The 204,763-nt window shown below is 32.9% G+C and overlaps 5 protein-coding genes across 18 annotated transcripts; 3 read left to right on the plus strand and 2 right to left on the minus strand.

The window, feature by feature from the left end:
* The first annotated feature begins 2,567 nt into the window (after positions 1-2,567).
* Positions 2,568-36,779, plus strand: LOC124535260 (tyrosine-protein kinase Fer). Of its 4 annotated transcripts, none has more exons than XM_047111395.1 (14): positions 2,568-3,081; positions 4,157-4,347; positions 26,830-26,926; positions 28,335-28,536; positions 29,670-29,807; positions 30,186-30,443; positions 30,774-30,984; positions 31,139-31,468; positions 32,595-32,795; positions 33,400-33,576; positions 33,649-33,862; positions 34,217-34,492; positions 34,758-34,880; positions 35,175-36,779. In XM_047111395.1, exons 1-14 carry the CDS (start codon positions 2,886-2,888, stop codon positions 35,309-35,311), a joined length of 2,751 nt encoding a protein of 916 aa, XP_046967351.1. In that variant the 5' UTR covers positions 2,568-2,885; the 3' UTR covers positions 35,312-36,779. The 4 variants fall into 4 exon arrangements, with proteins under 4 accessions (XP_046967351.1, XP_046967352.1, XP_046967353.1 ...); XM_047111396.1 differs by having other exon boundaries at positions 31,139-31,321; XM_047111397.1 differs by lacking the exon at positions 31,139-31,468 and having other exon boundaries at positions 2,569-3,081.
* Positions 36,780-37,317: 538 nt separating this feature from the next.
* Positions 37,318-44,816, minus strand: LOC124535131 (translation initiation factor eIF-2B subunit alpha). The gene is made up of 7 exons (XM_047111209.1): positions 44,625-44,816; positions 44,421-44,522; positions 44,064-44,203; positions 43,673-43,789; positions 42,199-42,311; positions 38,337-38,481; positions 37,318-37,626 (listed from the first exon to the last, which is right to left on the minus strand). Exons 1-7 carry the CDS (start codon positions 44,635-44,637, stop codon positions 37,348-37,350), a joined length of 909 nt encoding a protein of 302 aa, XP_046967165.1. The 5' UTR covers positions 44,638-44,816; the 3' UTR covers positions 37,318-37,347.
* Positions 44,817-45,212: 396 nt separating this feature from the next.
* LOC124535099 (NADP-dependent malic enzyme-like) lies at positions 45,213-76,118 on the plus strand. 3 transcript variants are annotated; one of them, XM_047111164.1, is made up of 12 exons: positions 45,213-45,388; positions 57,442-57,652; positions 69,010-69,168; positions 70,418-70,599; positions 70,979-71,139; positions 71,457-71,661; positions 72,076-72,202; positions 72,639-72,864; positions 73,051-73,193; positions 73,920-74,093; positions 74,435-74,558; positions 74,651-76,118. In XM_047111164.1, exons 1-12 carry the CDS (start codon positions 45,342-45,344, stop codon positions 74,788-74,790), a joined length of 1,899 nt encoding a protein of 632 aa, XP_046967120.1. In that variant the 5' UTR covers positions 45,213-45,341; the 3' UTR covers positions 74,791-76,118. The 3 variants fall into 3 exon arrangements, with proteins under 3 accessions (XP_046967120.1, XP_046967121.1, XP_046967119.1); XM_047111165.1 differs by lacking the exon at positions 45,213-45,388 and adding an exon at positions 51,383-51,487; XM_047111163.1 differs by lacking the exon at positions 45,213-45,388 and adding an exon at positions 54,050-54,278.
* A 1,314-nt stretch (positions 76,119-77,432) lies between these two features.
* LOC124535373 (serine/threonine-protein kinase Doa) lies at positions 77,433-134,486 on the minus strand. 9 transcript variants are annotated; one of them, XM_047111579.1, is made up of 14 exons: positions 134,393-134,486; positions 132,590-132,784; positions 129,821-129,954; positions 97,174-97,300; positions 86,458-86,539; positions 85,927-85,993; positions 85,229-85,342; positions 84,642-84,732; positions 84,138-84,317; positions 82,217-82,346; positions 81,573-81,717; positions 80,790-80,895; positions 80,343-80,490; positions 77,443-77,846 (listed from the first exon to the last, which is right to left on the minus strand). In XM_047111579.1, exons 1-14 carry the CDS (start codon positions 134,456-134,458, stop codon positions 77,776-77,778), a joined length of 1,656 nt encoding a protein of 551 aa, XP_046967535.1. In that variant the 5' UTR covers positions 134,459-134,486; the 3' UTR covers positions 77,443-77,775. The 9 variants fall into 9 exon arrangements, with proteins under 9 accessions (XP_046967531.1, XP_046967530.1, XP_046967532.1 ...); XM_047111581.1 differs by lacking the exon at positions 134,393-134,486 and adding an exon at positions 131,978-132,017 and having other exon boundaries at positions 77,446-77,846; positions 132,590-132,729; XM_047111577.1 differs by lacking the exons at positions 129,821-129,954; positions 132,590-132,784; positions 134,393-134,486 and adding exons at positions 104,437-105,572; positions 106,598-106,751 and having other exon boundaries at positions 77,441-77,846.
* A 1,450-nt stretch (positions 134,487-135,936) lies between these two features.
* On the plus strand, positions 135,937-202,031 carry LOC124535374 (progestin and adipoQ receptor family member 4). The gene is made up of 6 exons (XM_047111583.1): positions 135,937-136,578; positions 165,196-165,420; positions 188,202-188,305; positions 189,907-190,044; positions 198,917-199,057; positions 199,248-202,031. The coding sequence occupies exons 1-6, from the start codon at positions 136,206-136,208 to the stop codon at positions 199,311-199,313; spliced, it is 1,047 nt and encodes a 348-aa protein (XP_046967539.1). The 5' UTR covers positions 135,937-136,205; the 3' UTR covers positions 199,314-202,031.
* Positions 202,032-204,763: the final 2,732 nt, after the last annotated feature.

Here is a 204,763-nt window from a genome sequence, read left to right on the forward strand (position 1 = left end):
AATTAAATAAAAATGTCAGTAAATTTACGTCAATATAATAATGAGTAAATCAAAATAATAGTAAAAGTACATTATATAATTAAATACCTAAAGATATTTTTGATGTACTTAGTGTAAAAAACTAATTTGATTGTGGTGTATTAAATAATCAAAATGTTGTAAAATAAAATATTATGGGGAGAAAATAACACATTTCACAAAACAACATAGTGTTAATTACTGTTATTTATTATTATTAATAAATAGTCTCTAATAGGTAAAAAATACTTTTTTTTAGTTTACCTCAGGAGGTAACTTAACTATAATTTGTTCTAACTATAATTTTCTAGAACATTATCTTGATGTATGCCGTAAAGTTTGGTTAGCATTAGCCATGTAAGTGTACGTAAATTAATTAAAATCACTGTCGACAGTGCAGGCCTGGTTAAAATTCGTTATTTCTGATGCGTCAAGTAATATCACTTATTCTATTTTTTCTACATATCAATGACTAGTTTCAAATCAGCAATCTACTTGAACCTGAGCAAACTTGTGTCAAAAATTGTGACTTCTTTAACCTTGTCGGTTGGGTCGGCTAAACCTAGTCTGATTCAACGAAGGTAAGGAGTGGGCATACACCTATGTAAAATGATGTTATGAGTTGCTCAGTGTTGAACTATACATAGATATAATATCTGTCTACAAGAGTTTATATCATTATCTTGAATACAACTGAAAATGTTTGTTTTTCTGAGTAATATTAGTAGTTAAAAAAAAAACGTGGAGATAAAGGATTTTGATAGAGTTGCTCGCTACCTTAAAATATTTCAATATTAATAGTCTAGTACTTTTTAAATTATTGTTAGTATATAAGCTTTGCCCAAGTTTCTACCACCGAACAGTGTTCATTATAAGCACAAGTATTCATTCATTTTCATCATCTCCTGCAACGCTTTACGCTGCTATGGTTGGTGGCGCATTGACGATAAAAGAAATGACACTATAGGCTATTTGACAATGCGAAAAATAAATTGTGAATTATTGTTATCAGTGTATAATATGAGTTTAAAAATGGTTATTTACTACCGAAAGTTGAAAATAGTACTTAATTTATTCAAAAACCCATAAATAAAAATGCAAATTTTCAAACGTTTCTCATGTGACACAAAACGCTCCTGGTTGGCCGGGCTTATGATGAAGTCACTTTCTTGTAAACTTTGCTTTTCTACTATGTACCACAGATTAAAATACAGGAAAGTGACGTCACCGACCCCATTGCAGCGCCATATTGTCCAAGTAGCGTTTTTGCGCGCTATTTAAATATGGAATTTTTAATATGATATTTTTTCGGCAAATATGTACTAGAAATAAAAAAACAATTTTTACTGGGTTCCTTAACTTCTACTAAATAATATAAAATTGATTTTAAAAACCAGTCAAATAGCCTTGTTGATCGATGGTCGTTGTTGATTATGATTCTCATTCTATTCTAAATAAATAAAAATATTTAATTACTCTTTTTCAGGAGTGGAGCGCCCTTTAAGTTTATCTTATTATATATTATATATATTATTATTTATACACTTAGGGCAGATACCAATTTAAAAGAGTGCTTTCGTCTGACACTGTATATGGTATAATAGCCTTTAAAAGTTAATCTTGGAATCTGTATTTAACTATGTAGTGTAAATATAGAAGTTGTAACGAGAAATTGTATTAGTGAATTAAAAATTTACAAGATTTGAAATACAATATCATCGATATAAATTAAATAAATTGAAGAGTGTGTGTTGGATAATACAAATTTTATTTATTAAATGCATTAATAAGTTAGGATTATACCTATAGCCTATTCCAATAGAACAAGGAAAAATTCAAACAACCTTAGATTAACGTATTTCATGCGATTTGGTAATAACTCAGCTATATTGTGCACTACTAAGAGTTTATGAGTAATACATTTTTATTTAAATAACAATATTTCCACGTTAATTTTACTTTTAACAGTGCTATTGTTCAAACCGTCGTTTTTTCGCAAATCCACAGTTAATATTAATTGTAAGTTAATAATAATTAAGCTCTCGACCAATAATGTACCAGCACTCTTAGCTTTCTGAATATTTGATAATGAATCATTTATTTTCATAGAAAGTCATACGATTACCGTTGTATAAAAGCCTGATTCCGATTAAAATATCCAGCAATGACAGCATATTCGACAATTTTTAGGTGATCGGCAAATCGGATTCAGATTATCTATTCCTGTTTTACTGATATCTAATCTAATTAATAAATACACAGAACAAAGCGGGTTCTAGGTGAGATCTTAAAGATATTGGGAATAATAAATTATTTATTGGTAAAACCTCTGTATCTAAAATGGATATTATAATTGACTGAATCGCTAAAAGCGTAACTTGATCTCACGCAGGCTCTGCAGACTGGTTTGTTTTCTTTCACGTAATAAACTCAACATAAATGGGGAGGAAGGTACTAAAAAAACTTGTTCCGTATTCTGGAGTAGCCTGCGTCTGGATCCTTGTGACCGCCAGTGACTGGGCCAGACGCGGACACGGACACGATCCCCCGATATTGCGATAGATGGCATTCACGTCGTGCGCCGTTACTGAATGGACGTGTGCCGCGCGCCTCGCTCTATTCAACGCAAACATTTTTATCGGACTGTTTTTTTTTTGTTTGTATCGTTCTAATTTGTTTCGCCGGCTCAGCGCGAGCACTAAAATTAAAAGCTTTATTCGGTTACGCTAGATCTTCTGATTGTTTGTCGTCAGCTTAGAATCTATTGTTACGGATTGAGGCAAAGCCTGGTGCAGTGATAACGGAGAGTGATGTGAATTGTGTTGTGTTTACGTTACGATGTGCGTGGTAGTGTAGGAGGCTGTATCATGGGGTATGCGTCGAACGGTGCGGGGCGGGCGGCGCACGAGGCGCTACTTGCCCGACATGATGCCGAGTTGCGTCTGATGGAGACTATGAAGCGAAGTTTGCAGGCTAAAATGAAAAGCGATAGAGAGTACGCACTGGCGTTGTCCGCTGCAGCCGCACAAGGACAAAAGATGGACAAATGCGAGGAATTGAACGGTACGACATGCGGAAAGGCAGAAACAACTTTCCATATGCGACGATATCATTATATGATATTATTCTTTGTTATGAAAATAACAATTACTATTAATGAGTGGTAAAAATTATACCACAATTATTTGCAATCATATGTTTTCTAACATTCGAATAATTTATTATTAAAATAATTCTACCCTCATTTTTGTAATCCACGTCAAACATCAATACTTTCTACTAAAATCAATAAAAACTGATTTATTTATAATCGGCATTCGTAATAATAGAATTTGGCAATGATGTAAGCCATTAATAATAATTAATTTAAAATATAATGACGCACTAGCCTTCTTGTAAACTTGTTTTATTAATGTAAGACATACCAAATTGGTCAAATGGTAATTTGAATAATGATCAGTGTCATAATTTACTAGAGCAACTTAAGCCGTAAAAAACTATATAATCTCATATTAAAAATATCTAGATTTTTATTTATTCATCTAGATAATGTCTCGGTGTAGGTAATGGATATGATTATGAGGCAACTTATTAACATGTTTTTAAAGTAGTATTAAAATATTGATGGTAAAGTTAATTCATTACTTTAAGCAGAGTCAACCAAAGTTACCTGGTGTATAGTTTAACTGGAAATTTATGGACTTTTAAATCATAATAACGTACATCAGCCCGATTGTTGTGTAAAAATCATTATTTTTAATATTGAGGGGTGGTGTGGAGTTAATTAACTGAAGTGTTAGAGTTTTTAGTTTTAGTGCATGTATTGAGTTCATTCATTCCATGTATATCGTCATAGAAACGTTATCAGCGTATCCGATCACGTTCCGTTGTTGATAACAATGCTGACTCACTTTAATTCAAAGCATTTTCAGATTTTTCAAAATTTTTTAAAATACTTTTTTTTGGTACCATATTTACTTTAACTGTTGAAGAATTTATTTCACATATTTCAATTAAATAACAGTAATTATGTCATATAAATTAAAATAAATTTACACAGTACCTTGTATGTACCTGTTGTATGTAAATTAAGTCCTGAATCTTAGCGATTATTTAATGATGTTTAAATTGTGTTCAGGTTCAGTAATAGCATCGGCGTGGCGGACGATGACTGAGGAATGGGAAAACACAAGTCGCCTGATAAAGGCCAACGCTGAGGCACTGGATTCTCGTGCCTTGGATCGTCTGAACACTCTCATGACAGAGAGGCGGAAGGCTCGTAAAGTCTATCAGGAAGATCATAGTAAAATATCTTCCCAATTTACACAGGTTCGTATATTTAGTTTAATGTATTTTGTACAGAAGCTAGAGCATAAAAATATGCTTATATTATATTTTTAGTATTTAGAATATAATATTATAAATATATAATACTAAAAATATAATCAGTAAATTTATTTATCTTATACTATTTGTGCAAGCATTTTTTTTTAAATTATTCACACATTTGTAAAAACATAAATATTTACGGTACAAATTATAGAGATTTCGGTAGTATTACAATTCCATAATCTAATTAAAATTATTTAGGAAATCTATATTGGAAGTTTCATAGTATTTCCAATTTTAGTTTTGAGTTTATTTAACATCACCATTCTAACGTCATAGTAACGATATCAGCGTATCCGATCACGTTCGTGGTTGATAACATTGCTGATTCACTACTATTCAAAGCATTTTCCACATTTTCTCCCATGATGCATATAAGTCACGTATGTTATTATATCATAGAAATGTGTCTGATCAACTTGTCTTTAATCGAATTTGCACTAAATGTAAATATTACGAATTGAATCAACAAGCCCTTTCCGTTAGTGACCGGTTATACACATTTCCTTGTTTAACCGTCCGTTTCCTATCGTTGATCTACTCTTATTACTTGGTATCTACCTAGATGCGTATAATTAGGCCTTAGAGAACGGTGCAAGAAAGAACTGTGTCAGGGTTAACCTACAACTGTTAGCTTTTCCAATCTTGTTGATGTCGGCCAGACTTATCAGCTACGGTGAATAACTTACGGTATGTCGATACTTCGACCGACGTAGCTTTAACGTTAAACAACTTTTGCAAGTTTTGTTTATCGACTGACAGTGCTTATTTATTGCTCCAAAAATACAACATAGAAGTGTACTTATGAATGGATTTTCTACGAAACTTTGCCATATTTTGTAATTAGTTTATATTAATAAATTATTTCTTTAGATAAATAGATAAAAACTAATATAAGAAAGTGAATTATTTTCTTCGTTCTGAGACTGTACATGCCGCAAGAGGATACGGATTAGGCCCGCAGTCGCACTCGGTTTGGCTTGGTGCCAATTTTTTGTCGACATGTAAACGAAACGAGCAATATTGGCGCCGTTTGCGACTAACCGGGCAACTAATATCTCCTAGAAATTATAACTGGAGTATAAAATTGGGATGGTGCCCTAGTATTTATTTTAAACATTTCTGTCATTGGTAATTGCATAATATATACAACATTGACGAGTTTAAATGTTTTGTAGATAATATCAATAACAGAAAGGGAACATGTGTTTTTTATTGTTTTGCGTTAAATTCTGATACAAATAGAACTAAGAGATGTAATCCTCTCAGTACTGTGTAATAGAACCTCGAGAATGATCGTTGTTGCCTTGGCATTTACTTTAATACTAGGAAATCTAGGCAATTCGAAATAATAGTGCGATATAAGTCTAATTAAACTACTACTAACTAGAAATAACTCCAGTCATAAAATTTAAATTTAAATATAAATTTTATCATGTAAATTGTTGTGAATAAGTCATCGGACGTGTATTGGAAAAAAATTAAAGTGTTTAAAAATTCTCATTGCTGTTATTATATTGACGACCTCGTTCGAGTGGTGTGTACACCGGTTATCATGGGTAGGTACGCCACTCCTGGGTTCGATTCCCGGCCGTGTCGATGTAGATTGTTATTAGCTTTCTATGTTGTCTTGGGTCTAGGAGTTTGTGGTACCGTTATTACTTCTGATTTTCCATAACACGAGTGCATTAGTTACTTACATCAGAGTAATGTATATGATGTTGTCTCATGTTGTTATCTAAACAAAATAGTATTTTTGAAGTAAATTGCATTAAGTTTGTCGTGTATGGGAATTGTCTTGGCAGCACCTGCCACCGTTCATTGGCCCTACGCCCGTGCCGGCACGGCAGCGCTTGCAGCACCGAATACTTTCGCCGTAACGATTCTATTGTTATTGCTTTAATGAAATTATTTTTTCATTTTCTCTATTCAAAATAACGAGATACATATCTCTAAAGACTACCCGGTGGCGATTGTATCATCCAAAAATTAAGTCTGTAAATAAACATCACAGTACAGAAGACAAAGTTCAATAAAAAAACGTAATTACGATGTGTCAATATCATCTGAAGATTTTTTTCTATACCGGATCCGACCTAGATACTTTTCTTCTGTTTAACGCGGATTGAAAATCGAGAATCCCGTTCGTGTCTGTGTTACCAAGCGTTATAAATGCAGGAACTAGGCCAAAAGAATTGCAAACAACGCGCTGTCTGCTTGGATCTCTGCAGCTGTTAATAATACCGACCTAGTTCAATCGACTCGCTAGGTAATATAACCAATACATTCATTATACATACTTTTATGTCAAGCATTTTAAAAACTAAAACTGATATAAAAAAAAAATATTCCGATTTTCGTCGAAGTGAAACGTTAATTTGGTTTTAATCCAATAAATGACACGCCAAATAAAAATTCAAATTATATTTGACTAGGCACTTAATAATCATAGGAGGATTGAATGAAGCATTTGAACATTTTGTATAATCTAACAATAACTGATAACATTGTATGTTAAATTAATGCTAATAAGATTAATATTTTAACGCGTTTTATTTGAGGCACACGTGTATTTTTACCATTACTTTTGAAGTAATAAAAGATAAGCTTCTGTGACGAATGTATAACATAACGTTTTGAACGTTTAATTTAATTATTCAAAAATATCGTAGCTAAAGACCATGGGAATCGGCTTGTTCTTTGTAAATATTTTGTATTTCTACTTAATATATGTATGTTGAACACAAGTCATTAAAATCGTTAATTTTAGTTTCTAACATAATTCGACGCTTTGATGTATCCGTTGTCAAAAATTAAGAATAATTTAAATTATTTTATCTATATTTTGGTTGCTCTTATGTTAATAAATTTTAATATTGTGCTAAAGGAGTAGACAGATTTTTTATATATATATTTTTTTTATTTAATCGAATACACGAAGTAGAGTTTTAATCAAAATGCGTGTTACCTTAATCATTTTTAATATTATAGAAATTCTTTCACATGTTCTAAATAAAGGTTGTGACTACGAGGACATGGCATGACTTTTGGACTGGATTATGTGGAGGGCATGTGGTGCTAAAGTTTTGGTACTTAAATTTCAAAAATATCCCAATTCCGACATATCTTTATACCAAAAGTATGTGTGCATATACCTAACTGAACACTTTTGATTGGGCCTCTAAAGCCCATCCCTCTTAACATGTCTTCATTCTCAGCTGGTCAATCTTTATACAGTAATTCACGATTGCTTTCATTTTAATAATACCAATAATAAATAATGCTATTAATTGTATGTAACATGTTATGAATGTTGTATTCGTTAAATTATGAATTAATTATTATTTAAAATTAATATTTTAATTGTACAACATATATAAGTTATTGAGTTTTGTTTCAGTAATTTCTAATAATGTTAATGGATGTAAGGTAACGGGCCAGTCTTGACTTACCTATTTAAAATGAAAAAACATATGATGCAAATATCGAATCATCTCATTAGTTCAGGGAAAGTGAAATCTGCCGTCGATGAGTGAAAGTGCCGTCCGAGACAGTTATCTAAATTCTATAATCCGACAGGTTGGATTATGACTTCATAAATAGTAGACCAGTCAGTGAACAAAATATCAGTGGTCGATTTAAAGTCGTGACCATTCGATGGATACAATGGCACTGCTAATACTACAAAGGATTCTTTATCTATCTTGTGTTTTATTACTGACTCAATAAGTATCTTTTCTTAATGCATTATTGGAAATGTTTATCTTTGGAATTTCCTTTTACCGATAACATTATTATCTCTCGAATGACTATGGATGGATACACCAAGGTCAGTCAATAGGTACTTTCAGTCTGGACAACAATTAAAGAGTTTTTTTTTTAAATTTCATTTTACTTTTATTTTAAAACCATAGAAAATAATGATATATAACCAAAATAAACTCTCGTTTGTTTATTTGGATAAAATAGTGGTTAATTGAAATTATTTAGTAAGCAATGTTTCTTATATATATCAATATAATTCAAGGTATGCTATGGCCAATGTTTATTAAGCTTAATCTTTGAATGGAGTGTTATGACGTAAAATGCATTTACCGTAGTCACTTGACCCTTGCCAATTTGTGCTGTTGTTCCCACGTTACCATTGTTACGTTTTCATTGTATTCATATAGTTCATGTTTCACAATAGGTCATTTACGTGCAGTTTCTTTTTTATAGACCTAAATCATAAGCTGTTCTTGTCATTTCTGTAATCGAACTATATTTCTATTCTATATTTGCGTCGTTATTCCCGATCTTTAATGTATTTCATCATATTTTGATTATCATCAATAATATATAAAAATAGATCCAAAGTTGTTAATCTAGTGAAGAAGATTAAACGACTTTTCAACCGACTTCAAAAAGGAGGAGGTAATCAATTCGTCTGCATTTTTTTTTTACTGTTAAACAAGAAACAGATTTCATTAAATAAAATAAATAACATCCGAATGATTATTTATATCATAATGTGATATGTATTTTTTTTATTCGATAAATGGTAATTTATGATTTTAGAAAATCCTCCAAATGACTTGGCAAGGTATTCGTTAATTTTATTCGTAGTTCCGTTAAAATTAAATAATTCACTGTGATTTTTTTTTTATTAAAAATATCGATTCTTGTGATTTAGGTTTGGTAAAACAATAACATTTATCAGTAACATTGAAATAAATTTATTATCGTCAAATAATAGAGCCTTGTCTAGAAGTGGAAGATTCACAGGACAGAATGGACCTTTTACACTCACCCGGTCTGCATGACTATTTTTTTGTTTCATCATATCTTAATATAAAAATCCAGTCAAATCTGATATTCTGTAAGATTTGACTTTTGTGTTAATATGATAATCTTTTGATGTTCCTGTGCAATTTACACAGTCTTATCTTTCTTGTATTGAGGCAGATATAGCCAGTTTAAAGTTTATAGATTTAAAGTCTTTATTAGATAATATTTGTTTATATAAATTGTAACGTAAACATTGATAATTTAACAATAGTAAGAATATTCTTTATTCCAAATGTGCGGTGCTTACCTCATGTCTCGATTTAGATTTTATTAGTTATGCTGTATTAGGTGTGCTTATTTATTAATCGAATGACCATCAAAGCGATAAAATATAGTTAATTGTCGCAACAACATTCACATTGAATGGCTGGCTCCTAGCCCAAATTCTAGGAATTAGATGTCGCACTGCTCTAAATAGTTCATTGCACTGTAATCTTGATTTCTCAACCGAGCACGCATTAAATTTTGCAGTTATTAAATACGCCTCAAAATTAATCCACACAGATTTGTTGTAAACATTCATTATATTTCTTCCCTAAAAATCGTGTTGCGAAAATACACACTGGTAGGTGTCATGTCGGCGTTGAATAACAGTTCATAGTAACAATGGTCGTGACACGACTTATTTAGTCCAAATACTTAAATGAATTATACTAATATCATAACTAACTATTGCACGCAACTATTCAACTTCTATAGGCATTGTAATAAGCGATAGTTTACCATGTCACCTTTTTGTAGCAAATGTTACATGTTATATGAAGGTAAAAGGCTGTAGTTCATTAGAGTCAGATTTATCTAGGAGCAGTTCTCTAATCAGGATTTACTGCTTGAATATGATTAGATTCGATTCTTTTAAATTAGGTTCTTCTAAGTAAAGTAGTAGAATAATGGTGAATTAAAAGTAGATTTGTAATAATATTTTATATTGTATATTATAAACACAAGAAATGTATTTCTGCGACTCGTTCCGTGTCAAATGTTTGCCCTGTAAATCCTGTAATATTTCTGTATTCCCACTAATAAATTTAATTACCTAGTAAACAGAACGATAGAGTTACTTTTACATTTTTACAATAATATTAGTATATACATAACTGTTTGATCATCTGTGTGCACTCTTGGAACGTTGATGTAAATATGATTGTTATCGTGCACTTGAAAGGTAATTAAAGCACAAGTATTCTTATAGAACAAAGTTGTGAATATTTCAACTATTACGTGTGATGACATAATAGTTTTTAAATGCATGAATTATGCTCATAGCCGTGGGAATGTGAAATTGTGTCCTTATTATATGTAGGTTACTAATCCGTGTAATCTGTTGCGTAGTTACAATAATATCATAACACAAGTAGATATTATTATTATATATGTTTTCATCTAACAAACCGTCTAATAAGGTTTAGCGGTAGACTGTCAGTTTGGACTGATTCGGTTATTGAATCGCCTATTTTGGTTTGTTCGTTAGTCAAGAAAATTACTGGCACGAGATGTTACGTTTGAGTAAACATGATCAGAGACGCGTTGACGGTGTAAGAAACGGATAATATTTCTTACGAAGCCAGTGTCTTTATAATAAATATTATCTTCACCAATTCCAATTCCAATTAAAAGTGAAGAAAAGTTTTTGTAAATTCTGACCTGTTCGCTTAAATAACCCCTTAGTGATTGAAAAAAATATACTTAATATATTCTGTCGTTTATTTGTGGTTTTATCATAAAGTCATGGAACTAGAAAATGACTTTAGTGACTATTATACATATTTCAAGACAAGATATATGTTTTCTTTTAATAAAATGTGTGTATTTAAATATATTTAAGCCTAGTTTTCAACGTTTCAGCAGATTTTTCGCTTATTGTTATTACTAGCAACTTCTTGTATCAAGCCAGACCTGAGCTTCTCAATTGAAATGTCAAATGGTAGGTCAATTGCCAATTTCCTTTGTGATTGTTTTCGTCTAATTGCTTAGTTAATGTAGAGCTCGTGATCTAAATGATGGTAAGGCGCTTTAACGAATGTAAAATACACCTTATTACATAATTATAAATTAATCTAGTTATTTAATTAAAATATGTACAAGTTCTGTGTACATAAATGCAAGTATCACTTCAACAATTCAAAATATTAAAAATTATCGCATAACGTTCTTACAACTATTGAGCTTTAATTCATGTAAACGTAAAACTAATAAGCTGCCTAGATAAAAGATAATTATTTTTAATTCGTGTAATAAAATCGATTAAGTATACTAGAATATATTATTACCAGCAACAAGAATTTAGTTTAAAATGAAGTTATGTTTTGACCTCGCAGGTGAAGTTAAATGAAAGTTTGTATGAAACATTTTGTCGAGGTATAGGTACCTACATAAAGTATTTTCCATTGTCTATTCCTAAATGGCATTTTTAAGTGACAGACATGACACATGCGTGCAGCACAGAACTTAATGCAAAAGTTCTGTTGAATGATGTTTGGCACATGTTTTCTTGTTGGAGGGGAAAAAGAGGTACGTAAAGGTTAAGGATTTCCATTGTTTCCTCACCGCAAATCGTTAGCCCTGGCAGAGACGCAACTGACTTTCAATGTATATTGATTTATATCTGACAACGTACCTGAATAAATCACAATCGGTAAATTATTTACAACAAAATATTTAGAAACAAATTTTGTACATTTCGCGCCCAGTCTACCTAAATCGATGTCGTTAATAATCATCAATTTGAATACGATTTTCTACTAACTTTAAAGTAATGAAATAATAGACTCCAAATTTAAATTCTAATAAGTTTGAAAAAATAAAATATAGCGAGAATTCAACCCAATATATTAATGAAAGTTGGAATAAAAAATAGACTTTGAATTTTAAAAGGCGGCACGTTCAAGCAACGTGGCTGGTTTTTATTTTGTTCGAGTCTTTGGTAAAGGAAACTAAATCTTGAGATTTTTTTTTTCTATTTGCCTCTGACCTCGGCTCTCATTGACAATGCCTGCCAGAATGAAATATGGCGCATCGCTAACGAAAAAGAGATTAGGTAGACGATATTATTCCACATCTATTGTTGGCCGTCGCTGCGTCGGCACTGTTTGCTGTTCTGAACGCGTCAAGTCATATTTTTTTAAATCACCTGTTTACCCGTGACGAAGGATCAATGTTTTTCTAGAACCACGTCACGAGTATCTACTAAATTTGGTGAGTCAAGCGCGAGTAAAAGGTTTTTATTATTTTCTACATTCTAATTTATCTTATTTGGAAATTTAATTATTCTTGTTGTATTGTATTAGTCGCTATCGACAATAGTGTGAAATACCTAAACACAACAAATTATGAAATTATAATGGACACCTTCTTTACTAATCTATCTAATATCATATTGAGAAATATTCTATGGACAATACATTTTATGTCATTTACAAAAGTTCATATCGCAGACGGTTTACAAAGCCCGTTTAATGAATCGTATGTGTTGATACGTAGAAGACGCTCGGTAATAAAGCGCCATGCTAGAGACAGACAATAGCCGCCGCCGAGCCTTCGGAGAACCGGTCCTGAGGCCAGCGCTCCGCCGAATTTTGCGTCGACCACCCATAGCCCGTGCCGTCCCGTGCGATACTTATCGCGCCTGTATTTATGACTAGAAACACCATTACCGATTTCTCAGGGAAAGGAATCGCGTAGCGAGACCACCCGTTGAAGGCAATAAATATCGGTGTTGTCGATCAAATGAATTATGCCAGATTGTCCGCGCTGCAAATTACAAATCTCATAAATTTACAATAAGGTTATGATTGAACTTAAATAATATGAAATGTTAGCATATTTTGTTTTTGAAGTGTCCATATTGAAAAGGCGTTGTGGAGATATAGTGTGTGAGCGAGAAGGAGGCTGGACCGCTAGTCGGTGCAACAATCCCGCCTACTTAACGCTCTAATCTAAAGGGGAGTGCTGTATCTATCCATCTTTTGTACTTCGTCGACATACAATTTAAAATAATTATATAAACATAAGATGATAATAATGTTCTAGATATACAATAATTATTTCAAAGCTTGAATACGCCTCAACTAGATGAAAAAATATATTATAGAGGAAATACGGTATCTTGTCACATTTTATATAACTTAACATTTTGTCAACTAAATCAGGTAAATAATTACGTATATATTTTTATACGCATGTCGGTCTTGGTGATAAATTAAAACAAGTGAGCGACATTCGAACCGGTCGTAAATTAACTGGTCTATTGATATCGTCTTGCCACATTTAACGATGATGACACATCTACCGAAATGTATTGGCAATGAATTTATATAACGATCATTTAAAGTTAAATAATTCCGTTATTTTATTTACTTTGTATAATCTAAATTTCGTAATTATTTTAACCACTTTAAATGGAAAGAATAAAGCATCAAATTATAAGCTCACCATATCATGATTAAAACGATAATAAGAGCTCGGAACTCAGGCCTTGTAATAAACATGACACTACCAACCAATGATTGTGTTTAAACGTCGATAAATCCCGAGGCAATAAGCCCAGCCCTGACCACAGTTCATTGAGTAAACCTGTGTCCGGGCGGCGCGGGCGCACCGTCCGCTGCCGCCGGCGAGCACGACTTTGTGCATGTGTGCGTCTGTGTGTCAGCCCTTTATTTGTTGTAAACACTCGTAAGTTTAGAAGCTCACCACGGCTGCGGCGGCGCCCACTCCGACGTGTTTCGTTAACTTTATTCGTTTATTTGTTGCTGCTGTTAATTTTTCACGGTTAGATTCAGAATACCAGTTTAATGTTTTAATATTTCTTTTCGTTTATATCGTAATAATGCGTGCTTAAGCATAATTTGAACATACTGAGATTTCAAATAATTATGATTTCTAAACGCGGTTTACTATCCTTTAGTTTGAAGATCAGTTGTAGCAGCCTAAAATCAGTTTATAAAAGAAAAAGTTCAAAACGAATTCAGCGAACGTAGCTCGGTCTGCCGGCCGGTGTTCAACGACGCAAGGGAAAGTTAAACTTTCTGAATATTGATCGATAAAAAGTAAAAGTAAATATATGTTATATTTTAAGAAAGGAAGAAAAATATTTAATATGTTACGATGTTTTATTAATTCATTGCATCAGAGTATTGCGTGATTGATTTAATGTAAGGTTATGTAAATAAATTATCCTCATAATTAATGTATCCTTTAGTTAGCAATACACTGGGGGTACAAGTATTGAATTAAAATACAATTATACTTTATTAAGTATTTCTATCATGAGAGCCAATTTAGATTTGATGTTAACATTAACTTAATATTAATTGTGTAAATTAATTGTAGGCTTTCAAAAAGTTTTTTAGTCTTTTCAAATACGTACACGAATGGCAACAAGATTTTTAAAATTACTGTTTTTTATTTGTGAGAGTTCATACTGTAAAGTCTTTAACGTTGATCGCACTAATTTTCTAGCGTTTTAAGAGTTTTTAATATTTACATAATCCTTCCATTCTATTGATATCGTTAATGTCATTGTTGTAATTGTCTTTCAAATTCTTAAATTTTTAGTATGATTTTCAAAGAACATCATTTGCAGTAAACAATATTTTTTTAATAAACGTGTACAAGTGTCCTTAAAGCTGTAAGGTAAATAACCCGACCTAGTTCGAGTGATATCGTTGTCGACAAAGTCGGTATTATTTTACAGTTTTCTTTAGACTGGCGTAACTTCGTCATTACACTTTGATATAAATCAACCAAGTTTATGGGAGCCTTTGTTGAACAACAACATGCGACATTAAACGCTATAGAATGGAGTTCATTATACACTGGTTCATGATAATAACGAGCGCTTAAAGTTTGCTTAGCTGTGTAAATACCGTCAGTTTGATAGCAACACGCGCCGATACTAGGAACTTTTCATTTACCTACGACTACTTAAACATGGAATATTTATGTTTGATATTTTTGATAACTTTCTGATTCATAATGTTTCCGTTAAAATGGTGTGTCTTTTTAAGTAATCCTAAGTGAAATTTGAGAGTAAATAGTCAGTAAAAAGAGTAATAACACGTCGAGTTAGTTATATCATTTATTAGTCTTCTTTCTGCCATTCGGTAGCGCAATGGCTAGGAATATCTCTTTCCCATTAAATAGTAAACCTTCTAATTTGCCATCTTGTCGTCGATCAGCAGTCTAATGGGTCTTGTGTACCCTTCGTGTGGTTTGTTTTAGTGGGATGGGTGCTTTTTGTCTAAATGTATTTGGTTTACCTTGTTTGTACTCTGATAAACTTAAATTTTGCTAAGTCCTTATTATTAAGAACTAATTTTTCCTTAAATATTATACCAGCTTTTATTAGTTGTGGAACAAATAAACAAATGAGTCATCTGATGCTAATATTATTATAAGTAAAAAATTGTGGTTAAAATGTAATTTTCTCGCTAGTCTACAGAATACTATGGATGCTAAAACATTACTTTTCTGAAGTGGGATGATTTTTTAGATATGACACATAAAAATATGTCCGGTCCTTCATTCGTGCACTAATGCAAAACCTATAAACCTACACCTACCTCTCTAACCAATACAAGAATATCTAAATAGGAATATGATATTAATAAATTGGCACAACTATTACAAGCAGTTTTGACTATATGTACTTGAGTAAGGATTTTAAAATGTTTATTATGACAGTGTTTTAAAGTGTAGTGATCAATCAGACTTTAGAAAATGCAAATTAAGTGCTAGTCAAAATATTGAATTCAATAAAACTTCAAGATAGAGACATTTACCTCCTACGTGCTGGCACGCCCGTGTCAACGTCCTGTCATGGTGTTTACATATTTCACCCGCGACAACCATGCGACAACAAAGCAAAATAATATCTACTTCGTATCCTGCCTGTGCATTACATACTAAGCAGTTACCTTTACCGAGTCTCGAGTGGTCGTAGATTTGCTATCCAATTTTTTAAATGTTTTTAGTTATTTTCGTCGTGAACAGAATGAGAACTTTGTTAATGTTATCCAATATTTAGTAATAATATGTCGAATTTCTAAATTCTCCAAAATTTCGTATATATGGCAATTGAATTTTAAGATAAGGATTCACAAAATGTCATTTAAATTTTCTCAGGTTGTATGCCTTTTTAAAATCAGGTAAATGTTATAGTAGCAAAGTATCTAATTTCGCCTTTTATCCCTTCATACAAATCTTCGCATTATGTCGACCTTACAAAATATTTAAGTTCAAAGTTAAGTTATTGAAAACTTTACTTTGTACATCTTCTGTTTCATAACCTTTGCTAAATTTTTTAAACAAGAATAAAACACCTTCCTTATATTGTTTAAATAGAAACTATTGGTATACACTTTCATTTAAGAGCAAAGATATTTACTGTCAATGTCCTATTTAGTTTTATTCTTACTTGGTGGTAGGGCTTTGTGCAAGCCCGTCTGGGTAGGTACCACCCACTCATCAGTTATTCTACCGCCAAACAACAGTATTCAGTATTGTTGTGTTCCGGTCTGAAGGGTGAGTGAGCCAGTGTAACTACAGGCACAAGGGACATAACATCTTAGTTCCCAAGGTTGGTGGCACATTGACGATGTACGGAATAGTTAATAATTCTTACAGCGTTAATGTCTATGGGCGATGGTGACCACTTACCATCAGGTGGCCCATATGCTCGTCCGCCAACCTATACCATAAAAAAAAAATCACAAATCATCTTGTTTGATTTGTAAATGTGAATATGTTATATGTATGTGCTTGTGCTTCATAATTTGTGGTATTAGTTTTGATTTCCTGCTAGCTCTTGCTGGCCATGATTGACGTCAAAGTTCTTACAATTGAATATAGAGTACAAACAGTTCTGTGTAATTGTAAACTTTGATGTGCAATATTATAGGTTGATTCATTTGTCACTGTTTATAATCATGTTGCTGAATGTAAGTTGACTAAGCGAGTTGGGAATGTTATACCATATCCAAGTGAAACGCTAAGTGTATGTGGGCAATCAAATTTTTTATTGAATCTGAAATAGATATTATTTAAATACTCAAAGATAACACTATTTTTAGTGTTTCGAAGTAAAGATTAAGGTTACTTTTCATAGTCAGAAATATAACCTATTTAGCAAGCTATAAGGTTGCTCTTTTTACACATTATTGGACTTTTATTAGCCTGAGTAGTATAAACTGGCTTACAGGCGAGTGCATTTAATTGGCACATTTGCGAACCGTGGGAAGGGCCGACGGCAAAATAAATGCCTCGTGAATGAACCTTACGAGGAAAACCTTTCAATAAAACTTTACTAATCAAGAGGACCGAATTTTAGAATAATATATTTCCAATCTGACATAAATTAATGTACTACTAATTGAACAACATAAGACAAAAACTATTTAATGACAATTAATGGCGATCAGTATCGATAACAAATCCTATTCTTCTAAATCAGTTGATAATATTGAGGTCAGAGTATTTACATTGTCCATTCTTGCAATCAAGCTCGTGGAGCATAATAGAGATTTTTATCAAATATATTATAGTGTTGTCATTTGAGTTACGCCACTGCACGTGTCTCGGTGAAAGCCGTTAGCCACACCTTGCGATCGGATTTTCTGTTCATTCACATGTTAACTTTGTTTGCATTTATGGAGAAACGCTACTCAATGTACAAATTTAACGATTCTTTGACTTTCGATCGAAATTATTCTGAAGACTTATGCAGATTAATTTTATTAACTAATAGTATTTGAAATACATTGTCTAAAAATGATATGAACGGTTTGTTTTATTATTATGAAATAAAATAGGTATTTTTTGTCCTTGCAACTAATTGAAAGCGGTCTGGTGTATAATCAAACCCAACATACAGAAAATTAAAATGATCAAAACTCTTTTTTTTGTATTAATCACGTATTTGTAGTAATCACCTCCTCGTTTTCACTTCTGTTTGATTTCTACTTGACTTTTATATGACCTAGAAATCTTATATCGTATCTTGTCATTTACTGTAACTGAGAAAATTGTAACAAAAAGTCGATAGGTCAGACTGAGATCATCATTTAAACGTTTCTTGTGCTACATAAACATTTACGTAGGTCAAGATTGCTGAGTCTATAATGTAGAGTCATTGTTTTTGTTTGACTTGTCTGATAGCTTGCTTGGTTGACTTATACCAGTATATTCGGAATAAAGTTGAAGTTGCCAGACGTTGGAGTCAGGGATTACGGTTTTTTATGACACTAGGGGACCGTGGAGGGTCGCTGCACTTACATTTCCATGGAAATTCTTGCTTTTACGATGACTGATTTGAAATGGGGTTTTTGGTAAGTTAGTACCAAATGATGGTAATTAAACTTACTAATATAACTCGTCTCATGTTAATAATTCGTTAGTCCGTAAAATGTTACAAACAATTATGCAGTATGTGTTAAATTTAGTACACTTAAGTTCACAAATCCTTAGTTGCGTCTGATATATATTACTGTATTGGATATAAAGCTCTTTTCACTACAGATGATTATAATATTATATTCCTTCGTAGTATGCTAAGACGTATATTTTCTATAATATTTTCCAATAATTGTCTCTTTTGGATATTGATTGAAATAGAAATAATATTAGATACATTGTGACGCGATTATTAATCGTTATTCCTGATTATTGATCGTCCTTCGAATTTGGAAATTCGTAAAAGTGGATCTTATGATTGTTAGTTTTACTAGTTTTTTTAACACAAAATAAATTAAACTGTAAAACAATTATACTATAATACCTTTTTCATATGACAACAAATGATGTGATGACAAAATATTCATTAATCTACTATTTATACTCTTTTTAGCCTATGAGAGTTTAGGTCTACGAGAGTTTTTAATTAAGTCCTTAATGTAAATTATTCTCATGTAGTAAACACGAGTTATTTTCATTATAAATTATTTATATTAAATATGTTAGTTTTATAAAATGAACGTGAAAGATAATTTTTAACAGTGTTAATAAAGTAATTCCCTACTAAAGTATTTTGTGATAATTAAAACAAAAGTAAAAAGGTTGTATTATAATTTTACTACCATATGTACCTAGTACTAAAACGTTCTTGTAACTGCTAGTATAATTTCTAAAAATCCTTTTATAAAGTAAACGTTTATGGTTTTATAATTGCATTTAAAAATAGGTTAACGTTTGTATCTACTGTGGGACAATTCTCTACGGTCGTACTTGTTCGTATTTGACGGGTTTTCTTAGAAAATCGCTTTCACCGCAGGTAGTTACTATAGAGCACAAATGTCTTAGATTCTCTAGTTGTATTTTGTTTTACTGTCAACAAAGTTATTTCTTATTGAATTACATTACTTATATTTAATCTTAACATTTATCGACACTTGAATTGATCTCTTGCCTGTTACTTTTAAAAGTATAACGTTTCATTAACTTTTTGTCGAGTTAGATAGATTTTTACAAAAGAAACAGGCAATCTAACCAAAAAAGTATCGCGCGACAAATTCGCAAATTTTTTTGTTCCGTTAAGAGGTCGCTGACACGCTTGTCGTCTGAGTTTTTGACTGCAAGTGTAACACACTAGTAAGTCTTAACTGGGTGACAGAATTGTCCTAGTTCTATATTCTCTTTTTAAATTGCTGCTAAATGTTAATGTATAGTAGATAAAAAGGCATTTCAAACTTTTAAAGCTAAATGTTTTTGAGAAGACATAATGCACTTAATCGTACTCATTATAATAAAAAAAAAGGATTTTTTTGATTTTTTGAGAACAAAGGTTTGATATGCGAACTTTAAACAATTTGGTATTTGTTTGGATGGAATGTTCTGAAGATGTTGGCCTTTTTGTTGCGACTCATTTGTCTCACGGTACTGCGTGCATTGTATAATTATGATTAAAGTCAATATCTGTAAAATCAGTAGCAGATTAATTTGTACTATTATTTTTAAGTGTCATAGATTAATGTAGTGAGTTGCCCGGAATTCTAAATTTAAAACAGCAACTGTTACAAAATTAAAGTTCGTAAAATGTTGGCAAACACTTTAACAAGTTCGGACTTCATCATGCATATTAAACCGATGTTTATTCAGTGAGTATACACCGCATACACTGAAATAATCAAATATAAATAACATGTATTCTATACCCTAGATCCAAATATACAGTTACTCACTGAGATTAAAGGAATCCATAAAAATATTGCGTCGAAGAAACACCCACTCTTGTCAAAAAGCGTTAATTTCGGTTTGAATCGAGAGTGAACCAGTGTAATACAGGCAAAAGCGAGATAGGAACTTAGGATTCCCTGGTGTTGCCATGACCGGGGAATCTACCTTGCCATTTTAGAAATTTGTAAGTGGCTTTATTTATGAGCGAGACTTATTACGAAAGGGTACCCATTTCTTCGTCTAGCTTTCTAAAATATCAACATGTAACTGGTAAATATAAGGTTGATAAAAATAGCTTATTGAATTACGAGCTATGTAAAAACGTATGTATAAAAAATATGAAGGATGTTATGAAGTAAACAAATAGGTACATATGTGCAAAAAATATAATATACGGGTATGATGTCACAAAACAAAACGATCGATGACATGCGCCGATGAGCACGCGCATACCATTTAGAATTAAGTAGGTCACCATTGAGAATCTTAGTTATTAAAATCTACGTATTTTGTCTCAAATGTCAATATAACTTTGTTATTGTGTATTCGAAATACTGCAATGTTACATTAAAATGTTCTATTATTGTCTTATGATGTAATGTTGTGATTATATTACTATATAATATAAAGTATTTTCGTTAACAAAATAGAAAATTATAAAATTTTGACATATAATACTCGGCCTTAATTTTTGAGTGCATAATAGACACCGAATAACCTACTTAAAAATAAGGAACACTTTTCTAAAAAAATTAAAATGAAAATCAAGGCTATTGTTAAAATTACAATATTGGCTCATGATTATGGTAAGTAACAAAAGGCAAAATTATAAAAATAAATAAAATAAGGTTTTAATGCTACGATAGCGTTAGACCGGTCGTTACCTTGTGTATAAAATCTTGTATCTTTTTTGTTCTGAGAAGTAATAATTTATAAACATTAGTTACACATGAGTGATACTTGTTTAGTAATTCTAATCTTATATGTCACATAATATTTGTATATTAACATAACACATAATGCGTAAACTCAATACACAGTATTATCTATCATTTTAATTAAAAAAATAAAAATAAGAGTCAATATAGTTTTGGAATACCTAAATTCCAATTTTGAAGTATACTTCACGGTCGTTAAGTAACGAATTTAAAAACAAACAGCTGAAAACACAGATATTTTACTACAATAAATTGTAATGTAATGATGATAGGGAAGAGAAAAGGGGAAGGTTACAGATATTTTCCCGAAACTCTGTTCGAAAATCGAATCAATATATAGTTTGAATAAAAAGCAATTGTCTTTTAAATATTTCATGTTATTTACAGACATTTACAATCAAAAATAAAAATCACATTTGCGTAAACCGATGAATTACAAGTCGTTTGCGGTTTACCGTCGAGCTGCAAAAAGTTAAAAATATAGCCTTTTGTGTCGTTACACTTAAAAAATTCCTATAAATTATTATTTCAATTTCCTTTCAAATATTTTTTTTTAAAAGAAAGATAATATTTATTTCCCATGGAGGTTTAACGTTTCATTACATTATAGTTTTAGTGTTTTTTTTATAAATTGGTCAATAGCACAGCGGAATTGCTTTCGGCTTTCCAATGAGTGGCATTTTTGAATTGAATTAAAAAAAAAAACTATTACCCATTTAAATGTTTTCTTTTGTGATTGTTATTTTCCATTCGCCTTCACTTTCTGCTTGCAATGTCAATGCAATGATTATTAGTGAATTGACATTACAATCGTGTTCCGTATCATTTGCTATTGTTAGCACTGTGCGTGCAAGTCACGTGCCACTGGAGATTCGGTATATCATAACGGTTAACTTTTTAACATACAGTCATCATATAGCAGGTACCGTTATCAAATCTGTTTTTATAAGGATTTGTAATAATAACGTTTCATTCTTAACGACCATCAGTAAGATATCTTATGTCGGGGGTCCAGAGATACACACACACGTAAACCAAACGTAGACCACAAATATGACCACATTGACCATAAGTTGTCAACTTCTTCAATAACACTGCTGCAATAAGTTGTCAGCTCCTTCCTGCCTCCGTATACATAACTAAGGTTTTGGTTTTACTGATAAAAATAATGTCGGCTGTAAATATACATATTATTTTTACTCTTTATCCTACAGTAAAATTTTATATATCAGGTTATTATTATATGTCTTAAACTCTACTAGAAAAATACTTCTAATATTGTCAAAAATGTTTAATTATTTTCAATATTGTTATTAAAAATAACTCGTTACCTATAAGAATGTCTATGGAATGTCTCTTGCTTACATATTGTTTTAAAAATAATTTAAAATAACTCGCCGAAAATACGAAAGAAAACTCACACACGACATTCCGATCGAAGTGAAGAAGACATAGATAGGCCTATAGCCAAGAAAATGAATTGATATAAATCTATAAGATTATAAAAGTAAAAGTAAAGTAACAGCCTGTAAATTCCCACTGCTGGGCTAAAGGCCTCCTCTCCCTTTGAGGAGAAGGTTTGGAACATATTCCACCACGCTGTTCCAATGCGGGTTGGTGGAATACACATGTGGCAGAATTTCTATGAAATTTGTCACATGCAGGTTTCCTCACGATGTTTTCCTTCACCGCTGAGCACGAGATGAATTATAAAGACAAATTAAGCACATGAATCAGCGGTGCTTGCCTGGGTTTGAACCCGCAATCATCGGTTAAGATGCACGCGTTCTAACCACTGGGCCATCTCGACTCTAAGATTATAAAGTAATGCTAAAATGCTACTTGGGATTAAAACATGCAGCCACATAAATAGGAACAAACAAGAAAAAAGACAAAAAACACCAAAGAATTTTCAGTCATCACGACTCCAAGGATTTGAGTATTTGAAAATCACTTTTCTTCTGATTTACAAGTGACAAGCATAGCATTTAATCGTAGATTGCTGAAATAAATCGTTCTATAATTAAATTGAATATGTCTAACCTTCAAATTAAAATGGCGGGCCCGAAATAAAGATAAAATATTTTTCGACAATAAAATTAACACGCAATTCCATGTGTTTCTTCTTGATGTATTTGCGAATATCAAACATGTTAAATGATGGTGTTGGCACTGTTTATTTTTGTGTGACGTGCTTTGGTTTTTCACAATTACATTCTAAGAAAACGTCACACTTGTATTTTAGAAACAATATAGCACTTAAAGCTGATCATATAAAGTTACATATATTTTTTTAAATTGGTTTACTTTATATTAAGCATGAGTCACATCTGACTTGTTTGTTTTATATGATTTGCAGTATTGCTATGCTGACTCTGACTTCGTCGATTTGGCTTAATTATTACCGACCATTTAAGTAAGCATATCATTTTACAAAGTCCTGGTGAATCTAAATAGCACCAAAAATTTACAATTTAATTGAAAAAAAAGAACATATAATCCTTATACATAAAAAGAAACACGAATAAGTATAAAACTCGTTACAATTTCATTCTGTTATAACAATAATTTACCTAATTTTAACGGGAACGCTTTCGGTAGACATATTTATTTGGCTATCAAGTGAATATCCTACTAAATGTCTACAGAAAAGCTTGACACGGCATAGTTAAATATCGTATTGAGGTACGTATTGTGAGAAAAGGAAATTGATAATTAAGAACCGAAGTATAATTTATTTGCGACACAAAATTAATGGAGGTCAGGTAAATAGAAAATTAGCTGGTAATACATACAAAACCTTCCAAAGTACTCTAGAAATTTCAGGAAGTCAATAGGTTAAGTACGTTTGCAATGACAACTCATAACACTCAGAGATATTTATTTCCTGATAACGTTTAAAAAATATGTAAGTATCGCTTATATTGACGTGGTCCTGACAAGCCGTTGACGAGTCATCGGTTGTGACGTAACCTATGTGAGCTTGAGATTGTAATTCCAAATATTTCCGGTTCCACTTGAAGGCATGTATTTAAGCTCATAAGTTATCGTACGGGAGATTGTTGCATTTTTGTCGGTGTTTTTATAATTAAGGCCGAATTGTGAATTAAAAACTGTCACCAGATTCGTTTTAGTATCTGTTATAAGTAAAAGTCAAATATCAAGATTCTTGAAAACTAGAGAAGAAACACATGACGTAAAGTAATATAAAATAATTTCGTACATTTGAACACTACAACTGGGCCATTAAACCTTATTCTGACTTTTATGTATGATTTAAGACAAGTAATTCTGAAAGTAATATTTTGTTTTTTCGTGTTTGTATATTTATTTTGAAAATAGACAAGGTAATTAAATGTTTTTTTAAAGTAACAAATCAGTTACTATTATTTTAATATTTTAATAAATTATTGCTTAACAAAAGGAGGTAAATTTTTAGAAGTCTTATTGAATATTTAGTTAACAATGAATTGTGAATAATAAATAACTATTCGTTTTCAAAAGAACACAGTCTGCGCATTCTGTGAACTGTGTCGACCGGACATGTTCGAATTTGCGAATTAAGCTGTCTTACGAAATACTTGCGTAATACAAGATATTATTAACAGAAGTATATATTTCGAGCGAGAGGAATAACTGTAGTCTTAAACATTTAAACTCATTTACGAGCGGAGCTTTTGTTATTTACACGTTAAGAACAACACAAAGATAACAAACAAAGATTTGAAAGGCAGCTCATTAAAATCTTTCAAAATTGTGGATTTCCCAGACGATGTTTGTGTGAATTTTTACCGATGATTACGGGTTCTAATCCAGGCAAGGTCCACCAAATTTGCATGTAATGGATTCGTGTTAGCAGTAAAGGTATTCTTGGAACCTGCATCTGCTGGATGTGAAGCGGCTTGCAGTAGCAATGAAATACCGAACCTTATCCTTATGAGGAAAAGGAATTTTTGACTAGCAGTAATACATATGTAGACTGTATACTACCACGATATTTCAGAATTTTAAAATATTAGCAATATCCATAATAGTACGTGATATTTAATATAATATTTTAAACAGACATTTGTGACCATTTCGCTATATATTATTTTAATATAGTTAGTTTGTATAAAGAGCAGGTGACTCAGAAGATAATCACAAAAGGTCGATAATGACAAGAATATAACATAAGTTCCTTTCACTAAATACTCAAGTACGTTTGCTTATCCGGTTGACGTATGTACTTTATAGTGAACTTAGAACTTTGTAATAGTTTTGTAATCTAATAAAAATATTTATTCAATGTAGAAGCATTATCTCTGTTTATTTATTGTTAAAAAAATATTGGTTTCCAAATCAGTTCCTTGAATTAAGAGGGGAACTACCGAAACTATGGCGTGTTTTTCATTAACTAAATTTGTTAATTTAATGATATTGATTTGTAAGTTTAATTATATATAATAATAATATGAATATCTCTGTACATGATAGTTTAAGGATCAAGGTGTGTCATCGTCATAAAGTAGTTAATTTTAGTTGTATACACTGTAAGTAGTAGTACTTACAGTGTATCACAAAATAAAACTATGTCATCAGCAAATAATACAATCGTGTTTATTATATGTATCAGATAAGATTATAGAAAAATGATTTATATAAATAATAAAGAAAAGCGGTCCAAGAATAGATCCCAGGGCACCCCGTTTACATCTACTGAAGCCTTGAAAGATTATTTATCATTACATCAAACATCTGAATTCGTTTGCTCTGTTTGAAATTAGAAGCTTGTAAGCTTTTTTAATGTCACAGTGGCTTAACTTTATGATTATTGTTTCATATTGACTATCTGTCAAAAAATAATTCGTGTATTCATGAATCATGTAATATTTGAAAATTACAAATATTTGACCGTGTTTTAAAATATCAGATAGTATAGCTACGTTTCTTTGATCGTGATCAGAGAAACGTAGCTATACTAAGAATCCAATTATTATTTATAATGCACATATATATGTACAAGATAAGGTGAAATCACTCGCATCAATGAATCAACTACTTTAGCTATATAATCATCTATATTCATTGATCGGCCGTTTACTTAGTATTGTATTTGTTATATAATGCTATCTGCTAGTGTCAATAAGTGAGTTTACACGTACATACAAATATCTGCTTTTTACGTAGACCTTTGGTTAGATTATGAAGCTGTTTGGTTTGGAATCCATTTAATCTTTTAACAAAAACATTGCGGCGTATGATGAATATGTTTGTGTATGATTCATTGAATGAAATTAATAACAATGTTAGTTTTTTTAGTAAAATTATTAGTAAAACAATTTGATGTGATATAATGTCGTGTTGAGTTATTTTATTCTTACCGTATCTGTTTAAAATCTTATATCATGTATTTATAAATAAATGTTAAATAATATTAATATTTGGATGTAAGAGACGATTGTTTTGGTTGTCAATTGTATACTGATCTTATATTTTTTGTTGGCAGCTCTCAGAAGAGGTCCAGAGGAAACAAAGCGAGTACCAGAAATGTCTCGAGTCCTACAAACAGATGAGAGCCAAATTCGAAGAGAATTACCTTAAATGTAAGTATTTAATATATAAGAGTATTGCATTTGTTTAATTAACATTTTTAATTTTGGTAGTATTAAATCTAAGAATATAATAATCTAAATCAAATATCGAATATTTATTCAGAGACATAAGAATTAACAACATTAAATGCTTAAATATATATATACAAATATGAACTAAAACTAGTTACTGTATAAATCTTGACCGTGAATATAAATATCGAATAAGTATTATCGATGACAATAGAATGAGATATACTCAACGCAAGTTATATTATGTTAGGAATCAAATGTGTAAATATACATTTCATTTTAATAATCGAAGCTGTATTCGTCTTCTGACAAGTTCGTAGACAAGAATTTCATTATTGTTAATAGCTTTGACCGATTTGTTTCCCTTTAAATCCATTAGCCAATCATATTTCATTACCATTCAACGTGCGCTAGTAAATAAACAAAACATTACGCCCACGCAGTACACCAACACACCGACACTTGGTGCCGATTATCGGGCAATTGTTAAATTAAACGCCAACAGCCAGCACCGGCACGAGAGTGTTCGACGCAACTGTTCGTCTATAAACCATAATGCACGCAACATTCTCTGCAAATCGACTAATCTCCGGACATTAACTCTCGATATCGAACGCAGATCTGCCTTTACCGGCGCCAGTGGAGCATAATTTTGCAAAAGTATACCTATTTATCAGTACACACGCAAGCTCAAGTAGCCGTATCATTATTCACGCTATTTTAAGCATTTTCCATTTTCCCCACAGATCAAATTAGTGTGCACGTCAATGGTGATACTTAAAAAGCATTCATACAAATTGCGTGCGTGCCTCGTATCATTAATGGTTTTGATGTCAATGCACTCAGATGCCGTTCATACGCAGGTTCTGACTAGTATTTAAACGGTTTTAAAATCCAAATGCAAATCATGTCATCAACGACAAATGCTATGAATTAAAGATAATCTGCGAAATGAGTGTCTTGCATTATATGGACCGTATTTATGAAGTTCATACAATTGATAATATTGTTAACATTAAATATGTAATTTTAAAAAGTAGCACATTATTTAAAAGTAGGTAACTCGGTGTAATTCAGAAAATGTAAAAGTAACAAGACGACTAAATAATTACATTCGTAGATGCATAAAAAACAAACGTTTCAACAGGTTTTACAATATACCAGCTTACCGTTGACGTATAAGATTTCTGTTAATATCTTATACCTCCATACTCATACACTCACTCTTCTGGAAACCAAACTATAACACAAGTCAAAATCGGTATTAAGGTCTAATCTTTAGCAGCTGGATAAATGTATAAATGTTCTTGACCTCTTATTAATATTATAAGAAATTATAAAACAGTCAATATGGAAATACTAATAAAGGTCTGTATTTTGACTGTAGGTCCCACCAGTCGAGGAGGACGTAAATTAGACGAGACCAGGGACAAGTATGGCAAAGCATGCAGAAGGTTACACAGAGCTCACAATGAGTATGTGCTGCTGTTGGCCGAAGCGACGGAGTGCGAACGAGCGCTGCGTACCGCCTCTTTGCCTGCGCTGTTGGACCAGCAGCGACGGCTTGGAGAGGCTACGGCTTCGTCATGGTAAGTCGAATATTATACAGGAAGATAATTTTATATTTGTTAATTATACGTCAGTAATTTGGATTACGTCCTATTCTGGTAAATTTTATTGTTAAAAAATTTGGTGCGTCATCAAAACCTCAGATATTTAGATCAGATAGAACACATAGTTTTCCTGTGATTGTATCAACCTGCTATTCTAATTGAATAGAAAATACTTCATTTCTTCGAAGAGTGAATGAAAGTTAAGATATTTTCTAATTTCAGTAAATCACAGTAATTGAGACGTTGCATTGTAAACATGCGTATTATTCAAGATGATCATAATTCCTAGTAATAAAGCCGGATTTCGTATTTACGACGTATCATGTATTGGATATATTATGAACGTTAAGTGGCTATCGTTTCTGAGGAGTGGCTATGCAAATCACATGTAAAAGTAAAAACTGGTTAAACACGTGTCACAACATGCGAAAGAAAGATTTTGTTGAGTATGAGTGCACTCATAGCTTGCCACACTGTTTATGTTTAAATTGTTTCTCGTAGATATTTATCAATGACAAAATGGTTAATTAATATTATATATCTATACTTTATACTTATCATAACTTTAATATGTTATTAATAATTTTTAACTTGTTTTTACTAAAGTAATTTAATGTGTTGGTTTTATAAAACAGATTTGAATGAGAAACAAAAATCCTTTTTTGGTACCTCAACGTTTTATTTTTATTTTGTTATAATAATATAAAGTATTTTTCTACATAGATAAAAATAATATATGCAGGTCAATTGTCTGACAAATTAGTCATCATATTTAGGTTAAAATGTAAAACGATTCTTGGAAAAATATCGAAACAATGAATTCGTGTACGATTTCTAAGCCAGCTATCGACTTCAAATGTCACAATGAATAACTGTGGTTTCGAGTGTGCTCACAAAGCCGCATCCTATAGGCTCTTACCATAAATGCTCTTATAAATGTTAAATAAAAGCAGAACAAATGTAAAAAATGATATTAATAATAATCTTGAATAATGATCTTGAATATTATTAAAGGTACTAGGTATTACTAAAGGTACCATTAGGTACTATTTTTTTAAAACCGAGTTTAAAGTATTTTGCTATATTCATACTTGTATTGAATGTTGTAGGAAAGGAATTTTGATGGAAGTTGTGCAGAGATCCGACTTTGGTACGGAGAAGTTTAAGGACATACAGAACAAGATTGAATCGTCTGTACAGAATCTGAGGCCGCAGGAAGAGTACAAAGAGTTTTTTGAAAAATACAGGTAAAATATTATCTTATATTAGTTTATCATATTACTGAGTCGTACATTGTTAATAACAGTACTCAGTATTGTTGTGTTCCGGTTTGAATGGTGAGTGAGCCAGTGTAACTACAGGCACAAGGGATGTAATATCTTAGTTCTCAAGTTTGGTGGCACATTGACGATGTAAGTAATTGTTAATATTTCTTACAGCGTCATTGTCTATGGGTGATGGTGACCACTTACCATCAAGTGGCCCATATGCTCGTCCGCCAACCTATCCCACAAAAAAAAACATTAATGTTCTGAATAAAATTTTTCTTGTTTTAATTCTTGAATAATTAGTTTGTTATTCCTAACTAATATTAGTAGACTGACATATCGCTTTTTAAACTTCAGGTCACCGCCCTCAACTCCAATTTCATTCAATTTCGACGAGAGCTTAGTTGAAGATACCAGCGGGAAACTTCAACCAAATCAACTGACTGTTGACAATCTCACAGTGGAATGGCTAAAAGAGAAGTTGACAGAACTGGAAACGATATTACAGGACAATAGGGAAAAACAAACGGCATTACAAGGACCAGAGATAATTGGAAATGGTGTCTGTAAAAATAACAACACTGGTATGACAAATGGGGTTAACGGAGTCGACAGGTGAGTCACTCCATCGGTTTTGAAGGTATAATGAGTGTAACTGTTTCGAAACGTCAGCTTTCTTAATTTTCAAGACCCATAATAATGTTTATTATATAATTTTTACAGTATTGTATTAATACCGTCAATAATTGAATACTAGTCGTTGCAGGTGCATGACCGGATTATTTCTGGAGGTGACATCTTTTGATGAACTCTGAAATTAATCAAACATGTATCAACTTTTTTTTAAGATCTGTGGCTTATAATTTTTATATGACTTGAAGTTCCTATAGTTTCAAAATTAGTTCATTATTATGATTTAACGTCAACCAGAAGCTTCTCCTTCAGACATTCCCCCCCGCCGATCCCCGTGACGACGGCGGAACCCGCGAAGCTGTTGGAGTTGCGCGTGTCGGAGCGCAAGTGCGCGCGGCAGGCGGAGATGATCCGCGCCGCGCTCGCCGAGCTGGGCTGCGAGGAGGCACCCAGCGGCTGTCCCGACCTCTCCGCCGAAGTCGTGGGCGTCGACAGTCTGGACGGCAGCTCTCCCGACCACCAGGTAATTGTCTAACTCATACGACATATTATATGTGTTTACCGAGACGCAACTTCTGCCGATCGTTACTCTAGTGTCAATTATTCGTAATTACTAGTTATAGTTAGCTATCGATGTGATTGTCTTCGGAAGTTTATATCGACCATTGAATCATCAGGATCGATCGTCCCTCGGATCGAAAGCGTCGATGGACGCTTTGCGTTTGCACCTCCACTCTATCATACCACCGAAGCCGTTCTTCAGAATGTTTACACGTCCCTTCCGACGCAAGTCGGTCCCGTCCAGCCCCGCGTTACCGCCCAAGACATATAGAAGTAGCAGCGAGGGACCATCGGACTCGGTAAAGCTTTTGTGGACTCTTCGCAAACAGAGAGTGGTCCTAAAGCGACGTTTCCGCAAGCGCTTGGATGTCTATGTGCAGTGTAGAGTTCGAAATGAAGTGTTTAAGAAGCGAAGAAAAATTCGCTGTTCATGCCCTAACCGTGTGGTGAGTGTCACTAACGAGATGCACGCATGATCTACGAACGATGCATGAAGAAAAGCCTCTGGAAGACTTCGAAAGCATTTTCGTACGTTTTCTGTTTAATTTTAGACACCGCAAGCGACGCACCGCGCGAACTTCGCACCGGAATACACTTTCAAATAAAATTAAAATAGCACCAGTTCACTCTAAAACTCAATTTCAAAATCAAGGTGACGCCGCTTGAGACGTTCCAGAAATGTTCCGCTGTTTACCCGACGCCCGCGTCGCGCGGGATTGCGTTGAATTCGTTCGGTTATTATCATATTTCCGCTATAAAATTAAAAGTAAACCATTTAATGTTTCATTTTATGAAGCATCGGTTATCAAATAATGGATCCGTTCGCTATGTATATAACGAATGCAGATATATTGCCGCCTGTCGCGTTCCCTCGTCGGAAGAAGAGGTTGAAACAAATTCAACTGGAACTTGAGAAAGATGTATGTGTTATGCTTGGTTTTGTGACTTTAGTGTGAAATCGTTGCTTAATACTTAGAGGCGTTTAATGAGCGTGTTTTGTGCATGTCTATTATAACATTAATTGGTCATAACGTTTGCTTGTGCCGTTTTATGCCGCCGATATTAAACCTCTTTTATGGTTTCTTGCATCAGTGTTAGACTTTAATTCTATTTTTGATTATAGTTTTGAGTATAAAAAATCCCTGAGTACATAACCGCTACGTAAAAAATAATATGCGTGGTATGTTTATCAAGGTTTTTTGTTTATTTTTATTCGAACAAAAAAAAATGTATCTCTATTTGAAATACATATATGTTAAAAATAAAAAAAATATTAGTGTATAATAATAACGAGTTAAAAAGTTTCTATATATCTCTAGAGTTTGGCTATGAAAGTAATTTTATGTATAATTAGTAGATACTTCCAGGAAACGGAATTTGAATCAATTAATGTATTATCTTACTCCACGCGGTTCTCACAAGTCCGCATATTTATTAATGTCGTTCAAATTAATAAAAAAACAACATTCACGGGAATTATATGGTCACTGCATTAGCCTACGCACTAATAAAGTGTGTCACAAATTTATAAATGTAACGGATAGTCATCTTTTTTTATTATAATGTCAACAGGTTAGCGTGAGTGAGACAGAGCGATCATTAGTGGATCAAGAATGGTTCCACGGTGTACTGCCTCGGGAGGAAGTGGTGCGTTTGTTGAGAGCTGATGGGGATTACTTAGTCAGAGAAACGACCAGAAATCACGCGAGGCAACTAGTATTGTCGGTATGTTGGGGACAACATAAACACTTCATCGTGCAGACCACGCCGGAGGTGAGTTGAAAAACAAAACAGTAATAAATGTAGTTTCAACGACACTATTTTGTTTCCACCATTATCTATCAAATCTGAACAACTTTAATATTTAATAACTTTATATTTCCGCAAAGTTAATTTAGTAGAGCGTATGCATTTTTAATTACTACACGTATCGTGACTTTAGAACGATTGCATAACATTTGCAGTTTTCCACGTCGAATCGCCATTTGGGCTTTATGAAAAAAAAAAGTAAAGTAACAGCCTGTAAATTCCCACTGCTGGGCTAAAGGCCTCCTCTCCCTTTTTTTAAGGGGAAGGTTTGGAACATATTCCACCACGCTGTTCCAATGCGGGTTGGTGGAATACACATGTGGCAGAATTTGTATGAAATTTGTCACATGCAGGTTTCCTCACGATATTTTCCTTCACCGCTGAGCACGAGATGAATTATAAAGACAAATTAAGCACATGAATCAGCGGTGCTTGCCTGGGTTTGAACCCGCAATCATCGGTTAAGATGCACGCGTTCTAACCACTGGGCCATCTCTGCGGGCTTTATGAATTTGTCTTAATTAATCAGGCTTTTAAATGTTACTTGACGTTTCCGCGGCGCGCTCAGGGCCACTACCGGTTCGAAGGCGCGGCGTTCCCGTCGGTGGGCGAGCTGATCGCGTGGCAGCGCGCGAGCGGCGTGCCCGTTACGGCGCGCTCGGGGGCGCTGCTGCGGCGCGCCGTGCCGCGCGAGACCTGGGAGCTCAACAACGACCACGTGCAGTTGCTCGACAAGATCGGACGGGTGCGTGCGCTACTGGCATTGCAGCCACTGGTAGGAACACCACAGGCACGTTATCGGTGTCTTTGATTACAGGGTAATTTTGGTGACGTGTACAAGGCCCGGCTGAAGACTACGGGTCAGGAGGTGGCCGTGAAGACGTGTCGGGTGGCGCTCCCGGAGGACCAGAAGCGCACCTTCCTGCAGGAGGGTCGCATTCTAAAGCAATATCAGCACCCTAACATTGTGAGACTCATCGGTATCGCGGTACAGAAGCAACCCATTATGATCGTCATGGAACTTGTACCCGGTATGCTTTTGTTTCATTTTAATAGTTACATTATTACATATCGACCTTTTTATTATGATTTAATAACTGAATATATTAATTTAGAATCAGATGATTACGTAACATTTTCAATATAAATGAAAATTAATGGCTAATAACCTTCCTCCTTCCTACCTGATATTATGAGAATATTTTAGATCGCTGTTTAACAATGAATCTGTCCATATAATATAAAACATTGCAAACATAATAAATTATATAATATATTTTATATATAAATTAATCGTGGAAATGTTTTAAAAATAATTTAGAAGTTTCAAACATTTAAGAATTTTAGAAGAAATCTAATATTTGTAAATCGACAATGCTTTTCAGGTGGTTCCCTATTAACGTTCCTGCGGACGAGGGCATCGAATCTCAGTTCCCGGACGCTGCTAGCGATGTGCAGAGACGCAGCGGGCGGCATGCGGTACCTGGAGTCGAAGAACTGCATCCACCGCGACCTGGCCGCCAGGAACTGCCTCGTGGGAGATGATAACATCGTCAAGATATCGGACTTCGGCATGTCGAGGGAGGAGGAGGAATACATAGTGTCGGGCGGCATGAAGCAGATACCTATCAAATGGACGGCTCCGGAGGCTTTGAATTTCGGTATGTTGGCAACCTATTACATAGCAAAATTCATTTTTGATTAGTTGTGACTTTGGTTTTCGATCGTTTAAGATTAAGACAATTTACTCCTTCGGTAACAAGTAACCTTAGGACTGATTGCCCATCGAAGCTTTTCGACTAAAATTTACATTTACATACAATTAACATGACAGATAAAACATTTTTACTTCAAAAAGCATAATAATGTATGTACATTCTGACATTGTTGAAAATATCGTTGTATTTATAAAGCTGTGACCTCTAGGCAAGTACACGTCGCTGTGTGATGTGTGGAGCTACGGCGTGCTCATGTGGGAGATCTTCTCCAAAGGGGACACGCCCTACGCCGGCATGAGCAACTCGCGCGCGCGGGAGAAGATCGACAACGGTACGTACCTACCACATACAACAATTTAACCAACTGTACTCATCCTTCTAGCTGATATTATGTTTGACCATTAACATTCGGTGGTAAACATCAGAGACCGTAAACATCAGAGGAGTGGGAAGGGGCATAATCTGTAATTCATTGTTTTAACGTGCGTATATGACGTCAATTAACTTTTCATAGACAGAAGGGAAAAGACACAAATTTCGAAATATTAATATTTAGAATTATTATATTTTATAGATTGTATTCAAAAATAATAAAATAATAAAAGGGACCTATTGGAATGTTCAGGGTACCGCATGCCAGCTCCTGAGGGCTGCGCGGAAGACGTGTATGCGCTGATGCTGCGTTGCTGGGAGTACGAGCCAGACAAGAGACCGCATTTCCACCAGATATACACGATCATAGACAACATTTACAATAGGTAACGCTGAGCCTATTTCCAGCGTTGGTGTGAAGCTGAGGACTTCATACTAAGGTGATCTACTAATAGACAAATGTCCTTGAAAAAATCGATTTATTCTTAATAAGTGAAGTAAAATATTCCCCTAATTTTAAATCTATATGTACTCATTGATTTAACGGTGCAGTTGTTATGTATTTTTTTATAAATGTAATGTAAAACGAGCAAAACAACGACAAAATGAAAATAAAACAATCATTCAGGTAAATAATTTTTAAAATAATTAGTGATGATTTTATAAAAAAAATATATAGAATATTAAAACTATTTTCAAGAACACTGTGAACATATGTATAATTGGGAGTCTTTCTAATTGTCGGTCAATTCTTGAGAAAGAATTGTTGTGGACAGTTTTGCAATCTTTTATATTGTTTGATTGTAAATAATTATCATGCTACCCAAACATCTATGATATGTCAGTATTGTTTTATATGTAAGTTGTAAATTCGATAGAAATAATTTTATTCAATAGAATGTAACTCAATTGTAGTTGTAAGAATTTTAATAAAAACTGGCAACATATTTTCCAGATAATTTTAATCAGCCATTTTGTATAAAAAGGAAAATGTTGTCTATGTATGTAATGTTCTTGATGAATGTGTTGCAAAATATTGTAGCAATATTTGTTGGAGGAAAAATATCTGTTAATTTTCTCAAATTTTTACCTGACTGCTTTTGTATTATTTGAAACTTTTATTGAAAAAATATTGTAATCTATGTTATATAGCTTAGTATTAAAATTATATTTTGATGCCTTTTACATAATTATGTGTTGATCTCTAGAAAAACTGTAGGGTTTGAGCGATCATAAATGGTTTTAGGAGAAAAAGAAAATAGTGTTTCAACGTTAAAATGTTAATATTTTACGCAAAAGTGGATTTATTCATTAATTGCCATTTCACTTTGACCTATTTTCATATTAACCCGCGAATTAATAATTAAGTTTTCTTTATATTTGCAGGTATGTTATTATTAAATATTTCTTTATTCAAAATGTGCAATTTGTGTTTTAAAAGCTGACATGTTATTTCTACTAGTTATGTTACATCAGAATCATTGTTAACTTTACAAAATGTTATAAGAATTAATAAATTTACAAAAAAGAAAAATAAAAAATGACGTTTTACAAAGGTGCAAATATTGTTATGAAATATTATAAAAACAAATTTTTATACATTTGATATAATAAATAATGAATTTAAGAATTTGGCAAAAAATTAATTGTGATAACACTGTGCTTCCAATAAAATTTATAATATTTTCTTGCCTACTTGTATGTTATGAAAAATGAAATATTATATGTAACAAAACAATAACTCAAGTAGATAATTAATGTAGCTATTGAATATTTAGTATATTATTAAGTGATTATACGCGATTATTATAAATATTTTCATATACTTATTATTACATTAATAAAAGTGCCAGATGAATTTGGATTTTTGTTTTTCTTTCATATCGACATAGTCAGAGACAATATTTTACTCCATAGACAAGTATTACCTCATTGCTTGTCCGAGCTAGACCTTACCTATCTTTAGTTTAGATCTACGCATTCTAGTCTCGAGGCTATCTAGATTAAAAAGTAGCTTTCAAAAATTACTCAATATCATAAAGATCATTATCAGCGTTAAGTTTTATGTAATCTAACCAGCTTGGGGATATTAAATAAGAGATGTTTGGGAATTTTAAATAAAAAAATATTATAAATAATTACAATATATTACAAAATATTACAAATACAATTTGATGAGTTCGTCGCTGACAGCGGACGGCGTCAATATGCCCAGGTCAGTAAACAGCAGAGTGATGTACGCGGGCGGGGTGTAGTCGACCAGGGGATTTAAAAGTAGCTTTCAAAAATTACTCAATTAACAGATAGATAATTATCAGCGTTAAGTTTTATGTAATCTAACCAGTTTGGGGATATTAAATAAAGAGATAGATTTGGGAATTTTAAATAAAAAAATATTATAAATAATTACAGTATATTACAAAATATTACAAATACAATTTGATGAGTTCGTCGCTGACAGCGGACGGCGTCAATATGCCCAGGTCAGTAAACAGTAAAGTGATGTATGCGGGCGGGGTGTAGTCGACCAGGGGATGCTGTTTCGACAGGTCGCCAGAGTTGAGCACGCTTGATAAATATTTGAACTCATTTGGCACGTCACGCTGATTCAGGGGATATATCCTTGAGAATTTGAAACTCTCAGTCAGAACGTATACAGGTTTCTTCAATTCTAGCGCTGACATAGCCAGACAGTATGTGCCGATCTGGGAATAAAGATAACAGTACTTAAGTTCAATATTATTAATAAATTAGTGGTCTTTTTAATTTTTTATTACCTATTAGTCAATTTTCGTTTCGCAATAATTTACAATGTCTTTGTTATAACACATTGATTACAACGAATTTTTTAGTGGATATAATTATATTTTGAGTTTGGTCCCATATAGTCCTTGCATTTTTTCAAACGTTTGTCACGTGATACAAAACGCTTCTGATTGGCCGGGCTTATGATGAAGTCACTTTCTTGTAAACCTTGCTTTTCTACTATATATACCACAGATTAAAATACAAGAAAGTGACGTCACCGACCCGATTGCAGCGCCATATGGTCCAAGTAGCGACTTTGCGCGCTATTTAAATATAGAATTTTTAATATGATATTTTTCGGCAAATATCCTATTTGAAAGCTATATTTATTTGACGACCTCCGTGGTCGAGTGGTGTGTAAACCGGTTTTCATGGGTACGCCACTCTGAGGTCCCGGGTTCGATTCCCGGCCGAGTCGATGTAGATTACCATAAGTTCTCTATGTTGTCTTGGGTCTGGGTGTTTGTGGTACCTTCGTTACTTCTGATTTTCCATAACACAAGTGCTTTAGCTACTTACATTGGGATCAGAGTAATGTATGTGATGTTGTCTCATATTTATTTATTATTTGAAGTGTTTTATTTTAGAGATGCAACAGATAAGTCACCTTATTAATAATCCCTCCGCTCTCGGTGACCCCCTCAGCCCCCAGCATGACAATGTCCATTTGCTCCATGATGTAGCCGACCGCTGAGTCCAGGATAAGTGTGGCCTCTATTCCTGCCGCTACTAGCTCTTTATGCATTCGTTCGCTGTAGTTAATAATGTTTTAATTTTAGATATTATATTATATTATTAATGAATTTTACAGTTAATACACATAAATCCGATATTCTTGTATTGTTAAAAATACTTAGACCTTCCAGTATTATAACAAAGATTTTTGTAGATATAAACCTTTCTTTTTAAAAAAAACTAACGATACTACTACTACTACGGGCATTTCGGTAAAATTCATTAAAAACATCATATACGATATTGCTCCGTATATAGCAGTAATTTTTAACAAGAGTTTGAACACGGGTTCATTTCCTAACTTGTTAAAATGTAGTAAAGTCTTACCACTTTTTAAGAATGGAAATAGAAGCGATCCCAGTAATAATAACAGGACTATCTCAATACTCCCATCTTTAACTAAAATTTTCGTAAAAAAACATTTAAATCAACTTCTTATCCATTTCGGTACAAATAATATTTTTCATAGTGATCACTTTGGTTTTACCAGAGGTCGATCAACAACTGATGCGGGAATTGCGCTTCTTAAACATATTTACGATGCTTGGGAAAAATCACAGAAGGCTATTGGAGTATTCTGTGATTTATCTAAAGCATTTGATTGTGTAGAACACGAGTATATTACGGTGTTCAAGGTAAGGCTCTTGATCTCATTGCTTCATACTAAGTCAAATAATCCAGCAAGTTTTCATTAATGGAATAAAGTCTACTGGATCTACGTTGAAAATGGGTGTTCCTCAAGTTTCAATATTGGGTCCCTTTCTATTTCTAGTATATATAAATGATCTTCCATTCTATGTTAAAGGGATTTGTGATATAGTATTGTTTGCTGACGATATTTCACTGATTTTTAAGGTCGTCAGGAAAACTGACTATGACGATGTGAACGGTGCATTATCACAGATACACGGTAGGTTTAAAGTAAATAATTTGGTTTTGAATGCTCAAAAAACAAAATTTGTAGTTTTTACCCTACCCAATGTTAGAAAGCATAATTATAATATATCTTTAAGCGGTGACCGGCTTGATGTAGCCGCTACGATACGTTCTTGGGAATAGAATTGGATTCCAGATTTCAGTGGAGTCTCCATTTATCATCCCTAGCAGGAAGACTCAGCTCCGCAGCATACGCGGTTAGAAAAGTTAGACAATTAACTGGTATTGATACCGCTCGTTTAGTTTATTTTGGTTATTTTCACAGTATTATGTCATATGGCATATTACTTTAGGGTCACACTGCAAATATTGAATCTGTCTTTATTTTACAAAAGAGAGCAATCCGGTCTATTTATAATCTTGGAGCTAGAGACTCTCTTCGGGATATTTTTAACAAAGTAGGAATACTCACTGTTGCGTCGCAATATATTTACAACAATATTATTAGGTTGGGGAAAAAGTCTTTTCGCATATAGTATGTATGAACTTGTAATAAAATCTCTTTGGCTATACCATTTGTATCTGGCTGGTTTTGGTATAATTAAAAAGTTTTAGTTTTAAAGAAGGCACTTTCAAATTCAAATTAGGAATTTGTGTGATTTTCATTTGTTTTTGTTGTTGTTAAAATGAGTGAATCTAAAGAAGAAATTCGATACATTTTAAAATTTTACTATAAAAAAGGTAAAAATGCAACTCAAGCCGCGAAAAAAAATTGTGATGTTTATGGACCTAATGCAGTATCTGTGAGAGTAGCGCAAGTTTGGTTTAAGCGTTTTCAAGCCGGAAATTTTGATATCAAAGATGCATCTCGCTATGGTCGCCCTGTTACGGACAAAATTGATGCCATTTTTGAAAAAGTGGAGCAGGATCGGCATATTAGTAGTTACGATGTAGCTGAAGAACTGGCAATTGACCACAAAACGGTTTTGACTCATTTGAATAAAGCTCGATATATGGGTGCCTCATGAAATCACTGAAAGAAACCTAATGAACCGTGTACTCATTTGTGATTCTTTATTACGACGTAATGAAACCGAACCATTTTTGAAGAAGCTGATAACTGGTGATGAAAAGTGGATCACATACGACAAGAACGTGCGTAAAAGATCGTGGTCAAAGGCCGGTCAAGCTTCACAGACTGTGGCAAAACCCGGATTAACTCGCAACAAGGTAATGCTGTGTGTATGGTGGGATTGGAAAGGCATCATTCATTATGAGCTGTTACCGCCCGGCAGGACCATCGATTCAGAACTGTATTGCGAACAATTGATGAGATTGAAGCAAGAAATTGAGAGAAAGCGGCCAGAATTGTTCAACAGAAGGGGTGTGGTTTTTCACCATGACAACGCTAGACCTCACACATCTTTAACCACTCAACAAAAATTACGAGAGTTTGGCTGGGAGGTATTAATGCATCCGCCGTATAGTCCTGACCTTCTTTTTGCACCTTCAGATTTTCATCTGTTTCGGTCTCTGAAGAATTCCTTAGGCAGTGTCAGGTTAACATCACGAGAGGACTGCCAAAACCACTTGTCGCAGTTTTTCGATCAGAAACCCGAAAATTTTTACAGCAATGGGATACTACCAACAAGATGGCAAAAAGTTATGGAACAAAATGGCACCTACATACTTTAGTCAAATGTAAATAAACTATAAAAAAAACTTTTTGAATTTTCATATAAAATGCGAAGAAACTTTTTCCCCAACCTATTATGTATATTCACAGTAACATTGATCACTTTGATAAAATCAGTGATAATCATTGTATATGCACTAGGAGTAAGGACAAGCTTATAACGCCAAGTTTCCGACTCCGTAAAGTCAATAAAACTTTCTTGAGGCAAGGTATCCGTTTCTATAATAAAATTTGGCAGACATTTTTAACTTTGCCTCTTCGTAAATTCAAATCGTTTATAAAAAATACATCGGTAAAAAAGGTATTACTAGATACAAGATTTTGTAGACGATAAAAAAGCGTGTAATTAATACCTGTTGACTTCCACGCAGGATATATTAAGTTAAATAATAAAAGTTTGTATTTTTTTAATGTTGAAAAAGAGTAACTACTGAGTTTCTTGTCGGTTCTTCTAGGTACAATCTACTTTCCGAACCGGTGGTAGCTTCACTTAATTGTTAATTGACGATTTAAAAGTGCTTGTAAAAGTCTACTTGGATAAAGTTTATTTTGATTTAGATTTTTGATTTTCTTTTTAACGAAACCGATGACTACTTAGGTATTCAAAATCTAAAGTTATGGTAAAAAAATAAGGTCTCTTTTACTAGATCATATGGACTATAAAACTATAGATTATATACTTGCCGGTACTTCTCGCTAAAATTCATAACATTCCAAACAGGTAGCATCACATCTTCTTTTCTTTACATAGTACAAAACAAAGTTGCTTACCGCTGTCAGTCACTATATATGCTTATATCTTTAAAAATACGCAACAGATATTGATGCGGTTTTTTATTGGTAGAGTGATTTAAGAGGAAGGATTGTGAAATGTACATATATTTTTAGAACCAGAAATAGGAAGTAGGTTAACCTCTAAAACAATTATCTTTAATTTAAAATAACAATCAATCTAGCACAAAAGAAAAACATTTAGTCTACAACACAAATAACCATCAATAATCACATTACACCGTAATAATTATATTCGCGATCTCAATGTGTCAACTACGAATCTCCCGCCTTTTTTTTAAAAGGGATGTTGTGTGAGATGTTGCTTGTTTATTCCAACAATATTTATGATATTTATAATTTGAGTTATATATTTTTTTAATTAACTTACCCGCTGTTATCCGGACATGACATCGTCACGAAAACTTGAAATCTTTTATTGGCTTTTGCTGCTTCTAACATGGCTTGAAGTACAACTCGTGATCGAGAATGTGTGAGAATTTTCTGGAAAGTAACAAAAAAAGTTCATTATAAAATAACTCGAAAGCTATTTAATTCGACGGATTTTTTTTATGTTTACAATATGGCAACATTAAAAGCCTGTAAATTTTCCGCTGTTGGGCATCCTCTCCCTTTGAGGAGAAGGTTCGGAGCATATTCCACCACGCTATTGAAGCAAGTTGATGGATACTCATGTGGCAAAATTTCATTGTAAGTAGTTACATGCAGGCGTCCTCGCGATGTTATTGGCCCACAGATTTGACAGATTGCAGGTTCAAACCCAGGCAAGCACCGCTGATTCATGTGCTTAATTTGTCTTTATAATTCATCTCGTGCTCAGCGGTGAAGGAAATCATCGTGAGGAAACCTGCATGTGACAAATTTCATGGAAATCCTGCCACATGTGTATTCCACCAACCCGCATTGGAACAGCGTGGTGGAATATGTTCCAAACCTTCTCCTCTAAGGGAGAGGAGACCTTTAGCCCAGCAGTAGGAATTTACAGGCTGTTGTAGTGGTTGTTGTTTATGGATCCTGATATAGAGTTATCTAATGGTAGTGTCATTTGAAGAACCGAAAAACGAGGAAATGATAATTATGGCGACATTCGGAACTATTTTTGGAAATTTTAAACATGATAAAAAATTCAATTTAAATTAGCAAGGTACTAAGTAAACATGGCTTAGGAGCAATAAGTTAATCACAATTTTCAAAGAAACTTCAAAGAAGCTCGGTGTGCTCAGCAAGGCGAGACAGTACTTCACGTCGGCCCATCGCCTAAAACTTTACAAGGCGCAAATTCGGCCTCACATGGAGTACTGCTCTCACCTCTGGGCGGGTGCTCCCCAGTACCAGCTCCTTCCATTTGACCGCATCCAACGTAGAGCGGCTCGAATTATCGACGATCAAGCCCTTTCCGATCTCCTTGATCCTTTGGCTTTGCGTAGAGATGTTGGATCACTCTGCATCTTCTACCGAATTTTTCACGGGGAATGTTCCGAGGAATTGTTCGGATTAATCCCGGCTGCTGAATTTCACCTTCGGACATCTCGTCAAAATTCTAAGTTTCACCCGCACCATCTTGATGTCCGAAAATCCACAACAGCGCGATTTCTTAGACATTTTCTGCCTCGCACAACCACTCTGTGGAACCAGCTGTCGCCGGCGGTTTTTCCGAACCGATACGACATGGGAACCTTCAAGAAAAGAGCCTACTCCTTTCTCAAAGGCCGGCAACGCACCTGCAAGCCCCCTGGTGTTGCAGATGTCCATGGGCGGTGGTAGTCACTTTCCATCAGGTGAGCCTCCTGCTCGTTTGCCACCTATTCCATAAAAAAAAAAAAAAAAAAAAAAAATTAACTTACACAACCATCACTTATAAATGGTAATGCTTGTTTAGCAACTTTTCCTCGGGCTTCTAATAGTGTGTCTAAGAATATACGGCCGCGCTGCAGCATTATTTGTTCACATTCTTCAAATGACTGAAATAATTGGAATAAGTAATTAAGAAACAAAAAAATATTGAATCAAATCAAATCTGACAGTTAAGCTTTTTTGTTAAATCTTAATATGTTTACTGTACTTAAATAATTACATGTCTGCATATTAATTACATAATAACTATGAATAAAAATTACAAATGAATTATAAACATAACTTATAAATAAATTAAAACTGTAACTAAAATACTACAATACTGTAACTAAAGTAATTTGTAACTATTAATAATATTTCTGTAAATAAAACAGTAAATACCTTAACATCTAGTTTAGCGAAGGTAATGAATCGCATGAACAGTTGACAGCCTGATGATATGGCAGTTACAGGCTGGTCACAGTGGCGCATGGCATCAACAGCCAACTGTAAGTTGAGATCCAGTTCACGAACTGTTGCCACTGCAATGGTAAAATAGCAGTGACAAATACAGATTCTAGTATAATTATATGAAGACAATAGAACACATAATTTTATACCAACAAATGATAAAAACTTAATGAATGAATAAAATGAAATTAATGAAAAAAAAATTAACATATTTTCTTGTGTGTTTACTTTTCAATTACATTGATTTTTAATTCAAGTCCTTTGATAATAAAGTTAGAAAAGAATTACCTTTATAGTTTTCTATCACAGTCAATAAGGTTTTAATGGCTGCTACTCCTGCAGAAACATCTTCTTCTTCTCTTAGAATCTTAAGGAAAATATCTTGTACTTCTAAAACAACACAAATATAATTTAAATACATGAATTACTCGATTAATATGAAAACAATATGACTTTGAATATGACTTCAAAGTTGAAAATCGGGCTACTTACCTTCTTTCTTCATGTTGCAATTGTATACAAATACAACTCAATTTTAAGCTTATATATTCGTTTTAACTAAGTTTTCTTACGTTTATCATTATTAATTTAAGTAGATTAAAAAATGCTTTCGATTCTTATTTAAATTCAAATTCTAACCTCGAAGCATTAAACGTCAGCTATAATTGACAAATTGACATTTAAAACTTGTCAAATGAGAAGTGAGATTAGTAAGTAAAGCAAAAATTATGCAAAATTTAACGGATCTTTTTCTTATATGTAATAAAAAAACTCGTATTTTAATTTCTTTAAATTCATTTTTATTAATAAACATTATTTTGTTTAAACATAGTTCAACTACCACCTATGAAAAATTAACGTAGTGGTAACGACATCTAGTAGTGAGTAGAAACAATCATTCTTTAAATTTATTTTTTTCACGACTGAATTTATTTTTTTCATTGAAATGACCTAAAGCTAACTTTTTTAGGTGTTTGTTTCACAGAAATCAGACAATAGTACAAAAACTATGGAATCTAATAGAGCGAAGGGAAGCTCACGGTCAGTGATTGTAGGCTTACCTGCGGCGTTATGATTATAGTATTACGGGTTGTCGAGTAGTTAAGACGCGTTAAATTTATAATACATTTTTTTAGCAATTTTTTTAATAACTCAAGTTTGTGCTGAAACTTAAAAGTGATAAAACAGTCTTAAATTTAATTGATAGAGATGGGAAATTCTGCATCGCTAAAACTTAACGATAAAAGAAAATGGCAGTAAGTAAAGATTAATTAATTATACAACATTTTATGAGATTAATAAATTTTACTAGAAATTAACATATCTGAATATATATAATTTTAATAATATTTTTTATCTGTCTCTGTCGTTAATAGAACGTGCAATTTAAATTTGAATCAGATAAACATAATAAGATGACATATGACTGTACTTGCGTTTGAATTTTCGTATTTTAGTTTTCATAATTACATATAGATAAAGCCAGTTCTAGGATGAATAATAAATACACAATGCGTAAAATAAATAATATGTCAGTTAGATGCCATAGTATCGGGATGGGTAATTTTATAATCAATGTCAGGTTTTTTATACATAAACACGAATAATTTTTGTTGTAAGCACAGAGGCTGGACGTGGTGCTGAGATTCGACAGGATTGAGGATGAGAATATATATTATGAGAACTAATGTTATTATATATTATAAAGGTGATATTTATAAAAATGGCTATAATAAATAGTAACAACATAGCATTTAAAAATATTCAACAATATAAAAATGTATTGGAAGCCTAAAACTTGTTTTAAATACTGCAATTTGATATTTATTAATATATTGTTACATATATATACGAGTATATGTATACAGATTATGCTTTTATGATAGTAATTTATTAATCTTTTGTGTAATAAACTATATGGTGATGTAAGGCGGTTTTTTTGTTTATGATGTATGTATGTGTATGAGTGTATCGATTATATTACGTGGGTGTAGGCTGTAGGCATACACCACAATTGTAGAATACCAATATCACTCAAGATAAAGAGTAAAGTCTGATTAAAGAAGTTTACATTTTCTAACCACCTTAATCGAAATTTTGAATTCATGATCTGAAAACAATACTGATTTTAATGTGCTTGTGGTTGGTAGTCTGTTATGATTTGTGCTAACAATTCATTTCGTGCTTGGTGGTGAAGGAAAATATATATATTTTCATGTATCGGATGAAAATGTACCGAGTTTTTACTCGCTAAATTGCATTGGAGCACCGTAAATGAGGTAAAATCTTACTCCTGGAATACAGAGATTCCTAAGTAATTTAATGGGACATTTAAAGGCTTTTTGTAGAGCATAGTTCTTTACTGAGTAGCTAATTAGTAGTATTTGATTTGTAAAGTTATATTTACTTAATCGTGTTTCTTATCTTTACTGATTACGATTGTTTTATTTGGCGCGATATCTAAAATCGCCAATCGATTGTGATTTTTAAATACGAAAATGATAAAAGAAAATACTTATCTCTAATATGCTTGAAGGTTTTTTCCTCTTAGCACACATTGCCGGCTCTATCGTAATTTGAAAAAGGAATACTGACACTTTTTTATAAACTATAGCAAAGATATTCACAAACTAGTGAGTAATATCTTCAAATGAAAACGGTTTTTTTTATAGCGGATATAAAGTAAAACGAACTTAAAATTGTAACAGTAACGAAAATAACTTATATTATTTTCCAAGGTAGACACGGTTAAGGCAACCTTCTATTTCTAAGAGGTATTTTTTATCTTAGAGTAATTTAAATATAATTCCTTCAAAAGTTACCAATAACTTTTCGATATAAATCGAGAACTATAAATGTTAATCCTAAAGTTTAAACCTTATTTAATGGAAATAAAAAAAAAATACATTAACAATATATAATAACTGCCTTTATAAATGTAGTTTTTATTTCCTTTATTATATTATTCATTATATAATGATGTCACCTAATAAATTGTAATTTATATTAAAACTTTTTAGAAGACTTTTTTGATTTTAGAACATATTTTTCCCTTCAATATATTTAACAACCTCGAGCCTTGATATTATCTACTAATAAAACAATGTTTTGATAATGATTGATGTTTGAGAAACACCTACACCGTTTCAAATAACAATATCACACCAAAAGAACTTGATCATTGCTTGTAAAGTTTTATATTATTATATTTAGTTTAATTTAATTAATTATTTATTTATTATTATTTAATATTTATTATTATTTAATTTTATATTATACTATTTGTGCACGCAATTTCCTGTGGGTTAGAGTTTAACAAAAAAAATATTGTTGTAGCCTATGTTACTCCTTAATACATCAGCTGTCTGCTAGTAAAGTACTGAAAGTCCCGTCACAATCGCTCCCGTCAAATATGTTTATTAATGTTACAAATGGACACTCCAAATTAAATTTAAAAATAGATTATTAATTTGAATTTCACTATTGATGTCAACGACGAAGTCGATTTCAACTTACTCCTAATTATCATTATCGATTCAAAATTAACGGATTGAAGTTTAATAATTTACTACCGTCGAGATTTAATGATATATCTAGGAGATTGTTAAGTTATTACTTTATAATATCCAATAGTATACCTTACATTTGGACTCATTTGGTTTGTTTTAACAAGTGTACATTACACTAGTAAAAATGAATTCGTGATTTTTTATATCATTATAATAAAGTGACGTAACACGTGCATTATAGAATCGACCCTGGTATAGGCGTGATTAAATTGCCCACGAAATCTCAATGTCACCAGCACGTTGGGTGTTGACGGTGACTTATATACGTTCTGTTGCTGTTATGTCCATAACATGACAGCTAGTCCAGGGTGGCTGCTTGAATATCTGTAGATATTATGGCATGATGATTCTTGTGGTTGAATTATTTTTGAAATATACATGCGACGTGTAATTCCTTCACTTTTGGAACAATGACTAAATATTAATTCACTAATTAACCCTTTGCTGTTCACTACATTTCGGTTTTAGGCCTGGATCTACTAAGTTTTTAGGGGAAAGAGCACGTGTATATATACTATAATATGTTTAATATATATACTGTAATAGCGGCCCGTCCCAGCTTCGCAAGGGTGGATGGACACGTCTTTTTTCCTTTTATTTATATATTTTTTTGCTGCTTTTTTCCAACATGTTTAATAATTGTTGTTTTATTTTAACTAATTCAAAAACCTTAATAAATTACATACCTAAACTTTCCTCGTCAATCCCTTTGTCCATTAGTATAAAACCTCATGAAAATCCGTTCAGTAGTTTTGAAGTTTATCGCAAACATACAGACAGTGAGGATTGTCGGCTTATTGAATTTGCAAATGATTTTATTTTTTTAAAGTGCTGTAACTGCTAAAATAAGTTGAATATTATTATTAAATTCCAAGTTGATTTCTCTTTAAGTTAAAAAAATTATTATCAGCTTCAGACACGTAAGATTACTCATATAGTAGGCAATACAAAACTTTAAAAAAATCATTTAGCAAAAAAAAGAGAAATATATAAAAAAGAAATCATTAGTCATCGCGTAAATAAATATAATAAAAATTCCAAGATGTGAAAATATAATGATGTTAAGATACGGCGGCTTTCTACGTCAGAATAAATTCGCGTTAAATTGCACCTTTCCAAACATTTTCAAATACACTTTCTACGCATGTGTTAGCTGTGAATCTGCGTAAATGTTTTATTTTGAACGCAGTCACATAAAATTGAATTTACTACCGGTCATGTGATTCTTGCTGTTACAAATATTATTTACTGTTTAAGACATTCAAATAATGCAAGCACAGCACATTTTTTTTAACCAATGTACAAAATTTCATAAAGAAAAAGTATTTTGCAGCTGTGTCTGTCCGGTAGTCTATAACTCTTATACGGTTAGACCACTGAATCGAACTTGATGAAATGGTGTATAACAACAACAACAGCCTGTAAATTCCCACTGTTGGGCTATAGGCCTCCCCTCCCTTTGAGGAGAAGATTTGGAACATATTCCACCACGCTGTTCCAATACAACCCGTATTGGTGGAATACACATGTGGCAGAAATTCTATGAAATTTGACACATGCAGGTTTCCTCACGATGTTTTCCTTCACCGCTTGCCAGGGTTTGAACGCGTTCTAACCGCTGGGCCATCTCGACTCGGTATGTGGTATGTGGTAAAGCAAGCTTGAAATCAAAGGCCCTTTCTACTATTTTTACGGCCTCTTTAATACCTTAGACCTGTCAAGTAACCTTTAAATCGCGAGCGAAGCCGTGAGCGACAACAAGTACAATCTAAAGTTTGCTTTTAAGACGGCTGACTATCAAAAACGTCCTATATTTTCAAGAATACTCATAGTCTCTAGAAAGTCAGTAGAACACGTATTTAACTGATTTTTCTTTATATTTCGTCACGTTGAGGCCATACTGTGGCGTACCGCTTTGTAGCTGCATTTGATGGAAGTTCGCGAAATTTATTACAAAATTATTCTAGTTGCGTCTTTAAAACTTTTCCACCCTACGCTATCGCCTGTCATATAATTTATGTATTATTTACTTAAGTGGAATTTGTTATTATTAAAGTATGTTTCAAAAATTGTAAATATTTTTAAAGCCATATTGGCACAATTAGAAGCCAAAATTAAAAAAAATAAAGTGTTTACATTAATTTATCAACGAGTATGACAAACAGAAAGACAGAGAACAAAATGAGGATATAAAAAACACGGGAAAAAATTGTTTTGATTCACAAAAACACATTGTTTTTTGTGCAACATGATAAATGAAGATTGACTGTCGTCTATTACCGTTCATTAGTCTTATTTCATTTGTTGAGACTTAGCTTAGTGTCTGTAGGTCACAAGGCTCACTGAGCGAATGTGTTATTGAAATTCGAACAACACTTCCGCTGCAGTTCAATTAGTTATACAAATTAAACACTACTAATTATTTTTTCTCGGATATAGCGACGGAAGCAGGAATTGCTATTTCTTTTTTAAATATTCTTATAGTATTCAATACACCTTTGTTATATATAATTACGGTTAGATATTGTGATTTATTTATTGAACTTGGTAGGCATGTAGCTAGTGTCCGAATGAAATAGTTACCAAAAGTTCCCAAAGTATAGAATAGTATTGAAAGGCATATTAAACAAAAAATATGTAAGACTCATTATATCATTATAATACAACCTACTTAGATACTTATATGTTTTATTGATACATGACTGGCATATTCTGCTGATTGTAATGATACTGTGATTTAATCATTGGTGTCATCGAATGTTCTGCGCCTGATACTATAATGTAATTTGTAAATAAAAGAGTGAATCACACACATCACGCGATTTACATTTTTCTTACATAATTTTCTTTCCAAAGTTATTTATAATTTCCTTAACCGTGGAATAGTCCACGTAGTTATTTATATACTTAGTCATTGAGGACTAAGTGTATTGTATAAGATTAAGTGACAAGTTATGCTTTTTTGTTATTTTTTTATTGCTTATTGTAATAAGTACTGATGGATGTTTACTTATTCACATACCTACCATAGATTTTAATGTTCTATACCAGTATAGGTAACCAAATTCCTTCGGTTGAGCCGATTTTAATGATACTATTCGATTGGATCCTTGGATGCTTTAAATTGGACCCATTGGTTGCGCTGCGATCGGATTTCTTATTTCATCTGTATGAAGTCGGTACATGCAGCATAAACTACACTAAATCATAGTACACAGTAAATCTAGAAATTGATTTCTGAATTCTTTAATATTATCTTTTTTAATTCATGAATCAGTATATCGTATTTTAATCATCACATAAAGAACATTTTATGAAACACATACCTAATATACGAATATATGTAACGTAAGCATTTAATCATCTATATAGTTAGTAAATAACTTATGAGGTACGTTGCCCAAGTTCAAGGAGGTAAAATTTTGTTGGCGAAAACCAATAAGATTTCGTTTTTAATACGAATTTAAATAAATAAACTCGGTGTATTACTTTAAAAAAAAGTGAATAAATAAAGCTAATTTTGGCTACTATAGCATATAGCATCTATATATCGACCAGTCAACCCTCAACAACTCGAGTCGGTTTCGAACCTTAATACGCCACCGATCAAATCCGACAATCGTACCTACGTGTCGCAGGAGTCATTAGCAAGGCAATATAACGCTCATGCCCTTGGTTTGATCTCTGTCATTAAGCACGCCTGCATCAGTTAGTGACGGATCGATTGCCGATCACCGCAGATACGTACCATTACGTTTCCCCGTGACTTACTGGACAAAACGACAGGTAACTTACAACCAGATTATATATATATAATAAACAACTTATATACAAGACATTATATAGTTGGGTTTAATTCCTAGAATTTCAGAGCGGTCGAATCGATCTAAACCAAAATCCTTAGAGTATTTTCTTACATTAACTTACAAGTATTTTTCCGCATTACTTTGTCTTGTTATGCATAAGATCATGTGTGCACTTGATGTGTAAAATTATGCAAGATTCCCAAGAAATGTAATAAAATAAAGCAATAATATATTTATGAGAATAGAAAATGTTTTATGTTAGTGAAGTATCATTATTCAATGGTACTGTTACAATAATAAAAAGCTAATCTTTAAGAATGGCAACAAGTGCATGGATTCGAATATACCATACCATATTTATATTTTTATTAATAATAAATATTACGAATCGACAATATATTCGTCCTTGGCCTTGCATCGATAGCGACTCGTATGTTGTCTGCGATACTTTGAATAAAGCGATTGTTATTGACAAGTTATTGGGCAGCTTTGTCGATCAAATGCTGAGATCTTGATTAGATAATAATAAGGTTCTCCTGGCCGAAACTCGCATATGATATTTGATACGTTTTAACAGAAGCGAGCCTAGATGCAGGCTCCATCGCTGCATCCGCAGTTATTTCCTTACTTCCATAGTCTTATTAAGGCAACATGTCAATATTTTTTAATTCATATCTTCGAACTGGCACTTAAAATTTAACGTCATAAAAATTTTAATTAAGTACATTATTTGGCCCAAAATGGAATTCGGTTCGTATGATCTGATCTGATGAGGAATTTTCGTGTAGTATTTGTACCTACGTCTGGGTACGTTAAAAGATTTATTTTGTGTTACAATAGCGCAATATATATCATTTATTACATCATAATGTTGCTGTGACCGTTTATTTGATAATTAACATACAAAAAAACTACTTTTCTTGAGCGCAACGGTGATGTCTTGTTTTTAGACAATATTTGTGTGAGACTTTTACTTGATTTTATTTATTGATTACCGGTAAATAAAATAAAGTAAATGTGTCATAGCGAAACCAAGGCCTCTTCTTCTTTTGAGAAGTACTATTGAATCATATATTTATCTGACATCCTAGGTATGAAAAACTGTCAAATGTCGTGAAATGCGAAATGAATGCGATACAACTTTTTATTATTACTCAACTTTATATGTTTAGAAAATGTTGTTTAATCTGTGACTAAGCTGTATATGAGTTTGAGCAAACATCCGTGTTTTGTGTATAATATTTTTATTTCGTCAATGCTTTTCCTATATGACGACGAAAGGATGTTTTTCTTCATATGTGACATCAGACACTCAGTATTTACCTCATGTACTTATAATACAGAATTGCTTTTAATCAGTGGCGTAGCTGGTTGAGGAAAGGCCCCGGTGCACAGAAAAAGAATCAGGCCTTCACCCCCTCTTTCCCATCCCTCTCTAACTAATAATTACCCTTAAAGAAGCTTAAGATTTAGTTTAGAGGGCCCCCTGAGCTCGGGGGCCCTGGTGCACTGCACCGCCTGCCCTACGATAGTTACGCCATTGCTTTTAATGTACATAGACGTATGTACCTTCATCAGCTGTTCAATCTGTAAATAACTCAAAATAAACCTATGCTTCTATACTAATATTAAAAATGTGAAAGTAACTCTGACGGTCTATCTATCTGTCGTTCTTTCACAACCGTTCAACCGAATTTGATGAAATTTGGTGTGAAGCATATTAGAACTCTAAGAAAGGTTATTGGCTATTTTTAACACATGACAACCAACACCATAAAACGTGAGAGAAGCCGCGGGTGTCTACTAGTAGTATATAAAACGTAATGATAAAAATATCAAAACGAATTCTTGCTTTTTTTGGCAGCATATTTCGGATTATAAATGACATGAATAACTACCATTATAAAATTAGTTAAGATCGGTCTTAGTAATAGGAAGGACAACGTAATGTTATAAGTAGTATTGACTAACTTAACTTTAATTACTCTAATGTTAAATTTACAGAGTGGCATATTCGTTTTAACGAATAAACTCTATAAATAAAAAAAATAACTACCATCAAAAGCGTAAGGCATAAATGGCATTTGAAACTGTAACTGTTTCAGTTCGTAACGAAGTTGAAGTTGACAACTTGCTTTGACGAAGCAAAAATTAAACGCATATAAAGTAAAATCAGTAAAGGAAATTACCATCGTGATATAAAAGGTCGCCGGTTCACTTCAGTGTTTAGCACAAATAACCTACACCACTATAAGGGTGCAGTCAGAAGGCGTGTAAAAAATATTTGTAAACTGTATCATTGTAAGAGATTTTTTAACTAAGGAATAATAGTAATAAATACAATGATGTTAGAATATCACTTTTTCCAGAATAATGTGCTCTACAAAATGTTAATTCCATGAGAGGTCACGAAGAGACATCGGGATATCGCTTCGCTCAGTAATTACAGTGACCTCAGTCTGGCATTAAGTAAATTGTTTTGATTCGCTAATTGATAAGTGCAAGTAGCGTGATTGTATTTAACATGATCATCTTCCCAGCGACCTTCAGTCGTCATTAAGAGAGCGCGAGCTCTGTATGAGACTCTATTAGAATATAATATTTTCGTAATCGAAAATTAAAAAATAAACTGTAAAAAGTTATTTATCTTCTGTGATATATTGGATCTCTTTATTTTCAAAAATGGAATTTTTCTCGCGCAAAGTCAAATCTAACGAGCAAATTGACGCACGTCAGTTGAATGGCGCGCGCAACATACTCAAACATAAACAGTAAGTATATTTTATAGAAATATTTTAATTAGGAAGACATCTAAGGAATAATTTGTTAAGTGTTCTTATATAGTGTCGTATAAAGTATTATTTATATCTAAAATAAACAAAATTGTAGTGGGTCTACCTTTGCATACATTCTATATACAATTTGACATAATACTACTCCAGTCTAAGTTTTTATAATGATTTTTGAATGTAATGACCTATTTTGTTTTTGATTACTATATAAATATTCTTATTGCTCCTTTTAGTAATCTTTCACTTTCTCAAGAAAGTTCTCTATCAAAGGAAAACCTGGTAAATATGAGTACTTTTCCTCTGTAATAAATATATGTTTATTTATAAAATAAATATACTTGTACAATGTTTCCAGCTTCTGTATTCTTAGTTTGTAGTTTTGTATTAATTTTTGTACTTTTATTGTTTTAAAAAGTAATATTTTTATACTCACTTTTTGTGGAATGTTTTATGAAGTTAAATTTACAGGCAGTAATGGACTGCTCTTGTAAAGAGGAGGCTGAATGTCTCTTGGCGCTACTCACGTGTAGGTAGGCTACTAGACTCAACTTTAATCAGTACTTTAATTTTTTTTTAGAAAATCTTTGGAACTATAAAATATATTCTGAATAAATTAGAGTTGTATTGGTATTTGGAAGTAGATAAATCGTTAGTTAAGTGTATTTTGTTATCGTGAAAGATATAATATGTTAAAGAGTAGGTATATTTTTGAGTAGCGATTTGTAGCATGACTTTGCTTATTAATATGGCTCATTAAGTTGGTTTCACAATGATTAGTCTCTTTTTATATTAAATTTCGATAGCATTACGTATATTATAATAGATCCATACTGCAGCACAAGTCAGCACGTTTTTGAACAAAAAATACTAGCTTGTTATTTAAAGAAACACTAGTTACAATTTTGAAGGTCCTTATATCGTCAAATAATGCATATTTAGTTAGTTATAAATTGTTAGCTATCACAATATCCAGTCACGTTTATAAGTAGGCGGGAAGCTTTTCGTAGAGATTATCTACCTAGGAGAAAAATAGACAAAGATTTTTTTGATTGTTAATTTCCTTTTTGGTTTTATAAAAGTTTAAAAATGCACCAAATAATTTATATATTTATTACAATTTAAAACCTTTATGTCAAAGTATTTTGATTTTTTGTTGGGAAAATCTAATCCTAAGGGATATGGGATTCGAGACTTACATTCCCTACATTCCCTATGGGACTCGTTTTATCTGCTCTCCAGCTATTATAAGGGATCTTAATCAATAGCGCATATACGTACAATCGTTGACACTTTTTTTATTATTTATAATAATTATTTTATTATACTAAATACTAATTCGAATTTTTAATTAATTAAAAAGTAATTGAGAAGTCCGTTTGCTAATTGTAGGGCCCTTTTGTTTTGTGGGAATCCATTTAAACATCATTTCTTGTCATCTTATTCAAAATGTGAAACAAATACAATTGTATAAAACACGAAACCATCTTAGACGCCATGGTTGGCCGCGCATTTACGTTGCGAGAGTAATTATTAAGTAATAAGGTGAAGCATCAAGCAGGATATTTTAAAAGTACGTTAAGGTTACTGCTATATTCGTATCCGTATTACAACATATATAACAAACCTATTGTTCTCCAAGTATGTTTTTCTTGGTGGTAGGACTTAAAATCGTATAGTCATTACCGGTCATCATATATTTTACCGGCGATCAGCAATAAGTAGTTTTTATGTTCGGGTTTGAAGTGTGAGTAAGTCAGTGTATTTCCATATGGTTCAATGATGTTTGTGAATGTCTATGGATGGTGATGACGACTTCAGATGGCCCCGTTGTCAGCCTGGTTCGTAATATAAATTAAATAAATGCTTTTTGTTTTCGGTATATAGGTAATTGAATACTATAAACATTTATTTACGTAGGTAGATTAACTGATATCCCATAAGATATTATCTTACTGCTTCTTATAAGGTTTATTCGAGTCCAATATTATAACTTGTTAGGAAGATAGATTATATTTCTTCATCATTATAATGACATAAATGGATCTTGCCATAATCATGACGAGTTTATGTAGGGTAAGAAAACATTACATAGAATAATCGTTTTTGCAGCATGATTCGTGATGTATAGAGTAAAGAATTGTATATTAAAGAAAAGAGGCACAGATCGTCACCAGTACAGCCATTACTTTAGACAAGCAAAAATACATAATAATTGTTATCTATGTACCTAGTTAGGTTGACTATATACATGAAAATTATGATTGGCATATCTGTTTTTTTTTATTGATTGTCATATCTATAAAAAAAGCATTTTGTATACAACTTAATCATTATTATTTACTATAATAATGATTACAATCGTTCTTCTATTATGTTACATAAATATACAGTTACTGATTTCAAATTTACATATTTACGTTGTGTCACTCTCACCTTTTACTTTTTGCGTTACAAGATATTTAATTAATTAAAAACATAATTATATTAAGTTTTATTAAATTAGGTTCTCGACAGTTTCCGATACTAAAAAGAAAAAAGCTCTGATAATAAAATATATAAAAGAAAAAACACTTGATTTTCCGCATATAATTCCGTTACGTCACCAAAAAATAACTACTTACTGTTTTATGAAGGTTGCATAAAATACAAATTGCAAATATAGCATTTAAATTTAATTACCTTTTATAAAAGTGTGAGTAAATTGATGAAATATATGTAATAGTAAAATTAAGGCTATTGACCTTTCACTGTCGTTTTGCGCGTAGGTGTAACCGATGGATAATAATTTCATTTGTAATTATAATTATTTGCAAACAATTACAATGTTTGTTATTACTTATATTATATAATTATTTATTCGAAAGACGTTATGGTATAAAAAGTTTTTTACGAATATTTAATTATGTTTAAGGTTTAAATAAAATAGTTTATTTATTTTGGGTCTAGACCGGTAAATGATTGCCTAGAGAAATATATTTATTGAAAAAACAATTAAAAATCGTAATTTGCTTAGTGTAAAATATTTAGTTTAATCAGTTACAGATAAAAGGTTAAGGACCTAACGCCATCTGTTATCTAGCAGCGGTAACCGCAAATGTGGTTCATATCTGTGCTATCGCTGAAAATTTTCCTATTTTCCCAGGAGCGAAACCGCGATGAGTCCAGCGCCCCCCGCGCCGCGTGACAAAAACAACACGCAATTCGCCAGTAGCAAGCAGTCGCTCACTGTCAGTGGAAGAACGTGTACGTACGAAATGGAACGCGATCGTATTGGTGTCTGGGGCTCCGGGGACGGCCAGTCCAACAGCCGGCTCTCGGGTCTCGACCGCCTGAAGCACCCCGGACTCAACAAGGTGAGAATATCGCGGACTACTAATTATTCAGCTAGGTCATGGTTCACAATCGGAAGTGTATAATTGTATCAGTTGGTCATTGGCCCACTCACTTTTATTTTACAGTAATGTCATTGTAGTAATATGCCATTGTCGTTACGTAAACAAACATGAAAAGGTTTGTTTTGGAATTTTGCGGTCTAAAGTTCACGTGGATTGGAATGTCAACAAACTTTAAAAACTGCATTGTCTGCTACTGTGGTATCAAATTATAATTTCCTTCTGATAACAATGTAAACAATAGGTAACTATGCAAAATATTCAACTTCCATAGTAAATATTATGACACTTGGATTCTTAAAGGTAGTTAACGGTATCCATGGCTACCAAATTAATGTTATGTAAGAATTTGTGAGGCCGCTATGGTATCAAATCAATAACTCTCGCCGGCAATGGTATTCATATTCGAACCCTTTACGAATACTCATTGAAGTGAGTGCGGCTGGCCGGTTACTAAGCTAGGCTATGGAAGGGGGCTCAATTTGAATACACTCATTATAAAGACTTAGGGCTCATTTCGTAAGCGTTATTCAAATTTTATATATATTCAAAAGTTTCACTTTAGGAACTAAAAGAAAGAAATAGTATTTACTTATTTATCACAAAAATAACAAAAATAGACTCATATTTTTATCGAAATTATTTTAATATTACTCAGCTAGGTACATTTAGATTTGATTTAAAATAAGTAATCTCTAAATTGTTAGAAGGAATATTAAAGAACTATTTTGTTTCTAATAAATTATAGGTATCGGTGTAATTATGTAAAAGTAATTTAAATGATTAAAATTTATAAGCACTTTAACTATGAAATACGATTTGTATATTTTTCAATTACATAAGTAAATATTTGGTATTATTATACCTGTTAACACCAGTCGTCATCGATGTCTTGGTTTAAGTATAAATCAGTGTGTTAGTAAGAGGAATGTTTTTGCTTGTAATTGCACGAGTACAGTAAGTACAGTACGTACAGTACAATTATCGAACAAGTAGATCTGCCGTCTGCATTGAATTGTTATCTAATCGAGAAGACATCGACTGTCGTTATTTACAATAGACGCAGCTGTTATTAATATATTTGATAAATCACTGCTTCTATTTTGTTTTATAGAAAGTAAAAATTTTATAGAAAATGTTTTCATATCTTAATTAATTATGTGATACTCTTTCAATTGTAATTGGACGATTTTTTGAAAGTTTTTTTTTTTCGACAAATTTACGAGAAAGTGTGAAATGCACACTAAAATAATCTATGTTTTTTTTTTGTCTTGAGTTTAACTCGACAAATAGAAACGAGCACAATTAAAATATTTGAAGTGGGTAATAATTAAATAAATTTTATTATAATTCTTAGTTCTGCTAGATGATAAAAACATAAAACATGAAAAGTTAATTTTTGTTACTGGTAAGAAACACTGAGCTTCAATGACTTTGAATTCAACTCGTGTCTTGCTTAAAACCTTCTCACCTTAGGTTCGGCCATTAATCAGCTATAGGAGACTTAAAGGAAATTGACCACTGACCTGATAAGTGACAACTATAGACATAAGCGCCTTAAGAAATTTTATCAACTCTTTACATCGCCAATTTTCCACAGACCTTTGGAAATTAATTATGTTCCTTTTTATTGTAGTTACAATAGCAACAATCTTTAGGCATTGTTGTTTGGCGATAGAATATACAATGAGTGGGTGGTACCTCCCCAAACGATCTTGCACAAAGTCCTACTACCAAAACTATATTTCATAATTACAATACACCAGTCAAATCCACCTTATTGCTGACGCTGGTGGATGGTATGAATGGAACATTAGCTTGTCTGAATAAAAAAAGGCGAGCGTTCCTCGTTTGAGTTGTGAGAATACATGAAATGCTCAATGTAAATAACAAAGGAAATCCTTAATAAAACGAGACCCTTTAGAAGGGACGTAAATGTTAACAGGTCCACTCTTAAACATATTTACAATTATTCAAATGAAATTGTCGAGCTACGGAATGAGGGGCGTAGGCGGAAGGAAAGGTTAAGGATAGAAAAATATATTCCTCTTCAGTCAAAGAAATCAACTTCGTTGTTAAGGCAACCTTTAAAGGAATAAAATATAGTAATAATAAAATGACTCGCCATTTTTCTTTTCACGTTATCATGCAATGATATAACACTTTATGAAGATAATGAAAAAAAATTGACATCAATTTTCCTTAATAATTAAAACTTACATTACAGACAGTTATTACATTTATTACTTTAACGTGAATATGTCTGACAACGATTAAATTTGTTTTGTTGATCGATCGATATCTTATTAGAATTTAGTATTTTCGTTTTCAAACCTACACAGTAGACACGAGACACAATGTATTCACGGTTGGTTGTAAATTTTCTTCTAAATTCAGTTTGAAATATACCTAAGTATGTTCTACCGCGTTATGAGATGAGATGTAAGTTTCAAATATATTTTTACTACTCCTGTTTCCATTTTTAAGAAATGCCTTATTTATTTATCTTCTACTAGTTATGGCATGCGGCTTCGCTCGCGTTTAGATGGTTGTTTGTCTCGTGTTAGGCAAAAATATATAAAAAGTAGCCTATCCTACATTGGTGTTCAAATTTGCTTGATATTAAAATTCATCAAAATCGGTTTTTTAGTTTAGTAGTGAATCAGCGACAGATAGACAGACAGAGTTACTTTCACATTTATAATACTTATTTGTATAGATTAAAATCTACTATAAAGTAAAATTATTACAATCTGTTTTGATATGAAAGAACGTTATCTCTACGGAAGTCTGCATCTATTATTGATTAAATTTTATAATTAGTAGGTAGGTTATTAAATGTTGGTATATAATGAGTAAATCTATGTTAAACAAAACAAGGTAATAGGATTAATATATCAATCTATAATTACGTTTGTGGTCGTAAAGTAACCTTGAGAGTGGAATAGAGGAATACATAACTACGAATATTTTATGTGTCGAAACGAAATTATTATTTCTTAATCTATTAAGGTTACTGTACCGTATCCCGCCATATTAAAAGATAGATATTTTCAAATTAATGAAACTAATAACTGATAAACGTTATATTGCGTTTTTCACATTCGTCGATACGATAACGATATTTGATTCGGATACGATAATAGCTAGTGAAGTGTATAAAACTATTATTCTATTCAATATGAAATATCTGAAACAATTCCAGTAATATAATTAGCACATTTGTGTTTGGTTTTGTGAAGCGTATTCATAAACAAATTAGAAGTCGTTTGTAGAATTTCAAAAATACGTAATCTCCATTCACGTATCTATAAGAACTTTAGACGTATGTAACTTACAATAGAATACTTTATTTAAAAATACTTATGTAATATACTTAATTAGTTACTGCAGTGTCATCCTTAACAGATGATAAGTTACTAAACTACTATAACCCTTTATAGTGCTTCTATTGTCTATAGCTTCTATACAAATTTTCAAATTAAATTTTACCTTCACACGTAATTTAAAATCTATCATTAAAACTGTTACTAAGGGAAATAATTACTTGGAGTTAGTTCCACAAATCAATTGCGGTTTGATGTATGTATGTATGTATGTATGTATGTATGTATGTACATGGATCAGAACTCATCAGATCTGATGTTTTATCTGATTTTATCATTGACTGCTAAAAGATAATGATAGTTTTCAGCAAATATATGAATCATCAGACAGAATCCGCGACCTTCGATTGTGATCTTCGCGTTGTAATCACTGGGTGATTTCGGCTTGCACTATACGAGAATAACTGGCTTATAATTTGTTTTCATCACTAAGCGTTATCGAAATAATTATGATTAAATTATAAACAAGGACGTTAATCTGTTTGTCTGTCTGTCTTAATCTTGTAGGCTCAAACGATCACAACTGAACTAAATTTGGTGAATTTAGGTGTATAACTAAATTATTCCCTATACATAGGATAATTTTTTATACCTGATGACCAGTCCGGAAGGAATTGCCAGGCTATAATTGAGAGCACCAAAATAAAATATGTTTTTATATTTTCTTGACGTATTGTTAAAGCGACATTGTTTGAATATCGCAACGGATACTTTTATATCGTGATGGAGCATTAGCATACGAAAGTGCTTTTATCGCAATATTGGCACGACGGATTAACGTAACCATGGCAACCAGATATAGATTTGAGGAAATTGCTTTCGCTATCCTAGTTTTCCGGTGACTACCAAGTGTGTAGGTTTTTTATTTGCTATTGATAAAAGAAGACGCGTTGAGTTTTCTGGTGTACAAGTGTTCTTTAAACAAATAATTATGCAGTATTATTTAAGCCCGTTTTTATATTAAACTAAAGACAAATAAAGTTCTTTATTTTAATTAGTCACGCGATATATGTTTGCAATGCTGTATTACACATATTTACTTAACACTTATTAGTAGAAAATTTTACATACATATTTACTTAAAAAATATTTGAAGAAGATTTATCATACAATTAATTATATAAATTGAAATTACTAATACGGGTATGAAAGAAAACAATCGGTAATAGTTTATAATGAGTTTTTATGTACCTAAACATAAATTTTGAAATAAAAAATATATCAAATATCATATAAGGTTTCGAATTTGCTTTTATTCCAATTGATCACTGATTCATAAATAAAAATCGTATTTATTATGTATTTTAAATAAATAAGTCTAGTGGTATAAAAAGTCGAAGAAATAATGCCTTCAAATTATGGAACTTAATTATAATATGATATACTTTAGGGCGGTAGTGAAACTATTAGAATATTCACAATATCACAAAATATTTTGATGATAAAGGAGCCAATATTTTCTAGGTTATTTAAAAAAAACTCTCATTATATTATCTTGATATTTATATTATTGTGTTGAATTGTCTCAGAATGGAATGGTTATTATGCTAGCTAACAATATCAATCGACTGCTCCACCTTGTACGAACACCGAATAGGTCAGGTGTAGGTCTTGTATGTTCTACTTTTGAAGCTCATATACTTGCATATAAATCCTTGCTTTAATTTTTAAAAAAGGCTACTTCCATTGTGTGCTGCTCTCAAACGAGAATATATTAACAATGCTCCAATTTCTCTCGAGCTTAATAACAGTTAAATTATTCATAATCACTTTAGTAAATAAATAGAGAACAAAATACATTAGCATTTTATTTATGGGTTTAGGATAAAACGTTTCGTAAATTAATTACTAATAGCTTATTAATTTTTTTTGTTATAAATTAGTATTCCCGTTCTTAAGGAATCAATAATGTGTTAAGAATGGCTACAGTAATAGCAAGGCTCAGGATCAAACGTGAGACTTTTCAAATATACTTGATGGTAGGGCTTTGTGCAAGCCCGTCTGGGTAGGTACCACCCACTCATCAGTTATTCAACCGCAAAATAACAGTACTCAGTATTGTTGTGTTCCGTTTTGAAAGGTGAGTGAGCCAGTGTAACTACAGGCACAAGGGACATAACATCTTAGTTCCCAAGGAATAGTTAATATTTCTTACAGCGTCATTGTCCATGGGTGATGGTGACCACTTACCATCAGGTGGCCCATATGCTCGTCCGCCAACCTAAACCATAAAAAAATATTGATGCTTAAATTTTGATAAATATACTATATTCTAATCTACGTTTAATTTCCGGATAATCCTGTGTAATTATTCAAGTCAAAGCTAATCCTCTATTTCAAAACGGCAAATGTTCTGACATCAACTTAATGTTAGACATTATACCGAGTGACACTGAATTAATTTTATTCCAGCTGTAAACTGATGAAGTTATTTCTTTTATAATTACTTTTGTTCGAGAGGTTTTTGTAAATACGAAATACTTTACTTCCTAACTTAATTTACATCATAGTTTAAGAAGTATGCTATTTTTTTTTTCGAACCTACAAAACAATTATTACTTATATATTTTAAAAATGTATCTTATATAGTTAGCTATATACAGCAATTGATACAAATAATAATTAAACAATAGTGTATTGTAGTTCGATTGTATGAAATAATGTTGTGATTAAATCAAAAACAAATGCCTGTTTTGTTGTGATTGTATGGGCAGGTGACACTTATCGCAGACACACATGGTAACTGTGTGATAGTAATGATAAGTGATGCGTAAAATTGGAACCGCGTTGAATCATGATGTATTGCAGAGAAAACACTAATTTATACACACATAGAAGTATTTATGTTTAAGTTTGTGAATGAACACTTGGAAGTAGTTTCTTTGTTCATGTCGTCAGAGTGTTACGAAAAAAAAAACGAGTAGTACGCGAGCAGATGTACATTTACATATATATAAAAATCTAGCACTAAGAGATTAAGTACGCCACAGCGTATGACGGTTAATTAAAGGAAGTTAAAAAGCCAGTCTTTTAATTATTTATAAAAATAATAACAAATACATCATTAAAAGATTTTTGAGGATTCTCTTTTCTTCTTGAAAAAATACTATATAATGAAGCATAATTTATTTGCCGATTTTTTTGTCAAGTAGTAATAAGTTAAAGTTATTTTAATTTAACTCCGCGCAAGTTGTTTTACTAAGTGATTAGCGAATAATATATATATGCAAAAGTGATATACCATATATAGTTTTTAAATTTATGCAATGAACAACTAATAAAAATATAAATTACCCATTGCAGTCGTTCAACGAAAGTCAACGTTTTATATGACATACATTACATACATAAAGACATAAACATTATGAATAGACAAAGATAGGTGGATAATACAATATTGGGACGTTTATATTGTGCTAAAATGTATTATCGTATGAAAAAACATTATATTTATTGTTTTAATAAAAAAACGAGTAAAGTATGTATGTTACGAGAATAGAAAATATTTTTTGTGATCATGAGCGCGTAAGTCACGTTACACGGAACATGTCGCGTTGCAAAACTTCAAGAAAACTGGAGTAGAACGAAAGTCCGTGAAATATACATATATGAATTGTAAACGATTGCTTTAACTTCAAACGTATTTCTTGATAGATTGCCTCACCTCCTTGTGACGTCACTGTTAAGTAATCTACCGTGCTCTCAAAACACCTGTTGCAGCTCGCAAAAACTTTGCACTTGACATAGTATTATAAGATATTACGGTCAGTGTCACGTCAATTAGTTGATACGCTTAATTCAGATACGAATTAGGGTTAAAACTTAAATAATTGATTTTCTTTTTGTTCTTAATATTTCGCAAGTCATATAAAAATAATATTACTTTAATTCTACTAACCATAATTATTCTTATTTAAAATAATCTGTATCTTAACTGATATATAATGATTTCTTATAATTCACTGTAATATAGAGAAGTCACGATTACATGTAATCGACGTCGGCCCAAATGAACTTGTCTCTTGACATTCAAACAGAACCTTCATACAAAGCAGTAATACTTTTATTACAACCTTCAATATGCCACAAAGCCTCCAAAAGCTTTGACCTTAATCTCGGCAATAAGTTATGTGGAGCGAACCCGAGTGTATTTATGCCGCCCCGGGCGTCACAGTGACCGCATGGTACGTTAGATGTCATTTTTAAATGATTTGTTGATGACGAACGAGGTAATACTGATATTCATTAAAGCATAACTAATACCAAGTATCGTTATCGTATAAAAAAAACTTAACTCGAATGACGATATTTTAAATCTATCTATTAACGATAATGCATAGTAGGTATATCTCAACGTACGTAGTTGCTGGCAAGAAAATGGTGTACATATTTTTTTTCAAACTTCAATGAAAAATATAATATGTTCTATTCTAGAATGAAAACTCTATGAAGTTTCATATGACAGCAATATTCACAAAAAAAAAAAATTGTTCTCGTTTTTTTGGCGAAGTTAAACCTATCAACAAACACTAACAATGAACTCATATGTAATCTGGGCTGTTACTAAACTGCGTAATCTATTTATCTATATATATATATGCCTTCGTAGTTTAGTCGTGATGAACGAACCGACAGCGGATATTGATAATAAATAGAAATTCGGAAGCATGGAAAAAGATTTTGCTAAAAATATTTTTCCTAAGTACCTACTTTAGAACGTTCCTTTATTTTCTTCGTGTGACATAGTTCTATACTATATACTACAAGTATTGTTCCTACATAACGCATATCTACACCGTGTGACCGTGTGTTATTGATCGTAGCCTCAGACATACGGCTGCATTTTCTAATAAATTTGTTATCACGTACTCATGACCGGTTGTTAAAACATTTTCACGAAGCTTTTAGTCCATTTGCAAACGTTGATATCACATGACATGACTGTTTGTGAAACACCAGAAATTATACAGATTCAGATTCGTTACATAATGTATTTCCGCGAATATATTATTAGGCATAATATAACCCACAAATAAATAAATTTTAAACGGCCTTTTAGCGATTTGGGAATCATTACTGATTATTGCTATTATTAAAAGTTCATCTACATATTATAACTATTTGCTTTTAAATAATTTAATTTTTCATAATATTTTTACAAATCAGTGTACAAGTTATTTAAAACGGAGCAAATATATAAATATTTGTTTCTGAACGCTAGTTACTGGAAAACCGTTGAAAACCGTATTTTCGAATTCTTGATAATATTTACTGAGAGTGGATTTAAAGTAGAGTGAAATATTATCTAAATTGGAAGGATTTATAAAGTCGTTCGAGGATGAAGTATTGACGAAGACGAAATATAAAATGGAGCGTGATTGGTGGCAACTGACGCCTCGACGAGAAGTTTATTCTATACCGGATAGCTTGGCGGCGCATGATTCACGGGTTAGAAGGTTTTTTTATAGCTTAATAAATCTTTATATTCTATCGACTCATATTTTATATCTATAATGATTTATTTTTAAGGCGTTAACAATGTTGGTAGCTTAGTAACTAATTTTGTAATAACTTATGAATATTCCTAGGCGGAAAGGCAAATCAGTCACCTAATGGGACATTGGTGAACGTATCTTTCAAACCGGAACATACATTAAACACCATATCTAATAGATGCTTGCCCGAATTTGAACTCATCATCTATTAAGATGTGCGTCTTCTTTATTATCTGTGACATCGTCTCACTTACTTATTGAATAAGTAGTTTCTATATAAGTTTAATGATAAAGCAAAAAAAAAATTTTGAGAGTAAAAGAAAGTTAAACATTTTTATATTTTTCAATACTTATACGTTTAATTTACCTTTGTAATTTTATATTTAATATGTATGTATATGTAAGTATCAAGTGAATCTATAATGCCTGAATTATAATTATTAGTTCTTATGAATATGGAATAAGTTTAATATGTCATAGAACAAAAAAACTGTTTGCACAATATTAAGTCAGAACATTGGCCCATACATGCAAAGCACGACAAAAACACCGTTTGCTACGTCACAGCCACGCCTCCGGTAACATTTATATTATGATACGTCAAATGTATGTCGTGATATTAAAGGCAAAGGAAATATACCTACTATGCCATGTTAATTTAATAAACATACTATAAGAAGATTTGCAGTAATGTGTAAATGTTTATTAATATTAAATACGAGTGATTTTTCAATGGAAAGTTTATTAATAACTTAGCATATTTGTTTAATCATTATTTATTTGCTGGAAAAATAGTGAATTAATTTAATTGTAGTTAAGTACGTAGATAATTCATATAACGGAATACGATTTAAAAAAATCAAAACAATCGTTAGAAATAAATAACCATACATATATATATTTTTTTAATTTACATACGTGCAATAGTATCGGATAAATTGTTTAATGTCAGGTAGATGGAATTTTATTCCGATTTGAATAATATTGACATTGTTTTGCTTACTTACTGAGTTAAAGCATAAATAATTTCCATACATACGTAATTATGTGAATTTTAATGTTCCGTTGTCAATACATTAAATTGTCAATAGCATCTGAAGACTCGTCATCAAGTATGTCGTAATTTATAATTTAGGACATCCGAGTACTCGCATATTCTCATGTTACTTGTGACTAAAGAATTTCGTTTCAACAACAAATCCTTATTAGCGTGATTTCCAAGTCCGCGGACAATGGAACAGGAAACAACATCTATTACTCATTGTCGTCGCGGGTTAATTTAGTCTGACGAAATATTGCGGAAAGCTGTGTAAAAAATATTCATTTCGGTGTTCAGCTGTTCATTCAAAATTTATTGCTTAATTACGGAATGAACACCAAAATTGCCTTTATTGTCTTACTATGGAAGTTATTATGTACTTCAATATTATAAAATAAACAAAAGGCAAGTTTTAACATTATAAACTAACTTATGGATTACCTACTAGTTTTTGCCCGCGGCATCGTTCGCGTGTTAGGCAAAAGAAGTAGCCTTTGTCCTTAGTAGTTAGCGTAGCTTTATACCAAATTTCATCAAATTCGGTGCAATGGTTTGGTCGTGAAAGAGTGACAGACAGACTGTCGGTCTGTCAACATAGTTACTTAACATACAAACATAGTTACTTAATATAGTATTAGTATAGATTACTAATTACATATATCAAGTGAATTCTTTTCAGTCTGTATATGTAGCTGTAATTGCTACCGATAGGTAATGGTAGGTCATAAAATAATTTAATTGATAGTTCAAGCTTGGTTTTACCATTACAAACGCGGTCACCTTTATTACGTCATTCACAGTTGACTCCGTCCGTAAGTTCTGGAACGTTTCATACAAATCGTCCGAAAATAAACTTTTCTCCGGAGATTTTGTGTATTTACGTTTTAACAATAGTACCTAGGACTTCGAGAGTGAGTCCGGCTTGTTTGGGTCAACGTACTATCAATTATTCTACCACCGAATGTTAACGATTTTAAAAATGTTTTATACCTAATATAACATAAGTAGAAAAAGGATTTTTAAATGACAGTAACGCAAATAAGCAGTAAATAAATTTCCGTTTTCATAATGAAATTGAATTTGTAACGAAATAGGCTCAAGTATCAAGATGTTTAAGATTAGCACTTTATGTTCTACTGTGATATATAGTCAGCAAAACTCAATCAATAAAGTTATTAATTCCGATAAAATTGAATGTTTTATTGAAATCAATATTATTTAATGTGTGAACTATTTTCTAGACTCCTAGACAATTAAGGCGTAGTAACTGTTGTTTTAATTCTATGTTACAAAAATAAAATAAAATGTGATAAGATATCTGCCCAAGTACTATTTTTATTGTAGATATATTAAATAAACCATTTCATATTTCATCTAACCACCGTTCTGTTGTCACAGGGTATGGCGTTCACAATTGAGGAGCGTCAAGCGATGGGCATCCACGGCCTGTTGCCCCCGAGGGTGAAGAGTCAAGAAGAGCAGGTGGAGCTGTGCAAGCTGTCTTTCGACCGGTATGAGGATCCCCTGAACAAGTATATCTACCTGATGGGATTGCTTGTGAGTACTACTACTGTTCATTTTTTTTATACTTATATTGTTTTAGCAAGTACAGTACGACACAACTTAGATGCAGCATCGGCAAAATTCGTAAAACTGATCACATCCGTATTAAGTAAATCGGCGGTAATCGGCTTTACGAATTTTACCGATGCTACATCTAAGTTGTGTCCTACTGTGTATATTCTTAAGTCGAAGTAAAAAAAGGTGTGTGTGAGAGAGACAGAGAAAGATAAAAATAAATATTAATTGTCGGTCGATCAGATTCAGAAAAAGTTATAGAAGATATTTTTCTATATCATAATGATTTAATTGAACATACATGGAATTTGCCTTAATATTTAGTGGACCATTATGACAGATTAGTAAAAAGTAGATAAATTGTCTATGTCAAAATTACATCATATTTTATTATAAGGATGTAATTATTAGATTGGTTGTCAATATTATATTTGATAGTAGGTATGCCACAGCACTATACATAATATATGACGGATAAGTCTATATTAATAATTAGTATAAATCAATAGTTAAATGTGTCAATTATATAATTATATTTGACATAACAATTAGTAGTTTTACCGGTCCTACAAAAAACATCGGCACCTCTCCCCTCTCGGTGGTACACGTAGTTAACGTAATGCTACGTGACTACGTCATAACGTACCTCACGTAACTCTGTTGATGTTTATAATTTCTAAACAGATGATAACATTAATGTTATGTTTATTTTAAATAATAAGATTAGATAAATACATTTTATAATAAGGATCTAATGAACAGTAAACACTTAAGTACCTATAAATACTTTCTGAAGTTGTATAGGATAAAATTTTAATAAGTAATGTGATTCATGTAATACTATTTCATAAGAAACATTACATAAAATGCAAATCGTAGTTAGCATAGCCATTCTGTAAAAACATACATTATTGGCAATTTATGTTTCTCCGCCAAATTTATGAAGTGAAATAATGAGTATTAACTAATAGGAATGCGAAAGTGTCTACAAGGACTACTGATAATCTTAGATTCTTGTTTATAAAACTTAGAAAGGACAAATGCGTTTCTTCTTTTTAACACAGTAATAGAGCTCTAGTATGTAGCAGAGAACACTGTACTTTTCGGTTTAGAGATATTCACTTATTGTGACCTAAAAATTTGAGGGTATCTCTCAAGGTTTCTATAGCTGAAATGTTAATCGCTTTTTTCATGTTTTTACAATCTAATAGTGAATCTTTTCTTTAAGGATCGTAACGAGCATCTTTTCTACCGATTCGTCGGGGAAAACGTAGCGGAAATGATGCCTATAGTGTACACGCCAACTGTGGGTCTCGCGTGTCAGAAGTATGGGCTGGTGTATCGCCGACCGCGCGGTCTCTTTATCACCATCAACGACAAGGGACACATATATGATATATTAAAGAACTGGTATGTTTTGTTTTTTTTTTAATTTTTATTTAGTTTTATGCAAATTAAGAAGAGTCTGTAGTGATCATTAGATTAGCTAGATAATCTTAGCCGAAGATCATTAGTATACAAGACAAGCGCCGCCGAGTTTTCAGGCGACCAAACACACGTGATACATGAATAATGTCCTCTAACAGATTTGTAGAATAAGCTCCAAACTTGAACCTGATGAGTATTAAATTTTATACTCAAATATAGTGAAGGTTCTTGAATAATCATAACGAAACCGCATATAACATTGTGTACGATAATGTTTGAAAAATGATTGCTTCTGAAATTTATTCACTAAAACCTTTAGCTGCGATGTTAAAATAAATTTATCTTTTATTACTAACATCAGGCCCGAAACCGACGTACGCGCTATCGTAGTAACAGACGGTGAACGTATCCTGGGCCTGGGAGACTTGGGCGCCTGCGGTATGGGTATTCCCGTGGGCAAGTTGTCGCTCTACACTGCGCTCGCTGGTATCAAGCCACACCAGTGCCTGCCTATTACACTTGGTGAGTTTCTTTTTCTTAATCATTTATAAATTAATAAAATTATAGGTAAAAAAATATTAGTTAAAATTAAAAAATATAGGTAAAAAAATATTAGTTAAAATTAAGACATCTTTATTTACAGTTAGCTCACTGTTTTAAACATAATATTATAGCTTTTAAACCTTATATATTATGTAATTAATAGTTTCAGTTTAAGTTAATTTCTAATTGAAAAAAAATCTTCATTGTTTGATCTATAAAGAGTTACACACATTGAGTGCTTTTTTAAGAAAGGAAAGTTATAATTTCTATTAAAAATATTTTCCGCATCCTTACAGACGTGGGCACGAACACGCAGACGATGTTGGACGACCCGCTGTACATCGGTCTGCGTCAGAAGCGCGTCCGCGGCGCCGCCTACGACGAGTTCATCGACGAGTTCATGCAAGCCGTCGTGCAGCGCTTCGGCCAGAACTGCCTCATACAGTTCGAGGACTTCGGCAACGCGAACGCCTTCCGACTGCTAGAGAAGTACCGTGGAAAGTGAGCACACTTTGATCTCATCCTACAATGCTAACTGTAAAACGAAGGGAGCACGTAACTCAGAACGTAGGCGCGATTACATTTAAAGTCAGTCGTCCAACAACAAAAACAACAACAACAGCCTGTAAATTCCCACTGCTGGGCTAAAGGCCTCCTCTCCCTTTGAGGAGAAGGTTTGAAACATATTCCACCACGCTGTTCCAATGCGGGTTGGTGGAATACACATGTGGCAGAATTTCTATGAAATTTGTCACATGCAGGTTTCCTCACGATGTTTTCCTTCACCGCTGAGCACGAGATGAATTATAAAGACAAATTAAGCACATGAATCAGCGGTGCTTGCCTGGGTTTGAACCCGCAATCATCGGTTAAGATGCACGCGTTCTAACCACTGGGCCATCTCGACTCCCGCAGGTACTGCACTTTCAACGACGACATCCAGGGCACGGCGGCGGTGGCGGTGGCCGGCCTGCTGGCGTCGCTGCGCGTCACGGGCACGCGCCTGTCCAACAACACCTTCGTGTTCCAGGGCGCCGGAGAGGTAACCACTTTCCGGACCTTATAGACCATAGGGCCATTTGGACTCGCAGGTGGCGAATGATTATGGGATTTACGCTATTGAATAACGCCGCATTTCCTTGCGATATTTTATGAAAAATTTCTCACTAAAAAGAATTGTCTTGTCTACTATTGATGATAGAATAGTTTTGCTAATATTATGTACGAGACAATCTTAACTTATCTCGAGATAACTAGCGGTATTTCTACAATCGCTGTCATTATTTATTTAACTGCCGCATAATATTTTCATTTATATTTACTTAGATAACATGATTTCAAATGATTAGGTTTATATAAATTTTATTGCAACATACCCTTTTTAATTCTATTCACCATTGTCATGATTAAATTACAATTTCTAAAACATATTTCACGACAAACCCTTCAAGGATTAAAAAACTTTTATTCATCAACAGGCGTCTTTAGGTATCGCGGAATTGTGCGTGATGGCCATGAAAGCCGAAGGTACCACTGAAGCGGATGCTCGCAATCGCATCTGGATGGTGGATTCTAAGGGTCTTATCGTGAAGAACAGACCCGAGGGCGGTCTCAACGAGCACAAGGAGAAATTTGCGAAGAACTGCCCGCCCATTCGCACCCTCGCCGAAGTAGTCAACGTTGCGAAACCATCTGTACTCATCGGTGAGCCTGTCCGTTGATTTAAACGTAAACTATGATTTATTTAAAAGCTGGATTTCGTCGTTGTTTACAAGCGGCGTATACTTTAGTTGCCTTTGTTGGTTGAATATTGGCGGTTTAAGAAATTGGTATCGTAGACAGACAAATCTATGAAGTAACAGTATAGAGTGTCCCGAATCTCTCACATAGGCGCGGCGGCCATCGGAGGCGCCTTCACCGCCGACATCCTGCGCGCCATGGGCGAGAACAACGACCGGCCCGTCATCTTCGCGCTCTCCAACCCCACCAGCAAGGCGGAGTGCACTGCGGAGGAGGCCTACGGGAACACCGACGTATGTACCTCATGCCACTCGCTAGCGAACGCACAGAGTGATCCATCGCGAAATCTCAGTATAGTCTGTTCGCGTTAAGAATGCAGTGAGTTGTCTCTGTTTACCGGCCTGACTCCGCCCCCTTTGACCAATCAAATCTTTTCAAATTACAAAGTCAAATTCACATTTAATTAATTATTAACTGATATTTTATTAATATAAATTTTGTTTATTTATATATCTATATTTCATTTATTCAAGCTGTACAGTGTACACCTAATAATTTATGTAACCTATAGCTACTAGATGACGTTATGGTAAAATATGTAAATTTCTACATCGCGATGGCAAGATTCGCAAACGATTGTATATAGTGTCAAGAATTTTGTTGAATAAACACCCCGATTCGATTTTTTACTTTAAAGTGTATTTTTTAAATTCATTATACTTAGTATTTAAAAAAAATATAATTTGTTGGAATTTTAACACAAATATGCATACATCTTCACCCTGCTGTTAAAAGAGATTTGATTGATCAGGGGGCGGAGTAAAGCCGGTAAACAATGACAACTCACTGCATTCTTAACGCGAACAAACTATTCTTACAGCAGTAGTGTATATAATCAGATTTTTGTTTTATAATAATAATTGGTCCGGTCGTCTTTAAATGACGTGCGACCGTTGCGACCTTTTGCGACCAAACGGGTGCAAAGACTGAGTCTCACGCGGGCCGCGTGTCGTGTGTAGGACCGCGCCATCTTCGCGTCGGGCTCGCCGTTCCCCGACTACCGCGCCAAGGACGGTCGCGTGCTGCGGCCGGGCCAGGGCAACAACGCCTACATCTTCCCGGGCCTGGCGCTCGGCATCATCTGCGCCGGCCTCGTCGACATCTCCGACGACTTCATGCTCCTCGCTGCCGAGGTGCGTTCATTGCTAACTACGAACAGGATGCGTTCATTCGACAGATATTAAAAATGAGGCTCATCTGGACGATACCTTGTCATTATTACAATTAAAAACCCAAGTTTCAAATAATGAAAAAAGAATAGGTATAGAATGTGTGAAAAACGTATGGTAGTACACGCACATATTTTATTAATAATTTGATGCAATATTTGAATATTTTTGCTTCACCTATAAATAGATTTTCTATCATTTGATCGTTGGACTTAAATCTAAATATTCTTTAACCATCAGATTAAATTTCTTACTTTTATATAACATACTGCGTTATATCATGTGTTATGCTCTGTAAATTTCAGGCTTTGGCTGAGATCGTGTCCCAAGAAAATCTCGACCAGGGCAGCCTGTACCCACCCCTGGCCGACATACAGGAGTGCTCAATCCAGATCGCCAAGAAAGTTGTGCAACACGCATACAAAACCGGTAAATTTTATTTGTCATTTTTGATGCGTACTAAAATATATTACAAAAAAAAAAAAAAAACGAAATCGATGAATGTTCGGTGTCGCGCACAGGCAAGGCGTCGGTGCAGCCGCAGCCGCTGGACACGGAGGCGTTCATCCGCGCGCAGATGTACGACGTGCGGTACGCGCCCGCGCTGCCGCCGCGCTACGACTGGCCGGCCGCCGACGCGCCGCGCGTCGCGCTCATGTAACGACCCCCCCCCCGCCCCCGCGCGCCTCGCCCGACCGCTCCAAACGCGAATATTCTGCTCCCTGTAGCCGTTGCTCAATCATCAATAATTTCGAATTGAAAAAATATCCCTATCACATCTTTTGCCGACGGCGGTTTCTAGTTGAGATCACTAAGATGAGATCCTTTAGTTTACTCGATAGCGATATCGGTTCTGATCGGTTTACATTTTGTACGAGGTGGAAGAGAAATCTAAAAACCGACTAGTTGAGTCATTTACACACTTAGAGCGGAAGACTGTAAAATTGGATATTTTGTAGAGCATCAATACTGGAGAGGAATGGCATACAGAGTTACGACCATCTGTTATTCGGTTTGGTAATCAGTTTGTTTATCTAATCGCTGCCATCGCTTGATCAAATTTTACCAAAGTTTTATTATTAGACATATCGGGAATATTTATTTATAATTTAAACAGACTTAAAAATATACTCGATCACTCTCGTGTGTTTTAAGCGATAGCAGCGCTTCGCATGAATCTATAAGATGCAAGTTCTATAATTGACAAGGAATCTTATAATGTTAAATCCACGTTTTGAAACATTTGTCTATGTTTTATAACTATGTTATTTAATGTAATCTGTGTAAGTTTCATATGGCTTGACATAAATATGTGATGGACTTATGCTTGTACAAGTTGAATGAATATTATATTGAATAATGTCATATTTTAATTGTCTTTCCTCATAATAATTTGAAAAATTCTAAGGTGCAAATTGTATAAGTAATTTTGGCAACAGTACCTTGCCAAGAGTAGTGACGCTTAATCTATTCGTGATACAATGTGACATATTTTTGGTATTTATTTTTACTTTGCCAACGACCACTTAATTACTTGACCAAACAAAACATTGAAATTATTGTAGTCTGTGTCGATGTCGCATTCTATAAAAATATAGCAACATAACATTCCATTCCACATTAGAAGTACTACCTTTTTTGAATAAATATAGATCTAATCATATAATATGTCTTATAATTATTTTATTATAAAATTAAGTTATTTTATTTATATCGAAATTAATGTACCTTTGTGCATCGATGAACAAAATTTTGTGATATATATTTTTGTAGTGGTATGTTATACTGCGGCAGAAATGAGAGATACGAAAAAGAATGTATTTTTTGTTAAGTTTATAAATTTATCAAGTAACATTTTTATTTATTTAGTTAAATTAAGAACCTTGTCACGTAGACTAGAAGTGTAATATTGAACAAGCTAATATTTAACGGACCGGCAATGCAATATACTATTTATTTGAAACGCATTAAAAATAAATGATTTTTTTTAAAATGTTTTATTATTTAACCAAATTAAATCCTTTTTATTGTGTGTATGTACATTCTGGGATTCGCGTCGATTGTCTGCTTTTTAGCATTTTATAATTAATTAATAATGTTTGATTCTTCACTATCGACTGAAACACTAACCATAAAAGATCCATTATATAAGGAACCTAGTAAAATTTGTATTTTTTATTTATAGTACATATTTGCCGAAAAATATCATATTAAAAATAGCATATTTAAATAGCGCTCAAAAATGCTACTTGGACAATATGGCGCTGCAATGGGGTCGGCGACGTCACTTTCCTGTATTTTAATCTGTGGTACATATAGTAGAAAAGCAGAGTTTACAAGAAAGTGACTTCATCATAAGCCCGGCCAGTCAGGAGCGTTTTGTCTCACGTGACAAACGTTTGAAAATTTGCATTTTTATTTATGGATTTTTGAATAAATTAAGTATTATTTTCAAGTTTCGTTAGTAAATAACCATTTTTAAACTCATAATATACACTGATTACAATAATTCACAATTTATTTCTCGCATTGTCTAATAGCCTATTGTAACACAACACACACACACACACACAAATAAACGCCAAGAATAAGATGACTACTCCGCCGAAATTAAAACGTGTAACGGTGAGGGAGACATGTACCTGCGAAATTAGAAGATACAAAATTACCATTAATATAAGTTGTATTAGTACTTAATATTTGTGTTTAGCAGCCACAGCACGAATTCATGATGATTGGTATTAGCAAGGTAAAAAGTACAGCCTTAAATAAAATAATCGTCATGTCAAATCAATGTCAAAGTTGTCGTCTTCTCTGAGTATTGTCTATTGTTTGGAAAAACATTGTAAAATGAGAATAATCTTTTTTTATGCAATTTCGAGCTGTGGACGAAGCACTACATTTGTTTGTCGCGGAACTGCACTTGTCAAAGTAAGTAATGTTTAAAATGACATAAGACATTTTGAACATGTTTTTCTTCAAAACAGAAAAAATAAATATTGAAGCCTATAGAAAGTAAATACTTATAGAGTATTGATACATCAGGTCTATTATATTATTTATGGAGGTATAGCATTAATAACAACTAGTTTACTAGTATACAAAAATATGGCCTTACGTGACGTTTTAAGAAGCGAGGCTAACAACTCACTGATCTTGATTTTTATAACTGCAACTATTTATAACTTTAAAATATAGTCGGGAAATGTATTATGATCGATAGCAACATTTGTCGTTATAATAAAATAAAATATTAGCAATGGTTACGCATTATGCAGAACATATTATTAAAAAATAAAACATATTTTCTCTCAGACCAACAGTCTTTATTTCAAGTAGTAATTATTTATAAATACAAATTGAGAAGTACCGATTCACAACAAAATATAACCTAGATTACAATGTCTGCAAAATAATTATATCACTTATCACTTCATTAACAATGTACACGTTCACACGGGGCGGGCGCTCCGGTGGGCGACGGCCAGTGTCGGCCGGCGCGGGGCGCGTCGGCCGGCGGCGGCCAGAGTCGGCCACTGCAGGTCGCGTCGGCCGGCGGCGGCCAGGGTCGGCCACAGCGGGCCGCGTCGGCCGGCGGCGGCCAGGGTCGGCGAGGGCGAGCGGCCGGCGGCCAGCGCGGCTCGGCTCACCTGCTGAGCGAATGTGATCGCTCACGGGACCCCGAACCCTCACCGTTGCACCTGGCGCGGTCATTGCCTGCAAGAGAGTTATTGAATGATTACTGTGGAGGATTTGATACGTTTGATTTAACAATAAGATTTTATAATTTTATCACGTTAGATATATATGTGCTGTTAAGTTTAAAAATATTTTTTGTTGAAATTCGAAGTAATTAACCAAAGTTTAGCAATCATATAAACAGCAATTTGGACAAGAATTTACTAGTTTAGAGCTAACAATGTGATTAAAACATTAAAAAATAATGGGAAGTATCTAGTGATTGAAATAATAATGGTCAGTGAGGATGAACATGCTAATTTTACATCAACAACTGTAACTTTTTATAAGACAATCATTCCAACATAAACATTATCAAAGAAAATAAATAAACCATAAATAAAAATCAGGCGATAATTTTATTAAAATATTTTTTTTTTTTAGTTATTTACTAAGTTTCGAAAGCAAAACTTATAATATGCACACTGACAGTAAAGAAACGAAAAAAAAATAAACATGTCGCAGCATGTGTTCACACGTTAGAAATACAAAGCTAAGAAGCATCTAACGAGTTAAAACAGGCCTGACCTAAGATATGATGGCCTTGTAGACTGGAATCCTATAACAAACAATTTAAATCACACATCTGCGACCTATCAATCACTTTATTTGTATTTATACATTGTCTATGTTGGCTTGATTTGATGAAAGTTTTTGAATCTAAATATGAATAAGCGGAGTACTAAAGGAAACGGAAACAGATGTTCGTGTTTTCTGTATAAATGCTTTTTGTAATTATGAAAACCAAGTTTTAGTACAACTTGTAAGCCTTTTTCATAGTCTTTTATAATAAATTTAACATGAAGTAGCTTGTAGACAAAATTATTTTTTGAATGATTAACGACATATTTTATTGATGTTAATTTATATATATTACCTAATTGATACTTACACACATATACATTATATATACATTATTTAAATGATAGTCTATTTCAATGGAAGAAATGTAAAAGGTAAATAGTAACTAGTCTCTAGAGCCAATTATTCGTATATGAAGGTCAAGGTACAAAAGTGGGATTAGTAGTTAATACCGTGAAAGGTTGTTTGTATATTAAATTATAAAGTAACTTATGAATCACGAGCAAAGCAAAACAAATCAGAATTTTTGATTAGCTACGATAAATGTTGTCTTTTGTAGTTATAGTCAATAATTTAGAAAGACATTCAGATGGACATAAATAAAACATTATAACATCGAAAAATAGAAATAGATTAAAAACTTACGTATTCACATTTGTTAAGTTTAGATATTTTATCACATATACATTTTATTTAATATGGTGCATTGTTAATATATTTAATGTAATTTTAAGTTATTAGGGTTATTTCATGTGTTGTCATTCAATAACAAATATATATTAGGATAATTAATACATACACACACAAGGCGCAGAAGAATGTGTGTTAGTACTTCATACAATTCAATCCTTATTTGTAGTAAATATGGGAAAGTTTACAGGTTATTTTTTTAATCAATAGGTTTTTTAATCCTTATATTTTATTAAATTTACATATATCATACTGTACATAAAATACTTAGTTATAAATTTATTGAAGATATAAAAAACAAACTGCATGTATTAATTAGTTAAGCCGATAAATCGCGTCTTAAATAGGGAAGCCGTGGTTATCAGAACTTGGAAGTGTTTATAAATAATAATTTAATATCCAAGAATTGATTGCGTACTACCAACACACAGTTTCACAACTTAAAGAGGCCATTCATTTATTTACGTAAGACGATTTGGGGAGGGAGGGGTCGACTATGTCTTATGTTTAGTTACAAGGGGGTGGAAAGCAATTTTGATAGTCCTTAGGTAAAATCAAAAAAATGCACAAAGTTAAAATTATTTGAAACCACGCGACCGAGATTCACTCGGATGCGTGCCTTTAGAAGCTTTGAATTGAACAAATAAACATATGAATAAATTGATACTTTGAAAAATAAATGACCGTGTATTAATTTTTATTTTAAGATCTCACGTAAAAAATATTAAAGAGAGGGGACGGGTTGGCCTGTTCTTATTATATGAGGTTGCTTACAAAAAAACTAGCGAAAATGTGCTTACGTAATACATGAATGGCCCCTAAGCAACTTGCTTGACAGATACACATATATCAAAAGTTTGTTTACCTTTTTCTTTCATCTTAAGGAATAGACTAAGTTATTGAAAACGAAATTTTTACTGAAGATAAGACTTTTTCCTTTATAAAATATAATTTAATTATTTGGAGCATGTGAAGATATTGTGGCCCCTAAGCAACTTGCTTGGCAGATATACATATATCAAAAGTTTACCTTTTTCTTTCATCTTAAGGAATAGACTATATTATTGAAAATGATTTTTTTACTGGAGAGTACAACATAAGACTTTTTTCTTTATAAAATATGTATAATTTGATTATTCTGAGCATGTGAAGATATTGAAATAAACATACGAATGAGTCGTTGTATAGTTAAAGGCGACTAACCGAGACGCTGCTGGGTCGGCAGCTTGCTGAAGAATGGATGCTTCAGCGCTTCCCGAAGCGTGATTCGTTGCGAGGGCTCGTACTCCAGCATGCGAGCTATCAGCTCGAAAAGCTGCCGGTGCTCCTCGCTGTTGCTTTGCAGGTACCTCTGTAAATCGACGCGATAATATATTGGCATTTAAATGAAAGTTTGAAATAATCATTCGACAATAGCTAATTGATTTCCACGACCGTGAAATGGACCGTGAACTCTTTAAACAAATATTACATATTTTACATTAAAATCAATGAATACTTTCTCCATATTGTTAACAAGTTAAAATTTTTTTATGAATTCATTTACTTGATGTGTAGTCTAATGTAATGACGAGACATTTAAACTAATATTGCCTTTTTTATGGAAAAACCTTGTTTATTATGGAAAAGAAAATTTAAAACAGAACTTACCAAAAGTGGTTTACAATTTTCTCTTACATATCTGCCCGCTGACGATTTGTCGTCCCAGTCTAATTTGCCATGGTAGAAATATTTTGTTCTAGTCTTTCGTGCCATTCTAAAAAAAAATAATAACAAATAATTGTAGACTGACAAGTGAAAATTAAGTAATCTATTAATTAATCTACGAAAAAAATTATAAACGGCATATCTCCAAGCTATTCTGGGTGGTATTTTCAACCACCAAAATAACAATACTTTACTAATGTTATATTCTGTTTTAAAGGATAAGGAAGCCAGTGTAATTATGACTCAAAGAATATCACATCTCAGATCTCAAGGTTAGTAGCGCATTGGCGATGTAAGGAATCGTTTAAATTTCTTACGGCACCAATGCTTGGGCCGTGGCGACTGCTTACCATCAGGTATTAGCCTATTGCCAGGCTGCCTCCTATGATATTAATTAAAAACTATTGTTACAACAACAACAACAGCCTGTAAATTTCCCACTGCTGGGCTAAAGGCCTCCTCTCCCTTTGAGGAGAAGGTTTGGAACATATTCCACCACGCTATTGTTGATTATTTCTTTGAAATTTGTCACATGCAGGTTTCCTCACGATGTTTTCCTTCACCGCTGAGCACGAGATGAATTACAAAGACAAATTAAGCACATGAATCAGCGGTGCTTGACTGGGTTTGAACCCGCAATCATCGGTTAAGATACACGCGTTCTAACCACTGGGCCATCTCGACTCTCTCGAAAAACTATTGTTAATGTCAACTCTGACTACTGACCTGTACGGTATGGGTCCGAGGATGCGCTCCATCATGGCGAGGTGCTCGCGGTTGTCGTGCGTCTGGAAGAGCGTGATCCCGAGATGCAGCTCGAACATTATACAACCTATCGACCACACGTCGCACGGTTGTGACCAGCCCAACTCTAAAAGTATAAATGTTATATGTGATTTACATGATAATAAATGTAATATAATTTTTTTATGGTATAGGTTGGCGGACGAGCATATGGGCCACCTGATGGTAAGTGGTCACCATCGCCCATAGACATTAACGCTGTAAGAATTATTAAATATTCCTTACATCGTCAATGTGCCACCAACCTTGGGAACTAAGATGTTATGTCCCTTGTGCCTGTAGTTACACTGGCTCACTCACCCTTCAGACGGGAACACAACAATACTGAGTACTGTTGTTTGGCGGTAGAATAACTGATGAGTGGGTGGTACCTACCCAGACGGGCTTGCACAAAGCCCTACCGCCAAGTTTTAGTTAACTTGTTAACAATATGGAGAAAGTATTTATTGATTTTAATGTAAAATATGTAATATTTGTTTAAAGAGTTCACTGTCCATTTCACGGTCGCGGAATTCAATTTTAACATAATTCGATAATTATGATTGAAATATAAAAATAATATTAACCTAATATGACCTCCGGCGCCCTGTAATGCCTGGTGGAGACGATTGTGCTGTGGTGCTCGTGGTCGAAGGTCGCGCTGCCGAAGTCGATAAGTCGCACGTCACTGCGCTTCACGCGCCGTAAGTCATGTTTCTGAAAGTTACGCGTTTAGGATATATTAATATCTTAGTAATAGTTTGGAATTTTATCAGTGCTTTTGGAATTTAAGATTTTTACGGAAATAAAAAAAAAAAAGAGCTGAGATGGCCCAGTGGTTAGAACGCGTGCATCTTAACCGATGATTGCGGGTTCAAACCCAGGCAAGCACCACTATGTATATGTGCTTAATTTGTGTTTATAATTCATCTCGTGCTCGGCGGTGAAGGAAAACATCGTGAGGAAACCTGCATGTGTCTAATTTCATCGAAATTCTGCCACATGTGCATTCCACCAACCCGCATTGGAACAGCGTGGTGGAATATGTTCCAAAACCCTCTCCTTAATGGCAGAGGAGGCCTTATCCCAGCAGTGGGAAATTTACAGGCTGTTACTTTACTTTTTTTTTACGGAAATACAGACCATTTGTCATTTTATACCTTAGGACAATCTTAGAAATAGGTTTTTATCTTCAAAATTATATATTGTGGAATAGAAGGTAGCAAATTTAGACGCAAGAGTCATTGAATGGGCTTCCGTTGGGTTCAGTGATTTTGGCATTACTCCTTATTTTTAGCGAGACTCTGACACAGTTAATGTATACTGCCAAGAATAACGTAAGCCGTTGTGTCTTCTGTGCGAATCTATGTGTCATTCACTCACACTAATAGAATATATTATCCAAAAATAACATATATTTATATTGTTTGTGGTGTGTGCAGCATGAAAGATGTTTATGGAAACTACAATGAAGTCAAAGAGGAAGTTTACAACCCAACAGTATTATATGGATAAAACAAGGATATGTTGCGGTTATCCTGTTACATAAATAAATGTTTCTGAAGTTTTATCTTTTATATAAGCTAATGACGCGTATTAGGCCTTAAGACCTGTTTCAAATGTATAGGTTTGTTCCATCAGGCAAAAAATTAAATGTTATGTAAATTTTTGACTTGATTATCACCCCGAATTTTACATTTATCTTGTAATTAAGATGTGACGCATGCAATAATATAAAAAAATGTATACAAAAAATATCTTAAATAACCGATCTTATAAAAACAAGATTATACACCTCAATTTCTAATGGTCGACACCCAATCAGGCCTCTTTGACTATCTATTTTGGCTTTTAGATTTGGCTATAATACATTAAGTGAGAAAGATGAAAAGGTATAAATTTATATATGATTTTATCCCATGACACTAAAGTGCGACGCTAAAAGTGGGAATAACTACATAAATGGATAAATTTGGTAAACTGTGACAAAGTAACCGTTTATATGCTACAGAAACGTACAATTCAAATTTGACGCGGATTAAATCGCAGGGCTATTTAAATTATAAGTAAAATAATGAAATTAACTTGTGTGAATGATGATTTTTTGATTGTTTCTATGTTTATAAAACATTTCCCTAAGCAATATAAAAGTATAGTACGACACAGCTTAGATGTAGGATCGGAAAAATTCGTAAAACGAAATTTGAAAATTATCGATATTTATTTTTATGTGAATATGATCTTTACACAAACGTAATAACTTGTAATATCCTATGTCCTAATATATATTAATTTGATACTTCGATTTACAATTTACATGCATTTGCTTTCTCGGGTTGAACTGACGCGATAGTCAATAGCGACGAATAGCGTCGAATGGCGCGACATGGGGCTCTTTCTATTGGTTGTATAAATCGGCAGTAATCGGTTTAATTGAATTTGCCGATGCTACATCTAAGCTGTGTCGTACTATACTTGAGATCGTTACACTATGTAAAATAAACTTACTTTTTTAGAACTATTATATACACTGACGACTTCATAGTCGCTGTCCACGAAGAGTATGTTTTCTGGCTTAAGGTCGGTGTGCGTGAGTTTGTTGTCGTGCAGGAACAGAACGCTGTATATGAGTTGGTAAGAAATGTGACGCACTTGCTCCAGTGGGTAAGGTTGATAGTTATTGTCTTTCTGCAATTAAGAAACCATAACAAAATTTTAATAAAATTAATATAGATTTCGATTTTTATCATAGTTTATAAAAAAATAATTAAGAAATTTCCACCACGAGCCAACCATACATTTGTTAGTTTTAAACCAGAGTGTAGAATATTACTCGTCTAATAATAATTGCAATAGCAGGAAATAATTTAATATATCAATTGATGACTAAATAAAACATAAAAACATGATTTTAAGAAATATACTATTAATGTGCTTATTTCTGAGCTTATAATAAAATAGTGAATAGAATAAAAGTTGAATCATATGTAATTCTACATGACTGTTACTCACCAGGAAGTCAAATACACTTTGTCCAAGCATTTCGAATGCGATACACATGTGTCCGTGGTACTCGAACCAGTCTAACATTTTTACACATAAACTGAAAAAGAAAGGAAACATGATGATGCAAGATCGTATTATTTTTAATTAAACATTCAGTGAAGGTTTAATGTTGGTATCGCCTATATTTAATGACAGCAATAAAGTGACCATTCCAGCGCTATATACCCCCATGACACCCCCACGACATGACGTGGGACATGGAAAATATGGTTGAGGTGCGAAGAGTAAGGTATTTTAGTGTTTTGGTTGACATCGCCGCTTGGCGCGCCGCCAACGACGGCCGTCGCGTATAAACGGACAAGGTCAGATATTGCTACATTCGCTTCGTCTAATAACGCACAACAGAATCATCAACGACTTTGCATTACATTTTAATTAGCTTCCTATTTGTTACTTATTCAAAAATTAAAATGGATGGTAATATCGTATACGTTACTATTTAATTTTATTTATATCATCTTATACAGGTTAAACTACATTTAAAAACTCTTAATGCTCATTCTGTAAAAAAAGACAACTTTAATTTTACTTACTTTTTACAGTCAGGGTCAATATCAGCTAACTTTTCTAAAACGTTTATTTCTAGTTTTGCAGCCTCTCTGTACTTCTCAACGTTTTTAATTATCTTCAGAGCCATTCTGTGCTCCCTGGAATGCAGAAAATAAAATATTAGAGGGCTTAAAACATAGTTCAATAGTTATTTATTTGACATAAAGCTGGCAGCAGAATGGCCGGTAGACTGTTAATATAAACATATGTAAATAGAATCAGAATAATCGATGAAAAATACGATGCTACACCATCTATTTAAACAATATTTTTTGTTATAGTAAAAATTGTAAATTCAACGTAACAGAATGTTCGGTTATTCAAATAATGAATATAACAATTAGAAAAAAAACCGATTGAATTACATAAAGATTCTCTTGTTTTCATTATTTTATGACAATACTATTTAAAATAAAAATCACAAAAGTACTTTATTAATAGCTAAATAAACAAATGTTATGGTTACAAATAAATACACATTCATTAGTTTTGTCTTTCGATAGTAAGATATTTACCGTATTTTATTTCCTGGAATAAATATTAAATTAACCCTACGCTATTGTGATACTTTTAGAAAAATATTAAACGGAAAATTGAACGGTGAATAGTTTTAATTGTTGTATAAATGTTTAAGCATTATTTGGAACGGAAAATAAAAAATATGACAATGATTTCAACTTACATTTCTAAGTCCTTCACCTCGACCACCTTGCCGAAGGTGCCTTCACCGAGCGTCTCGATGATTTTGTCTGCAATAAACCAAGGCAGGAAGATTAGTCATTTGCTCATATAAAATAGTCATGATGGTATTTATCATTAGTTTTTCAGCTCCCCTAATATCAGGAAATAATGTATCACGGTAGTGTAGAAAGCGAAAAACCAATGCTCTGCATATCCAACATGACTAGTCTTTCCGAAATAGATATTACGGCGGTCACTGTTATTTAAAAAGAAAATAAAAATCACAAGCGATAATTATAGTAAGTCTGAAATCTTCAAAACTCAAATCACTGCTAGGACTCGATTGGGGGCGAAGTGACGATAATTGTCACTTCCGAGTTTTTGTCGTCGATCTTTTTATGAAATGTTTGTATTAGCATTATATGCCATGAATGTGTGTTTTTGTGTGTAGTTGTGTATGTGTACGTGTATCGTGTAGCAAACAGTGATGGTCACGGTATACAAGTGTTAAAGGTATGGTGTGGACACGAACATCTCGCTCCCATGACATATCCGGGCCAGTACACCAGGTGTCCGTCCTTGTCGTCCTTGACGGAGGAGCGTGCCCGGGAGCTCTGCAGGGCCGCCCGCGTCGACACGCCGCAGAGAGGCCGCCGCCGCATCCGCACGCACCACGCGCCAACACGCCATCACGCCACACGCACCAGCCACATGCCACGGAGAGCGCCACGCGTTCGCCACGACCCGAGTAGTGTTGTACCCAACAATCAGACAATGGAACGGTTGCCCGTCAGACAAGCGACAATTGGTATGGTGTGTCGTACATGCTGTTAGAGGGCGGACGGGTGGGCGCTGCGGTGCGGCTAATGCGCCGCGGCGGACGCCCGAGAGACCGCTCGGGCGTCCGCCTACGATAGCGCGCCGCTCGCGAGGACTCGGAACGGGGCCGGGAACAGGACGGTAGAGGACGGAAGGGTACCGACGTAACTTTCACGCACGCAAAACTTCCAAAGACAATCTCTCATACTCAGGTTCATTAGGTAAACAGTGTCCACCCGATCCCGTCTAAAACTATACGGCTTCACTTTACTAACATTTCCATTAACAGGTTCAGAATTTTTTTTAGGTTCGTTTGAGAATATTTTCACGCAAAATAAGGACATATTACATTTTAAAACACGCATAAGAAAATTCATCACATGCACTATCATCTCACAAGATTTTTATATGTTTACTTCTTTGTCTGAACACGCAAGACGGTTGGTTGCTTAGTTAGTAACTTAAGGAATTATACAAAGATTTATTCATACCCTCTTGCTTTAATTATTCTACTACCTTCAGGTATATTCAATTATATAATGTATTGTTTGCAAAATACATGCATTCCATTGGACTACGTTAGTACGCTTTTTCATTTAAAAACAAAGTATAAAATAGTCCATTTTTTATAAATGAGCTAGCTTTCTATCGATGTTTTGAATGTATCAATAATAACGGACCAGGTTTTAGTTAGCGGCACACAGAGACGCAAGCGGTCGGTTGCTAGCTTGTTGCTTACAGGCGGCGTGGCCGCGCGTCGCATCAGGTGCCGTGGCCTATGTGGACGTTGACGGCCGCGCAGTTCTGGCGGCAGCACAACCACATCTCCGACGCCAATAGGTTCCGGTTTCTTAGGTACTATTGCATTTGATACTCCGTTAGGCTCCTTCTCAGTGATACGACCGTAAACTTCGTCCAAATGAGCATATTTCATTATTAGACTTTGAATTTCTTTTCGCCGTGTCTCGCGTTCGCTAAGCACTCGGTCACCAACCGGAGTCTTATCGTCGTCTTCGTCACTTGATGGGAAATAAATTTGTTTCTGTCTTCCGCTCTCATTAACAGGGGAAGATGCTGGCGTTTTGGTTGCATTTAATTTAGTATTATTAACTTCTTGTTGAGGCGGCGAGATTAAATCTCTAGCACCAGAACTTAAGCTGATATCGACAGGTCTTAGGCTTAGTTTTCCACTACGTTTATCACTTCCACTTTTTTCAACTCTGAGCGATCTCCTATGATGCTTACGATAGATGCTATCTCTATCTTTGCCATACTGAGGACGTTCCCGAGGAGATACGTCAAATCCATTTTTAAATTCGATTTTATCACTTTGTTTATGACTAGATAAACGACGATCCGTTGTGTTTCTAAAAGGAGTTTTATCTCTCGTTTTCTCATGCGAATAATTATGCCTTTTAAATGAACTTTCACCAAAAACAGCCGTTGTAAAACTCCTCATTAGACCTCTGGAAAAGGATGATTCCGGTTCCAAAGTCTTTTCCCGGTCTACAATTTCCTTTCGCGCTTTTTCTTTTTTTTGAATAGCAATTCTATCTAAAACTGATGAGTATTTATCTTCTAGGCGACTTCGTGTGCTACCTAACGTAATAGTGCTATCTAAATTATTATTATTAGTTTCCTTGAGAGGATATCGCTTAGTGAGCGGTGATGATTTATTATCTTTCATGTGAGCTCTACGGAATGAGTCACTGCGACTGAGAGAACTAATGCTTGGGTTTGAATGCACAGGTGATTGTTCAATTCGTGTCTTAGTCGAACTCAGGTAACTTGAGTAGGCCCGCTCGTCGCTGAAGTTCTTCGTGTTCGGCGTCACACTAGACACAAAAGGTCTGTACGGCAATATATTACTATTGTTTTCGTAACGTCGCACATTTGTTAATGCAGAACTTTTGCTCGAAAGCAGTTTATCATCATAACGTGTCCGCGCCGCAGACAATTTGGAATCAATGATGTTGTCATTTTTCTCCGATGGCCCTCTACGTGTAAGCCGATTGATGATGCTTGAATATCCATCTGATAACAGCTGGGTAACGCTCGTGGTCGAGGCGCGAGTATAACGTGGCCGCGGACTCGTTGTTCCATTTCCGGTGGTCGTTAAGCTACCAGACATATTGCTATTGAACAGGTGTTGCAATTATACAAAAACACTTCAACCCGGATATATCACATAATAATTCTTGAGTATCATATTTTCATCATTAATGTATAATGTAAACCGTTCAATTTTATTACAGCTTATTATTTAATATAGTTGCTGTTAAGTCAAACTGCTGTTAATCGGGAGCAGGCCTTAGCACTGAGGGATTTGAAAAATATCACTAGCACGGGCGAGTGCGGCCGTCGGTGCCAAGTAATGGTCGCGGACTAAAAATATCGGCAACCCGTGGGAGCGCCCTCCCGCGCACTCCGAGGTGCCGCCGCACGCGCATTTTCGTCGCATTACACTCTCTGTATGTACCTAACATATAATAAATACCTTTCTTTTAATTTAGATTTTAGTAAGTAAATAGTTAATTAAAAAAGTTAATTTCATAAATTAAAAAAACAACAAGTAATAAAAAGGGGAGTCGTGCTAATTTTACGAATTTTTGCATACGTTTATATATATTTAATTTTTTTTTAAACAACTTGATTACGACAGGTTGTATTTATTTCAAGGGTGCTAACAATAAAATCAGCAAGAGCTTTTCTTTGGCTATGACAATGAGCTCGAGAGCCAAGACAGTTCTGTCAATAAGCGCTCTCTAATTGGGTCAGTAGAACGCGTATGAAGCTGAACAATAGCGTTGTTCACGTGCGCGTACCATGCGCGATAGTTGACCACGAGCACGTTGGCTAACTTCGACGACGATACTGACTTATTAACTAACTGACATGACGAGTCATCCGTGGGTCAAGCTTTATCAATGTTCATGTGCAATCAATAATAATCGAGATAAGTATGTCTTTTATCTTACTTTTTCATGTCGAGCTCAGACATGTATGAAATCGGATGCATGTATTTAAACATGCTATGCGTGTCTGATACCGACATGCATTCTTTGCGTGCCTCCATCCTCTTTTCATTTAACGAGTTGTAAACAAATAAGTAAAATATTTACAAATTAGTAATTATTTACGATTAGATGTGAATTATTAGACATTCTTGATTGTCTAATGCAAATACTCAGTTATTATTAAAATACCTACATTTTATGTGGCGGAAAACGTTTCGTACAACGGAAGCGTCGCAAATATCGTACTTTCTGGACGAGTTATTATCGCGCTTCGATTTCAAAACGTTGCATGTTACTTTCTCCGTGTAAACATTTTTGCAGTACGTTTATACATTTTTTACAAATACCAAGTTATTAATGGCATTATAATTAAACGCTGATCGATATCTGGGTCTATCGTACCCTTGGGTCAAGAATTTAATGTACATACTTTATTGGAATCTCGTCCGACGTGGAATGCATGTATTTTGCTTTTTTATTGAGCATACCTCCGGAACCGAAATATCTTCAGACTCAATATATAGAACACATGGGAACAGGATATCCTTCAGATTCTTTAATATTCGTTTTAAATTAGATGACATAATTTTGAGTACAGTATAAGCAAAAATTGAAAGGAACAATAACACTGAAATGAATGATTTATCAGCAGCTACGAAATAGCAACACCGAGACAAAAACTTGTACATTTCGATCACTTAAACACATATATTAGTAGCTTAAAATATTGATACGGACAACTTGTTTTGCATGCCAGCTGTTTTGCTAACTAAGGAACGACTGGAAACGACAATAAGACGGGGAGCAGGTAAAATACTACCCCTTGGTACGATTGGTTCACAGATGCCTTTTGGATCAAGGGGAGTTTGTGTAATAATATAAAAACTCGTACTATGTACGTGACAACCGTTACTAAACGCTCTTTGACATAAGAAATACTTTTGATGCAAGTTATTTTTCGATAAATATTTGTCAGGTATGAATAAATATTTAATTTAATTCCTTACAAAGATCTTCACTTATAAAATGAATATTATATATAAAATTATAAATAATATATAGTTTTGGATTTGTCGTAGTCAATATCGTTCGTTATCTATGCACTACAATCAGACGTTAATCCCGTTATAAAAAAACAATATGAAACTAACCTTGCCCGCAATTACATTATGGTCCCCGTCAACATCGAACAAGATCTCTGCTACGACGGAGAGGAGTTTAGCAAAGTCGTGCCATTTGCACCCGTGATCCTTGAGGAACCTTTTGTACAACTCGTAAAAGGACGCGAATCGAAGAGTTGCGTGGATACGATCATTTTTTACAACGATTTTTGTCATTTTTATACACACTAGTTATCACTTCACAGCGCGTGGCGGAGAGCCTAACGCAAGGGGCGGGCGGGTAGTTGCTCCGCTGATTCACAACTGTACCGTGAAATCGAACGATAGCAGAGAGAATGCGCTTCGATTACTTAGTTGAATGAGCGTACTATACATATCAACACAAAAAAAAAAAAAAAACCTATTATATATTAACACGTTAATGGCGGGTGCTGCAATCAGTTCGCGTGTGTCAACGTCTAAACGTAAACTGGAAGTGCTGGGCGTCGCACACCAATTAAAAGATGCTGAGCACTAATTGAACGAAGAATTTGTCAGAAGCTTTCGGTTAAAACAGGATTTATCCGCGTGTACGCTTCGCCACTTCATTGTTTTCAGTGTGTAAGTATACTTTATAAAGCTAAATTATTATATGTTACAATTTAAAGTTACATAATAAAAATATTGTCAAGAAAAATATACTTAATAAAATAATGATTCGAGAGATACAATTGTGTAATAGTTCAATCAAATGACCCTACGCAAAGAGAGCGTAGTAACCGGTAAGGCCGAATATCCGCCTCAGCGGAGGCGACACTACGTGAGCAAAGTCAACCGCGCATTGTTTGTGTGTGTATCGTCGAATGAACCGAAATGTTAACGACCGACACAGTGATAACGACTTTCAAGTTAATAATGTAAAACGTCTTCATTTTTAATGTTTTCCATTTTTAGTTAATGAATCGGATTTGTTAATGTTAGCTTAGTCAGAACATGCAGATTTAAAATTTCTTAGAAGTTCTTCACGTTGATCTGGATAAGATACGATACGATTTTCAACATTTTAAACGAATTAAGTTATTTTACTATAATACGATACCTACAAAATTATTTTCGAACCTTTAAGAAGTAAGCAGGTAATTTAATCTGGAGATAACTATGTTGCTGCAATACGAGCGGTGCCGGTATCGGCGAGGCCGGCCGGAAGGAACAGCGCGTTACCAAACCGTAAAGTGGGCACGGGTGTTATCTAAGCCTCGACGTACCCGTATTAACGACACGATAACACTTGCGATCTTGACCTCTACTTACATTTGTTATTTATTCTTAAAACATTGAAATACTAACATGCAATCACACGAGCTAAACATCCGTGAAATTTTATTAATTTATTTTTTAAGGATTTTAGAACTAGATATTCACTCGGTGTTTTACAAACTATTAATAATAGTTTTAAAAAATATAATTACTTTATATAATAATAACATTGCAAAGCATATTCACTCGATGGTAGAGATTAGTGCAAGCGCGGTTGAGTTGGTACCATCCACTGATCAAAACTAATGTTTTTGTTTCAGTAACGGTGAACGAGCCATTCGAACTACAAGTACAAGGGACAAAACGTATTAGTTCCCAAGGCTGACGTGTTGGAGATATGAACAAAGTTTAATATTTCTTACATTTCCGTCTTTTGGTCTAATCTAGCCTTTTACCCAGTGGCCCATTACCTGTCCACCCAAATGCACGACACTTGCACGTTTAACATTCCTAATTTCAATAAATTTATCTTATATTCATTATTAAGGAAATATTTGAATTCATAAAATAGAAAATAAGAATAGAACAGAATGATTTCATCATGTAGGTTTGTGTTTCCTTGTCATTGAGCTGAGATGGCCCAGTCGTTAGAACGCGTGCATCTTAACCGATGATTTCGGGTTCAAACCCAGGCAAGCACGACTACATATATTTGTGCTTATTTGTGTTTATTATTCATCTCGTGCTCGGCGGTGAAGGAAAATATCGTGAGGAAACGTGCATGTGTCTAATGTCATCGGAAATCTGCCACATGTGCATTCCACCAACCCGCATTGGAACAGCGTGGTGAAATATGTTCCAAATCATTTCCTTAATGGGAGAAGAGGCCCTAGTCCAGCAGTGGGAAAATTTACGGGCTGTTACTTTACTTTATAATTTTGTCTTTGCATATCTTTGTCACTCTCATGTTTAAATTGTTGAGCTCACATATATAATTTAGATATAGAAGCCAATTAATATTTTAAATGTTCCGTTATCTTGATTTACAAAGTTGGTAAATGTCTTTCATTTTGTAATTAGCAAGCATATTATTTAAAAACTTTTATAACCTTTTAGTAAAACGATATAAGCAATTTGAAATGAGATTTTAAAGCCCCATGCATCTTAGGCTGTGGTCTAGTATTGACGGTTCATTCAAAAGTTTTACAAGCTCCTGGTATACCTTGTTAAATTATCGATATTTCAAATGTTTACAGTAAGTTCGGAGTTATTAAAAATGGGCCTTCTTATTAACATGTGGGTGGAAATTTAATGTTCCGGACGACGATAAAACCAGACATCTGTCGAAACGTCATTGTAACAATACACGCGCGCGGGTAAATATAGCCAAGTATATTTTTAAAAGTTGAAGATATTTTTATAAAAATGCAATACACTGCAACAATTTAAATTTGTTGGAAAAATAATCTTCGTTAATATCCTATGCTACGTGTTGATGAACGTAAATACTATTTATCCATACATGTTCGTTTCAATATAATAGGCTGGATACCTAATTATAAAAATCGAAATATAAAATGTACTATTTTCCGAATACACAAACAACATTTTATTGTTAATTTAAAATTAAATAGGATGTAACGTACATTATAATTAAATATTTAACGTTTATTTTATTATTATATTCGTCAATATTATATTTTAATAATATAATTAATGATCATTTGCGTGTGTCATTTATATATTCTTATGACATTCCTATTAGTCAAGAGTTTGGAATCAAGTTTCTTATTCATTCAGTTCTGACTCGAGCCAGCCGTAACAAGTTTCAATTTAAGGATTTTGTTTAACAATTCAAAACAATTGAAGCGGGAGCGTGCAGCTTGATTAGTCTTGATTAAACAATGTTTTTAATCATCAGAATGATAGTTTGTGTACCTTTTAAGGCTTGTCATATATACCTACTAGTATAGGTGTAAATTTGGCTAAATATTATTCATGTATATTATTTGCGCCTATCATACAGATCCTTAATAATGTATAAAAATAGAAGTTTGCATGGCAGAGGACAATTTTAATAGATGGACGCTATTGCTTTGATCCCATAATCGAGTGGGCGGCGCGTGCGGCGGGTAGTTATCACAACAGCGGGCATGCCGGCGTTTTCGCCTAGGTGAAGGTGATCGGTGCTATTTCTGGGCGCAAGCGTACTTCATGTATTCAGCAAAAGCACCACGTGGCGCCATCTAGCGATCGGTATTGGGATTGCATAGGTAATGCCAGCTGCTGAGCTATTTTTGTCGGTTATACGACTAATATTGTTTATTGTAGACGGGTTAATCAAATTGCGTTTCTCTTATTGAAAAGAGTTTGTTTTTATAAATACATATCAGTATTTTTATTAAATATGCACAGCTTTAGCAACCGGGATATATTAATGTATTGTCACTTGCCTTTCTAATTCTTGTAATACATAAGGAGAACAAAAAATTCAAAGTATGGTCTACATGAAATCTCTATAAATAGCGTGACTTAACAAAAACACTGAAAGGATTGTTTGTGCGAAGAATCCTTGACCCAATAATATAATTTAAAATAGACGCGTTGCGATCTCAATATTTTACGTACCCGGTTATAAAATATATGGATATATTATTTTAAAAGTTATTCGTAAAAAGCGAATCTTAAATTTCAGTCATAAATGTTATGACTTTAGTACATTGCAAAATTTAAGAATTAAGTTAGCTGACCTCTACTTCTTTGGGTTGCTTATCAGGCTTTAGCTGCGAAGGTTGCGCAGGCGCAGGCGGCACATACGAACACGACGGCTGAGGTTCCGAAGCTGGTTTATATGCAATAACAGAATGTTTCGATGCCGTGGCACTTTTATCATGCTTTCTCATTCCTCCTTCCGTGTTGTGAATCAAGATCTGAGGAACATCTTGCGTTGCATTGGGTTTTCCGTGAATATCGCTAGGTGGTTTCGCTAGCCAAGCAGGAGGCACAGCAGGAGGTTGAGGATGCTGCTTGGCTGTGATAGATGATTTTGTTGCGTCCAAACATTGCACAGGTTGTTTGATATTGGGCTTTACGATTTGGTTACTATTTGTTACACTCGGTGTTGACTTAACACTACTACTAGCTACATGATCACTCACGACTTCGGTGTTGGTTGAAGAGTTAATTTTATTTATGTTATTATTTTTCGTTGAACTTTTTGGCACACAGGTAGGTTCCGTTAGTTCTTGATTTCGAAATGGAATGGACGGTAGCTGGCTAAGTGGCGGGTTTGTCAATGGTTTATTTGTTTCTACAGTACATGGCCCACTGATTTGTTTTTTATCTGGTATGATTTCATTTGTTACACCGTCGTTAGCTGGCGATGGTTCATCTCTACTTTGAGAAAAGTCCGTGCTATCACAACAAGATAGTTCATCTAAGCTTTGAGCTAAATCGAGTGCGGAGGCCTCGTGATAGTCAGTTGAACACGGAGAAGTGTCATCACTTGTGTCATCTGTTCCACAAGGTCTTTGCGAACTTTTACTACTAGGCATAAAAGCTAAACTGGAGGTGACGTCATTAGAAATATCCGCATTTAAAGATTCTTCACTTCGAGATGACTCTCTGTTAACAGTAGATTCAACAGCAATAACTTTTTCTTCTTCGTTCAAAGTATTATCTCTTAAAACTAGAGAAGGTTCAGATGGATTTGAATTTGTTTGTGGCGTATTATGAGAAACGTTTAAATTGCTGATCTTATTGTTTTCTTTATCTGACTCGGCTTTATTTGTATTGTCGGAGGAGGAAGTTACTGGCACTTGCTCTATCATCGGAAGACTCTTGTATTGAGGTATGGCATATTCATTTAAACGCATATACTGAGCACCCTCTTCCGTAGGTATTTCAAACTGAGGTGAGTAATATTCGAATGCAGTGTTAGTATTCCCATGTGTAGACCATGGATCATTAGGCGGTATCAGTGGGAGTCCATCATAATATAATCCAGGGTTTATTTCTTGGTTTCCAAGAAATTCTGGTTTATAATCCCACGATGGCACAAAAGAATCCTCAAATGCTAAGTAGCTTTCGGGTAGCATAATCATATTTTCATTGAAGTCATTCGTTGTTAAAGCATAAGAGCCATCATAAAAAGGATTGTTTAGTACAAGAGGTGGTGGATGTAAGGGTTGCACAGAGATTTCAGCTTCAACAAATAATCCGTATTTTGATAAATCAGGCTCAGAACGCCGATGTCGAAAAACCTGGCCGTCCACTTCATTTTCATTACTTGTCACATACATATCTGAAATGTCAAAACTGCGAGTCCGACGTAAAAAATAACTATTATTGTATTGTTGATCCTCAAAAGGAATATTTTCAAGCACGTGTTTTTCTACTTTATCACTAAACAATTCATCATATGTAGGCACACCCACGTTGTTTATTTCATCCAAGTTAGACGCATCGTTTTTCTGGTCAAGGACAACATCTAGGTCTAATGCAGTGTCAGGTGTAATATAGTCCTTCGAAATATCACTTGGCACTAAAACTACTCGAGGTAAAGAGGGTGGGGGTCCGCTAAAGAGTAAGTTGTTGGGGGGCGGACGCGGAGGTTGGGCAGCCATGGCTCGCACTGGCCGCCCGCGGCGCGCGTGCTACTAGAAATTTAGTGCGGCGGCAAAGACGCGCTGGGCGGCCGGCTGAGCTTTTCGACTGACTGAAGGCGTACCGAGTGACGAAGGCGAACACAAATAGAACAGGCGCAAGCGCGAAGAGGTCGCCGTCTCTCGCGCACGTCTTCACGGACGGAGGCGCATGCGCACGCGCAATCTCATGCCAAACCTGTCCCGCTACAGGAACGGTGACGTATTATGCTTTATTCTGGTTCCGGACTTTGCTTCGATAAGTACGATATAACACAGAAGCCAGTTTTAGACAGGTTTTCGGATGAACACTTCAATGTCGGGTAAGTGATGGCGAGCGTTGGGTTTCAAAAATCACGTTAGACATTCATACCTCCTCATCAATAAAATAATTAGAAACGGTAAGACTCACCTGTTCAGGAGGTGAACGCGGTGAAGACTCGTCGCGATGATGTCTCCTTCGCCGGTGTGATGTAGGCGAACGCCGATGATGAGATCGTTTAGATCGTTCATTCCGCCGCCTCCACGAGTGCTCCGAGCTGTGAAATCAGCGATCGGTAGGCTGTAGGGTTAGTGAGCAGGAACAACGATAACAGACGGTAGGTAAATAAAGAAATGTCGAGGTGAGGTTTGAGTGTGTATTAGGAGCGTATGTTTTTTTACTAACATAGACGAACGTTCTTCATAAGCGGAATGTGGACTGATAAGTTGGTTGAGGCTGTCGGGCGGCGGCAAACAACAAGCACGCAGCAGCGCCCTGACAACAGCCCAACGCTGCCGTCCCGTCCCTATACCTTTAACTTATCCATTACAAGAACACTTCATTAAGCATCTTGTTTCTATACTGTCTAAAATCGAACGCAAATAAATATTTTCTGAATGGAAGACAATCCGAAAATTTAGGTGATAATCGTAAATATCTTCAATAAAACGTCGCAGTTTAAAAATAACGGAAAATTAAGATAAGGTAAATAATGTGACAGACAAAGCCGTTGTTGTTATGTCATCGCGGGGGACGACCCAACGCGCGCTACGTTCGCGGACGTACTGAGTAAGCGCCGCCCGCGCACCCTAAACGAGCTAAAGTGAAGCTACACAATCAATACACTTTTCATAGCTTAACAGTGGAACAATCAAAATAGAGACGTCACACTGATGCCATAAAAGTGTTTGTTTGCACTGCTTGCATTACAATGTATGTAGGAACACAAACGAAATATCACCGTCACGATATTATATTGACTGAATCTTTAACTATATTTACGAAAAAAAATCCGCGATCATAAAAATCAATCACTAACTCACAATCAACTTCAATCATTATCTTAATTTCAACAAGTATGTATATTCCATCGCAAATTAAATGAAAACATTTTTTTTATATTTGGACATCGAACTAGTCCATATGTGAGATCGCTGGTAACTAAAGAAAAGTAATGCAGACACAATACTAATAGAATTACTTACCTTGTAATTGGTTTACGTAGCAAGACAACGAGATAAACAATACAAAGAGCGTAAAAATGTATAATACATATATATCTGTCATCGATTCTTGGCACTTTTCATATTTATAATAATATTGTTAACAGAAATTTAATATATCTGTTTATCTACTATTTTATTTTCTTTCTAAGCTATCAACTTGAACATATTAAACCAATGAACTAAATGAAAACCACATTTAAATGTCTAATAATAATAGCAATTCAATTATCAAAATGTTGCAAATATTTTATAAATAATATAGAATGTTTGAGTCATCATACTGATATTGTCACTGAATGGACGTCGTTGACATTTTTTTTCTCGTACCGTATAATCAGTTAATTTTGCAATGACTCAAATGGTGATAATGGGTCGAAGTACAGACTAATTAAACGACAACTGTTCTTCCGATTCCGATACGTATACAATATTATAACTATTATTATTTATGGGAAGCCGTTATTTAAGTTTAATATTACTATAAAATTGTTTATAAACACAACTATCAGTAGAAGTAACACACATTTATTTATAACTACCGTAACCCTGCTTTACACGTATTCAAGTTAATAACTTATTTTTTTAACGTTTATTTATTTATTAGTTGTCATATATGACAAATATAAATAAAATATAAATCGGTTTGAGTCTTAATTGTATTGTGAAACATAGAACTTTATTTAATTTAATTTAAGATTAAAATTTGAGTAATTTTAACTGGTGAAGTCGATATTCCGACATTTACGATATTTATTTCGACCAAAAAAGAACCAAGTGTTCGTAGGGAACATGGGTGCACGTTGTTTTTTTATTTTAAAAGGCATCGTCAATGTTAAATACATAATGTAACTAAAACATAATTATTACGAGTTATTATCTCCAAAGGTTTAGCAAGAGTTAACCGATAGCACGTAAATATGTTTTTTCACCGTCACAGCTTAGCCATTTAGTAAAAATAATACCGCTGCGTGAATAAAAAGAAAGGGAGGATACAGAGATAAAAATCGGTCTTGATTTATATAATTTATTTTTTTAATATATACTATAGATAAATTAAGTTTGACCCTATTGGTTACAGTTTTAAAGTGCTATGTAGAACCAACTTAAGAATATATGGCGCTTGCCATCTGCAAGTTGGCAGGTGGCCTCAGTTACCGTAAATATCGCTACGAAAGTCGCGTTACATTTGTTCAGAGACAGGTTGAACTTGAACATCACGCGGACCTTGCGCGATCTCGACCGATGTTACGTAAACACGGCTTGCTCAAAAAAAATTAACTTATAAAGTTGTCATAAATTTTAACGGATTTTTAATAAAACTATTAGTTACTTGATGTGAAACCTAATTTTAGCTTGATGATAATAGAAATTTGTAATAAAATAGGATAACACCTATTGAAAATAATAACATTTATAATATAATTAAGTTTAATATTTAATTTTGATGAGCTAAAAACAATCAAGAATAACTCTCAATATTAGTGGCCAATTATTAAAAATTGGAAAATCCTATAAATAATCCTTATTTTTGGACAAATTTGAATAAATACTTATTTATATTTTTTAGCATGTTATGATACAGATACGTAGAATTGTAGCTGTGATATGATAATAAGCAACAAAGCAAACGATAAACGATAGTCCTGTGTTTAAACGATTCATGTTTGCTAAGCAAGAAAAGGACCGGATGTGATTGGTAGCTCGTTTCACATATCAATTAAATTTCTATATTCGTGAGGATTATTTATCTGTGAGAAAGTTTGGAATCTGGTTGAAATCCGAAAAAGCATTTATATTTGTTTTTATTCTTTCCTTGTGGTTGAATCGAAAGAAAATAACAATTTAAACTGTTGTTCAATTTAGTCAAAATTTCTTTATAGTTTTGTATGGTTATGAACACGATACTAGATTGCTGCTAAAATGCAGTCTACTCCTCTACATGAAAATTAAAAAAAGGCGTGTATTACACATGAAGTCGATTACTTTCCAAATAGAAAATTCATCAATTAAAATATATTACATATTTGTAATATCAATGATACTGGTAGTTCAGAACGAGTTGACTAATTGAGGTCAAAAACAAAATGTACTTCGTTTAAGTAGGATTTCAGAACAGTTCTATCGTAATTTTACAAAAATGTTTTATAAATAAATTCATCATTTTCGCACGTTATAATTATTCATTTATTTTTCGAGACATATATAGAAAGTTATATATCCAATCATGAACGTGTTTGGACCAATCTGACTCATAGGAGAGAGAAATAAAAAAAAACAAAATTATATAATTTTTACGATCAGTAACATTGTTATCAAGCAGACGCTTTAACGCTTGCCAAACGTACTACTAATATGTTCTAAGTATTGTTAAAAGACAGTTATTAGCTAACAAGTATTAAAAATATTAACATATAAATATATTCCAATTTGTAGAGCTTTCATCGCCTCGATCTCAACAATCCAGACGGTCAGACGCGAGGTGTCAGCAGCGGTTAACAAAGGCCCGCGTCACACGATTCATCGCGAATAACAAACACCGGAACATTCACTTTCGATGGACAACATCGATATTATAATTCAACCAGTGTCATATTTCGTTACACAAGTTCCTAGAGAACCGGCTGTTAAGCAATTTCTAAAATGTAAACATACAAATGTACGGAAAACTGGCTTTTTGAATACATGAAAGGTGTAGAGGAAATATGTTAAAACTTGTTTGTCATGGGTTTCACTTTTTTTTACTGTAAGGCATAAAACGTACAATTTAATACTTCGCCTTTATATTTATATTTGATCCATATCAGAAAAATGCTCGTTTAACTTTATTACTTGGGTTTCGATTTTGGAAATTATTATAAAATAGGTATTTTTTTCTGGATAGGAAGTAACCTTTAGGCCTGAGCCTAATTTCGTTTAGATTCGTTCAGCCGTTTTGGCTCGATTTGTTAACAAATATCCGTCCATCCACATTTTCCCATTCAAAACATTATTAAGATAAACATACTTGTGTCAGTAAATGAAGTTTAGCAATAGGTTATAACTTTTGAGGAATCTCTGCTTATGGACCAACCTGTTGTCGATATTTTCGATCTGCAATGTCTGACATTAAATGCTTTAATAACCTAATTTTTCAGATTGGTTCTACTGAATTGTTATATTGAATAATAAATATGTTAATAGATATTAAAAATTAGCGAAAGGCGGAATATTTATATCTAAACTAGCGACCCGCCCGGCTACGGACGGGTGCAATGCTGATACTAAATATATTACACAATTTGTTTATTTACGACATAACATTAGAAACTTCTAAAAGTATCAGTATTTCTCTACTATAGTCCGTGTGTGATACAAAACCTTACTCTCGAATTACTATCTTTTAAAAAAACCGTACCAAAATCAGCTATGTAATTTAAAGACTTTATTATACACAGGGACAGACAGCGATATGCGACTTTTTTATACTATGTAATAATAATAATGTGTGTAAAAGGACATTTGTTTTCTTTGGGATACTCAAACAGACTTGCTGAAAACGCAAGGAAAACATTAATTTACAATGCGGTCAACGTTCAAGCAAATACGGTATTCGTACAACGGTTCTTTATTTAGATACTCCAAACACGTGTATCGGATTGAATCATCTCGCTTCTATTTACAGTACCACCGATATTTCCTGATGTCATAACACTTTGCACGTTTAATTTTGGTAAGGATTTTACAGGACACATATACTGCAAGGAGAATGAGGAAAACTACTCAATTGATGAGCTTGATGTCAAAAAGTTCAAAGGTCAGACAAGAAAAGCAACTAGCGCTGATTGTGGAATGTTTTTAGCACAATGACCATAATCGATCGGAGCAGGTGCAGTGCAGAACTCTTGCGAAATTGAAAGCCGCGGTCTTCAATGCGAAACGGACTGTGGCTGGTCAAGGATTCCTAGCATAAGCCGCGGTTTTTTATTATTATTATTATTTGTTGTACCACACATTTTACATTTTCACCTTGACTCGTTTTCGATTAAGAACAAGTTTTTGTTTCATTTATTTTATTTTCAATTTGCGCTACGGTTTTTAAATTCTGTGTACAGAATTAGAAACGCATGACGGTGCGGATGGGGGCTTCGGACAGTCGGCTGGCAGGCAGCTAGGCGAGGCCAAGTTAGATGAGCGATTACTGTGAACCGTGTCAACACTGCAACCGCGACTAATCGTCCGCCCGCGCTCTCGGGTCAATGACAACCGAGGCTCTCACTGTCACGAAGAGCTACATAAACGACATTTCAATTAGCTACGAAAAAATCTTGATTATTTATACCTTCACTGTTCCTAATTTAGCCAAAACCACTATAAAAAGATTTAATTCGTAAAACAAAATGAGTAAAGTTTCAATGTAACAAATAATATACATCACCTAAAGCAAGAGAATAAAATTGAACGTCTCACGATCACAAGTTCTTCACGGCGTTGAGGAATAAATGACACGGAATCACCGTTTGTTAGATTAGATGCAAAGTTTGATACTGTTACATCAGCTCCACAGATCTGAGGCTTTAACGACGGACGATATGGCGCACGCGTAGCAGCAGGGTGCAGGGGGCTGCGGGACGCGGGACCAGTCTGCAGTGAAAGTTGATCAGACTGCGTAACTACGGGCAGTTTTCTGACATTTGTCATAAATACGTGAACTGACCGTTAATGCCGCCGTTTTATAGTGACGATACGTGCATATCGTCTCAGAGACGAAACCAAAGAATAGCAAATGATGTAAACAATACATTTATCATGTTTGGAGAAAGTTACTGTTGACTAAAATGTTATACACTGATAAAAAGTAGATGTATGTATATGCCGCGTAATTTATCATGTGATATCAAAACAACGTAATTAATGTCACTTTTACGTCGTGCACGTATTTTAAAATTTAATTGTACTGACAGCATATTATCACGTTCAGAGAAATTTCTGTTATTTTACAGTTTAAGTTAAATTATGCAATTAAATATTTTCAGACAAAACCGCGAATATAGCTACACTCATATAAGGACTTTCACTTCGATGTCGTATAATTTCAAACTATCACTTAATAAGATTAAAAAAATCCGTTAAATATACCTATCACTTAATTTTATATAGTATAATGACCGCAAGAATGTTTTAAAATAAAGTGATAAGTTTTAATAAGTTACTTAACAACAAACCTTTAGCGTGCTAGAGAAAGATATAAAAGACAAAAATAAATTACGTCATAATGTTAACCAGGTTGACAAATCCTTAGCGAGCTTACAAACCAGGACGGGACCTTGAAACATTCACTAAAATGCTATCGAGACGAATCTTGTAAGTTATAGCTGCGAGTGCGCCCACGGGTTAGCGAATGTTTGCTTATTTATTGTATTCCTAATTTCCAGTCAAATTTATGGTAAAAAATTAAGAAGTAGGCTTCTTTTAAATTAATTGCGTAAAAAAATCTACATAAAAAAGTCACGCATCAAATAAAATGCAATTTTGTCGAATATCTAATTAATGAATTAGATTTCGATTGCATATAGTAGCTTAACAGTTTACATACTTTAGAATGCCAGGACTTTAAGCCACGTTTTAAACCGGGAATAGGTCGAAACTGTGAGTCATGTGACTAATTATATAATGACTTTACACAACTTAAGTGGCTGCCTAGCTTACCGCTACCGTCAGACTGTGTTTTGACTATTATATCTATGTATTGGAAATAGTGACATAGGGAAGAGAATTGCAAAACACTAAACAAATTACAAATAATAAGTAACCCATATCGTTGAAGATGTTGCTTGAAATTATTTGGGTTATTGTATGTATAATACAAAAGAAAAGTATATAGATAAAATATATGTTTCCGAATCATAGACAAAAATAGTAGGTTGCGAAGGTTTGCGAAACGAGATTGTAATAGTGCTCATGCACTCTAAACCAGTAGCGAAGTCGATGCACTCAAACTGCCGGCTGTGAGCCGAGCTGGTTTAGCTTATTTTTTTAGTTTTATACACAACGACGACGCTTAACTCTTGTATATTAAATCCGCTTTATACCTGAACGTTAAGTCCCCTAAACACACTCAAGGGCAGTGAATATCGTTGTTTATAGGGATATTGTAAAGGAATTAATTAGTGTTAGTAAATTCATCATTTTACACATGTGTAGTACATACGAAACGCTCCACTCGTGCTCGCGCATACTCTTCTGGAAAGCGGCAGATTTGGGTGTCCAAGAATCGACGCCGAGATACAGAGCGGGTAACTCTGCAACCTTAACTTCGAGCCGCTCCGCCAGCCTCTGCTCTACGACGGATTTGGGACCGCTCGTCAGTGGCCTCTGTTGCTCCTTGCCGTTTCGCCACTCCGGGTCACTGTAACCGTTCAGTTTCTCTCCGTTGCAAGACGTCACGGTTTTTGGACCATCTGTGGTGAGTAATTTACTCTTAACGGTGTCGACTTTACCGTAAGTTTTAAACTGCACTGATTCTGTTCCATTCGCGACTCGCGAATATTTCGAAGAATCATACGCGTCGCCATTAAGGCTACTGTATTCGACGTTATTTAAATTGATGTCTCTGTCGATACGTTTCGACGTGACATCGTACCCGTTTCGTTTGTTGTAACGTTCATCGAGATTTTGTTTAAGAAAATTATTTTCAAAGCTAGTTTTACATTTAGGAACATTATTAAGGTAATCGCTATAGCTCAAATCGTTTGTGTGCAAGCCTTTATCACAGTTCTTTTTGAGTGTCTCTTGTATATCTACACCGTTTCCACTAACCCTTCCGTAGGTAAAACTAGCTGGTTGACTGCTGTCGATTTTATCAAATCTTTGAGTGCGTTCTGAATCCTTGCTTTCAAATTCGTGTCTAACGAGTGCAACACGCGAAATTTCTTCGCCTTTAGAGTTACCTTTGTGTTGCGCTCTGACAGCAAAATCAGCAGCCGTGATACCGGCTCTACTCTGTTCGCTGGGAACGGTCCACGTATCGTGCTTTTTTCTCTCACTGCTTTTCGAAGACCATGCTTTGGCTAAAGCAGCCTTGAGTGCCTCTCGTCTCTCATGCACGCTGACTCTAGGGTATTCGTGTATAGGTACAATGGCAGGCGCGTACAATGTCGAACGTGGAGTCGCTCGCGTTATGCGGAAACTTCTGAACTCCCTGTTGAACTCCGAATTTAGAGAATAAGCTGGTATTCTCGAAGTCACCATTTTGAGATCGAAATTTCCACTTAGCTAGAGTTAATTATTTTGTTCACAATTAAACTGATTTTTATAACGAGTTCACTGAACACATATCGGCTCTACCTGTAATGAGGTTACAATGAAAATGTATCGGACGCTGAAATTACTTGTGCCGACTAACGGTGAAGGATGTGGTGTTTGAATTTATTTTGCAAGGCGTACGAGAGTGTTATGGTATTAGGTTGTGTCGGGTGTGGGCCGCGACCTTCGCGGTGGGCGGCGGCGTGGCGGGACAACGCACTGGTCAACGAACCGCCCAGTGCGCCGTCCGCTCCTACTCACAACTTGCATAATGCGCTCGCGACCCGCTGCCTTATCTGTTATGCAGTTATGCTACCTATCACGTCAAGTCTGCATAATGAAATGTGACTGACGAAAACAAGTAGGACCTCTTAATATATAAAGTAAATTGTCCCGCTGATACATTTAATGAAGTTGTTTTTGATAAGACGTCAGTTAAGCGATAACTTGTTATGTGGAGCATTTATACCGTATAAGCGCAACAAGTGTTGCCTTGATGGCGTCCCTAATATGGCCAGTGGCGGGCCTGCCATATGGCCCGCGACAGACACATCCTCGCTTGGCCCGCTACAACTGCATGAGTGCGATAGTCGTAATACAAACATCATTCTGGGACAATGAATAACAAACTGCGGTGATATCAGAAATATAGTTGGTATAATAAAGAAATAACTTTAACTATTTTTCGTATTGTGTTTGAGAGTTGTTTAGTTTCGGCCGAGCGCATTATTTAGGTGCACGAGTAATGTAACACGTAGAGATAAAAAATATCTTATTCATGGCTTATTCATAAGGCGAAAGTGTAAATTAATCATTTCAGCGTTCAACACATTTTCATATTTTACGACACTAATTTCTTAAATGAACAACACTCCACTTGTATTAAGCACCGATCAAAACACACACTTGAGTGGTGGCTGCAACCTGTTGCATATATAAACAGTCACTTTATAAATTCGTATGTATATGACAACGCGAAGTAACAAAATCGAAGGAGAGCAGCCACCGGAAGCGAGTGCATGATTCGAGCGACGGTTGCGACGGAGGTTCGGGCCGGTCGTGCATACCTTCTCGTTGCGCGCGCGAGAACTGCGTACGGTGTGCGTGCACCGCTGCGACTGAACTGACTGAAGGGAAGCAACGCACGCTCGGCCGCGAGGACCCCACCGCCGCCACCTCTCTCCTGCGGTTCGCCACTTATGACTCTAACGCTGAGCACTACGGCCGGAATCGCAGGAGCACTGACCTTCACTACCACGCCGCGCACTGAGCCTGTTCGAGTACCGCCTGCATCCACTGTTGCTACATTCGCAAAACCAACGCACCCTACTAACATTATGTCTATCATACGCGAACTAGATAATATACGGAATATCCAACGCCTTACTTTTTTTTGTTTCATTATAGCTTTAACTAGAAATATATCTTATTATGTATTACAAATCCTAAATAAACCTCACCGCATACATTTCTTCTATGTTATTGATATTGGTATTACCTGAAACAAAAACAAAAAAAATGAGTATGTTTAATTCATATAGACTCACGAATATATAATGAATAGAGTTCATTAAAAAAAGAAATCATTCAATCATTATGCGAACCGGGCACAGAAGGCCAATTCTGTTTCGAAACTTAACTGCATGATAATAATATAATAATATGCATTTGGGCCACTAGAAAAAATAACTCATATCAGTATGCATTACAATTTTAAATAGTTTTAGTTATTGTACTTTCAATAACAACCTGAATAGCTGTGATTTAACAATGAAGCATATGAGTGATTTTATTGAATATTTAATTCAGGATTTTAAAGTTATCGATATTAAGTTGGTCACTTCATACGAAGGTAAAAACCATACTCCATCCAATATTTCTTAATAGGAGCTTAATATTGTAATATATATATTATAAACAAAGCTATATCGTTTTTAAGAAATAATATAAATAACGAATAAGAAACAAAACAAAAATGATAAAGTATACACTCACTACTTTCTTGCGCTTTGTCCTTGTCATTAAATGACAAAGAAAAGAAAAGTGATTTATTTAAGAAATATGTTTGTAAATTTTTATTTGAAATATTGAATTCGCGAAATCATGATGATATAACAAATACGCAGAACATTAAACAAGGTATGACTAAATGAATAACGAATTAATATGTTTAAGTACAAAGTTCCTAAAACCGAGTGAAAGTTGAAAGTTAATACATAAAACAAATTAAATTGATAGCTCGCGAGACTGCGACATAAATAATGACTGCCTACGTTTTGTTACTGAGAAACAGAGCCTTAAACTGATACGGTCAACGATTAACATGTTCTCGATGTATTAAATATACGTTCGTAATTTCATTGTCAATCATAACTGTCTTTTAGGCCTAAAGACCAATAATGGCCCGTTCATGGTGTACTGTGGTACTCGGACACAAATAAAAAATATATTACATTATTTATTTGGTAAATTTAATCACTAACAGTTGTTTTCACTAAAACATATAGGTAACTACTCTTTTACTCTTAAACCATTAGTAGGTATATTTTGTAGTATATAAAACTGTAAATTTATAGAAATAAAAAATATTCAAGTTAATTACATTATATTCTTATATATTATGTATATTCGACAAAATTCAACCTATTAACCAGAAAGAAAGTATTGAGTAGTTACACTATTTTATTACGTATTCGGGTAATTTTTACTGCCAAGGTCAAGATGTAGATCAAACAGGTAGTTATTGTACAAGATGCTACTGATATATTTACTGTTGGCCTTTATAGACCTCAACTTTTGGTATATTGTTTTGATTAATAATCATTCGCTAGCCCCTTTTTTGCACAAACATATGTAAGATTACAGTTTACATGGAAAAACAATGTCAATGTTCAGCTTTGTACAAGCCGATTATTTATAATTTAAATACAAATAACATTTCTCGTTAATAATAAATCCGTTAAGTGGCTTGGATGTGTGTGGGACATACGACCACGAGACAAAAAGCGATTTTGTTTTGTAATGTTTATAGATTATACGACGCTTATTTAATATTCGATATATTCCGAAAAATCAAAATCTCTATTTTCTTTCTAAATAAGTTATTTATAGACTACGCTTTTGATAAACGATTGTTTAACGATTTTTTAATGTCTTGTGAATAATCTCGCTGCACCTTTAATTGATACAAAAATAATTATATTTTTATATCTTTTTAATATGATCGTTACTTAATTATATATATTAATTATTTATAATATAATTATATATATATATATATATTTTCATGTTTTATATGAAAATGAAAAACATAAAGATCACATTTATATTTAAAATTGCCTAGACTATTAACAATTTTAGATAACTCAAATACTTACTCCTTTACACTTTATCGGGTGTCCATTATATTATGCTATGACGTATTATGCAGATTAAATTTGGTTAGGAGTTTTAGTAGATTTATTCTATAAAACTATTTGGCTTTAATAGGATACAAAAACGTGCGCCATTACTTGAATTAATCAAAACTAGGCAGTAAAAAAATTGAATATTTTTACAATTTTTTGGTTATCCATACTCTAAATAAATTTGGAAACGAAAACTTTAATTTATAATTATATTTCAGTTCGTGAATAATTTACCTACATGCACAATAATTTTATTTGACTAATAAGTAAAAGAATTGATGATATATTAGTATTCGTGTTTGTTTGGTGTTCTTGTATTTTATTGACTTAACCTAAAGTTCGGCGTGCTGAGTGTCAAGTTCCTCGTACATATTCATGGAATACAAACAGACTGTACGTTAAATATTTATAAACGTAAGAGACAACATGCCTATACAAGAACGATATTATTATTGCTAATCCAGCGATGATGTGTGTCACTGCCAATAATTATACGCTTCTGCGACTTTATACACATCGAGGGTGAATCCTTTGTAGAGCTCATGCTTGACCAATAAAAACGTGTTAAAAATAATTAACTTGAACCGGTGAGATACTTTGAGTAAATCATTGTGCAAGACATAACAAGTAATTATGATGTGTTTGCGGTCGTCTGATTCAGCACACCCTTCCTGTGGATACCGTTAGTCCGTTTTCCGTTAGCTTTTCTTGCGCCAAAACAGCGGACGGAATTATTTATGCACACCTCAATGTTTTTAAAGACAAGTAAAACATTGTATCAATAGCGTAACACAAAGCTTTAGTTTTCGACCGCGTCAGACAATAGGTGGCACGTAAATGGTGGCAAAAAAATAATAGCACCGGAGGCGAGTCAGGCGGCGAGTAGCCGACAAACGGTGAGGTCCAATGACCCAAATGGTTCATTACTGGGCCGCCTAGACTAACGAAAGAAAAATCGGTCGCCGCTCTAGCGCGTCATTGCCACACATCTCTTTGTCTCTCGATGTTAAGAAATTACAAGATGACAGCTTGAAAAGAATAGAAACAACTTTAATGTCCCTGCTCTACATTATATTGTACGATCTTCGTATTAACATAATAAATAAATCCAGCAACATAATTTTCTGTATCGAAACGAGCTTTTTATAATTCATGAGATGTTGCGCCTCGAAAACAAATTTAATCATTACCAGGAAAATTATATACTCAATATAAACAATAATGAGTGATACGCAAAAAATATAGAGTAGATCTCATTATGGCCAAACACTGGGCATCTAGTTCATTGTGTCGGTCACGCACACATGTCAAAATTCAATAAATATTAAGCCAAAAAAGGAAACCGCACTTAATATACTTTGTATAGAAAAACTCTTTGTATTCAAAATAAAAATAAGCGTACATAATAAGTGATCGTTAAAATGTTTCAAAGTATATCCGTGATTCAAGCAATGACCACGGAGAATTAATCCTATGCCGTAAATGGTGCTTCCACAGAAACCTGATCCGACAACCACGAGTCTAACACAATCTAAACAATTTATCGAAATAGCTCCTATAAATGGACTTCCTGGGATACATCTCAACTTGTAAATTTGACGTTGAATCAGGAAGAGGCTGAAAAGTATTTGTTTATTTGCTTCGAGTTAATAACAGTAGTTATACAGCGCGTGTTTCTCAACACTTGTGTAATATTCAAGCATGAAGACAGCGAGTCGGTCATGTATTTCAAAAGTTAACACAATAAAAACTGAGTTAAGAATAACGGTCCTCATTAATCATCGAGGTCAAAATTGGTCGTACGGTATGTACAATCAGAACATTACTCGTTCGTATAGATTGGTCATCTTTGTCTTAAGATTGCTTCATTAGTATTTTATTAGAAAAAACTTTCTTTTGAGCCCTTTTTTTGTTATAAAAATTTACCAACCCAGTTTAGCAATTGCAAAATAATTTTACATCTAATCGTAATCATATTCAAAATGATAATTTAAACGAAAATTACTTTCTTTAATTAATATAAAAGATTAATTAAGTATTTTAATGATGAATAAAAAATAATAATTAATAAAACTTACAGAAATATCGTATTTGAAAAAGTTTTACTCAAATTTTGGATACTAAATTTTAAAACACAAGCTTCGACCAAAGAAACTAGTATAATTGATAGGATTTTGCGAGAGATGGGACACCAAACAACCTAAGTAAATTGTTATATGGTACCCACTGAATGTGTGTTTAAAAATATATATACAAAATATTAAATGAAACCCTCGTTAATCTAATGCACAGATACGTAAGTAAGTCAGACATTTAATTATATTAAAAGGTCTGCGACGTCCGTAAGAAGGACAGGAGAAATCAGTCCGTCGACCTGCATTAAAATACCTTTCCCACAGAGCCATGCCTGTTCTTCTTCTGAGAAGAACAAACAAAGATCCTGCTCATATGACTCACGAACAGTGAAGTGCCGAAGTCCAGACAAAAAATGTAAGAATTCAAAGCATGACAAACACAAAATTCCTTTCATCGTCACGTTAACCGGGTTTCCTTCAATTACTTCGCGATTTATTATTTATTGGCGGTCCTTTCAAGTTCTCGTGACACAATTATTATATACAATGTTAAAACACATATACATTTAGCGTTTGATATTTTGGTGCGGAGCGAGATGTTATAACATTCGGGTTTTTCCTATAGATATCACCGGCATGGCACAAGTGTCAGTTAATTGGACTTTTCCAGTACAAATGCCGTTATCAATGTTAACGTAATTGGGGCAGAAAGCCGTAGGTACAGTTCGATTCGTCGAAGAACTGTGTAGGTGGTACCACATTACTGTCGTTCGTCATCCTTCATACACGAAATTACTTGTTCCCATAATTTATATTCGGGGTCGCCGTCACACTTATGATGAGCCATTAGAAAGGAGATTACAATTGTATTGATATGTAAAATGATTCACACGTAGGTGTTCATGTATTTTGTTATAAAAAAAGTCCGAGAGTATTTTTATAATTAAATGATATTCTTAAATAAAACCCGTTTGTTTTCCTTGCATATTATACTCTAAGAGAATGAAGTCCGCTGCGTCAGTTGAGTCATACCTAATAGTTTTCCTTCCAAAGTAGTATTATCTAAACAATTTAGTATTATGGTACGTTAATAGTTTCAACAAGCATAAAATATTCCGTCACTATAGGCAAGACGACGGAACATTTCCGTAGCAGTTGCATAGGGAAACGCTCATTAGCCCTATTGGGCTCTTGTCAAAGTCATTAACACCTGATGTAAACAAAGCTAGAGATGGAAGAACTTTGTTAGTGCCAATCATTCAAATGTCGGTACATATTTGAATGGTTGGAAAAGTGTAAATCAATTGTGGTCGCTATTGTTTTGATTTAAAACTATTTATATTATTTAACTAATAAGAAATACAGGGCCAAGTTACAGTGCATACCAAGGTTGTATGTAGCTCTGATTAAGTGTGACTTTTTATTAAAATTTATCCAAAATTTGCAAGTCGTGACATTGGAATAAAACCAAACAAAAACTTTCGCTTATAAATATATATATGATATGTAATTTAACAAAAAGGGAAATCATGTCACGTTTGACGACAAACGACTGCAGACAATGTGCAGCTGCGCGGGTGGAGGTGGATAATAATCAAGGTCACGAGACTCGCTAAGAAAGACGTTTGAAAACAAAAGTGATCACGATTTACGCATTCGTAATTATTGCATTATATAAACAAAAGCTCAAAACGAAATTCGAATAAGTTTTTGGTATTTCTAACTTGACAACAACGTTAAGAATTTTTAATACGTACGTAATATATTTGTCTATCCTAGTGGTCTTTCAGTAGTAGTCAACTTTAATCACAAGAATGAAACTATTTTGAATGTATTGTTATATCAAGTTCTCGTTATATAGAAATTAAGCCTGGCAACATATGCTCAAGAAAACAATGAAGTTTCCATTTATATCATTTTACAATTTACACACGGTAAACCAGTACGAGATAAAAGACTTCCTCGAACGAGCGAATTACCGAAAGATTGTTTGCAGTTTTAGTGCGACGCCTTCATTGATTTCTGAGCGATACGTAGGCGGTCGATGCATTGCCGATCCTTAAACGGAAACCTTGTTTATCTACTTGTCTTCCCTTAAGGATAGCCAATACCAATCGCCAGCAAGGTCTCTCATTAAATTTACTTTTTTTAAATATTTGGAAAGTAATCTCTACACAAAGTACTGCAACGTCCAATCATCAATGAAAATTACACCGACACTCAATAATTTCTGCTGCAAAAGATGCGACGCGGGCTCAATCTCGTTTAGTATCGTCTGCCTCACAACTGAACACCAACAAACGCGACCTTCGGCAGTAACTTTTAGTCTCGGAAGGTATTAAATGTTTCTATTTACATAATCCACTGTTAGCAGTCACAGATTGTCTTTATTTAGTGAGTTTAGCGAAGCCGAGCATGCATGAGAACAACCAGTCAGTTTTTGCATAAATTATCTATAAAATATAATATTGATGCAAATATCCATGTAGATCGTAGATATAAATGCTGTGCCGTGCAATGTTAATATTTTTAATCGCATGTTAAATACTATAGAGTATGATGTAGAGTATCAATGTCAGTGCCACTCCACGCATCGACACAGCGCCGAACAAAGGGCTATTCTGTGACTCAAAAACGTGCCTAAGTTTGCATATGTTGCATCCTTACTTTATCGTGACTTAAACACGTGTTTAAGAAATGAATACTTTAATATGTTTTATTGAACATCAAACCTTAATAACTATTTCATAATACATTATGATGTATTTATAATAATTCTCATTGTTATAGATTTCACTACATTTTATACTACACTAGCGTCCCCCCTGGTTTCGCATGGGTGCTATTCTAATAATAAATATTCTACAGAATTTGTTTATTTATGACGTAAAATTAATCCATGTATTTATATACAAAAACCTTCCTTTCGAATCCGATCGAAATCGTATCCACTCTATCTGTTAAAAAAGACCCCATCAAAATCCGTTACGTAATTTTAAATATCAAAGCATACACGGGGACAGACAGCGGTAAGCGATTTGTGTCAATTAATTAGCAGTATCAAAACTTAACAAACACTTCAGTAATCATGTCACATATCATTATAATTTTTTTTATTAGATACATACAAATACCACCAAGCGTGTATTAATAATAATACTTACATAAGAAGTTATTTGACACACATAATATTAATTATACATTAAGGTATTTTAATCAAACGAATACAATATAATTGAAACAATAGTTACACATGTGTTTTTGACAATTTGGGTTAGCGCAATCATTTGGCATTGGTGAGTCAGTACCGAAATTAACTGTATCGGTCTAGGTACCAGTACGAGCTTGTTCTAATTACCTAGTTTTTACAGATCAAATTATCTACATTTCAAATTTATGTTTATTTTTGTCTTATCAATGCGGCTAAAAATAAGCATTATATATTGTACAAATGCTAAAATGAAAAGGCCTATGATTATTAATTGGTCCGGAAGTGAGAGGATTAAGGATTACTAATGTTTTTTTTTTTTAAGTTAAAGATTCTTAAGAAGAACGAACGTTAAAATGATTACAATTGAGTATTTTGTACTCAATTATTTTACAATCTCCGTAATATATTTATCATCGTATAACAATACTTTCACGCGAGAAACCGCTAACAAAAGCTGCCATGTCTAACTTGGACAAAACAATGCCACGAATTAATAATAATCACAAAAGCGTCCGTTTGACCCACTTTATGAATTTTATGTTCAGTTAGATAGAAATTAGTAAAATGTGTTTATAGGGAACGAGATTATTTTCTACATTTATTACAAAACAAACAGTATAAGTAACTTTAATTATTCTTAGTATTTATTACTGATAAAAGTGATAATTAGCATTTGTATTTAACAATAGTGAAGTTCTAAATTTATTTTCATTTAGGATAGGCACAATTACGCTTACAAAGATCATACTGTTATTTGGTTTTTATAAAAGGACGGACGAAAAAGGCTGTATAGTATTTGAATAAATACCACATGGTATTTATTTAAAGCGCGCGAAGTTGGTATGATCAGCTTACTAACAATAATCAAGCAAAACTTTCACGACCACGGAATATCCAAACACCCATCTATCGGTGTCTGCGATATGCACAGCCAGGTGGGTTAATCGACTGAGAATTTTTTAAACGTTATTTCATTGATATTAAAGTGAATTGTGAAAACACATTGTTTATTTCCCGCATATATTTATAGACAACAAACCCCATAATATATAGCACTATAAGTATTGTTTTAATGTAGTTTATCTTGTCTGAGGTTACAGATACACGACCCACGCATCCCGATAGACACAATGCGATATTGTTCGCGTCAGTTCCATGGAACTCAATACATAAACAAACAAACCCTCTGCAATCTAAACAGACCTACCGTCGTCTTGCAGCAGATAATATTAAATTGTAAGTTCTGAAGAGATAAGTGCGGCTATTATACTTAAGTGCTCAATTGTAAGCATATATTATACCAGTATTTTTTTAATATGTCAACCATTTTTATATACAATGTCCGAATGACCTTTGGGCATGGATATAGGTTATTGGCTACTAATACAAACTAGACCGCGTGCACTAGAATTTCGGATAAGTTAAGACATAAATAAACTGCATACAATAAAGTATGTATATAATTAAACTCTAGAAAGACCAGTAATATAATAGGTGAGTTAGAGCTTCTTTGGAATTTATTTCCAATAAAATCGATCTGACTCGATATAATATTTTATCTGACTTTGACGTAGTCTTCAAAACGTACCTTATTCAGTGTCTGAATGAGGATAAACATGTCACTTAAACAACAAATTTGCAGCGACGGACTATATGCCGGTGAAAAAATTCAGACAGAAATTTATGCGATTCCTTTGTGTATGTAGGGAGTTTTAAAAACGGTCAGAAATAAATAAATAGGAAGAAAGGAGTGAAATGAGGAATTTGCAATCAGCACGATAAATTCTGATTATTACCATCGATATTACAATAAAAAACCGTTTATTTAATCATCGCTCAAATCGCTCGAGTGAATACATTCGTCAACTTTTTTCACATCTTCATCATGTCAACGAATTAAGATACAATTCTTTTATTTTTTATTCGATGTAAAATTACGTAATGAAGTCCGATTAAATTTTCTACATATTTTGTATGCAAATTAGTGAATTTTCGAGGCGTCTAAAATAGATCTCGTATTAAAATTCATAAATGGGAAGTTGGTAATTAAACTATCAATTTAAACATTGATCTGCACGGATCACTCACTAAGAGTAACAATCTTGTAGACTTGTACAATGCCAATGCGGCAACGTCGGACACTTAGATGCCATATCATCATGCCTGTAGTTACACTGGCTCACTCACCCTTCATACTGCAATACAACGATACTAAGTATTATTGTTTGGCGGTAAAATATTTGGTGAGTGGGTGGATAGTACAGCGACGGGCTTGCACATGCTTTACCGACAAGTACATTATTATATTGATTATCGTTCGGTTTAAATAAAAATCTGGTCTGTGGCAAAATAAACGTGCTCAAACAAACAAGACGATCAAATGTCGTTGACTTGCATTACTCGGAAACTCAAATAATTCACTATCCCTATTTAAGAATATTCGCAATTCAACAGACACCCAGCATTGAGCACGTAAGTTCAGGGTATTCCAGAAACATTTAGAAGACGCCTCAGCGGTTCAGTTAAGAAATAAAGATCCTACAATTTTAAATATCATTGTTTTCATTGGGCCATTGAAGGTTATTTAATTGCAGTTAATTTGTTTTATCTATTTCATTTAATACTTTAAAAAAATTACCAAAAACTGGCAGTTATAATTTATTCTGCATATCATTAAATACTGCATATCTTCAGTGTTATTTAAATGATGTAGCAACACAAGTATTAAACCACGAAATATTAATAAATCGTATATTTCACTGTTTATATATAAAAGGAAAATGTAAGATTTTAATATAATTGATTTTAATAGAAATTTCACTATGTAAGTTATGGCTTACTACCCATAACTTACATAGTGAAATTTCCTTCAACGATACTTCGTAGGATATAATTGAAATAATGCTGAGTCTATAGGCAAACGTTTAGAGATTAAAGTAGATTTCGAGAAGATTTTAATTGACTCGTGTGTTTTAATTAAGACGGTAGCGTAATGTACGCAGAGCCCACCGATGCTTTCACTAACACCCACCTCGCACAGGACGACTTTCGTCTCTCTATGGAGAGACGTTACAGTGTTGTTTAAGAAATAAAAACTGTAATATAATAAATTATAAGTCTAAACTAATTAGCCTCTAGTAATTTAAAAAGTTTCGTTTGCTAATTTGATTGACATAGCAGTAGCGAAAGTTAAAATTATTACACGCTTTATAATTATTCGGATGGAGAAAGGTTTGTTAACGTATTTTTGATGTTTTAGCAAATTGACGGAGAAGGAAAACGTTTACAATTTCGAACACTTAGCAAAACGTACACGTTCTCTTACATTTTTCTATCGTTACGTGTACAAGCGTACGCCAGTTAATATCAAGTAAATGTTATCCAGGATTTTATTATTATAACATACACATTAAAATTGGCATAAAAAATATTGTATACTTTGCAAAAGGAAAAAATCCAGTAAAAACACCGTAAAACAAATCAGAGATTTGTTCAATTAACCAGCGATCGTTTATATGCGAACAATACAGTTTCGAGTTATTGTCGTTCTCGCAAGCGGTTAGGTACTTTCTACAAGAATCCTCTGCGTTCCACAATGAACAATGATTATACTTCTTATGTTATTATACTTGTTGGTAAAAAGTAAACACGCTGTCGACGGTATTGTAATACACAGCTGTTCTCATTGGGTTACTGAGGAAAGTCCACTGATGTTATAATGTTGAACCAGAAACATTCAACACTCAATTCGTTCGGAAGACATTAAATATGTTTTTTAATGAATTGACAACTTTATTAAAATATTTAGAAACAACCGTACATTTTTCTTAATTGGTTCTTTTTAAAATATGAAAATCAGTAAATAAGTTCTTTTGACAAATAAATAAGTTTCGATTATGACGATTTAAGAAATTTACGGAACAATCGCATCGTATTAGTATGTCGATATAAATGTCAAATTAATCACACCGACAGTCGCAGGCGCCATGTACTGCTGCATTACATTTATACGATCATGTTTTATTCATGACGGTGTCTTGAGAAAAACACACTAACACTAATAATAAGTACTATGAGGTAATATTGTTTACTCGACAATGACTTTTCCAATCCATTATCAATGATAAGTACAAAAAGTTAACTAAGACTTAAACCAGTTGCATATCATAAGTTATCGACTGTTAAAGAATAATGTGTACCCTTTATAATGTCATCGATGCATGATTATATATATAGCGAAGTAGACTATCAAGTTTATTTTTAAAAGCATGAACATATTGATATTTTAAATATAAATATCGGCTTTGTAACGAGTACGGTCAAATAGGTGCCCACTGAGCGTGAAACGATCGACAACGACAAAGGTCACTCATGTGTACTAACTGACTGACCACATATTGGAAAGTATAAAAATATTAATATCTCGTTTTGTATTTATTGATACAAACATTATAATATTTTTCAGTATAATAAAGATCTGTAAAATTTATAATATTGGAAGCGGGGAAACCTTTTTTTAAACATATCATTTATTTAAATAAAGCTGTAATTTTTATAAGAAATGATTATAAATGCCAATATATTAATAAATGTCATTTTAGAATGAAATGTAAAAATGGGTATAGTCGGCGTCCTTAATTAATTTGTATATTGATTTAGACGTTTTAATAGTTAGTTATTGTTTTTTTACAGCTAATACTTCTTTTTATATGTTTTAAGATTAATAAAAATGTTCTCATGATATATAAATATTTACAAGTACTTAAAATTTACCTAAAATATAACAATACAACCAAGAAAAAGATGTTTAAAAAACGTTCATAATTTTTAGAACAGTTCACTGTCGACTTGAAAACGAGTAAAATTAAGTGAAAGGAAATAAAAATTATACAAGTAAACAAAATTATACGGCTTGCTTTTTAAGAGAAGAGATCATTTTACTTAATTATTTTCAAAACAAATAATTATACATATAAATCTGAGGTTAAATAAGCCTACACTCGCTTTCGTCTCCCGAAATGGCGATAGCAATAACGATGAGTAATGAATAGAGAGCTGGTTTAATTCGCGCCGCTGCCTGCGCCCACGCACCCGCTGTACGCCGTGCATCCACTCGGAACAATGCTTACTGGTTTACTTTCTCGATTGACTCATACTGATTCATTGTGCACGTCTAGCGATTTGAATTAGATTAATGGTTACAATTACTCTTAGGATGTATATCTCGTAGGTCAATAGACAAAACTTTCGTTGACACCAATAAGCTGTCCACATCCATGTCGTCCATTCGTATCATTGCGAGAACTCGTATGGCACTCAAAGGTTATTTGGAATCTGGTGTTGTGAATTGCAATAAACATAATGACAATTATAACTTATAGAAATAATTCTGACCTAGTTGCCACAATTAATTTGTCACTTATCTTATTACCGTACTAATGCGTTAATACATATATTGATAATTTTCTGAGTATGTTTGTAATAACAACAATCCCTGTAATAACAGGGGGTTGACCTGAATAACTCATTCATTCACTCATATGTATAATATATGTGAAAAAGATAGAATTGAGGTATTGATAAAAAAAGAAGAATCTCTTAAAAAAAAAAAGGGATATATTATTTAAATCATGTGAGCGTTGGGTATCAATAAATATTATATGAAATGGTATGCGATATAATAAATATATGAAACTACAAACAAACCTCTGCAACGACCCTGAAGAGAGCGATGTCCTCACAAATCTTTTATATCTACAATAGGCATCTTTTCCAGGGAAATAAGTCAAATTAATATTTACAAAGAGGTGAGTAAGAAAGGCATGATCAAAAGGCTGTAAAATATGTTGAAGGACATTCTGTACAAATAATTGACGTCTTTAAGCGTTTAATAACAGCTCGATAGTTTGAACGGAAATAAAAAATTTAAAGCTTCCGCCCCGAGATCTTTAAATTGAACTTGTCGACCTTTAGTGTTAACATTGGCCGTTTCATTGTCTAACGTAAAAAAGTATAATTATAGCTTTTTGGTAGTATGTTCTTAAAGTTGGTAAGGCGTTATTTGTATAGATCGGCGTGAGCGCATGTCAGCTCTAATGAACGCGTGTCGCGAGGCTGACCTCCGACCCACGCCAAGTTCGTCGACCGCGCTCCCCCCGCGACCGCCGATCTCTCCCGGCCCTGGGCCCTTTGCTCCTGGACGATGCCAGACGTCTTTATCGCGTTTAATCAGCTAAACGACCGCCTACCTATTTACACTTCTCATTAATTTCCTGGTGCCGCAAAATGTCAAGATTTTGTGATGCTTTTTACTGTTTTTTTTTTTTTAGCTTTTGTTTGTTGTCAACATCTCAATATTGTAATTACATACTTATGTATGCAAAAATATTTTTATTATAACTTTATACATTATTTTGTTTTTTCACTTAAAGAAATTTTTAAAATGTAATACGCAGTTATCTTTACGCATAAAATGTATTGTTTAATATTTTGATACATTCTTTAGAACTTACTTAGCAGCAGCAATCTTATAGTATGAAATGTTTTTTGACAGACCACCAAGCTAAGCATTTAAAGTGCACTAATTTATAATTTGAAATATAGTGGTAATATTTTAGTTCGCTTTGTACTTAAACCTTTATTTGAGTAGTAAGTAATTATTTTTATAATGAGAAACAATACTTGAAATAGCTTTTATTAATTAATATAATAATCAACACCTGCTGCAATTACGTACATATAGGCATGTAAAGCGGACGTGGTAAGATAACAAGTCGCTAGCGGAACCTGTCATACTACGAGTGAAAACTGGACGTAAATCTCTGGATATACTTTTAAATGAAACTTGTTGAAATGAACCTACGAAACATGTCTCGGTAAAAAGATATGTTGTGGCTTTTACATTTATCTGGTAAAGGGAAACGAACGCGGAAGACGTTTAATGCATTTGACCGAATAGCGGTTTTTCCATATACTTTGGTAGCGTCGACCCATTTAGGTATAGAATGTGGCAACATTATGAAGTGAGCTCGAGCGCTACAAGGGCGCTAGTTGAAACACAAGGCTATCGCGTCCAGGGAGAAGGCGGGCACGAGTAGAGAGGAGGGGGAGAGGGAGTGCAATAGAGAGGTGCATAATTCGCGTTCGTAGGCGCAGCGGCTCTTGGGAGTCAATGTACTGGGACCGGTTCATTAATCGATCCCACAACACAGCCCGCGCTCCTGCCCTCGGCTAAGCGCAACTATAACGGCGCCTGCGCAACCAACTACAACATTATTAGACGACTGCACAAATTTAGCACAATTTATACGCAAATATATATGCAGTGAGAAAACTTATTCAATAAATAATGCAATATATATTCTGAAAGTATCCTACTTATAACCCCAGCTCCTATAATTTGAAAATATTCTAACATTTACCAATTGTATAAATAAATGTACGTAATACAATGCAAACAAGACAATATCAGCTATGATTTACTCACGTCTGTTGTGCAACAATTACCAGTTAAAGCCAATGAGGGTTCAGTCCTAAATCATTACGTCAATGATACATTGCAAGCGAACGGAATTGCTCTAGAATTACTTTGAAAAAGTACGAAATTGTAACATGTCGTGCGGACTTTAGTCTAAGTTACCTTTAGCGTGACAATTATTCTATTGTTCGCGGTCCGCCAGTCTCGGTATTGCGATGGTCGTCTCGAATCAGGAGTCAGGTTAACTTTTGGATTTCTTACAAGACAGAAAGTTTTTACAATACGCTCAATAAATTGAACACAAGCTTTTTGTCAAACGATTTTCTAAAATAGCTCATTTACTTACGAAATAGTCATATTTTTTGCTTCATACATGACACACAAGCTATTGTTACTCCGATGTTGCAAACATTGGTGCAACTTTGCATGAAGATATTGTAAATTACATGGAGCAAATCGAATTTCTAAAATATTGCACAAAATTGAAAGATGGTAACTAACATATTCAATGTTTCCGATTTACAAATGAGTGTAGACATTTTGTCCTCATTATTTTATTAGACTAGTGAGGATACTTCTTACGTACATTTTGGCACAAAATGTTATTATAATTTTAGAATAGTATGTTAATGACGCGATTAAATACAGATTCAATTCCGGTGCGACTTTCTTTTTGAGTATTATTTGATTTTATAATAACATACGATACGTAGACGGTTGTTCGAATGTTATAATGCGGCTGTGATCATAAAAAAGATAAATGGTCGATTGCGGTCAGTCTGCGTTTGACGATCTCAATGCAACAAAGCCGTCTGACCGAATACATTTTATGTGACTTAATAAAGGCACCGATATACAAGTCGATTTATAAATAGAAATCGTGCAAGCAGACAACGTAAATGTTCATAATGCACTTAAACAAATAAAGAACAAGAAATAGGAAGAGAATAACAGTGTAATTTTACTGGAACTTCTATCGGGTAAATTGATGTTGATGATATCATAGGTTCGAACAAGGATAAGCTCTATTATAAAAATAATTAGCCAGTGTCAATGATGGTACTAATCGTAAAAAAATGGAACGTATGAGCGCAACGTGTACGGTGAGACCCTGATGATGCCTCAGTCGGGGATGAAGACAAGGCCACACTGATGTGCCTTTGTCGAGTTAGCAGGATATGAAAAGCGACCTCGGTAACATAATCCGATACATTTGTAGGGGAACAGGAAACGATTTTCTTAATGATCATCGCCTTGAATCGATGTCAAAATTAAACGTAAAAAATTGTAAGCACTATACTTAGAATTCTCACTGTTCGCAAGTGGAACTCACTATATTCATGAATGTACATTATAAAGATGATTATAAGTTATGAGATAAGACATTATGTGCAGGAAAAACTAATTTTAAGAGATAAATTCATCTTTGTAAATAAGCATATTTTAAAAAAGTCTTTCGATTTCAATAATAAATCAAAATGAATTTTTAAGATAGCTTTCATTTTTTAATTTCATCATTATTTGTACAAAATGACAACAATATTTTTGAAGTAAATATTGCCATGATCTCTAATTTCACGATTTAAAAAAATATGTATGGTATAAAGTAACGATTCGATATAATCAAGCACGGTTCGAGTTTCAGGTTATGTAAGATTTAAGATTGTCGCCTAGATAGCGATCGTGTCTAGTTAAACCGATAGATTACCTAACATGGTCTTGGATAACTTTATTGCAGAATTAACATTAGACCAAGGTACAGGACGTTTGTTTATTTACTATGGCTTTATAACTTTATACTAAGTAACAATCGTGCAATTCTATTGAGAGATTGATTGAGCATGACAACGATGCTGTGTGCGTGTGTCGCAAGAGCGAAGCCTAAAGCCCAGATGTCAGGGCGCGGATAGTCGTATTTGCAGTTTGCAAAAAGCTCAGCGTGGGTCGACTGCACCTACTGCACTTCTAGTTTTACTGTGTCAAGAACAACGCCTCTCGTCCCCCCTACCCGCGCCGTCTCGCCATTATTTTGTCACCTGCGCTTAAAAATTATATAAAACCCCATAAGAAGACACTCTTTATGAGGTTAATAGTCAAAAGTGTTGTACCGTAATTAAATAATGATATTATAATCATTATTACTTCAACAAAGAAAAATTACCGTTTATTAGGAGAATAATATTAATTTAGCTCATGGCAAAAAATAAACAAATATGACTGAATGTTATCCAAATGAATTTTCAGTATTTATTTAGTCAAGTTAAAATAATACTTCTTGCAAGGTTCACAGACTCGCTGTCCCTTGGCTTGGTTATAGCAGACGGAATGTGCAAATACCTGTTTCAATGCAATACAATACATTACAGCACCAAACGAATTTGAAGCGATGACGTGAGTCCTGTTAGCAAAATACCAAATAATACACGTACCGAGATAACATAAAGATTACCGTTTTAGCGTCTGACCTTCCACGGGTCCTTGGCATACAATGATTTCGAAAGACGTGAAAATTAAAAGATATTTAAACATTTAACCGCCATAATATGTAGCATGAAAAAAAAAATCGTGAGGCGAGTTACATCCCCACAATTTTATCATATCAACAATTTTTTTTCTCTTTGTATTCGTTTCATAGGACTCTGTTCCTGTTACTCTGCAAACATTATCAATTACTCATTCATAATGTATCCACGTGTTAATTCATTTCATATTTAAAGCTTAATAATTTTTAAATTAAGTTAATTGTAAGGGACTGGTGTACCTGATAGGTTATATTAAATAAAGCTTTTTTTTTTAATTTGTTCGAGTGGTCTGTCACTTAAGTCGCACTCGATTCGTATTTCGTACGCTATTAACTTGTGTAAATTATACATTTAGGTGCAGCCTGCGATTGTTATAATTTACAGTTGGGCTCAACCCGTGTCTGTTTGTATCCTTGAGTCACTCAAACATGCGATTAAAGAAAACACGTTCAACACAAGAGTACGTGAACAATTTGTGGGCCAGTCGCAATTATTATCGGCGGTCCTTTGTGTGAATATCGACCTATAATTCCAAGTCTCGTATTTATGGTGCTAATTATATGTTAAATTGCAGAATTAGTCACATCAATTGTTTAATTTTGTGAACAAAAACATTTTATCTATCATATACAGCCGGTTATATACGTCTCTGGTAACGACCGATTTCGAAACTTCTTCGTGATGATAACACTCAAATTGAATTCATATTAAATAATTGTTTTTTTTTTTTTAAATAATACCAGCGTGTGCGGAGGCAGGTGACAGTTACCCACATTCATCTTCTGTACCTGTGACGTTTACACAAAATTTAATGACGTTCAGGGCAGTTGAAGTACTTAAGCCGGGAAACCGTAATAATCAAACTCACTTTCGCATTTATAACAAAACAATTCTTAAGATAACATTAAAAGAAAGTCAGTTTGAAAATGAATTGCAAAACAAAACGACTGTTCAATGTTTTATCTTAATAGCATTACAAGACATGTCATTTGGATATAGAGATAGTTAACAAGAAATAATATCAACGATTTCCATTAAATCAAGTAACAACTCGAGCCGAGACAAGGTAGGTTTACATGTAGCGCACAACATTGGTAATCTAATTAATGTTAAAGGCTTTAGCTGATTAACAATTCACCAGATGGCTACGACAATTTTGTGAATACAATGTGTAATACGTGTAATAAGCCCTTATCATTACACAACATGTATATATAATACAGTGAAAATTATCAATAAAAGAACTTGAAAAAATTATTATCTGCTAAATTCATGATTATAATTAAACTAGTGATCAGCGGTGAAGGAAAATCGCAAGGAAATCTGCATATATCGGATGAAAATCTGCCAGCCCATCTGAAGCCGCGTGGTTGAATAATTTCCAATCATCTTCGAAAAAAAACAGGCCCTTGTAAAGGACGTAAAATGGAAAGAAGGCTCAAGAAGCTCTTACTTATTTAGAAATCTATTTCACTAAAACCATCCATAAAATTTAATCAGTTACAAAGAGATACACATTAAATTGTAGGTATGTTGTGCGAATAAATTAAACATTAATTTATCGTTAATTCGTTAGGCCTATTAGCCCGCTTGTAAAGGCTTCATATTCACGTACAAAAGCAATTGGTCAAAGGTCAATCTGTTGCATCCGAATATTTGTGTATAATTACAAATAATTTGCAAACATTTATATTGTATAATGTTGTTTAAATTGTATGAGATAAATGAGAGTGATTAAAAAAATTATGACTACAATAAATTATGTTTAATTGCTCGTTACTTTCGATCTAAATGTTTTTTTTTTTTTTTTATATAATCAGTATTGCCTGTGGTTGAAATTCGTAGATACATTTTTGGACGTTTTTGTGCAAGTCAGTGTGTTTATTAGCACAGCGACTTTCGAATCACAAATATCTGATTATTTTCCTTATTCAGAAATTAAGTACTCATAATATATTTCTAGTAGAAACATTCGTTAAAATCATAATACGATTGCCACAAAAGTAACTCAATACTTGTCAATATTGTAAAAGTCAATATTTTCGGCCACTCAGGATAAATCACTCATAAGCCCAAAAGCTATATAAATCAACAACTAAGCATTTACACTGGAATAAATAATCTTACATCAACTCTGGAAGCAGTAAATTTTCGACAAATGTATAATAATGAATTGTCTTTCTATAAAAATAGTTTCATAAGCTTACTTCTTCATAGTTAGTAGTGTTAAAAAAAATGCCTACTAAGTGTTGTTAATAGTTTAATATATTTAATTACGATATTTAACAAAAAAAACATGTAAGTAGTGACACACCGACAAAAAGTTCATTTTTTTGTAGGCACCATTTAGCACGACTATAATCTGATTGACATGACATACCTATTCAATTCTCTCTACACAAGTACATTGCTAATGGATTCCGGTTTTTCGATGAGTATACACGTTATGTCGGAATATACCCACATGCAAAAGTTTATGCGAGTCTTTGGATATTTCCAAGGATCATAATTATATATTAGTATATTATGTGTTCTTATGTAGTGCAGGTATTAAGAAAATTATTAATTGGTAATGGAAAACTTGTAATCTTTATTTAATACATAATACAAATGCGAGAAACAACGACGAGTGACGGTTGAACATAAGTTATTCAATTCATCTCATTTAAAACAATCAAAATTTTTTGTCAACAGTTTTTATCGCTATCAATTAACGTAAGTTTCTTTTTTGTTAAAATGGAAATTAGAATTCTTAACCAACATGTCATTAAATAAAATACCCAGGAACATATTTTCATTTAGAATACTTATAGGGAGGAAATCTTACCCAAAACTGTGCTGTCACTGAAATTACTGGAACTAATAAGGAAATAACGTTATAGATGTTACGATTTATAATATACAAAAGTCATTACGTTAATTTATACTTTGTACATTGTAAATAAGATCCTTTTTTCGAAGTTTTCGTCCAGAATAAATTTTGAGAGCAGAAAAAAAAAAGAAATGATCAATAAACAACATTAAAACCGGTAAAATAATTTACCAAAAACCTGATATGAGATAAGTGCAGCTAAAAATCAAGATATTTTTTACACGAGTGATTTAAAAATGTATTTATTATGTTAAATAATTTTAAGGAGAGCTAAGTAAAGTGACGCCATCTATCTCAAGTTAGAGGAGTAACTTAAACTAACGATAGTAAAAACTTCATAAACCTCAATATTTGTCTGCTTACCCTTGCCGACAACCTTGCACACACCTTATATTTGTCGTACTCGTTTTATTTTTATATGTTTGAAAGATACGTACCTATACCGCGGAAGGCCTACCCCGCCGAATGGGTTAACGAGAGCAATAGGCTTTAATTTAGCAACAGCATTGCAACAAAATTCAATATTACGACAATCATAGAATTAAAAATAGGAACAAAAACTTTTGAAAGAACGATAAAATATTGTGTTAAAAATCACGGTTACAACTCCTAACTAACCTAAACGCTTAGAAAATCAATTCTGACGCGCCGACCTTCTTTTCTGTTTCTTTTTTTTTTTTTAATTTTGTAATCGAACTTCGGTCGCCTTAATCAAATATGTTATTCATTGTCTTTCTTGCCTTGACTTAAATAAAAAAAATTAGTATATTTCAATGTAACTTTTTCAAAAAAAATATGAATTGAACAAGAATGATTTGAACAAGATCATTTTTGAAAAACCAAAAATGATTTAATAGTAATTAAGTCATTATAGCTCTATTCAAAGACGAAGGCGCGCTTATTCACTCATTAAATTATTATTGGCGTGAATAGTATGCCTGAAACGACTACGAGTAAGGAAAATAATACAAATTAGATTATATTTAGTATTAGGTTTATTCAATTAGAAAAGCAGAAATTTAATGAGAGCCATTCGTGAGTGAATGGATCTATGCCCTACAATTTTCATGAGCTTTTATAATCTGAGAGAATCTAGAATGACTCAAGGTCATTATTATTCAACAAAATTAAATTGTATAAAATAGTAAAATATGTCTTTGGACAATCTATATCGGTTTAACAACCGGCGTAGACACGAATAAAATATTAGAAAGTTATTGAAGTAGATTATTAACGCAGTATCGGAAAAGTAGAATAGAACTAACAACCTCAAACCGTGGGTGTTGTACGTGCTAGAAAGCGAAATTTTGCTAAGCGCAACCATCAAATATTATTGAGCACTGCGAATTCAACACCAGTACTTTATTACAATCCAAAGCCTTCTTTTTATAAATCCTTTTTTTTTTTTTTCCCAAATGAAAGGAATAAATGTAAGCGAATTTTGTATGAAAAACGCTAAAAAATAAACAATTCTCGCAGTATTTTCCATTCGTAATTAACTGATAACGTGACGTATCTGACTAATGAACAGTCTTTTTTATCACAAGTCTTTTCTGTGAAGGAATTCGTCAAATAAAGCAATTAATAACTTTGATTAGGCAAGCAGTTAACTAGATTAGATGACTCATTTTTTAAAATAAATTAATGGTTATTATTTTTGTTAATGGGATAACTAATAGCTGGTCCCTAATTATGATATCACTGATGACTTATCGAAGATCGAAAACGTCGATCGATTCTTGTTTCAATTAGATGTTGGTTTTGTTAGCCAAATTTTGAATTAACATAAATTATTACAAATGATATCGTAAACTATGTTTAAACTAATATTCAATTTTATCTCATGTGCGCAAAAGAGTTAGATAGATGTTGGTCCTATCCCAGTCCCTATCTAGTGTAAAGCAGAAATTATACCGATATCTCATCATGCATTTGAGTCATCAATATTTATGTGGTTATTAATAACCCGCATTACTATACGAATCGTGTGTTACCTATTTATTGTACGTCTTGTTGCCAGAAACCTTCACACGAGTGGCAACAACAACTGCACAAAATTTAATCGATCGTATTAATGATGCTGGAATGTGTAATATAAACAAAAACAAAATTATATATTTTATATACATGTATAACTTTACAAATGCATACAACTACATTATTAAACAGTTTATATTCGATTTTAAATTGAATGTTAACTTTTTTGGTTGTTGCAAGGGTAGACAAAACACCCTGGGTGAAAACGAAGACGCGACTTTCACTTTTTGATGGACACAAAATTGCTTTTAATGCATTAATTGACACTAATCATAATTAAAACTTACAAAAACTTAGCCTTTTTAGTGTACAAATTGATAACATTTGCAAAAAACAAATTTATATATGAGCGCCATCTATCGTACAGTAGCAAAACAACATAAGTACAGCTTACATCATCTGCTGATAGATGGCGTTTTGTAATATATGTATATATATATATATATATATATATAAATATATATTTTTTTAATATATTTAGAAATATTCGTTATTCGTGTAATTATCACAAAAAAACATGCTCAAATGCCATATTTGGATTAAATTATGCATTGGAATGTATAATTGAAATATATATAACTGTTATCTTTAGCTCATACATTTCATTTGTCAATTTACCTATAATGTTGATGCATTTTAATAATGGAGGGACATAAGTGGAATCATAAAAGAAACATTATATTAAATACCTGTCACGTTCTCTGCTACGGCTGCGCTTTCTGTACGACTCCTCCCTGGTCCCGTCATCGAGGCGCCGTCTCTTTGCCTCGTATGATCTTGACCTCGAATGTGACGCGTAATGCTTCCTTCGAGTACGCGGCATCTGCAAATCGTGTCACGAATGTCACTTTCAGTCCAACGCCACGATTGGTCCCCATATGTGCACCATGAATAATGGTAATTAATGTTAGCCAGTATGTATGCAGTTGTTAAACAGTATAACAACTGCCTTACAAGTTAAATGGCAATGTTCATGATAGAAGGCAGAAAAACAAAGCATTTCCAAAATCATTTAGCTGTTTTTTTTTAAAAAAAAAGTTTATTATGATGATATTTTATAAGAAAATGCAGTCAGGTTTCACCAATTGTTAACAATCCCATCAGTATATCTACTATCAAACATTAGTAAACACAAAATAAACATTGTAAATTAATACATGTCTCTAATTAATTATTAAGTTTGCAGGGCACTGGATTAGTAATAAACAAAAAAATCTATATAAATCCAAAGCATAGCTTTAATTAATTAGGATATAATTTGAAATTACATTTTTATTTAAATATTATATGAAAACAAAGTTCATGTAAACCACATTCTATACTTTTTAAACTGTTGAACATGAATCATTATTTATGTTATAACAATGAATTAACTGAAAACATCATAATGACATGAAAAAAATATCTATGATATATTTATATATGATGAAAATTGTTCAATCTGATTAATGAAATGTTTCAGCTAAACCACCTTTGTTTTCAATTACATCTGCATTACAAAATAGCACTTTCACACAATGCTAATTTTGGTGTTTGGTTAAATAAATAATTAATGTTTCTTACTTTCAAATTCTAATTGTAGATAATTAGCAACAATAAAAAAGAAAACTACTGTTTTTACTTTTTTAATCATACATATTGAAGTAAGAATTAATTAAAGCTCAGATTTACTTCTCCGTATCACATAATTTAATATGAATTAAATTATCAATTTACAAAAAATCACGGTAATACTTATATTTTGTATGTGTTGCATGTAACATTATTTTATCAACAAAGAAGTATTAAATATTGATTTACTTGTTCAATATGCTATAATATGGCTGAAAAGTAGCTTAAATGCGTTAAGTAAATTTTTTTCTTTGAGACTAACATAGATTAAAATAAGGAATAGCTTTGCTAATAGTATACTTATGCATTTCAATGTTGTCATTACATGTAAATTGTATTATTTAACCATTTAACTATTAAAAAAAGGAATACAACGATAAGATTGATTTCATATCACAAGTGTCAAATTTTCTATAATTAATATTATTTTATTGAGAATGCTTGACAATTTCAAAGTAGTTGATTCTAGTTTCCTTTTATAATCTTGATATGAATATTAAATAAATACTTAATTTTATTAATAATAATGTGTAAAAAATTCAAGTAACTTGCAGCAAGATTAAAAAAATAGAAAGTAAATAATATTGTAACATGCAATAGTCATAAATCATCAATCATAAATTAGTGATTATTGTAGGATGCACTACTACTCGCAAGTTTAGTGAGGAGAATCATGATTATATTTGAATTGTTTTAAATTGGAGAATAAGAAACAATTAGTTAGTTAAAATTGCCAAAAAACATATTCTTTTTTATGTATAGAAAAAATGTTATAATGTATAAATTAACTTCCAGAAAATTTTAGTATGATTTTGTATTGAAGCCAGCCTATACTCTCAGTATTGACAATCCACAAGATATCAATTTAGCCATACAAAAAAAAAAAGGCCCCGACGAATTGAGAACCTCCTCCTTTTTTTGAAGTCGGTTAAAAATAGCTGTCATGTTACAGAGTTTTTCTTAAAATTATATTTTGTGTGACATTTTGTCCTAGAGATTTTCAATACAATTTTTTTGATGTAAATATAATCCACAAGTAGTTAGGGAAAAACTCTCATATGCATTGGAAGTTAAGTTGTAGTAAATTGGCATTATGTGAAAGTATTTTACTATCTGAAGCCATTCCAGTATAAGAATCATGCATATTATGTACAGTTGCTAAATATTGTCTATTACATCAATGTTCAGATTTAGTTTAAAACAAAAAGGAAAGTACTGCAGGTACTTCCACTTACCATAAAAAGGATACCAAAACTCGTATCCAAGCAGTAAAAGCTGAAAAACATGAAACTTTTTAGACCACAAGTAATTGGTCAAAACATTGGTGTTATATACTAATAAACCCACATGCATGGAATAAATCAGTAATTGAAGTTATCATTACTGGTAGTTTTTAAACCACAAATTCCAACATTAATATTTTTTTAAATATTGATTTTATCGACTGACTCACTTTCTAAATATGAAATTTCGTTTTGTTTCCTTTCGCTTATAAATAATTAATAAAGTATATGTATAATATGAGATTATTTTAATAAATAAGTACTGTCTGAATAAGTACTGTCGGGTGATAAGTTTGTATGCTCTCACCAGCTGTAATATTGTAACACGTAGAACGTAATATAAAGATTATTAACATACCAAAAATCTAAATTTGTTTAAAAAAGCCATTTCCTTCCGTGTCCAAAATTAAGTTCTTAGAATAACTTAATAACAAAACATCCCATGCTGCGTAAACTAGATGTCACTATAAGTTATTTACATGCTGACGCCATGTTCTTTCTACGGGTCGAGGAAGCCCTACATACGCTAAAGAGAAAAAGATCTAGGAATTTAATCAGACTTACCCTCAATTCACGTAAATATTTCAATTTACACCAAAGTAGTTGAGTAAAATTAGTAAGACAATTCCAAGTTCGCGATGCAGAACCCTGAAGAATGCTTCTCCGTAATAGAGGCCCGAACATCGATCCAATTGCAAGACAGCCAATACTTATTTGTTGGCAACACTGCTTTGGCGTAAACTTAGCCAAAACAGCTTCCTGCCGAGAAATAAATTTATCACACAATAATTACAAAATACAATAAAATAAAATAAAATTTCAAAAAGATATTGTAATTGAACATAACAGTTCACATTATATAATTTTTAAATCATTTTAATAAATTTGTTATAGTTACGTCAAAAACTATTTAAAAAGAGGATATGGTATTACCATTCGAAGAAACAAAGACAGTTCTGCCAACATACTGAACATTTCGTTCAAAAACTAGAAATATGTTGTTAAAAGAAGTAGAACTAATGGTATTTTACAAATACAAATAATAATTATTTAGTAATATTAAAAAAAGTTCTTAACTTGGAAAATCCTCTATTTTTCTGCAGTTTTGAATATACTGCTGCAACTGCACTGAATAATTTTGGAATATTACGATACGATATTTTTATTTGTGAGTTATGTTATCTGTTTGAAGATAAAAACAGCGGTAAACTTGAATTACAGAAGCTGGACTATCTTTAGACTAATTAACAAAAATCATATAACTTTTATAAGTTGATGGCATGTACGATGTATGATTTCCCACGAAAACTGTATATTATTTATAATGTGCAATATAGTATCGAATTATTTAAATAGGGAAAAGAGTTTATACTTTTGAAATGAAACATTAGTCAGCTAATCATTAAAAATAATAAATACATCTTCGTCAGAGAATTAATTCAGACCTAAGATCATATTTTGAAACAAAATTATGCATGCACGCAGAAATGAAAATTACGTATCAATAAAGTAAAAAATATACATGATTGTCAAGTGTTTTTTTACAATAAGTGTATTTTAACTAAACTTTATTTTATCTAATCGAATAATGTAGTATTATCGTCGATAGCTGTGAAGAATCAATATTAATATTATATAAATGTGAAAGTAACTCTGTCCGTCGGACAAGAGCGGTTTGGTAAAAGCTCTGAACCGAATTTGATGAAATTTGTTATGAAGCAAATTTAAACTCCAAGGAAGGACATAGGATACTTTTTTGCTTAAAACGTGACAACCAAGCCCTAAAACGCAAGCGAAGCCGCGGGCAACAACTAGTAAAAAAAATTGAATTATACCTATTCTATCAGTACAATTAATAATAATAATAATCATTTTTTATTAGAATACTTTTTTATAACTGTATGAATAAGTCAAAGCAAATGTATAATATCTAAACATGTCTTTAAAATTATAGATATAGGTATCTATTATTTAGAAATAAAGCTGTAGAGTGTATGTATATTAGTGTGAGGGTGACTTTCATCTCAATTAAGAATCATAATACATGTGTCTTAGACTTAGAGAACTGATATTGACTAATCAGTGCCTAAGCATGTGATCAGCATTATTAAAGGCATGAACAGGGTATACCAAAAGTTAAAAATATATATAGTGGATTGGATATCAAAATCCTAGTTATATTCAAATAGTCTTTGTCATTTTATTTCTTTAAACATAGCTCTGTTTTATTTTAAGATATAACAAAAATAATGACTTATGAGCAAAATAAATAATTGTAGTCTCATCATAATATTTTCTCATGGATGATTAGTTTATTAATACTATTTTACATACGTTGTTACAAAAAACTCGCATTAATCTACTTACCAAAAAACAAATTGTGTTTATATGAAAGTATAAATGAAACCGACAAAGAGAACTTAGTTTTCTCATTGAGTAGCTGTGTATTGTAGCCTCACCACATTTTCACTGAACAATAATCTTATTAGTTTTACTCTAGATGTTAATGTACGCGATAAGATAATACACACAATTTAAACTAAGATATATTTTTTCGTCTAATCTAACTTCTACAGATAACGTATAAAAAAAAATTAAATGGTTATTCTTGTATTATCTATTTGAGAATATCAGAATTTAATCACTGTATTTATAGTGTTTATCTCCAAGGTGTATCCATAAGTTACTTGTGATTTTTTATTTATTTAGTTAAATTTATTAACAATTGTCTTATGAAAATTTAACACGACAGTCTCATAAAACAAAATGAAATGTGATTCCCGAAGCACCGATTTCAACGCGAACGAAGCGATAAACTATATAAACAAAACAAAATAGTATGAGAAAATTAACAACAGTGTTTCAGTATAATTATAAAACATTTATACAAACTTGCGATTTTATTAATAACTAATGAATAAAATATTTAATAAGTTTATTTATATGAGACTTACATAATTAGATAAATAATTACATTTTAGAAATGAGTTAATGCTATTCGATATTATTCTGCGCCGCAATTTTCTTGCGGACGTAGTCAGAGATGTTACTAGTATCATAAATTCATACGTTATGATAATAAGACTAACCGTAATAATATTGCTATCTCTAAGTTTTGTCAACAAGCGGTTTTGTTTGGTTGGAATAATTTTCTAAAAGCGAATGTCCGACACGAAGCGAACTCTACCTACAGATACTTGAATACAGCGCTCACATAGTAATATCGTAGGTATTTTTCCCTTAATTCATACTATAAAAATTAATGATTATTATTTAATTCATTGATTAACATTAAACTAATGTATGTCTCAAATATATAATATGTATGCAGCACATACTGCATGCATAAACTATATACATACATTACATAAGCATGATCTTCATCACACGCCCCTCATCTTATTTCAGGTAATGAGTATTTACAATTTTCAACATTAGATGCGGCCGTGAATACATACTTGCTCCTTACATTAAATTATAAAATTTATATTACATGAAAACTATGTAAGGATATTTTATAGATTATTATTTACGTAATTATATTATTACACCCTAATAAAACACATACGTACGTTCAATTAAGTTAAACAAGTTATTTTTAGAAACATAATTTATTTAATTATGAATCAAGCAAACCACATTGAACAGTTTATAGAAACATGATACAAGTATAAGATTTATTAGTGCTGTTAGTGCATTTAGTAAAAAGTTAATTTATACTTAAATCAGAATTGCTATTTTATCAAGCAAGGCTCTTAAGTAAGTGTTCCATATCTTCCAGGCATAAACCTTTTAAATGATAGTAACGAAAGACGAGCGGGCCTGGCGGGAATCAGCTGATCGGTATTGCGCAGTGCGCAAATATAGGGTGAGGGGAGCGAGGGGTGGAAGAGCTATGGGGTGTGCGGCGGCGCCCGGCCAGTCGCGCGCCTCCGCGGCCCACCCCGACCACACCGCGTACCTCGCCGACTGCTCGCCACGCGGCTCATTCTACCGACCATACTGACTTAAAAGGAAACCCACCTTCTGAACGACCAGGATCATCAGCACGATCTCGCTCAATGATTTACCTGTGATATTCGTACAAGCTAACGACACCGCAAGTCATGCGGGCAGGGAAAACACCGCGAGCCGCCTCGCAGTCTCCCGCTCTTCCGTGCCGAGCACATACTTTTGCATTATGAGAGACATTCAGAGCGTACCTGACACATGTACAAAAATTTTCGATATGTCAATTCAAGAGGTGAACGGTAAGGGACCTAAAAAAAGGAAAAAGTCATTGGAACAAATCTGTGATAACGAGGGGCAGCGTGCGGAGTTGAACGAGAATGCGAGGGAGGAAAATGAGGAAGGAAGTGTGAAGAATGCTGGTCCGAGAGCAAGTCGTGCGGAGGTCGGAGAAGGCGTGGAGCTGCTGCATTGGCGCGACATGCCGAAGCACTTGCAGTTCAACCCATACGTGCTCACGGGCTACCGTCCGCTGCAGAGCTGGGGCGGCTGCGTACGCAGTCTCTTCTATTTTCACAATGAGACGATTAATATTCTTACTCATGGTAAGTAAAAACCTATTCATATTAACTCATAGCACATTTACGCGCCAACTCGCAGAGTAATAAAATTGGGTTCATTACATTTACGGTAGTTTTAATAGAAGATGACTTAAGACAATAAAATACCAATAAAATAACAATAAAATTTGACTCGTGATAGTAAAATATAAAAATGATATCATTGCAATGCAAGTAAATTTTATTATATAAGATATAACCATATAATTGCACTCACCCAAAACTTACAATTACTATTAAAACTTAAAAAGGGGCTACTTTTTAGACACCTGCAACACCATTTTATTTTGTTAATGGTGGAAATTATTGTAGAATGAAATGTTTAACTTTTTTAATGCGTTTTCTTCTAACGTTAAAGTACATTTAGATATAAACGATTTAAGAGATATGCAAAATTGGAAAAATAAACATCGATTTAAATGAGGGTTGAAGTAATTCCGTTCTTTGTTCAAGGATATTTGTAACTAAAAGCCAACCACGGCGAAGGGTTGATCCCCTCATTTTTATTGGTACCCAAAGTTATTGGCATCATTATTCTCTCATTATGTTACAATTTTGACGCAAAGTCACATACGCACATTTCGTCCAAAACTTATTTCATTAATATGTTTAAAAAGTAGAGAATAATAGTAATAATATAGACATTAAAAATGAAAGTTTCCGTGATGCAGTATCATCATATTTCCAGAAATAGTGATTTCAGTGTTTTAAATTTTTAAAATTGCAACGATCATGTAACTGCATGCTACAATTAAATTTATTGAACGCAAGTAGCGATAGCGACAACGTCGACGCATCGTAGTACATACTGTTAAAATGTTGTAAATATTCAATGAAGCAAATTCTGAATTATAGACTATTTACATAATACATTCCTATGATAAACTATTTAAAACCGGTTAGCAAATATTGTAAGCACATAAATATTGCAATTCGACTTTATAAAACTAATTAAAATCGGTAGCAATGTGTTTACGATAGTTGCTTTACCGATTTATTAAAAATCATAAATCTTCACTTACGGCTAATGTCTATGCATTTGATTTAGTTCTCTGTGGGGGATTATTGAGCTTCGTGAGATTCAGGATATTTAGACTGATCTTTGTGGTATAAAAAGAGCTTGTGCTTGTGATGTGTTCACTTTTATGCATTTCTATTTTATGGTAGTATGGTCGTCGACGATTGCGCCCACTTCACCAGCATGCGGCCATGTTTTCGTTGTCTGCGTGACGTAACCTTACAATCATTTTATATTTATTGAAGATGATTAAAATAAATAAATAAATAAATAAATAAATATGAGACAGCATCACATACATTACCCTGATCACAATGTATGTATCTAAAGCACTTATGTTATGGAAAATCAGAAGTAACGATGATACCACAAACACTCAGACCCAAGACCACATAGAAAATTAATGATAATCTATATCGACTCGGCCGGGAATCGAACCCGGGACCTCGGAGTGGCGTACCCATGAAAATCGGTGTACACACCGATCGTCAACGGAGGTCGTCAATTTATATATAAAGTGTATCTTCATCATCAGAAAGAGGCAGCGCGAAATAGTTGGCTGGTCTGTACTTTACAGGATTAACCGTAAACTCTTTCTTACAACAGTCCATTAGCGCTCAGAAAGTTAAGATGGTGTTCGTTTTGTTAAATTATATTGTGTAACTCAACAATAGAACCTTGCTGAAAACGCGGACTTGAAATGAATATGCTTTTATAATATCTACTCTTTATTTACGTACTTTTATTTTATTTATTTATTTAAGATTCACCAGTGGTAAGTACATCAACACATACAAAGGTATGCAATTTTAATACAACTTAAAACTAAATGCATTACCTATTAAGGTGAATACCACTTGCAGAGATACAGTTGGAGATGACAGACTTACAAATAATTAATTGTTAGTAAATCAAGGTTAATTAAAAATGACAAGAATTAAAATAATAGTAAAACGTACTAACTTGCTCAATTACGATTATTTATTAATGTGGCCAATTTATAAGTCTGCAGATTCAGAGGACCCAGGTTCGAACAGCGTTAGACCAATAAATTATAAATTGTTTTCCTTGGACTTTGGTTGTGCCATCAGATCAAAAGAGTTTGCATTTAAAATGTTACGTTTGCCTGTGTTACGTAGACACATGTGCAATTTCGAAGCTATTGTTTGAGGTTAATCGTAATAGTTAGATAAATCGTCAAGTTAAATCAAGTCTACTCAAGTTTTTAAAAACTTAATACCATATGAATCAAGTATACGGCTTCTGAATAATGAATCGTGAGTCTAATCGGCATAATTGCGAAATAACATTGTAACTAGCAACCCAGCACGAATAGAACATATAATAATTTATTTCCTCGCATGAATAATAGAGGAAAGTTAAAACAATATTTGTTATTATTTAAATCTTCATAGGTATTGCTGTGTTGTAGTAGTATAATAAAAAACACATTACTCGAACACGGTACTCGTGTATTCGTAAAAGAAGTTACATTGACACATTGATTAATAACTCAATAACTTATGTACTATAGAAAAATGGTTTTGAGAGGCCTTTTATTGCCTTTTTTAACCTGTCGACAAATGTTTGATATAAAGGCCTCCTCTCCATTTGAGGAGAAGGTTTGCAATATATTCCACCACGCTGTTCCAATGCGGGTTGGTGGAATACACATTTGGCAGAATTTCTATGAAATTTGTCACATGCAGGTTTCCTCACGATGTTTTCCTTCACCCCTGAGCACGAGATAAAGACAAATTAAAGACATGAATCAGCGGTGCTTGCCTGGGTTTGAACCCGCAATCATCGGTTAAGATTCACGCGTTCTAACCACTGGGCCATCTCGACTTAGCGTAAGCCTATTTTATCTATATTAACATTATAAATTTGAAAGAAACTGTCTGTCTGACGCTCTTCCTCAACCAAACCGCTGAGCCGAATTTGATGAAATTTGGTATGAAGCAAACTTAAACTCCAAGAAAGTGCACAGGTTTTTTTAAGGTATAGGTTGGCATACGAGTATATGGGCCACCTGATGGTAAGAGGTCATCATCACACATAGACAATGACACTCTAAGAAATATTAACTAATCTTTACATTGTCAATGCGCCACAAACCTTAGAAACTAAGTTGTTATGTCCTTTGTGCCTGTAGTTACACTGGCTCACTTATCCTTTAAACCGGAACACAACAATACTGAGTACTGTTGTTTGTCGGTAGAATAACTCATGAGTGGGTGGTACCTACCCAGACGGGCTTGCACAAAGCCCTACCACCAAGTAAACTTTTTTTAACATATGACAACTAATACCCTTAAACGCGAGCGAAGCCACGGGCGACAACTAGTAATAATGTAATTTAGTTATGCAATTATTAACAACAACAGTCTGTTAATTTAAACTAACGCCTCCTCACCCTTTGAGGAGAAAGTTCGGAACGTATTCCACCATGCTTTTCCAATGCGGGTTGGTGGATTAGACACATGCAGGTTTTCTCACGATGTTTCTCTTCTCCGCTGAGCACGAGATGAATTATAAACATAAATTAAGCACATGAACATTCAGTGCAATTAAAACCAAAACATACAAACGTACATGTAACTATTTGACCAATCCAGATGACACAGCATCATTTATACCGAGATTATATTGCGCGGCGAGTCTCTGGTAATCCATTATTTATGACATTTCGCTGTATTGATATTAATTCTGTCTGTATATTTTCTATTTACTTAGTAAAACAGTTTATGACCGTACAAAAATGGCTAGCGATTTTCATGATCAGTGGGTAGGTTATATACTACGGCTTTCTATATGAAAATAAGATAAGCTAAAATAAATCTATTAGAATATATGTAATACTCTGTATTTATTAATTATAAATCGGAATTAATGATTACCGAGTATTAGCAGCAGTAACATTTCGTTATGGTTTATATAAATCGTTATTGCATTATATAGACAATATTAAATATATCACAAATTTAAAAAACATTGATAGACTCATTGAAAAACAATGTAATTGAAATGAAATTGCAAGTAAATGGTAACATTTTCTTGTCTTATTTATATCAAATTCATAACAAAACGATTCGTAATAAAGAGAAATACGTAATCGTATTGTATATTATGTGCATGTATCCATCAATCAATCAAAACTCACACCAAGACGCCAAAGTTAGTAACTTGAAATTAGGAGGTAATATGGGCTTAATAACGTAGGGAATACAGTTAATGAATCTGACTGAATTTAACGATTAATAGAGTGACATATACATTTGTAGTTAGAGATGTCCCCAATTGAGTTTTCCGGGAGGTTATAGTAAGAGATTTTTATCTCTTCCGTTTATGCATAATTCGTAGTATTAATATTCTTCTTCTGTACTTTTGTATATTTTGAGCTATACAGAATAAAAATAAATAGATAAACTGCAATTTCATATTAACTTAAGTGTTCTTAATTTAAACACATATAGATCATGGCATGGCATGGAAATTGTGGTGAGGAATGTGGAATCAAAATTCTGACTGTCTGGCCAAAAGCTACCAAAACATTGAGTTTTTATGGAATTAAGATATTTTAGTAAACTATATGTATTACTCGAAGAGTACTATAACTGCAAACGGAATAAAGGTTATTTGGAATAAGAGACGAATATTTATGGCACTTGTTCATTCAGCACTTTTCACCACGCCTCCCAGCCTTCAAACTGTTTCTCTGCGAAGCGTTTCTTTTATTTTAGAGAACCAGAGAACCAGAGTTGGGTCATTGAGTCTCTTGCTTTCCTCGTGACTAAATCTAAAGGACAGAATAAGTGCAAAAGTCTGGATAGTGATAAGAATTCTTTTTATTGTTTAAGGGAACTTGAACATACTATGTAATCTAATATTGACCCCGTTCACACGAACATCTGTGCTCAAAACATAGCGGAATTATAATCCGATATTTTTAAATATTTGTTAGAGTATATCGCTTTCGACTCGGGCCCTGACTTTTCATGTCGTATAGCTAGAAGCGAATATAATTGTTTAATACGTATGTAAATATTGATTAGAATAAAAGGCTGGGCTAAGCCTCTCTTTTTCCTAAACACATGGTAAACAACATCTTAAAATGCGAACGAAGCCGCGTGCGACTACTAGTTTGTTAATAAAACAGACATAAAACATATAAAATTATTTAAAATGTGTTGGTAATTGTAAGCAAGTTTGTATTTAAAAATAAATATATCAACATGGTGGTTTTATGAGCGATAACAAAGAAAGCGGCATATAATCATTGACAATTTCAGTAATGAGGCGATTACTCATAAATTATTCGCAGCGATGGTGGCCAGCGTGAGTGCACTGGACTGGCGTAATTGTATGAACAAACGAAATTATAAGCCGCAAGTTTGTCATTTAAATAATATAAGTATTATTCTCAAATTGTATTATTTTATGAAAATTTATTTATCAAAATAAAATGGCAACTTGGTATAGATTGTTAAATTACTTCAAAAGTGCTACAAGCACTCGAATTAGGTATATTTTGATTTTAAGAAATAGGTAGTAGGAAGGGATCATCAATAGGGCCCATTTACTAGTCCACCCACCACCGCTGATAGACATCAGCCACATTAAAATGCTCTATTTTATTAACAGATATTTTTTCATCATTTAAGTATATTTATATCTATTTTCCAGAAAAAGCAAAGTATACTAGCAATATAATGTTTTAATTGTACATAATTTATCGCTAATGCTTAACATGTCGAACAATATTACTCGTAGCTGCCGTAAACGCGTACCCCGCGTCGTTACAGTGATGTCGTCTCGATGTTAAATACATTATGAAGATGGGCACGTATGCCGTAATCGTATTGTTTATATTTAATGACGTTAAGGTGTACCCACAAGAATCTATATTTTATTTTAACTAGTATTCTGTGTTTTTTTTTTATTTGAATCATCAATTAATAACTTTCAAATAAATAAACGTAACTTCTACCACAATACCATTATCGTAAACATGGATTATTTTTTTTAAATGTTGTATTTATTAGCGACTGATAGTACCTATATCTATTTTGGTAAAGTAATCCCAAAGGGAGTCCTGAGCTCTGAGATTAAAAATAGCCTGAAGCCTTGTTATTGGAATAAAAACAGTAAAAATCTGTAGCGTCACTAAAGTAATATGCCGTCAGAGAGTCTGAGACTGTCATGATTATACAAAGCTGATTAATTTATCATGGTCGTCCACCTCCTATTAATGTTCCTCTGCTATATCTACGATAATATCATAATTACTAATTGAATCAGTTTCTTTTTAATATTCGTCAATATATTGTCTGCTTTTTATTTATTTGACGACATATGCTTTTTCAGTTACCATAAATACCAGCTACCTCCTAACCACACCATTCTTGGTAGTCTTTTTTATGACTAGATGTCAAATGACCTAAAATTATTGCTATAATAATGAGTGATAACTTAATTAAATATGAATCCAAACGTTTAAAAACGGTAATACTTTTTGTGTTGCTAAGTATATTGATACTTTTATTTGTAAAAAAGGTTACATGTATTTTTATTTTATATATTATCCGATAGGGTCATGAAGAATGAAAGTCTCTTTTCACTCAGTCAGTTTTATTTTTTTTACTCTACGAAAGAATGTTTTCTTTAGATAAAATAAAAAGTGAGCGGCCATTTTCAATTACTTTTAAAATACAAGCTAGTCAGCTTCGCAATAAGTCATGACAAAGGGTTGCAACAAGGGTTCGGCAAACAATACAACACATTGTATATGTTTCGCTCGATAAATGTACGGTACAAGTGAAGGTTTTTAGTTTTTGTTAGTGTTCCTCAATGTAAAATAAATTCATTAAAAATAATAATTAGGTAATGTATTTGGTGAAAAAATTTTCCTCGATAGATTTACGTGCACGTAAAGGAGGTCAGCTTGTTAATAAGCAAGACATACCTTAGATTCTTTATTTGTCAAAGCTGAGAACGTATCGAAAACAATAGTGACCAACGATTGGCCACTAAGCATACGCACACTTGTAAAGTAGTATGTCGCTTGGCGAGTAGTAAGCGTAGCTGTCAAGCTCATCGGATAATAAAGTTGGTTTGTTTACTTTGCTACTTTTGTAGTGCGAAGCTCTATATAAAATAATCTAAGTCATATAAAGGTGCCGATCAATCTTCTTCGCGTCATCCATCTATTTTGCACACTAAGCATTGAATTGTAGTCTTTATTCGAATGAGCGTATACATATCTATTGCTATATGATTATAAATTACATAAATTCCATTTACATAGGAATAAATAGATATTAAAACTCAATGTATTAAACTATTCAAATTGCAAAATAAAAATCTTTAAGTATTTCATACATATGATTCAATTATGTATGCAGTTTAAAATTTTATTACGAGAAAAACTGTACGAAAGCTGACAGTGCTGACGAGCTGAGTGTAAATGCATTACTTATTTAATCAGATCTGTTACACGTCAAATTCGCGTATTATTTCGCTTACTTTATTATAGTTTTTCAAACTAAGAATGAAAAGTTTTATTTTTTTATAAAGTATTACAAACAAAAACAACAACAACAACAGCCTGTAAATTTCCACTGCTGAGCTAAAGGCCTCCTCTCCCTTTGAGGAGAAGGTTTGGAACATATTCCACCAGGCTGTTCCAATGCGGGTTGGTGGAATACACATGTGGCAGAATTTCTATGTAGTTTGTCACATGCAGGTTTCCTCACGATGTTTTCCTTCACCGCAGAGCACGAGATGAATTATAAAGACAAATTAAGCACATAAAACAGCGGTTTGAACCTGCAATCATCGATTAAGATGCACGCGCTCTAACCACTGGGCCATTTCGACTCGTTAAAGTATAAAATCCTTGTTAAATTAACGTGTACGTAATCGAAGTCAGTTTCCTGCTAAATCAAATAAGCAAGAGATACACAGATCAATCAGCTTTGTCATGTGACTCAGCTGTCTGTCATGGACACCAATAACTGAATTATATTAGATGGATATATGGATGAGCCATATCTGGATATCACCAAATACTTATGCAAAAAGACTACATTTATAAGTCATATTAATTGTATATAAAATGTGTACTTTATAACATTATTTATTTCTAAAATTAAATATCTTATTATCGCGTTAAATGATAGATGATGAGTGATTAAATAAAAATTAGGAAGCCTAGTAAAAAGTATACAAAAAATCCAAATTGGAACATGCCTGTGAGTGGAATGTTACAGTTTCTATGTGTTGTTGGTAGGTAAGTGAATAATAATTACAATATACTGCAGTTATATAATATACGTTGTTTGGACAGTATTAAAAGAAAAGTTTATAGTTAACAAGCCAACAGGTGACCGAAATCTTCAGCGAGCGATACTTGGCGATCTGCCAAGCGTTGTGTAACGATTTCAGGTTAAGGTTGTATTCATAGCACGTACAATGTAGGAATAGCATAAAAAATTTCAGTATTATATAAGCATACAAATAGGTATCGGAAATTTCGTTTCATTTTGTCTTCATCAAAGAGAACATATATTTTATAAGTTTTTTATTTATGTGAAGTTATTTAGGGCCATCAAAATCATTACAGTGTATTGCTATACCTTTATAAATTGTTTGTCAAAAATCCCGAAATGACGTTACGAGAAATGTAAGGCTTTTAATACACTTTGGACCAGCTTGCTGGGCCAACTCATTGGGCCAACGCGTTGAACAAACGAATGCAGGCGCAGTCGTTGGCGGCCAGCACGGGCTGGACCGTAGAGACAAATTGAGTGGTGTTGGTTTTTGTGCACACTTTAAAGGATCATGGCGCTCTCCGCCAAGAGTGATCACACATTGGCATACAATTCGGTTCGTAGTTGAGACAGTTTGTTGTACTGAGAGAGACATTGATATTGAGAGCAGATATATTAAGATATATATTGATATTGACTATGAATAGGCATGAGTAATTACAGTTTTTAAGTTACGATGGTAGTGTGGAATAGATATGACATAACACAAAGTATAACTATTTTTTTACGAAATAATCCCATAATATAGAATAGTAGAAACGACCATTGTGAGAAAAGAGTAACTTACTTTTGTTATTTACTCAAATATTTTTCATAAATACTTAGATCTTTGAAATTTAAAAGATTGTTGTTAATTTTAAACATTATCAAGATGTTCAGTAAAATTATTTATTTATGAATACATTTCGGTATAACCAGCCTAATCGTCTTAATTTCACTCATGATCTATCAAAGCTCGAATAATGTACGAGTCAGATCCTAGCCGATTTAGAATCATAATATTCATTTGTGGTTTAAATATTGCCTCAGTCAATTAATCTAGTCATACACGTTCATATAATAATATAATTAGTTGTACAAAGATATTTCGGGAACCTGTAGGCGCCATGTTCGAATTTATTCATATCAAGCGTAGCGTCTAACGTCGAACGATAAGTACACCATCACGTAAGCACCCTTATTATGACGCATAACATTGGCCCAACTTCTTTTGAATCCAACATGCATTTGTGGCTTACGACTTAAAGGTTGTTTATGCACGGATTCCCAAAAACTGCAGGTCTCAAGGCATAACCAAATAAAAACTGTATAAATCGACCACGCAGTACATCCTCCCGTAAATAAAATATAACTATGCTTTTTTCTGTCATGTTTAACAGTTGTCATTCTATTTCAACTTATTTACACAAAAAAAATTAATAAATGATATATTTAAAACTTCCTTATGAATCCTTCTGCCTATTAGTGATAACCGCATGAAAATCCGTTCTGTAGTTTTGGAGCTTATCGCGAACACACAGACATACATACGCGGTCGTGGGACTTTGTTTAATAATATGTAGTCATTTTAATGAAATATTTGTTATCAAAACATAAACAAGCATTAATTATAAAAAATACTTTATAAAATATGCCATAATAATAAAGTGTGCATAGGTCACGAATCGAAAACGCGGGAATGGCATGTAAGAAAGATTGGTAGCGCGCGGTACAAATAAAACATGTTTGAAATTGTTCATATTTCATACACGCTCAAGCCATTTTATGAAACTACAAATATATATTACGCAGCCTTCTATATAGATGCCAAAAGATATTTTTTAGTCTGTAGACTCGAAGTAAAAATGGTGAACAAACATATTTTCTTTTCGTAAAAGGAATGCTTTGTTCTAGCAATTTGCATACGTTATTATCGGCTTTAAATTCAAATTCAGTCTTTTATCTTCAACCAGCTGAGCCCGCTGCTTTACCCTTTTTACATTTAGAATATACATGAATGACCTATGGTAAGGTGTATAAACAACTGACGATTAAGATTACTTCTAATCTTTTTAGGGTCAGAGCTTAATGGTAGGTGGCAATTTAACCACAACATGGTTAAAACAATATTCAAATCTGCCTCAGTCATGGAAAGACAATTGTTATAAAGAATACATATAAAATTATCATACAATTTGCATAAACTGTGTTTCTTTATATTATATTTTGCAAAAGTATGAATAAATGTTTCTGGCTTTAGTTAGTACCAACTCGTTAATGATCCTTTGTTGTTCAAAGGCCTCCCAGTCTGTCGAGAAGCTTAGCGGATTCTTTTACGCATCTTACGTCTCAGAATTTCTTCTGGGACCTTTTAACGATAATTATATTAATTCGGAAGACAATACAAATATAACAGTTTATTTAAATATATATTTATGTAGTCTCTAAGCTTTGAATCAGTTGTATTTACCAAAATGTTGTATAGGCTTAGCCACGCAAATAAAAGTCCTGTGGAAAATTCTATTCTCCGCCATAGTTAACTTCGTAACTTTCAGCAGGAGTAAATCGAATTATGTGCCGGATGCCCATTTAATATCGTCGATATCAGATACTCGGAGCTGGAAAATGCGGAAATTGAATTCTTCTCTATTCCCATACGACACCCTTGATACCAATTGATCTGTTTCGTGTTAGTAAAATTCTTAGATTACGTCCGCGGCTACGATCGAGTGCGCTTCATTTTAGAAACATTGCGTTTAAATGAGGCTTCAAAATTATTTCAATTGAAATAATGTACTGCAATGTCATTTTATAATTTCCTTATAACATACCTAAACGATTATAAACGATGAACGATTTGAATAAATGTGACGAAATCATGCTCTCTTGTATTTGATTGTGTATTGACATGTATATGTTCACATAAGAAATCTAACAAAAAATAAAGCTATGAAATCCGTGAATAGACTTTTGAGTCTAGTACAAATAAAACAAATTGCTACTGATAATTAAAATGTAAATAAAATATCATATATGAATTCGTTTTGATTGTACTAGCAATATAAACCCTGAATGTTCGAAAACTTTTCAAATTTCTCATGTATACTTCTTGTACATATTATGATACGAAACAGAACGCGAGTTTATGTTTATTTTATATAATCTGAAACGTAAAAGCTAATAACTATAGAATACTGAAACAAGCTCTATAATTATGAACTACACATTAAGCTCAGAGAAGCGGGCAGGTTAAGTAATAATTCAACAGCAAAATCAAAAAACATTATTTTTAAATTATAAAATATCATAAATATCTTTAATTAAACCTGATTCCAATTATCGTCATTAAGATTATTTATATTGTTAAATCATTAAGACATGTATCTAAGTCTATACGGTTTTGGTGACCTTATTTTTAAGGGCGGAACTTTAGGTTTTACAAAAAAGATACGTGTCTATTTGCTAAACTGAAACGCTGAAAACTAAACAAAGCACTCGTGACGCTTTGCACGCGCTACAAAATTGTGCAGGAACATTTTTTTGTATATATTTAATGTAAACTATTCGTTTATAAATGTATACAATAATCAGAAAAAAATAATAAATAAAAAATCTTACAAATCATTAATGCTGAAACTGCACTATATAATTAATTTTATCACTATTTCAGACATCAGCAATTTTCTATGAATTATATGTATATTCAAAGTTTATGTGATTATATACCGTGTTATTATTTAAAACATTACGTTCTCACAATCCTATAGGTTTTACGAATAACAATACTTTTTACACAAACCGAATTAATACTCAGCTTAGGCCTGAGTACAATAGGATGATAATTGAAATCGGAAACAAGCTTTCTACTTTATGATCATAAATTCGTGTGATTATGCTAAAAAATACGTTACTCCCTGGCTGGTGGAACAATAAGGATGGTCAACTTAAAGCGGATCTTCGAACTCGTGTTATGATGGTTACTCATATTGCAAGCATAATAGATAGTATAGATCTGTACAAACTTGTGCCAATAATCGCATAAGCTGAGCCAAACTTACTGTGGTAATCTAGGATATATTCTAGATATATTTTAATCGAGATCCATTTATTTGAATAAATGAATAGGATATGAGAGGTTCGTCAGAGCCTTGGTAATTGTTATTTGGTATACATACATTGGTTTACTTTGTCTGTTTTGTCGTTGAAAATATTCTCACAAAATTTTATTAATTTTATTTACGCAAGTTGTTATCTGCCCTCTTCGCTAAGCATTGATGAAATAAAAGGGAGAAGAATCCATGTTTCACACGGTTAACCTAATTTGTAATTCATATTTGTTTTTTATTTAAAGACTGTTAATATTTTTTTTATTTATTTAAGTCCCAATGTCATTGCAAGCTAATTAGGAAGTTAGGTAAGTAGATTGCATTGTTTGCACTGAGCGAACAAAAACAACAGACAGAAAAGAAATTTTGTTAATACTGCATTGTCATCCCATTGTGACCTATATTTAAAGTTTAAAGTGTCTAGTTCATCGGGAAGTTACTTTAAAATCGATTGCAAAGTTCGTATCGCTAGACAAATAAACAAAAAGTAAGACGAGAAGCGAATTAATGAAACTTTGAAATTTTAAAATAGATTGTGCTATAAATAATATCGCACGTTTTAAGTGAGCAGAGATGGCCCAGTGGTTAGAACGCGTGCATTTTAACCGATGATTGCGGGTTCAAACCCAGGCAAGCACCGATGATTCATGTGCTTAATTTGTCTTTATAATTCCACTCGTGCTCAGCGGTGAAGGAAAACATCGTGAGGAAACCTGCATGTGACAAATTTCATAGAAATTCTGCCACATGTGTATTCCACCAACCCGCATTGGAACAGCGAATAATAAACTAATTAGTCAGAATTATCTTGCATGAAAAAAGCTATTAAAATTTTAGTTTAAAAAATATGTCCGAAAATTTTCAAATGATATGCATAAACTTTGTTATTAAAAAACAGACAGTGATGAACGATGTTGTGTACGCAACGAGTATGCTACGATGTGACCAAAAAATATTATGCGGAGAATTTAGGCTCTATAATCGGCAATTTGCCGACCTCAAAATACCCGCCTTAAAACTCCTACTTAGTTTCTACAAAATTACCTACTGTAAAAATGACGATAGGAAATTTTATTTGACGAAGATTTAAAGACATGGATACATTTTAAGTAGTTCTTCTTTTTATTTTTAATCTGTATTTGAAAATTACAGATTTTAGATTATAGGTTAAACTTTACGGCACAACTAAAAGCCATTACACTAAGAATTGAATTGAAAAACACTTTACCCAAAGTAACGAATAACCATATAATATAACATGGCTGGTCTTAAATATGATTGCTATTTTATGTCGATGTCTAATTAAAGTTTTGTATCAACGTTATTCAAATGTTGTAAATAGTTTTAAACAAATAAAGCTTTTATTTTATGCGATAGTTGACAGGAAAAAATTAAAAAAAAAATCGAAAATGAATAATATAATTCTAATTGAAATCGTTTTAAGCTCTCTTGATTCCATTACATACATCCAGATTCGCCTCAGAGTAAATACATACTCGTACATAACATTTTGCAACTTGCTCGGTACGGTTGTAAGTTTAACTTCTGCTACGTCACAGTTTTGTATGACTAGCCGTAGCACTTCAACAGTCAGTACAATTTATATCAAGAGAATATTTAGCCTCAGTATTAACATTTGTTTTATTATATCAGTGTAGGTATCATGTATTTTATTAATATTAAGAATTAATTATATGCGTGTGCACTATTTTTGTTAATGTCTACGGCCCGCCGCTAGCTGTTTTGTCGCCCGCGTGCAATACCTATTATGCCGCCCTTTTTTTGCTGCAAAAACGCATACCACTATTCCTCCACATGAGGTGGGGTGTATACCTGCTAAAAAACCAACGTTAGCGTCCCACTCTGTCTTTTTGGAGGATGTTACGAAATGTGTATGTTTGTGCATACTACCGTGACGTCCTAACGGTAGGCTCACCTCTGCGGAGTTCCACTTCCTAGGGAATTCCCAGGGTACAGAAACCCTTAACCCCGGGACAATTATGGCGGGAGGAGAAGACATCCATAGCGAAGACCCCTTCTACTGGTCTTCTTCGGCGAAGCGGGTCAGCAGCACTGTTCCCACGGTCCCGTAAGATAAGAGCCTTGTTACGAGCATGAAGGGAGTCCAACCCTTAAACCAAAAATAGGTGTATTTTCCGTCCAAGTACAGAATCAGCAAACAAATCCCATACCATTGCATCAAGGTGTGAGACGAGGGGACGTTATTTCCCCCAAATTGTTTACTAATTCAATGGAGGATATGTTCAAGACGCTGAACTGGAAAGGACGTGGCATCAACATCAATGGCGAATACATCTCTCACTTAAGATTTGCTGATTCTTCTATGCGTATCGGCCTACGGATGAACTTGGATAAAACCAAGGTCATGTTCAATGAACATGTTCTACCGGAACCGATTGCGATACACGGTACCGTCCTCGAAGTTGTTCAAAAATATATCTACCATGACCAGACTTTGCGATTAGGTAGAAACAACCTTGAGGACGAGGTGAATAGAAGAATTCAGCTGGGTTGGGCAGCGTTTGGAAAATTACGTCGAATCTTTACATCGTCGATCCCACAGTGCCTTAAGACGAAAGTCTTCAACCAGTGCGTCCTACCCGTCATGACATACGGAGCCGAAACGTGGAAACTCACGGCAAGGCCGGTCCACCAGTTTAAAGTCGCTCAGCGTGCTATGGCAAGGGCTATGATCGGCGTTTCTCTGCGGGATAGCATCAGAAGAAATGAGGCGATCCGCCATAGAACCAAAGTCATCGACATAGCCCACCGGATTAATAAACTGAAGTGGCAGTGGGCTGGTCATATTTGTCGCAGTACCGATAACCGTTGGGGAAAACGTGTTCTAGAGTGGAGACCGCGTCTCGGCAAACGTAGTGTGGACGTCCTCGGGCACGGTGGAGTGACGACTTACGAGAGACGGCTGGTAGGAGCTGGATGCGAGTAGCCCAAGAACGATCTCAGTGGCGTGCAATTGGAGAGGACTGGACATATCCAGCAGTGACCGGAAATGGGCTGGACTGGATTAGATTTATTTATTTACAATAAATAAAAAATACAATGCCATAGAGCGCAAGCAGGCAAGGTGTTTGGTTTGCTCATCAATGCCAACGTAGAAGGACCTCCTACGTTGGCATTGATGAGCTTTAAGCTGAGTTGGACAAAATGTTGCACGAAGCTCCATCCAGGATGAGGCCCTGACCCTTCATATGTGTCTGCACCTTAATTGCCGTCTCTTGGAGGGCGGTAGATGCTCCTCGAGGAGACCTCAGCAAGGACCGTGGATTGGGAGGCCCTCCGTATTAGTTAGAGAAACCATCAAGACCAGCATCTCGATTCGATCCACCGTGAGCGACACTCTGACTTTAGGGCCGCCATCTGAAAGGTTCGCCCCGTCACCGTGACACAACACACCCATCCCGGGCGAGGTCGGTGCCCGCAAGAGCCAGTCAAACCAACTTCAAACGCCGGACAAGTCGTCCATCGCCCCCTCCCAAAGGATCACCTGATCCTGGAGGTATGCCCCAACGGCCTTCTGAGATAGGAAGGCAACTCGTGATATCGAAATGGTACTATGGTCTCGAAAGGAAGACGGCGAGCTTGAAGTCTAGCGAATATCTGCTGATGTTAAGTAAAAATATAAAGTATAAAACGCCAAAGTGTATAAATGTAAAATATAAAAAAGGCATGGGCCTTTTAGCCCGTGGATGCCGTAAATTAAATTAAGAAAAAAAGAAAGGAAGACTATTGAAGTCGTTCGCCAAGTCCGGTGATACCGTTAGGACTACGTTCCCTTGGACCACCGCCTCCATTGTCCGGGTCTTCAGGGTGTTTTAGGGCATCGATGGTTGAATGACCCGCCCTTTTTCCCGGAAATAGCTCCCCGATCAGTCGCAGGAGATCTGGCGGTAGTTATTCCGTAACAGGAGCGCCGTGTGTCCGGAGCTTCCCTCGCAAACAACGATAGGGGCCCCCTTTTGCTCTCTGTTTACTTAACGCCTTTTCTAACTCTTTTTTCAACTGACGATGTACAGCCCACAGGTGTACCTCTAAGTTTGTGTTGAGCACGTTGCGCCTGCGACAGCGAACGTATGCCCTCCGCGCCCGGTTTAACGGTGCCCGTAGCTCTGCTATTTCGAGCGACCACCAATATAACTTACGGCGTGATACCCTACAAGCCGCCCTACGACAACGCCCTACTACAAGTAACGGATACCTAATCTACCAATTGATAAGGAAGCTTAAAGGGGATTCTCCTAACTTCGACAGTATTGTTTTTCATAGGATAACAGACGGACGGACTTTTAACTTTACTGAGTGCGATATTTTTCGATGCTTTGAATAATTTATTTTACTTAAGGATTTGTGGGAATTATAATAATGACTTGAATTAGGTACGTGATGTATTGCTCAATTTGCCGCCCCCTGGACGTGCCGCCCGCGTGCGGTGCACGCGTCGCACCCCCGCTTACGGCGGCCCTGTGTCTACTACCTAATACACATATGTGTACAGAAATGCAGAAATATTTTTTCATTTAAAACTAAGCAAAGGTCAACTTGATAAACATTCCAAGAGTTGCAAGTAGTCCTATGTGCAGGTGCAGTGCGCATTCAAAGCTTAGAGAACAAAAGTAATACTCACAAAGAAATCCCTCTATTTTTCACCTAGAGCCGTGAACGCGGAGCCCTTGCCTTTAGATATTTAAAGTTTATATGTGACATCAGCGTTTGCTTGAAACTTCTATTTTGATTTCATAAATATTTACTAGCAGTGTTTGCTGGGTTCAAACCCAGGCAAGCACTGCTGTTTCATGTGCTTAATTTGTCTTTATAATTCATTCGTGCTCAGCGGTGAAGGAAAACATTGTGAGGAAACCTGCATGTGACAAATTTCATAGAAATTCTGCCACATGTGTATTCCACCAACCCGCATCGGAACAGCGTGGTTTAATATGTTCCGAACATTCCGTCAAAGGGAGAGGAGGTCTTTATCCCAGCACTGAACAAATCTCTAAATATTGATAAAAATAACTAAATGTTTATTATAATTTTAACCAAATTTGTATGAGTATAAATTTTAGCATGGTAAAAGTGATTAAGAAACTTAAAATCGTTTTTTGGGTCAGATTCGTTCCAATGAAAATGTGCAACCTTGCCAAATATAAAGTAGATCGCAACGAAGTATTGTTTGAACTCCTCAACGAAACATCCAAACCGAATACAGAGTTGGACGTGCATTGTAACATTTTTCAAACCTTTGCCCGAACAAATTAACTATAAAATTGATACAATATCGTTTTTGTTATCCGCTGTAATGAAAAATGCAAAAATATAAATTAGTTTTTCAACTGTACTGCTTTTAATTTTTATTATATAACAACATTTTAAAGTCGTTGCGTAATGATTTCTACAATTATTTGTAAATTTAATAACTATTCGTAGCAACTAGTTTTATTAAACCCCGATGCAAAATAGACCTATGGCTGACCTTTGGCCTGTCTTTGGCCTCGTAGCTTGTAAGTGGCCTATTTAGATTCTGTTTTTTTATTTAAAAAAATTTAAATGTCATGGTCTAGAATAAATTTCTTATTTAGAATAGTCGAAAGGTACGTATCACGAATAAGTTCATTATTCAAAGTAAACGAATAGCTCCAGATTGAGATCTTACCACTGAACAATTTCCCACCAAGAAAAAGGAAATAATTGGGGAACAGTCCAAATTATTTCCGTTTTCCCAAGTAATTTAAAAACGAAATTTATAAATCTTTAAAACATTATTAGTTAAATCCCAGAAAACGGCCAATTTAGAAAGATCTTAGCTAAAGCAGTCAAATCAATAGTGTGTTTCCTGGCCCAATGAGCAATGTCTATTACAGTATTTTACTCTGGGCCATTGTCACTGTAAGAAATCTTAACCATCCCTTACATCGCCAACACCAACTTTAAAAACTAAGGTTTCATGTCCTTTGTACCTACAGGTACACGGGATATTGAAACCTTAGTTTCCTTAGGTTAACTTAGTAAGGCCGAATGAACTAGTAATTTCAGTTACTAGCACATTCGGCCTTCAAACCGTTGGGCAATGTTAAGTTCCGGTTTACTATTTGTCAGTAGATTATATGAGAAGAGTACCTACAAGACGTGCTAGCATAAAACCAAGTAAAGTACTTTTTACTTTAAGACTTTTTAACGCTTACGATTCAGTGGAAATGTCGAACGAAACGACGATGAAATTGACGACGGTTGGATTAGATGAGATCAAATTTGCGGAACTACAACCTTAGAGCATTAAAAAAAACATTACCATTATAAAATCGAGTAGTTCAAGTAAGAAAGTAATATATGTTTATGTAATAGTTTTGTGGAAGAGACATCAAACAGACTATCTCTTCGTTCTTTCACAATTCTTCTAACTTTTGGCATATACCTGTCCAAATTCCAATATCAGATAGATTTCTTAAAGTGCAATACATAAACATTTACAAATATAAAATGTAGAAGTATTTTAAGACGTTAACTTTGTATATCAGTAAAAATATTTCCTGCTTGATTCAACAAATTCAATCGCAGACCCACATATGTTTTATTTGAATTTCATCTACTATTATAATATTCGCAATAAAAGCAACTGAATGTTATATATCTAATGCACCTCTCGTAGCGCGGCACTTACGTTGCAAATAATAAAACAGAAATATTAAACTCCAGTCTTGAGCGCTGTTACATTTACTATTATGAAAAAAATTCAACCTCTGTTTTGTCCAAATTAGGTCAGTAGTTTTCTCAATGCTCTTCATATTAACTTATTTATCTTGATTAATGATGATCTGATGAGAAAACAATTAGTAATGACTTAAGTCAAAATATTAATATAATAATTTTATCAGCTGTAATCGGAAAAATATACCTCCTAAAAATAATACCCGTAAAGTTTATTTTCTATTCTATTGTATTTTAAACATTCGCAATAAAATCGCTAACTATATTTATTTATATTAAAGTATGTACTGAATGTAAATAAACATCGGTATTAAAAAATCGTATCATCAGATCAATACAGATCTGATGATACTGACCGAGCAATATACAATAGCATATCAAATTGATATAAATATATTAAGTTAAATCCTATCTATCTATCTATTTGTGTTATTGCCAAAAATATAAATTATATTTTACATAGGTAGAATTTTGTTTTCATTTTCACATCACTTTGTATAATAAATGTCATCGAAATCAGTTTAGTTCCTTTAAATATTGAATAAAAATAAAAATATTACATTATACCTTTACTATTATCTAATAGAATGTTTTAATTCGTGTCTATACAATTATAATAAGGTTTTACAATTAGAAATTTCAGAAAATAATTATTCACTTCATATTAAGAATTATTTATAACAATTGAACACAAATATTGTAAGGATTACTCCGGTTAGAAACTCAAGTCTCTAAATAAAAGTACACTGCCGTATAAAATCTAGAACACTCACACATGCAGCTTTAATTTGTAAAAGAATTTGTAATTTATATGAAAAATTAAAAACATCGTTAAAAATTTACCGACTTCAGAATTTAAAGCTCGCATAAACACTTAACACATTTACACAGCTTGCAATTTACGTTCATAGCAATTAAGACCCGTGTTGTGTATTCTAGATGCAAGGTTTACTTTTTCTAAGTTAAAATACGTATTTCAACGAAAGTTTATTATTTGTGTTGTTTTTTTTTATTGACTATATACGACCATTGAGTACAATCGTACTTGATGGAAAGCACTGCTTGCCTTGTTTATTTCAAACAAAGATGCTGAAAAGGCATTCCTCGTCTTATTTGTGTATAAAAAAATATGAACATAAAGTTTCGTTTGAATGAGTGGGTCATACGTAGAAGGGTGAAAAAGAGGTAAGACCGCTGTTCCTATTACGACTGCTTTATCCTTCGAATCTTCGAAGTATCGCTAATGAGTGATTCAAGCTGATATTTGACGGAGACATTCTACAAGTGTCTGCAGTACTCCTTGGATGAAAGGATCCAATCTTAATATAAAGTGTAAAGCTGTTCAGATATAAAGTACCGCTTTGCCTTCTTTAGGATTAAGCAGTGATTTTAGCTTAGGTCTCAGTCTCGATTCTCCTTTAATTTTACTCTGTTTCGATATCAGTTTCGTTGACAATTCAATGTCAAATGTCACTTTTGTCAAACAACGTGGACATGAACAGACAATTAAAAGCTTTTATTTAACTTGCAATGTATGTATATAGGCATTTACGGGTGGAATCTTGCTACTCAATTTTGAAGCAGATATCTTTAATTTTAAAATTTATCTTTGTTGATAGTACGTTACGTTATCATAATTAAAAATCTTACATTGTTTTCTTACTACGTAAAAATGATGATCACACATTGTATTTCTATTTTTAGCAGTTGCGTTAGTCATTTCTTATCATTACTAAAGTAAAATCCTCAAATTAATGAAGAGTGAGGGAATTTAATGTTAATCATTATGTTAAGCGTTATAATATCAATTAAAAAATACAATATATATATATATTTTAATATTTATAAATGCTTTATTTGAAAGGGCTTCAAATAAAAATTATCGAATAAAAATATTAACTATAAATAAAGCGTAAAACAAAGTACCGTTGTTGGTAAAAACTAAATAATAAGTGAACCGTAACTCTCAGACAGCTGCACAAGGATTTAACAACATCTAATTAAATTAGTTGTTTTCTTCTCCTTTCATTTATGTTTAGCCTAAAGCATTTTGTTTCTCGATTAAATAAAGAAATATTTCAACTCCTGCAAACTTTATACCATTAAATTGATCTGATTACAACTCGATGTTACAATCTACAAAGACAAAAAAAATGTACAACGTTGAAATTAATGACTATTGAAGAAAAGCAATATATTATTAAAGAAAAATATATTTTTCTTATTATTATTAACTTCGGCGTTATTTACGAAGGAATAGATGCGCATGCAAGTAGAGTAGAGATTACTGTCAGCGGAGAGTTGGCGTGGTGGCATTCTTATGCCATGACATGACATGACATGACAGTGCAAAACCGTTTGCGGTCGCGACATACTTATCAGTCCATTTACCAACCAAACCACCAAGCTAAGATGATTTTTTTATCTGTATCGAAAATTAACAACAAAGCGGATGATCGCGAGAGTAATTAATATTAATCTACTCTACGGAACTCATACCTACTGTCTTAGTGCACAATTAATCTTTTCTAACTTCGCAGACCTTGCATCGAAAACTTAGAATCATTATCGTTACTCGATAGATGCCTAAACTTTAAGATATAGCTGCAAAATAATATTGTTCCTGCAGTTCGGTATTCTTTATTGGAAGTAATTGAGAACATAAATAAAAATTTTAACAAAAAGAAAAACCGACTTCAAACAAAACACTATTTTCAAACAAATGAATATGCACGAAAAAGTAATAAAAATAATTGCGTATTCAACATATTTTTTAGAGTCCTCCTAAGTAAAATGAAATGAAAAATATTAGACTACTTAAAAGTCGATTTACGATTATATAACGTAGTTATAGTTATTGGTATATTTGGAGCCGGTGTCAGCTACGATGCCCTTGCCCCAACAATCAAAAGAAAGAAGCGATACGAGCCCCTTGATTGATCCAGTATATTATTGTGTAAAAGGTAATTTGTAAAAAACATATTTGTTAAAGTATTCTCGTATTGTTTTTGATAGATATACTGTAGGGTTTTATTTGCTGACACCGACTCCAAATATAACAATTATTATAACTACATTATATAATCGTAAATCGACTTTTAAGTAGTCTAATATTTTTCATTTCATTTTACTTAGGAGGACTCTAAAAAATATGTTGAATACGCAATTATTTTTATTACTTTTTCGTGCATATTCATTTGTTTTAAAATAGTGTTTTGTTTGAAGTCGGTTTTTCTTTTTGTTAAAATTTTTATTTATATAATAAAAAAAGAATTATCAAAATTGGTTAACGTGATTTTCAGTTATTCACCAATTTGTCGCGCATATACATAATGCAAATTTAAGACTTATGTCTTTTTCATACGGATACCACCATCGGAAAAAAAAATGGGACCCCACGGGAAGCACTAACTTTCAAACAAAAAAAAATTATCAAAATCGGTCCACCCAGTAAAAAGTTATGAGGTAACAAACATAAAAAAAAATAATAATACAGACGAATTGCTAACCTCCTCCTTTTTGAAGTCGGTTGAAAACTTGAATTGAGTTACATATCATCATCATTACATAGCATAAGACAAAGTCGCTTACCGCTGTCTGTCCCTATGTATGCTTAGATCTTTAATATTCCGCAACGGACGAGATGCAATTTTTTTAAAAGATAGAGTGATCCGAGAGGAAGGTTTTTGTACATGATACGTGGACAAAATAGTAAAGAAACACGGATAATTTAAACATTCTCTACTATATTTAGTATCAGCATTGCATCCGTGCGAGGCTAGGTCGGGTTGCTAGTATTATATATTTTGTGACTCAATTCAAACGTGATTTATGCTTAATCACAATAATATTGATTATTTTTATAGCATTATTGACAAACATGTGTCATGTTTTAGCACGAGAACTAAAGATTACACACGCAAAGTAAATACAATGACGAAATCAATGTATCGGTAGTACTTTTATTTATAACTTTCTCGGTGATTGGTAATAAGCGTTTTAACATTTAATATACAAAATTACAGTGAAATAGAAAACAAACTTTATATATATACTTTCCTCAGTAATATAATTCTTCCAGTCGCCTTCGACATTCAGCAGTCGTTAGCTCACATGGAGTGCAGTTAAAAAAAGCAGAAAAATAAAAAAAAAATGTAACAAAAGTTCACGGGTATTATTTGCGAGTCCCGAAATTCCAGTAAAACTGTCATGTGTGGGTCGGATGTTTGGCCACCACGTTATACATATACAACATAAAATGTTTGCCAGATAATTTCGAGATCTATTGTAGACATGAAAAATGAGTATATGAGAAAAAGTTTGAAAGCATCTTCCGGGACAAAAGATACCGATTATCGTGGTACGGACATGTGTTGCGGAATGAACAAGAGGCTGTTAGGTCGGTGGTGTTAAGTATGCATGTGGATCCATTTCGATATGCAGTTCCAACCACATTTGAACTGAGATGCCTCAGTGGTTAGGGCGCGCACACCTTAACCGATGATTGCAGGTTCAAACCTAGGCAAGCACCACTTAATTTTCATTTGCTTATTTTTTCCTTACAATTCATCTCGAGATCGGCGGTCAAGGAAAACATCGTGAGGAAACCTGCATTTGTTTAATTCTACCACATGTGAATTCTACAACCCGCATTGGAACAGCGTGGTGGAATATGCTCTTTGATGCTTTTAAAAAATAACTAAGGCTAAGACTTGCCTAAAAGACTCACCCGTGGGCCTGGGCAGTATGGTCAATTTAATATCATGTTATAGAACCCGAGGTATGCGGAACGCATTGTTGTATTATTTATATAATATTCTATACAAAAAAGTACAAATAAACCTACTAATATATGGTTAATAATTATTTTTCATTACTTTTACAGTCAAAAGTGGTTTATTTATTTTGACTCGTATATATAAAAAGCCGAAATAACGAGGATTCCAACTGAAATTCGCGCTAATAAGGTTTTTTGTAGTGTATATATTTTTTGTACCTCTGTATAATTATAATGACACATAAAATACATTTACAAAAGTAAAATGAAATAATCGATATCTTGCAAGGATATTTGTTATCTACGAGGTATTTACCAACACTTAATGACAATATAATCGTGTGTGTAAAAAGAAATATTAACAATAATATTGCTTTTCTAGAATATTCAGTATCATCAAGACTTATTTGTTTTTTTTTAACCAAAATGAAATCAGGATTTTAATATTAAGAAACTTTAGAAAGCAGTATTTAAAACCTAATAATTAATAAAATGCAAACCATTTTAATACTAAAAGAATAGCCAAAATAATGATTTTTCTAAAAATTTTATAGTCAAAAGCTCAATTTTCTAAAAATCGTTCAATCTCAAAGAGTCAGGTCATATACTATTAAAAAAATGGAATAATGTACTATTAAAAACCCATTTATAACGAATACACAAAATAAATCAGAGAAATATATAAATTATCGTAGAGCAGACCCGTACCAAAACGTTATAATAGAGCTTTGAACCATTAATCACGTTGTCCCGCTAGTAGGCAGGCTATTTGCGTTCAAACTTCTTACATTAAGTATTTCTAGAGAGGATTGTTGTGGTGTAATCACATAAGTTATGTAAGTAGACATATATAGCTTGCGACATAGTGATGCTCTACAAGCCTTCACCATCAACTCACACCTGTGACTGATCTATATTAATATAATAAATGTGTGCAACTCTTGTCTGTCTGTCTATCAGTCGCTCTTTTAAAACCAAACCGCTGAACCGAATTTCATGAAATTCGGTGTGAAGCAAACATGAACTCCAAGATAGGCTACTTTTTTGCCTGACACATGACAACCAAGAACAACCCCAAAACGCGATTGAAGCTGCCGGTTACTACTAATATTTTTATATTTGTTTGCCTAAGAACATTTATATTCTATCAAAATAATTTCCTATTCAATTCTGTTACCAAATGAGCGAATAAAAATTCAATAATAACCAAACAAGACTAAAATAATATATTGTAAATATGTTTATGTTTGCTAAGCATAATTTCAAATGTTAATCATAAGTCTGTGGAAAAAAAAGTAAGGTCTATTAAATAAAAATCACAAAATATATGTTTACGTAATAAGATTCTTACACTTACTGACTGACTGAATTAGATCGCAAAGTCCCAGCTAGCTCTCGTGTTCTAGTAATCTACTAGTGACGTATGAAATTTTACACAAGAATTTTTAATACTGATTAAAAATATCCGCTTCATTTCAAACGCTAATACATTTTGAAGTTATACTTTACCTAAAATTAATTAGAGGATAAGAATCCATACAGGATAGATGGTAATTTTAAGTTAAAAATATGATCATTAGTGTTTTGTCTATTTTTATAAATAAAAGTAAGTTGTAACAGGGGCGTTGAAAATTGTTCCAATGTTTCGTGTCTCAGTTAAAAAAGCGATATTGATCCCTGCAGCCAGAAAGTTTGCACAGCATGCCTCATATTTGTAGTTCAAAACGTGAAAATTTGTGTTCTCTTTGCTCTTTGTTTACTTTTAAGGAATTTATTCCTCACCGCGATCAAAGGGCACACACAACAGGTTTAACTCAAAAACAATAACAATAGTCGGCTGTTGAAATGCTGCCGTACATATTTATCATAACGTAAATAAATTATTTGAAAAAAGAATGAGATAAAGAAAATAGTTTTGTATTTATATTTTTCTGACAGAGTTTATTTTTATCATTTTACTCCGTTTTTATGAAAAGGAATAGACGTGACTTCATCAATCACTTTCATAACGACACCGCGCTGAAGTTGGATAGTTGAGAAAACAGACTAGTTGACAATGTTATCTTATTTTGCCGTGTCATTCGCAGGAAACACATTTGTATGGTTAAATTGGTTTATATTAACAGGTTATGGGTAACATTTTCGATTTCATAGAAAGTCATTTTGTTGACAATAACTCAGATACCAACAATGACCAATTATTGAGGATGATTGTCAGATTAGGATTAAAGAACTACTACTACAGCTATTCTCTATCCCAGTTAAACAAGCAATACAAGATATTTGGTAAATATAATTGAGAATTGTTTCATAATAAGATATTTCATGAGTGTATACCTACTCAAAGTGGCGTCTTATTAATAACAATTAAAAATAAGTTGACTTGCAGAAACAGTATGTTGCAAAAATTTGACAATTGATAAAAAAAATTAAAAAATCCTTATAAACCAACAATATTTAAATGTACGTACATTATTACTTGTACTAAATATTTAATTCCTTTACTAATTCGGACCGAAAAAAACTAAATACTGTGTTGTGTATGGATAGTGTGAACTAAGAATTTAGTCATTGGCAATTTTCCCCTCAGGGAACCTCCATAGCAACGGTTGCGTGCGACCCTTGCGTGAACAACGTTAAAACTCACCCCTTGGCACTCCGTTAGACTGCGTTACGTTTGTTCACAGCTTACCAATAAATATATTTTTGACTTCGCACATTTTAGCACAGACAATCGTCTGAAAAAATCTTCGATTATATAAGTTATGTAAGTTTTATTTTAAGTTCCATTGTAGCACTGCTCTAGGAATTTCCTAAGGATCGTTCATAGTTACTTGATTATAATTATATTTTACAACTACAAAAGTAAAATTAAATTATACGTGTAGCTTACAAATTTCAGCTACCTTTATAAAATAACTTGATTACTTTAAAGACTAAACTTGTATTATTAGTTGGAGGGATTTACTCGGGTATGTAAAACATTCGATAAGAATTATATGACTTTCCTCTCGCACAATGACGCTGTCGAGCCCATTTTCACCTGCAGCAACAGGTGAATACGAAAAAAGTATTAAATATCCATAGAAAGTTAGTCATGAGACAGGTTTTTTATAATTAAAAAAAATGTAAAAATTAGTTGAAAAAATACAAGAGTGATTTTTTTTAAGACTGTTTATCATATTTACATTATAATATGGTTCATAATTAATATTTATGATCATTCATATACAACGAAATCAAAATTCGTTAATGAGTGAACAAATTTATGAAATCTTATTCATTTACTATAGAGAAACTAAACAAAGCAACAAAATAAGTCATGTTAAACAGCTGTGTGGAAAGTACGTGTCTGTATAAATGTTTCTTCAACAATATGGTTTATAAAAGATTATTAATAAAAGTCATAGAGTTCTTCTGTAAGAACGAGGCAAGGATCTGGAATCCCTCAGCTCAGCTCAGCTCCTTGCTTTTGTAACCTCAATGTAATACGCCGTACATTAAAGTATACCAACGTCATTAGACAATTGTTAATCAGTAACCATTTTAAAGATTCTTAATAATAACAATTATATGTACGTTGAATGTACGGTTTTTTGGTATAACTACGGATCTTAATCGAAAGAGACTGGTATTTAAAACAATCAGATATAGTTACAAATGTATAGTATTTTTAGGTTTGTTATCAGTTAATGTCGAATGATTGTAGCGTAACCATAGCATAATATTAAACTCACTTTGAACGCTGATGGGTCAGAGAGTAGGTCCCATGCTGATTATTTTCAGGAAAATTAACGGTGCCTTCGGCAATTAAAATTACATGTAATATAAAATTACACAAATCATATAGACCGATCAATAGGTAAAACAAATTATATAAAATAACAATAAAGTTAGCTTAACTATATATTTACTTGAGGAACTATATTTAATTTGTTCTTGATGTTTGATTTTCAAATATATATCTCTTATTACTCAGATAGTCTTTCAATTATTTTAAGAGGATACTTTCACATTATGTATGTTTATGGTATACGCATTATGTACGGCTGATTTTGGCCACAACAATCATTCTCAAGAGGGCCTAACCAAAGCGGATACATTACAGTTTACAATTATGCGCAAACCCAATTCCCACACACTCTGTTCCCGATGTATATCTTATATTCTGATATATTGGTATAATCTAATAGAACAACGACCAGAATGAGCTCAGATGTAGGACCAACAACCCGATGTCATTTGTAGCCTTATAACCTACAAATGTCTAATGGAATTGTTTAAAACAATAGCGTAGATTCCAAATTCTCAGTAACGACTCAAAGCAAGGAAATAGTTTATGTTGTACAATGCTGCTTTATAACCGTTGCGTTGAGAGTGAGATACGGTACTATGTTATCTGTTCGCTAGTTCTTGAGATTCAACGTCGTAACTGAAATTCAGTCAGTACTGTAAGAAAGTAACTAAAATCTTAATCGCGAACTAAAATCTAAATCGATAAAAAATACATTGTTCAGAAAAATATTTATTTTACTTTTCAGCCATATTATACATTGCAGTTATAGCTGAGAATTAGTGATGGGTATTCTTAAGTAAAACACATTTACGTAGTATAGTTTTCATCATTGATAGTTGTTTTTTTATTTTCAGGCGTGTCTTTGGTGTTCATGATAGCTGTTCTTCCCGGCCTTTTGCCATGGAGCGGCGGGGGCGCAGGTGCCTGGTTTCTCTCTATGTGCCATCTCCTCGGCGCATTGGCACCCTGGTGTGGCTCCTTCCTCTACCATCTCTTCATGAACCATACCCAAGGAGCAACTCTCTACCACAGACTGCTTCAGCTTGATATGTTGGGCATCTGGGTCAGTCAGAGTATCGGTAAGTAAGCACAAGCAATTCCTGACTTTAGCTTAAAACTGAGTATCGATAACTCAAGGATTTACGGGTTTACTAGCTTAGTAAAGTCGCGGGTTTAGTCCTAAGACCCTTAATTAAGATCACAATAAAATAACATAACAAGCAATGTTATATGACAACGCTACGGACAGCACGTCCGTCGAGAAATAATAAAACCTTAAAAAAAGAAATACCTAATACTGTTGATTTTGTTCAAAATCGGTAACGCATTTTTTTTATTTTCTTAAATAAGGCACTGGTAGTTTATCCATATATTATGATATACCTACTCGTAAAATGGAAAAATCTGTTATTTACGAAATATGTGATGTATTGATACAACCTTCTCAAGCTCTGTTTTTGCTCCACGGGTTTCTAGAAAAAGTGTTTTGCAATTCATACAGTATATATGTCTGAACAATCATTTGAATCCCAAAGGCGAATGATACGCAGGAAACATTGTAAGGGCTGTTTCCTTAACAGCTATGATGAATAACTATGCCAATGTTTGCTTCAGACATTTCAGAATGCGACCTAATAAATTTCAGATGCGACCTAAATACTTGTTTTTATTTTGGTTATGCATACTACTGGTTCGAGGAATTTCTATTCAAGTATTTACTTAATTATTCGTACCGATTCCTCTGCATAGATTACTTGGAAAATAAATTGAGATAAAATGAGACTATAGTATCCTTAATACTAATTTCCACCAACTAAAAAATGGATATTTGTAAAACGTATTTGAAATTTTTTTTAATTTTTAGGAATACGTGCTAAAGATAACCATTATGGTGACACTTAAATATGTCTCAATTAAAATAAAATGTACACTCAAATACAATATTCCGTGCAAGTGAATTTGGAGAGGCTGACATTCATTACGGTACATGAAAGGTTTGAGTCATAAATAACGCGGCAAAGACAGCGCTGAAGGGGTAAATTTAATAAGGGATTTTAATGTTTCACTTTCACATCACGCTTGATTAATGACGTTACGGCAGATAGCTTGACATAATTTGCTAAACTAATTTTTAAAATATCATTTTTGAACACTATTTTCATTACCATGTCCCACAGATAAAATGAATAACTTTATAAAATAATATAACGACTTACACACCCGACACGCTCTTGCCCTAAGGAATAACTATATTTTATTATTACAATCGTTAGTTGTAAAAAAAAAATTACGCTTTATTTTTAAAATTGTAGAATCGTACCTAAATTCTACAAAAAATGTTCTTCTATTTATTGTCACAGCCCTTTCAACGCGCCCTGAATATAGAGGGTAACAATTAAAAATTAAATCTTATCATTTATGTACCCGTTCCGAGTTGTATCTGCTCACTTCGTTCATAATGTGGGAGAGGGACAAAAGTTTCAAACAAACATCTGTTCTGAGATTTGAGTTATACAAATGGAAGTTTCCCCTCGAGAACAACGCAACCGAATATGTTGTCCGACGCAATTTCCTTTGTAATGCGTTTTCATGTATGTAAATAGCTAGTTTACATAAGCTCGTTTAAAAATAATTTAGATGACACATCTACTTAATAAAGTGTCAATATGAATTATTAATAAAAAAATAGAAGATAACGTTCACAGACAATTCAAAAGTAAAAGGTTTGTAATAAACGGTTTTGTAGTTTAATACGGTGGTAATCAATTTAATTAAGCCAAATTGTATCCCAAAAAAATCAGTTTGATAATTCAACTCATTTTCGCCAGAACGGGTAAACGGATCTAGGTGAAATTTGTCACTAAGATAGGGGCGGGCGGTAGCGCAGAAGGAAACTATCCAATACATTTGCTTAGACATTTATGTCGAAATTAAGAATTATTGAATCACATATCCAAATAAAAAGAAGCCATTAGTTTTTAATTTATAACGATTTTATTTGTGTTGCTCGGCTATTTTCATAAAAGTCCCCACAATTTTCATAGAAATAAAGCAATTACAAAAACAAACGTGGTGACAATCGATACGTTTGCACTGTTGCACTGCTGCACCGCTAGTAATCAATTGATAATGAGATATCGCGAAGTGTTGACGGCTGGAATATATAATATTAAAGTGCTTAATATACTTTTGCAGAAAAAATACGTTGTAGCTAAATTGACACATTTTATTTTAAGTCTGTCAGGTACAATATCCAGTCTCGTCGTAGCTTTTGCGTCATCACATCTTGTAAGAATTGTCTTAATCCAACTGTTTGTTTCGAATGAACAAGCAATATATTCATACGCGACTATAAATTTTATAATCGCTTATCAAGTAACTTGTAATTTTCGAAAAATATTTCGTTCAATGGACAGTTCATCCATTCCAAATTTCCAATTAAGTGTTTCCATAAGGTTACTGTCAATATCGAAAAATTGTTATCGCTAATTTATTCGAAGACCCATTACCGATCTATCGCATCAACAAATAATGTTGAAGGTTTTGACAGTTCCATGGGCCTTCGTGTATTGTTACCATAAATAGAAGACTGAAACCCGTATAAATTACTTAATAGTATGTCTAACGATGTAATTTATATATCACATTGTTTTTATTTTGAAACTAAGACTTTGATAAAATTATTGTGCAAACCATAAAAATAAGTTAATTTAAAAATAATGATAACGTATTTATTTATAAGTTTGATACACCATGTTTTGAAGAAAATGTAGCCGTATTTCTTTATAAATCGTAACTCACTTAAATTTTATGATGTATAGAGTAGAAATCCAAAGAGGAATAAAATAATGCCAAAAGGATTCAAAGCAACGAATAGCAATACTTTGATATATATTCGTACGAGAGAGGAACTAGATGGCAATATGAAAATGATACATAACACTCATGGAAATTCACTGTATGATACATCTCAATACTTATTCGATGTATGTCGAATGAACACAATGACAGCTCCAATAAATCCGGTAATATCTTCGCGCTTCACCGAGAGACGTTTTCATGACGTTATGGCATGCAAACGCTCCCTAAAACCGAAACTGTAAATGGTCGGAATTGAAATTGGGGACGACATTTCATTCTGAATGCTATTTGGTTTTGTTTAAATACGTTTTATCTTGTTTAAAAATTAACATCAGAAAAACATATTAATATAACACAATATGTTTTATAATCGTTATAAACTTGCCAATTTATCTTTAATAATCTTTGTTCTCAAAGTTTTTAAATCCAAATAACAATATTTGGATATGAAAACTATGAAAACTATGTAACTTCAACGTTATTATTTGAAATAATAAGAAACATTTATTTAAAATTTTAGTGTACTAAAGATTTTATTTTTCTTAGATAGCTGTTTTAATTTTTAATAAATAAATATTATTTTATTTACTTTTATTATTTATTTTATTTCATTTTTTACTCATAGGTATTATTACTATTTGCCCCTCCTCTTAAGCTAGTTAAGATATTTATAGTATTTAATAAACTTATTTAAATGCTCAACTCTACATTTCCCTTTTTTACTTGTAGTAATAAATAAGGAATTTATGAGGAAATATCAGCAGAAAAATAGGTAAGATGAATAAAATTGCAGTCTCGTCTAGTGTTTTAATGTTAATTTTCCGTTAATTAATATCTTTCGCTTTACAGAATTCTGGCAACGGATGTTACAATTTTATGGCAACGAAAATGCAGTGATCTGTAAGCCCATGGATAGGTCACGCTAGGTTTTCAAGAATAACTGTTTTATAAGTAGCAAAATTAATATTATCTATTTATTTTTAATTATATTTTTTACAATTGAAAATAAACTTTATTATTGAATATTTATTGAATAATAAAGTTAATTTCGATCTCATATCTTGTGACGTAAGAAATTAACACCATATTGTAAAACTAATTTCAAATATCCGTGTGACTCCAAATAGTAACAGAAATAACATCAGAGCTGTGCATTCAAAGAATTTTTACTCTCACGAGCATCATGTTCCTATTACCGGCTGCCACGCGAACGAAATCATTAAGTTTGCTGGCTTCCTCTGCATTTTTAACGAAGGGAAGTGTTAAGACTGATTTTTGAGTAAATTTTTAAAATATGAGCTAATATGAGCTCGTCGCTATTATACGCGTTTTTCAATCAGAGATAAAAGACTAGGCAGACATCACTGAATTTTCATCTACTTCATTTGTGTTTGAGAATCTGCCGGATCCACTTAGCCCAGCAGATGTGCAGTACTTTAATTTTATAAATAAATAAATAAAATAATAGAGTCCTACTATTTTTCCGGTCGATTTACACCATTAATACTCATCAGGTTAAATTATAAAAAACTTAAGATAAACAACATAATTGCAACAATAAACTTGTTTTCCCAACACAATAAGAATCCATTATAAAAATGTAATCACAACTTTGGTCTTCTCTGCAGCAAAAGCGCATAGACCACAATTATGCAAAAGGGACATAATCCTCTATTCAAAAGAGAAAACTTTGCCTAAGAAATACTTAAAGGCTTTACATTAATAGGCCATTACGTGGCGTCTAGCTCAGAATATACAATGAGATCTAATGTTGTATTCAGATGAAATTTTTCTTGCATTTGCGAAATTGTTACTTTTTTGTTCTAATACCTGAATATTATATTAATAAAATGGTATACAATCGTTTGTATGTTGTGCTCTAGACAGTACTCTGTCACTGTACACTAAGTACAGTGTCACTGTACTTTATAATTGGTATGAATATATTTTTTAAAGAGATCACTTAAACAAAAAAATTGAGAATTAGGACTAGTTGATACCAGATTTTATAATAAACAAAAATCAACCTTTTAGTTGAGATTCACGTACAAACTAAAATAAAATCTGGTGGAAAATCTCCGGATAATTCTCTTCAAAAGAATATACTATATCTATATAAGAATATATAGCAGGCGAGAGAATTAAAGGGGCATTTAAACACTGTTTACTTTACAAAATATTTATCCGATTGACATTAAACTTAAGGTAGGTTGTATTTTAAAGGCAAATACTTTACTCGTATACTAAGTTTATGTGTTCATACAAATGTATCGCGTAGCAACTTTTGTCAGCTCGGCCGTTTCAGAAATGTTAGTGAACGCTTAACTAATATAATAAAACATTTTGTTAAGTTTTAAAAAATATTTTTACTTTGTATATTTTTCATTGATCCTCCCAAAAAGATTAAGTAAATATTAACCGCAACTCTTGAGAGAAAATCCTCATCACGATAAAGCGTCACTGAGTTCACGTGTGCTTTATTTATTTTTTTAATCTATTTAACAAAAATACAACTTTTTTATGTTCCAGGGAACATAATCTTCATCATATAATAATCTATATCAGAACTTTTTTGCTAATTTTTCATTTTGTTTGGGGGAGTATAGGTTACGTTTGGTCCATTTAACATTAAAAAAAAACATAGGCGACTATTCATAAGCTCGATTTCTATTATTTTCTCAGAGTATTATTTATTTAATCTTTTACATTATTATAATTCATCTCGTACTCAACAGTTAACAGAAAATGTCTAGGAAAGGTGTGGACGTGTCGAATGATATCTTGCCGGCAAGGTTTGCCTCTAGTAACTCTACTAACTCATTACCGCATTGTTACTTTAGTGCTAAAGTAAATAAATCCATAATTCGTCATCATAAATCAACCTTGACACCAGATTAAATCTAAAGTAAGCTCGCGATAGACTTACGTAAAATGGCTAACAATTTGCTGTAACATTCGGGGTCAGGGCGGTTCCGTTTAGGAAGCTTCAGTGTATTAAAATTCTTAAAAAGAAATAGACTAGTATGAAATAACACCATATGACAACAATATATCGTTAATAAAATCAATATAATACATACATAGTGTTGTTATAACAAATAAATTACCGTTATACGAAATTTTAGCTTAATAAGAGATGAGTTCAACCGAGAAATCGTTTTCCATCCGATGTTGAATTTTTTATAGCGATATTTTCCAGAAGCCGCCTCTAACGACGTTCTCAGTTAACTTCCGAAACTTTTACACTATTTTTTATAAAGAAAATATTGTGAATCAGCCTTTTTTGCGTTGTTTTTTTTTATAAAGTTGCTCGTAGATTTCGATTGTGAGTGGTTCGTTTGTGTAGAACTTACATTTTTTTAAGAAAATAAAAACTTTGAGTATTTTAATTAAAAATTCGTTGAATGACTGTACTTGTTATTTAATAATCTTAGCACTAAAAATATGCTAACTTTTTTACAAGTAACAAGTACTTGTAGGCAACTTTTCGGTTAGAAATCGAAAAAAAAGTATATCTATCTTGAAAATAAGTTTGTATGGATAACAAGCCAATCGTATAAAATGTCATTAAAAATTTTTAGAATTAAAAATGTCACAAAAATGCCAGAAAATATTTATGACGATAATTTAACGTAATGTCTATATATATTTTCAGCACAGTCAGCCACATAATATTAATAATTGATAAGTAACTATTATCCAATACTCTATCCATTTATTGAGATTTAGCAAAAGCAAATGATAAACATAATGAATTGTTTATTTAAAAACGTCAGATGTATATTAAATTATTAACAACTTATTTAAATAGCAACAATCAAAAGCAAATAAGCTTCAAATAATTGTTTTATCGAAATTAAATTAATTTTAAATTTGAGTTTAGAACGTCTGTGAGATCCTTATGATCAAAGACTAAGAAACAAAGAACAAACAGAAAAATAAACAGTTATAATGTCGTCTCATTTATTTGTTATAATTTCGTAGCTTAAGTACGTACTTTAAGTCGTTGGAGCCTTATCGAATCCGAGTGCCTGCACACACGTACACAATTTTAACTTAATGTATCACGACGGTCAAGCTGTAAAGTTTTAGTTCAACGTTGTCAATGTAAGCTGTGCCTTATAAATGGGTCACCTCGTTTAGCTGCTGCATTATCAACGTCACTTCTCTTTCACTTTTGTAATCACTGTAGGTAATGCAGCTGGCTTTAATTTAAATTTTTAAAAGCATAATAGGAAATAAAACGGAGCTGGATCAGAGCTGCAGTTATGCAACACTATGTTATCTCGTAGCTTTCGTAGTGACACAAACGAACTCGACTACTTTTTAGAAAAATCCATTTGTAACTTGGAATAGTCGAAAGTATTTACCTTATGTTTGACCTACAATTTTGATTTAAGAGTGTTAAATAAATGCACGATTTATGTGAGACTTTAATTTTCATAAAAAAATCTACGCACAATGCCAACAAAAATTTAAAAATAAATCGTTCGGTGCTCTCATAACGATTAGTTTTCTGCTTTTTATATGTGATTAAAGTGTATCGAAGTCAAGCCTATAAAATTGTATTACTATTATTACGCAAAGATCAAGAAAATAAGTAGAACCATCTCACGGTAAATGTAATAACTTTTAACGATCGCTCCATGCAAAGTTAGTCACAATTTTAAATAAGTTTTACTAATTTTAGTTAATTTAAAAAAAAGGGATTTAAACTTATTTCTTTTGAATTTTACCTTTTTTTTAAAATAAATAAGGCACTTTCACACTACGTCTACGCCTACACTACGCGAACTTACAAGTAGATCAGTCGTAATTAAAGTAAGTGGATAATTATACATTAAAATTAATAAATTATGTATTTTTAAAACTGGTATATAAAATGTAACTATATTTGTTTATTTTATTAATGAAACAATAATCACCAGCTTATTATACTCGTAGATCATATAATTAAGAAGAATATTATTTATTATTTATATTTGCGTGTAAAAATATTCGTAATTGTTAGACGTATAATTAAAATCTGTTTTCAACAACTACCAACGTATGAATAGCTTGTAATTAATCTTTCAGAAACGTATGCTATTCATTTTAATTAATATTTCATGGAAATTGGTCAAAGAAGATTCTTAGGCGTTAAATAAATTAAAAAAATTCATCGTATGAGGGCGCAAGTAATAATTCTTATGGAAGATATGGTTCTTCATTACGTGACACGGTACGGAGATAGCCAGTCTGGATACCCATCCTCGTATGCATACGGCAGCAGAAGACAAGCAATAATTATACTAATAATGTACATACACAAAATACTAATTTACATAATCAAGAATTGTAACCAAGGATAAAATTTTCTTGGTGGTAGGGCTTTGTGCAAGCCCGTCTGGGTAGGTACCACCCACTCGTCACTTATTCTACCGCCAAATAACAGTACTCAGTATTGTTGTGTTCCGGTTTGAAGGGTGAGTGAGCCAGTGTAACTACAGGCACAGGGGACATAACATCTTAGTTCCCAAGGTTGGTGGCACATTGACGATGTAAAGAATAGTTAATATTTCTTACAGCGTCATTGTCTGTGGGTGATGATGACCACTAACCATCAGGTGGCTCATATGCTCGTCCGCCAATCTATAACATAAAAAAATATAAAAAAAGAAAAATGTATATATATTTTTATAATCAATAAAATATTTTATAAATAAATAACCTTTTCTTACATTATCTTAAAAACATACACAAAATTAAAGTAATAAGCTAACTAACTTTCCTCAAGTTAAACAAGTTCAATATTAAATAGTTCAACTTAGAATAGTTTAAGTTATCATTATAAAATGCCATTAATAGGAAATGCAAATGGTATATATACCTATATATACCAGCTGTGCTTGCTAAATTATTCCTTATTATTAGATTTAGATTATATTTTATTGTATGTTCGAATGGCTCTTTGGATGGCATAAATTGGACCCGGTAGGTGGCAAAGCTATCGAGTTTCTGGATTCTTTTATATTACCCACTCGAATACGGAAGGAGCAGCTAACATCCTAAAAAAATATTTAATTAACAATATTGAAAGTAGCTCTAAATAAATCTGCCTTCGGGAAGTGTATTTCTATTCTATTTATTTATATTGTAATATTATTAAAGTACCGAATATATATTTTATGTATATTTATATGTTTTTAATTATAAATTAAAAACATATAAATATACATAAAATATAAATAAGTTAGAAATATATCACTGAAAATATGCCAAAATTATCTTCATTTCATTCATCAAAAGTATAACACCTCGCCTCATTGCCTCCACTGGTGACAGGAGGGCTGGTTCGTTTTTTGCCCAGAGGATCGGAATTGCGATTCAACGGGGAAATGCTGCTAGCATTCTTGCCACCATTCCACGCGGTCAAGATTTATACAGTAACTAGTTTTAGTTCATATCTGCATATATATATTTAAGCATTTAATGTTATTAATTCTTATGTTAATAAATTATTTGTTCCCACAAAAAAAAAAGAAATAGTTCTATTATCCGAATCATGAACATTGTGATTCATAAAAATTAAGGTATCATAAAATATGTGATACGTTTTCATATTGCATAATGATACTGTTCTCATGTCAATAGTGTCGGATCATCGCATTCATGAAAAGTAATATATTCGTGATTAAATCCTTATTTGCAAACGATGCAAGCCGCAGCGCTTCATTCTGTTATGTAATACGTTAATTTATTAAAGAGAATTATGTGGAACGGCTTTCATGGCTTACCGGTATAGAACAGCGAGTCTCGGAAGTGCTGACAAGCATATTACAACTAATTTTATATACACAAAAATCGATATTGATAAGTGTGGAATTTAACGTTCGACAATATGTATCTGTCTACTTGGATTAAAAAAATAGCATATTTAAATTGTAATGACAAGAAAACCGTGGAGCCGTCCTTAAAATTAAAATGTCCTGATACAAATTTTTCTTTCACTTGTTAAAAACATTTTTTAATTTCATATAAAATTAAAAACGTTATTTATTTTTGCAATTTAATTGATTAATTAGTGTTATTAATTTTACCACTAAATAACAATACATAGAACTGTACTCTGTTGTGTAAGTGGTGCGTGAAACTCTGTCATTACACATGGCAAAAGACAAATACCTACATACCTTGGAGCACATTCTTAGCAGCACATTAAGCTTGTTAGGAGCGATTTAAATTTATGCATACAATGTGTCTGGGCGAAGATTTGCCACTTATCATCGGGTGTCTTATTTGCTTTCTTGTCTATCTCATGGTAGTGTTATCTATTCAATAAAAATTACAGCCGGTTCACAGTTTTTTATCTGGCTATTAAGTTGGCTAACTAGTACTACGTGTTGCTATAAGTAGTTTCTAAAATTATTTTGTATGTAATTAGGAAATATCATGTATCACATGATTTAGTGGCGCTCTGAATAATTAGACAATCAGTAATGCCAACCTAACGCGCAGTCGTTTTGATAGGTGTGAAAGGGAAAATAACTGTAAACGGACTATAAAAATGATTGACGGACATACAACGCACAAAAAAACCGAAACGTCAAATAAGATGGAAGTTCTAAAATCCTAGTGCTAGTCTCCAGACCAGGTTAAATAGAGCACTCAGTTTTAGGATTCTGTATGTGAGTAAGAAACTGCTTCGATTTGAATCTATGCGGGAAAATTCGTCGCAACTGAAATTCCAAATATGGAAATTGGTCATATTGAACGTCCCGGTCTCTCTCGGTAGAATCTACATTCCAAAACGGGGGTAGCTTTACCTTTCATAAAGTTCTGAAAAATGACGGTTCAACAGTACTTGCCTCTCGAATAAAGCATAGATCGAATAAGCATTATTTTGATTTTGATCTCTAAACAACAGAGATTAATGCTTTCCACGGGATATCACATCGAGTAAACGGCTATTTATTACATATAGAAAGAACTTTAAATGAAAAGACTATCATTGGAATATATTTTTTTACCAAAATATCATGTTAACGGATAATCACAACTTAATATCGCACATTATATACAAACTGAAAACACGAGTTACATTAAATCGGCCAAAATATATTGAAATTATAAGACTATTAGTAAAAATAAGAAAATGCTTTCATATTTATAAAATACATTATGCATCCTTATTTTATCTGCAAAAATCGTCGATGTTAGTCGATCCCAGTTTGCGGTTTTTAACAAATGCCGAACCTATCTTTAGCAATCTAACAATAGCGTTAACCTTTGAGGTTCTGCCCGTCAAGGCCGTACTGGCTGCGCCCATCGCTATTCAACTATTTTCTCCAGAAACCTATCAATAACGCGGCATAAAATATATGAAGCTATTATTCGGGACACGGAGTGGGCGTGGGCGTGTTGACACAGTAGCATTTAGATATTGACTCTATGTGTTCGAGTATATTCGTCTGTTTATAATATCAAATACTATAGCTTATATTCCATATGTAGACCGTTACAGTCTATCTTTGACTAACAACAAATATTGGTATTAATATGCATTTGGATACAGTATTTATTTAAGGATCGAAGTTACGATTTATGAAAAAGATAGTATTTAATTACTTTTACATACAGTTACTACTTTTGCTTTCAGGAACGTATCTGTATCGAAATAGAAACGAGATTAATGTTTATATAAAAAAAAAAAAAACACAAACAAACAGTTCCAGAGGAGTACTACATTTTTATTAAATCAATGTAAAACGTATTAACGATAAACAAATAAGCTCTTTAACGGGAGCTCTTTTGCGCAATGAAAACACATACTACGCAGGCTTCAATCCTTTTAAACTTTTCAATGAAAACCAACTCAACTGGATAGCAAGCACGGACTTGCCGTCGAAACATTCAGAGTTAATTGGTTAATGGTTGCCTATGTGTAAAATACAGAATGTACTAGTAAGTATATTTAACCTATTTGAAGTCCGACCTTCTCAGATGCAATGAATGTCTGAATAGCCAATATTTTTGGAATAGAATTTCAATTCATTCATATATCATCCATTCAATAAAAACACACAATGTTCATTTCATCATTCATTAAATCTAATGAAATAAAAATTATGACACGTAAACAACGTACAAAGACCCAAGGTAAAAATCTGAAAATTCAAGATGTATCGTATCGTATGAAACCTAAGGTTACATATCTTATATTATTAAATCTATAAACCCCTTTTCGTGCTGAGAAGGCTATTCGTAGTTTGGATGCAAAAATAGCTTATCGATATTTATGATTTCTAAGAATGTCTAGTTTCTCCGTAGACACAGATCCAGGTCGCTTTTATATAAAATATATTTTCGTGTATATGTATGTCACCGTAAGATTACAAAAATCGTTAGATCAGATGGATCACGTCAGATTGTAATCTGTCGATATACTGTAAATCGAAAAATAGGATTGCAATTTAACGTATTATTTTCGCTATATTGTAATTTATCGATGTCAAGCGGCATAGAACGGATGCAGTGATATGTATGTATTCGTTCGTTCGCTACTTATGCTAACGATAAGCCTCACATTTCTTAAATGAGAGAGACAGAGTTTGATTTTTATGTTAAAATATATAAATGTAAATTATTTTTTATTAATTATTATTACTATAGAATCTTTAAGACATAGAAATGAACAAAAAAAATGAAGAATGAGGAATTTCGAGCCGGTCCGATGGTGGGTTTAACTGTTCTTAATTCAACTTACAAAATGACTTTAAAAGTTACTTATAATAACAAATTTATATAACTTCAAAACAATATATTCACAAAGTTTTGAAAATTGACTTATGTATTACCCTATGAAATGATGTAAGTAAATAATAAATTATACGAAAGTACGTTAAAGGGATTACGTTTAGGAGGTTCTCTTCCCGACGGTTCCTCGGATTATCCCGACCCAAAATGTACAATGTAGGTAAGCCCCGGTGATGTCGAATTACAGGACATATTCTTTATTACGTTCACAGAATGTTTGATAACTAAGGATAAATCCGATTCACTTCTTAATTTAATTGATAAGTATAAACTCTAATTTGCTTTCTTCATCCTCAATTTTCCTAGTTTACATATATATACAAATTAATATTTGTTATAATTTAAAAATAAAAGGGTTCATGTTAAGTTGGGTATACGTTGAGTTGATATTACGTTTAAGGTAACCGTTTCTATAATAAAATTCCGCAGATATCTTTAACTTTACCGAATCATAAATTCGAATCGTTTGTAATAAATATATTATTAAAAAAATAAGTATATTTTTCAATACATGGTAATAAAGCATGCAGATAATGCCTGTTATCTTCTAGGCAGTATCTAATGTATATAATTTATTTATATAACAAAAAAAAAGAAACTGCTGAGTTTCTTGCGGTTCTTTTCATTAGAATCTACATTTCGAACCGGTGGAAGCTTCACTTAATTTTGTTTACATTCAAAAGCTTGTAAAACTTTACTTGAATAAAGATTATTTGGATTGTGATGATTAATTAAAAATATTAGTAAATGTTGCATAAGTCTCAAGATTAAGACGTTCGCGATTGATTATCCGCCCGGTGCAAGAGACATGTTTATGAACACAAGTCATTAAATGCTTTCGTTATTTATTTATTATTCTGAACCTTTTAATAATTTACACGAATTTAAAATACATTATTTAACTTCGTGTAAGATTCGATAGACTTAAGTATCTTATAAAAACTTAGGTAATATAACAACGAGAATGTTTTTAATTAGAAGACAAACAGTTATTTAGTACGTCATATTATAAATTTTTTTTAATTATTTGTGAAATATTTTGGTCTTATTTCTAGATACATTTAATTGGTGTAATTTGTGTCTTTATTATTTAATTTACCGAGGTAGCATGGTGCTCAAGCAGTACATAAATGCATATAAATATGTATAAAAGTAAATATTATATCAAGTACGAAAACGAAACGGTTAAAAATAAGAATAAAAATAACAAATCGAACAAATAAAAGCACTTTAATTACAGTTATTCTTTAAAAAGAAGGTCAAAGCTCACCTCACTCATCGAAAGCTAAGAAAGTTATATACTTATTAATGAACATATATAGATACAAGATACATTAATCTATAAATACTGATTCACTCAGAGTTGATTATATAATCTGCAGTGGCCCAATTCGGCGGCGTGTGAGAAGGGTTCGGCTCCACATGGTCGTCTATTTGTGGCCCGATTGTTAAAAACCGTTTTGGACATTTCAACCTTTAAATATTACTAAAATATAAACAAACACATAAACATAATATAACATAAATTAAAATAAACTGCATGACACGTTACGCATATTAAATAAAAAAATAATTGTAACTAAATATAATACGTATAATAAAAGTCTTTTGGTTTTTAATTAATTATAATTAAACGACACTGTATAAGTTAGCCGTTCGTAATCGCTCTCACAATAACTGAAATTAATTTATTAAAAAGAACAAATGACTCAATTAGTGAATTTCTTCGCAAGTTATTCTTTTTTCAGGTTTCGTGCTTGATTGGCGGGAAAAGTTTTTTTACTATTTTTATATTTTTTATACTCACTTATTCGTGCAATTTTAAACGGCCAGTGATATTTAAAATTGAATAATTAATTAAAGATAAGAATAATATTAAGAGGACAATGTGGCTATCCTAAGTCATAAAAATGAGTGACGTAAATTTTCTTTAAAAAGAGATCACCAAAAGTTACAAGTGACCACCATTCTCGTGTTATAGTATTGGCAGCTCTATAAGAGTTTATTTCTCCACGATGCTCATGTGGATTGGAGGTGAAAGAGTTACATCCAACGCAAGCAATTTTCTTCATCATCTTTTCTTTGAATATAACAGCTGCTATGTTAAAAGAAGAGTAAGGAAGTTACGTGTAAGTTTACAAAGATCGAACAATACATTCATCATATTTAAGCCGTGAAATCTAGCGAAACATTGAAAACTGCAATCACACACGTCATGTCGGCAACGAATAAGAATGAAATTCACACATATGTACGTATAATTACCGTATGAACCTACTGGTACGAATCAGCGTTACGCGCGCTAATTACGTAATACGTTCGTATGCGTAGCGTGTTTGTGCACGCCATTACGAGTTTGTGATTTTCATGGAACGAAAATATTTGTAAGCTTCAATTGTAGTAAAGCCTCGTAATCACATTTACGACATAAGAATATAATGTGTTTATATTATATAATAAAAAGTTCAAATAAACACGCGTTTCTACTTTCATATCAATATTCCAAGGGAATGACAGTTCACTTGATGCTATGTGGGCGGTAATCTTAGATCTACTCAACCGATTAAAACTTAATCTCTTTGAAAAGCCTTTTTGATCGACATTAATAAAAGCTCTTCTTAAATACGCTACCTCATCTTGTATCATGTTCAATTAATGGAACAAAATGTCAAATCACTTGTACCTACGTCGGCATACGTCGGCGTCTTATTAACAGATTTTCAGATGCTTTGGATTCAATATTGTAAATTATGTTTATCTTCATTAACGTGATTCGTTTATTTGTAAACTATAATTATTTAAATGATACTATAGTATCTCGCTAATACAGCCATATGTAACTCAAAAAAATATAAAATGTCTGTATTAATGCTTAAGTAAGAACTATAATATTCTTACATACATAAATCAAAATGTAAAATATTTACTGTATTTTTTAGAACGGGTTATAAGTAACGTTTCAAAATTAAACATTTATCACACAAAACTTAATTAATGCAACATATTTCTAAATAAATATCGTTCATTACTTAAAAACCTTTTTCTCAAACATAATACTATAATTTTCCAATACAAATCTTCTAGATATGGTAAAGCAGCTATTTCTTGTAATTGAACTTTAATTCCATATAATCCAATGGTTTGCTCGTGTTATTAACGTTTATACTCCACGAAGAGTTTCAGCTAAACAACTTTCCGTAATAATGCAGCTTGTAGCAAATACTAACACAGAGTATCAAACACAATCAACTGAGTAATATATGCATAACGCGTTAAAACTTAAGTTAATAAACTTTAATATGTTACTTATGTTAATTTGATTTAAATAATGTAACTGAGGCATAATTTTTTAAAACCTTTTCAAATTTAAAACACTTATGGACGAAACTAAACTAGATCAAATCCAAACTATATTTTCTCTTAACATTTGATATTTGTAAACAAAGTTCCTGGCCAAATAATTACAAATATAAACTCTAAGATTGCAGGCATTTGCATGCCATGTTCGACTAACTCGATTAGGTTGCTTCGGAACGCTCGGTAATGCTTTTGGACACAAATTACTATCGTAGCCTTACATATAACCGTACTACTACTGAAATGGCCCGGTAGGTAGGACACGTGCAATTAGATCGAAGTTACTGTTTTTACTAGGAACACAGTCTACTTGCATAAGCGAGTGACGTCATTCATCAAATTGTGGTTCCGATCACGTAACACTGTGATGGAGGTAACCTTTCTTTTATTATTTCTTCTAGTAAATGGATGATTTATACCGAAATATTGGAAATAAAATCAACGGTGAGCGCTTGAATTGGTAAGGTTCAGAATTATTTAAGCACACGAATAAAAAACTAGCGGCCCGTCCCGGCTTTGCACGAGTGGAATTTTTTTTTTTATATTTTATATTTTATTTAAAAAAATGTTGCTTTTTTCCGAAATATTTAACAATTGTCGTTCTATTTCAACTTTATTACAAAAAATAATAAACCTGAATACATGAATTCCTCTGTCTAATAGTGAAAACCGCATGAAAATCCGGTCTGTAGTTTTGGAGTTTATCGCGAACATACAGACAGATAGACGCGGTCAGGGGACTTTGTTCTATAATATGTAGTGATAAAATATATTTGTTATTCTTTTGTTTCGAAACTCGGAAAAAAACTCGTAATGGCAATGTAAACTCTGCTTAACTTGATGTATTCGGTTCGACGTAGGTCAGTAGGCGGTGTTTGTGTGTGACAGCTCCAAAGCCGCCCATTTTCGAACCACACGCTACTAATTCATCAATTTAAATAACGACCACACTTATTGTCAGTAACATGTACGGTCTGCATTAACTATTCTACGTCAAATGTTTTATTAACTTATGAAGTTATTCTTTGATGTAAACTTTAACTATTTTAATTTTAATGAAGTGCTTTATTTGTGTTTTCTACGTATCTGCTGCAATATCCGTTCAAAAATCATAAACAATACAAATACACCTGAGAGAGAAAAAGACAAAATAAATAGAAAATCAAATTTATTCGTAAACACTGATTACGAAGAAGTCGATCTATGAAATGAGTAAGATAAATTACATAACAAGCAGAATAAATAAAATTTTAACAAAAAGAAAAACCGACTTCAAACAAAACAGTATTTTAAAACAAATTGAAATGCACTAAAAAGTAATAAAAACAATTGCATATTTAACACTTTTTGAGAGTCCTCCTAGGTAAAATGAAATGAAAAATATAAGACTACTTAAAAGTCGATTTACGATTATATAATGTAGTTATAGTTATTCTTATATTTGGAGTATCTTGTGCTCAGAACCTTACCAAACTTTCACCAAACTACCCTTAAAGTATAACCTTTATAATAAAAAAAGAATCATCAAAATTTGTTAACGTGATTTTGAGTTATTCACCTATTTGTCGCGCATATACATAATGCAAATTTAAGACTTATGTCGTTTTCATACGGATACCATCATCGGAAAAAAATAAAAAAAAATGGGACCTAACGGGAAGCACTACCTTTCAAACAAAAAAAAAATATCAAAATCGGTCCACCCAGTAAAAAGTTATAATACAGACGAATTGATAACCTCCTCCTTTTTGAAGTCGGTTGATAAATATGCACAAAACTGCCTAATTACCAAATAAACAGTTTGGTGACCCAACAGTGCCTGTTCAAACTGTTATCAATTTCTGTTATATTGAAAGCACTGATCTGTCGAGCCTTGCCATTTGAATCAATTGTCCAATTGATTGAAACGTGTTATAAGACCAGAACTTGTATAAAAATATCATCTTTCTCATGCATATTTTTATGCTATAGGTTTCTAGCACTGCCCATAAACATTGGCACTGTTACAAATATTAACCATTCCATACATCGCAAACACCCACCAATCTTGGTAACTAAGATGATATGTCCCTTGTGTCTGTAGTTACACTGCCGTACTCACTCTTCAAACCGGAACACAACAATATTAAGTACTGTTTTTTGGCGGTAGAATATCTGATGAGTGGGGCTACCAACCGAGACAGGCTTGCACAAAGCTATACCAGCAAGTAAAAGTATAATCAAAGCATAACCTTGAGTGTCTGTAGCAGAGATGGCCCAGTGGTTAGAACGTGCATCTTAACCGATGACCTGGTTCAAACCAGGCAAGCACCGCTGATTCATGTGCTTAATTTGTCTTTATAATTCATCTCGTGCTCAGCGGTGAAGGAAAACATCGTGAGGAAACCTGCACGTGACAAATTTCATAGAAATTCCGCCACATGTTTATTCCATCAACCCGCATTGGAACACCGTGGTGGAATATGTTCCAAACCTTCTCCTAAAAAGAGAGAGGAGGCCTTTAGCCCAGCAGTGGGAATTTACAGGCTGTTGTTGTTGTTGTTTGTTGAGTGTCTGCAATAATACATAGTGTTATATATTGAGGATATAATTATCCTATGTATAACTTCTACAAACTGCCTATATCGGTGTCATGTCTTCGCTCTATTTTCCTTGTTAAAATATCTGAAAAAATTAAAAAACATACCTAAAAATAATATATTTGATATTATATAACAAGCGCAGAGCAGTGTTTTACTGTTTCCCGTATGTAATATGCTTGCTTTGCAAGTTACAACGAAAATTTGAACATTAATAATGTAACAAAATTATGAAACGTTCAAGTAAAATGCGTATAATTTTAATTCTATTTTTTTATGAAAACCAACCATCTTGTTATATCAGTAATAGACTAGGCAAAATATTTTGTCCGACACTGTATGTAATCTGCAAGTATAAACTCATTATCGATAATTATCAATATAAGTAATTTATTATAAATAGCATAATTTTATTCTTCTATATTTTTATTATTATTTATGTTTCATTATATTTATTATTATTTATATATCATTACCATTTTGAAACGTTTGTTTTTAAATATGTTCATTACGGACTGAGGTCTAATACGCCTCATATGTGTCATCCTCGCGGTGCGGCTGAAAAAAACATAGACTTCTTTATCGTGTGGAGGCCGTGACATCTATTTGACTTATTTTATGAAAGAGATAAATATATTTATATGAGACCCATTGAAAATAGAATCCTATGGTGTGCCTATTTTAATACTGGGTATCTTTGATCACATACCTTACTGAAGAAATAATATTTGATCATAATGCGAAACGGAGCTTAGAAGACCCCGTAGCTCGCCGACCTCGTACCGCACACAGCGCGACCTGTGTTGTGGATTTAAACACTTTAATCACCGCATATTTTGGCTAAAAATATGATATTCATTTTGTAAATTTTTTACCGCGTTTAGGTTGACCGAAACCAAACCTTGTTTGATATAATAAATGAAAAAATAAAATAAAATTTAAATAAACTAAAAAATAATTACCGATATTTTTGTTTCCCATCACTAAAATCTATATAAAAATTCCCTATTGAGTGCGGTAGGTTCATTCTAATTTTGTTTTACCTACAGATTTTAAATACACCCTCGGATGTACGTTTTAATGTTTAGGTCAAACAATTCTCAGTTAATAATAGTGTATAAAAAAATTATATGTTTTTAGTCTATCAAAAAAATTTATTGACTTATTTAAATAAGGCTTCTTAAAAACTAAATTATTTTATTCTTTTAACCACACGAACGAAATCGTGAGTCTCAACTATCTGCAAATTAAAATCGAGTTTTACGAACTAGCACTTGTAGTAATCTTGATGGAAATCATGTTCATTTTCAGTGGAATGTAGCCACTCGATGACTGTCCTACTTCCCGGAGTGTGAACAAGAAGAGCGACCATTTATAAGAGCACGACGCCAACTGTCGCCAGAGAACATTTACTAATTGAAAACTTTTTCAAGTGCCATCGTGGAAACATTCTGATAAAACTATCTATTCACAAATCAATCTTGGTTGGGTACAAAATATATTATATCTGCGTGTCGACATTGTAACTTCTTTTAGTAGCAAAGATTGCAGCCTCAATTCCTCTCAGGTATTATAGGAATTTTGAATGTTCGAGCAAAGAATATCTTTCTATTTTTGTGCATTGTATACAAATAATTTATGTAAAAGCCTTTTTATAAATTATCTCTTTGAGCTAGAGTTTTTAGATGCTTATGTAGAACTAATATTTAAAAATGAACTTATTTTAATCACCCTTAAATTGTTAGTCACCTGAAATGCTCTACACACAAAAGAATGATGTTCTTTAAATATATTATATAAAAATAAAAATACAAGTCAAAGGCACCGCCATGTCTGTGGAGATATAAAAATAATAATGAAAAGAAACTTTTGGAAGCTTTAACTATAAGTTTTTTTATAAATAATTCCAAATGCTAGTTAATGCTCAAAGCTAACTGTATATTTTGGGTTATAAATTTTTTTTTACTTCACTGGGCAAGTACAATTTGTTTGTAAATATGTTTATGTAAGACTTACTTCTGTACAAGAAGTCTGGATATATACAACCCATTTTACATGTTGTTGTGTTATGTTTCAAAACGAGTGCACCAATATAACTATAGACATAGAAGATTTAATATAGCATCTCCGTTCCTAGAAAAAATAAAATAGCAAAGCCTCGTCTTCAATGGGTATTAATAATTTTATAGATCTATTCACTCACAAAGGCTGCCCCTTTAACGCGGTTTAGTTAGTTTTGTATGCGTTAATATGATTGAGTGAATCTCGTACTCATAAAATGAGTTAGTGTGCGAGATACAACTAAAAGTAAAGACGGCAAAAATATACAAATTAAATTATATTTCTTGAGTATATTTTATCAAAAAACAATGAAGTTAGGGGAACACTTTCGCGAGTGAGTAGATTTATATACATAATGTAATATTTTAAGAGCATCCTGCTAAGACCCTACTTACACAGAGCCCTCTAGCTTATGAAAAGTACTCATCCATGTACATACAAAGCTACTCATGATTATAAGATAATCCCACAGGCAATTATTACAGTTATTTAAACATTGGAAAAATTCCTAATAGAAAATATTAAATAGGGGCAGATTATTTAATTGGAACTTATTATGTCAATAAATTATGTCAACAGTGTAACTTAGTAACAAGACAAGTCAGACAAGTCTGTACAAAGTAGATTTATATAAATATGCACTTATATTATTTTTGTACCTGCAGTCATCCGAATGTCGTATATTTTAATCAGTCTAATACAATATAAATAAATTTATTATTGAATTGTGAATCATACATAAATAAGTAATTTAGTCATTAATAGTTATAGCTTCATGTAGATTCTATAATCTTTACAGTTGCGGTTGCGCTTAAACTTAATGTAAAACGTGTATAGTGTAATATTTATTTATATTTGTACTGAGTACTTGAATTATTATGATAATGATGTAGGATGTTGATGTACACGACGTTTATAATAAATCATAAACATTTGTAATATAGTTCCTTTTTTTCATGACGTTTTTGATTTGTTCTAGCCGGTCTGTATCTCTTTGTACACCACCGTTGAATTTGGTCCTTTTAATTAGTCAATCAAGAAAACTATTCCTAATTTATTGGTTTATATTAATTGAATATCATAACTATATTAAAATTCAAACAATATAAACAGCTGTTATAAAAGAGATAATATTAAATAGTAGTAAAGTCACAATTTAATAAAAGTTTTCTCAATAGATTTTATTTAAAAAGTTTACAATCACGTCCTGTTCAATGAAAGCGCAGCAAAACTTTTGTCACAAACAAGCATCCACAAGAGCGAAGCCGTGACTGCGATTTGTAAAATATCGTCGATTTTTTTCCTATTGAAATAATATTCATATTTTTATATCGTTTATAAATTGCTATAGAATGTTTTATTATATGTATGTGTATTATATGTATGTGGTACGACTTTGTAACAGTTTGAAAATTGCTGATCATATTTAGTAGTTGAAAGTATAATTTCACGAATAAATATGAAAGGCTCTTACAATGATTAATCAATCGGTTCACCTCCTTTACACCTCTTATGTTATATCAATAAATAAGTCACATTTATGCAATTAAGTAATACTCGGAAAATGATCAAGTGAAGTTAGTTAAATGAAGTTGCAACCTGGTCAACAAACACAGTGAACTCATTCAAGTATTCGTAGCAATCAAGGCAATCAGAAAGCAATCAAAAGCCGACCTGCAGTGAGCGGGCCACTTCCGGATTTCAATACAATTTTCAAATTTAACTCTGGTCTCTTGATTGAACACAGCTCTCGAAGCTTGCTCAATTAAACTAGCTTACAATAGGATACACTTTTGAATATATTTAAGAGCACTATATTTTTATCCATGTTTTTTTCTAAAAAAAATATCCTCGTTTTATCCAGAACCGAGTTGGCATTGTCCTTGGAATTAATTGTTTTTAACTGTAAAAACTATAATAGTAGTCACGATCGTCTTTATTGCCACTGATTTATATAGAGGCGATCGTGACTACTTACCATGAGATAGTCATTCTGCTCTTTATTTGGAGTATTTTATTTATGTAATTCAAAACGTCGATATAGAAAATTTAATAAAAATAATCTTTATTTCAAGGAATAATACTAGAAATCACTTTTTATCGTCATTTTCTATTAGAATAGTACCTTTATTCCGACCAGTCAAAGAAAGAAATAACAATAAGTAAGAAATTAGCAGCACAATTTTAACGTAATCAATAATTCGCAGGTGCAATTCCGATGGTGACGGCTACGGTGTACTGTGCATCCGCTCCCCTGCGCTACGCCGCGCTCGCCGTCTACTGCCTGGGGAGTCTGCTAGGCCTTTACAAAGTAAATGGATTAGTTTGAACAGTAAAAACTATAATGACTGTACTCAATTATATTACGGCGATTAAGTACACAATGCATAATCCATTAGATTTTTCTTCGAACACACTTCAATAGAGAACACACGCTCTGTATTTTTATTATAACATTACTTCGTTTACATAATTCACTTTTGTTTTAAATAATTTTGTATTGTCCTGTACAAAATAATTAATAATTATAATTGATTTTTTAAACTTCTCCAAGCGCGTTAAGTGTACAGTAATATTGCGTGATATAAGATGTTACTCTGATCACGAGCACCGCGTGGTATGGGCTCTTTTTTTAGACACTTGCAATAAACGCAACTTACGTGTACTGAGGATCATATATATCTAAATAAGTACTTTTAATTTATTATATGATTTAAATCTTATTATGCTTCTCTTAGCTAATAATTGCTGACTGACTTATTTTAAAACATGTCCCTTAGGTATATAATCTATAGTATTTAGTATTTATAGTGCATATTAGCTATATCCTAGATTGTGTGCACTCTATCATAGGGCCAATAAAAAGTAGTTTTATTATCTAGATGAATACCCATTCATTGATAATAGGCAGTGATTACACTGTGCCAGGACGCAGTTCCATCTTGTATATATGTCTTGAGCAGACGTATTTGAAAGCGCCAAGACGACCTAATTATCGATTGCAGGTAGTATCCAGAACGTGATACAAAAATAAGTGCAAACTTACGATGTTATTGGCCGTAAATATGATATACATAGATATGAGCACGTATTTAATACAAATAACATTGATTTGATTTTCAAAAACGGATCAATTCGCTATAAAATATTTGTTCCATTTTCTTACATTTTCCCTCGACTGTCCATGGAATTCCAAGCAAAACAATCGAGTGCGGCGAGTTTATTGTTTTTTCATACACAATAGAATAAAGAAGTAGATTCTATTGCAGAGTCATTGTTACGCCAACAAATGAAATCAGTATCTTTATCACATAATAATGTGTACATACCTACTACTCTACTCTACTAATATTTATGAATGGTGTATGCATAGAAACTTTTTTTCAATTTTACAAAATTAAATAAAAATGAAAATAATTTAAAATAAAAGTTAAAATTAAATAAAATTTAAAATTTTTTTGCAATACAACACTGAGTAGCAGCTTTATAATGAATATCCAAAGGTAGAGAACTCATGTTATCACTTAAAGGTAATTCGTGTCCTTAAGTACATACTAAGACTACATATTACATACTAAGCTGTTATCATTTTGTCAGTTTTTCGATTTTTTTCAGTGAGTGGCAACTTGGTCACACGAACAGCTAGGTCGCTATCCTTTTATTATTAGTTGTACACGATTCTCGTGTTAATCTATTGAGCCTCGATCTACTCAACAATTATATTAACATTATATATTAATATTAATAAATAACCTATTAAACATTTTTTCGTTTTGGTAAATAAATTTAATAATGGGAATATATTTTCTATAATTATACCTAGTATCTAACACGAATATTCAAAATATAACAAATAATAACCTGTTAACTGGTGACTTTGTCAATGTATTCTTATATAATGATGGTTTAAAGGCAATGCGCGCCTGGTCGCCGTGGGAGCGGCGGCTATGCTTCGCGGCCCCGTTCTGCATGCGCCTGCTGCTAGCGGGCGCGCGGACGGCGCGTCTCGGCGGCGGTGATCCGCATGCTATCCTGCATGTATTCTTACAGGTAAATAATTGACGTCAGCACAATCTGTTTATTACAATATACTGAATAGCTCAATTAATACCATGATGAAACGTTAAACTTATGTAATATGTTTTAATTTGTTAGTGTATTGTAAATCATTACATTTTGAACTCAATTCTAAATGCTCTTCATCAACACTTGATAAATCTTATTTAGAAAATAAGATAAACCTTTGAACTGAAAAATAGACATACATAACCAATCAAGCGAGGAAATATCGGTCTCATACAATTCTATATACATGTTTAGAATTGTATCACAGAAATATATAAGACTTTGTGGGGCCTTATTCTGCCAATAAAACTTGTTTAATCATATTGTTACCAATTGCAACAACACAATCTACTAGAGACCAGTTTAGAAAATACAGTCGCAGAAATATCAAAGCATTCAATGCTAACTGCTAATGTAAGCTGCCGCCGCAAACGTTCGCTCGGGTGCAAACACTGATTGGAGGAATAGACAAATATAAAATTCCTGGCTTGTTCTGAGCGACGACGCCCAGGAAAATTCGTTTATAGAGGTTTATATTTTATATTTAAAATGAAGTATAAAACTTAAATCAAAATAAACGTTTACAGTAACGATGATCAATAATTACTTACAGTAACAAAAACAAAATCAAAAATATGCTTTATTCGAGTTTTTGGGTTATTACAAGTTATTTTTAATCTTTACAGATTGAGACTAAACGTAAAGCTATCATAGGTTCGGAATGTAGATTCTTTCAAAAAGAACCGGAAAAAACTTGTTTCTCTTTTCCACCTTTTTTTCCTGTAAAACTACAAGTACTAGCGCCAGGTTTATTTTATCAAATAATAGAAAAACTACTTATCGTCAATAAAGACCATATCACACATACATTTTACGTAGAAAGGAAATCATTAACTAATATAATAGAAATAGAAAAGGACCTAAAATTTAACCTCGTTAAACACCTATTTTAAAATGAAATGATGATAGATGAAAATCCAGAAGACTTCATTCCATTAAAGAAACTCCTTGGTCTATTTGATTTAAGAATGACGAAATGAGATCAAGCTTTACCTTTAACTACCTAATACTAGCTTCAAATAATTTAAACAAATATCAAAATACTCCAATAGCTGTGATTTTACATGCACCGTAAATATGTTCGAAAAGTGCTACGCTTGCATCAGTTGTCAAGCGACCTGTAAAACCCAAATGAAGGCTGTAACATTAGAACTTGAATAATAGAAATATTTAACTTAGAGATGGGATCATATCTGTTCTGCACTCTAGTCTTAAAAAAATCTTTACTACTTTTTAACGAGTTCGAAAATGAAATCGTATCGAGTCTCTTAAAAAATTCTGCTTTATACGAAGCTATATCCTATTATAATGCTGTATAATATTTATGATAATTAATTTTACCGAAACGCACTATGAGTGCTTTGTTTAAATACTATTAATATATATTGCAGAGATTGATTCATAGCAAAAATCGATTACGCAATTAGAAACATTATTATTTTCAAAATTTCGTTACATCTTATGATCATCATCATAACTATTAAATCATTAAGACTTTAAGTAGGTACATTAATATCCATTAAAATAATTGTAACTTAATTATTTATTTCAAAAGTGATTTGTAATGTTTTTTTGAATCTGATGTCGTAAAATATAGATTAGATAATTTACAAACCACACTATCTTTAAACAATTCACTTTATTAGCCGTTATTGGTCTACATGTTATCAATAGTTATTTTGTTTTATAAGGAAAACTTGAAACCATAGTTGTCAGATGTTACATTATTTATAATCAATACTTAATTTATATTATACGTTTACAAAGCACATTTTAATTATAACTAGTTAATAAAGTTTAATAATAGGTAGTCTAAGTGTCAAATTCAGTAAATCTGTGTTTTAAATTAAATGACTCAAGACAACAACAACGTGACCACGTGCGATAATATATGAATTACCTTAACATAGCTTACCTACCTGTATAACATTATAATTTATTCATACATCTATAATACATTCAATATGTATTACAAGATCTATGCTGGAACTATTTCATCTTTAAAATAAATATTTTTTAAGAAAAATTCACATTATGATAACATTTGGCACTTCACACACACCCTAAATCCTATTTATTTTAATTCATTTCCCAGTGAAATTATATTTACATTTTATTCGGAATTAATTTGCATGCACGAGGAATAATAAGATCGAATGGGAAAATGTACCTGTTCTATACGTGTACGGTGTACTGTTAATTATCATAATACTTACATACTAAGCTAATTTTATTCAACTACACAAATATTTATATATTTTACACAAGTAAATACAGTCATTTTAGTATCCGCGATAATACATCCTTATTCTAAAGTAAATATAATTATACAAATATCTAAGTAATTATTATTGGAAGTGTATGTGTATAATATTCCCTTTTAAAACCTCAAAAGGATAATTTAATACGTAAACTTTGAGCTCTGCCTATATGAAACATGATCAAATGATATATATATGAGCAAAACAAATGTCTGTATATCTGCAATTGCATTCTCGGATCCCAATCCGTGCCAAAGTTTCGACTAGGTAGAAGCGCGATAGATTTCCTGCTACTCGTGGAAGGTCCTCACTATGCTGATGTTGTTTCTCTATTGCAAGCTCTTATATTTATTCCTTGTACGTTGGAAACTGGGCGTTTGTGTCGTACGCAAGAAGCAACAAACCAAGCCAAGGCCCAACTTGCAGGTCTTAGCGACGATGACAATTAATTCTCATATAAATATTCGTATTAAATTAATGATTACTGAAGTCTGAATATGTTTTAATTTAGTAGTTACTATTACTCATCATTTTATTAAATAACTTCCTTCCTTTTCAGCAAATATTTCCCTTTAAACGTAGCGGGTGTTTTGACATTGCTTATAATATAATAGGTTGGGGAAAAAGTTTCTTCGTATTTTATATGAAAATTCAAAAAGTGTTTTTTTATAGTTTATTTACATTTGACTAAAGTATGTAGGTGCCACTTTGTTCCATAACTTTTTGCCATCTTGTTGGTAGTGACATGATCCCATTGCTGAAAAATTTTGGGGCTTCTGATCGAAAAACTGCGACAAGTGGTTTTGGCAGTCCTCTCGTGATGTTAACCTGACACTGCCTAAGGAATTCTGCAGAGACCGAAACAGATGAAAATCTGAAGGTGCAAGGTCAGGACTATACGGCGGATGCATTAATACCTCCCAGCCAAACTCTCGTAATTTTTGTTGAGTGGCTAAAGATGTGTGAGGTCTAGCGTTGTCATGGTGAAAAACCACACCCCTTCTGTTGATCAATTCTGGCCGCTTTCCCTCAATTTCTTTCTTCAATCTCATCAATTGTTCGCAATACAGTTCTATATCGATGGTCCTGCCGGTAACAGCTCATAATGAATGATGCCCTTCCAATCCCACCATACACACAGCATTGCCTTGTTGCGAGTTAATCCGGGTTTTGCCACAGTCTGTGAAGCTTGACCGGCCTTTGACCACGATCTTTTTCGCACGTTCTTGTCGTATGTGATCCACTTTTCATCACCAGTTATCAGCTTCTTCAAAAATGGTTCGGTTTCATTACGTCGTAATAAAGAATCAAAAATGAGTACACGGTTCATTAGGTTTCTTTCAGTGAGTTCATGAGGCAAGCATTTATCGAGCTTTTTTGTGTACCCAGCTTTATTCAAATGAGTCAAAACCGTTTTGTGGTCAATTGCCAGTTCTTCAGCTACATCGTAACTAATAATATGCCGATCTTGCTCCACTTTTTCAAAAATGGCATCAATTTTGTCCGTAACAGGGTGACCAGAGCGAGATGCATCTTTGATATCAAAATTTCCGGCTTGAAAACACTTAAACCAAACTTGCGCTACTCTCACAGATACTGCATTAGGTCCATAAACATCACAAATTTTTTTCGCGGCTTGAGTTGCATTTTTACCTTTTTTATAGAAAAAATTTAAAATGTATCGAATTTCTTCTTTAGATTCACTCATTTTAACAACAACAAAAACAAATGAAAATCACACAAATTCCTAATTTGAATTTGGAAGTGCCTTCTTTAAAATTAAAACTTTTTAATGATACCAAAACCAGCCAGATACAAATGGTATAGCCAAAGAGATTTTATTACAAGTTCATACATACTATATGCGAAAAGACTTTTTCTCCAACCTAATATTACTAATTAAGCTATCTCATTGGACTAGTGGTTAGCACGTAATATCCGGCTTCATATCTCGAGAACCGAAGTTTTAACTCTCAGTAGGATCACAAACTTTTTGGTTTTTTTCTCACGAGGATTCTCAATAGCAACCTCATTGTTGTAACTGGTAATGTCAACTTCCTTCTTTCGGAAAGCACATAAAATCGTTGGTCATGCACCTGAAGTTCGCTTTATATCGATAAGCTGACCCATCTCATTATAAGATTGAGGCACTAAAAAGAGCACCAAATTTTATATACAGAGTGCGATAAGAATCATTACTTTATGTTTAGAAAAAAAACATTACATTAAACCGATATTCATGATTTACGCATCATTACATAATTTTCTACCAAGTTATATATTTTTTTAAACACAATGGGTATATAACTGTAACGGTATATGAAATAACATAATTCCGAAATGTGATAACTTGTGAACAGTCATCATGACATTCAGCGACTTCTGGCAAATCTCCAGAGCACTTCAGTGAAACTGTCCCAAATATACAGTAAGTGCTTCCCGTCTTGTGAATTTACCGCGTTAAGCTCACTTTAAAAATTTGAAACTTCAAATCTCAATAGTTTAGACCATAAGATTGTAATCAAAATGGCGACCACGATTGGATGAAGGTGTAGAATTATTTAGGTTCAAATGTTTTTTTTTAATTAAAAGTCTGGTATATGTAGAGATGTATGTATAAAACTTAAATATCAATAGCAGGGTACCCAATGTTCTACCGCTAAGCAAAGTAAAGTAAAGTAAAATAACAGCCTGTACATTTCCCACTGCTGAGATAAGGCCTCCTCTTCTATTAAGGAGAGGGTTTGGAACATATTCTACCACGCTGTTCCAATGCGGGTTGGTGGAATGCACATGTGGCAGAATTTCGATGAAATTAGACACATGCAGGTTTCCTCACGATGTTTTCCTTCACCGCCGAGCACGAGATGAATTATAAACACAAATTAATCACATATATTTATTATAGTAATATTATAGTGGTGTTTGCCTGGGTTTGAACCCGCAATCATCGGTTAAGATGCACGCGTTCTAACCACTGGGCCATCTCAGCTCGCTAAGCAACACCGCTTAGTAATTTTGTTTTTAAGGATGAATGAACCCATCTAATTACAAGCGAATGGATATAATTTCTTACTTTCCGAGGTAGCGCATTAGCGACTTTAGGAGTGGTGAATATATCACCGAGAGCCGTCAGTTAATTTATCACTTTAACGACGAAAGCTAAAACAACAATTATGGAATAGTTTTTGTTAATCTTTAACCAAGACAGGAATTTGAGAAATTTTACCTGGTCTAAAAATGTGGTTAATATATTACAGAAGATTTTAATGGTTAAAATTATATTCAGATTCTGAAAAAAAACACACCACGACTCATTTTCGAAAAAAGATTAAAATAAAATAAGAATTGACTCTACGTCTAAAAATACCCTCCGAGTTGCAAAAATAGGATCAGAACCATTCATTCAAATAACTTTATATTCATAAAAATGTAAAATGTGAAAACATTTTTACAACAATAATATTTTTTTTTTAATATCCATACATGAACATGAAATTCATGTTTTTCAAGCCTATCTATCTGTCCGTCATGTGAAATAAGAGTTATGTGTATTGTAGTTTTTTCAACTGAAAAAAACAGATTTTTTGTAATACCTAACTAGGTATTAAAAACAATATATCTCATCCATTCCATGCTCTCTAGTGCATAAGTTATTTTTTTTTTTGCATCGAATACTTGTATTAAATAAAAGGAAAGTTTTATCTGTTATTGTTTTGTATTTAATAGTTCACGCAAAAGCTCCTTATCTGGGTGACACAGTGTTTGCCTATCATGATCGCATACAAATTAAAATAACGTAATTATAATGATTAATTATATAATTATACGACACAACTTAGATGTAGCATGGGCAAAATTTGCAAAAACTGATCACATGCAAATTAAGTACGCTATCCCAAATTATCAATATTTATTTTTTATGTGAATATGATCTTTACACAAACTTAGTTATTTGTGATATCATATAACCTAATATATTCGTGAAATTGACACGTTGATTTACATGCACTAGCTTTGTCGGGTTTAAATGACGCGAGACGAGTAGCGTCGAATAGCGTCGAATGGCGCGATTGAGAGCTATTTCCATTGGTTATATAAATGTTATGGCAGTAATCGGTTTTATTGAATTTGCCGATGCTACATCTAAGCTGTGTCGTACTATACCGCGATAAGTATGATTGACATTTCTACTATTTGTCTGTTGAAATAGTCTGAATGAGCATGAAGTTAAATGAAATCTATTCAACAGATTTTAAAAAGCTGTCGCTGATAGAGCTTTTGAACTGAGTAGGTAATATGGAACATAATAATGACTCTTTGTTCGGATTTGAAAAGGTTTTCGAGATAGGTCACAAATAGCATTACCAAGTAATTATTGAAACACAAATGATTCGAATAACAATAACAGGCAAATGTATTATTTATACCTAAATTGCGCTTATAAGAACAATTATAATATATAAAGTGTAAACAGCTATCGATCGATAATATAAACGAGTAGTTACATATAACAATATATGTATATTGAAATTGTCATTAGCAAGTTTAACCGACTGATATGATTAATGTACATAGATAATGAAAGGTTATATACAATTTAAACTCTTATAGTCATTAGCGCGCAATTTCGCTTACTTTTAGCTCTTTTGTAATATTTGGCACTTTCTGAATTTTTACGATAAGAAATTGATTATAAGTAAATTTAATCTAATACAAAACCTAGCTTAAGGTTTCAAAGCAGCAGCTACAGCCGAATACACGTGGGACCTTTATTTGGCAAACGCTGAGTTAGATGCCCTCCAGGCAGATGGACCAATCAACCTGAAGATGAACATTAGATAACAATTGGGTGAAGATGAAGTTTGGCACAAAGACCATATACGAGTATATCTGTTTAAACCAATCTAAGAGGTATACAAAGGACAGATCCTTGTCACCAGTGACAGGTCACAAGACAGCTGAATCGAGTGATATGTTTTATTTATCTTCATGACGTCGCAAACGTTCGTGGCGTGATTTGTAATGTCACGTGTCACATAACGATTAGGTGCTATTTTACTGTTAAAGCTGAAGCCTGTAGGACCGCCCGCCCCTAGGTTAAAAAATATTTTTAAAAGATATGAAATTAACAAGTATAATGTCTCTTTTTGCACACTAAGACATTTGAATGTGAACACGAGCGTCATTCTCTCACATGAATGCACGCCGATATTAATTTAATGTAGAGGAGTTTATCAGGAAATAGGTCTATATATAGACATATAATTAACACGAATATCATAATGCACGATACGAGATCATGGTCATAAAAATACGCCTGTGTGTATACAATATAATTGTTGTGAGTCAGATTTAATGTAACGGAGACAAAAATGGATTATATATTTTTGTTACAATTCTATTTATGCAACGTTGAACATTCCACACGCTACACAATGAAATATTAGTATTTTTACCCATTACCTATATTTAAAATTATTAATATATATATAACATAACGACCGCTTAGCATCAGTTGGGAAATTTGTTCGCAATCATTCCCAGAATTAATTTTAAAAGTAGTTACATAATTATAACATCTTTGAGATACTATAATTGATAGGCTTCGAATCTAATTCAGTATTTACAAGTTTTATTAACATGAAGATAAAATGGACCTTTAAAAACTACTGTAGTATTTAAAGAAAAATGTTTGCATGTACGTAGTAGACCGAATCTAAAAATGCACTTCTAAGATTGATTTCACTGCTAGCAAGTTACATAATTCGTAAGGTACAAATTATAACTATATAATATAATTTTCTTTTTTAACAAAAATACACCCTTGAGAAAACTCGTCGCTAGTACAAAAATAAAAATTTCGTCCAAGACTACCTTATATTTTTTATGGTCAAAGTACAAAATATTGTTGTGATAGACAAAAATGGATTATTTTTTAGCACTCTAGAAATACTTAAGGATAACTCGATTATAAAACGTTGAGTTTTGTATTACAAAATAAAATTTTACAAGTAAAGTAATTATTTTTCAACGCAAAACACTAGGCAGGCTTCCGTAGCGTAATAGGTCATGACGCTAAGTAGATTAAATACGACTCTGTAGAAAAATTATCAGTATAAGGCTTCGCGGCGAGTGCAATTAAAGCGGTGAAAGCCCACTTTAATACACGCGTTTTAGCTTCGAGTAAAATTCTAAATTTAGTCATTTGAAATCTAATATTGAAACCCAGATTGTATTTCGGGCATCGCCTAAAGACGTTAACGTATGTAGGTATTGTGAATCAAATTTCTAAGTAGGACTAAGAATCAATTATTTATGGAGCCTAAGGTTTAAAATTATAATAAAGAAATGTTTCTGTAAGTATAAATTTAGGTAAATGCAAATTAAGTATAAAGTTATCACAAAACACTGTGCTTAATGAAGACCTGCAACGTTTTGTATTAATAATTTCAGTCCCTATAGTTATTTTTAGTAATTCATGCAATATGTAACAAATGATCCTTTTTTGAAGAAAATTTATATTGATATTCCAGGATGCAGTATCCTTGGGAGGTGGTGTTATCGGAGCACTACATATCCCAGAGAAATGGTTCCCGGGATCTGTGGACCGCTGCCTCAATTCGCACAACATCATGCACGTGTTAGTCGTGCTAGCTGTGTACTCCATGCACCAGGTCAGAGCTAACACCCAATTGAACCCATTAGAGTATCATCGAGTTCCAATTTTCCTATCTCATATAATATGCTTATAAAACAAGGAAAAAATGTAATATAACTATTAAAAATCAACACAAATTTAGCTTACATTGAGACACTTTATTCTAACTATTATACAGCTTCTCAAACATATTTGTATTGTTTTAGGTGACAACGAAAGACCTGGCTTGGATGTCAAGCGTAGACTGCAGAGCCCCGCTCCGCCAGCTCTGACGCAAGACCGACCTGTTATAACTCAAAACCCCAAACATGTAGTAACGCTCTTATGAAGTGGCTGTATATGACTTACTTGGCGATATAAAACTCATAACTTCATTAAATTTACTAACAGGCTTAGAACGCAATGAAACTGTGTGATCAGTTGGGTAAATAATAAACACTATTTTTTATAATTTGCTGTAACGAATGTAGATCTTCCAATAAATCGCCAAGGTAGTGTGTACTCCCCTCTTGTAAGCGAGCCTCTATTGGAGTGTGTCAATAGTTTAAATGAATGCACAGGTAGAAAACAAAATAATAGGAAAACGAAAGTTGTCTTTTAAATATATCTTCGGAAAACATCGGATATATTTTCAATAAAATATTACAAATAAACATACCACACAAAGTTCTACAAGTCATATTATATAATATATTCAATAATGCTACTAAATACCAAAGGAAATAAAAGTTAAGAGACAATATAATGGCCTATCGATTCGTTTTCCGAACACAAATGATACGTGATAAAGCATTTTTAATGTTTTGATATATTAACGGAATTACACTTAACCGTACGAAGTGAATCGTGATCTGTTTTTAATAGCTATAATAATGATAGACTTAAGATAATAAGTACAATTAACGATATCGTTCTACACGTTACTATCCGAAACCTTCCGTTGGCTTTATACTATAATTATAAAATTAATTATAAATCACAAGGTGTATTTTCCAAAACCAGTCCCTTGTTGTAAGTAGATCTAATTAAGCCTAAAGTGCTTTGTTCATAAGACGCTAATTGTAGATTCGTTCGTGGAATAGATTCTCTTATAGGCAATAAAAAGTAATTCTTAAAAAATTTGACAATATAACAATATTTTAGACGCACTAGTAGATCTGCCGTAACACATCATTCTAGACTAGGGGAACTCGTCGTTTTTAATTGTATTTTTTTAATTATAGTTTACACAACACACAACCATAACAAAATGTTTATTAAAAAATTACGTGAAGTTGTCGAGCGCTAGAGTAGAATAATAGTTATAGTAATCTTAAGAACAATTACGAAATTAAGTAAAACTGGTATATATCTCACTTTGTTAATTTTCTCATAAGTATTGTATAAAGAGTGTTTCGGAAAATACTTTCTTCTTTTCAAATCATTTTTGAGTTTTGAATTAAGCGCTGTTTTCTCTCTCTTTAGCATAGTTCTAGAACTGAGGGTATTCGATCGCTTAGCATCTACTTCGTAGCTAGCAATCTTTTATTAGAACTCAAATCTATACCTTGTGATGTAAGTAAATACATATACAATTATATTTCAAATATATTTACTTCCTTTATTTTGTCTTTTGAAATATTTTTTCCTATAGCATGAATTTTATAATCAAGAATAATCACGATTTTTTTTGTAAAATCGTACATATTTTTGCAAATTTCTTTGATTATTGTTAATAATGAATAGTTGTGAGACGGAGTTGCGTTTATTCAAACACACGCATATTTTATTTCACAATTAATAATTGTCAGATTTAAAACTTTTCCCGTTCTAATACGCTTGTATTTTCTTTAGTCTATACTAAAATATAAGAAGAGATTATAAAATTTTCGAAATAAAATACGCTTCCATATTATCTTGCTAATCTTGTTGAGAACATATTTCGTCCTATAGCAAAATTTAAAATGTTCGAATAAATGAATCGCTTTTCACTGCCCTATAATAATAATTATGGGAATACTAAATTGCAATTTTTACCTTACTCCTATGGTCATGTAACTTCTAGTCGTAATTTAACAAACGATTTCATTAGCGTAGTTGTAAAGATACATTTAGTAAGTAGTTAGGTAGTCGACAAGCAATAATAGACAATTATTAAGAAACTTGACAAAAGTAGATACGTCACACAAAGTACACAGCATTCATAATAATATATTTATTGCTACTTTTGTCAAAATCCTTTATTTCGATTATAATTGAATAAAAGCGTAGATGCCAAGATGATTGTGGCTTTATTAGCTGTAATCTTAATAAGGCAAAGGCACACATAGGTGAAGACGATTGTCCTAATGACGCCATAATGAGGCTGTTTCGATTATATTTTTGGAAATCGATACTTGCCCTTAATAACTATTCATCAGCGTTAATTGTATTTCTGTAATATGCCTACAGAAGTATTAAGAAAGTTGTCATCAAAATTAATTATTATAGAAATTAATTTTAAAATAAAATAAGCTATTTATGAAAAACCGTATTTACCTTGCATTTAAATATTTATTATTATGTAATATTTATAGTTTTACTATTTTTCCAAAGAGATCTATCAAACTCATTTAATTCGAATATTAATAAACTAAATCATAACATTTTTTTTATTAAATAATTTAATTGAAGCTACTCTTAAAAGCGGCATGATAGATGTTAACCATTATATATAAATTTTCGGTTTCTAATCAGAATTGTAGCGATTTTATTAATCAAGTTGGGGCTCATGGTGACCACCAGATTACCACAAAAGGAAGGCTACTAAAATCCTATAATCATGTATAAAACTTATTACATATTAAATAAAAACAAAATAAGTTCTATCAGTTTATGCTGTAGAGCCAAATGATCTTTAAATAAATAAATTAACATTTAAAATGTGGTTATGCAATATATGTAATTAAAAAAAAACGACAGATCCGTTTCAGTAACCAAGAGTCACATGTGATACATAGATCAAGCTAAGGTTTAACGAAAAAGGTTTATTTAAAAGTAACGCATGGTAATTCACTGTGTTTTGCAATCTATATAGTTTTATTATTTATCGCACGGCACTATGAGGAAATACTTAGCAAAAACAGTAACGTGTGGTCTAACAGCAATCGTGTCTTTCCTACTGAGTTCTATTTTAATTAAAATAACTTTTATAAAGCAACATAACACACATCATCATTATTCGTAAATTTTAGGGAAATTGTGCTTTTTTCATTGTATGTGATTAAACATTTTCAACCGACTTCAAAATGGAGGAGGTTATCAATTCGTCTGTATTTTTATGAATACTTTAAAAATCCAAATTGTAAAAAATATATGAAATATCAACTTCTTAAATCCATCACAAGTTACGGGCGAGGTTATAAATAGAAAAAAGTACAATTAGTTTAAAATCGAATCATGTTTCAAGTATTATATCGTTGGTAAGTGCCATTCCTACAAATTGTATTGTTTTTCCTATGGTCATTTAAGTTACAGGTTACACGTCGTCAAATTTACCAAGAAAATATAAAGTGACTAAACAATTTCGACACAACGTGACTACTATTGGGGCTACTGGGATTTTAATTTTAATGTACGTGTCTCACAATTGATATCCTTATAATTTAGAGCATTGTATCCTCAACAATTATGTTTGTTTCTGTTTCTATATAAAAACCCGCCAATAACGAACATTTTTAGAAAATGTTTATTAAGTGGATAAAGCTAAAGGGAAAATAATTATTAATTTGTCAAAATTTGTGCATAAAAATATCATTGTCTGTACACTTTCTTCCGCTTTTGTTTTATATTGGGTGGATTGATGACTTTGGATTTTTTATAACGTTTGATTTGATTATAAGAAGTTGTTTTTGTAACGAAAAAACATAGTTCGAATAGTGAATCGTCTACCAAATTAGCGCTTTTGTAAAGTGTTTAATTTAAAAATAAAATAATAATTAATTAATTGAGGTTTATAGTGATATACCAGAGCAATACAGCAGTATTTTAAAATATTAAATTAGAAATATGTTTGTCGATTATATCCTAATGAGTGTTAAAACAGTTACGCATCAATTCGTTTATCTTGGATTTGTATGAATATTAATTAATATTGAATATTTCAAACTGTAGACGTTGATGAGAGTATTAAAGTTTATTTGAATTTAACTAGTGTTGTTTTATTTTTAATATTCGTCTTTAGTAGTAAAATAAACATAATTTATACCCTATTAGCCAGCTAGCTATGTTTTTCTTCCAGCATACTTTATAAACCGTATCCAAACGCACCGAGTAATCCAAATTTTCTTGTCGCTTTAATATAGTCGATAACAGATATACTATTCCCTACTTTAGAAGCAAAAAAATATGGATAAGGTACTAATTATATTTGTTATATTAATCTTAAATATAAATTCAAAATAAATAAAATGTAAGATATAAAACCTAAGAATCTACATACAAGATATATGTAAGTATTTACAATAATTGTGTATGTATTTTACACGACGAGAATAATCTCTTATTTATCTTACAAGACTTAATGATTATATAAATGGAAAACACCGATAGGCAAGGGAAACACTGGTAGGTATGTATCAATTATCACACTAGTGTTATGCACACTAGCGTTAACATTGTACCTTGCAATTAAAGGTTCATTATTTACTTACCGCTTTGGAAGCCTAATTAACTATTTCGACCCGATTAATTCTAATACGAAATGTGACTCTCTTAGAGATTTTAATGTTTTTAGTTCAAATCATATAGATTTTATAATTTTACGTATATTATTTTTTTTATTACTTTAATTCCGATGAGAATTGTTATTCTAAGCGTGACCTGATTACAACACAAGATTAGTTCCACAAGATGAAACACCTTAACCGTTAACATCATAGGCATATTTAAATCTAAAAGTTAGATTGTTAGTATGATTTTTTGTATTTAAGATTAATCTTTCGGCCATTTAACATACCCAAAGTTTTATATGTGTACATCGAAAGATAAATAATTAAATTACATCACAAATTCTCTTTTCAAAAACGTCAACTATATGACATACATTTTTTCTTCCATCCGTATTGATGTGTTAATTATATCCTTAGGTTTTTGATTAAAAGTAATTGTTATAAGTGTGATAAGAATAAGCACTAAATATTACATCTAAATATTTATTTGATTGTTAATATTCATTTGGTTAGGTTGTGTAGATTTTAATAAAGCTTTTGACTCGTTGGAACACGATTACATCTGAGAAGCCTTAAACAGTCAGGGAATACAGCATAAATATATAAGAACATTGAAGAATATATACTCTAGAAGCACAGCACAAGTCCGATTGGAGAAATTGGCGGTGAAGAATTCCCCATAGAGCGAGGCGTCCGACAAGGCGACCCAAATTCACCCAAACTATTCTCGGCAGTCCTGGAAATGATATTTCGAAAACTAGATTAGGATGAGGATGGTCTCAGTATTGATGGAGTAAAATTAAGTCATCTACGCTTTGCAGATGATCTGATACTGTTCTCCGAGTGCCCAAGAAGGCTACAACTTATGTTGCAACAGTTATCAGATCAGAGTGCGAAGGCGGGGCTGTCAATGAATATCCACAAGACGAAAGCCATGACTAATTCCTCAAAAACACATGAAATCATAGTAAACATGCAGAAAATAGAATATGTTGACGAGTATATCTACTTAGGACAACTAATATCGCCCAACA

The sequence above is a fragment of the Vanessa cardui genome, chromosome 14, assembly GCF_905220365.1.
Source record: "Vanessa cardui chromosome 14, ilVanCard2.1, whole genome shotgun sequence".
Lineage (NCBI taxonomy): Eukaryota > Metazoa > Arthropoda > Insecta > Lepidoptera > Nymphalidae > Vanessa > Vanessa cardui.

Bases quoted from the DNA above. Each gene is read 5' to 3' on its own strand.
- LOC124535131 (XM_047111209.1), bottom strand. The intron at 42,312-43,672 runs GTAAGTTAATTT...GTTACTTTCCAG, and splicing joins CATTTATAAGTGATGGTTGT to AAAATTCTCACACATTCTCG. The intron at 38,482-42,198 runs GTAAGTTAATTA...TATTAACTACAG, and splicing joins TCATGTCCGGATAACAGCGG to CGAACGAATGCATAAAGAGC.
- LOC124535374 (XM_047111583.1), top strand. From the start codon at position 136,206: ATGAGAGACATTCAGAGCGTACCTGACACATGTACAAAAATTTTCGAT. The intron at 188,306-189,906 runs GTAAATGGATTA...GATGGTTTAAAG, and splicing joins GTCTGCTAGGCCTTTACAAA to GCAATGCGCGCCTGGTCGCC. The intron at 199,058-199,247 runs GTCAGAGCTAAC...GTATTGTTTTAG, and splicing joins CTGTGTACTCCATGCACCAG to GTGACAACGAAAGACCTGGC.
- LOC124535373 (XM_047111574.1), bottom strand. From the start codon at position 96,743: ATGGCTGCCCAACCTCCGCGTCCGCCCCCCAACAACTTACTCTTTAGC. The intron at 84,733-85,228 runs GTAAGTAAAATT...TTTCTTTTTCAG, and splicing joins ATTGACCCTGACTGTAAAAA to TTTATGTGTAAAAATGTTAG. The intron at 80,896-81,572 runs GTCAGTAGTCAG...ATTTTTTTTTAG, and splicing joins CTCGGACCCATACCGTACAG to AATGGCACGAAAGACTAGAA.
- LOC124535260 (XM_047111395.1), top strand. From the start codon at position 2,886: ATGGGGTATGCGTCGAACGGTGCGGGGCGGGCGGCGCACGAGGCGCTA. The intron at 26,927-28,334 runs GTAAGTATTTAA...TTTTGACTGTAG, and splicing joins CGAAGAGAATTACCTTAAAT to GTCCCACCAGTCGAGGAGGA. The intron at 33,577-33,648 runs GTGCGTGCGCTA...CTTTGATTACAG, and splicing joins TGCTCGACAAGATCGGACGG to GGTAATTTTGGTGACGTGTA.
- LOC124535099 (XM_047111163.1), top strand. From the start codon at position 54,190: ATGGAATTTTTCTCGCGCAAAGTCAAATCTAACGAGCAAATTGACGCA. The intron at 54,279-57,441 runs GTAAGTATATTT...CTATTTTCCCAG, and splicing joins AACATACTCAAACATAAACA to GAGCGAAACCGCGATGAGTC. The intron at 72,865-73,050 runs GTGAGCCTGTCC...TCTCTCACATAG, and splicing joins GAAACCATCTGTACTCATCG to GCGCGGCGGCCATCGGAGGC.